The sequence below is a fragment of the Haemaphysalis longicornis genome, unplaced genomic scaffold, assembly GCF_048455015.1.
Source record: "Haemaphysalis longicornis isolate Haplotype H1 unplaced genomic scaffold, Haemaphysalis longicornis Haplotype H1 scaffold_8, whole genome shotgun sequence".
In the NCBI taxonomy this organism is placed as follows: Eukaryota; Metazoa; Arthropoda; class Arachnida; order Ixodida; family Ixodidae; genus Haemaphysalis; species Haemaphysalis longicornis.
The window spans coordinates 38,456,893-38,678,816 of NW_027526445.1; the positions used below are offsets into that span (position 1 = coordinate 38,456,893).

The following is a 221,924-nucleotide window of genomic DNA, read 5'->3' on the forward strand; positions in this document are numbered from 1 at the left end:
ACGAGTTTAATGCGCCGATGCTACATAGGCGATGAGACACGCCGTAGTTAAGGGCTCCGGGTTAATTTTGACAATTTGGGGATTTTTAACGTTGACGGAAATCTCGAACACACGAGCATTTTTGCTTTTCGCCTCCATCAGAAAAGCGGCCGCCGCGGCCGGAAATTGAACCGCGTCCAACGCGCACTTAATCCGCACATTACCATTTGTACAGTTTCCATTACACCGCTGGCAACAAGTTGTTACGTACTGGAAAGCGTCCCCGAACCTGGCTCCGTCAGCTCCGTCGTGCGTGTGGTAGCGTGGTGGTGATCGGCCAGCAAAGGTTGCTGTCTTGGTGACGACAAAAAGCCGAAGGCAAACTTAACTGCTTACAACATGACGAGAGATGGGCCTAAGCAATACAGGTACAATACCCTTACGGGCCAAATTACAGCACAGGAATCGAGCAGAGCGACCGTATGGATTCGCTGCTCCAAAACGAATGAACTATCCGCCTAGAGGGCAGGTTTTATATAGAGTAACCACTGGCAGCCCATCCGCTTTGGCGCACGGCCTTATGGGAAGGCCGATTTTGCGGTCCGCCATAACGTTGGTGGCAGTTGTTAGTGTGGTGTTGGTTTGCAGCGTGTGGGTGGTGGTTTAGCGTACTTTAGTGCTACGTTCGCTGCCACAACTCGTCGATGCGGACAAAGGTGGATGTGAAAACGATCATCTGGGGCTGAAGTCTCTAAAAAACGGGCGTCGTTTTGAAACGACGGGGTAGAGCCATTCAAATGCATGTGCTCTGGGGTTGGAGCCGTCGCTTTAGGGTGCTCTGCGAAGAGAACGAGCTGCAGAAAAGCAGTGTAGCGAGGGCGCGAAATAACACCCACTTCCCCCGTCGCTTCGCCTGTAGCTTTGCACTCAAGCCAAACTGCTTCTCTGCGGCTCATTCTCTTCGCAGAACATCGTGGTAGCTGAGTGCATCGCTCGACGTCACATGGAAGTGCGAGGACGAAGACCTGGGATCAGACCACAGCATCATCACGATGCGGGGACCCAACTTCCAAGGCAAGTTAGAAAAAGTACGAATCACTGATTGGGACAGGATGCAAAAATACACCCAGCAAGAGGATGTCGAGGAGGAACCCAACGATGGAATAACAGAAGGACAGTCGTACAAGGAGTGGGCCGACAAACAGAAACAGCCACTCGAGAAGTTCACGCAAACACTCACTACGACAACGCAGACGCCTTTTGTCGACACCAGACTCATTCGCGTATGGGCAGCCGGACACTCGTTAACCAAAAGGTGGAAGCGGCAGAAGCGAAGCAGAAAGCTAGCCCGCTGCATAGCCCTACTAAAAACGCAAATATCAGAGTATGCAGCAAAGCTTAGCAAGCAAAATTGGCTGAAACTATGCGACAGTCTTCAAGGCCAACTATCAGTGGAGAAGACATTGAGCATGTTACGATATCTCATCGACCCTACAGCTAGTAAAACAGCAACCAACCGCACGTTGACGAAGGTGCTAAACACGCACGATGGTGATGGCAGCAGACTACTCAAGGCATTAGCAGGCAAATATCTCCAAACGGAAAAAGGACAGTACCCAACCCCAGAGGGATATGAAGGACCAGAAAATGAAGACCTGGACAGGCCATTCACCATCTCGACGCTCTGGTTAGCTATCGACGAGAGCAATAAGAAGAGCGCCCCACGAAAGGACGCTATAACATACAAACTCCTGACCAACATGAGCGGCAAGGCGGCGCAGACTCTCCTAGAGCATATTAACAGCGCATGGGAGAGCTTGCAACTACCGCCGGAATGGAAGGAGGCGGAAGTCCGCTTTATCCCCAAGCCCGGCAAGGCACTTGCCATAGAAAACATGCGCCCCATGTCGCTAACCTCTTGCGTCGGAAAAGTGATGGAGGGGATGGTCCTGCGCAGACTACAAGCCCACTTGGAGGAAACGGGACAAATGCCTGGAACCATGTTCGGCTTTCGGAAGCACTTTTCCACGCAAGATGTCATGCTCCAACTACAGGAATTGGTCATCAAGAAGGCTACCCGAAACAGCCCAAGGGCAATCCTAGCCCTCGACCTAAAGGGGGAATTCAACAACGTCACCCACAACAGCATACTTACAAACCTGAAAAAGACGAGGTGCGGACAATGGGCTTACAGTTATGTCAAGAACTTTCTCGCCGCAAGAACGGCTAGCATCACGGTTGGCAGCGAAAGGTCGGACCCTATTAGGTTGGGTGAGTGGGGCGGGTCCCCCACAGGGGACCCCTGCTCTTTAATTTGGTGATCCTACCCCAGCCCGGCATGCTCGAGCAGATAGAAGGCATAGGACATGCCTTCTCCGCAGATGATATCGCGATATGGACTGAGAAAGCCGGATCCGATGGGTGGATTGAAGAAACCCTTCAGCTGGCGGCGTCCATAGTCCACGAGTATGCCAAGTCATGTGGACTGAGCTGTGCACTACGGAAGTCTGAGCTCCTGGTGCTCCTGCCAGGAAGACTCAAAAAGACCCCGCCACCAACCATTTCAATCACAATAAACGGTACGGAGATCCAATCAACCGAGCAATGCCGGATCCTCGGTCTCCTCCTGCAAAGTAACGGCAAGGCGCATGCTGCAGTAAGCAAAATCAAGAACAGCGCCGTCAAGATCCTATATCCGTGCTCCGTCGGGTGGCTAACAAGAACAAAGGCCTGAAGGAGGATGACGCCATCCCACTGGTACAAGCCCTCACGATCTCAAGAATTACATATTCGGTCCCCTACCTCAGTCTCACCAAAACGCAGAAGAATACTATAGACACGATTATCCGCAAGGCAACCAAACAGGCCCTAGGCATACCTATTAATTCGTCAACCAACCGGTTGCAAGCTATGGGCTTACATAACACCGTCGATGAGTTGACAGAAGCCCATCTCTCCCCTCAGCGGGTCCGACTAAGCCAAGCGGCCCACGGACGCGTAATACTCACCAAAATAGGATGGCGCATAGAGCCAATACCAACAACAACGCCCTGACCGAGGATTGGAAAGAGGTCATACACACAAAGCCCCTTCCCCGTAACATGACTCCGGGGAAGGACGATGGCAGGAGAGAAGCAAGAGCACTAACCATTTCCAAGCAACTAGACGGGCACCCAGGAGTCCTCTACACCGACGTCTCGCTACGAAAATGCAGCGACCACGCGGCAGCAGTCGTGACCGACAGGGAGCGGCTTGTTACCAGCGCCGCAATTAAGACCAAAGACCCAACGACGGCGGAGGAAGTGGCCATAGCCGTAGCACTCGTTCAACCGGGGCAGAGATAGTGGTTACGGACTCCAAAAGAGCGTACGGCAACTATCGGAGGGGGCCGATCTCCTCAGTGGCGACTGCAATCATCTCCAGGAAACGAGTACCGGGGAGAGCCATAGAGCTCACGAGGGTGCCCGCCCACTCAAAGGTAGCCGGCAACACCATCGCCGACTACCACGCCCGAGCAATGACCCTCCGGGCAGGGCAAGACGCAGACACCCCAACCCCAGAGTTAGTTTTCGCCTCTCCATCTTCTTGGCGAACTGATGGAGGCGAAATAGGGATGTTCTTTTGATGCGCGAGCCGAGAGGACGATCTCGACTCGCTCCGATGACCGACGACCGATGCTTGGAGCAGGTGAGGGACGAGGACTGCCTTCCTTGCTGGATATTAGGTTTATTTACATTATTTACATGACTCCACGTTTACATCACGTCAGAGTGACGGCTACATTGTCACTCTGACAGCAGCAGCCTGTTCGGCCGAGATCTATCCTGAACTAGATCCCCTCTCGACCGACCCCCGACAAAACCCAACACTCCGGTTTTGATAGCAAAAACCCCGCCTCCAAAAAGAGGGCGTACAAGAAAGAGAGAAAAAACATTTCAAAACAATTATTACGAACATTGAGTGGCCACAGGAACCAGCCAATCACACACATGTCCCCACCTGCGGTCACGTGACCTAACACTCTCTCTCTTATGCACTCAAAGTGCGTTTCCTACGCACGCTGTTACACCCGGCCAGAAAATACAGAACATCTGCTGCCTAAAGTGAACCATCCATTACGTTCAGCGGGCGGCATCTGCACAAACAACAGCCAAGCCGAGGGCCCGGAGCGGTCCCCGCGCGGCTGACCTCCCTCCACGCGGCGCCTCCCACGACGCTCCCGTTGTCCCGCGACACGCAGGACAATGAGGGTTGCTAATTCCCTCACAGACGAAGGGCGCCGCGGCCTGCCGCCAGTCGCACCGGAAGACGCGCTTCAGGCCCACTCGGTGGTCTCCGAGGCGATTGACCCGTCAACGACCCACGCCGCCGCCGGAGTCGAAGATTTCCAAACTTACACCGCGCGCGCTTTCAACACTAAGAGATACGATCATCTGGCCGCCCGTCAGCTTGTTATGCCGAATGACCCTGCCACCCTCGACGCGACAGAGGCACTCAGGCTAATCGCCCCCATCCTTTGACACACAAAAGGACGGGCACAACAGCTCTCCGCGGCTCCGAACTTGGCGTCCGCGCGGCTACATGAAAGGGACGCGGGAGAGTAGCCACCAGCGGAGGCGACGCCAATACATGGGCCACCGGCGGCCTTCATTCATTACATGCGGAGCCCGAACTTAACACCTCCGCACTAAGAATGTTGTCCGTACACTAGCTGTACGTACAACATTAACTCTCCTGCAGGTTATGTCTTACGGCAGAGTCAGAACTAAAAAAAAACACACTCAAGCCGTTACGCAAGTACAATACAACGCGGGTACAATACAGTACAACACAAAAAAATTAACCCGCTACACACCAACCCAAACAACACAACGCGCCGGCCAACTGCACCAAAAACGGATACAACACGGCATACTCAGTGCCTTTGCCTAGCCATGGCTTGCGCAACATCAAACAATAAACGAAAGCGCTCAGCTACAAGGCCCGTTAGAACAAACTCGCGGCACCCTCTACCATTAAAGGCAACAAACCCCACGAAGGGTATACATGTTTAAACTTGACAACTGAATGAATGACACCATCCATTCTTAGACGTTAAGCGCATGCAGGAACATTCTTTCAATCTAAGGAAAGGACAAAAAAAACCACCCGAACAAACCCAAACGTACCAAACAAGGCTACTCCTGTACCAATAACAAAACGTTAAAAGAAAGTTCTCTTCACGCACTCGCGGACGCCGGTTCTTTCGGGATGCGACACAGATTGTTCGTCCCTGTTGCGGTTCACCTGCTGTCCACATTCGATGTACTGAAAGTTCATTTTTCAGTATTTCAAACACTAGTTCGCACACAAGCGCCACAAGTGGGCCCTACCTGCACATTCCATGGCCCACCATGACCACATGCCAACGAGCGCAAATAAAGAAAGGCACTCGCCATTGTACCCAGACGTAAACTCCCTACCGTGCTGTAACAGCGGCTATAGTCCTCAAGAAGACAGTTAAACCCGCCAAGCTGCGCTACTCGTAAATCACACGCCTTACGACAGCTGAACACAACCAACACATGCACAAAAAAAAAACTAACAACAAGTGGGAGAACTACAGTACAGGGACAACTACGAATAACGCTCGTCGGAGCAAACCCTACACCAAAAAAAAACCAGAAAAAAAACGCAAAACGCTAACCACTAAGTGTGCGGCAAACAACACTCAACCGTCCCTGTCTCGCACTGCACACTATTCAGCGCTAACGCCCCTTTCCGCGGCGGCACACACCGACCGTCGCACGGAAGCTGATTCCGTGTTGTGCGCCACCAGCTGATTCTACACGAACCCTGGTTTGGCTCGCGGTGTCCTCTGCTCCCAGGAGAAAAGGAACACCCTACCCGGCGGTAACGCGTACGACGATGTCGCACCTGCGCCGCCACACCTGCCCCCGCGTTCCGCGTTCTTGGGCCCGTCTGAATTGCCCTACGCGCAAGACGCCGCGGGCCGCCTGCACTTTCATGCTTTGCGCACGGAAGCTCAACAATTGGGCGCGCCGTTCCGCTGCCCTTGCATGCCCCTTGTGCTGCCTCGGCGCCAGACGGCTGCTCATTGTCCGCCTCCACAGAAAGAAGTTCGGCAGCTAAGACATCTGCCGCGCGAGATTCCACGATCTCATCGGCAGCAGTGGGAATGCTACGGTGTCGCTCAACAACTGGGGTGGCTTCGGCCACCTCCACTACATTCCCACTCTCCTCATCCCGTGGCGCTCGAAGCGCCCACGAGGGAACAAACACTGTAAAAACATTGGTATCGTCTTCGAGTCTACCAATCCTGCGAAGCTTCGCTTTTTCGTAAGCGATCTCCGCTCTTCCTTGCGCTAATTGAGCACTGAGCTCCTCACCCGTCCACACGGACGGGCTACCCGCGCCCCTGCTACCCGCTAGCCTTGCTTTCTCCAAAGCGTGCTGGGCATTTTTGAGAGCTAATTCAGCTCTCAACTCCTCGATCTCGAGCACAATGGCACTAACCTTCCGGTCGGTGCCGCGACATCCCGTTAGCATAGTGGCCATGGTGAACCCGGAGAAAACAAATCAGGGCCCACCTGTGCTCGCTCCGGGTTCGGTCGGGTCGCAGTGTCGCTGACGCAGCAGCTCGCGGACCCGATGCGCCGCTCTCGCCGCTGGGATGGGGCCGTGCTCCCTGGGCCAGAGCCCACGAGGCCTCCCGCTGAGGTGTCGCCCCGTTGAACCGCGGCTTACGCCGCCCTGGGCCAGAGCCCACGAGGCCTCCCGCTGAGGTGTCGCCCCGTTGAACCGCGGCTTACGCCGCCCTGGGCCGAAGCCCCCGAGGCCTCCCGCTGAGGTGTCGCCCCGTTGAACCGCGGCTTACGCCGCCCTGGGCCGAAGCCCCCGAGGCCTCCCGCTGAGGTGTCGCCCCGTTGAACCGCGGCTTACGCCACCCTGGGCCGAAGCCCACGAGGCCTCCCGCTGAGGTGTCGCCCCGTTGAACCGCGGCTTACGCCGCCCTGGGCCGAAGCCCACGAGGCCTCCCGCTGAGGTGTCGCCCCGTTGCCATGGAATCGCGGCTGCTGCCGCCCTGAGCCGGAACTCACGAGGCCTCCCACTGAGGTGCCGCCCCTTCGATGCTTGGAGTCTGGCTCGTCGTTGGTTGGAGCCGAACCTTGGGTTGAAGGAGTCTCTCCGCAATTCCCCACCAGCTCCAGCCGATGGTCGTGGTCATCCTGCCGACTGCGCCAGTTAGTTTTCGCCTCTCCATCTTCTTGGCGAACTGATGGAGGCGAAATAGGGATGTTCTTTTGATGCGCGAGCCGAGAGGACGATCTCGACTCGCTCCGATGACCGACGACCGATGCTTGGAGCAGGTGAGGGACGAGGACTGCCTTCCTTGCTGGATATTAGGTTTATTTACATTATTTACATGACTCCACGTTTACATCACGTCAGAGTGACGGCTACATTGTCACTCTGACAGCAGCAGCCTGTTCGGCCGAGATCTATCCTGAACTAGATCCCCTCTCGACCGACCCCCGACAAAACCCAACACTCCGGTTTTGATAGCAAAAACCCCGCCTCCAAAAAGAGGGCGTACAAGAAAGAGAGAAAAAACATTTCAAAACAATTATTACGAACATTGAGTGGCCACAGGAACCAGCCAATCACACACATGTCCCCACCTGCGGTCACGTGACCTAACACTCTCTCTCTTATGCACTCAAAGTGCGTTTCCTACGCACGCTGTTACACCCGGCCAGAAAATACAGAACATCTGCTGCCTAAAGTGAACCATCCATTACGTTCAGCGGGCGGCATCTGCACAAACAACAGCCAAGCCGAGGGCCCGGAGCGGTCCCCGCGCGGCTGACCTCCCTCCACGCGGCGCCTCCCACGACGCTCCCGTTGTCCCGCGACACGCAGGACAATGAGGGTTGCTAATTCCCTCACAGACGAAGGGCGCCGCGGCCTGCCGCCAGTCGCACCGGAAGACGCGCTTCAGGCCCACTCGGTGGTCTCCGAGGCGATTGACCCGTCAACGACCCACGCCGCCGCCGGAGTCGAAGATTTCCAAACTTACACCGCGCGCGCTTTCAACACTAAGAGATACGATCATCTGGCCGCCCGTCAGCTTGTTATGCCGAATGACCCTGCCACCCTCGACGCGACAGAGGCACTCACGCTAATCGCCCCCATCCTTTGACACACAAAAGGACGGGCACAACAGCTCTCCGCGGCTCCGAACTTGGCGTCCGCGCGGCTACATGAAAGGGACGCGGGAGAGTAGCCACCAGCGGAGGCGACGCCAATACATGGGCCACCGGCGGCCTTCATTCATTACATGCGGAGCCCGAACTTAACACCCAGTGCTCACGTACAGAGATGTAACAAGATCATATCGTGAACAGCGGTGCACCCTCACTGAGCCACACCGCTCCCTGACTAGGGACCAGCAAACAATACTCAGGAGTCTACAGGCGGGGTCGCTCACGCAACCCGTCCTGTTACATAGAATGTATACGGAGAAAGAAGAGGACACGTGTCCATTCTGCAAGAACAACACTGGCACTCTTGCACACATAATCGGAGAGTGCACTAAACCCGATGATGATGATGATTGCTATTGGTTTCCCCTTTGAAGCGGGGTGATGACATGTCATCTTACCAAAAAGGACTAATATAACCATGTTTTACAGTCTTGGTTTAATACTAGCGCTGCTTAGGGCTGGCACCAAAGTTTATTAGGCCCGAAATACTTTCTTTTCCCTGTTACAGGTGATAACTGTCCTAGGCAATATTCCCCTCTCTGCTTTTCGTCCACCAGCATTCTAATTTTCTTTTCGTCCCCTCGACAGCCGTGAAGTTAACTTCCGCTCTCATACCCTTAAATCCCAGGGCTTCTGGAAGCCCAATATTCCCTTCATGTAGATCTGGATGGATACCCTCACATTCTAACACTATGTGCAGCATAGTTTCTGTTTCTTTTCCGCAGACCACACATACCCCATCATTTTGTGAATACTTCCCCACAAAACTCTTAGTTCGCAGGCAACCTGCTCTAGCCTCAAAAAGCAAAGCACTGCCCTGGGAATTATCGTAGAAATTTTCTTTTCTGATGTTCATTTTCTCAGCCCTGTACATCTCTAACGACGTTTTAGCTTTCATTTTTCCCTCCATTTATTCGTTTCAATCTGCCTTGCCTCTTTTTTGGTTACCTTGGCTGTTTTGGATTCTCCACTGTTCTTTCCGTATTTCATCGTTATCCTTCTAGTCTTTCTTAAACACTGCGTGTCAACGCTTTTCAAGTATAGGTACCTAAAAACCTTAGCTGCCCACCTTCGTTGATCCATTGCCCTCAACCTCATCTCAAAGCATATTTTACTCTGAGCTTCTCTAACTTCAAACGACGCCCAGCCCATATCTCCCTGAACTGCTTCGTTAGTTGTTTTTCCATGCCCGCCTAAGGCCAAACGTCCTACTGTTCTCTGGTTTACTTCAAGGCCTGATAGAACGTCTGATTTTAAGCAGAGTACAGCATTCGCAAACGTGAGACCCGTAAAAATTACTCCTTTCCACATTCCTCTTACTACTTCATTTTTGTTATACCCCCACAGAGCTCTATGCTTCATTATAGCTGCGTTTCGCTTTCCTTTAACCTTAAGTTGCTCCTCGTGAGTACTTAAGTAGTTATCCCCTTGGTTTAACCACACTCCCAAATATTTACATTCCTTCACTCTAGGTAACTCGCCTTGCTGGATAGACACTACGTCGGTGGTAGCGTCATTGAAAACCATTATTCCTGATTTTTCTGCACTGAAATTTAACCCGAGGTCAGTGGCTTCCTGTCCGCTAATATTTATTAGCCGCTGCATATCTCTTTGGTTATCAGCTAAAAGAACAATGTCATACCCAGGCACCTCTACTACCCCCCCCCCTCCTCCTCATCCCCCCACCGCCACTCCACGAGCGATGGGAGACCTTGCTGGCCAGCCCCGCCCTGTAGACTCACCTTGTGCTAGCGGCCAGGGGCCAGGAGCTGCTGGCCGCATACGGGTCCCGTGAAAAGGGAACCGCCCAGTCCGGCACTTAAAGGTGCCGCCGTCTTTTCGGGCTCCAATAAAGTTTTCTACTACTACTGCGCAGAGCACCCCAAAGCGACGGTGCCAACCCCAGAATTGACTGGCGCAACCCCCCCCCCCCCCCCCCCCCCGTCGTTTCAACACCACGGCCCGTCGTTTTAGAGAATGGGCCTCTGGTGAACTCTCTTTTCGGCGCGTAACGCTGTGCGCCGGCAATGCAGCAAGACGAAAGAGATGACGAAGCGACGCGCCGAGTGAACTCGGAGTGAGGGGGGGGGGGGGGGGTCGTGTCAACCGCAGTGGCTTTAACAAACAAGCTACACACCAAAGTTTGCAGCGATCATTTTGTTTCTGGTAAGCACGTGCATGCGCTATTTTCGTGTGTGCCAAGCGCGTGCTGGCGTGGGAAGCGCGCTCTCACTGCATCGAGCTTCCCACTTAGCGTCTCGGATGCGATCTCGCTGTGCGTGACAGCGACAGAAAAATGAATGAACGATGACGTCTGGTCCTAATGTTGCGTATGCGCGCTAATGGTTTTGGGTTGCCTAATAGGGGCTGAAAGTGCCCCCGCAAAATTGTTACTGCCCACGACGTGAGCAAAAAATGCGCAGCAACAATAGTGGAGCTCCTTGTGTTCGCACTTGTATTAAAAAATCGAAAATATATCCGACGGTTTTCCCCTGGCCGTAATCACCTGTTTAATCACGAGCGTTTTTTTTTATGCGCTAAGTGCGCAGCCAATGCAGCTTTCATGCTCTATAAAGAAGCTTAAACCGTACGTCCGCTGTTATGTTCCCCCATGCACCATACGGCTCGGCGCTGTGTACATGAAGCCCCTGGATGACCTGATTGTTTCCCATGTTATCGCTGCGAACATTTCTGCAGGAAAACTATGCTGCCTGGTAGATGACACTAACTCAACACTGAACTCCAATACATAACCTAGACTACGTCAAAACTGCTTCCATTGAGATATTTGCACACTCTGCGGCACAAGGCTGACGCATGATGTCATCATTGCCTGCCTAGGGGTTGAGACAAGTGTAGTACATAGTTATGTGGATCATCTTCGTTGTGTTTTATCGCTTTGATGAGTCTATTTGCAACAGCAGTGCTGACAACAAACAGACGACATTGTGCCCTAATGCTGCCTTGTTAAGGTTAAGTACACGACAATTGTGAAAATATATCATGCTATTACCATTACGTGGCAGATTTTGTTTGCTGACACAGGAAGTTTAATTCCTGTCACTGTACATTAAATATCCCTAAAAAGACGCTGTTGTTTTACGATAGCTGTGTCAAAGGTGCGCTAATAACCTACATACTCGACCACTCGATCATATTTCATGTCCGGTATCTTGAGCGGACGACTTCGGAAAAAACCGGTTTTGATCAGCTGTAAACATTACCTAATACAGTATTAGCTCATTGCTCAGTTGCAGCCAGACATGAGAATATTTATTGAAAAAGAACAGATGTCGCCTATACGGATGCTAGTACCTACCCTAATGGTCAACACAAAGTAGCCGCAGTCACCACAAAGGGTACCCTCATTACCTGTGCATCAATCAAGACATCATCAACCTGGGTTGCCGAGGAGCTAGCTATCGCCTTAGCCCTCGTACACACGAAGTACCCCATCATTATCACGGATTCCCACGCTGCCTGCCGAAGCTTCTTAGCCGGGAGGGTGGCCCCTTTTACTTTCAAGCTACTTTTACCACATCAACCCCGCCGGAAAGTTAATATCATCTGGACTCCTGGCCATTCCTCCCTGACGGGCATCAACTTTGCTCCTCAGCAAGCCTGCGCCCTTTCTCTCCAGGCTTCCGAGGAGACCACATCGTCAATCCCGCTCGTAACGTATCAAGACATCACGCAATATTACCGGTCCGACAGACAACACTTCCCTCCCCCTCACCCTGCACTATCCAAGGAAGAAGAATCGCTGCTCCGCAGACTACAAACCAATACCTTTCCTCACCCAGTTCTCCTGCATCGTATGTTTCCAACTCAATACTCTGCTGTATACCAGTTTTGTTCCCAACCCGGAACTCTAGCTCATATTTTAATACAGTATGTGTGCAATCCCAAACTTCCACCTCTCCGATCCCCTCTTCCCACCCCTGAGCTGTGGGAGAACCTGGTGACCAGCGACCATCGGGGCGTCTAGCAGCTCCTGGCATCCAGAGCGAAGGCTCTCTGCTCACTTGATGGATTCCCGGACTAGGGAACCACTACCACTTTAGAAAGCTCAAATAAACGTTTTCTCTCTCTCTCTCTCTCTCTCTCTCTCTCTCTCTCTCTCTCTCTCTCTCTCTCTCTCTCTCTCTCTCTCTCTCTCTCCACCGGACTTAATGCGATGCTGTTGTGCTAAGGGTATGTTCATTGCCATCGCATAAGATGCAAAGTGAGGAATTCTTGTACAATAATTTCAGGCACAGACTACGTTCCATGCGAGCAGAAAAAAGAAGCGCTGTGAAGCTGCAGGTCCTAGGCCAGTACTGCTACCTTCCAACACACGTTGTCCAAATGGCAGTGTGGGTGGATGTGTTGCCATCGGTGACACAGGTAGAGGTCTTAATTGATTACACTCAAGTTTTCATGTTTCTTCTTTTTTACTGGATTCCCTTTTGTTTGCAGGGCCCTGACTCAGAATTACAACGCTTGAGAAAGATGTGGACATATAACCGGGAGTTCACAACAAAATCGTGTAGCTTGTAGTTCATTTCAAGACAAGACGTGCAACTATGCCACTATTTACTCAGCCTTCCCTCTTCTCTGCAGGTCAGCAAAGTGACACCGGGGATTGTGGAACGCCGGCAGCTCAATGTTTTGAATGTGCTCCCACTGACATTGCAAAAGGGGCCGAACAAGGTTACCTACGGCACACCGTGCCCATGTTCTTCCAACAGACATTTCGAACTTTGGTGGCAGTTGTAGCATAGGTTTTGAAGTGTTTATTACAGGCCATCTTTAGTGCAACGACTTGGTTATCTACAAGAATCACAATACTGCCAAGTTTTATTTGGGATTTCCCGACAAGAAGTCGTAACTTTTATTTGTGAAGGCTGTGGAGGCAGGACAAGCAACATCAAGGTGACTGAGTGCAGCATACTGTACAGCTTGTCACATAGCGTATTGTTCGCAGTTGTAGGAGGTTCAAATGCAACATGAGTTGAGCTGCTTTAGGAATCAGAGTGACAATCTCGTCTCTCCACTGAGACGTGTGTCCATGCATTTGCTTTTCTGTAAAATGAAATTCGCATACCTAATTAATGCCCCCTCTTTGTCATAGACCATTCTGTGGCGAAGTGGTTCTAATATATAATCAAAGAATCAAATTTTACACAAGCGAAAATTTGGACTGAACGGGCTGCTCCAATGTGCAAAACAAGGCAGCGATTAAGATTAAAAACAAAATTAACACTTACATACCGACATTTGTAAACATGAGCCATGAGAGCGAACAAACCGCTGCGAGACGCAGTTGAGGTACAACTTTTATTTTAACCTCTCCAGCGGGTACTCCACTGCAACTGTCTCCTCACAAAAATATAATAAGCAATGGGCTCACAACACGGTGCTTCCCCTATGCAACTGCGAATTGATACATCGCTACACACAGACGTCGGTAAAAAATAAGCATTGAGGTGAGTAGGACACATTGAGCCTCTACATCTGTTCAGCGGCAGCCATGGCTCCAGTGGCTCTGTCGACAGGTCCTGGGAGTTAATTACCAGCAAATGTAAACAGCGTGGTTAAAATGTGATGAAGTACGCATTGGGCACAGTGCAAACAACTATCAATACTACGTGTAGCCATAAAAAAAGTTGTGTAGAGGTTACTCAAGACAATCATTATGATATGGACTACTGAACTGAAACAGAGGGGCATAAGTAAGTGTGGGCGAATGAGGAAAAGTCAAGTCTGGGGCAGCAAAATAATGCTTACGAAATGCTCAAAGAACACTTCGCAGAGGGGGGGCGTAAACAACTGGTTTACCTGGCTGCTCTCTCCCTGCCGTTTTTCCCCAACATGGTTGCAATTCTCCACGAAAAGCATTGCACTGTGGGGGACTCTGTTGAGAGCGTTCCCATTTCATTGCAGCCCTCCAGTGCTGCCAAGATCTGTCGAGCACGGAAAGCACCGTATGAACATCGGCTTTGCGATGGAGCTCATTCGAGCATTCGTAGCCGCTAGCTGAAGAGCGCTCGAGTTTGAGCTTGTCAGTGCATAACATAACGTTTGAAACAACGTTAAAAAGTGACGAAGCAAACGAGACAAGTCATGCGCGCGGTCGTTTCTCGCTTCCTTGCGTCACCAGGTCCTTGCGAAGTATCACATGTTTTAGACTTTCTGCAAACGCAATCGCTAGTTTCGAGCACCGGTATTTCTGTCGTACAAAATTATAAGCACGGTCACTACAGCTTACCAAAGGCGACATGGGCAAGGTCTGTTTAAAGCTTAGCGAAGAGCGCTTACCTTTCCGCGCACAATGGCGCCGTCGCCAACTTGCTTCAACTGTAACCGCTCAATGATCAGCCACTAGTGTAACAATTGCGCTCACGTAGAGACTTCATGGCTTTAAAGGATTAATGCGTCACGGAAGTAATTGTGTGAACAAGGTACTATTCAATGTCAGAACCTTCCACTGAAGGCAGCACAGCGTCGGATCGCGAGCAGCGACAGATCGGCGCCACCACGCGTCGCATCTTTTTCTTCATAGCGCTTTTTAGCGCCTGCACTTGCTTAAATTGAAGCACAAGTGCTAAAACACAACCACTAACCACATCCACTTGTCTGATCACTGTCAACACCACGCACGATTAGCAACAAAGCTTACGTAACAGCGCTGTCTCACTGTGCGCCCAAACAACTTCCCCGCCAACATTATGTCCGCCGCCTGCACGGCCCAGGTTTCCAGCATACTTTTGCTATGAGGTGGCGTCCTGTGATACTCTCTATATACAACCGCCGTAACGGCTTCGCGGCTTTTCCCAATGCTATTGCGCACACTGCTCGCAAGTAGTACAGACGCATACACAGTCTTTCCGAGCTCGTGAGGGCGGGAAGTAGCGGCGCTCGTTGAGCCTGAGAGAGGGGGGGAGAAGAGACCTCGGCGGCGGCGTCCGCGCCCTTTGGGGCGGGGCAGGTTGCTGCACGATCCGTTTTGTAGTCGCCGAAGTTTGAATCACCGACAGGGAGGCTCCCGCGCACCGGCAATTTTCAGGAACGTTGCGAGTTGTCCGGGGCAGCTTCCTTTCACAGCGGGGAACTCAGGAAAACTTGCAGGACGCGCGTACATGGTAGCGGCGCGAAGAATCGTAACAGCTTCTCCGCCGGGGGTCCATGATTCCCATAGAGATATTATACTGGAGATTCTGATGGACGAGGGTCTTCAACCGTCGCCCGGAGGGATGCTCTCGAAGAGAAGTGCAAGGCAGTCGTTCGACTCAAGGCCTGGGTTGTACGACACCGTGCTAGAGCTTCACCGGGCCGGTCACTGGACGAATAGTTCCTCCCCAAGAACGTCTCTGGCTTGGTCCGGAAAGCAACAGAGAAACACAAAAAACACAACGGCATCACCAGAAAGTGCGAATACAAATCCACACTGCAGCACTACCAGCTTTTAGTTGGGACCAAAATACGCAATTTTATATACGCAAATTACATTTTAGACCAGCAGTGCTTTAGCCAAGCGCACGAACTTGAAAGTGACATTTCGTGTAATTGTAAACGCCCCCCCCCCCCAAAAAAAAGAAAAGAAACGTAATCGTAAAGGGTGAAACCTGCTTCTGGAAAAACAAAGCAATTGAGAAAGTTATGCTTCTACAGGCCACTTCTAAGGGTGAGAGCTGCAACTCGATCTCTCGGCATCACCCTGAGCTTTCCCGTTTTGAATCGCACCTTAGGTGCGCCCGTTCTCTGAAGGCGACTGCAACTGGTCGAGAACACATCGGCTATTTTCCGAGGCGTATCTCAAGCGCGCGGAGAAAACTGCCCTAATTTCCACCGCCCGAGGCTCGCTTTTTCGTTCTCGGCCGCTACGAGGTCCGCTGAGACCCGGCGCAAAGCGTGCATACGGCGCTGCCACACGGCAGGCTCGCACTGCAACTCTTGCCGCACATGTGCCCGAAAGTTTTGCCTCCCTGGTCGTCCTTTGCCCTTTTGGCGACACCGTCGGTAAAAGAACATCGAACGGTGTTTCCGTTCTGCGCGACCGCCATCGGCACTACACTGCGCAGCCACCAAATTAATTTCGTTTCGGCCGCTATCATTTCGTCCATCAGATTCCGCTACCCACTCCTTCGCTGTCGCAGCTAAGAAGCTTTTCAGTCCGCCCTCGTTTTCATTGTGACATTATCGGGTCACTCGCCTACACTTGCTGCAATCGGCCGTTTCCCCTGCTATATTTTTTTGCTCGGTAGCTCCGAGCATCAACGAAATATCTACGAGCTCCGCTGGCCGTTGCTCGACATCGAGTACCTGAGCTGGTGGTAGGAAATAATCGACACGCTCAGTCGCGACATCGTTGTTACCCTTAGCTGCATCGCGAAAATGGTTCGGGGTCTCTACTGCTGGCTCTGCCAGAGCATCTCTCGAGTCTGAACTCGCGTCTGGAGAAACACCTTTCGTTTCAACGGATTCATGGTGTTTCCTGTCGTGAACGTCCGGGAATCCTCTATCTCCGCCATCTCTGTCAGTCCCCCATTCCTCTGATATGTGGCGACACTATCCTTACTTACGTCTTTTGCAGCGAGCTCAGTTATTAGCTTCCGCGGCGGTGCTTCGAAAATATAACCATTCTCGCGTAACAGCTGATTGGACCTGTTCGAAAATGAGTACCTGCATTCCGGAAGACGTTGTGGGGATACCGCGGCCTGGATGACAAGTGTACCAAACGAAGCTCCGTTTTTTATTTTAGCAACCGACAGGTGCACGTTCCGTACAGCTACGGCCTGTTTCACCCAAACAGTTGTCGCGTCAGCTGATCTGGTTCAACGTACGAAGGGTGGACCATGTCTACCGTCGCCGCAGAGACGCGAAGAACTCGGCACGGTTTACCGTTGACCACGAGCCCATGTATGTACTGCTCCAGAAACTGCCTTGTGTCCTCACTCTGGTCTAGGGCGTGAAAGAGAAGCTTGCCATTTTTGCAACTCGCAGCAAAATGCCCCCTCTCGCCGCAGTTGTAACACGCAGCCTGTTTGCGCGCTTCAAAAGCTTTCTTTCGGCGCTGCACCTCAGCGCTGCGCTCTTTTAATTTTCGCGGCCAGTTCCATTATGCGAGAAAACGACTTTGCTAGCTCCACCGTCTTCCTGGGGAGCTCTGCCGTCTGGCCCTGACTCATGAGGTTTCGGCCTGAACTCTTTTTGGCCGTCTTTCGGCCCCTGCGCAATTCGACGTGCGACGAACTCGTCTGCGAGCTGAGCTGCACGATCCACAGTATTTATCCCTGGCCGGTCTTGCACCCAAAGTCTCCCGTTTTCCGCTAGTCGGCGGTAAAACTGTTCCAGACCAAAGCACTCAACCACCTTGTCATGCTCGCCGAAAGCTTCTGCCTCTTTGAGCCACTCTTCCATGTTAGCCCTCAGCTTATAGGCAAACTCCGAGTAAGACTCGCCCTTAGCTCTCTCTGTTTCACGGAAGCACTTGGCGTAACGCCTCTGCAGATAACCTATGCTTACTCAGGAGGCTCGACTTTACTTTCTCGTAGTTCGCCACCTCCTCTTTTGGCAAGCGGGCCATCACGTCGGATGCCTCATACGGCAAAAGCGTAAGCAGCTTTTGCGGCCAAATGTCTCGGCTAAACTGGACCTTCTCGCACGTACGCTTGAAATTTACCAATAAAAAAGCACCAATGTCTTCTCCTACCTTATAGGGTCGCATCAGGTCGCGTATTCGTAACGTAGGTCACTCAGCCCTCCAGGTTACGCGCTGCTGTCACTCTGACGCCTATAGTCAGACGCCTCGATCTCGAGGCGCTTCTTGTGCACCTCATGCTGTCGCTTTTCTCACTCGAGTAGGAGCTCGGGCTCTCGCTCCTGTTCTCCCTTTATTTCCTCGAATTCCTGTTTCTCCCTCTGGAGCACCTCGCACTGGCGCTCAGCCTCTACCTCTGCAGCCTGAGCGACTCCTTGCAATTGATCAACTCAATGTACTCTGACTGCTCTTCATCGTCTGCCCCAACAGCGAGTATAGCCTGTATCATATCTGCCTTTCTCAGCGGGTCCGAAACATCCAAGCGCAGCTCTTTTGCAAGCTTCAACAACTGCGGTTTTTTCAACGCTGTCAAATTCATGGCCGGTCTAGAGTACTGCTTTCCCACTCATTCCCCATTGACCGGCGTGAATTCTGCGAAGTCCGAAGCTCCTTTGACGTCCGTGGTGTTGCATCTCGCACCGCTGGCTCCAGGTGCTATGAAGATGCCATCCGACTGCTGCCAACCAGTTGTTGTGACGTTGTCATCCCACCGCTGCCAACCAGTTGTTAGATTCGGAGAGGCGTCTCCGAGCCGAGCTCCGTCGCCTCCGACATGCCCGTGGTAGCGTGATGAAGCTAGCGGTCAGATGCCTTGAAGATGACAAAAGCCGAAGGCAAACTTACGTGCTTTACTGCAGGGAGAGAGATGAGCCGAAGCAAGACAAGAACAATACCCCGATGGACGAGGTTGCAGTACAGGACTCGAGCAGGGGGACAGCATTGATTCACTGCTCCTACAGGAATGAAATTCTGCACCTGGGGCCTCCCGTATTTATACCCAAAGCGTTAACAGTCAAACAAGCGTTCCCTCTGGTTTTTGCACACGACGCGACATGGTACAGACACACACAACGCTCTTTCCTGAGTTCGTGAGGGGTCGGTAGCAGTGGCGCACGCTGAGTCCGAGAGACGGGAGAGAGGAGGTCACCGCAACGGTGTCCACCCAGCAGTTAAAAAAACGAAAAAATGTGCCCAGCGCTCGTGTAACCGTGCCTCGCGTCCCCGGCGCACGTTTGTGAAGCCAAGCAGACCCACTTAGGGAGATTGGCCATGATTGGACAAAAAACTCCAGCGTACGCCGTAAACGTGGGAACACTTGCTTAGAACGAGAAAGGCGCATCATAGCGTACCCCCTCTAAGGTGATGTGCAATGATTATCACTCCCGAAAACATGAAGGAAGCTCACGCCTATAGCAGCAATGATGGAGTAATGGTCGTCGCGGCAGCAAAGAAGAAACAAATCGTCTGCAATCTTAATCCGGCGTGATGGTCGTTAAGTTTGCGTACAGCGACGCTACATTCAAGACTTACGCGCCTCGCGCGGGGCACCTCGAGCAATCTTGGTGACGGTACTGGCGACACCGCGGACCCCGAGCTCCCATGCGCACGCTGTTACCAACCGTGGTAATACGTTTTAAGGTGAAGGGTAGAAGCCTCAAACGGTTGCCGTCGGAGCCCAGGTCAAGCTCCGGCGGATGGGCTCCCTGTCTGTTTCCCAGCCAGGAAGCTCCGGGACCTCTTCAGCTATCAGGGTAAGGCTGACGAAGAAAGTACCCCCGTCCCCTGCTTTTTCCTATGTCATATGGTAAATCAAAAACCCATTTGTAAACATGATCGGACCCTGAAAAGGGTCCGCACCGAAGCATTGTTTCCACCTCTTCCTGCCATCAACCCCCCAAAACCCGACAACTACCCCCGCTTTTGAATAGTTGAGTCTGTTACAAATCCAAGCCTCTTTCTTCACAATCAGTATTTCTTGCATCCAAATTTCTTGAAGCTATCCTTGGCAAGAGATACAGTGCTAAAAACTAAGAACTGGTGAGGTCTCAGTTGAGTTGAACACGCAGCAGAATGCCAGAACTCTCATAAGCCACACCCGCATGGCAGACCTGGATATCAGAAACACACCCAACCGCAGCCTCAACAGCTCCCAGGGTGTGATATCTGAGCCAGACCTCCTAACCGAGACAGAGACCGATCCTCTCGAAGGCCTAAAAAATCAAGGCGTCACAGCAGTAAGGTGCATCGTCGTTAGGAGAGAAAATAAAGAAATCGGCACTAAACACCAGATACTGACTTATGAACGCTGCACACTGCTCGAGCATGTCAACGCAGGTTTCATTCGTTGTTCTTTCCGGCCGTACATCCCGAACCCGCGGCGCTGTTTAAAGTGCCAGCGGTTCGGGTATGGTACGAACTCCTGTCGCGGCAGCACAACATGTGCCAAATGCGCCCAGCATGATCATTTCTCCGACAATCAACTTCACCTGCCCTATTTGCTAGGGTCCACACGCAGCATACTCTTGCGCTTGTGAAAAGTTTCAACTTGTAAAAAAATCATTAACGCAAAGGTAACAGAAAACATCACCTTCCCAGAGGCGCGAAAGAGGTTCGCCTCTTTCCCCCAACGGAGGTACGCCGACGCAGCTCGGCGGGTGGCGGAGCGGCGTCTGGTTTCGGCGGGGACCTATTACCGAGAGTCTGACCTTCGCATCCCGCCTCCGCACAACTCGCTGAGTTAGGAGCAGCTGTGGTGGCATCCACGTCCGTTGGGGATGCTGCTGCACCCACTGTTTGCTCTTCACCGGCCACGGAGGAGATGGAGACGGAGGAAACCGCAGTAGTTCCCACCCCCGCCGCACCGCCTGTGCCACCCTGGGTGCTACTAACGCCTTCGACGGTCGCGGCTTGAACAAGGAGCACCAGAAAGGATACCAAGTCCGGGGGGTCTGGTCCGCCGGGTACCACTTCGAGGCTGATGATGACATGAATTAGGGACCTTTCCTGTCTACTTCGCAGCGGAAGGAGCGGGTGCCTCCATCGAAACCTCCAGAGAAGGTTAAAAAAGTCCTCCCAAGAGTGCAAGCCCCGGAAGACCTTACGTAAATAGTCACACTCCAGTAGCCCGAACGCTTCATAATGGGAAGAGAAAATATAATACCATGGAACTGCACAGGCCTTCTTCAAAATCAAGAGGATGTGTATGCGATGTTGCATGCCAATCAGCCAAGTATCATGTGTCTCCAAGAAACTCAACTCAATTCCAAACAAACAAATTTCTTAAATAGGTACATGGTATTCAGAAAGGACATGTTTGGCTGCACACACTCTTCTCGGGGTGTGGCCATAATCGCGCGGAAATCCTTAGCATGCCACCCTGTCACTCTGAACACTGTCCTTGATGCTGCAGCAATTTGAACAATAATATTTAATAGGTTGATAATGGTATGTTCCATATACATTCCTCCTGATCTTGCACTTTCGAGCTCTGACTTCGAGGCGCTGGTTGACCAGCTGCCCGAACCATACATTATCACAGCTGACCCTAATGCACACATTCTCTTTGGGGCTCTTCTCGCACGGATGCTGGAGGTCGTCTGGTAGAGATGTTTTAGCATCCTCTGGAGCATGTCTTTTCAACAATAGCCTACGTAACATAACATAGGACACAACACATACTCATATCTTGACTTGGCTATTGGCTCCGCAGTTCTCTCTCCTTGCCTTGAGTTGGGCGTGGGCACTGAACCATATGGTAGTGACCACTTCCCCACTTCAATAACGTATATAGGTAAAGGCCCATGCAGTCCATCTTCCCAAAACAGGTTCAATGAAGCAAGAGCTAACTGGAATACATTTACAGAGACATCCAAACTACACCACACATCAATAGGACACCTACACGTTGAAGAAGCTACCCAACCCCTCACGGCGCACATCCTCGACGCCGCCGAAAAGTTTATTCCCCACGCATGTGGACTGTAGGCGGATGCGAGAGGCCCAGAACAAGGCGTGGGGTATCCCTCGTCGGCACCCCACGTCGGGTAACCTCTTATTGTTCAAAAGGGACAAGGCGATGGGAATACGTGCGCGCCGTAAGGCAAAGCGAGATAGTTGGTGTTCATTCATACCATCCGTAAACTCCTACACCGACACACGAAAAGTATGGACAAGATTACGCAAAAAAAAGAACAGCAAACACACAGCGTGCCTCTGGTCAGCACAGCAGGGAACACACTTGAAGACCAGACTAACACACTTGCACACCGCTTCCAACACGTGTCTTGTTCAGCACTCTACACTACCACTTTCATGAGACACAAACAATTGGCCGAAGTCTTTACTTGAAAACGACCAGTCAGCCTCCTCTTATATCTACGAATTTTCACTTCATGAGCTGAGGGCCGCTCTGAGCACTTGTAAACCTTGAGCTCCAGGCCCAGACAACATCACATATACAATGATACAGCACCTACACTCAGACACTGTTCTAACACTACTCCACCTATATAACAAGATATGACTTTCGGGGCACATTGCAAACTACTGGAGGGAGGCTATAGTTGCAGCTTTTCTGAAAGAGTGGAAGAAGGACTCTTCCTCTCCCGCTAGCTATCGGCCCAATTCCCTGACCAGCTGGCTGTGCAAGGTTCTCGAGAAGACGATCAACAGAAGACATGTACTTCTTAGAGTGCAGAGGTCAAAACTGTTAACAACAACGCGTGAAGGCGTGGCCTTCGATACGTGCAGCACAGCCTGCTCATAGCCACCTGCGTGTCCAACGAGATTAGGTGACGGCGCCGCGGTGGCTTGGCATGTGAAAGTCATTCTCGATTAATCCATGTTTTGTGGGGCAAGGTTGGACGCCGAAATTGCCTCACCCCCACTGCCCCTAAAGCCTTTATTCAACGTTATCTTCGGCTGATAACAAGTGTAATCTTGTTTTCTCCTTTGGTATGGTTCCGATATAATAAAAGTGGAATGTGGGTCGGGCACAGCCATTCTGACGTAGGTTGTGCAGGAAAGGAGGAAACATAAGCGTTGACTCAGAAATTGCCTCAAGACATTTATTATTGGCGCCAAATATTATTTTAATAAAAGCAGTCCCCGGCTGCATCAACTCATGCTTCCTCCTTCCTGCACATCCTACGTTAGAATGACCATGCCCTTCCAACATTTACCTTTTTTCATATCGGAACAGTACCAACGGCGAAAAAAAATTACACCATCTTCCCACGTGTGAACCCTGAGGGGATGCAAAGCCGTGGAGTAGTACCGTGTTAATTGGTTGTTAGAGTAAAGACACATGTAGTAGCGTAATAAATGTCTTCTTTATTTATCGAGTAGTGGGGAACATTTTGCGGCTTTTCGTTCACGAACCGAGGAATCCGCTGTTCGACGCTATGGTTTCAAAGTGTTGGCACGTTGCCGAAAGCCATCTGGAGCAGCTACTCGCCGCTGGCGTTTCAAAGCGGCTTCCCGTTCTCGAAGCGAGGAATCCGCTGCTTGACGCTGCCGTTTACGTTCGGCGTCGCGAGCTCTCCTCTGTGCAGCCTTGTCTTCGGAGGTGCTCCCGGTTCTGACAGTGTGCTGGCTGGCGCTAGTTGAAGGTATGCCAGCCAGTTCGCTGGCAGAATCGTTGCAGTCATCGGACGGCGCAGTAGCGAAGAAGCAACTGAGCGGAGCGCCGACGGGTTTATTTGCAGAGCACAGGGAGTGGAGAGGAGGAGCAGTGCGCATGTGCGGGATTCGACAGCTGGTGTGCAGAGGTGAGAGGAGGAGGGCGCGCGCTAGCGCAGAGGTGGTGTGGAGAGGAGGAAGGCAGAGAGAGCGGCGTTATCACAGCTATTGTGGATAGGAGGAGAGGTGCGGACGCCGGACGACGGAGGACCGACTGAGAGATGCTTTGCATCTAAAACAGCCTGCGCTGGTTATCACCGCCAGATAAAGCTTAATATAGGCGTTTGGCGGCTGTCGTGCTGAGGAACTTTCGGCGTGTAACCTCTCCCCCCAAAACAAGGAAGCAGCGGAAATAGCTTTCGCATGCCTAGCTGCCGCAGCGCCGTTCCTCCCCTCAGTTCCTCTTCCTTCCCCAGGGCCGTATGCCTCGGGGGATTATTTCGCTCAGGCATAAGAAACCATATATTCCGGGGCTCTAGAGATTTGTGTGAAAACGAGACGATCTGATCCCACATAATTTTCTCCCCTTCGCCACTTCTCTGGAGAACCCGGGACCTTCAGACACATAGCGTAAAGTTCAGAGAGAACACCCTCCCCCGAAACATCGCCCAGCCCCCTTTAGCGATGAAATATTCAATTTAGTAAAAAACCCCAAAGATCGCCCACCCCCTAAAATCACGCTAGCTTCGACGCTTTCGAAAGCCCGTGGAGATCCCCCCGCGAAAATGTCCCGCGACGGCGAACACCACCGATGTCTCCATTTTTAACAGAACAGATGCAGCCGCTTTTTTAACTACTGATATCTCCGCAGCTTTGGTTGGCGGTGCGGTCACTTCTTTGTAGTTGTTTGCAGCTGACCAATAAGTTCACCCATCCCATAGTTTTTCCTAGATATCTCAGTAGCTTCGGTGGACGTTTTTTTCGAAACTTTACACTAGTGTGTGGATGTGAGAAATCTACCCTAGACCCTCAAACCTTTCCACGGAGCTTTGGGAGGGGGCCTGGACCAGCTGTTGTCTCGAAGATCAGCTACAATGAACCGGAAGGGCTGTCGACAGGACCCGACCTCCTGAAATAAGGACGCCTCTCTGGAGCGTTTCCTCGGCTCCATTGACGGCCTCCTCCTGCGGGAGCGAGGGCTAGGGGCGACAGCGGCGGCACTCCAAGTAGCCCGCGCCGACCAGACGTAGACCTCAGGGTCGGCCCGACGCCGCGGTGAGCGGTGAAGACTACGGGACGGTGAAGCCCTGCGTGGCCTGACCCGTCCCCGACTGCCGGTACCTCAATAAAGTCCTTTCTCTCTCTCTCTCTCTCGGCTCCATTGAAGTTTCTTCACTTTTGCCGATGAAGTGAGTAGGAGTCACTAAAAATTCCCCGCATTTCTCCGAGGGGAAGAATGTGAAAGTGCGAATTCACGAGTTGAATTTGCGCGGTTCGGTAATGTTCGCGAAAGAGAGATCACACACACACACAACTACAAAGAAAGAAAGATGCATTTATTCACAGACACCTATTTGTGTTGTCGTTGTACTTGATTGCTAGAGCGGATCTCAGCTTTGAAATTTCGTGTCAGTACTCCTTTAAGCGGGTGCATTAGCCCTTCTCACGCCCGATTCCTGGCCAATCCCCACGTGGGTATGTGCCATGCACAGACACCTATTTGTGTTGTCGTTGTACTCGATTGCTAGAGCGGATCTCAGCTTTGAAATTTCGTGTCAGTACTCCTTTAAGCGGGTGCATTAGCCCTTCTCACGCCCGATTCCTGGCCAATCCCCCACGTGGGTATGTGCCATGTCAGCGGCCAAGCAGCGCGCGCCCATCTCCCCCCGTTGCTAAGGAAGACGAGGAGATTCCTGGCCAATCCCCCACGTGGATATGTGCCATGTCAGCGGCCAGGCAGCGCGCGCCCATCTCCCCCCGTTGCCAAGGAAGACGAGGAGCGCGCGCACCCGCAGCTGTTGCTAGGTGGACGGACGGCGGTCACCGGAATTCAGGGTCGCTTATAAAGTGCATTCGCACTTAAAATCCCACTCGTACACAAAATGGACTCCCATGCTTCCTTCTGAACGAGGAACATAAAATTTAGGCTTCCTAGTTTTTAATTTCCCCCTTGAACTACAAAAATTTTTCAACCCATGCCAGCCTCATCAAATCAAAAAGTCAGGAACAAAACATTCATTGCATTCGCACTTGAATGTAGTTCGCACATATGAATTACACCTTCGGCAAATCCATGGACGATTTTTGTCCCAACTAGTGAGGGATGAACAAACTTGAAGGAGCCAGCAAAGGCATAGGTCGAAAACCATGCTCAGATGTTCCCCCAGAAGACGTCTGCATTCATTACAACTCCACTTCCTGTTTTCCTTCTTTATTTTCACCGCATCAGGCATCGCTTGCCAGCCATATTCCGTGAAGTATTTCCGGCCACTGTCCAGGTAAACCTCCTCGTCAAGGACTGCCTCACGAACCCTTGATGGTATCATTTCCACACGGTCCTCCCCTGCAAGAATTTCAAAATGCAGTCCCGAGGTAACCTGACGGCGACACGTACACATAGCACGCATAAGCGATATGTATGGTATGTCCCTATATTAGAGGAAAAGAATCATGTACAGAAAAAGAATCATGGAAAAATTACATTGATACTTTGAACAACAAAAAGCATTTTGTTGAGTATGAAATAAATGCAAGTACTCATCAAGTAGTGACAAACACGGCTTACCAAGGAGTGCTCCGCCTTACAGTACCCCTTTGTGCAGACCTTGGAGAACGAAGCAGAGAAGGATCCTCCGCTCCTTTTCTTTTGGTGTCAGGTCACGAAGCAGCTTCCATTCCTTTGTCGACTTCTTGCCTCATTCCAGTCGACGTGAGAGACCAATGGCGGTTTTTTCTGCCCCTTTTCGTTGACAGAGAAGATTCAACTTATCAGGTAGTTTGATTTCTTTAAGCTTTTGATGCACACTGCCATCAGGTACTCGAATGATGTTCGGGGACGGGACGAGGTTATACGCTTTCATACTTTCAAGCAAGCTCACGGCAGTTGCATTGCCGACACCCCCTGGATCAATGGTACCAGCCTTTGCCTCAGGTGACCTTGCTCCTACGAAATCAACATCAAGTCATCGCTGTCAGTTGGTTATAGTTGGTGGTCGTCTCTTTTTTTTGCAATCCACAATCTTTTCAATCCTGGATGCACTCTACCCCATGCACTGTTGTCCTCTAGGGTCTGCCCCTCCAGGACTTCGACCTCGGGCCCTGCCTCCCATGCCTTCGCAAACGCCAGCAACTTCCCTGACATTGCGGAGGTACCTCTCGCCAGTCTCATTTGCAGCAAGCCGAGCTACGCATTTACAAGTGGGGAAAACCTCTCTACACTTCTGGTGCGACATTGGCTTTGCATGTTTTGTAACTTGCCGCGCAGAAATACTGGGCTCATCTCAACTGTGCAGCTCCCTGGTTGAACACAAGCGCTTTAATGTGCACAGTAATAGGCCATTGCCCATGGGTCTAGAAACAATGCTCTGTCATACAGTCTCACAACAAGCATCTGCCTAGCTGAAAATAAGTGCCGACACGCCAGTCTCATCACATTCCAAAAGAGACACGTACAACCATTCGCAATTGTAGATGTGCTGCCCGATGATGACTCGAAGGCAAAGATGCCCTCCTGACGGTCAGCTAGCATTACCTTTGTCTATTTGCCCTGTTAAAAGCATTTTAGCATATTGTAGCATGTAGATAAAACTAGAGAGCACTTTTAAACAGCTGGGGCAAAAGCACAGGCAAAAAGGCCTTCGTTATTCCCTTCTTCCAGTCCACTCTCACGCTAACGCTAGCGGGATTCACCACGTCACTACTTTTACACTACCCCCCTGGTCGCAGGTCGCAGCGGGGCTGGTGCTATCTGACATGGCCCGTGTACCATCGACGATCGCGGTCAGGACGAGATGGGGCGAAGCGGGGGCCAGGATGGGGTGAACCCGCACACTCCACCCAAATGTTACGTTACGATGAGGTGAACATGATTGATGAGGCGATGATTTAATGGGCATCAGTCATCTTGGCGCAGTCACGGCTTTGTCACACTATCTGCTTCATCTTCTCGTAATTGTCCACTCCAGGTGTAATGGTCCACTTCTTCGTCCCTTCCTCGTGACAATATAGTATCAGTGCTCCTCATACATCCTCGCATCAGGGTCAGATGATGGCCGACAAGGCCGCTTCGAAATGCTGGCCCATGCCTTGTGGTTTCGCTCACCACCTACAGAATTGAGCACTGTCAAAACGGAGGGAACAACTTCTTCAACATAACGGTTCTCTCGACGCTCTGCAACTTTCCATTGAGAGTTTGCATTCGGTTGTTAGTTGTATTGTTGAAATTTTCCGTCATAAACTTGGGTTCAGTAAACTACTCATCCTTGACTGGATGCCAGTTTTCTTTGTGGAAACTGCGGACCTCATTGCAGACCTTTGTGTCAAATGACTGCTGTAGCTTCTCAAAGGCTTCGCTTGATTTAGCTCTCACCACGCTTTGCAGCAGTTCTAAAGCCATATGCCTTTTTTTTTGGGGTGATCTTCATCCTGTTGCAGGCAATCTCCCTCAAATGTGTTTCAGTGTGGGGAAGACACAGATTAGTACCCTAAAGTCTAGTGGGAAACTCTCCTTCAGCAACTCGCGCTCCCAAAGGTCTTCGTCAGACATTATACACTCAACCTTGCTCCAGGATGGTTGTAGTCCCTTTAACTTTCAAAGCATTCACTCGAGATTTGGGTTGTTGGACTGAAAAATATTGCCACGCAGACAGTCTCCGTCCGTACATTTGAATCTTCGACACGCAGAACGTTCAGTTGCGTTGGAATTTTCAATAGCTCGTTAAGTGGCATCAAAAACTCCGGAAAAGCAGGCATGTTAAACATCATAAACTTTCTTGACAGAAGCATGCCTTGGAAGCCCTCCCTTTTGCTAGAGCATCCAACTCCGTCCCTGTAACCAGAATGCATCATCCAGTTTATGACGCAGACTACTTGAATTATAATAACTGCTAACCAGAGAGCACAACAGACAAATGTTTAAGGAGATTAGTTACATTCGCAATAATTGGCTGTTAAGAAGATGTTTAGCTGCTACAAAGACTTTGAATTTTTAAAAAAAAGTCATATAATTTTACCCGCATGCTTTAGCAGTGTTGTATTATAATATGGCAATATGTTATTTGCACAATGTTTTAAAAGGAATAATTGTAATTTTTAAAAATTGTTGAGCATAATTAAAAAAAGTTTGTAAATAAATTTAAAAATTAATAAAACATCGTAAAACATTAACGACTACGCATACGGGAACGAACAGCCCAAGAGTTCTTCCCCTGTTAGACGTGCGTGTTTAAGTACGCTTAGAACGAGTAAACTCCGGCTCCCCAAACGGCACTTTGGCTGCGCACTGCTAAACAACAAAAAGTGTTTTTAGCCGTGATGTAAGTCACGAAAGCTGGCGTAAATATTTCGCAAAATTACTTGAAATTCCGTCTTTGTCACTTGAGAAACAAGGAAAATGTAAAAACTTCGTTGTGTTTACAATGTTCGACATTGCAATCGGCGCCTCACACAAGCCCACAAAACACACCGTCGGGACGGCGACTGAACACCGGCGGTCATATCTTCACTGTTATTCGCTGCGCAGCGAATCGCAGCAGCATTATTACCGAGGGGTAACTATCAGGTAGGGTAGATTATAACAGAGATGGCTGAAACGGGAACACAACCACAAAAAATGGCTGCGGTTTAGCTCAGCTAACCTTGGATATACAAAGCAAAAGCTTGGCTTAGTGCGGTTGAATCTTGGTTTCGCTTGGTTAACCTTTGACAACGGCTCAAAGCCGTTCGGTACCACGCAGCGCTCACAGGAGGAGGCCCGGCGAACGCGGCGTTCATTCACGGTGAACGCGCCGTTCCTCTTCGCCGGGTGCGAGACAAGTCATGTGGGCCGAGACGACCCAGCGGCACATACATGAGAGACTGCGGGGGTGGCTGGCTGCCGGTCAGCCGATCGGTCGCTATCGCGGCGGCGGCCGCTTTTCATATGAGCAGAACGACTGAAAACGAGGCCTTCTGCGCAGCTCCAAAAGAGGGCCCCGCGAATCACGCGATGCCCTTCGAGGGATGTGTCAGTGGGGAAGTGTCTCCGGTCAAAAGGTGAACTTGCGCATCCTCGCCAAAACCGCTAGACGAAAGTAGTAAAGCTGTGCTTTAAAACCGCGACAAACCACCTACGCGAAAGCCGCAGAGAACGGCGGCCATGGAGCAACACCCCACCAAGCGGCGCTGGCACGTCGTTGGGCGAGGGATTGTTTTCTTCTTTTTCGTCTCCGCTTCTCGTTTCGTAAAAATAAATCAACAATATATCCAAAAAACTTTGAACGTAACTCATTGCGTGTATTCACTGGAGATGCGCGCATGCACGCAACAGTGTGAGTGCACCGTCATTTGTTACGTCTGGCTCCGCGAGATGGCGGTACTTGTCCGTGCTAAGAACATGACCGTGTTGCACGTTACATACTCTGCCTCGCCGATCGCAAAGTATTGGTTCGAGTCCAATGTGAGTGAGATTAATAACATCTCTTGACGCCACCATTGAAAATCGGATTTAAACGCCGCAAACGACGCACGCCGGTGTTTTTTTTTTCTTCGGCGTGCGGGCGCAGTGCATGGACGAAAGAAATTCTTTCCTCCAAGGCGCAGTGGTCGCCTACGCGTAAACCCGCCGTCGTGCCTTCACCTGTACACGGACTCCACACAGGCAGTCCCGGAACTCCGACGCGTCGCCAGTCGCTCGACTTAACCTGTCCCCGCACGGGCACCTTGAGTAATCTTGGTGACGGTATTGCGACACCACGGACCCCGAGCCCCCAAACATAAGCTGGAACCAACCGTGGCGATGTGTTTTAAGGTGAAGGGTACAAACCTCAAACGGTGGCCGCCGGAGCCCAGTTCAAGCTCTGGCGGATGGGCTCCATGTCTGTTTACCAGGCAGGGAGCTCCGGGACCTCTCACGGTATCAGGGTAACCCGAGCAAAGAAAGTAACCCGTACCCTGCTTCTATAGTACGCTATATGGTATTTTCTAAACCCCCGAACCACCAAAACGTGATCGGTCCCTCAAAAGGGGCCGCACCGAAGTTTGTTTTTCTCCTTTGCAATCAATCTCGCTCCCTAAGCCCGATAATTTCTCGCGCTTTCTGATCATGGAATCTCTTGATAAGACAAAGCCAATTACTTCCCAGTCCGTATTTCTAATCTCCAAGTATTTTGAAAGCCTTCTCGGCAAGTCGTACAAGGCTAAGAAACTGAAAACGGGAGAACTCCTGATTGAGGTAGACAACAAAAAGCAGTCCGCTAACCTCCTCGCACAAACGCGCATGGTCGATGTTGACATCAAGATCATAGCTTCCAGGAAGTGATCGGGATTTTATAAGTGAAGCCGCACCCGATCTGCTCGAGGGCCTTGGTGATCAGGGCGTGACGGCAGTGAGGCGAATAACCATACGCCTAAACGACCAGATAATACCAACCAAACACATAATCTTGACGTTTGACCGCTCAACACTTCCTGAGTCGGTCAACGCAGGCTTCATGAGATGTCCGGTCCGACCCTACGTGCCGAACCCACGCCTGCTGCTACAAGTGTCAGCGGTTTGGGCACGGCACAACCTTTTGTCGTGGAAATTGACGTGCGCAAAATGTGCAGCACAAGACCATCCATCTGACAATTGTGAATCCGAGAACTTCACCTGTGCAAACTGCCAGGGACCGCACGCTGCCTATTACAGGAGCTGTGAAAAGTTTAAGCAGGAAAAACCGATCATTGCCTTGAAAGTCAACGAGAACATCACTTTTCCAGAAAATTCGCCTCTTTCCCCCAGGGGAGGTACGCCGGCGCAGCTCGCCGGGGGGCGGAGCGGCGTTTCCTTTCGGCGGGTACCCAGTACCGAGAGTCACACTTAGTCCTGCCCGCTCCACCCCCCCCCCCCTCCCCACATCGGGTTGCCTCAGGTAGCCCAACCCGTCACCACAGCGCTCGCTGAGTCAGTAGCGGCTGTGGTGGCAACAGGCATCGTCGGGACCGATACCCCTCCGGCCCCTGCTTCCTCACCCTCCCAGCTTCCACTGGAGGCTAAGGAGGCGATTGACAACGGGGGTCCCGCATCGGCTCCCACCTCTGCTGCACTGCCCGTGCCACCTGTGGTGCTCCCGACACCTTCGGCAGCGGCGGGTTAAAAAAAAAGGACGCCCGAACGGGCACCCCTAGGACATCCGAGGATGAGATTGACGTGGGACCGTTCCTGTTTGCGTCGCAGCGAAAGGAACGGGTCCCTGCATCCAAACCTCTAGAGAAGCCGACAAAGCCCCCTCCGAGACTCCAAGCCCAGAAAGACGATACATAAACAACACACTCCAGTAGCTCCGAACACTTCTTAATGAAAAGAGAAGACATAATCCAATGGAACTGCCGAGGCCTTCGTAGAAATCTTAACGTTGTATACGAAATACTGCTAGCTAATCAGCCAAGTGTAATGTGTGTTCAGGAAACACATTTGAATTCCAAATACACAATTAAATTACTTGAATAGTTACTTGGTATACAGAAAGGACAGGGATGGCTGCACACACTCTTCTGGCGGTGTGGCCATAATCGCCCCGAAATCCTTAGCATGCCACTCTGTCACCTTTAACACAGTCCTTGTGGCTGTAGCAATCTGCACAAAAAATTAATAGGTTCATAACGGTATGTTCCATGTACATTCCTCCCGCTCTTCCACTTACGAGCTCCGACTTCGAGGGGCTGGTTGACCAGCTGCCCGAACCATAAATCCTCACAGGCGACCTTAATGCACAAAATTCTTTTTGGGGATCTTCTCGCACGGATGCCCGAAGGTCGCTTGATAGAGAAAATTTTAGCAACCTCGGGAGCATGCCTTTTTCAACAATAAACAGCCTACATACCATAACATAGGTCACAACACATACTCACATCTTGACCTGGCTATTGGCTCTGCAATTCTCTTTCCATGTCTTGAGTGGGGTGTGGGCACGGACCCATACGTCAGTGGCCACTTCCCCACCTCACTAACATATATAGGGAAAGGCCCACGCAGTCCAACTTCCCAAAACAGGTTCAGTGAAGAAAGAGCTAACTGGAATACATTTACACAGACATCCAAACTACACCACACTTCCATTGGACACCTACACGTTAAAGAAGCTGCCCAACTCCTCACGGCGCAAATCCTCGACGCCGCCTAAAAGTCGATTCCCCACGCCTCTGGTGCCCCGCTCTACCAGAGGAGGCCGTGGTGGAATGAAGACTGTAGGTGGGCGTGAGAGGCCCAGAACAAGGCGTGGGGTATCCTTCGTCGGTACCCCACGTCGGGAAACCTCCTTTTGTTCAAAAGGGCAAAGCCATTAGGAAAACGTGTGCGCCCTGAGGGAAAACGAGATAGCTGGCGTTCATTCATAACATCAATAAACTCTTACACAGGCACACGAAAAGTGTGGACACGAATACACAAACTCAAGGGACAACAAACACACAGCCTGCCTCTGGTCAGCACAACAGGGGACACACTCGAATACCAGGCTGACACGCTCGCACAACACTTCCAACACAAACACTTTCATAAAACACAACCAATCGGCCGAAAAGAAGCCTGTACTAGATAACAATAGGTCAACATCTTATAACTCAGAGTTTTCACTGCACGAGCTGAGGGCTGCTCTGAGCACGTGTAAACCCTCAGCTCCAGGCCCACACGACATCTCATATACAATTATACAACACCTACACGCAGGCACACTTGAAACACTTCTAATTCTATATAATAAAATATGGCTTTCAGGGCACATTCCACACTCTTAGAGGGAGGCCATAGTAGTGGCTTTAATTCTTGAAGGAGGGAAAGGACCCGTCGTCCCCCTCAAGTTACCGTCCCACAGCCCTAACGAGCTTCCTGTGCAAGCTTCTCGGGAAGATGGTAGCTCGCAGGCTCATGTACTTCCTTGAGTACAACGGTCTCCTCGAGAGCTGCCAGGCAAGCTTCAGGGTGGTGCGATCAACGAACGATCAACTGGTCGCAGTTGACTCGTCCATCAAGGATGCCTTCGTGCGTAAGCAGTATTGTTTAACTGTGTTTTTGGAATGCGAGAAGGCGAACGACACCGCTTGGCGTTACGGGATCCTTAGTGACCTCAAGTCATTTGTGTTTCGAGTAACATGCTAACACACTTGTCAGTTACTTGTCAGGGAGAACGTTTCAAGTGAGAGTTGGTTTTGCGCTGTCAAAGGTTCATGTGCAAGAAAATGGCATGCCACAGGGTGGGCTGTTGAGCTGCACAGATCTTCATAGTTAAGATGAATTGTCTTGGAAAGGAAGTGCAACCTACAATCTCTTATTCTATGTAGACGACGTCCAGATATCCTTTAACTTATGTGATACTATGCCAATCTGCGAACGTCAAGTCCAGCTCGGCGTCAAGAAACTTGCCGGCTGGGCAGACAAGAATGGTTTTAATCTTAATCCTGCAAAGAGCTATCTTGTGTTGTGATCTCCAGGAGGCGTGGAGTCCAACCGTTCCCAGACGTCACTCTTAACGGCATGTAGATTCCTGTGAACAAGGAGCACACGTTTTTAGGTATTTTATTCGACGAAAAGCTTACATTCATTCGGCATATCAAACAGCTTAAACAGAAATGCTTAAAAACAACGAACATTCTTAAGGTCCTCTAACACCAATCTTATGGGGCCGACAAACAACTCCTGCTGCGTTTTTACACAGCCTTGGTGGGGCATCGGGTTGACTACGGCAGTGTCATGTATGGGTCGGCTACAAAAACAGCACTGAAAATGCTAGACCCAGTGCTGCATCTTGGCCTTCGCCTCTCATGCGGCGCTTTCTCCACTAGCCCTGTCAAACGTCTGTATTTCGAGTGTGAAAAATGGTGCCTAGGGGATCAGCGGGAGTATGTAGACTTGCTGTATGCATCTAAGATCGTTTCTCTCACCATCCATCCTTTTATTCCTATCATGAACAATAAATCAACCTTGCAACTATTTTTAAACAGGCCATCTATGTCCTTAACTTTCTCTCTCAGAGTGAGGGAGGAGGCTTCTACACTCAATGTCCCCCTTTCTGACACGCACAAGACACTCATCCATAATTTCATTCCACCATGGCATCTTCGTCCTATATCATACAACCTGTCATTCACGCATCTAGAAAAAAATAGGGTACCCAGGAGTGCGATTCTTCAGCACTTCTTGTTCCTGCAGGACAAGCACAGGTGCGCAGAATTTACACTTCGAAAACTCATTCTACTGTCTCTTGTGCAGAGCACGGACCAAATTTTAGCGTTACTAAAACAATGAATTTTCATAGTATTTACACTAAAGAAGCGTATGGCATCTTAATCATTTCAAATCACATCATCAAACATGAAATTCCCAAGTCCATCGTGTACACAGATTCTCTAAGCGTTTTGCAGGCACTGTCTTCAGGAAGGTCGTCAAAAAACTATATGATCAATGCTCTTTTCAAGGTACTAATGACTGCATATGCCTCAAATCTTCAAATAACTATATGCTGGGTACCAGGTCACTGTGGGATCCCTGGCAATGAGACAGCTGATCAAATGGCTGGTGCTGCTGCTCTCATGACCACAGTTGACATAACAACAGTACCTTACAACAACAAGCCCTTCTCGCTGCTCACTTCTATCATTAGTTATTGAGAATTTTGCATGGCAACCACAGTATGGCGTCAGCAAGAGAGAGCAGATTTGGGTGAAACAATTTTAGTGAATGCATTGAACCATGAGAGTTTGGGGAGTTGGTCTTGAGCACTTCATGCTATGTTTTTGTGATTTCTGACCTGGTGCCTTTGTTTCTCCTGTATTGCCTTTTCCCCTAACTGTGCTCAGCTCTTGTGTGTAGTTGTGGCATCCACCCTTGTACGCAACACTCTTCAGGGGGCCATTAACGGTAGACATGACTTACTCATGGTCCATGTCCGTTGTGCCTGCGATGCCCTCCAAGATGGGGCTGTCCTTCCCCAGCACATCAACCACGGCATCTGTCAGGGGGTCGATGCTGTCGTTGTTCCCAGGTGCGCCTACCAAAGAAAACTCGTGATGAGCGCATGGGCGGTAGCAACTAGTGCCTGTCTTCCTCATTGAATATTTGACTTTTCTGTAAAATTGACTATTGTGGCGCTCATGAAGCAGACATGTGACTAGTTTCACTAAGTGGGTCATCTTCATTTATGGTACTGAAGAGCACCTCAGGTTTGTGTTTACATGAATTTTCTTGTTGCACGTTTCAAGACAAGTGTTGAAATAAAAATAAATGTTGATGCTACCTCTGAAAATACGCTCATTTACTCTCTATATTGGAATTATTAGAAAGTGCCAAAAAGTCACAATACATCAGATAAGGAGGAACGAGCCTTCTGCTCATTCCAGAACTAAGTTAATACAAATGCATATTCCCCACCTCTAAGGGGAGCTTTTGTGGTGGGGATATAGCTTTAATCACTTTCATTGAATTGCAGTGTTCACACTGAAATAGCATCTTAGCAAGCATTGGTGAAAAAAAGTACAAGGACGTATATTTGGATATTTTCTTGGTGATAATTTAAATGTAAGTATTCTACCTCATCAATTTACTTTTTGTTGCGAGGGACTGCATTGCGGCATTATATGGTTAAGGCTTAAAGAAAGCATGAAACACTTCTGAGACATTGTGCATAATTTTTCACTCACATGTCGTTCTGTGCTTCTTCCGATTAGCAGCGACGCGTTTTTTTGAGGCTTGAATTAAATTCGACCACTGCTTTTTGTATCCCTCCAAGGATCTTGTGATTGCTGGATGCCGAGAATTTAGGGTTTCGCCGATTTCACTCCACGCACGCTTTTTCGCTTGGAGTGTTGTTTTTGAATTGAACCTTTCCAATACCATTTTTTTCTGTCCCTGATTAGGTGAACCAATTCAAGTTTTTCATCGTCGGACCAATGCTTTCCCTTGTCCCTTTTTGGGGGGGCAGCACAAACACGTGCGGTCGTAGCCATGGCTGATCTGCTTGCTATGCTTGCTGTGGTAAAAGGAGGTCGTACCGAGGGACCGTTCTTTTTTTTTACTGCCATGCATAAATGTTTTTTAAATAAACATTCTTTCTATTTTTTTGCATCACCGATCAGTTGTAGTCGTATGCTTGATTACTGCGACACACAACCGAAACGATCGCCTGCGCAGGCGCTATCACGTTTTTTTTAGACGATATTGTCCAGCGACGGTAGACGCTGTCATCTGCATGAACGTTTTGTTAACAATATTCTCCAGCGACGGCTTCTGCGCAAAATATCCGGGTGTTTTTCAGCACAGATTGTTTGAGCCGTTATGTTTTCTATTTGTCAGCAATGCATTGTCAGTATAGGCATGTTGCTTTCTGTAAATCGTTATAGTATTGCAGTAGTATTAATGATAGACGCTCACTAACGTTTTACAAGCGTCTTCTGCTTTCCGGGCACATGTGAAACTTCAAACGTAGTAGCGCAATGGGAAGTGGTTGTTTGCGTGTGTGGGGGCTTTTATAGGTCTCCGAAAACAACGTTCCAAGTGTCGAGCAATTTAACTGACAATTTTTGCTTTATTTCACAATGATCACAGCTTCCAAAGCAGACGACTGTCGCAAAAGGCGGCAGCATTTTCATTGGCTGCGCCGGACCTAGGTGTCGCCCACTTGGCTTCCTGGCGTACTGCGAGCTGATTTTCTAGTTGTCGATATGCACATTTTCAGTTGGTTTCGGTTTCCTTGCGCTTTCCCCTAGATTTCTTTCACAGTCGTCAACTAGGTGCTGAACTTTCGCTGGTCCCTAGTTAAGTTGTCTGTAGGTGGTCACTTGCGGCGTTTCCGGCCACCCACTTATTCGCCGTTGCCGTCTTCGACTTATCGTAGTCCGGCCGCTGTCTTTTTGCAGGCGGGAACTTATGCGTTCGGACAAAACTGAACCCCGTCCCGACCAAACCGTAACCGCCGGCGCAAGCCTTCGTCGTCGTAGGCCTCGAACGGCCGTATTCGGTCGCGAAACGCGCTGTCTGCGCAAGGACAGCCCCAGCAGCAGAGCTCGTAGCCGATGTGGGCGAGCGGGAGCAACGGCAGCCATCCTTTAATTATAAGTTCGCAACTTATCCGCGTACGCTGGCCGGGTCCTTCCTATGTAAACAAGGCTTATCCGCGCGCTTGTTTTGGTTCCGGGCAAAGGACGTATTTCCTAGGGAGAGCATAAACTTGCGACTTCGCTGCGTAGGCTGGCCGGGACCTTCCTACCAGTATAAGGTGGTGAATAAGTCGGCCACCTTATTGGCGCGCTTGTTTCGGTTTCCGGCAAACGACTTAAGCTCATAAGTCGTAGTTGAGAACTTATTCTCCAACTTATCACGTTCGGACAAACGGGCCCAGGTCCATTTCAACTCTCGGAATGCTAGCAATCACCAGAAGACAGATTCTCGAACACATAAACGTACTTTAATGTGCTACGTATACAACTCAAAAAAGACACTTTTGTTATTGCCGCACAAGCAAGACAGTGCTACCACGGCTTTATGGGGGTGGGGAATGGTTCTTGCGATGCATGTGAAATCGTCTACACCCAGGCGAAGCTGGTGATTTCAAGGGCCATCCAGCAAACCATCGTTCAATTTTCAAACTGATTGTGGTTTACCGCGTAAAACGCTACATCTGCCACACTGCACTAACTGTTACTACAGTTAGCAACTAATATTTCATGCACCAATTGAACTGCTACTTGCCGTGTGGAACAAGTCTTGCGTTAAAATGGGCTAGAGTAGGTCAGGGGCTACTGATATGTACGTATTATGCAACAATAGGGTGTTGTAAAACGCAAATTGCCATCGTACACGCTAGAACCATTACCTTGTATACGCAGGGGGCTTTCCTGTTATGAAGTAGATCTTCTAGCCCCCATAATAAATCATGTAGGGAAGTCATGTAGGGAAATCATGTAATCTTGGCCTGAGTGACTCTAGAAAGGAGGCTTGCATGTTGTATACTGAAGCCAGCAGAGCCCTGTCTAGACCAACTGGATCTTGTACAATTGCCCTTTTCATCACTACTTCAGAATGGTATATGAGATCGAGTGTAAAACGTAGCGCCATCACGTCTATGTTAAAAAACGGAGTGAAGTGTAATGTGCGCCGTAGGCAAGCTCGCATCAACATCATTTCATTGTCGCGCTGCTCAGGATCTATGGGCTAACAGGCGCTCACGCGTAAAGCCCGTTCTACATGGGGCGAATTTCGCCTGCGAATTCGCAGTTGCGGCGCCGCCCGTGCGACAAAACGATTTATTTTCCTATTTTCACTGCTGCGACATGTTGCCAAATGCTAAGCGACGTTCACAAGAGAAGTTCGACTCTTCCAAACGTTTGGAAATTCGCCACAGCTACGAGAATAGATCGTTTTGGTTCACGAGCGGCGCCGCAGCTGCGAATTCGCAAGCGAAATTCGCCCCATGTAGAACAGGCTTAAGGCTTTGAATGCTTCTGTCTAGCCTGGCACACTACCGCGCAGGCTAGCAGGCGCGCAGCGTAAGGGCCACAGCCTTTCCGTCTAGCCGTGCGTGCCATCCTGGGCAACTATTCCGCAAATGAAGATTGTTATTATTGTTGCTGTTAATATTATTATTAGTATTATTATTATCAATTATTATTATTATTACTTTCCATGGGCAAATAACGTATTAATTTATAATAACGCGATGCGTTGCAGTACGTACAAAACACTTGGATATGTCATGACTATGGTCCTCGTTCACCTCGATGACCTCCAGACATTTTCCATGATTGGAAGTCCTGCAATTAACAAAGAACTTCACTACCCTTTTCCAACAAAGGGGAGAGAAGCGCGGAAGCTTTCTCAAATCAAAATTGTGTCAAAATGCTCGCTAAAAGTGCGTCCACCCTTCTCCAGAGGTGCGTCCGATCGATCGTCAAGCCTCCAAAGACCCAAATCGGAAACAAAGAACGAACCCATGCGATGATTTTTCGCCCACTAAGTAAACGAATTTATAGAAATATATACCGATACGTGGTTTATGAGATAGAGGTACACTGTTGTACTCCTTCTTCGTGATCGGTGCGTGTATTGTCTTATCTAGGACCGTTCCTTTTTCGCAGTTTTCACTATCGCAATGGGATCCCGGTTTTACGCAGAAATCTTATCAGAGCTTTTCGGTCGTCCAACCGGTCTATGGGGAGGTACATTAGCGTTTTTCACAGGACGAAATCGTTCCCACCAGAGTGCTTCAATGCTTTTGAAAGACTATAAGGTCAGGCGCGTAGCCAGGATTTTTGTTAGGGGGGGGGGGGGCTAATTTTGTTCTCCCCCCCCCCCTAAAAAAAGCGGGGTAGTTTGCAAGCGCCCTTAAAGGCTATGAAGATAAACTACATGTTTGGTTCATTAAAAAGACTGCCTTGCCCCGATAACAAATAATACGAGTTTTATCGCAAACTTCAAAGGAATAATAGATATATTATATTAAACATTTGAAGCAGTGGCGAATCCCCACTCACTTTACGGTGACGATTTCACTATGGCATCACAGGATCTTGTTTGTACGATTGGCGCCCAACGACCTAAGTCACCGCCAAGGAACATGAGAGCGCGATTGTAGAGGGGCCTCCATTGATCTTATCATTTGAATTCAAACGTGCAGTTTGAATAACCCATAACTACGTTTTAATGCTAGCCTATATATATATATATATATATATATATATATATATATATACACCACTCCGGTCGATATTGCTTCACTGCAGCACCCGCCGCGGTGGCTCAGTGGCTAAGGCGTTATGCTGCTGAGCACGAGGTCGCGGGTTCGATTCCCGGCCGCGGCGGTCGCTTTTCTGATGGAGGCGAAAAGCAAAAACGCCCGTGTGTTCGAGATTTCGGCGCACGTTAAAGATCCCCAGGTGGTCAAAATTAATCCGGAGCCCTCCACTACGGCGCGCCTCATCACCAGCGTTGCGTCGGCGCGTTAAACCCTACAATCAATCAATCACTGCAGCGATAAATTGGAAAATTTGTGACATTTGTTGCATTGCTTCGGTTGAAAAAAACGTCTGTGATTGGAATGGAGCTGTGTGAATTACCAAAGGCTAGATCTATCAAATTCTATCATTGTTCTATCAAGCTATTTCTATCAAGGCTGTATTCTGTCTTCTTATGGCTCCTTTACTGTCTCTCTCATCATGTTTAGAAGAACTTCTTGGTGGGCTAGTTGGTGCGTCTTCAACGTAAAGTAAAAAAACTGCGCGATTGCTTTTGATATTGCTGTTATTGATTGATATTGATGTTATTGCTGTTATTGATATTGATTGCTGTTGATCTCATTATATTGCTGTTGATTATGATTGTTTTTGTGTCAGGTGTGCCAGGTGAACTGGGCCAAAATCCGCAGACCCCGTGGTACAAATCTGTGCCCGTGATACGGGACGTACATTGCACGCACGGGAACCTTGTGCAGGCATTGCCTTAAACGCCCATAGTTTCATGTGATTACTTCCTTTATTCCAACGTTTGGAGTATGATGAGAGTGACATCCGCAATAAAATGACGTAGGCCGCAAGAATTAGATTGTTTTGTTTAGTTGTTCTTGTCCAAAATGCAAAAGAACATGTTTTGCATATAAGCATTCAACGCGCGTACAGTAGCTGCCAGTGTAAGGCCTATGGAGCTCATTATGTGCAGTATACATCGAATCTATACACTTGCGTTATGTGTAGCGGAGGTCTTATCTTTAAAAAACGAGAGGCTATGAATTATGCATACAAGAAGCGTTATACCACTAGCAATAATTTCAACAAGTATCAACCCTAAACACACAGCGCTGTTGAGGACGAAAATTACACGAACATAGCAGGATTAGCTCACACGCAAAGCAGAATAATTCAGCCATCGGTATTTGATATGTCATGCCAGTTTAAATTTGCGCTTATGTTTTGAGTCTCAACGCAGTCCATCTCGTAGCATCTATCAGGACTCCGGGCGGGCATGAGAATCTTGTGCTTTGTAGCATAGTGAATCTGGTTGACATTTCGCCACAGCCCAAATGCTGTAATGAGCTCCCGATTGGTGTTCTCAAATAGTTGCATTATTGTCTGTCAAGTTTTCAATGCTTCGTGTATAAATGCCCATATAGTCTGCCTGAAGGCGTGTACTATCCAGTAACTTTTCTGGGGCGGCCACCTCCTTGATGTGTAGTTACCACTCCCAGATGAGGTACAGCAAGTCACTGCAAAGTTCAGCATTCAATGCTGTATCGAGCTTTAATTCACCAAGAAAAAATATTAACTTAAAGCCGGCGGTGTCTGGCCATACTCGGTTGGGCATGTTCTGTGATAATTGAGCAAAATATTCCTGAGTTTTGAATTTTGTCGTGAGATCTGAGGAGGGAGTAATAATGAGGTCCTGCCAGTTTGGTTTCACACTTTAAAGAAAGGACATTTTTTTTTTCGCTGATGCGTGCGCTGCCATTTTTCAGCCGAGTACACACTGCCGGTTTTAAACTGAACGATAAAAAGTATTTGCAGTGCATGAGTATGGGCGGCTCTGGAATGTATAGGATTGGCCACCAGGTGGCCGAGTCGTGTTGACGTGAGGTGCATGGGCTCCCGTTTTACACTCGCCAATCTTCGGTCAAATCCGCCATCCTGTGGATTACTTGGCACCGCGCGATTCCTCTCTACAAGCGGCATCTAACAAGCCTACACTCAAGTGGGTGAGTGGACCACAAAGAATTTTACGACGACTTGAAATTCTGAAGCGAGTCCTGTCATGAAAGTATAGAACCCATGAGCGAGCATAGCAGCCACTTGCGCGTGCACTGGAGCCCGCCGTGGCCGAACGCCACGTGCACGTGCTCGCTCCGCAGCCGCCCACCGCCATAGAGAAACGCTTCCGAACTCCCGGCTCGCCGGCGACGGCCGCTCGGCCGCCTTCTGAAAGAATGGCTGCCTCTGCGGAGCCAGCGAACATGGACATCGGAACTATCCCCACCAGCATCGAGGGATCCCAAGATCATTATCACCAAATCGACCAAAGCACAGGCCGCACTATCATCGCCGTTCAGGGAGCCGAGCCCCCGCCGACGGACGCACACAATGGCTGGCAAGTCGCCGGTAAACGACTCCGGCAACGAAATACCCCCGCACCCAACGGTAAGCCAACAACCATCCTCGGAGCGCCCACTACACATGGCGCCACATATGCGAAAAGAGTGACGGCCCGAATCACCAAAGCAGCTCGCATGCCCCACGTGCTTCCGAAAGGAGGCTACAGCATCGTTATGCGCCCACGAGGTGCAACATTGCCCGCACCGAGGCATCAACTATCATGTCGGCCGTTTTTGCGGCGGCAACAATATCACCACTAGAGTCAAAAGAGGGCACGATCTGCACCAACGTGGCCCAAAATATCATTGTAATTAGCACCCCCAATGAAGCAAGGGCCGAACGATACGTCGGAACACGTTGCCTCTGCATCGGGGGACGGGAGCACGAAGTCAGCGCGTATTCAGCCCCGAACGGAACAACCAAGGGGATTATTAGAGGTATTGCTGTTACGGACTCTCAGGAAGAACTACAAGCAAACATCATCAATGAAGCCAACCCACTGGCATTGGAAGCGCACCGCATCGGAAAGTCGACCACTATCATAGTAGTATTTGAAGGAACCAAAGTTCCAAACTACATCAAATACGGCTCTATCCTAGTCAAATGCAGTCTGTACCGCCAACATTATGAAGTGTGCCGGCAGTGCGGCAAAATTGGTCACCGCACAGATGTGTGCCCTTTCCTGGACGTCAAAGTATGCTACGCATGCAATGCACCGAACCCTGACCCAGACCATGAAAAAGAATGTTCACCACGATGTAAACTGTGCAACGGCCCACATCCCACCGGGGTAGCGGGATGCAAGAACCGCTACAAGATTCCATACATTGTAACGCGTCGCCGCTGGGAACGAAAGCGCGTGGAACAGCAGCAGCCGCCATCAGGCCTAGCGGACTTCCCGCAGCTGCAGCCACAAGAGCAGGCACGAGCGCAGGTGCAAGCGCCAGCTGCGGGCCGACGGAGCCGCTCACGTCATCGCAGCAGCAGTCGCCGCCACTCGGCCAGCCGCCGCCGCAGCGCCAGTCGCAGCGCTAGTCGGAAAGGTCAAGCGGCGCGCTCAAAAGAGCGAGTGGCGTGGGTCGACGTAGTCAAGCCGCCAGCTCCCAAACCGCAAGCACCCAAGCCAACACCTCCACCGGCGAAACCCTCACCGAATCCAGAAATGATCGCCCTTCGAGCAGAGAATGATCGACTAAAACGCCAGGTCGCGGAACAAGACGCCCGCATTGCTGAAATTAACAAAAAGCTGGACCAACTGATCGCCCTCCAGCAACAACCACCAACACCCACCCAAGATGCTCCTGCTGAAGAAATGGTCGACGAGGATTCGGAAACAGATGAACCTGAACCCCAAGTCAAGAGAAGAGCCACTGACGTACCCAAGGAGGGGAAGCTGAAAGCAGCCTTTCACCGCCTCGAAGAACGTTTCAACAGGCATGAAGAACGATTCAACCAACATGCGGAATCAACCAACAAGCGTCTAGCAGCACTCGAAGCTACCACTGCAAATATCATCACACGCCTCACGACGCTCGAACAGACGTGTCAAGCCACGCAACACAGCATTCAGGCGATACAAGAAACACTCGTACAGATGCAAGCAGCCATCGCTAAACTCGGCTCCGGAACGCACCACCCGCAACCCAACCAACGCCCAACATGGCCAGAGCAGCATTAGCCCCTAACCGAGAACTAGTTGTCTGGCAATGGAACGCAAACGGTTTCCAGCGCAGACGAGCAGCCCTACAACAATACATCAAACAGCTCCCACGATCACCAGATGTTATCCTACTCCAAGAAACGCATAGTGAGATCCCTCCGACTTTTCCGGGGTATCGCTCCCACGCCAGCCCACCCAGTGCGCGAGCCATCGGTAAAGGCGCCGGTCAGGGAGTATGCACCCTGGTGAAGAAGGGTATCCCCTACATCGAACATACACTTCTACATAACAGCGCCATCGAACACTGTGTAGTGGAACTTGTCACCGGGAAGAAGAAAGAGAGCACTTTCGTAGTAAACATATACAGCAACCCCAAGCACTACCAGCAAAAGTTCAGAACCCTAATGCACAAAACGAGCCAACTAGCCCGAGACAACACCGCGGTGCTATGCGGCGACTTCAATGCGCCTCAGACCGACTGGGGCTACCCGAAGACAAGTGCCAAGGGACGCGACCTGCTCGAGGACACCATAGACGCCGGGTACCAGCCGATCAACGATCCTGCAAGGTACACCCGAATCGTCTCATCCGTACAACGGGACACGAACCCGGACCTTACTTTCTGTAAGGCGACACGCAGCAACGCTGGGATACGGTGGTGCAATACCGGCGAAACGCTGGGCAGCGACCATTGCATCATAGAGATCACAGTACCGCTAAGGACCATGGGGCACACTCCCAAAAAACAAAGCATAACGGACTGGACAGCCTATCGTAAAGCACTGGAGAACTCCCCGACCCAGATGGACGACATCGAAGAATGGATGCAAGCTTTAAAAGAAGCGGTTCGAACAGCCACCACAGACGTCGAACTCGACGACTCCTTCCCTCAAGCCGACAGCCGACTTGCTCACCTGCTGGAAGCAAAGAACTCGTTACACAATAGATGGAAGAAACAGCGGCACAACCGAAAGCTTCGTAGGAAGGTCGCGATACTCGACCGCGAGATTGAGAAACACTGCGCAGTCCTCTGTCGCCAACAATGGAACGCAGTGTGCAATGAAGCTGACGGACAGCTGCACAAAAGTCGAACTTGGCACTTGTTACGTCATCTGTTGGATGAGACCAAGAGCAAAGGGACGCAACACCATGTACTTGCCCGCATCATACACCGAGCTCAGAAAGAACTTGGCGAAGCCGAGGTCTGCCGACGTCTAAACGACAAATACTTGCCCGCTACTCCCCCCGAACCTCTCCCAGACTACACGGGAGCAAGCAACGACCTCCTCGACAGAGACATCGAGGAATGGGAAGTAAGGGCAGTATTGCAAACGATCAACAGCAATTCAGCAGCCGGAGCCGACAAGGTCACGAACAAAGCTCTCCGCAACCTAAGCGATAATGCCATCTCCGCACTAACACGCTTCTACAACAAATGCTGGAGCAGTGGCCGATTGCCCAAAAGATGGAAGGAAGCGAAAACAGTCCTTATTCCTAAACCTGGAAAGCCTCCTAACATCGACAATCTGCGTCCCATCTCACTCACATCGTGCATAGGCAAAGTTCTGGAGCATGTGCTGCTTAACCGATGGCAATTATACTTAGAGAATGAAGGATTGTACCCAAACACAATTCTGGGTGTCCGAGCGAAACTAAGCACACAAGATGCTATGCTGCTACTTAAACACGAAGTCATAGACCAATCAACCAACACCGTCGACAACAGAGCAGTCCTAGGCCTGGACCTCCAAAGTGCGTTCGATTGAATCCGCCATTCGGCAATCCTGGAACAAATATCTCACCTTAATATGGGACAACGGACCTTCTGCTACGTTAAAGACTTCCTGTCGAACCGAACACCAACAATTCATGCGGGGGATATCCAGCTCCCCACAAAGTCGTTGGGCAGCGTCGGAACACCGCAGGGGTCGGTAATCTCACCCATGCTGTTCAACCTGGTAATGATTGACGTGGCAAACAGGCTTGCTAAACTCCCCGACGTCAGGCACACAATATACGCCGACGACATCACCCTTTGGGTGACGGGGGGCAGCGATGGCCACATAGAAGCCACCTTACAACAGGCAATTGACGTGATAGAAAATCGGCAGAGAGGTACCGGTCTAACCTGCTCTCCCTCAAAATCTGAACTCCTCATCCTACCACTACGAGAGAAATGCGCCAGTACATCTACGACCACAAGCATCACCCTTCGAACAAGAGACGGGACTACAATTCCACATGTCAAGACCCTGCGTGTCCTCGGGCTTCATCTGGACGTGAACAGAAGGAACGGCTCCACCATCAGCAAACTGGAAACAAAGGTATCGGCAGCCACCAGACTCATCCGAAGGGTGTCCACCCGATACGCAGGCATGAGGGAAGCAAGCCTCCTCCGCCTTGTCCAATCCTTTGCAATCAGCCATTATGCATACATCGCGGCGTTCCACAATTGGAAATCAGCCGAGCGCCAGAGGCTCGACGCAATCATCCGCAAGACGTACAAGGCAGCACTGGGGCTATATCCACACACTAGCACGGACAAGCTCCTTGAGCTAGGCATACATAACACTATAGATGAAATAGCAGAAGCCCAGCATACAGCGCAGCTTACAAGATTATCGCTAACAAGAACGGGACGCTACATACTGCAACGGCTCGGCTACCAAAATCAAGCACTACAAGACGACAAGGACCATGTATCAATCCGACAGGAGCTGCTCCGCAGACTCCACGTATCGCCGATCCCCCGCCACATGCACACCGAACACAACCAAGAGAGAAGGCTCGCAAGAGCGAAGGCACTCACGGCATCGCACGCCAACGACTCGGGAGCATACTACGTAGATGTGGCCAAGTACCCAAATCAGCCGAACACGTATGCGGCAGCTGTTATAGCCGCCAACACCGGCGAACTATACACCGCAGGCAGCGTCAAAGCCAAGAGTGTGCATCACGCCGAGGAAATGGCGATCGCACTGGCACTCACAAGTCCGAAGTGTACCACTGTGATCAGCGACTCGCGGACAGCGATCGTGAACTACGCCACAAATCGTGTCTCCCACAGTGCAGTGAGGGCGTGCGGGTGTCATGAGCAACCTCCCGAAGGGGTATGTGTCAAAACCCCCGAAGGGGCATGTGCCCAATAGACGGGCGTGAAATGTGCCAGCATTGAAGTGAACTTAGAGACGTGAGGAAGAAGAGAAGTGAGGCAAGCGCTACTTGTATCGCTGCAATCTGGCCCCTTCACCACTCTGTGCATTTTGTAACGAATTAGAAACAGCTGAACATTTTTTCCTCTCCTGCCGACGGTACTCCTCCATACGAAAAAGATACTTGGAAAACAGCTTTAACAAATTGGCCTTCCCACTGTCTGTTCCTCTGATCTTATCGTTCGGGGCGAAGGCACTGGGTTTTAGCCGCGCAGATCTTTGCTCCGCCGTGCACTTGTTCATTTCGGAATCTGGCCGTCTCCCGTGCTAGCCCCAGGCCATGCCGGGCTTCCCTCAAAAAGATCCCTGCGTGTATGATCGCTACTATCAGTGCCTTCCCGCCCATTGCCTCTCCTTCGCCAGCTTCCCTTCTTGTTTTATTTCTCTACGTACTTTTCATGTTTTCTTTCCTTTATTTTTTTATTTTATTTTATGTTGGTTTCAACACTTCCTGATGCTAGTCTCATGTTTGAGCAGTTTTTTTTTTCTGTATATATTTCCCTAATATTTTATTTACCTCCTTAAATGTCTTTCTTTAATTACCTTGTAATTTCTCTCTGTGAGCGCCCCTTTCCTGGCCAATCCCCCTGAGTGGGTATGAGCCATCTCTTTTGGCACCACCACCACCACCAGGAAGAGGAGAGGACCAGGCTACGCTCCTGGAGCCGACCCCAGCGTCTTCGAGGCCTGACGACGCCTCAGGCCTACCGACCGGAGTTCCAGGCGACGATCCTGGAGGGAGACCCCGCGGCAACTGCTGAAACGGGATGCAGCTGGGCTACAGGCGGCGACGCTTGGGCTACGCTGCGAGTTCAGTGCGACATCAAAACTAGGGCTACGCTCCCTTGGCTGTCGGCGGCGTCGGGTGGGCCAGCTTCCTGCAAGCCTCAACGAGACGCGACGAGACGCATCGACAGTAACGTGAGGCTACGTCACACCTGAAGACTTAAACGCGAACTCAAACCGCGAGAACGCTCCCATGACAATTTACCGTTTTTTGTCTTGTGCCTTAATACCGTCGCCATCTATTAAACGGTTTTTTTCTGTGCGTCCAGTCTACTTGGTGAATTGACGTGACAATTTTGGCGAGCCTGCCAGGATCCATAATGTTGTATTGTCACCGTCAATTCACCCAGGTGGACTATGGATCCAGAAAAACTGTTAGCTTTTACCGAGGCACTGGGATTGACGAAGGAGGAGGCGTTGGCTATATCGGAAAGAGCAGCCCGAGAGAAGCAGAAGAGAGATGAACGAGAACGGCAGAAGGAAGAGAGAGAGCAGAAAATACAAGAGCTTAAGGAGCAGCTTGCTGAATACGCTTCGCATGGACCGATAACAGAGCCAAGTGAGAGGGCAGGTTCTCTGTCACACCGAGCCCTAAACATCAATCCAAAGAAATTGATGGCACCGTTCGACGAGAGCCGGGACGATGTAGACGCGTACCTACGACAATTTGAAAGGATAGCCGCATGCCAGGGATTGGAGAGGTCAGTATTGGCTATGGCATTGAGCCTGCTCTTGGAAGGAGAGGCATTGAGTATCTTTGAACGAATGCCATCGTCAGACTCTAACGACTACGACAGAGTAAAGATTGCTCTCCTCCAAAGATTTCGGCTAGGTGCAGAAGAGTTCAGACAAAAGTTCAGACAGTGCAAGCCAGAAGATGCAGAGACAGGCCGACAGTTTGCTGCCCGGCTTAGCAACTACTTCGACAGCTGGATTGAGCTTTCTGGCACCGAAAGGACCTACGAGGCAATCCGAAATAGGATCATCGTGGAGCAATTTCTAAATTGCTGTAATGCCGATTTAGTGGACTTCTTAAAAGAGAGACGGCTTCAGGCTCTCGACGACCTGGCCGAGTCGACAGACGCATACATCGAAGAGCAGGGTTTGGAAAATTTGGGTGAAATGAAAGTCAAGCGAGACAAGAAGCCGGAACTCAATGCAAACACTCCAGAAACAAGAGATTGTCCAACAGGTTCCCGCCTGCCTAGAACATGTTTCTCGTGTGATGGTGTGGGGCATCTGCCAGAAGGTTGCCGCACTAATAATTCAGGTGGCAAAGCACACCTTGTGTGCAACGTTTGCTACAAGAGGGGACACGAGACTGAAGACTGGCGGTTCAGGTCCAAAGACAAGGCGGGCAGTGTTTTGTGCACAAAGATCCGGACGCCAGGTGTTCAGCAAGATTATGAGGGAAGAGAACAAGATAAAGCTGAAGTAGTAGTAGTAGTTGGCTCAGCGATTGACCAATTGGGCGAGGAAAAGTCAATGCTTCGGGTTCCGTCCTTTCAACCATTGGCACTTACTCCTAGTGAACTAGAAGAACGACAAAAACAAGACCCATCTCTACGGGGCTTCTATCTGCAAGTAGGAACTGAGTGGAAACGGAATCGTACAGGGTACGAGTTCCAAGTAGTAAATAGACTCCTTTACAGAAGGTGCCAATACAATTCTGGTAGACAAGCAATGCAGCTGGTCGTACCTCAAGAGCTAAGAGATGCAATTTTGGCAACAACGCATCAAAACGTGGTGGCGGGGCACCAACGGTTAAATCAAACTCTTAGGAGGATCACCGAGGAGTTCTTTTGGCCTAACATGCAGAGTGACACGAGGCGTTATGTGAAATCGTGCCAAGTTTGCAGGCCAGCTTTTTTTAAGGACCCCTCTGGAAATCCACCACGTCGAGGACAGTCGGATGCTATGTTGCCAGTCCAAAGAGCGATTGCAAACAATGTCCAACGGAAATGGAGTAACGAAGCACGGGAGAAGTTCCCCAGGTGGCCATTTAAGTTCAACTGGCGTGGAAATAGTGGAGGATACAGAGCGCAAAGAGCACTTGTTTACAAGAACGGAAAACTATGGAAGTAAAAATGATTCAGAACGTTCGACGTGCTTCATAGACAGTTAGTGCTGTATTTAGTTACATTCGTTAAAGACTGAGAACTATGCACACTTGTGAACTTAAGAATGGCATGGCGAACTTTGTGTGAACTTAGTTTCTTACAGACTATTAGGACTTTATGGTGACACCGTGAGTGTGAGAAACGACAGTGCGAGCCAAGCTAGTGGATTCTACAAGATCAACCCGGCGGCCAATCTTTGGGGTGTGAATGAGCCGTTTTCTAGGGAAAAAAAGCTTAAAAGGAGGAGGTAATGTCATGAGCAACCTCCCGAAGGGGTATGTGTCTAAACCCCCGAAGGGGCATGTGCCCAATAGACGGGCGTGAAATGTGCCAGCATTGAAGTGAATTTAGAGACGTGAGGAGGAAGAGAAGTGAGGCAAGCGCTGGGAGAAGGAAGAGGAGAGGACCAGGCTACGCTCCTGGAGCCGACCCCAGCGTCTTCGGGGCCTGACGACGCCTCAGGCCTACCGACCTGAGTTCCAGGCGACGAGCCTGGAGGGAGACCCCGCGGCAACGCACCGTCGGCAACTCCTGAAGCGGGATGCAGCTGGGCTACAGGCGGCGACGCTTGGGCTACGCTGCGAGTTCAGTGCGACATCAAAACTACGGCTACGCTCCTTGGCTGTCGGCGGCGTCGGGTGGGCCAGCTTCCTGCAAGCCTCAACGAGACGCGACGAGACGCATCGACAGTAACGTGAGGCTACGTCACACCTGAAGACTTAAACGCGAACTCAAACCGCGAGAACGCTCCCATGACAATTTACCGTTTTTTGTCTTGTGCCTTAATAACGTTGCCATCTATTAAACGTTTTTTTCTGTGCGTCCAGTCTACTTGGTGAATTGACGTGACAGCGGGGTCCTACCTGCCAAAGAAATGACGGTGACTATTAGGTGGTTCCCGGCGCACGCCGGCCCGTTGGACACGGGCAGCAACCGCAACGAGGAGGCGGACCGAGCAGCGCACGCGCTCACCGGACGCGGCGCAAGCTCCAGCCCCCAACGTGCAGAGCAAGAGCTCGACGAAGCGTCGCCACTCACCACCTATAGGGACATCCTTGAGTGGTATCGAGCTAACCGCCGGACCTTCCCACCACCGCACCCTCGTCTGACGAGACGAGAAGCGGTCGTGTACAGACAACTACAAACTAATGCGCTAATGATTCCGGTGATAGCCAAACACATTTGTCCAGAAGTGTTCCCAAGCGACGTGTGTCTGTTGTGTAAGAAGGACAGAGCCACAGCATCTCACATTCTGTGGGACTGTAGACTACACCCCAGTGAAGCCAATACAGCCAAAACGCTCCCGCCGCTCCTCGCAAGTGCGACCAGAGACAAGGACTACGAAATACAACATACGGCCGTCCAGCAGGTGTTGGGGACCCTCGAACGCCAGCGCCCCGAAACTGCTGCCTCCACTGGAGGCAATGCACGAGTAGGGAGCCGACGACGAGTGGCGGCCCGACACGACGACTAGGCTGCGTCCCAGCTGCCGGACTCAATAAAAATGTTTGCTCTCTCTCTCTCTCTCTCTCTGGAATGTATAGGGCGCACAGCAGTTTTGTAGTTTTCCTGAGAGTCGCGGGAAATGGAATGTTGGGAATCTTCTTGGTCCGGCAGAAAACGAAGGACTGGGCAGTTGTACAGAGCCAGCATGACCTTCGGGCATGATGAGATGCTCGAAACAAGTCAGCATTTTGTTTCTCGGAGTGCACCAAGAAAACATGCGTATTAGCACGGCCCCGCATACATAAAGGCCAAAGGCTACCATGCTTCAGCATGAAGCGGACGGTAATGACACAGTTAAAATATTCCCTTGGTTGACAGCGACCATGATGTCCAAACTGGCTAAAAATTGCAAAGTTGTTTACCTTGGTAATTCCTCGGTCATTTCGGTTACTTAAGGAATGTTGATGATTGCTCAAAATGTCTTTCATACGACATTTAAGAATGTATGCGTTACCGTAGTGGATCCAGGCAGAATGACATCAGCGAGCACCCGTATGTGAGGGGGAGGGGGGAGGAAGGAGGAGGGCGGAGGTGTGCTGGTACTCTTGAGAGGGCATGTGATCTGTATGTAGCCCGTTTATTTAACAAGGAAATTCTGTTGTAATGCACGGCCGATTGAGTCTTGAAAGAACGATACTCCTGCGCCCACAGAACTTCAAAGAAGGCCAGGAAGAGTTACAGGAAAATTCTACCAGAAAGGCATGTTCGTTTCTTCGCCACCAGTACGAAGGTTCTTCATTTGCGCACGCTGCATGCTATGATTTTAAAATTGGGTTTAGCAGTGGATGAACAGGTTGGTATAAAACGCGGTAACAAAAGTCCCTCGGGCCCATCATGCGATAGCGGCTACCTCACATGGAGTTGCGTCCCAGTAAAAGCAAACAATTAAAACTGCAGCCAGAACAAATATATTTTTCACTCTTCATGTACTGATACTAGTGATGTCCCGATACACTATGAGTAACCCTCTCCTACTTCGTTCGAATAAAATATTTAGTCGTTTACACGAGTTGAATTTACGTTTTCCCTCATTGAAAGTCACCTATCCGCTCCACCGTGGGTGCTTTCAACGACCAATTCAAACGAAAATACTGCATTCGAAATAAAACGAGATACACATTTTTTTAACTCGCAGACACAAGGTATTGTGACATCGTGTAAATATTGGGAAGTGATTATTTTAATATCAAAGAATTCATAATTGATTTACACCGCACAACTTAACGCACAATGCAACCTCCATCGTCAAAAGACATCAGCGATCATGCAAGGATTAATCAGTGGAAGAAAATGACTGACAATTCGAGGCCTCTTTTGAGTGTTGACACTTCGAACATGAGCATTTCAAAGCCAGGGGCGCTTCTATCCTCGCGGCAAATTGCCGTCGTGACTCAGGCCCCTGAACATACACTGCTCTGGGCAGCCGCCGTCAAGGCAAAAAGCGGCCGTGGACGCAAAGGAGGGGCTTTTGTTGTGACCGAGGTCGAAGATGGCCATCGGGTCTTTCTTCTGCCTCTGGCAGGGCAGCTAGTGACCTTCACGTTTAGGCTAAAGTCTGGGGACTCTCTCGCCGAGCCGCAGCGCGCCCTTTTTGTCGACCCGCTGTTCCCAAGTTTCCTAGGTTAGGGGAGAATACCGCCGAACAAATCTGTCTAATCGCGGGGGGGAAATGACTGTCGCAACATCGCCTTCGGAAGGGGACACTCAGTGCGCGCAATCTGAGCCCGTACAATATCGCACTCCAACAAAACCCTCTCGGGCTCGACAGAAATGTGAAAAAGGCAGAATGAAGGGGTGACGCGAGGAATAGGGGCATACTTTGCTGTGCGCCTCTTTCACAAGGGCCCTCTGCCCACGCACGACATTCATCCAGCTAAACTGCACGTCCCATCGCATTCTTCAGTTGCCTTGCAGGAGTGTTGAATGTGTGCCCACGGCCGTTTGATCTCCCCCTTTTTAGGAGATGGAGCGGCCGTGGTCAGCCACCGCCGCTTGCACGTTGTTCTGCTTAACATACAAAGATCGTCTGTTCCCTTTCGGGCGTGCATCGTACCAGTCTTCACCCATCAATGACCCTCTTTTTCCGCCGCAATGACCCTCTTTTTCCGCCCCGGATACATGGACCCGACGAGGGAGGGTCGAGTCGACTGGCGGGTTCAGCTACCTCGACCCCTCATTCGAAGAGTCGAGGCGAGGGGTCCGGGGGATTGCCGGAGAAGGAGCTACCGTATTTTTACGATTCTAGCGCGCACCTTCTTTTGCTAAAAGCTAGCCTTAAAATTTGTGCGCGCGTTACAATCGTGCTCAAAACCGAAACAGGTTCCAAATCGGCCAGCAACATTGCCATAGGCATGAGGCCCTCCCAAACTCCAACTCAATCCAATAAAAAAATCCGTCAACACCACGTGAGTGAATTTCAGCGCACTCATTCCTCAATGACATACCTTGGTCAGCTGTTGCACCTTTTTCTACTACTGCAATTAGCCCATCACACGTAGAATTATGAAGGTCAAGACACTTGCAATCGCAAACAGCTTCAATGTTTCCCACTATAGACGTACGCGCAAAATAAAATCTCCTTCTTCTAGGTAAGTAGTGTCATGTATTAGATGCGACGCTCAGAGCATCTCTTGTCGGCGGCCCTGTCCTTCTTGCGTGCGTCCGTTGTTGTCCGCAGCCACTCTCCCCCTCTCCTCTCCGATAGCGAACACACTCTTGCGAGGGGCATTGGATTGCATTGGCTTGGATTTGGATTAAAGTGAATTGTGTTGCGTCATAGCCGCAGCACTCCCTTCGCGGACTCCTCTTCTTCGGGCGCGCTGCGCATATAACCGGTGTGCCGCTCTCCGGCGGCCTTTCGGTCGACGGTTGCTCTCCGCTTGCGCTTGAACCCCCCTCAGCGTCGCATCACACCAGGGTTCCAGCGAGGGGAGGTGGCGTAATTTTTTTTACATCTGCGCGGTAAAGCCGGCGTACAAATATTTTTTCGGATTTTCCAGCGCGAACCTACCCGCGCGGTACAATCGGTGGCGCATTATAATCGTGCAAACACAGTATTCAGCTCCTCACGGCCCGCTGACTCAGCCCGACGTGCGCGTCAACCCACCCCTTGCCTGCGAGTCGAACGGACTCGCCCCGACGGCTTTTCGACTCACCGCGTCCGCTTATACATGAGTGCATCGAGTCCAAAAAACCTGTTTATTTCAACTCAACGCGCCGTCGTCAGGTCAATGTAAACGCCCTTGCTTCCCCGGCCATACCGTGACGAGTCAATCTCCTCTGCTGAGAACGACTCAGCCGGCCAATTATTCTCTGTGTTGCCACATGTCTCGCACAAAGGGACACAACGCATGCCTTTGGCGTCCCGCGCACTGAACTTACCCGAGGACGCCGTCGCTTTTGGGGCTGCACCCCTCCGCAATCATCCCTCAGCGGTTCGCACCCCTCAGGCGCTTCGTTTTGTGTAAGCACCCATGGGTAAGGCAGAGTCGTGAATATTTCTAATAGCCGCACTTTCGAAGGACATGCAGCTTTGTTCACAGGCGACGCATGTGCAGCTTTCCCGCTCATGGCAGTCCTTTCAACAGCGATTACTCCGTAATTCTTCAGCGAAATGTAAAGTTATTTTGCGCAGCTAACATTGGGGGAGAAAGCTTGCTTTGTGCGCAGTTTCAAGTCTCGCACATTGCGCGACTAGGTTCCTGAGCTATGGAAACTGTCCCATAGAAATGCATGGGGAGTAAGATTTGACATAGAATTACACACAAAATATTCATAATCCTGGAATATTCTTTTAGTATTTTGATGTTCACGTTGACTCCTTGCTTTATGCAAAATATAACTTTCGTGAAGTGGTTTTGCTAGGTTCCTGAGAGGTCAGGATTTTGAACGAGAAAGCTGGGTATGGTACCGGGCATGACAGACAGCACGGCGCCGGCCGGAAAAATTTCAGGGGGGTGGGGGGGGGTGGCTGAAGCCCGGTCAGCCCCCCCCCCCCCCCCCCCCCTCGGCTACGCCACTGTATATGGTGCCACTAAAGAAGTTTCGGCAATAAAAGCCGAGAAGCCTTCTTGAGGGGTGCTGAAAGAAAACCAAGCAGGTCGTGGAGCAGACGTGGTACGCTAAGCTTCTTAAAAAAGCCAAATTTCTATATATGATAAGATACACAAGCGTTTGACTTATCTTGCGGTCCTTTCGCCGTTGCTCCGACTTGATACGTTCCAAGTTTGTCGCTGATAAAGAGCTTCACCTTTGTCCTGGCCGCACTGACTGATCTGCAATCACGCGAAGGGAAGGAGCTTTTCTTTGCTGAGCACTGCGGTGCAGCAGCCTGTACGTCGCCATACTTCGGGGACTTAGCACCCATATAGGCGTGCGCACAGGGGGGGCAGGGGGGGCGGCCGCCCTCCCTAATCATCTGAAGGGGGGCGCCAAATTTGCCCTTGCCGATGTAACACATGAAAGTAAAAATTTCTGCTCAGAAATATTTTGTGTGTTGCAATTCCATCGCATTGAAATAAAAATTTTACGAACATCCCTCTTTGCACTGCGTTCGGACCACTAGGCCTTCAGTGGGAAGAGGTCGGGAGTTGATGTAAGAGGGGGGGCGCAGCGCTAAGACTTTGCCCCCCCTAATCGAGAACTCTGCGCACGCCTATGTTAGCACCAACTTTCATGTGCGCGGAAACAGATGCCATCGATGTCGCACTGGGCATGGACAACTGGCAGAACCGACGCGCCCAGTGATTTCCCTACACCCCCCCTAGGGGGTGTGTAGACCCCCCCTAGTTTTTCTGGACACCCCCCATTGAATCCCCAAATTTCACTCTTGTCAGTACTTGTATGGACCTTTTTCAGTATCGATCTGCGCATGCGCGGGCTGCCCGTCTGCTTTTCTTGGCAGTAGCCTCGGGCAAAATAAACAAAAGTGCGCCCCCCGAGCTTGCTGTTAGCGTTGCACGTATTTATTTCCTTTTTTTCGGCAGCTCGTGGCAAGTTCGTATGTGCACACAAAAAAGGCTTTCAAAGGCTTTCGTGTACTACCTAAACATTGTTTCAAGAACTCAAATTTCGTCACTGGCCCTGGTAACAAGTTCGAAAATGTCCTTATACGTTGAAAAATGGCGAGAAATTAAAAAAAAAAAACAATACGGACTTTTCATGGTAAAAAATGAATTTCTCTAAATTTGTTTTTTTCTTAGATTGAATAGAAAGCACCGCCTCTCAGGTATATATATATATATATATATATATATATATATATATATATATATATATATATATATATATATATATATATATAAAATGAAAAACGTACGTCAGGGGGATGAGCGTTTGGTTAACAGACGTCTATTATTTAACTAGTGGGATAAAAAAACAGCTTTTCTAGTTTATGAATCTCCCCCCCCCCCCCCCCCCCCGAGCCATTGAGACGCCCCCCCTTGATTCGATGGCTGGGGAAACCCCTGGACGCGCCAAGGCTGAGCCATGGAGGCTATGGATGGCATTGATTGAACTTATGAGCGGACTCAATTAACTTTCCTGTAGGAAACCGCCATCCAGCCGTTGCGCAGAAAAACGCTTCACAAAAATAACAATAATAAACTGATATCTTCAAGAAACCTATCTTTAAGAAATGTTGCGGGTACGTCCGACGTACCTTTAAATACAGAGTTACACAAAATCGTTCGCGAAATAAGTGGTGAAGCATATCTCATTCGGCGTCACATCGCAACTCCCATGAAGTGTGAATGGAATTCTAGGGCTGCTCCCCATATTCCACCACGGCTACGGACGGCATTGCACTCCGCACATTGAGGCGATAAAACTGACCCTTCAGGTCGCCAGAAGTTGCCACGGAAAGTAATGCGATCAAGTTCGTGAATGCATTTCGTTTAGTGGTCAGACACGCGAAGGACGACACCCATGTTCGGAGATTCAAGCTTTTCGTGCGTTTAAGAAGTGCGGAGAACGTGGCGAAAATGCCGCTCATATACACTTTCGTCTTGAGCCCCTTGTGCGCCATCGGTGAATTAGTTCCCTGTAGCTGAATTACGACAAGTATAATTCAAGTACACTGTACGAGTCTTCTTACCATTAATACCAGTCGCCAGTTGCCCTTTTACCCGCTAACGCATTTGAAAACTTCGCGCCCTCCAAAACCGACAGCCGTGAGCGCCATCTGTCGTCACAAACAAGAGTGCAACAACAAAGTCTGAAAATAACATCGCGACGGAGCAGCACCAGCACTACCATAGTGCAAATCCAACCATCGTTGTTTACCAGAGTGGTCGATCGCTGAACTACAGCAGCCAGCGCAAAGCCCATGCAGTTACGCTAACAAACTGAGCAGTCCAATTTATCGCCGTCTTGTCACAGCCCGTGTCGTCCCGCGGTATCGCACGATCGGCGCCCGATAGAGCGACCGCGACTGCCCGTCTCCCGTCGCCAACGGAGCGGAAACGAGCGGGAAAAAGACAGGTTTACGTGACCGCCGGGCGAGGTCGCCGCGGTCGCAACTCATTGAAGCAAGTGCATTGAAGCCCAGCGGGCGACTCTACTCCCAGAAGGAGGGGGGAGAGAACAACAAAACAAAAAAACTGCCAAAAGACCGGGAGAAAAAAAAGGGAGGGCGAGGGCGCAAACAGTCAAAATACCGCAACACACGACAGCGCCGTCCGTGATGGCGACCCCCAGATGGACTCGGTGGGGCCGTCGCTTCGCTGGAAACGCCGAGTTTGCCGGTTTCGGGCTCTGAGGACCGGCGTTTTCGACGCGCCCCTGGACGTACCAGCCCTAACCGTCCGGCGGCGACGACGGGAAGTCGGCCGACCCATACCGTTCAGTGTCTGGCCGCACGCAGCGGTGTGTGATCGCGGGTCAGCACCATCTCGACTCGCGGAACGTACCACCACCACCGCCGAGGGAACGCGGCAACAAAGGCTGCGGCAGTGTTGTTGTGATACGTGTGTGTAACAGTGCGCGCTCTGGGGTTTTCTTTCCTGCTGGCGGAGGCGACCCGGGAAGAATCGACACGGTGAGTGGCCCGGGCGAGCTTGCTGCGGGTGCCGTGCCCTATGTCACAGGCTGCGGCGTGCATGCATCATGCGCTCTTCATCTACGGCGCGATCTCGCTTTTTGCCTGCCCTGCGGCGAAAGTTGCCCCGTTGTGTGAGTCACTGCGACCGTTCGGCACCGGCCTTTCTTTTGTGCTGAAGCGCGAACTGTTTTGAACGCGCTATCAGGCGCTATCGCCAAGGGTTCGGGGCGAGCTGTATTACCTCTGCGGTAGTTCCAAGCTGCCTGGTATTTCCGGTCGCGCTAGTTGGCAGCTCCGCTTTACTTTTTCTTTTTCATTCACCTCGGTTGTATGTTTTTTAACTTGCCGCGCCTCTACTACTTCTACTCGCGAGCGGACGACGTTCTTTTCCGAGAGCTCTGAAGAACGGGGGAAGAAAGAGCAGAGTTCAAAAAACAAAAACGCCGCGGTGGTGTCGTCGTCGGCCGACGAGACACGACAAAAGAGGCAGCCAGGCCCCCCTCCTCGTCGGCCCATTATGTCGCCGGGAGGGTGGTGCGACGGCGGCCAGCGTGTTTCACTTCGCCCCGCCAAGGACGGCGCGTTCCTCGCTGATGATCGAGACGTTCTGTTCATTCTTCGTCTCGAGAAAGGTGGCGCACGCGTGTGTAATTGCGTCCCTTCTCGCGGCGCCAGAACGTTCGACTTCGGCGGCAAGCAGACAGACAGGGCGGGCGCTGTGTTCGCGCCGAGCCGTGTGGGCCGGCGAGGAATGTCGTCGTCGTTGTCCGAGCAGCGGTGGTGGCGGGTCCGCCTTTCGTAAACGAAAGAGCCGCCGCTCGGCGAACACAACAGTCGACGCGCGTTGTTCCTGTGGGCGGACGGGCCCACGCGCGCGCCGGTGAATCTGCATGCGTGCGTGCACGCGCATTTGCGCGTGCTCACCAGCTGGCTGACCCCGGCGGCGTGTTTCGAAATGCGCGAACTTTCATTTCGTTTCTGCCTACAACGAGTCGTAGATTTTCGTTTTCTTGCGCGTAGTTGCCGCAACGTTAGTCGACACCCCGGCCGGCGGAGCGTGGTTTTTCTCCCGTACTGGCGAGCACTCAGCGGGAGGTCGGTGCAGGCCGTGCAAAAACTTGAACTATTATCGTTGTAAGTTAATTCAAAAGAAAATGGTTAAAGGAATGACACACTGCGGATATTATATCCATGCACCTGCGTACAAATCATTTTGTAAAAAACGCGCTACCATCTTCTAGGCGAAATATTCGCCGAGCTGCGCAGCGCCACCCTGAAGGCCCGTTCACACTTGCGACGAAGTGACGCGATTTCTGTCGCGGCGGCGAAATTTGGTCCAGACCAAACGACTTCGCCTGGCGACAGAAATTCCGGCGCTTTCGCTGGGTTTCGTCGGACGTGTGAACGGGCTGGCCCACCGCCGTTTATTACCGGAGCGATACCAGAGTCTAGCGGATTCTTGACTCCCCGAACGGTCGTATAAATTTCCGGGGCTTCGCAGATAAATTTTGACGGTCCCGGATTTAAACATTCGCGGCTGGACGCTACCTTTTTTGTGTTTTTGGGGAGGTCGTTTTCTCGGCCTGGTCGTCATCGAAGGACGTCTTTGCGCTTGACGTCGCGACGGGCATCGATCTGCAGTCACGCCTGCCGGCGCCACCGAGTTGCGTGAAGCGATTAATTCGTCCCCCACTCGGTATGCAGCGGCGGCCGAGGTCACTATGTCATTCGGACGCGTTCCTCCCGCGGCGTCGAGGTCCGTGGTCGCCTTGAGCCCCTTCCTTCCTGCTCCCGGCGAAGAATTCATTCACTGGACGCTCCTGGTATGCGGTAAACTTGCGCCCCCGCGTGCATTAATGCCCCCTCTGCGCGCGTTGCGAGGCGCCTCATTCGGGCCACGCGCGCTGAGCTGTGCACGATTAATGGCTCGGCGCTGTCTTCTTCCACGGCGCGCAGGTGGCCACCTGGACGAGAAAATTTTGCTCCGTCTGTATGTCCGTGACTCGACTCGAGGGAGAGACAAAAAACGGCTGAAAATAAGCGTGAACACAATGTTATTTATTTGGTAGTGCGCACCAAGAGCACTGGACCCTCCAGGCTGCTGAACTGCAAAAGTACAAAACAAAGAAGTATGGGTACTAGTTGCGGAGTACACTGGATCTAGAATTGCAGTGCAGATGCCCACACACATACGTACGAACAAAATTACACTCTAGATATGACAGTTATGTATGTGAACACCTTTCCAACAACTGAAACTGCTGTCATGGGCCATTCGTGCCCACATTATTCACCGCAAAGAAAGTCACGGAGGGATTGTAGGGTTCAACGTGCCGCTGCAATACAGGTGATGAGGCTATTGGAGTGCTCCGGATTAATTTTGACCGCCTGGGGATCTGTAACGTGTGCCGAAGTCACGAACACACGGGTGTTTTCGCTTCCGTCAGAAAAGCGGCTGAGAATCAAACTTGCGTCCTCGTGCTCAACAGTGAAAAAAAAAAAAAATATCTCACCCATATTTGAGGCAAAATGCAAACATGTAATTGAGAGCATTTCAATTATGGACACACTCTCATTTCATTTCAGTTGAGTTCGTTTTAATTAGGCATCCAAGCAGTAAAGATGTAGAAGAGAGGCGAGATAAAAGCAAACTCTAAATCAAAACAGATGTCAGCTGAACGTGCTCTGAACACGGCAGAAACAAGTGGCCCCAGCAGGTGGTGTGCGGCTGTGGGAAAATTGTGTTGAATCTAGTGAGCCTCAATGGTGTTCATCAAGGGGAGAGTGTGAAAGGTGGGAGATAGAGGAGGCCGCTATGTGGCAGGGGTGGCAAAAGCCTACGCTCTTCAAACAACATTTCAAGCGGAGAGAGCAGATATGAAGCCCATTCTACATGCTGTGAATTCACCTGGAAATTCGTATCTGCGGCGACACTCGTGAGGTGAAATGATCTGTTTTCATAGCTTCAGCTGCAACAAATCGCAGCCATATTTGAAGCAAAATACGAGAATGTAATTGAGAGCATTTCAGTTAGGGACACACACTCATTTCAATTCAATTGAGTTCGTTTGAATTAGGCATCACAGACAATGCATTACAGATGTCAGAGAGAGGCGAGCAATGCGTTGGGGTGAAGGGGGTTTTGAAAGAACCTTTCAGTCTCCCCTCTCGGTAGGTGGGACCGCAAGGCCCCAGCGCCTATTTTCGCTTTCCTTTGCAGTGAGTTAGGTGCCCTGAGTGGGCGCTTTATTGACAACAATGTAGCCTCCACAGTGCTGCATGCAGCTTGTGGTGTGAACTATTGATCGTTTTGCCGCACGCACAGAACAATGCGAATTAGGTTTGAGGCCAGTTTTTTCTCGTGTTGGAAAGTAGAGAGGTGCGGCTAAATGTCCTAGTTCTGTTGCACAGCTCAGCAAGCAAAGTAAGGAAAGGGATGTGGGAGGGTATCGTCAAGATTTGAAATGAAGGATCGGCGTGTTTGAAGCAGCTAGTCAGACATCGTTGCACATTTTCAATTTTCATCGCTGTATGGGTGTAACAGGAACAGTTTAGCAGTGCAGCTTGTGCCACAAATTTTGAAGGCCGCGTAGTTGTATTGTTCATGCCGTAACGGTTGTCCGGCACTCTAACACAGTAGTCAGCCATTGGGGCATGCGTGGTGCTAAACAGAGTGCATCAAATTTTCTTTTACTATTCGTACGTTTATATCTTTGCCAGAGCTACTGCAAGAGTATGAAAGAAAGCAGTGAAGGCAATGCCTTCATTGCAATCTGTTGCAGTTGTTTCGTTGCCCAGCAACTTTACCAGCTGAGATTTGAGCATGCAGTATCAATGCAAACATGCGTTAGGCTGACAGCGTCTCCGCGGAGATAGTTGCGCCAAGGCCTTCGCTGCGTTTTATCTTGCAACACTGGGGCATTGTCTCTGGCCTTGTGACTTGTTGCTCTAATTGTGGGGGTACTTTGCTCCATCCCAGATAATGTTCTTATTCGGGGGTGGTGCATTGTTTGGACATCTGGAAGCACAACTGCCTGTGACGTAAATCTGAAGGGAGGCCAAGGGTAGATTGTTGTCAGAGCAGGGGTCGTGTCTCGCATTTTAATGAGCCAGTTCTTTAGCTGTTCTTGTTTAGGTATGCGTCCAAGTTTTAAGCCATTTTCTAGGTGGAAGGCATCGTTAGAACAGGTAGTTTAAAGGGGTCGTGAAGAGAAAATGCATTTGTCTTTGCTTAATTTTGTCTGCATGAACGACCTTTTAAGAACATAAATCCCAAATATTTTCACAATTCATTGCTTCTGGAATTTAGGAGGCGCCGTTGAAATTCTCGTTTTGAGGCGCATCGCAAGCGACCATGCGCGCGCCGGCGGTCGGCAGCGCGACTATAATGACGTCACGTTAAGTACATTAGAGAGTTCAACGCGGTTCAATGTTCTTTGTGTATAATATTCTGCAAAGCTGCAAACCCAATATTTAAAAAATAATGCATCCTTTATTCGTTGCCAAAAACAGTTTTCTATCCACGTGAGCGGTGTTGTGAACGCTTCAGTTGTCTGGCAACCATTGCAGCAGAACTCAGACCGACTGGGTGTTTGTACAGTTTGTAGCCAGTTTCCCTGCAGAATTTCGCGTTCTTTTCCCGAATTCTCTTCGGAATCTTATCTTTTTTGTATGAAATGGCCCAAGATCACTCAAGCAAAAAAAAAAAAAGTGCCCCGTGTGCGATTCGAACTTGCGCCCTTCGGGCCAGCCCAACGTCATGGCCAGCCTAGTCGGATACTTTATCCACTACACTATCGGCGTGGAAGGCGCGCGCAGCCAAAAACTGCTGCATAAAAGCCTCTTCGCATTTGTAACCCAGAAGTCCGTCGTGTTTTCATAAATTCTAATCTACACAGAGCTTTAACCGCCAACTTACTGTTGAGCGCTTCTGCAGTAAACCAAAGCGGAGCGTATACAATCAACAAAACAGCGTTAACAGCATTGTTTATTGCAGGAAACAGGAAAGCAATCGTCGAACTGCGTGATGTTTGGACTCGGCGACTCGGCGCATTATCGCTGCTTCTCGCTAGTTATTTTTGCGCTTGATGAGTGAATAATGGACGGGTTTTAAGTTCCGACTACTCGAAGTTCCTTCGATAAACGTGTTTATGTAATAAACTCTCATTTTAAGCGTTCGGTCATGTATCTCGTCAGGTCAGAAGTTTCATGTTCGCGCAACTCACATTACAGGTTACGTTGGCTACGTGAGACAGACGTCGGCAAGCTTGTGCAAGAATATCGGCTGGCAAAACGACAGTTTAGACTCGTGGAAAACAGCGCAAACAGTTTACGAATGCCCAGTATAGATTAAACGTGGTTACCTCTGCCTGCGCATCTCCCCGGTGTTGTTGACTGAAAGTTCGACCATGTTGATCAGTCGTATCAGAGATCAGACGCCTCCCGTTCAGTTGCAGGGCGAGTTTCATCATGGCGCTGATGTTGTAGCTCTATTCGCCGCGAGCTCGACATGTAGGTGGCGACACCGTCGCGCTGCTAGTGTGGATGCTCCGCTGAGCGGCCCGTAAGAATACACACTGTGGGCGCGCTTCGTGCTTTTTTCTCGCAGTATGTGCGCACGAAAGGCGCAAATAAGAGTGGTATGCTGTAGTTCGGTTCCTCAACGTTCAATGTATAGCATGGAAGCGGCAGTCAGTTTTCATTACTACGCCAAAAAAAGCGACGGCTCATCGGGAATCTCAGAATTGCCGTAATTGTGACAATGAACTTGTACGCTGTGGCTCGTAGCAACCTCGATCTTTCCAGACTATGGCTTTGAGCCTTCAATAAAAGCATAAATAGAAACAAATCAGGAATCCTCGATCTCTGAAACTCAGTTTACAACGGCAATCTCAATCGCTTTCACTGGTAGCATGACGCATTCTTGCATTTGTGGGATGCCCTGAAATGGTAACACTACTTAACTGCCCCGAAATTCTTTCTAAGAGCTTACGATATTTTTTGTGTGTTCAAAAGGCAACATAAAATTACTGAATTTTGATCAGCGCAGAGATATAAATGTAACCAACGGGTCTTTTAAATTAAATTTTAGCGACTCTGAAGGAAGGTTTGATGAATAATGGTTTCAGATCACTTATTTACGGCTTTCGTCGCAAGTGAACTTGCGAATTGAATTATCAACGCACACAGTACAATCAACATCTCATGTTTAGCTAGGTTTTAGCAAAGTGACAAGCAGGTTTACAGTGTGCAAACCAAGCTTCTGGGACCTCACAGTGAGCACGTAAAAGTTTTCTGTTACGGCTGCTCTTTTGACCATTTGCGTTCCTTTTAAAATCTAACAGGTGCCTGCAACAGCGACATGTGTTTGCATTCTTGCGTATAAGGTCGCTTACGAACCCTAAAGATGGCAATAAATGATCGAAGTTGCGCTGTTGCAGATGTAGTAAAACATTTCCTTTTTATTTCTCGTTGCGAATCAGCGCAACGGGTTCCCGGTAACTACTTTGTTTTGCAAACTGAATATCGCCTTTGTCTTTGCATTTAATTCTTGAGGATTGGTTAAAAAATGAAATTCTGTGCATTTCCTTTTTTTTTTCGGGAAGGGGGGGGGGGGGGGGGGGGAGGGGGGTCCTGCCAACGTTGCAAGAGCAGAGAGAAGAGAACGCATGTTATGCGAAAAGCCAAACTATGGTTATCAGTATTACTTACAATGGAAACTACACTAGGCGTTGTGTTCTGTAGCGGTGAAAAAGCAGTACTTTAACACGTATTTTCAAAATTAATTAAGCCCCCTTTGGTCCGAGATTGTCCAGGAATTGTGGCTCGCCTTTTCCAAAAATGTATTGAAAGCAAGCATTGTGGGAAAAAATAAAAAAAAAAATCAACGAGTCAAGGCACACACTAGTCCTCACACATGTGGGCAACAACGTGCAGTATATTACACGTTTTCTCCTCTTTCTTTAAATTTAGGTCCACCTTAATAGGTTAATACGTGACCATATTAGGCATTTGGTTATGCCGAGTGAGACACGTTTCTGGACAAGGTGATTCATGTCGGATTTGAAAATGATATATATGAAAATGACACACGAAATGCCACACGACAGACGCAAACTCACAACTGATTAATCTTACCGAAAAATCCCCCCTAAATACTCTTGCGCATCCATAGAAACGTATTTTAAATAATACGTAAAATTAGCAACTCGATACAGCTGAATAAATGTTTATTCCTCCTCCTCAGTATAAACAACGACTGTCCAAAAATGGTATTTATTTTAGAAAAGGTACGGTAAGGACACGATCACACAGGCGCTTGCTGGTGTAAAATACGTGTCCGGTAATGTATGGGCGATAGCTCAGGGGTCATGTGCAGTGTAAATGTTTTTGTTTGTTTCTTCTTTCTGTAAGGACACAGCGCAGTTTTACAAGGGTGTGGAATTTGCACGCGTATGCACAGGTCTTGTCGCTTCTTACCCGTTTCGCGTATACTAAACTTTTATCCTTTAAATAATCACCACGCCACCTTCAATAAGCACCCTTCGACGTTCCCGAAACGGCAGACGACTGCACTCAGCAATAGGAAAAGTGCAATGTGTGGAAGCAATGTTCACACTCAAGCAGTGACCACGGCGAAGATGTTTCGTGGAATTCAGTGAGCGCATTAACCCTCAACGGCCACTGATTATTGTGTTTCTAGAGGAAATGCGCAAGCAGAGGTAACTATGTCATTGCTTACTGCCAAACGAGCACACATATTGGTTGTTTTGTCGTGTGCAGCACGCGTCTTGCGCCGCACGCAACGTGAAAAAGCAGACGACGCGAGAGCGCCATCCACACTAGGAGCGGTTCGTCCCGCCGCCGCCAGGGGCCGACTCTGTTCGCGCTCGGGGCGAATCTGACCCTTTGCAAGCCCGCTCTATGCCGACATATTGTGCAGACGAGGGAGAACTGTGATTGGCTTCTTACTGACTTACTGAAACGTCACTTCACGAGTTGAGGAGGAAAGCCTCGGTGAAACCGTAACTGCATTTGTTTACCTATTTACCGATATCGGGCGACAAAACGGGTATGCATTGTTTGTTTATCAAGGTTCCACGGTTTTAAGCGCGCACACAACACAGTTTTTTTGAAAATCTCTTCACGACCCCTTTAAGGGGGCAGTTGGGTCTATGGGGCCGAAAAACGGTCAAAAAGAGCGTTTTCTGAAAAATGGCATTTTCGGCCTTCACGGCCATTTTTCTATCAGTCTGTAAATTTCCTCATCAAAAGGAACCATATTTTGTTATTATATTAGAATAGCATTTTAAAGTGCACTCTACAGCTCAGTTAGCATGGAATTCGATGATGAAATGGCACTTTTCTTGCAATGCAAAGCTAGCATTTCGTCTTCGGATATCTCGGAACCCAGCGCAGGTACAACTGTAATTCTTTTTGCTTCTGATACCGAAATGTGTGGAGAATACAATGTTGGGAACAAAATTTTCAAATGGAGGCTTTGGAAAATTATTATTGTGTTCAATTGGCACCACCTGCGAGCCATTTCTGGCAGAGCGCGGGAGAAGTGAAGTTCACTGTGTTGTAAAACAACCAAAAATAGCTGAATCAAAAAACTTCTTCCTGCGTTGTATTCTTTAGTCATTTGTCTGCCCAGCCATGTGGTAATTGCTATTCTATATGGAGTGGTTATTTTGTAGCTGTGACCCAAAATAATGGCAATTAATCGTTAATTAACTCAAAATATAATCAACTTTCAAAAAATCTAATGGCAGATTTGAAATAAGCACAAAAAACTCTATATAACGCTGTGCAGTTTCATTAAACTTGGTTGGTAAATAAAAAAAATAGCTCTAAGACCAGTCTGCCCCCTTAAGCTGCCTGTCTAACGAGCCCCCAAGAACTGTTAGGGGTGCGCAATTATGTAACAATTTTTACAAACCGCAGTAGCAAGGTGCACGTTTTGCTACCTAGAGACAATGCATTTTTCAACTTGTTCATTGCTAGTGTTCAAGAAAAACTTCTGCATAAGCAAATAAACGGTGTGAAACATGTGACTTCTCATAGTGGGGTATTCGGAAACTGCGGTAATGTGCAAAGTTAATCTGAAAATATATGGCATTTGACGTCGTTGGCCAATTTTATTTCGCTCATGCCTTGCGTACGTAGATTTGGGCAACATCTTTTCATGAAATCACTGCATATGAGGGAGAGAGAGAGAGGAATAGAGGGTAAAGGAACCTCACTCCGAATAATTTGCTGTCTACTTGGTTTTATTCCACTTATATTATGTTGTCCTGTTTTTCTACTTACAGTGTTGTGCAGTGTTAGATAGGGACACTGGTCGTTCAGTCTTGGGGGCAGTGACTTTCAAAGGGTGTGAAACGTCTCGGAGAAACTGGGTGCCCCTTGGACATGATACTTCCCAGCATATCTAGCCCCTAAGTTCACCTGATGCCTTGTAAATTGAAATGACTTAATTTAAGATGCCTCGTTCATTCAGTGTAGCTCTTGGTCATCTGCATGTTTACCTCGATAGGTGCACGGCTGCGGCAATGGGCAAAAGCATAAATGCGGGCAAAGTAAGTGTGAAATCCGGGTTTGTGGAGTGAGATTTTGCTATAGGTAGTACCGTATTTTCGCGCGTGTAACCCGCCCCTGCACATAATCCGCACCCCCACTTTCAGCCCGCCAGGAAAAAAAAAAATCCTCGCGTATTGCCCGCACATTTGATACAGGAGGGGCTGCAACCAAAGCTACTGCTCAAGCGACACATCACGTACTATGTAGACAGAAAAAGTGTATATTTAGCAAGTAGAACACACTGGCTGCAAGGCGAAAGTCACAATTCAGTAATGAAATTCAGTTGTTAAGAGTGCACTCATCCTTGTTTTTCTTCCTTGTCCTTGTATGTTTTGCACAATCACTGCCATGGAAAGCTTAGTCAGTGTCACTGCGTGGGAGCTTTATGGTACAACGCGCATTGCCGTGAAGCTACAATAAAGCAACAACCCCGCGTATTATCCGCACCCCCACTTTGCTACTGAAATTTTCGCATTTTTGGTGCGGGTTATACGTGCGAAAATACGGTAAATAGGCCAGGGTTTATACAGATACTTGAAAAACCCTTGCGTTTTCTTGAAAACCTTGTTTTTAACTACTTGAAAGTCCTGGAACTTTTTCACCCTTGAATTTCTTCAATTTTGCTTTTTAAGTAGCGGCGTGTGGCTTTTATGCTTATCAATACTGACTGAGTGTTTATTGCTTGGTTGGTCTTTCATAGCAAATAAAAGTTGGCATTTTGTAGCACACTTGAGGTGGTTATATATGTAACTAACAAACACTCCTGAGAAATCTTCAACGGAGGAATTCGATAAGGGGACTTGTCTGAACATGAGTCCCCTTGTTAAACGGCTACATCAATGTTCCTGGTTTTTTTTTTGTTATTATTTCATAATCAATTGGTTTCCTTTAAATTTCTAACAGTGCAGTCCTTGAAAATTTACACTTACAGCCTTGAATGTTCTTGCAAAGCTTTGGAGTTTTCTTGTCGACCGCCGTGAACATTGTAATGCTGTCGGTGTGTGTAGCACGCACTACTGCAGTGCTCGTTTTTCAAACTGAGCGAACTCTTGTAGAAAAAAATAGGGTACCCAGAAGTGCAATTCTGCAGCACTTCCTGTTCCTGCAGGACAAGTACAGGTGCGCAGAATTCTATAGCGATGCGTCGAAAACTGGTTCTACGGTATCTTGTGCAGCGCACGGACCAAATTTTAGAGTAAGCAAAACAATGAATTTGCATACCAGTATTTACACGGCAGAAGCATATGGCATTTTACTCGTTTCAAACCACATCATCAAACATAAAATTCCCAAGTCCATTGTGTACACAGACTCTCAAAGCGTTGTACAGGCACTGTCATTAGGAAGGTCATCTAAAAACTATGTGATAAATGCTCTTTTCAAGGTACTAATGTCTGCTTATGCCTCAAATCTTGAAATAACTATATGCTGGGTACCAGGGCATTGTGGAATCCCTGGCAATGAGGCCGCCGACCAAATGGCTGGTGATGCTGCTCTCATGACTACAGTTGACGTTACAACAGTACCTTACACCGACCTAAAGACACACATCAGACGACAGCTTCGTAACACATCGCAATTACACTGGAGTCAACAGACAGACAACAAACTACACATAATAAAACCACAACTGGGACGCTACATAACTGACTCACACAACAGATACACTGAAGTCGCCCTGGCTAGGCTGCGGATAGGCCACACACATGCGACGCACTCCCACCTGCTCACTGGTTATTCCGGACCCACGTGTAGCAGGTGTGGAAAGGGCCTATCCGTAGTCCACATACTAATCACACGCAAGGCACTTGACACAACACGACACAAACATTTCCCTGAATTATACAGACAACACATTCCTTTGCACCCATCATACTTTTTAGCTGACGAACCAATGTTTTCTAGTCAACGTGTTTTTAAGTTTTTAGCTGAGGTGAACTTTCTGCAGCTCTTGTCATATCATGTGTAATCACCCTGGCCCTATACACCAGCCATCTCCATTGTCTTTTGTTTTGCATCACCTTTACTTTTAGTCAAATGTTTTAGTATGTACGGTCTCATCATAATTCAGTAACTTCTTCTTTGGCGCTCTTTGCCCATAGTCGGCCTTGCGCCAATAAAACCCAACTATCATCATCATCAAACTGAGCGAAGATGAATTGACGCTGCTACAGTGTGCATGTTCACACTGCCATGGGATGTTCACTCAGTGTGAGTTTACTCTACTGAAGGATGTTTGTGATTTACACAGTTGGGGGACATTTATTCCTTAGCGAGATACAAGCAGTCAAAGTTCAATAAAGCGTCATTTGTGCAAGCAAGGCCTAAAAAAGAAGAGAATGCCGGGTGCAAAAGGTGCCCGAGAGGAGATTAAAAAGAATGTGCCTCCAAAACAGCTGATTCATATTCTAGGCTAGTGTAAAGTAGAGACAACCAGTTTTTCGCTGTGAGAAGCGGCTAAATTTGACGAGTTAGCTTCTTTTTGTCTCTTTTCCTTCTTTTTTTATGGAAGGGGGGGGGGGTGCATGATGCATCAATCCACTCACTTCATGAAAGAAAACCTTTGGGGTCAGAGCGTGCGATTATGGCAATAAAAAAGGCTCGTGCGTATTGTTGTATCGGAGTGTGTGCTAGAATTCCGTGCTGTAGCAAAGGAATTTAAGGTTGGCTCAAGTTGTGCTGGAAGCTTCTCTTAAACTTACCAGCAGTCCTTAGGTCCATCCAAGCATTTATCACCAGTGAGCTTTGACGTCACACGCTCAGCTTTGCTCTTGTCTTAATGTTTCACGAGTGTGTTCGACAGTCTGTAAGTTCTTTTTTGCGAGAGGTCACGCGAAAATTGGTGCAGCAAGTCACTCCTAAAGGTGCGGTGAACAAAGTCACCGGACTGTTTTGAGGTGCTACCACGGTGCACACAACATCAGCAAGCCTTGTCCTTCGATGCGACAACCTGTCGTCATACATGTATTGCAATGGCTGGCAGCAGCGCAGGATTTGTGGGGACCTTTGTTTTTCAGTACGACCTAATTTGTCCGTTCTGACAGATGTCTCGTAAAAACATCTGAGCTGTACACGGGTTGAAACTGGGGGGTGCCTGCTTCACTCAGGGGGATTTACTCCTTGGAGCATAAGTGGATCTGACTGCACGTGGTGGTAGAACCTTTTGGAGGTAGCGGAGCGTGCAGGTGCCATTTTCTGCGCATGGCCTTTTCTTATCGAGGAAGGGGGCGAGGAGGGGGGCTTCTTTTTTCTTTGCCCTTGAGGGATTGACTCTGTCTCAGACACTGTGGGCAGCACTGTGGAGCTGGTGAAGTGGGATGAGGGCAGCATTGGCAACAATGTGCTGAAGGAAGTAGACCTGGAAATCGTCGTCTGCTTCCTCCTGACCAGAGCAGGCGGCATGAAGGAACATTGTGGTCAGCACATTTGCTGCCTTTTGTCGTCATCATCAGCCTGTCTACGTCCACTGCAGGGCGAAGGCCTCTCCCATATACAGTCAAACCCGGTTGTAGTGAACTGTAATATGTACTGCGATTAGTGTGATATAGCCGAACCCTTCTGTAACGAATTTGCAATACGCGGAACCCCGCCCCCTCCCTCCGCCAATCCCAAGTCGAGAAACAAGCGCATAAATTATGCAATAAAGCTACTTCCCGCCTTAAAAGCCCATTTCGCAAGAGAGCGGTGATTTTTGTTTTCACTTTTGTTTTAGTGGAGACATTGTTTGCTCCGGTTCAAATCCGTGTCCTTCAGTATCAAAGTTATATTGGCAGAGCACATCGACTGATGAAAGCACTTTATTAACCTTCATTAAACGACCGAAGAGACTGAGGATGTCCCTTGTGATATTTTCAGTCTCTTCGGTGCTTTCAGCAGCACCAGCTGCCATGACATCCGTGACGGTGTCTGTGCCTGAGGGGCTCACAGTGACGGAAAAGTCGTTGCTGATAGTCAGGAAATCCTCAAAGGACACTCCTTCCGGCACAGCATCTTGAACGTTGGCGAGCTCTTCGCGCAGTTCGCCGATGATGCCGTCTTGGTCCGGCACAGCATCTGGAACATTGGCGAGCGCTTCGCGCAGTTCGCCGATGATGCCGTCTTGGTCCGGCACAGCATCGGGAACGTTGGCGAGCTCTTCGCGCAGTTCGCCGATGATGCCGTCTTGGTCCGGCACAGCATCCGGAACGTTGGCGAGCTCTTCGCGCAGTTCGCCGATGGTGCTGTCTTGGTCCGGACTCGCTGACTGGATGTGCTCCGTCGTGAATCCTGTGCGTCGGAAACAGTTACGGAAGGTTTCAGGCGTCACGTCGCTCTGTGTGAGGCTCAACATCTCAATTGTTGCCAATCAGCATCTCAATCGTCGATCCGAGACCATGCATTTCGGTGGAAATTGTAGGCGCACCGAGTTTTATATAACCGATGTGAACTTCGTTATAAAGGAATATGCTTCACATGCATTTTCGTAACGGATTTGATTTTGTTCGATATATAGCGTAATTCACTCTATCCGGGTTCGTTATAGTCGGGTTTGACTGTACATCTCCAATTACCCCGGTCCTGTGCCAACTGCGACCAATTTATCCCCGCAAACTTCTTGATCTCATTTGCCCATCTAACTTTCTGCCGCCCTCTGCTGCGCTTGCTTTCCCTAGGGATCCACTCTGTTACCCTCAATGAACAACAGTTATCTTGCCTTCGCATCACATGCCCTGCCCACATCCATTTCTTCTTCTTAATTTCTACTAATATGTCCTGAACACGCGTTTGTTCCCTGACCCTCGCACAGAGGGTCAGGGAATCTCTGCGAAATCATTCGTTTCTGGTGTTAGGAAAAAGAAGACCGATATGTTGAACTGAGTGGTCACAGCAGGAAAGCAAGAGCTAAAGCTAAATCAGTACACTGCTCGAGAGAGAGAGAGAGAGAGAGAGCGCAGTTGACCTGACGGGCGAGGGCGAGTGTGGCAAAAAGAAAACAACAAAAAATAAACGACTTGGATTGCTGTGCCCCCAGTCTTGGCAGGAGCCCACTAACTTCTCTGTACTCTCTTTTCGCGAGCGCTAAGTGCTAAAAATAAACTAATCTCGCTTGGCTGGGGAAGATAATGGCTGCGGGGGGTGAAAACACAGCAGGTACTTGCAAGACACGCTTTCTTCTGCTGCCGTTTCCCGACCAGCCTGTTTTCTTTTGGTTTCGTTTGAGCGATAAGAAAAAAAGCTTGAGGAGGGGGTTCCAGTCTGCAATTTTTTTTTCTTTTTTTCTTATCAGGCAGCGGGACGCCGGCTTGCGGAAAAGGAGCTAGTGATACGCCGCGTATCTGAAGATTAACCAGGGAAAGAAAGGTCAAGCACTTCAGGGGGAATGTTTACCGTACGTTCTGGCGGAACAACTGCGCTTGTGTGTGTGAGACGGTGTGGGCCTTGGCCGGAAGAAAAAAAAAAAAAGATTTCGACCGGTCGTGTTACAGCGGAGCTGTTACAGACCGTTTGCCGCCGTTACAGCGAGCAGTTCCAGCCGTGGTTCCGGCTGCCTAAACGAGATGGTGCTAGCGCCGCACTCGCCACTACTGGCCTTTGAAAGTTGCACTATTGGCTACTGACTTACACTACTTGCGAGTTTGCACTTCTGGTCGCTACCAGAGTTACTCAATACAGTCAAACCCGTTTATAGCGAACTGCAATATGCACCGCGATTAGTTTGATATATCCAATAGTTCGATATAGCCGAACCCGCCTATAACGAGCTTATTGTTACGAGTTCGCAATCCGCAGGAGCCCCCGCTCCCTCCCCAACTCCGCCATCCACATATGCAGAAACGAACACAGTACAGTAGTCATTACCATACCAAAATATTCCATTTATTGCAAGTAATAAAGCTACTTTCTGCCTTAAATGCCCACGTTGCAAAAAAAAAAAAAAACGGTGATTTTTGTTTTCACTTTCATTTTAGCGGCTTCAACTAGCATAGCATTCTCTACTCGAAACATTGTTTGCACCAGTTCGAGTCCGCGTCCTCAAAAATCTAAGAAGCATTGGCGCAGCACATCGACTGCCGAAAGTGCTTTATTATAAGCGTCGGACGGATTTCACTCGCGACATCATCGCGAACGTTGGCGAGCTCTTCCCACCGTTCACCGATGCTGCTGTCTTGGTCCGGACTCGCCGACCAGGCGGGTTCCGTCGCTAGTCCCGCGCATCGGAAACAGTTACGGAGAGTTTCGGGCGTCACGTTGCTCCGTGCGACGCGCAATGTCTCAGTCGCGGCTCTTGCTCCGTGGTCGCGGCCAATCCACATCTCAATCGCCGCTCCGAGACCATGCATTTGGGCGGCTGCTCTAGGCGCACAGAGTTCGATATATCCGATGTGAACTTCGTTATAAGGAATATGTTTCCCATGTATTTCTGTAACTGAATTATTTTTGTTCGATATATAGCATAATTCGCTCTATCTGGGTTCGTTATAGCCGGGTTTGACTGTATATACAGTTGCGAAACTCCGCTTCAGAATCAGGGCGGCGCTAGCCCCCCCTGCTCCGTGGAAGCTGAGGGGCAAGTCGACGCGCGCGGCACCTAGGAGATAAAAACTGAATTTCGCTTGACTATTATCAGAGTCCTTCAATGCATTGAAGGACTCTGCAGTTATTATTCGAAATTTTTTTTTTGTAAAATAAAGATTGCTTTTCAAATTAAAACACATTAGTTAGGTGAAATTTACTTGCGTTTTTGCGGCTTTTCTTTTTATGACTTACGGCAGCAGCCGCAAGCACTGGAGTACTACTTCAACGTCCTGCCGACAGACGACAGGCTAGTCAACTTGCCCCGTGCTTGCCCCGGCGCAGGGGGGCAACCGAAGACCGGCTTTTGATACATGGGGCCTATGGGGAGTTTCGCAACTGTATATATCCAGTAACTCTGGTCGCTAGAGCATGCCTGCCGCTACTCATATTCTGTACTGGGATTACTGTAGGAAACACGTGAGGGGAAGCATTCCGGTGAGAATAGCACAATAAACACGGCCTAGTAATTCCGCCCTGCAAAGCGTATGATTTGATGATTGATTGATTGTAGGGTTTAACGCGCCGACGCAACGCAGGCGATGAGGCGCGCCGTAGTGGAGGGCTCCGGATTAATTTTGACCACCTGGATCTTTAACGTGCGCCGAAATCTCGTACACACGAGCATTTTTGCTTTTCCCCTCCATCAGAAAAGCGACCGCCGCGGCCGGGAATCGAACCCGCGACCTCGTGCTCAGCAGCGCAACGCCTCAGCCACTGAGCCACCGCGGCGGGTTGCAAAGCGTATGAATTTATCACGAACTCGCCAAGCCTCAACTGACTCGTTTATGGGCTCTTGCACGCAGAAAGATGTCTGTGCAGCAAACGACGCACAGGGATGTTTTAATTCACCGCAACTTAAAGCAGGAGTGCACATCGATATGGCCACCCAGCAAAGAAACCTGGGAACATGGAAAACCCGCATTGGGTTTTGGCATGATAGGGCTGTGGATTTTGCAGCATCTTTGCATCACGTTTGAATCCAATTTAATCCTTTGGTTGCCAATTGTTCTATACTCCACCATGCCTTTGAGACTAGTATAAAAAAAAACTATAGGAAAGGAATTGGACTCTGGAAGGAAACTACACCGGCTTAGTAAAAAAAAAGAATTCGCTCCAATCCAAGCTGTGGAGGTGGTTGGACTGCGAAGCTGTAAACGGCGCCCACAACGATTATTTATGTGGCGTCACTTGAATTCACTCATGTGGCTCTACAAAGAGTGAAACCAGAGATGCTGCAGACATTACTTGGGATTTGCAGGGATGGAGTCCCGAACGCAGCATCGTCGGCAAAAAGAAAACTGAGAGGAGCGTCTTTCGATAAGCGAGGGGGCGGGCGGCACGTTTGGCTACGGCGTTATCTCTCTCGCTGCCTTTCCTCACTCTTGTGTCATGTGTCGCCTCATAAAAACGCCATCCCCCTTCCCAGACGCTAAATCCAAACCACCGTCTGTCTCCACCGTCTCTACGTTTGTGCGTAGCTTAGTCGGCAAGACGGCGATCGCTCCGCTTCTCTATTCGGGCCCAGGTGCGATCCCTGGTGGTGCCACTAGTTTGTGTTACCTGGGTGTAGCCAGTAGTGGCCTGGGATGTTAGTTTGTGTAGCCAGTAGTGGCCTGGGAGTTTTCAGCTGAAGCGGACACAAAAATTTCCTTGGCTGGTTAAAGGTACACTGCTTTGCAGTCGTATGTTTCAGTGAAAGGGGATGTATGGCGCGTTAACAGCGGATGTAGGTCATTGCATCAACAAGCCCATCCTCACAGGGTTCACACTGATATCTGTTGATACAGACTTATATAAATAAGACATGTTTTTTACAAACAGCACAAGCGGTTGTATTCGTTGATGTTGTGTGCTGGTTACTTATGTACAGGGTTCGCACAGGTCCTTGAAAACCTTGAAAACCCTTGAATTTAGAAGTGTCAATTTCAAGGCCTGGAGAGTCCTGGAATTTTTAAATGGTCCTTGAAAACCCTTGATTTTTCCGGAGAGAATCAATTGCCCTGTTTTTTCACAAGAATTTAAAGTGTTTGTCGTGGATTTTAGGTGCTGACAAATCTAAAGAAACATTGTAACAATCAAGTTTCAGTGTATTGCGTAAAATTACAAGTTTGGTGGAATTTCATTATTACAAGGCAACATTGGGAGCAGGCACTCGTCAATCCAATTCATGTCACGATACAATCCAGTGAAAGCCAGCTTCTGTTCTCTATCTTGCATCTTCCATCTAGTCTGTGGACGCTCGCTCCTTGCATGTTTGGTGTGCCTCATACGCTCCATCTGCGTTTGCTTTTACGTGCAAATGGTGGACGTGTACATTGTTCATCTTGCCTTGCAGCAACACTTGCGGATTTAATTTTAGCTGATACTCTTGCTGACAAAGCAGGAGATGGAGGCAACATTAACTAAGTTTTGAAATCAAACAGCCTCAGCAAACACAAAGTAAAAAGAAAAACCTCTAAATACCAGCCATACAATAAAAAATAAAGCAGGAGAAGCATTTACGAACCCGTTACCACCTATCTAAATGTGCACTAATGTGCTTAGGTATTGTGCAATAAAAAACTTTTGCATTGCGTTGGAAAAGTTATAAATAATCCCAGATAAAACATAAGACCTTGAAAATGTGTTTCCTGGTCCTTGAAAGTCCTTGAAAACCCTTGAATTTTTGCTTTTTAAGCCTGTACGAACCCTGTATGTAGCACTTATCTGCCCAACGTTCCTGTCAGCTGAAGCAGGCTGTCTTGGACTGCTTAATTTTGTGTTCAGATGCATGAGTTGAAGAGATGCTGTAGTGGATTGACTTTGTCCCATGCTTGCGAGCTGCTGTGGAGACACATAGAGTATGGCCATTAGGAGAGAGCGAGAGAGTGATTTATTGAATGGAAGGAAAATACATAGGTCTGCCTCTCTCTGTTTTCTGTGAAAAGAAAAAAGAAAAGGCCATTAGGAGAAATACATGGGGTTAAGGACCTGCAAACAAGGATGCCCTTGTGTGAAGATTTCGCCTCACATTAAACATTCTCGGGTGGTCAGAACTAATCTGTAGCGCTTCACTATAGCATGCCTTGTAGCCCAGGGGTAGCCTTGGACGCACGTAAAAGCCCTGTATTTGAATTGTTCGAGCCCTGCGAACGTGCAGAAAAGAAAAAAACGAGACACGTGAGACACCCGGTGAAAGCTGAGGTGTGGTTGAGCACTCATTCTCATAAACACAAGTTCCGCCTTTTGGCTTCGGATAACCTCCAGTGCGATGGGAGGTTTGGTGTTGGACTGTGATTATGTTAAACTGTTCCCTCGTTCGTTTTCAACACATTTGCAGTGAGGAGGCAAGGAGAGGTTTGGAACAATGCTTAGCTGAGCGCATTTATTTGCTAGGGTTGAGACAGCAGGGCATGCCTGGAATACCGGGGAATGCGCTTGAAAACGGGAGCCATCATGCAAAGGTTGTTTTGCCTGACGCATGGGTATTCTTTCTCGTTATCAGCGAATCATATTTTTCGCTCGCTGAAACAGGTTCGTGTAAACAGAGCCGTGCACAGGCTTAGACTTGGAAAGTGCAATAAGGAGTGGTTGGAAAACTATGGGAGGGGCCTTTGTTCTGTAGTAGACTCAATGGGATGGTATGATGGTGGTGATGATGATGATTATAGTCTAAGTGTGGATTATATTGTTTTGGTCCACAGTGTTGCTGTGTTGTTCCTGAGCAAAAACGGCAGCTATTTGTTAACTGTGAGGCTGCTCCTACGACATTGGTTTTCTTCATGCTGGTTCTGCGCATGGTCGGCTGGTATTGAGGGACGTTATGTTCGCTTGTCATGTTTTCACGCCAATCCTCACTCTGCTCACTCTCCCATCTCCATATTCGGAAATGGCTGCATCTTAGAATGTCAGAACACCCCACGGCTGGTCGTTCCTTTGTGCATGTGGCCTTCTTGGTTTTGCCCTCTCTAATCTGCTGCCTGTTCATGCACTTCGGGCAGCACTTGCTATCAAATGGTTATGTCTTTGTTTGACCCAACCAAACACTGTTGGTACTGATATGCCTAGTGTTAAAGGATTTTGTTCTCATGGTCCCTCTGCACTTTCTTCTTGCAGTGGTCTTCTTTGGAGGCGGGGTTGTGTTTCCTCTCATTTCCGCAATGCTGATGTGCAGGGAGTTGCTATTATTCACCATTGTGTTAGTACATGCTTGTTATGTGGTCATGTGTGAAGCTATGGATGCATTGCACACCGATGGTACGGGGCGGGGGAGGGGGGGGGGAAGCTAACCAGTATAATTTGGGAAGGGTTTAAGTTTCATGCATTTAGAATTGCCTTGGAATTTGGAAGGACGATGTCTATTTTCTCTCCCTCTTTTTTTTTTTTTTTTTTTTTTTCTGAGCGAATCTGGCATACAGTCTTGGTCGAAGGTCCCCAGGCCATGGTTTCCAAACATATCGAGGCCAAATGTCATTAAACCATGCTCAACTTTCGAGTGCAGTCGGAATATTTTTGTTATAATTACAACGAATAACTCGTTTGCCTGCTTTACTGCGTTACAGTGGGTTTTGATAGTCAACCTTTTTCTTTGACTTGTGTGGGGCACAGGAACTTTTTATTTTGACTCTACATGTGCGGTTCCTTGAAAGCCTCAGTACACTACACCCACACATTTATGATGAAAACAGCACTGGTAAAATACTGGTAATGGTGAGGCTAAAGGCATTGTTTTTTTTTTTTACGTTAGGGGTGTAGGGAGGGGAGTTTTATTTGGCGGTGTTCGTGGGACTAAACATTTCGAAGGGTGCTGACCACAGGCTGATAAATCACAATTTTGAATGCTTCTTTGCGCTGTGCGAACAGCATTCTCATTTTGAGCACCCAGTGTTATTCCGCGATTGGTTGGTTGCATGCGGCAGATGTCTTCCCCGAACTTCTCCTTAGTGTCTTCCTTTAGGTATTGTCCAATTGTTTTCATTGCTCTGATTGAAATGAAGTTCACTGGTATTTTGAGCGATGCCTCATTCATTATGTGAATCAGTGCAAAATCACGTCCCTGGAGCCACGAAATATTGCGAGGATTTGATGGGGGTGCAGTAAGTGTAACAGGAGATATTGAGTGAGTGCTTTCCAATTCGCATTTGGAATGTTGCACAAGTGGTCGGTGTGGCGTGGTTACTGCGTCGTTCCTGCTGCACTTGTTATACCAGTGCGGAGGTGGAGTTACACTAGTGCAGCAGGAGGTGGTGCGCACAACCTCGCCCCTAGTGCAGAACAGGGCACGATTAATGTGTGCTTAGGGGCCGTCATCTGTATGGGTGGGTCTTGGGATATAAGTAGCAGAACCTGATTTTGTGGAAAGAGAACTGCTGTTTGTGAAAAGCTTTTTCAGACGTTTTAGTTGCTAACATTCACGTTAAACGAAGGTTTTTTTCTCAGTAAATAGAGCACAATCTATGGTTCCACTTCTAAGAGTTCCTGTCCGTGTGAGGGTGATAGTGCTTGTATGTTTGCATTTTCACAGGCACACTTGAACACATGCTTGCTCTTGCACTTCTGCCTTTATTGCTCTGTTTACATTCAGCGCACCTGCCAATTCCTTTGCGTGATTATTTACCCTGAAGCATTTCATTCCTTTTTTTAGTTTGGTGCTGTATTTTGTTTGCTGCACAATGGGCATACCTAGAAAGAAATTGTCGAACTAGCAAGGGCACATTAATTGCGGGGGCCACTTTCTCAAGCCACCATTTTATATAAACCAAGGTTTCTTTAGGTATACTATGGTGGTTTGTCGAATTCGAAGCTCCTCCTTCCATTCTCCTCAACCTCCTCATCCTCACCTCCCGGCTGGTAGAAATACTGGTTTTTCCATTGAATGTTGAACAATATCATTTCGTCCGCTTTATAAATAAAAGTGTTGGACTGTGAGCTTGCCTTGTGGCCTCCAAACAAGTACTCTTTGCGCACATCAAAAAGGAGGGCTCTACACATGGAAAAGTGTGTGACAGGTCTCCTAGACAAAAGAAAGAAGGTGCAATCAGATGAGTCACATCTAACTGCATGTTGCACCTGGAACAAAGAAAACTGGGGTGAATAGGTTTTGGGGGCAACCAAAACCACCCTGGCAAAGCCGCGCTTGCATGGAGGGTGGTCGTTGTTGTGCAAGTGTGCTGAAAAGGAAAAGTGCTGTTGTTGTTGTTGTTGTTGTTGTTGTAGTTGTCGAGTCAAGAAAATAGCTGCCACTGTAAAGAGCATAAAACACGTGTGGCCTGATGCAGTTCGAACTTTGAACGCAGGTCTGCACAGTTGGAGCCCAGTGCTTTACTAGCTTTGCTCTCTCATTTTTTACCATTATTGCGTTGAAAACAATGCTATCAGTAATCCAAGAAGAAGCACGTCACTGCAGCGAAAATAAGGCATCCGTCAAGACTCGGGCAAGCTGACTCGTGCGTCCAACAGATGCAGCCGTTCTGGTGGGTCACTTTGCGCCGCATAAATGCTCCACACCAACGCAGCTTGCTCCCAAAAAATTGACTTTGTTGGGCGAGGGGTTCCACATTCCTGTTAGTCATGCGGCGCTTCTATGAGCCATACTATCCCATCACAACAAATATATCATAGGGCACCCCAGTAGTATATCTGAAAAGGGCAAGAACTGAATTGGGTACGGTGCAATGTTCATATCCTTTTTAAAAATATGCAATCCCCTCATGTTGTCAGTGCAGAACCGAAAGTTGGGGTAATTGTTCCATTCTTTGTGGCACGAACACACTTGGGTGCTTGGCCTAGAATTGGGGGCTTTGAGGGGCAATGTGCCCGTTTCACAAAAGTCACAAAACTATGCATTGGAAATGTAAAAGGTTGTGGAATAGTGTGTGGCACGTGACACCAGAACGTAATGGCATGTGAGCACAACGGAGCCATACCAGTTGTGCAGAACTCTGACGCCAGAGAAGCTCTGGCGTGGGCCGGTCTGCTTGATGAACTAATTTGAGCCGAAGACGAAGAAACGAAAAGCGAAGAAAGAGACTCATAAACAGTGTGAAGGGGTCCTCACAGCCATGAGGTGTCGCCTTCCAAAACTAAACTTATGTTCAAGCAGGACTGGATTGGCGTTAAGAGACGCATGCCTGCATTGTAATTAAACCAAAATCCTTAGAACACTGTTTGTTAGGATGGCTCCGCTTCTCAGAGGGAATAAAAATTTACCTAACTGCCCCATTGGAATGCCTTGGACATGAACTAAAAAAGCTCCTTACTTGTCTCACTCGGCACTCGGAAAACTCCTGTGCTGATCCGTGCAATTATTTGTCTTCCCCAACCCTTACGAAGTGTATGCGTTCGTTTTCTCTTACCCATCACTGTTTTGCAATTCTAAAGTATGCATTTAACTAATTAGATCACTCTCAAGTCCTGGCCAATCTCCCCTCAGTGGTATGCGCCTATACCCTAAAGGAGAAGACAACGGTTGAAGTAATTTTAGAGCGAAGAAAGGAACGGAAACACTATGTGGCAAGAAAGAAGTTGTTAAGAAGTATCGCCAGGATTTCCCCTTCAAAGCAAGTGAGTCAGGTTAAGTGCTTTGAGGAATTTATTGCGTGCCGAGGAGAACTGGTGTTGCTACCATTAAAAAAAAGGCCATGCAGACAAAGTGCAAGTTTGGTTCATTTGAAAGATTGCCTCGTTAGAATAACACTGACACCGCTTTTAATGCAAACTGCGCTCAAATAAGCTGCGTAATTAGGAAAAAAAGGCAATGGCCATGTCACCGACTTGCTCATTTCCCGCAGCAGAACCTATGACGCATTATGGGCAGCTGACCGATTGGCTACGGCTGGCAGAAGCCAACGCAAATTAAACAGGAGTTATAAACTTGCAGAACAAGCAGTTTTCACTTAAATTTAACGCATGTTCTCTTTAGAGCAGTAATAATGCTGGGGTGAACAATGGAAGTTGCTAATGCACTTGTGAACATAGAAGCACCAGTGTGCACTGCCCGCACTATGCCAACTACAGTTGCACAGCCGTCCGGCGCGTTGAGCTTACAATGGCCAACTGGCATAAGCAACATTGTCTGAAATTGTCTTCTGGGGCAAGCGTACCCAATGTTTCACGAAGCGGGTGCTACCAACCATAACAAACATTAACCAGGCACAAATCTAGTCAAACACAAAGTGAGGGTGGACCGGGGTCCCGAGTGGTAGGGTGGCGTCATCTGGGAGGACTTGCAGAAAAGAGGGCGTACCACTGTTTGCTTACTTATTTTCGCATACTTGTACTCGCTTCACTACTTGCCTGGGATACGTCATTGCAGGCGTCACGAAAAGCACAAACCCGTAGAGAATCGAAATTTTGGCCTACGTTCTCAATGCATAAGTTCTCAATCATTTAAGTTCTCAATGAATAAAGCATTGTTTGGTGCCATACAGGTGCTGGGGGCACTATAGAACATCAAATCTTTCGAATAAAATAAATTTGTATTTTGTCTGCAAGGCCCTTGCTGTGATGCTCATGCTCATCACTGTAACTGCTTATGTGCGGCTAACATACTTTACGACTGCTCAGCTAAGCTTAGAAAATAGCAGAGACAGTTTAATGAATCCACTCGGCCGAAGACCGAAGTTGTGGCTTGAGCGAGGGAATTTCCTGTCTATTACTCATGTCCTTGGGAAAAAAAAAAAAGTCAGCAACCACAGGAAATTTAGAAAAAAAAACAGACAGAAATAATCTTAATTTGGCACTAAAATTTCTGATGTCGGTAAGGTGGTGCCGTGTATGTCTAAACGCGACACTACAATACATAGACGAACAGCTGTCGGTTTGAATGCACGATTGAAAAACCGCATAAATAGGGTTGTTCGTTTTCGGGTTTTATATTTTTTCAAATTCGGGGGGTAAAAATCGGGCGGTATTTTTCAAACTGATATTCGGGGAAAAATCGGTTTTTTTGCGAAACCATTCCTTACTTCGGGTTTTTTCGGTAAATATACGGTTGTACTTATCAGAACTTACACTGAGCTTATCAAAACGTATCATGGGCTCTTTAAGTATAACACGTTAAATTTGGTGTTTCAAGCTGGTAATTGGGACAGACACCAGAGTATTATAGCAAATACAGTATACTACCCGAAATTTTGTGTTTGTTTGAAAATGAATCAGTGGTGTTTGAAAATGAATGAATCAGTAAACATTGACTCTTAGAAATTATACATTTTATTCTCGAAAATCTGGTCATCGATTTTTTACACGTCCTTGTTGACATACATTATCATCTGCATCAAACGTGTTTCCCACTTTCTTCTGCAAGCATTTTTTTAGGGGGGGGGGGGGGGGGTGCATGTACGCCCTCACGGCGACCTGTCTAGAAAGCGTGGATAAAAACTGCAGCGCTACTCTCCAAGCAGCAGGGTGAAATGCACCCGTTTGTTTGTGAGCGGGGCGCCAGGAGAGAACGGCAGACCGTCAACTCACGATTGTGCAGATCGCTACAGGGAGGTTTATTCGGGGAGAAATCGGGTTTAACCCGATTCTCGTGAAACTTGTTCGGGGTGCAAGAATCGGGTAAAATCGGGTTTTACCCGAAAACGAACAACCCTACGCATAAAGGAATGGGAAGGACTGCATTTTATTAGTGTTTTTTGCTGAGGAAAAGTTTTTAAATACGTCTTTTCATCTCTCGTGCTGCTAAAAGTATGTTGCTGTACAGCTCGTGGCCATGGTCGTCAGCATTCATCTTGGCAGCGTGCTTACGGCTGGTAGATCTAAAAATTACGCTTTCAAGCGTTCTAGGGCGGCCCTATCATCGCTCACAGGGCAGTCATCGCTCGTAACGCCAACTAGAAGACAAGGGAAATATAATCGAGGCGGCCAAAATAGCACTCCTGAGGGATCGTTGCGTGTCCGCGCCATCCGAGGCCTTGTCCGATAAAGAGATTGGCTACTATCTGATTTGGGGGTGGGTGCCAGCTTAGTCAATGCCTCATGCTGCCTTTTGTCGACGTCACAGCGTTGTGCGAATAATTTTGTGTGCAAATTTGATCATGCCTTGCTTTTTGTTCTGCTCTTTTGTTTCTTTACGATAATGTCCCGCCCCAGTGTTTACCGAGTTTATTGAAAAAATGCGTGAATTTACGCTCTGTGAAAATCGGTTCTCTGTCCCTTTAACTGAGAGCGCAAGGCTTATCAGAGGGGGGCGGGGAAGGCTTTCGAGAAAGATAACAGATTCATGCAACGGGGTATTGTGCTCTCTGCTTCTGATTTCCGTAGCAGGGTTTGTCCGTTGCTCTGTGACTCGCACGTGATGATGACACATTACATTGCTCCCTGTGGTTGCGGCAGAGATAGGGGACTCGCCAGCATTATGTTACCGTATGTACATGGGAATGATCCGCACCCCTTCATTTTCTCGACATTGTGGCATGACCTGTACATGCCAATTAGGGTCTGAGTCAGTCAGCAACGCCGGTTTTTCATGCCTCGTTTTGCCGAAGCCACTGCCCTGTCCTGTCCGCAGGTGTTTGCGAAAGCAAACAACTCTGGTCTCTTTTTATTAATGCAGTCGTTACGGTAACCAACACATTAATTCTAGAGGAACTAGTGTGTCAATTCTCATCTGTAAAAAAAAAACAGAATTACTTTTGGAGGGATGGTGAAGGCGAAGCTTTCTGTTTTCTATAGAAAGACGATATATCTTATATAGCTGTTTCGAATTTTGTGATGCGATAAATGGCACAATGTGTGCTTGAAAGTAAACAATTAAAGCTGGTGTTTATCGCTGCCAATGTAAGCCAACAAGCTTGGATTGGCAGCCAACAAACCAACAAGCCAACCAAGCCCATTTGGTGCTACCACCTACGAGACTGTGTAGGAAGTACCTTATTTGACCAGCGAAAAAGTTGTCGTCTTAATCAGAGCAAAGAAAGGCGCCTGCTCACCACTCTAGGAAACTTCCTCGAGACATCTGGCCTCCCCCATTTCCTTTAGTTTCGTACCCCATTGGACGTATCATATTTTTTCCCCAACTCCCATTACCTAATCCCTCTAAATTTGCTAAAGAGTAACATGGCGTCTTTGTGTCCCTTGTACATAAAATAAATGCGTGTACCACCACCACCTGATGGCAGGCTTGGCTCTGTTGTGGATTGACCTAGACGATCTCTGATCTTTGGTGATGGCTGTACAGTCAAACCCGTTTATAGCGAACTGCAATATGCACCGCGATTAGTTCGATATATCCAATAGTTCGATAAAGCCGAACCCGCCTATAATGAGCTTATTGTTACGAGTTTGCAATCCGCAGGAGCCCCCCCGCCCCCTCCCCAACTCCGCCATCCGCGTATGCAGAAACGAACACAGTACAGTAGCCATTACCATACAAAAATAATCCATTTATTGCAAGTAATAAAGGTACTTTCCGCCTTAAATGCCCACGTTGCAAAAAAAAAAACAGGGACTTTTGTTTTCGCTTTCGTTTTGGCGGCTTCAACTAGCATAGCATTCTCTACACGAAACATTGTTTGCACCAGTTCGAGTCCGCGTCCTCCAAAGTCTAAGAAGCATTGGCGGAGCACATCGACTGCCGAAAGCGCTTTATTATAAGCGTCGGACGGATTTCACTTGCGACATCATCGCGAACGCTGGCGAGCTCTTCCCACCGTTCACCGATGCTGCTGTCTTGGTCCGGACTCGATGACTGGGCGGGTTCCGTCGCGAGTCCCATGCATCGGAAACAGTTACGGAAAGTACTGGGCGTCACGTCGCTCCGTGCGAGGTGCAATGTCTCAGTCGCGGCTCTTGCTCCGTGGTCGCGGCCAATCCACATCTCAATCGCCGCTCGACATCATGCATTTCGGCGGACATTCTAGGCGCCCAGAGTTCGATATATCGGATGTGAACTTCGTTATAGGGAATATGTTTCCCATGTATTTCCGTAACTGAATTATTTTTGTTCGATATATAGCATAATTCGCTCTATCCGGGTTCGTTATAGCCGGGTTTGACTCTAGTATGTAAATGTGCTGGTGGTAAGAAGGCATAATCTGTCGCGTTCAGCAAGAATAATCTTTCGACTGCACTTGTACACCGGTGCAAGACGTGCGAATAAAATTGAAACTTAAGTGAAACTTACTACCCATCGGTGATGTTTGGCAATGTTTTCCAACTGATGTCCGTGTCGGTTTACAACAAAAAATGTCAAGTGTATTTTGCATTTGCATGTCATATATGTCACTGTTCTCTTTGTGTGAAAGTTAACTTAAAACTTAATTTCTTTCAATCCAGCTTCACGATCCAAAGTTTGTGATATCACAAATCACAGTGCTTAAAAAAAAAAAATGAAATGGGTGTAGATATCTGTTCTGAGGCTTCCAGCAGAATAAATGAAACTGGTGTGTCTTTTCTTGACACCGTAATTTGCGGAAATGGGACGGCTTTTTTCGCACTTTCATGTCCATTCAATAATTCGCTATGCAAGCAAAAGCATCTGGATATTGAAATTGTTGTCAGGAAAATTGGGGATTTTTTTGCGTCTCAAGTCACACCAATTTGAAGTAGCAATTGGCTTCGTAGCATTTGTGCTAGTCTGAAGTAATGTTTGGTTTTGGAAATTCAGTGTGCGAGCTTGGAAAGAGCTTGTCACACGTTTTTTTGATGCATCTCGCCAGCATCCTCCTTCTAGACGGTCTTCTAGGCTTTTGATGTTTTGCGTGCTGGCATTGGGAAAATGCATGGTGGGGGACATAAATTATCGTGCAAGTGTTCGTAAAATGGAGAGCTTAATGTTTTGTTAATATTTCTGAAATTGTGGCAATTACGGAGGTTTCGGTTCGGTTGAGAGTGTTACTGGTGTATTCATGACAAAGTGCGAATTTCATGGCTGAATTAATCTTCATATTAACAAAAGTGATTGACGAAATTAGAAAGACCGAGCTTATTATTTTTGCACCTTAACAGCCTCGTTTTTAAAGCAGCGCAAGGATGTTGTCTCTCTTTGGGGCTGTTGGCAAACCTTGAAAACACTAGCTTTGTACAAAATGAACTGCTCTTTTCAAGCTTAGTACGAGACGGGGAGGGGTGGGGGGGCTGTTTACAGAAGTGGGCTTTGCAGAAATCTACTAAGCAGAGCCGAGAAGGGAGCAGCAAATTGCAAAAATATGGAAGAAATATACATGGCAAATTTGATGCCTTTTGAGGCTTAGAGAAAATATTATGCACATTTTGCATTTGTTCTTGCTACGCTAGAATATGTGCTACTTTATTTGTGAGTTTCGGAAAATACTGCTGGAGCCTTGTGTTTACATAGTAAAACCTTGTTTGAATAACTGCATGCATAGCAGTCGTTTTGGAATTATATAATCAATTAAGAGCAGTAGCAACAGTGAATAAGCAGTTTACTAGTATAGGCAGTAATAACAAACACGGGGAAATAAGCTGAAGTACTATAAGTGTGTGGTGGAGTATTGGCGGTGATGATGATGATGATGCTTAGCGGCCTCCCCTTTGTGCTGGAGTGGCGTTGCACAGCGACCTTAGTTGTAACGCCACTGGCCAATCACCTTGAGAAAAAAAACCTTTAGGAAATTTTTATGGTAGTCTGACTTCTTTGTTCGTATGTCTTCCCGATTGTTCTCTGCTCTTTTCCCACCAACATTCTAGCCTGCTTTTACTAATCTCTACTACTGTCCAATTCCTTTTCCGTTAACCTTAAAGCCAAGGGCCTCCGGAAAATGGATGGCTCCCTCACTGAGGACTGGATTTTTGCACTCCGTTACAGCATGTCGCATGGTTTCTGGTTCCCTGCCGCAGCCTGCGCACAGTTTTTCCTATACCGGCTCGCGTATTAGCATTTTTGTCCACAAGCAACCCGCCCAGGCTTCAAAACCTAATGCTCTCCCTTTGGTATTATCAAAGAACTTTTCCCTTATGATCTCCCGCTTCCCGATTCTGTAGATATCTAGGGCTTTTTTGCGCCCATCCTCTTTTTCCAGGTCGTTTTCTCTGATTATTTCACTTCATTTTTTATTGCCTTGGTCGTTTCCCCTGCACTTCCAGATTTCATATATTTTGTCCTAAGCCTTCTGGTTCTTTTCCTCCACTCTTTTATATCCACGCTTTTCATGTAAAGATATCGAAACACTCTGGCTGCCGATATCTGGTCATCAATATTACTAAGAGTTGTTTGAGTGGCGACCCCTGGCTCCTGACCTCAGCTTAGGGACTCACGCCACTGTCATCTGCTACACTCCGCCTGTGAGGGGCAGCAGTGCCTGTGCTGAAAATCACCCGTTTTGACCCTTTAGGGCATTGAAAAGCACATTTGCAGTAATTGAGTTGTTTTGCCAGCTTCTCACACCTCTGAGCAATTTCAAGCTGTATCCCGCACAAGCTTGCAACACATGAGGAGAGAGAAAACAGCTTTCTTCAGAGCATAGGTCAGAGGTTCGTGTGTAAGTCATCCTTTCTAGCTTATTTGCGAGGTCCAGTGCTCAGAGCTCCTCGATAAGTATTGAAAATGGGCAGGCTTTCCTAAAGTATTTCTGAGATGCTCTTATGCAAACTCAACAGGGCCACAGGCCCTAACTCTCTTTTAATATTATTATCATCAAATAAAGTTTCAGTCCTCCTTCTCAACAGTCTAATGGTATGGCACCGAGCAGCAGACCCCTACACGCGCATCACGCAGCAGGAAATGAAATGGCTGTTTTGTGTTTCTTCGTTGTTGTTGACTTGTATCAGTTTGATGTTTTTTCTGTGCCCAATGCATTAATTTTTCTGAACCATCACTAATGTCTGAGTAGGAGGTTTTGGGGTGTTTGGGAGGCTCACAAATGCTGAGGATATTTTCTTCAGGCTGTATGGTATACATTTAGGGTTGTTTGTTTTCGGGTTTTATATTTTTTCAAAATCAGGGGGTAAAAATCGGATGCTATTTTTTAAACCAATAATCGGGGAGAAATTGGGATTTTTGTAAAAAACATTCCAAAATACGGCTTTTTTTTTTTTTTTGTTAAATCTTGACTCGTACTAATTAATACACTCAGTTCCCTTCATCAGAAGATATCACGAGTGAGTTTCTCAAGTTTAACGCATTAAAATTGGTGTTTCCTTCAAGCCGATAGTCAAGGCACATCAGGGTTTTCTGGCAAATAATCTCCGAAATTTCGCGTTTGTTTGAAATGAATCAGTAGTGATAACTAGAGCATTGATAACCTCCAAGAAATGAAACGTTTTATTCACGAAAACCTGCTCGTGGACTTTTTACACATCCTTGTTTACATACATTGTCATCTGCATGCGCAACATATGTCAGTCTCCATTCAAGACCTGTCCGATCGTTAAACGTATCTCAGCCGGGAGAAAGTTCTCTGCACATCACATCTTCCATTGGGCAGGCACAACAATGTTAATGCCGCACTTGCCAGCCTGCAGTATAGCGAGCAGTAGAGTCATGCCAATACTCAATGAGTTCGAAAGCTGTGTTTGTGTGGCTTGATTCCAGCAAGTATTGGTTAAGAACGGCAAGCCGTAAGCACACTATTGTGCTGATCGCTTCTTTGAAAAAAAAATCCATTCAGGGAGAAATCAGGTTCAACCCGATTTTGGTGAAACATGTTCGTAGTGTAAACACCGGGTAAAATCAAGTTTTACCAGAAAACGAACAACCGTACATACATTCCCTTCTTCACGTATTCACATATTGGCTTTCGTTACGGCTGCGCGCAAGAAGTTGGGTAACCGCAGCGCGCATTGTTTATTCACATGAAAATACAATAGAAGGTTTGTGCTGCACCAGAGCGAAACAGTGCAGACCAGAGTACCCGAAGGTGGCTCATGCGCTCTGAATTTATATCGTAATCATCGTTATCATAACCAACTGACTCTTAACCGGAAATATCATGACATGATTACGGTGTTGAAGGCTCAATATACTCGCTAATGAATGCATTAAATAATATACGGGCCGGTTTCTAGTATAACAAGAATTTAATCTGATGAATGTGTCCAAGCAGCTCTTGCAACCCTTTCAGGCGTAAAAAACAAACCCTGGTCTACCCCGGATGCAATTCCATGAATTGCAGAAAATTACGCTCGCTCTCTTATCCATGGACTGTAAACACCGCTCACTAACCAGCTTGGTTTTACTGTTAAATAACGTTTTCTCCGCCTCTTCCTCTTGAGTGCAGTTTTACTATAACGCCGGTCGTATTATTGGGAGAATATGGCTGTGGGAAATGTACCGTAAATATCCCTCCAGGTCTGAACAAACATAGCGTTACCATATTTTTACTGTAAACGTGACTAGTATGTGTGCATGTATGCGTGCCCACTTGCGTGCGTGCGTGTGTGATATGCGGCAGAAACATGTTATGGCAGCACATCTGCAGAAATCCTGGAAACCGGCTTTCGATAAGGACAGAAAACCAGCAGTGAAAAATGGGCGTGTCATTCTTAAGTCTCAATAGTTTGGTTTACGCCTACAAATATCAGACGAGGTCGAAACTCCGTGCCCTAGCTGTATACGATCACAGCCTCCGAGCTTGAGCCAACGTTATTGGTATTGTACTCAATTGCTAACGTTTTGCTCAATAAGCCTCCATACTGGTTAGAAACCTGATGTAAAACCAGTACGCACCTGCCTATGCACACAATAGATTATTTGGAACTCAACCTACATTTTTTGGTGCCCCAGAGTGCGTGTCGGCACACTCTCATGCCATGACAACGTAAAGTAGTGTGATGCAATAATATGTCCAAGCGTTCGGCAAGGTTGCAAAAACTATTTTACCATACATACGATTACCGCGGATCGTAATGCCTCCTGCCAAAGCCAACAGCCCCACAGGCCTGGAATTTGCTTTCATCTTGCATTCTCGCTGTTGTCGGTTACTAGCAGCTGGCTGTTCCCTTTGTTCGAAAGATTGCTTAATACAGAAGCTGATGCCTAGCTCCGACTCTTCGCGCTCCGCACAGGGCTGTCTTTGCAAAGAATGGGGCGACGCCGGCAATGTTCCTTTCAAAGCGGTATCAAAAACTCTACTTCAAATCATGCCTTGAGCTAGTGTGTCTGATTTTAAGTCTTTTATTATGATAGAAGGTTACGCACACGCAAAATCTGGTGCGGACGTGCATCAAAAGTCAACCGAGCGAAAAGAAACAGCAGGGAAGGTGAAGCAGACAACAAATCCGATAATCCCTAAGCTGATCTCAGGGGGCGCTCTTCACGGTGCCTCCCGTGGTCGCGCTCACCACCAATAGCGGCTAAATGAGTTTGCTGCGGGCCTGATTCATGACTGATAAGCATTCCAGGCAGTAGATAGAAAAGGCTAGCTAAATGGCTGCAGCATAGTTCACGAGGTGGGTTTTTTTTTTTTTTTCAGTTGACAGAATGATCAGCTACAGGATGAGTTGTCATGTGCACTGAGTTTATGTGTGCTGCAAAGTCAGTTCAGCCTGTTCAGCCAGTCAGATTCAGTTGTAAGCAATCACTCTGATTATTGACAGCGTACTCTCGAAGGCATTGCCTGGTGTTGGTTTTCCACATGTATTTACTTAGGTGAGGAGAGTCGTCAGGCTGTCAGCAGCGAGTCCAGAGCAGCGAGCCAAAGATCCCTGCAGTGTTGTTACGTGTAGAGTTTACTTTGCAAGTTTGCAAGAGAACACTATGTGAAGCAGATGGGGCTAAGGTTGTTCTGTGTATTGCCCAATACTTGAGTCTTGCACATCAACGCAAAATAGAAGCACCTCCTTCAAAGTACGTGTATGCTAGGGCTCTAAACATGGCGTACTATTGTGCCTAAGTTCACGGCTAACACGCTCTTATGGGGGTTTTTTACACGGTGCATCCTGTAGTCTCGTAAATGGCATACAAATTACGGGTGAGTGTAAGCTGTCAAGGCGTGTTAGAAATTATACCCTTGTCTGTTGCTCATCTTTGGCGAACGTCGTTTCCGTTGTTTGGCCTGACCAATGAGTATCTTGGACTGATGTTCTTTTTAGTTTGTGCCTACTACGGGGAAAGAATTCTAGCTGCAATACGAAACGTGGACGCCTAATTTTTCTTTTTATCGATACCTCTGATTAATTTTCGTTTTGTGTTTGGCCACCAGTGTTTTCATAACCTTTAAAATTTTCCTAATAAAAATTTAAAAATTTTTTTACCTCATTGGCGTTTACCGTTGCCTCGTCTGGTTCATTTTGGAGCTTCCAAGTGGCGTCGCAACTGTTTTTTTTTTATTTGACAGGTTGACCAGGATTTTTCTTTTAATGCAGTGCATTGCCAACTCGGGTAAAGATGACAGTTAGTTTTCTGCACAAAATTACACCATTCTATATGCCCCCATGCTAGCACCAGCAGCGTTCGAGGTGAAGAAAAATTGCAAGATATCATGTTAGCTTCTTGGGCAACCTAAATTGTAGATGGGATTTTTTTTTAAGCGAGAACAGTACATATACTGACAATAACAAAGAACTGTGTCTGTGGGCCAGATGTAATATATCACACACAATACAATGCCCATTGTGATGCACAGAATAGCCATTGTTAACAGTGCTGTTAGTAAATGATCACTGTTAAAGACCGCAGGCGTTCATAGCTAGGGGCGAAGAAAGGAACAGGTGCTGTGTTGTAAGTTTCAGCTGAAGGAACTTAAAATCAAATTGGGAAGAACATGTACTCTGCTGACGGTGTTGTACTCATTGTCCAATGAAACAATGCAGCAGAGCTCTTGTTTGCCTGTACTTAAAACTAAAGAAAAAATGAAAAGAACCTTTGGACGTATGCGTTCACTTTCTTTGTGACAGAAAAATCGGTGCAAGCACTTGTGACTATTTTGACTGTGTAGAAGGTCTCGCAGTAAAGCAGTACCATGTAAAGAAAGTAATATTGCGGGGATATTCCAGGTGTCAAATACTGTATCAATGCTATTTTTGTGTTCGATTCGTGTTTGATTTCAAAATTTGATATTGTCGTAGAGTTTGATTTGACTGTCTGGCTTTGGCCAGATGTTGAAGCGTTCTACCATGACCACTTGATGAAGCATCGGGTGGCCATGGCTCTACGTGTATTTGTGAAAGATGCTGTAGTATGACAAACTACGTGCGTGCAGAAAAATGGGTGCGTAGAAAGTCTTAATTTTAGTGAAAGTGCTTGCGAGTTGAGATAGCGTGGTTTCGGTGCCCTTGGCAATCTTGCTTAGCATAGCAGACATACTAAAGTACAATGTTGGGTTAGTTGGTAGGAGCTGAACGCGCTGAAGACAGAGCAAAGGCGCTGTTTTCAGTACGTTCAGTAAGTAAAAAGATAAACACGAGCTGTGACAAACACAAGACAGATAGTCAGGGGTGGAACAGCTGTGCCATTTGCCCCATTGAGCGCGAGATACGACCGCCATGACACCACGTGCCCGAAAACTTCACTGAAATGTTGTGTTTTTTGGTAACATTGCGGTTATGGTTTCGGTTTCACAAAGGCTATGAGTGGCTATGGAAGTTGGCTTTTGCTTAGCTGTAAGGCCGCAGGCACTACGCGCCTTCTCCGCCTGCACTTTGGATTTATTTGTGTCACATTTGCACGGTTTTCTTTGCCGATGCCGGCCGCTGTGCCACAATAGATGAAAAATGACCAAAAGTGAAATGTTTTTGTGTCATATCACAAACGGAAGGGAAACAATTATATTCGCATGAAAGGTTGTATTTCATTGGAGGTGAACTTTAATTTAATCGACAATTTTTGACGAGCGTAGCTGCGTGCATTGAACAAACAGTGTCTTGGGCGTTTTTCCTTTGCTTGTTAATTTGGTTCGCCTTTGTTGTGAGGTAATTACTCATTTTCGCCTGTCAACTTCGGGGTTAGATTTGCTTATGTGGATGATGGTCCAGCATTAATTATGCCTTCTACCTTGCTCTTGTTACGTAGTCTGTGGCGTACGTTCATCGACTCTTGCAACCCTGTGACGAGCAAACACAAAGCTACGTTCTGCTTCGCACGCACTGAAACTGCTGTTCAATACAAAAAATGCAAGCAAAAGCCTTGTTTTTACGGAATGCCGCTGTGAGCTTGCTTAACACTGCAGTGCTGTCGGCCGGCCAGTAAGCTAAGCCTGTTATCTGATTCCCTTTGGGTTTGCACGTGAGGCTTACCTCTAAAGCTTGAACGGTAATAACGCGGCGCACTGGCTCTGGCTGAAGGTAGATAACCCCCCTTTTGCAAATTTTTAGATATACTACAAGAACTGTATTCCTGGCTCGGAGTAGGTCCTAGTGCACGGTAGAATGCCTAATATAGTAGATAAATAGATTAAACTTAATTGGCAGGGGGTGGCGCAGCAGTCCGTACCAGGCCCCTGCCAAACGGCCTTTCTGGCGGCTTCAAACTTGCTCCAAAATGCCGTTTTGGCTTCTCCAAGCCCGGTACAAAAGGCAATTTCGCCTGCTCCCAGCGCTGCTCCCAAACCCATGCACCCTGTTCCAGCCGTGAAGAGTGCTCGTGTTTGTCTTTCCGCCGTCCCGTATTCGAGCTATTTTCAGTATTTCCAGCGATCTTAGTCACTTTGCTTACGGTGGGGAAAGGTAAAAACACTGCAGTGCACTTAGCAAATGCTTTGAACAGTTGTTTTAGCGGTTAAGCCCCTTAGAGGCTCGGGCTTTCAGCGTCTCGTGCCGTTGTCGTAACCGTCGTCTCATGCAGTCTTGGTACTAAAGTACTGGGACACTCGCTTACGCCTCACGCTAAAACTCGGCGGGTACTAAAGGAGCACGCCGGGACGCTTGCTTATGCCTCGCTCTGGAGTGCTTCGTAGTGCATACTAAAAAAACACTGGGACACTCGTTTATGCCTCGCGCCAGAACTCTTCGTGCTTCAAAGACACGAGACTTTTACAGCAAAGCTGTATACCTCTACACCAAACGGTTTCATCTCCGTTGTAAAAAATGCCAAGTCCCCAAGAATACACTTATACACTGCATGCTTCACCCCTCCACGGGTTTCACATTAGTGGAGATGGTTCGGGATTTTGTAGCGTGAGCTACACTGGCCGAGGTTGAGCAGTTTCGCGTGGCTCCTGGGGAGCCGTACTGCGCATGCGCGAGGAGCAGTGAGTTCACATGGCGCATGGAATGTCGATCGCTGTCCGACGTCTCTCGCACACCCCACGCGCCCAGCGTCTCCGCCGACCTCCGTTCCGCACGTGGCGGGCCGGTCCACTTGATGATCATGCGAGGGGTGCCCGGGTGTGGAACCGATGGCTCGTGCGTGGCGGCAACACCGGCGTGCGCCTGTGGAACCAGCTTAGCTCTGGGGCGATTGGTGATGCTGCGCTGGAGCCGCTTGGTGAATATACGTGTCACATAGTGCGTATACCGTGTGTGTCACGGAAGCAGCAGTAAGCATGACGATCAAGCTAATCCTAGACAACCGGGAAAGCTAAGAATAACCAGCTGAACCTTTGCTCACGCTACATGTATCCTGGCATGGCCGAGCTAAGCCAGTGCTCATTTTTTTGTTTTCCACTTCACTGCATCTCACACTTGTGCCTCTGCGTGCAAGTAAGAATGAATTATTAATAAATTCCCATTTGCATTTTGAATGCCTGTAAAGGCTCATTTTGTATCTTTACTCTACTATGCCGCACGTGTGGTGGGACGGGAAGATCACTGCATTTTGTTTTTTTGGTGTCTTACCAAGCTGCGCCAATTATTTAGATATGAAGCAGTATTTGCACACAGTGGCTTTTTCTTTGAAAAAATGAGCCCAGTGCCACAAGAAATGGATGGTTAAGTGTACTTTAAAATGAACTGACCTATAATGCCATGAAGATGCGTCATATGTAGAGCATGGCAATTCTTAGCTTTTGTTTTGGTGGCCATTGTGGGCAAACCCTGTGACCCATTCTCTTGTTCATCTAAATAATTTGTTGTACTCAATGCAACAAACGTTACGCGTGAGACTGTCCTGCGCTGCATTTAGTCGTAAGGCTAATAACTGGGCCAAACTGTATAAAGTCAGCCTTGCCACAGCTGAACCTTTTGAAATCTTGAGACTCATCACGTTGCAAATAGTCGCAGAAGCTCGGTGGATTTTGGTAAGGTGGCAGCTTTAAAGGTGCCATGAAGACAAAATACAAGTTTGTTTTATTCGAAAGAGTTGGCGTTTTATACTGCCCCCTGCACTTGTCCGGCAGCAAACGCTGCTTTGTTCACTGAGAAAATGAACAATTTAAGGCAAAATTTTGATTCTCTCGCTAAATCGTGTTTCGTGACGGCAGCGATGATGTATCCAGGGCGGGTCTTGAAATTATGGTTAGTACGGTGACTAGGGCTGCGCCATTACAGCGAGCAGCCAAACGTCTCTTGTTCCCTCGTTTACTGTTCACCCTCCCAGATGGCACCACAATACTGCTCAGGGGCGCTGTCCACACTTGCTTTGTTTTTAACCAAATTTGTACCTGGCTTATTTCTGTTATGGTTGATAGTAACCATATCATGAAATATTGGGTATGCTCGACAAACAGAGTGACAGAACGCAAAGTCTCTTATGCCGGTTGGCCAGTGTAAGCTCAGCGTGCCAGACGGCTGTGCAACTGTAACCGGCATAGTGCCCGCAGTATGCACTGGTGTTTCTATGTTTATGTGTGCATTCGTAAGTTCCATTGTTCACCGCACCATTCTTGCTGCTATAAAAAAAATATGCGTTAAATTTAAGTGCAAATAGCTAGTTCTGCGACCTTGTAAGCCCTGCCTAACTTGCATTTGCTTTTGACGGCCTCAGCCAATTGCACAGATGCCCATAGTAACGTCATAGGTTCTGGTGCGGGAAATGAGCTAGCGGGTCCCACGGCGATTCTCTTTTTTCCTAATTATGTAGCTTGTTTGAGCGAAGTTTGTCAAAAGACGTGTCAGTATGATTCTAACGAGGCAATCTTTTTAATGAACCAATTTTGTGTTTTCTCTTCATGACTCCTTTAAGTTGATCTGAGCTGCAAGCATCCACTTTTGTGTGCCGCAGTTCAAATTGTCATTTTTTGTTGATTGCTTTTCCTGTGCTAACATATCGGTGGATTGTGTAGGCTATGACCACTAGAAATTTTGAGAGAGCGCGGGGCTGGTGTCACCATTTTTACTTTTGCCTTCATTATAATCCTGCTTACTTACGTGTATTTTGCGTTAAAATTGCCATATTTGAGCTAGGTTCAGTTGAACATTTTCAAATCCAGCTGATAGATAGATGTGCCATAGCTGGCACGTCATCTGTACAGGATATTCATTTGAGTTGGGGTTCCTTTGGTCTATTTAAGTTGTGTATTTACCAATATTAGTGAGTATGATGATACTGCTAGTCGTGCTGGAGACTTTCTTCTTTCTTAATCGTCGTTCTTTACTGTGAGCATTGAACGATGTTCAGAAGTGCGATTTTTGTTAGAGGCAGGGACTGGTAACGAAGCATTGTGCATGCATCTTTTTGTTTTGCAGTTATTTTGCTTTATTGTGAACTGTCCTTTCACGTCTGTTTTTTATGTGCTGATTGGCGAAAACATGTGCTCAAATTCAAGTGTCTTCCTGTTTGTATATTGCCACTGAAGCGCTTGATGTGTATTTTGCTTTTTTTCCTGATGCGACCAAAACGCGGGAACTGTGTTATATACAGTGTTGCGCATTCAAGTAACATACCTCAAGTGTGCATAGTGTTATGTAAAGCCTTCAAAATCCCCAAGTGGACTAAGTTGGTTCAGAGACCATGGAATGGGCTGACTGATATCTGAGTAGCTGAAATTTTGTTTTGAAGTGAAAGCTTTCGTGTCCTGTCAGAAAGCTAATGCATTTCCCCATAGACGGGTTGGTCAACCGAAAAGCTCTGATAAGATCTCTGGACACATGGCACGTGCGTGAAATCGGGCGTCCATTGAGTCAAAACGGTTACTTGAAAAGTGCGAAAAAGGAGCAGATCTACATAAGACAATACAGGCATTGACCATGAAGAAGGGGTACAATAGTGTACCTTTATCTCATAAACCATGGGTCGGTTATACATTTGGATCTTTTGTAGATGCGTTTACTTAGTGCGTGGTAAATCGTCGCATGGGCTTGTTCTTCACTTGTGATTTTGCCCTTGAATGTCTGATGATTGGTAGGACGCACTTTTGGCGCAGTTTTGATGTGAGAAAGCTTTTGCACTTCTCTCAACTTTCTCTGGGAAATGGTGGTAAAGTTTTTCCTGATCCTGTCCGCGCAGGTGGACCCCTGGGCATGGCCGGGCCACGGAGGCCGGTCCGCGGCTCAAGTCGCCCGGAGCGCGGGCCCCGCCGCACGCCCCGTCGGGAACGGAGTCGACCGGCGGGACAGCACCACCCCCGACGACCCCATGAGCTCTAGCGTGCTGCGGGCCTGCTCGGCCCAGTACTACACGGCCTGCCTGCCGCCCGCCTCCGGCGACCTCCACCGGAGCGGCAGCGCCAACCAGCTCAATGGCCATGCCGCAGGGCACCTCCTGCACGCCTCTTCGTCCCCTTCTTCGCAGCCCCGCCAGCCGGCCTCCTCCGCGCAGACGTCGCCGCAGCCGACGGCCATGAACGCCACCGCGTCGTCCGCGGCATCCCCCGCCCGGCCCCAGCGAACGCACAGCGAGCGTTCCCAGCGCACGTCCCGCATGAGTCTCTACCGGAGCAACAGCAGCCTGGACCTGGACCACAACAATGGCGGCCACCACGGCGGCGGGGGAGCGGCCGGGGAGCCCGGCGCGCTCCGCGGCGGCCCCACGCGCAGGGACTACGGGTCGGCCTCGTCCCTGGACCTGCTGGCGGCCTCGGCGGCCGACGGCAGCTTCTTCGCCATGCTGCGCGAGTACCGGGCCGGGAGGAGGGAGGACCAGCGCAGGTGAGCGGACCGTGAGGCCGCCACTTTTTACGGTGTTTTTTTTTTTTTTCTCCTGGGGTTGGTGGTAAAGCGGGATTCACACGACGGAGAAACCCTCTCTTTTTGGCCCGCGGGACCCGCTCACGTGACCGGTTTTAGGCTCCGCCCCTCGGTGGGGATAGCACGCGGTGGCTCCGCGAAAGAAAATGCCTCCGCGTGTTTTCGCTCGACGGCGGTGGCCCTCGGCGGGGAATAAAACCTGTTCCTCGGCGCTGTCGTCTGCTACTCACTCCGCGTAGCTCCGCACGTGTGGATGCGCCGCCAGGCCGGATAATCCGGTCTCGTGCTGTTGACGTCACATATCCGTCCGCCTCCGTGAGAGGGTTCCTCCGTCGTGTGAATCCCGCTTTAGGGAGGTTGAGTGAAGGGAAGATTCGCTTGTGAAAAAAAAAAGAAAAAAACAGGTGTCACTTAATTGCGCTAGGGTTTCCTGTAACGGTAAAGCGAAACGACGTGAGGATGCTAGAGCAAATAGGTTTAACTGGCAATAGGAAGCGTGTCACCATCATTCCCCCGGTTTCATAAAGTCTCACATTTTCGCCAGGACACTAGACATCCACCTCGTACCTATGGTTGGGAACCGCAAAGGCAAACTGGTGGTGCGTGCATTTTCTATATAACATAAATAAATGATGGGAATGTGACAGGACCTGCTGCACCATGCAGCTGCTACGTTGATTGCCGTTGTATGTCAATCTCTTACAATTATTTGGCTTCAACATTGAGGTGAACCCAGTTAAAGTCGTCACTACTATCGAGAGCTGAACGCAATCCCTTCTCTGTCTAGAAGTGGATCTAGGCCTAATGAGGGTTCTGTGGCAGGTGTTGCTAAAGCCGGTGACTGAGTAAATTCTGTCGAAGTAAGAAGCTGAGTGAGTTACATAAGGCTCATCGTGGGGTAGAACAGTGGAGAACGGCGGCAGACAGAGACGAAGCACACAGGACATGCGCTGTTCTGTGCACTTTTTCCCTGTCCATTGTCATTCTGTGCTATTCCATACCAAAATGAACACCACATTCTTGTTCTGAATTGCTATACTTTTCGTGCTTGTCTTGCTCCGACCGATCAGTTGATCTCCGTTTCCCTCTCGCTCGCGCAGTCCTGGACCGGCCAACATCCAGGAGTTTCTCCGCGGCCGCCTTGACCCCGCTCCGGCACTCCAGAACGCCTCCAACGCCCTCGCCCACGGCGCTCTCGAGGAAGGCTCGAGCCCGAGGCTCAAGACCAAGTTCCAGCGCCTCCTGGAACTCCGGGACCGCGGCAAGGGCTGGAGCCGGCTTCCCGGTGGAAGTGGCGGGAGTGCCACTTCAGCTGGAAGCAACAACAGCAGCAGTGCGGGCGGCAGTGCCAGCAGCCAGGAGAGCTCGCTGTTCCGCAAGTGGAAGCCGGGCGGCCGGAGCGAGTCGGCCGACGCGCGGAGCCTCGAGCCGGCCTCCCTGGCGGATCCGGCTGAGGACCGGCTGCGGAGGCGGGCCCTGGCCCACTACGACTGCCAGAGCCTCGGGGCCAACCTGAGCCGGGCGTCGGGGCGGCTGGCATCGATCCTGGGCCGGCGCCGGAACACGACAACGGGCGCCTCGGCGGCCTCCATGCTTCAGCGGGGGGCCGTGGCTGCGGGGGTCGGCGGAGAGGACGGGGCAGAGGGGGTGCCAGACTCCGGGGACGGCCGGCAGAGTGCACTTCTGCTGAGCTGCCCCTTCTTCCGCAACGAGGTCGGCGGGGAGCCCCAGAGGGCGCTTGGGCTCACCAGGGCCACGTCGAGGTGAGTGGGGGGGGGTGCTAGACAAGCAGTAGGCGGAGGTGTCTTTTGTTGACCTTACTGATGGGTGTACTATGTATTCTACCTAGTAAGGGTACCAACAACTCAGTCATCTATACTTGGGGTGAGAAGTTGAGAACAGCAGCCTTGTAAGCTGTAGGTTTGTTTCTATCACTGTGCAGACCAATCACAGAAAGCAGCTTTTCAAACAATCTTGCGAGCTTGAGTCGTGAGACCTTCTTGTTTGTTGCTGAGCCTAGTTTTTGTCATCGCACTCATTGATAGGCGAAGTGGACCCCGTTAAATGGGAAGCTTTGTTCCAAAATAGTTTATTTATTGTTTGCCTGAATACGAAATGTTTGTCAGTGACTGTGTAATTAACGCATAACTTATTTCAAACAATACATACCTTCGAAGAAGCCCTTAATTGTCAAGAACAATTTGCTCTTCATTTATCAAAGGTATTTGACACAGTCAGCCATACAAAGCTCATTCAAAAGCTGCATAGGGATAATATCAATTTACAAATTAAAGGGACACTGAAGTGATATGTAAACATTGCGGGATTACTTGCGCAAATTGTAGTCCGGAGTCCCCAGACCATGTTTCGACCACCCTGGGCGCGTTTACGCGATTTTATTTAGTAGAAAAATTAATTCGAAAATGCTGTCCTCCTCTCTTTACGCTCGCCCATTTTCTGCGGCGTTTTCGTGTGACGTCGAGAGGAGCCGAGCTCGCAATTGGCTGCGCTACTGCACGGCTCCCCTGCCTTCAGACAGTCAGTCGGCCCAGCGTTTCGTCCGCCGGCCGCCGACCGGTCGTCGCAATTCGTTCGCTCAGTTGAAACGAAGCCAGGACACGTTTGTGAATGGTAGAATCTGCCTTTCTTTACTTGGTTAGTTTGTACACTGTATCTAACTCCAAGTCAAGGTCGCTTCACACAAGCGCTGCACAAGCGCACATGCGACGCTTCGCTGACTGGTACGCCAGTAGGAAAATATAAGGCCTCTTGAAGGCGGGAGAAGAGTCAGCGAAGTGAATATAGGTACTAAGGAAATAAAATCAACTGATATTTTTACCGTACAGCGTAAAACTAGGGTGCAGGAAGCACTTTTTTGCGCTGGGCGAACAAGCACAGCGGTCAGCAGCACGACTACGCATCTGCGAACGCTTTTCCGTCTACGAAATGCAATTGCTAGACGTGAGCTATTGTGGAAACTCGGGCGACGCTTACTGCACGAGCGCAATACAACAAATAGTCACCTAAGCTGCTTGAAATGCCAAAACTAAATAAAAGTGTAAACTGGTTGTACAATATATATCCTATATTACCAAGGCCAGCGGAGCCCGTTCTGTGGCCGAGTTGTTTGGGGCGCTAGATATGCCACCGCAAGTATTTTGCAAGTCACGAGTTCGAATCCCCGCGGGTACGTGCTTTTTTTTTCTGTAAGTTAACTTTTTCGTTTTCCGCCGATGTTTTCTATATTGAGTTCACCTTTTTTTGGGCCGCAACGTTCATGGCTCCACGAACTAGTTCACAAAACGCGCGCAGGCTGGTACTGGCGCGCTAGCGAGTTCTCGTTGGCGTGCTGTTGCAAGCACCTACTGCTTGCAGGCAGTGGGCACAGGCCAGAATGAACAGACCCTTGGCCTGGTGCGAACACGCTTTTTACGATGCAGGCATGAGGGAGGCAAGCTCCAAATATGGGGGAAAAGCGCATGACATTTGGGCGTCTGCGGGTACACGGAGGGCGTTCATGCACTGCGTAGGTTTCGGCTAGTTAATGCTATGATTCCAAGCCGTCCTAGGAGGCTTATCTTTATGCATTTTTACAGCTGACAACATGGCAGAAGCGCGGTACGATGATTACTGAGTTATTGAGAATGCCCATCCAACAACGCCAACGGTTGTGTTTTACAGAACCGAAACCGAAACTTGTTTGGTTGCTCACCTTGGGCATCGTCCAATCACGGTGCCCGCTCCTCCTAACGTCACAGCTTTAGTTGGTGCGGCCGCCGCAAACCGCGCATGGTAGTTTTTCTTCTTTCGCGCTTTGTAAAATAATTACCGATCTGTCAATCGTAAAAACGATGAAAAGTGTGCTAATTTGAGCCAGTCTACACAGTGCGAGCAAAAACGGGAGCTTGACAAATTCACTTCAGTGTCCCTTTAATAAACGGATTCAGGCTTCCTTACACAATAGATAACAGTTCAATTAAATTGATAGCGAATACTCTATCTTGCTTCTTGTATCATCAGGAGTACCCCAGGGGCTGGTCTTGGTTCCAATCTTGTTCATAGTGTATACAGTCTACGCTTGTTACAACAGACCCTCTGAATCCGGAAAAAAACGTCCGCTGTAGCCGAAGTATGCAGTATCCGACAGGGGGGGGTACAGTGGGTACTTTGACCGATATTGCATGCATAGTACATACACTTTGTTCTTTCTACACGCCTGCAGCACCTCTGCACAGTGTTCGCACGAGTGCAAAGAATCGCGTAAACACCGTTTTCAAAACTTAGCACCGGCACTTCGAAAAGGCCTAGCGCATGCGGTCAAGCGTGTAAAGACGCAAGATAAGCTGAGCAAATAAAGCAAGAATATAACTAGGCGCAATTATAAACCAGCTATAAAACATCAGTCGTGCCCATCAGCATTAGCTAGGCTCTTTTAAATCCCCTCACGACAAGGCAGGTTTTCCCGAAACCATTCGTCAAACAAATCGGATCGCTGCCTGACGTTCTCTCAAGGCAGCTTCCACATTTTTAGCGATTTTATTCTGGTCATTGAGACAGCTGTAATGAAATAATCTGATGACGGACAGCTGTAAAATCGAAAGTTAGACCAGTTGGACTGCGCACGGTTACCGGCAGATTGCACACAATGGATGGGGAACAACCCCTACTTGAGGCATTTCTTACCCTTTTCACCGAACGGAGCGGAACGATGCATGCGTGGGAATGATAAAAGCCGAACTTCACTGAACCCGAGTTTTTTATTACATAAAAAAAACTGACGAGGGCAGACTCGCCTCCAAGTGCACCACTTCGAGTATTCGATAGCCGTTTTCAATCTCACCGGAGTCTCGTTTATCTTCAGCGGCCTTGTTCGTGACGGTAGAGCAGACACTCTGCTTAGACAGGCCTGTACTTCTGGCGATGTCAGCCTGTTTTCCCCATGTTCAACAGCGTTAATTACGCTTAATTTATCCGACAGTGAAATCAGCTACCCTACCAATCATGCCGCTGGTCGCACAAAAAAAAAAAGCCACTGGCACTGGCTTGGCTTGGCTGCGCCAACAACCCGGCTGCCAGCAATGTTGCCAGACATAATAGTTTTCTTGCCAAAATAAACAAAGAACAAGCACATCGGGGCTGGCCCTGCGGAAGTCCGCTATAAACGTTCAGTCGAAACAATTTTTGCGAAAAATTTAGTCTGTTGTAGCCGATAGTCTGCTCTAGCCGGGTCCGTTGTGAGCGGAGTGGACTCCATTTAAAATGCATGGGGACCAGACAAACCAACAGAAATGGTCTGTTGTAACCGAAAGTCCGTTGTTGCTGGATCCGCTGTAACGAGCGTAGACTGTATTGTCATAAGGACGAGACGAAGCGGTCGACGCTGTGGGGTGGTGTGTGGCTTACCTCAGTGCTGTGATGGCTGACATCTTGTGAATTAATCGTTTCATCCCATCCCATGGTTCGTATCATCTGTCCTAAATGATTCTTTATGTCAAATGTCAAATTTATTACTGGTGAAAAAAGTGGCATATGCAGATCTATTTAGATATGTGTGTTTGCATGACTGTCACAAATAAAAAAAGCCTTATTTATTTCCTGTTTCCTGTAAACAACAGTGTAATTAAGCTTTCTACAAAGCTGAAATACCTCGATGTCACAATTGCTTGTAACCCTAACTAGAATGAACACAAAACATACTTCTAGCTCAAGCTTAGCTTGTAATTGTTTAAATTAAGAGATGTTGCCACAAATATTAAACTTAAACGAGCCATGAAGAGAAAACACAAGTTTGGTTCATTCAAAAGATTGCCTCGTTAGAATCATACTGACACCACGTTTAACGTAAACTTCGCTCAAATAAGCTACATAATCAGGAAAAAAGGGAATGGCCGTGCGACCCACCAGCTCATTTCCCGCAACAGAACCTATGATGTCATACAAGCCAGCTGTGCGATTGGCGGAGGCTGGCAAATGCAGATGCAAATTAGGTAGAGCTTATAAGCTACCCAAACGAGCGATTTGCTCTTAAATTTAGGGCACATTCTTTATAAAGCAATAAGAATGGTGGGACAAACAGTGGAAGTTACGAAACCACATGTAAACATAGAAGTACTGTTGCGTACTGCTGTTGGTACTGCGCGCACACTGCTTAGTTTAGCTGCACAGCACTGCAGGGCTTCAGGGTAGTCTCAGACAACACTGGCCGATTGACGCAAGCAATGGTGTCTTACGTGACCATATTTGTCGAGCGAGCACTGTTTCAGGAAACGATTATTTTCTCCCAAAACAAATACGGTCAAAAACAAACCAAAAGCATAAAACGACTTGCCACAGTATGGTGGCGCCATCTAGGTTCAGTAACGTAAAGAAACGCGGGAACGCCACCGTAGGGTACCTCGATACCAGCACCGCCGTACAGGGTGGAGGCACCCTTTGAACGGTCCCGTGCCACCGTAATTGGGTCAACGTGCTCAACACGTTGTTCTTTTCGTTTTCCACGAGACCTAGTAATGCGAAACAGATAAGATGATTCAAACTTCGCCAGTAAACCGCGTTGCGGCGATAATTTTAGCGTGGTTTTGACACAATGAGTTGCTTTGGCGGCGAGCGAGCGACCCAAAATGGCGGCGCCAGCGTATACGTCTCTACCCTATACTATCCTCTAGGTTGCAGAGTGGTCGATTCCTGTGATGTCATTTCAGACCACGAAAACAAACGATTCAGCGGGAAAATCAAAATTTTAACTTAAACTGAGAAATTTCTCAGTGAATAAAGCATCGTTTGTATCCGGACAAGCGCTGGGGGCACTATAAAACACGAAATCTTTCGAATAAAACAAACTTGTATTTTCTCTTCAGGGCTCCTTTAAGGCAGACCTATTTATTCCCTTATTAATTTATGTACCTAAATAAATAAATAAACAAGTTAACAAATAAATGTGCGAATGAGGACAGAAGTAGCATTTGCCACTCATTCTTGATCGTGATCAATAACTTGAATAACTCATTGATAAGGCCAGTTCTGCTACTACTCATTGTGTAGTAATGCTGTTAGCATAGTGTTGTCATTGTAAACTGAATGGGAATTGTGATGCAGTACAGTAGTGATGCGTTGTGCTGCTGCCGAGCACGAGGGCGTGAGTTTGAACCCCAGCCGTGGCGGCCTCTTTTCCGATGGAAGGGAAAAGCAAAAACTCCCGTGTGTTTGAGATTAAAGGTGAGTGCGCACATTAAAGGTTCCCAGGTGGTCAAAATTGATTTGGAGCCCTCCACTAAGGCGCGTCTCATCGCCTGCGTTGCGTCGGCGCGTTACACCCTACAGTCAATCAATTAAAGTACAGCAGTGGTAGCGGTGGGAAATGGCGCTGTTGAAGCAGCCAACCGTGGTGTAGAACGAAGATAACAACTTGTAGTCCATAATACTTTCATCCCTTGAAGCAGTGACAAAGTGAGGTCTGCAAGAAACAAGGAGAGTGGGTAGAAGCCACCCCTGTTTGATTTGTACAGGGATTTCGACAATTTAACCTCCTCCACAAATATTATTAAAAAAATACGTATCGAAGTAATTGATGTGGCTGTAGTCCGTGGAAGAACAGTATGTAAATTCACATTTTATTTCCGAGCTGTTTGTTTGAATAGTTAAGAAAACTTAGATTGAGTGGTTTTCAGTGTTATGAAGAAACGTGCGGGGGTGGTAATATGATTGAAAAGCAGCTTCCGTTGCCGCTAACTTGTAACCAACCGACTATAGTTGAGATGAAGAACCATTCCAAATTCACTTATGCAAACTACTGACAGTTACCCCCTCCTGTTTAGCTTCGTTGGTCAAGTGACAGGACTAAATGATGGTGGTGCAACTTTGAATCTCAGATCAGGATCATTTTTAAAGCGAAAGCTCTCTTAGTGGGACCGGTGACGTCTTGTCCAAAAACTAGTGCATTTCCCCATAGACCAGGTGGCCGACCGAAATCTCTATAAAATCTCTGCACACACGGCATCTGCATGAAACTTAGCTTCCATTGTGTCCAAAAGGTTACTTGAAAATCGCGCAGAAGGAACAGTACAAGATAAGACAACACATGCATCAATCATGAAGGAGGGGTACAACAGTATACCTTCATGTCATACACCGTCTAATGGTACACATTTACCTAGATTGTTGGTAGGTGCTTTTACTTAGTGCGCGATAAATCAGCGAAGGTGGTACACACTTTTAGTAAAGGTTGTGACGTACTTTTGACTAGATGTGAGGAAGCTTTTGAGCTTCTCTCAACTTTCTTTAGGATGGTATGGTCAATTTTTTCCTTCGACTGCACAGTTTTCGGAGAAAGCTGGGTAGCTTTCCCATTCTCGCTGTGTTGGGAGCCTTTTAAGGGGGACACTGGTCTTAAAACAATTTCTTTTAATTTTCAAGTAAATTCCATGAAACTTCTCAGTCTTGCTGCTTTTTCCCCACTGGTTTTAAAATATGCTATTATATTTTCAGCTGGTCAATTAGTTCCCAAGATAATTAGAGATTCTAATTAGCCATTTTTGGTGGAACAGTAGACAAAGCACTGTTGGGCACAAAACTGTAATCTTTGTATTTTCCAATACTCTGAACCCTGGTGAATGCAATAATCAAAGTGGTTTTTTTTTTTTGCATCGCTTGGAACTAATTTTATGGCTCATTAAACTTTGGTGTTTGAAATGGGGGTTCGAAATGGTTCCTTGCCACTGGGGCAACCAAAGTTTAATAAACGGTAAAAGTAGTTTTAAGCGATGCACAAAAAAAACTGCTTCGATTATTGCTGCACCGGGGTTTATAGTATTGGGAAATACAAAGATTAGTTTTATGACCAACCCTGTCTTGTCTGTTGTTCCACCAAAAATGGCTGATTATCTCTAATTATCTAGGAAACTAACTGACTGACTTAAAAAGAAATGCATACTTGAAATCAGTGGGAAAAAAAGCAGCAGCACTGACTAGTTTCACAGTGCTTACTTTAAAATTAAAAGAAGTTGTTTTAAGACCAGTGTCCCCCCCTTAGGTGAATGTAGAACGTTCCTTTGCTGCCCATCGTGACGGTTCTACACGCAAGGCAAGTAGCGTCATGTCACCAATGTGCGTGCATGTCTCTCTCTCCCTTGCAGGGCTCTTCGGTCTGGCCGCAGTGGGAGCGGGGCACGCAACAGCGCCAATGGTGGCCCCTGGCACCGGCCGTCATGCCTGAGCGGCCTGGCGGTCCTGGAGAGGCACGGTCTGGACGACGGGGCCTGCCCCTACCAGCGGCCCTCCACCCTGCTCGATGGCGTGGACAGGGGGGCCCTGTACTACCGCACCCACTTCCACGGCAAAGGTGAGGAGACGCTTTTCCGCCCCTTTCTGTTCCTCTTGCAGTCCCTACCAGTCTTCAGAAAGGGGGGATATTCCAAGTGGTGCTGGTGTTCCCCTCAGAGTGGACTTTTGGGTCTGCTTCATCACTGAACGTGATGCAAACCTGGCTCCGGCATGTGGATGTACGCACCCACAAAAGACCCCCCACCCCCCTTTTCAACTGTATTGCGGTTCTTTTGCACGTTATGATTGTGGACTGGCTGGCTGTGGCGAATTGAAGAAAACACTGCAAAACAGATGCAAAAAAAGAAACTGCAGCTTTTTTATGCATCTTGGGGGTGTGGGAAAGGGAGTGGGAGTTATCAGCTATAAGTCTTCCGAGAAGCTAACTGCCATTCATTTTTTATGTACTGTATTTTTCAGTGTATAATTCGCGGTTTTTTTCTGAAATTTTCCATGGTACGTCATCTTATCTACAGGTGCGACTTATGTATGGGATAAATCCGGTACGTGGTGGCCGCACGTGGTCCGCGCTCGAAAAGGTGCCTGTGTGCTGCGTGATGTCAGCGCACATTGAGACACAGCTCTATGGTCTAAATGAATGAATTGTTTGTTAGCGAGTTGGAGGAAGAAGGCTTTGGTGGTTTTGCCTAAATGCCGTCTGTAAGTACATGCCATCTGTGTGCATCAATAAACCATTTTTGAGGAGTTAGTTCTGTCTAGACTTTGGACGGTAGATGCGCATGTCTAGCACTGCTTACCGGGGGAGGCGTTCAGAGGCAGCGGCCGCCGCAACCATGTACATTCGCCGCGCTTTCTAATGAACTGATCCTCTATGAGGTTGCCTGATTAACAGGTGTGTTTTGTACACCAGTGCGTCTTATACACCGATGCGACTTATATACGTTTTTTTTTTTTTTTTTCCAGAAAAACTGTTGTTTTGAGGGGTTGCGACTTATACAAAAGTGCGACTTATAGACCGGAAAATACGGTACATATGGTTGCACGACAGGACTGTTTGAGTATTCTTGTTACACTGTAGATGGTGTGAGCTACTGATATGCAAACCTCGTCTGCCAGCAGCCCGGACAATGAAGATGAGAACAAAGATTTTTTGACAGACTAGAGGCTCGCGTTCCATGCTCTCCAATGAATAAACCCTACTTTGCGCCTTAGTTGCCCGAGCATCACCGTGACAATGTCATTATTACGAGGAGGTCTTGGGCAGATAGGGCCCCGCCAAAGGTGTGGTCCTTTGAAGCTGCTGATTACCTTCCCTGTCAACATAGGGGCATTGCGGTGAAGCTTGTTGTCACCACTGAGGGCAGTCGGCGGTGCTCGTAAGAGCCCAAGCTGTGATGTAACTGACGTGAATTTCATTGTAAAGAACCTGCTTTCCTTCTGTTGCAAACTGAATATTTTGTGTTCTAATATGGGGACTGATTTCCTGTATCTTGGTTTGTTGCACCAAGGTTTAACTCGGCCGTATCTAGTATCTATTTGTATATGTGAACTTCAAAGAGAGAGAGAGGGAGAAAGGGGGATTTATTGGAGAGTTTAGCTCCAACCTAAAACGGAGGTGGGTACTCCAAACTTTGGAGTAATTAAAAGGTACAATGGTTGTCTGTCTTAATGACCCGCAAGGTTAGAAAAAGTACCGTATTTTCCGGTCTATAAGTCGCACCTTTGTATAAGTCGCACCCCCCTCAAGATGAGTTTTTCCGAAAAAAATATATATAAGTCGCACCGGTGTATAATACGCACCGATGTGCAAGACGCACTTGTTAAGTAGGTAAACTCGTGGTGAATCAGATCGTTAGAAAGTGCGGCGAAAGTACATTAGTAAAGATGGTTTCCCCGAAGTCCAGTGTCGATCAGGAACCCAATCGCCCGGGCTCCGGTTGATTTGGCAGGAGGCTGGCTGGGCGATGGTGTTGAAGTTCTTGGAGGCGGCGGTCGAATTGACGAACTCAAGCCGTTGGGGTGGATTAAATGAAACGAGGGGTTTATATGCAGCTATTTACAGTGGGAAAACTGGGTACATGAATTATAAAGGAAAAACTGCAAACTTCAGCTAGACGCTAGCTCCGAGTGCGCACAAATCACTCGATCTCCTCAACTTCGTCTAACTCTCGTATTCTCGGAGCGTACACAAACCGCTCGAGAAACCACGGCCGAGACTCTGTCTCGCCGCAAGATCCGTCTAGTTGCCCGGTGCGGCGCTGCACCCTAAACCTCCGACGCGCTCGAGATCACCCTCTCTCGGGAACGCCCCTGTAGCGTTCCTACACGCGTATGGGAGTGCCTGAATTCACGTAGACAGCGGTCACTCAGCACATCACGGAATATTCAATGAGGCGCCGCTATCTTCGGGTCAACGGCACGCTCGCAGACGAGCAAGTTCGGGCAACCCCGCGGGGTGAAAGCGAAAGACGGCGACAGTGCGTCATGCTGACCAGGGCGCGACAACAATGGAGACGCCGGTAATCCCACCAGTCGAGCAGACGTTCCGGGAATCCGGCGGCGCCGTTTGCTTTCTCAATGGGGGATTATCCTTGAGGTATGCGGTGGGCCAGACGATCCGTCTCCCGTGCGCGCCGTGACGAATTAGCGGCGGTTGCAGCGCAGTGTCGGCAGTGCTACGTCGCTAGACAGAGCGGCGGGTTCTCACGCGCAGCCCGGGCGCCCGGCTGCTAATCTCATAAGTGGACCTTACATACAGGGTTGCGGCGGCCGCCACCTCTGAATGCATCCCCCGGTAAGCAGTGCTGGACACGTGCATATACCGTCCAAAGTCTAGACAGGACTAACTTCTCAAAAATGCTTTATTGATACACACAGATGACATGTACCGTATTTACTCGCGTAATCCTCGCACTCGCGTAATACTCGCACCCCTAATGTGAGCCACCAAAACTTGGATTTTTTGGTTCCTCGCATAATCCTCGCACCCCCAACTCTGCAGCGGCGAAAGTTGCCTGCTCGCGAAACCCGCATGGTGCACGCGCTCTCCAACACGCGCCCTCCCCCGCCGCCTTTCCGTTCGGCGGAGAGCGCTGTGTATCCAAGGCCATCCAGGCGCCCTAACAACCTGCATGGCTACTCCCTAACAGGCGCCCTAACACGCTACTCACACTGTCCTTGAGCCGGTTTCGCGCATGTTTCACGTGCGCGCAACTAGACGGTGTTCGCGCAGCCCGCTGTCGTGTCGTCGTGTCGCTGTCGTGGTCCCGTCGTTGAGCGGCAGCAGTCAGTGAGTCGCTCGCTCGCTGCCATTGTGAGAACTTTTTGATCTCTTTGTTTTGTGCTTGGTGCCGCTTCGCCATGGGGAGGAACGCCAGCTAAAGCGAAAGAGTACGCGATCGAACACGGCAACCGTGCCGCAGGCAGGCACTTCGGCGTCACCGACTTCAACGTGCGTTACTGGAGTGGGGCACGCACATACGACGACGAGATAAAACGCGCCAGAAAGCAAAGGCGGCAATTTCATGATCGCTGATCGACGGGAGACTGTTTACATTGTAAATAATAAAATAAAAAGAAATAGCTGCTGTTGGCAACACTGAGCTTACATATACAAAAAACGACCGCTACATTTAGCGGGATCGGCATAAGGCAAATTGGCAACACTGTGCACGGGATTTTTTTTTCCCCGCATAATTCTCGCACCCCTAACTTTGCATTGACTTTTCCGAAAAAAAAAAAGTGCGAGGATTATGCGAGTAAATACGGTACTTACAGACAGCATTTAGGCAAAACCATCAAAGTCTTCTTCCTCCGACTCGCTAACAAACAATTCAGCAACTTCAAGTGGGAGTTCCGCCAGCACATCGCTGTCGTCCTCCGACTCACTGATGTCTTCTTCGCCAACATTGTCACCACTCGCGGACGGGATCACTTCGGCCTTTATGAACCTTGCTACAAATGTTGTTGTAGGACTGGAGTCCCAATATTCGGAGACCCATTTGGCCATCTCTCCAAACGGCACGCATCTCTTGCGTGCTGTCGTAAATCAGCGCAATAATGGTGTCATGGCGGACGTAAGTGACGTGACCGGAAGCAACCCGAAAATCAAAACTTATCCGCAACTTGTCATTTTAAAAATTAGCAGCACGTTTACCTTCTTCTGAGTAGCTCTCTGTAATAATTTATAAGCTGTATTTTGTTTTTGCAACCCACTTTGATATTACTTTGACTTTATTCTGAACTGTAGTTACTGCGCATGGCAGAAAGCGGCGTGCGGTTGTCGCAGGCCATTATCATTGTTTTTGACTAGAAAAAGCTGCAAATTCTTCGGTTTAACGTCCCGCAGCGACATATGGGCTTCGAGAAATGCTGTAGCGGTGGGCTTCGGATTCATTTAGACCATAGAGCTGTGTCTCTTAATGTGCACTGGCTACGTGCGGCTGCCGTGAAACGGATTTATTCCATACATAAGTCGCACCGGTAGAAAAGATGCACCAAGGAAAATTTCAGGAAAAAAAACGCGACTTATACACCAGAAAATACAGTACATTGAAAGAGCAGTGGCTGAAAGATCACATGCGCGCTCAGTAAACCACTCACTATGTATGGTACATATGTTTTTATGCAGCAGTAATATGCCAATAAAACACAGTGTGTGTGTGTGTGTGTGTGTGTGTGTGTGTGTGTGTGTGTGTGTGTGTGTGTGTGTGTGTGTGTGTGTGTGTGTGTGTGTGTGTGTAGAAAAAATTGAGAAGTCAGTGAAATGAAAAACGAACATAACAATATTTACTCCAACGTTTCGACCGGGAACCGGTCTTTTTGAAATCTGAAAAAGACCGGTCTTCGGTTGAAACATTCGAATAAATGTTATGTTTTTCACTCTGACTACACAATCGTGTGTTAACCTTATAGCCAGGAACCTTTTCTCGGAACTATATATATATATATATATAGACACACACCCACACACCCACACACATGGATTCACGCGCACACATACACACACAGACAGACAGAGAGTAGACTCGATAAACGGAACTTCAAGGGACCGAAAAAATTAGTTCCGTTTACTTAGAGAGATGCGCAAAGGTGCAAATTGATGTGTGTACACACTTTTAATGGCATTTCATGGAACTCTAAGCACTAGAAGGTGAATGTAGCTGATATTTTTTCAGAAAGCAAGAAAACTATATACAAGAGGCTTAGGCACAGCATTCACAAAGTTGATTAGCAACAATGAGTCACTATGCTCTACAAAATACATCAATTATTTTTGTTTGAGTCCTTGCAACTGCATCTTCACGGATGCTAGAGGCCTCAACTTCGCGAGTGGTTATGAGCCACTGAATTTAGAAGACGGCAATGCGGTAATGAAGCACGAATAGCACCATGATGGCGCGAATGAGGCAGCAGGTGCCGGGCCCTGTAACCTCACCTCACCGTCTTGAATTGAGACCGAACGACTGGAACAAGAACTGCAATGTTGCATTTGTTGCGCTAACACGGCTAACCACTTACGAGACGAGGCTTATGAGGCCAACGAGGCTAAAAAAAAAGCGTGGAGGAAGAGAAAAACAAAAACGAAACAGCCAGAACCGTAAAAAGCTGATTCTCATGCCAATGGGTATCACAGGAAGTTCCAATTCCGGTTCCGTTTACACGGTGACGCAGAAATTTTTGTTCCGATTACAGGGAGTCTTTTTTACGTTATGTGAATACAAAACCAACCAACTTACAGGCTACTGTTCCGTCTAAGCGGCAATTCTGTTGAAGCGATTTTCGTTTATTGAGATTATGCTGTATATATATATGAAAATATTCAACATCTGTGAATAATGTTATTACATATTTCATTTCTGAACTGAGCCTGAGTATGCAATTATTTATTGCAAAGTTTTCCTACTGTTTGTGCACCGCTTTTTAGTGCAGCCTGTCTCCCGTTTTGTTTGTTTGTTTGTTTGTTTGTTTGTTTTCTCGTCGAAGCAATCTTTAACTCTGACTTGGGCAATAGAGATAGGCATGGGCTAAAATCTATGTCAGTTGTAATTGAAACTGCAGACTGAAAGGAAAAAAAAAGATTGAACAGGGTTGTCCCGTGTGACTACCTCTCTCATGGCGGCGGGATGTTACGTCGCCTAATGCTTTCCCACCCTCCCCGCTTTGTGCGCAGGTCACCAAAACTGGTTTGGCATCGACGACCGGCTAGGACCGGTCGCGGTTAGCCTGCGGAAGGACCGCCTCGACGTGCCCAACTCCACGAGACCGTCGCCCGGTGGAGCGCCACAGACCCTGTACCGCATCATTGTTCGGACAAGCGAGGTGAGTGTCAGACGAACGTGGGTTGAACATGCAGAGGTCGCGGGGGTCGCAAGAATTGCGACCCCTGTGAATGCGGACCAATTAAACTAGCGCAGGAAAGCAAGGAGACGACAGCGGGGAGAGCTGCCCACTCTGCCTGCTTCATGAGAGGCCTAATGAAAACATGCATATTGCCGAAGAGTAGTGGTCAGCCTTTTTGTGTGCAAAGCTTGAGATTAGTACCAAATATTGCAGACACCCTGCAGCCCTCTGCACCGATTATTTTTCTCCAATATGGGAACCCGCTATCGTCATGTGGGTTCTCGTCAGCGTTGTTGTCAAAGAGAATGTGGAGAATTCCTTGCTGCAATAGCGCACATCAAGCATCCGTTAGCGCATCCATTGACACGTGGGATGTGTGCCCTTGACACACGTCGAAACTGTACTGAAATACCAAGGCAGCCGAAACTCTAGTTGAACGCAATGTGGTGCAGAATATTGTTGATGTGGCGCTAAAATGTTGCTATGTATTGTGGATTGGGCAGATGTCTGTAGAGAACCAGAGCCTGTCGCAAATTTCACGTGATGTTCTGAACAGGTCGTTAGTGGAGTGCTTTCCAAGTTGCGATCCGCTGCCATGTAGGGGTTCTCAAGCTCGTGCAGAGATGAGCGACAGGATTGTTTTAAACGGAAATCACTTCGCCCACGGAAAGCTTAACTGGTGCACAATGGAGATTAGAAAAAAAAAGGCGGTTAGGTTCGCAGTTTGAAAAAAATGGTGGCAGGTGTTGTGAACATGTCGCAAACGCAGTTAGCTGGATGTGTAATTGAAAAAAAGAAATCGGGTTTTTACCTTTCAAAAGGGCACACAGCAGCATTTAGTGTATGCAAACTGGACGCCACCTGCTATCGTCACGTTGTGAAGTGGAAGCTTTTGAACACAATCCTCATCATAACGGCACCACCGGAAAATGAGGAGACCAATCAGGGTCACTTTTTAGCATGGACTGATTCCGTGCATTGCACATTGACATATTGAAGGGGCACTGAAGTGGCTGGCCTATAATCCCTATTGCTCTGAAGTGAGCTTGTTGAAGTCTTATTTGATGTGGCATTGTGTAGTGTACTGTATTTACACGATTGTAAGTCGACTCGTCGAATGTAGGTCGTCCGCCCCAAAATTGCATGTCTCAAAAAAAAAAAAAAAAAAAAAAAGCAATCGCAGAAAGCAGGCCGTTTGAATGCTGCTGTGAACAAGCACCAAGAGTTCTTAAGGCCCAGGGCACTCGTGACAGAGGACGATTCAGCACAACACAGAAGGGACAGAAGCATGCGGCAACGCGGCCACCTAGAAAATCGTATCACAAGGAGAAGCTCTTCCGTCAACTACCAATACCCCTTATACGGCGGCTCTTGCGTCAATGATCGATGCTCCCACAAGAGCCGTACACTCGTGGTGCGCGTAGTAGATGTCAAAAAAGAGCAGCTTTTGTATAAGCACGCTGAATAACCATGAGCTGTGGGTTGAGTGGGAAACTTTATTCCCAATCATGAGAACACATTCGCTGTGAGATGACAACCATCAAAGCTACCGGCAACGGCCACTGCCGCGCGATATCAAAACAAACATGGCGGGTGATGGAAGCGGCCGCTCGCAATTCAAAGTCGGCACCACCTTTATTGACGCCAGAATGTGTGCATTGGTAAACTCTACGCTTCGACCGTAACCATAGAAACGAGGGTGTTACACTTTTCTGAACTCGTACTACCCCTGATTTCTCATTTATCTTGCCGTTACAAGTGGCACAAAGTTCGATTTCGGTTCTAAGTCGACCCCCCCAACATTTAATCGTCAAACATGAAAAAAAGGGTTGACCTACAATCGTGTAAATACAGTAACCTGTGTAATTCATTATTCTATATTAAGGAAGTCCAGAGCATCAGTTCATTTGTAGCGGCTGATAGAACCAACCCTCCACCATCTGTGGCATTCTGCGAAGCACCGTACTGAAAACACACTGCTTTGCAATGGGCTTCCATGCTAGCTATCTAATCCATCAAAAATTTTATTTTTCATCCACTTCATGGTCTCCACCAGTGCTTTGTTTCTTCGTACACAGGTTGTACAGGTGGTAAAATGCCAGCAATCTCCGAAATCCACCCTTCCAGGCTTTCAAAATGTGTTTTCATACCAACGCTGCTGGTGAATTTTCAGTGGGGGTGGCAGAAAGAAGCATCACTTCCGAATGCATTTTGGTCATCCAGAAATGTGTCCTAAAAGCTTTTAACATGTCTCGTGCATGCTGATCTCTAAAATGGGGCAGCTTTCAGTACTCACTTCATTTTCCCTTTAAGGGCAAGCATATTGGCAAGCACTCCAAATGGTGAAATTTAAAATTTCGTGGTGATACCTTCAGTAGTTCTTGTGTTACAGAGGTTTACATGTTGCCCGCTCGTGAAAAGCCTAGCAAGGTATTGACACATGCTAGGAAGTTCTGAATACTTCTCAATTGTAGTCAAAAGAACACTACAGGGCAAGACAGTCTTCAGATTTTTTTTTTACCCTTCATTTTTTTACAGAAAAGAATAATTTCACTTGTAACCTGTAAGACATAATTGACCTAGCCGTAAATTCCACATTAAAAAATAACGAGGCCCTAAAATGAAAATCCAAGACTGTCTCGCCCTACAGAACTCTTCAAGGATCGAAATAAAACGGACAGGGTCAAAATCCGCCCTAGTGATTGCCATGCTATCCTTTTCACGAGCAACGAACTCATAAAGCGCACTATTGAGAAAACGGCTCTTAAAGTTTACGAAGACTTCTAGATTTTTCAAACTGCACCAGCAGCATAGTCCTTGCTGTCGTTGCTTGGGGACAACCTCGCATACCTTTGCCCTTTGATTTGGTGCATCTGGGATGCCTTCCTGGCTCATTGGAGGTTTCTATGTGCAGGCCTTTAGATGGCAGAAGCACCAGTTTTACGCAGAGTGTGCCAAAAAGTTTACTATGGGCTACTAGGGTACCTACATTTTACTTCATGTATGCCTAATGCATAGCTGTCTCCAAAATGAAGAGTAAGGCATGGTTTTTTTTTATTAATGTGCCAGCAGACTTTCAGCTTATTTCTGGGTGTCATAACCTTGATCAAGCTACAGCTTAGTACATGAGGCTGTTCAGTGTCAAAAATTATATCAGGGCATCACACACATAAGATGAGCTATGTGAAGGCAGAATATACATTTGTTTTACATAATTACAACTTTAATTATTATAAGAATACCATGCTCTTCTTCAGGCGAAAAAAGCATTGCAAAATGGACATTATAATTGCAAACATTGCAAAAATAGAAAAAAATACTGACATTAAAATTGTTTTAAACGGTGCAACAATACGGCATCTTCTCTAATTAATTTAACACTGAAAATATAATTTTGTAATCCCAGACTTCGTTGTACGAACAAGTTTAGAGCCACGGCAAAAGTTTCTCAAATAAGCTGGGTGACGTGGTTCATTGCACACCCCCCCCCCTTCCCTACAATCCCCGACGCGCACATTCACCACGATCGTAATTTAGGTAACCTTACTATGTTTAGCAACTTTACTTTTGCCATTAAATTACACTTTGCGTACAATTATTATTACTCGCGCGCAATAGCAACTGATCCCGCTATCGGCCGCTGCCCGAACACGTTGCGCCAATGCAGCGCGCGCTGCAACTTCTGGCGAGCTGGTCATTCCATTCCTGAAGCTCGCGAGCTCGCTGTGAAACAGCAATAACTAAGCGTTTTCTAACACGACAATGCGTCCAAAAGTTCACTTCACGAACACCAATTGTACACGGACGCACCGAGTTTCCCATTCAAAAACGTACCACGGCGATGTCGCGGGAGCGTTTTTGATGCGTCTTTCGAGCCGCGCACTTCCCTGTCTGGCGCACGATCTCAAGCATTATCGCCGTGATAACGATAGCGTCACTGTACGGAATCTCAAAGCATGAAACCACTGAACGGCAACCGAGCCGACCGTGAAACCTAGGAAAACATTAGCGACACGAGCTGCGTTTACATGAATGCGACAAGTGGCGCATCGCATCGCATCGCATCAATTTTCTAGCGCATCGCATCCATGTAAACGGGGCTAATGCGCTAGGAAAGCGCGACGCATTAATGCGCCAGACCGGTGTGGATTGAGATGCGTAAATCAACTTTCGAAGTGCATGTAAACGCGAGCGCATCGCATTAGAAATTATGTCGACAAGAAAAGTAAGCCCTGCAAACGCAGCTTTGCATTTAAAAACGTCTAAATCGAGTGTAAGACGCCAGAAAATGCGAGTCGTGAAAAAAGAACACCACCAGCCGTGCCAGAAGCTTTGGAAGCGCCAGAAGCGCTGCTTTACCTTCGATGTGCGACACCGTATGGCACCACCATCGCACCAGGGGTAATGCGCTACATGTAAACGCTAGCGCATCGCATTACTCGTGATGCGCTAGGAAATCTGACGCGCTGCTATCGCATTCTGTCGCATTCATGTAAACGCAGCATTCAAGTGCGTGCGAACTGCGCGTCAGCCGAATCGCCCGGCGGCCATCTTGTTGTGGCCATGGCGGCACCCAATCCGGAGAGCCGTCTTAGCTAACGCGGCCGGAGAGCCAATCGCATGCTAGATTCTATCGGTTGCTTTGTTTCACCGTCTCTCATTTTCCGCCGTTTGTGCGTTTGTGAGTGAGCGACAATGAAAGCAGCGACAGGAAATCGGAAGTTGAAGACTCTGCCGATCTAACGCGACCAAGATGGCGGCGCCCGGTGCCGCCGTTCCGGAGATACAGCGCTGCGAAAATTGCCGTTTTTTTCGTCATTTTGTGGAAATAATTTGTCACCTCAGCTGACATAAATATTTTTCTTTGGCACTTCGCGATCGTTTTCGAGAGGGAAACTTTGTAGACGCATAGAATACAAAACGTGCAATCCGAAAATGTGACTTCCGAAAAAACGATTTTTTGGTCACTTTTCACCATCTGATCCCCGCGTCCCCCCTTAAAGATCTCTGCTGATGAGCTTACTGACGACAGACAGACGGACTCTAGAACTAGCCCAAGGACGTGGGTTCGATTCCCCACCGCGGCTGGCCGCTTTTCCGATGGAGGGGAAAAGCGAGAATGGCCCCCGTGTGTGCGAGATTTCGGCGCACGTTAAAGATCCCCAGGTGGTCTGTATTAATCCGTAGCCCTCCACTACGGCATGCCTCATCGCCTGTGTGGCATTGGTGCGTTAAACCCTACAATCAATCAACTATGAAACTACTGGGCTTTACTTAAACACTACCACAAATAAAGATATGGTGACATTTGCAAATGTTTCTAGAGTTTTTTTGAAGCAGGGAGCATGTGCGTTGTAATCTGTAATCTGGTATGGCAGTTAGGTGACGTTCACTTCTCACTGTGGCATTCCTATAAATAACTCTGCTGATGAATGGACGGCCAGACGAATTTCAAAGCTCGGCCGTTATAGCTGCTACTCCGTATAAATATATGGTCACGCGCACAAGAGTTCTTGGGGTTGGTTGAAGGAAGGAACTTATGTATTCTAGTACGGTACTTAGACGACGTTCACTAACGAATGGATGGGTGCAGAAATTTGAGCTAGTTGGTGATAGAAGAACTTGGACGGGGTAAAAAGCGCGAAAAGATGGAGACACAAGAAAGAGCACATACAGAGGCTAGCGCCCGTCCTGTGTAAATGTACTTCCTTGTGTCGCCCAGCCTTGCCGCGCTTTTTACCATGTCCAAGAACGGATGGACAGACGGACTTGGAAAGAGTACGGTGCTGTTATTGCGACCGTGTGCAAAGTTGCGGCAACCCTTACGAAGGTTGCACGAAACAGTAAAGTCAAGCTCGTTGAAGTCGGCCATTGGATGTCTATTGGATGTCTGGTGATCGTTCGCTTCCCTCCTCCCCCACCGTAGCTGGCGACCCTGCGCTGCAGCCTGGCGGAGGAGTCCCTGGGCGGCCCCGCCAGCAACGGCCGGCTGAGCGGCAGCAGCAGCAGCGGGGCCCTGCCTGTGCGGGAGCTGCTCGACCTGGCCGCTCCGGAACTGCAGGCGTCGTGCCTGCGGCTGGCTGTGCCGGGGCCCTCCACCGAGCAGCAGCTCATCAAGCTCGACGAGCAGGGGGTGGGTGTGCACGTGGTTGCATGCGTTCCCTCCCCCCCCTTCCCAGACTGGGCTTGATTGTCTCACTCTGTTGTCTCGTTGTCATTGCCTCGCATGTTCACAACTCGCTTGTGTGGCCCGACAGCGCAAATCAAACCCCTCATCTATTTTATCCAGCAGCTTAATAAAACTTGTTACAGTAAAACCTCGTTACAAGAGACACTGTTACAAGAGACACTTGGTTATAAGAGACATTTGAATAGAGGCGGTTTGGTTCGCTTTCCTATGTTCGCCATGTTAGCAACATTGCATACAAGAGACCTTGGTTACAAGAGACAATTTTTTTTTGGTTCCCTTGAGTGTTTCTTGTAACAAGGTTTTACTGTACTCAAGTGCACTTGACTATGACGAATTCCAAACAAATCAGTTTGTACCTATGTATCTAGTTATGAAGGAATCCAACTGCTTAGTTCATTTCTTAATTAAAAGACGAGTGAAGCTTAAATTTCTGCAATATTTTTGTTTCGCTGTATCGAGGAAGGTTTATTGTGCACGATAAAGCTGTTCGCTAATTTTTTCGTGCTCTGAAGCTATGGCTGAATTTAGTAAGCAAGTCAGCTCCCAGGCAAATAACGGGGAGGAGGTGCTGACTGACCCAAATGTTGATGCGTGTTGTGCTAGGCAGTACCTTAAAGAGAACATTACGTGATTCCTTGTAGCTATTAAATCGCAGGAGGTATTGCCCGATTGGCGGCCACAAATGGAGCGGCTGACCGCTATGAGGGCATTTTAATTGACAGCGTCAAGTCCTTTGCTGGTTGGAAGCCTTGCCTGTTGTGTGTGTGCAATTTTACGCCGCTGAATTGTAATACAGTCTGGTACATTGTCACAGCCATGCAATAAAAAAAAAAAAAAAAAAGTGATGATGGCGCGATCGGATATACGTCAGCTTCATAACGCAAACGATCCACGTTTTATTACGACTACGGGAAGCGTTTTTTCTGCGTTTGTAATTATCATCATCATCATCGTGTGGCCTCCTATTGTGTAAAGCTGACTTTCCTGCAGTGTGTTTTGTGGTTGCGACACCACCCTAAGTGGGACCACGAAAGCTTCGCTTTAAAAAAAACAGTTGCCAGCGCATTCAGCTGTTCGCTTTGAGCGGTGCTTGGCAACCCTTTGAGGCGGAGGGCCGAGTCGCATAAAAAGCTGACACTAATGGGGGTGGGGAGGAGGGGGGCTTTGCAGGTAAAAAAAAAAAGGAAAATGGCAAATTGGCCGTAATATGTGACAATAATTGATGATAATATTGTCACGAAGCCAAGGACGACGCAGTTGTCTTGAAGGAGAAACAAGTTTATTGGAGCGAACTTGTGCTCCCCTAACAACTCAAAAGAATACTGAGGCGGCGAAGCAGCACTCAACAAAGGGACTAGCACAGGCGAGTGTCGTCGAATCGAATGCCACGGTGTTTGCTCTGCAGGCTTTTATCGTTTGGCGCAAGTGTTTCTTGAACTATCGATTTACATCCAGAACATTGTAGATCAGAGAAGATTATTCTGGGCTAGTAACTTTAGGGCGAAACAGTCTGCTTATCTAAATGAGATAGCCCGTACGGCATAAAAATAAAGAATGGAACATGCGCTTCGTTTAGGACACAGATAACAGATCCAGGCGCAGCCGTGCAGTAAAAACAAACCATAAATAAACAAACCCAATGCACGGTTTGCAGCAATATACTAGCTAAGTGGGAATATGGGAGACACGGCCAATTAGAAGAGATCTTTCTTTGTTCCTATCTAACCCCATTTGAGGTCATAACTGTGATGTCAGCCTTCAGACAGGACCCCTGACTTAGAGGGTCATTCTTCACCATGGCGCTGTCTCAGTGAGCAAAACAGACCCACTCGTCGTGCAGCAAAGAAAGGGTGAAAGTGTTGCTGCACCTTTTCACTGTATCGATCAGTGCGTGCAGGTTTTACCAAAAAGTCTGCATGCAAGTCCCGCTGTTGTTTTAAGCTTCACCAAGAGGAACTTCAGGGACAAAAACCCTAGGCTTGTACGCCGAACGGGACTGTGGCGCATCTCCGCAGCTTGTTCGACCTGTCTCGGAATGTCTCTCCCTTGCAGCTGATGAAGACCTACAAGGTGGGCGTCATGTACTGCCGGGCGGGCCAGTCCACCGAGGAGGAAATGTACAACAACGGTGAGCTGCTGCGCTGTCCGCTCAGTTTTTAAAGGGTTGCTTCCAACTGAGGGCAGCTGTACAGTTGCCTGATGCCAAAAGTAAAAGTAACTGCTGTATTTTTGCGCCTATAACCCGCACAAAACATGCGAAAATTTCAGTGGCAGAGTAGGGCTGGGGATAATACACAGTTTTTTTTTTCATTAGTGCAGCTTCACGGCAATGCGCGTTGTGCTGTCAAGATGGCCTTGTGTACCACAGTGGGGGCTGTGGCTCAAGTGATAACTCTAGCGACAGCAGTGACACTGAGTGACTTGTGACTTTCGCCTTGCAGTCAGTGTACCGTATTTACTCGCGTAATCCTCGCACTCGCGTAATCCTCGCACCCCTAATGTGAGCCACCAAAACTTGGATTTTTTGGTTCCTCGCATAATCCTCGCACCCCCAACTCTAGACAGAGACAGAGCGGTATCCTCGCAACCCCAACTTTGCAGCGGCGAAAGTTGCCTGCTCGCGAAACCCGCATGGTGCGCGCGCTCTCCAACGCGCGCCCTCCCCCGCCGCCTCTCCGTTTGGCGGAGAGCGCTGTGTATCCAAGGCCATCCAGGCGCCCTGACGACCTGCATGGCTACTCCTTAACAGGCGCCCTAACACGCCATAGAGTTTTTATGTAACACGCTACTCACACTGTCCTTGAGCCGGTTTCGCGTGCGCGCAACTTATAGACGGCGTTCACGCAGCCCGCTGTTGTGTCATCGTGTCGCCGTCGTGGCCCTGTCGTTGAGCGGCAGCAGTCAGTGAGTCACTCGCGTCAGCGGTGGATAGCTCGCTGCCATTTTGAGAACTTTCTGATCTCTTTGTTTTGTGCTTGTTGCCGCTTCGCCATGGGGAAGAACGCCAGCTACACTGCCGCTTTCAAATTGAAAGCGATAGAGTACGCGATCGAACACGGCAACCGCGCCGCAGGCAGGCACTTCGGCGTCACCGACTTCAACTTACGTTACTGGAGTAGGGCACGCACATACGACGACGAGATAGGGCGCGCGCCAGAAAGCAAAGGCGGCAATTTCATGATCGCTGATCGACGGGAGACTGTTTACGTTGTAAATAATAAAATAAAAAGAAATAGCTGCTGTTGCCAACACTGAGCTTACATATACAAAAAACGACCGCTACATTTAGCGGGATTGGCAGAAGGCAAATTGGCAACACTGTGCACCGGATTTTTTTTCCCCCGCATAATTCTCGCACCCCTAACTTCGCATTGACTTTTCCGAAAAAAAAGTGCGAGGATTATGCGAGTAAATACGGTATTCCACTTGCTAAATGTACGCTTTTCCTGTCTACATAGTATGTGGTGTGTTACTTGAGCAGTCGCTTTGGTGCAGCCTTTCCTGTATCAAATGTGCGGGCAATACGCGATAATTTTTTTTCTTTTCCGGCGGGCTGAAAGTGGGAGTGCGAAAAACATGCAGGGGAAGGTTATACGCGCGAAAATACGGTGTAGTCACCGTTCCATTTTCGATTTGCTGACGTCAGGCTGCGGATATCTGTGTAGTCTTATCTGAGGGCACCCCTAGATCCACTAGATGAGGTGTCGGAGTATCGACACTCTTTTCTGTCATTGTTCTATGCCGCCGCCAGCGGCCATTGGTCGAACCGCGTCACGTGACATTTGTTTACCCTGGGAAGGCCCATGGGCGCTGACACTTTGGTGCCTCTGTGTTGCCGTGCGCGCGCTCTTCGATAAGTCGTTATTTTTGGAGCGCAGTGCGGCTGTATGACGCGTTGACAGTGCGTTTTAAAAGCACCCAGAAAGAGTAGCGATGCTGGGATGCTCTGTACTTAGCTGCTTCAACTGGCGGGAAGGTGGAAAACGCCTGAATCGCTTCCCGCTGGGAAAGAACGACAGTGGCCTAGCTTAACCTACAGCCACTTAAAAAGCGCAGCTTAATTGGTGGCTCAGCGTAACCTAGAGCCACTAAATAAGTTACGCTAGCGTAACCGAGCCTTACCCTATCGCACCGGCGCGCTGCCTCTAAATCTTCGAAAAGTAAACACAGCTGTCATGGTTGCCAAGTGGCACCTGGACCAATACCGCCCGTCAATGTCAGCTGTAATAGGGCGCATAAAGCTGGCCACCCTGGCGTCAGGCACCAAAATGGCTGCCGCCGTGCGTCAGTGTCGTTACTCTTAAGCATAGCTTATTCAGTGGCTCTAGGCACCCCCTCGCTCACTGAGGCAGTTGGGGTTTGGGTGTGGATCTTGCCCACCCCTTTGTGCGATTCTAGAAAGAATTGCTTGGTTTCCATTTGCTCCTTGGCACCATTGTCTTATCCTCATTGGCTTGATGACTCAGTGCGCAATGCAACGGAAGATGATAGGTGTAACATTAAGGGACAAGAAGAGAGCGGAGTGGGTCAGGGAACAGACGCGTGTTAAGGACATATTAGTAGAAATTAAGAAGAAGAAATGACGTGGGCAGGGCATGTAATGCGAAGGCAAGATAATCGTTGGTTATCAAGGGCAACAGAGTGGATCCCAAGAGAAGGCGAGAGTGGCAGGGGGCGGCAGAAACTTAGATGGGCAGATCAGATCAAGAACTTTGCGGGGATAAAGTGGTCACAGATAGCACAGGACCGGGATAATTGGCGGTTAATGGAAGAGGCCTGTGCCCTGCAGTGGGCGTAGATATGTTGGTGATGATAATGACCATTGTCTTGAAGTGCGAATGCCAAGCATTTGCTTACTTAAAAGTAGGTGGGGAGGGCGGAGGAGAAGAAGGGAAATTAACAAATCTGTCCCACAACTTCAAGTATAAAAATTAGATACACCGACGGTCGTCGGACGTGGCTCGGGCTAATACTTGTCACAATCTTTGGCGTTAGGCGGGAAAGCAAACCCTTTAATGTGTGGAAGTGTGTGGAAGTGTGACAAATGCTTGTGTCGTGTGGCAGAGACTATTTCAATTTCTCTTTGTTGGCGATTTTCAAACATTCGTAAGAAAACAAATTTCTTCGAACAGTGTTAGGGTGCTGAAAAACTGTTTATTTCTGAAGCATTACAAGCAACGAGTACTCGAGCACCTTTACCGGGTTCACTTCGTGGGCTACCAGAATAGCTTGGGCGAGTTTGCAGATATCGTGCATGGTTCACAAGAATTGTCCTCAGTGAGGCCTCTCACCTCTTGGCGTCACGTCCTACCACACGGTGAGTGGGAGGCCTTGGTGAACAATGGTTCAGTGGCTGTGGCGTTGTGCTGCTGAGCCCGAGGGCACGAATTCGGTCCTGGCCGCAGTGGCCGCTTCTCCGATGGAGGCGAAAGTGAAAACACCGTGTGTCGACATTTCAGGGCATGTTAAATCCCCACGTCGTCAGGGTTATTCTGGAAGGGCCTTCCACTATGGTGGGATTCATAGCCCAGCTTAAAGCCCCCGTAAATGTGAACGGTGCCATTCTGCTCCGATGATGGGATTGGGTGTCTGACGAGGCTGACCACATGGCTTGCTGTTTGCAGAGAACGCGGGGCCGGCCTTCGAGGAGTTCCTGGAGATGCTGGGCCACAAGGTTCGGCTCAAGGGCTTCCAGAACTACAGGGCGGGCCTCGACAACAAGAGTGAGCGCTTGCTGTGCAATTGTGGGATGCCTGTAACCACATGCATCGGGGCAACTTCAGGGGAGGTCTGTAGTTTATCGCGATGGCTGTGAAAGTGCCTCGGATGATCAGACAGAGCACTTTGCTTTGTCCTGTGATGTATGCGTGACTTTTAAAATAGAGCGTGACAAAGAAGACGCGTAGACAGCCTGAGCGCTTCATCTTCCCGGTCCATTTGTATTTTAAAACCGTAAAACAACTCGTGCGGCAGGGAAAAAAAAAAAAAAAAAGAAAAAAACCGTCGATGCGTGCATTACGACTTTTTTCTGCTTCATCTATCTTTCTTAGCAGCGTTTGGCTAAGAGGGAAAAGCAATGTTGAAGGCTGCGGAAGGGGCTGAACTGTTGTGCTATTTCTTGTGAATATCTTCAGCAATAGCGCGGCTGTTTGAATGTGAGAGTGTGTTACTATGGGCTAGTTATTGTGAAGTTCTTGACAGTACAGTTGACTGCATTAGAAATAGCATTCAACGTTGTGCCGGTATGACTGTGTTACTCTACGCACTGTTGTTTCTCTCCAGTTTGGAGGTGGAGCAGTTTGACAAAACCAAATCAGTATGAAATAAAAGGTCCTGTGAAATTTATTTCTAGCGGCTGAAATAGAGTTTTCAAGGTGCATTTTTGCCTCAACTGCTACATGAGGGCTGCCGGGTAGTAGATGCAGGCAATACCGTGACCGCACTCCAAAGAGCAGGGGTAATTTGTTTCAGCTAAATGTCAGATGTTCGAGCACTTGTGCAGTGCGAATCCCTTCTGTTGTCCCGTCTGTGCTCCCATTCTCTCTACACCCATCATTCTCCCATCCACAGGCTGTTTGAGCTCACGCCTGAATTTTCTTTCAAGGTGCCTGGTATGACTCCAAGAGTCTCTCTCTCTATGATAACTGAGCGTCGGGAGTGTCTGTTCGTTGTGCACTGTGTTGTGATACACCTGTTTACAAGAGGTGCCACTTCAAGTGACTACCTTATAACTGGGCTGACACAACCTCTTCAAATGAGTGTTTCATGGCACGGATGACAGTTGGCACAGACCTCACAGTAGTGTTGTGGTCGTTCTCTCTGAATTAATGTCGGCTATGACAGTGGAAGACCAAAAGTATGAAAAACTCTTCAACGGCTGTTTTATGTGCAAAGTGTGGTGGCATCTGTACTTTTTTGTTAGTTTTTGTGCCCCCCCCCCCGCTCCCTTTTTTTCTTAGTGTCGTCGTGTCTAATCAGGCTTGATGCCTTACCTGAGCGCAGTGTTGACCACACTGGTAGCCTTGCAGGTGTGAAGGGTGTCTCTGTGGTCCGTAAAAGTGTTCTCTCTCTTGTCATTCTTTTATGTGATTCCAGCGGACACCACGGGCCTCTACTCAGTGTACTCAACCTACGAGGACTGTGAGATCATGTTCCACGTCTCCACCATGCTTCCATACACACCCAGCAACAAGCAGCAGGTATGACCCCCGGATTGGCTTGGCTTAGCGCGGCTTCAGTAAAGTTTTCAGGTAAATTTGTGGGCAACTTAGTGAAAGGAGCCAATGTAGCCAATTTCAAGGCAGCTTAGTGGCAACGCTTCATGATGTGCAAGGGCAAATTGGTGCATTTAGTGGATTTTAAAGTGCCGTATTCTTTTTTCTTCTTCTTCTTTTTCCCTTGGAAATAGCGTGCAAAATTGACATGTTTGTTAGAATAGGGTATGGAGCCAAAGCAAGCCGTCTAGCAACAGCACGTCCTTACTTTTATCTTCATTTTGCCAGTCCGTTATGCTTTTCGCGTAGACCAACTGATGCACCTATTTTTTGGTCGCAGCTTACACAACATTTTTGGCGTGAAATTTTCTTGGTGGTGCACAAATCTATCTCCTTACTTTCCTATGTGCATGTGCTGATGTTTTAAGTGCAGAGGCTGAAAATGACACTCTTTGATTGTGTCAGTTTTGGGGGATACTAGTATCCACAGCTCGCTGTATCCAAAGCAAAATTCAGAATTGTTGTGAAGCACAGGCATCATGACCATAGCTATCGCATGTGGCTTTTTCCACAAGTTTTATGAGCTGTTGAGATGTCAGGCTTGTCTTTACTTAGATCTTTTCCCTTTTTTTTTTGCTTTTAGATTACATTTTTTTCCCCATTAATCGTAGCAACAATAATAGCATCTTTTCCTCTTCTTTTATTGAGCGTGTAAACGTTCGTTCCATTTGTAAGGATTAGGGGCTTGTTAAAGATTCGATGTCTGCATGTGTGTCCATCCTGTGAAGTATTATCTTGACTTCAGTCCCCACTAAAGGAGTGATTTATTCCCTACCTACGATAGATTCACCCACCCCTATGTAATGATGTTGCTCATTTAGATGCAAACGCTTGGGAGTTAGTGAAAAGAAAATCTGTCAACTTAAGGCTCCAGTAGGAGCAGTTACGTTTTGATGGTGACTCGACGGGACAATGAGATCCTAAAGTTTGTGAGAAAAATTCATGTTGCCTAAGACAAGGCTTTCAAGCGCAGGCAATGTGAACTTGATTGTTGCTGCTACACCGAGCTTCTGTGGCCTCCCACTATGACACGCCCTGTTGCCCAGATGTGTAGCTTTGGCGCTTAAAAGCCACGACTTGCATTTTTCCCTTTGCACAGAGCAGCCGGATGGAGGGTTGAAGATCTCTTTTCTGGTGTCCTTCCTGTCGCTTGTAGACAGATGGGGCACTGAGTCAAGCGGGCTGGAGGGGGCTGACTTACGTAATTACGAGCAAACTGCAGTACGCCCAAACCTCCGTATAACGTGCCGGGATATAATGAAATAATGGATATAACGAAGTAAATGTTATTTCCCTTGGAATTTCTATAGAGAACCATGCATTTTAAACCTCGTTGAAACAAAGTAATATGGACCTGTCAATGAATATAACGAACTATATTAATGTCTCCCTTCCCCCCCAGAAAACCCGACCACGGCGCGTGAAGGGTTCTGCGGAGGTCTACTCTCGTTTGGCGCGGCTATTTTAAAACTCCCGCGTAGACCCCGCGGTCATGCGCAGCCACACCACGCATGGCTGAGCTAGCCTGCCTTTTGCTCAGCCAGAGAAGTTGAATGAAGGGAGTGGCTCGCTTAATGCCGATGCCGATACTGTCACAACAGAGGAACTCACAGAAGATGCCATTGTCGCAAGTGTCGTAGCGGGTGGACAAACCGATGCGAGTAGCGACAAAGGCGCTGTGGTCTACTGTGCCTACGCGTTCAACACGACGTCGTCGCAGGCACTCAATGCGGCAGACCTTCTACGTTGTTTCTTTAGTGCTCAGGGCGACGGCGAAAAGGGCATTAACACGGTGGTCACCTTTGAAAAAGACATCTTTTGCTTTGATTTCCGAAACAAGGGAGCATTACGGACTTTTTTTCAGTCATGTGTAGTAGACAATAAAATCCGTAGTGTGCGCATTGAGCTAGCAAAATATTTGGCTTCTATTCAATTTCCATCGCGTGCGTGGTCGCGTAGTGGCTAAGTGGGCCACAAGGCGGTTTCCTTCTTTCTATCCTTATAGTTGTGTACCGAACTCAGCATACATTGCCATAAACTGTTATAATTGATATAGCGAACTGATATAGTGCTGGAAGCATGCGTTCAATTTCTCTCTGAGAGAGAGAGAGAGAGAGAGAGAGAGAGAGAGAGAGAGAGAGAGAGAGGAGAGAGAGAGAGAGAGGAGAGAGAGAGAGAGAGAGAGAGAGAGAGAGAGAGAGGAGAGAGAGAGAGAGGAGAGAGAGAGAGAGAGAGAGAGAGAGAGAGAGAGAGAGAGAGAGAGAGAAGGTCTTAAATGAAGTCTGGTGATGTTAACTGGGCTAAAATGCCCAACTTGCTGCGCCAATTGAGTGGCTGCTCTAGGAAGAAGTGCGTTGAATGGAGAGAGAGAGAGAAACAACTTTATTGAAACCAATTTTACGACGTCTTCTTCCGGCGTCGTCGATGGGAGTGGTTCCCTATTCTTGGGACCCATATGCCTCTCTGGCCTTTTGTCCCCTGGTAACCAGCTTAATTTGGTCTTCCAGAATGGAGCTTGACCCGTTCTTCGGCCACCTGGCTGACGAGAATGTCGCTTCCGCTTCGTGGCTATTTGTGCGGGGTCCACTGACAAGTGCAGCGTTGTCTGTTACGAAGTTAGTTTAAGCACCCGGGACTGATTAATAAGGCACTTCACGGGGCTACCAGCCATGTCTTTTTGTCTTTCCTTCATTGTTTCATTATTTCAACCACACGTACAGCAGTGGATACACACGAGCTAGTGCAGTTGTTGAGACGGACTCAAAAAAAGTGTGGCGTGCATCCCTACTTCCTCCCTCTTCGTCAAAACTTCTGTTTGAACCTTGTTTTCAAAAACATGGATGTTCAAAACAAATGTGGCCATGGCCCGTGTGAAGTTTTGCTCCAGTGAGCCCGTGATGGGAGACAAGATGTCGCGACTGGGAGGTGTGTCACCAGGGATATTGCCGCGACAGCGCATTGTATTCTGGCGGAATGTTCATTTGCGACGTCAGTTGCATCGTGGTGCAGTGCAGTGTAACAGCAATGTGAGCGACTGGTGAAACAGTGGACAGAGGTTGTGCATGCAGTCAACTGCACCGCGCAGCTTCGCTGGCCGTTTTAGGGCACAGCGTTTATCAATTTCGTTTCGTTCTTCCGCAGCTTCTGCGCAAGCGGCACATCGGCAACGACATCGTCACCCTAGTGTTCCAGGAACCCCGGGCGCTGCCCTTCACCCCCAAGAACATCCGCTCCCACTTCCAGCACGTCTTCATCATCGTCCGCGCCATCGAGCCCTGCACATCCAAGACCCGCTACAGGTCAGGCTGCTTCCACCTCTCTCGGTTCGTCTCTTTTTCTGAACGGTTTAGTTGTACCACTGCTCTCAGTGGCTAAGGCGTTGCGCTGCTGAGCACGAGGTCGCGGGTTCGATTCCCGGCCGCGGCGGCCGCTTTTCCGATGGAGGCGAAAAGCAAAAACGCCCGTGTGTACGAGATTTCGGCGCACGTTAAAGATCCCCAGGTGGTCAAAATTAATCCGGAGCCCTCCACTACGGCGCGCCTCATCGCCTGCGTTGCGTCGGCGCGTTAAACCTTACAATCAATCAATCAGTTGTACCACTGCTGGTTAACCAAATGAAAACGAATAATAAAGGCTGTTCCACTTAATGTGAAAGCTGTTGGAAGTGCAGAGCAGTGATTCGCCATGATGGGCTGTAGCACCGTTCTTCGCTCACTGCTGCCACTCAATGCAATTCAAATTTCCCGCCTTCGCAGTGCTCGCACGCCCCCTGCCTGAAACTGCGCGAGCGGGAGTTCTGTTCTTTTTGTGCTTGCTTTTCCTCCCACATGTGCCGGCATTGCACTGCCGCTTTTTTTTCGCTTGCTATCATAAAAACCAGTCCAACGAGCGCTCCTAAGTGAACGTGGGCGCTGCCGGTTAATTACGTATATTTCGCCTCAAATGTACCTGCAGTATTCTTTGTGCTAAACGGGGAGGTGTATGACAAGCGCCAGCGGTTCATGAGTTTCGAACGCTTATGACTGTATAAACTGCTTGGTTTTTTAAACCTCTCGGTTACACCACAATGAGCGAGCGAGCTGTGACGACAAGGTGAGCTCCTAAAGTGCTCTGCACTTAATATGTTACCTTTCAGGCTTATCATGAGGGCGTTTTATTCTACCCTTACCCTTACTCTAAACAATTTGGTAGAAATAATTTTACTTTGGCACTAAACTTTCGGAGGTCTTAAAGGTGGCGCCGTGTAGTGTCTAAACATGACACTACCGTGAGTATACAAACAGCACCATTCTGGCTTCAATTTGCGATTCAAAAGCCCCATAAGGAAATAGGAAAGACTTTACTTTATTATTGTTTTAGCTTGGGGCAAGTTGTTAAAGCACCTCTTTTCATTTTGCGTACAGTCAAACATATGTTGCTGTGGAGGTCGCGGTCAAGGTTGCCGGAATTCATTTTCACAGCATACGTAAAGCTGGTAGATGTAAAAATTCCGCTTTTAAACAATCTGTGGCTTTTCTGGAGAGCCTTTGGGTTCAAGGTGCTTTAACTTGTGCCCTTTCATTTGTGATAGGGAGCAGAAAAATTCGTCGGCTCATCCTTTAACTCTTTTCTATTCACAGCTCGTAAAAAGAACTTGGGTGTCCTAGGAGATTTTTTTTTTGCAGTGTTGCTGTACCGTCTGTTTCCCTGCAATTGCTTTCACACGGTTGATTGCTCTTAGCTTAGTCTCCTGAGGGCACAATCCCTTAGCCATCGCTCTCTGCCTTTTTCACCCCCTCTTACCCCCAGCGTTGCTGTGAGCCGATCAAAGGAGGTCCCCGTGTTTGGGCCGCCCATCCCGGAGGGAGCCACATTTGCCAAGTCCAAGAAATTCACCGACTTCATCCTTGCCAAAGGCAAGCGCACCCCGCTTCCGAGTCCCTGGGCCTCTTGCGTTTTGTTCTGGTGGCCTGTCTGGTTGCAACCCCGAATAGGAAACGTGCGGACTCGGTGAATTTTGGTTGGTTGGCGAGAAAAAAAGGTCTTAAATGGGGCACTTCCCATGAGAGAGCATGTTGATGCACTGTCAGTTGGATATGTTATCCCTTCTACACAAGGTGTGATTACCTTTCTGATTGTATAATTACTTTGCGTAATTACTTTGTGTGATTACCTTGATGTTGGGCAGGAGCTCTAGTTCAAAGGGAACGGGAGGGAGTTTGAGGACCATCGTCTGTGTATTTTATTTTTGTTGCTTTTTTTTTTTAAAAGGCTCTTTATTTTCCCTAGGATGTCATTTGCTTTCCGTAAACGAGTTACACTTTCTTTGTTTTTTAAACTTATTGCTAACGTATTAAAGTGGCATATCGGTATTGACTCTGTGTAGATGTGTGTGTAAGTGTTAGCATTGGTCAAATATTAAATTCTCCCAACTAGCGAGTTGAGAAATTCGATGTTTGATATCCGCTTTGACGCCGATTTCAGTATCGGCGGTTTACTCCTCCTTTGTTGCCAGAAAGGCAGTCACCAGTGGAGTTCAAGCGAATAAACGCAGCCAGCTCTTCTTGATTTTTCAGTGATTTTCTAAGGCTGGTTCAGTTTTCCGTACTCTGATCCATTTGGTGTGTAGACTGAGGCAGTGAAGCTTCACACACTTGGTTGGCGCAACCTTCGTCTTTCAGCTGTTTAACTAGAACCTATACGTTCATGAACCTACTTTTAAGAACCTACTTGTAAGAACATTTAAGAACCTATATATTATTTAAGAGTGCTCTTCGAGAGTGGTTAAAAGTATGCCTCACGAAACCATGCGCGCACCTCTGCAGTGATCAATGCGGAGAACGCCGCCCACCGATCGGAGAAATTTGCCACGATGGCGCAGCGTACGCGCCAAGAGTACCTCAAGGATCTCGCAGCCAACTACTCGACGGGCACCACGCTCGACTCTGGGCCCAAGTTTTGTGAGTGCTCCTTCCCTACGACACATCTGTACGTCTGTGTTTCGCAAAAAAGGCATGTGCTGCCTCTGCTACAAGTCAGCCACGTTCGTCGTCTTCTGGAAGTTTGGTGCAAAGCACCAAGGTAGAGGTTGAATTTAGGGGAATTGCACAGCAAATAGAATCCACGTGCTGACCGACTGGAAGAAGGTTTTATGCTTTAGGCAAGGGTGCACCACTGATACGTATTCTCTTTTAATTTGCCTCATTCACGTTGGGGAGAACGGGGACGATTCTCTGCAAGACACATTGTGCGTGTGGGGGAGTTTGATTTCTGCTGTTTTGCGGCAGCTTGAAAATAGGTTCTCTGTTAGTTGACAAAGCGAAAATTGGAATTGAAAAACCGACTCACTTGCAAAAATCATGGCTGCTTTTTTCACTATGTTGAGGTTGTGGGTAAGACTCGTATGGAAACATGAACCCTTCTTAGGCGCAAGTTTTATATTTTAGTTTTTTTAGCTGTTTTTGATAATTACGATAACAGGTATCCGTGATTCCTGCAGCGCATTCGATGAAGCATTATGTACTTGTAGAACTGTTTTTCCTTTTTTTTGTGCATCTGTTTGTTTAGCCGTGGTGATACATCCCAACGTGGCGCTGTTCATGAACACAGGTCGGCAAAAGCAACCTAAACGTATTAAGAAAACATGTAACCAACAGAGCGGCATACCAGGGAAACATAACATATTAGTCAAAACAGCGCATGGACTACACAGATCGCTTGGCCATACAGAATATAAACATCGATCGTGCCTACAAACTACAACACACTGATATGCAATTATAATAGTCCATCAACAATTATCAGTTTGCCAGCAGAAAGAGGGCTTTTAAGTAGTAGTCAGTGTTGTGTGTTATAGTAGATCCTCATTACAAGAGACACTGTTACAAGAGACACTTGCTTACAAGAGACATTTGAAAATGGTTTGGTTGGTTTTCTTATGCCCACCATGTTAGCAACATTGCATGCAAGAGACCTCGGTTACAAGAGACACTCTGTTACTAAGGGCAACTTTTTTGGGTCCCTAGAGTAAATTCTTCACTATTTAGAAGAGACACGATGAAAGGGGCGCCTTATATGAAGGACCTTGTGGAAAACTGCGCTGAAGATGAAGCGTGGGCCTGCATCCAAGAGACCGCACAGGTTCCAGAAACTTTTGAGTAGTGTGTGTCTGCAGATGTGGACCTTGTGTGTTCGAGGAGCCTTACAGATCGTGTGATCCTCGTGCGAGTAAATGGTGCCCTAGAGGATGAACCAGAGGAGGGGAATGATGATGAGGGTATTGTAGGGCAGAAAGTGTCGTGTCGGCAGTTTACCTGCAACGGTTGGGAAGGAAGCTGATACAATCTACAGTCCCTAAAACTGCTATGAATGACTTTCATAAGCCATAGTGAGAATTTCCTTGTCGACCCGTCTGAATGCGCTTTGATACTGATTCATAAGAAAGTGGTCACGTTCGACTCCGCACTGTTTTCCGAATTTTTGGTTACAAGATACCTTGGTCACAAGAGACATGTTTCCCGGGTCCCTTGAGTGTCTCTTGTAACGAGGTTGTACTGTATTTGCATAGCGCTTTTACGACTTTCGTAATGTCGTTTGTCAGCCTCAGCAAGTGTTGCGTGAAGATGTCTCTCTGGCTTTGGGGACAAAGACCAGCTCAGCCCTATCAAGATCGATCTTTGTTGGTCATTCTGGATGGAAAGCGATGTGTACACATTAGAATGTGATTAGACCGTGGGGTGGTCCACTTGGGCGTGCTGTGTGCTACCACTGCAATGCTGAAATCGCCCTTTGCGTTCCTGTTGTTGCAGCGCTCCTGAGTTTCGGAGTGCGCAAGAAGGAGAGGCCACGGCCCAGGTTTGTGCCCGATGGATTCGTGCGCGGTGCCATCTCGTGGTCAGTCCAGGTGAGGAAGAGGGCTGTGCGAGTGCCCCACGTACTGTATTTATTCGAATATAAGGCGAGAGGTTTTTCTCAAAAATTCGTTGATCTTAAAGTCATACCACACCTTATATTCGAAGCTCTCTCTCTCTCTCTCTCTCTCTCTCTCTCTCTCTCTCTCTCTCTCTCTCTCTCTCTCTCTCTCTCTCTCTCTCTCTCTCTCTCTCTCTGTGCGTAGTGAGTGAGTGTGTGTGTGCGTGTGTGTATATACATATCGTGACTGCCGTATAATCGAATAAATACGGTATCACAGCAGAGTGCTCTTTTATTGGGGGATACTTGGAAAGGGCTCTGGCAGCATTAGTGCTTTTCGCGTGAGGCTGCCTTTGATTTATTGTTGCTCTCACTAAAGGCAACCTGAGTTGGGTCTTGTAAAGATATGGTCTCGGGGATTTGAAGATGGTATTCTGTAATCGGCTTTGTTCGAGACGCTTTCTAAAGGGTGAGAAATGTTACAAATGCGTCATTTGTGGGTGTTTTGAGTGAGCTGGTCGTGTGAAGTGATATCCCTGGCACTGCAGACCAAGTGCAGAAGAGTAGTTCGTCACTCGGTACCTGCTTTTCTTCTATTAATGTCGGGTTGGAATTTTGCGTTAAAATTGGCCTCGATTGTAATTCACATTTCGAGGGAACGGTCATCACAGTTCAAGAGTGGTTTCTGACACATGCTCGAGAAGAGGCGATACAACATTATCCATTTCAGCTGTTGCTCCAGTGGTTTTAAAAGTTGACAGCTTTTCGAACTCAATAACAGTTGTGATAAGAGTTGCAGGAAGTAAATATAAAGTTAGCATGTTTTTTCAATTTTTAGAGCTTCTGAACCATTTATAATGTTTCGCTACATAATGTTTCGCCATTGTTAGCTACATCTCATCTTGCTCTTTTCACCAGTACTGATGTCATTCTACTTGCTTCGTCACTAAAAACCTGCTCGGCAGTGTATTTGCTATGGTACACCAGGCTTAGGCTTGAGGTAGTGTCCTCTCTCTTGTGTCTGTAGATGACGGTCAGGAAAGAAAAAGAAAAAAGAACATCAAAGCTACATGTGGGCTATGAGGCGCGTTGTAGTGGAGGGCTCCGGAATAGTTTCACCAACCTGAGGGATCTTTCAATGCTTGCCGAGATCTTGACTCGTGAATGTTTTCATTACTGCTTGCATAAAAAGAAACAGTCACTATAGCTGGGAATCGAACCCGCATCCAAGATTGTGTGCTTTGCATTGGCACTGCAATTGCAAGAGGTGTGTGTGGTGCAACGGGACGTCATTTTTTATAGGTTATATTCACTGGTGTGGCACGCCTGCGGGCAACCATGCAAATGCGCCGCCATGATTTTGCCCGAGCGCCAGTGTTGCTGAAGCAACGGCGCACTGGTTGCGTCGGGCTCCACAAGATAGCCCGTTAAAGCACAGTGCATGACAACAGTGATCTTTCCAATGTTCCAAACTATGTCTCACCGAACGCTAATACCTCAACGCCAGCTACTGTTACGTGCAACACCCTACGATTTACTTATCGCCAGACACAATTGAAATCGTCGCACGACTAGGTAGAGCAGTAAAAATATGGGGGGCTACGTATGCGTGCAACTGTGTCATGGTGGACTAAGTCACGTTCGTATTCAAGGCAAAGGCGATTGCCGCTTAAGTTTTGTCACCTGTTCAAGGACAACGACAGAAATATTGTTGCAGAAAATATTGCGGCAGGGGAGCCAAACTGAGGTGATTTGTTCAAAGGTCACTCATGATTCGCCAGCGCTTGTGCCGGCTCGGGAGGCGGCCTTGCATGCACAGGCTGCTACGCAACCATCGTATCTACATTGGCGTACGTGTGAGACAATTCTTGAGAAGCATTCTTTGGTTTATGTACTCAGCCACGATTGAATGGCACGTGTGGCAACAACTGGTGGTTGCAGCCAACTGCAGCATCGGCCACTTGAGCGCTGCGTCGCTTTTGTTTGCAGCTGCGGTTTCGTTGTTTGGGCATGCGAAGTGCTTGACGGCAAGTAGAGCACCACCGCATAATGTGAGTGGATTAAGAATAGATCCGTTGACGCCACTGCCGAGAGAGAATTGGGTTGAAACACGGCAGACAATGCACGCTGGTGTGTGTGTGTGTGTGTGTGTGTGTGCGTATTTTTTGTTTGTTTGTTTTGTTTGTTTTTCTCTGCGAGATGCAGGTGAAAAGCACATGCACAGGCACAACGGGTGCAGTCATGGCAGTTTTTAGTGTTGCCAAGCGAAGAAATCGTCCACTAAACTTTTCACTTTTCAATGAATACCATGAAGGGGGCGGCAGAAAGTTAGGTGGGCAGATGAGATCAAGAAGTTTGTGGGGATGAATTGGTCGCAGTCAGCACGGGACCGGGATCGTTAGGAATCCATGGGAAAGGCCTTTGCCCTGCAGTGGGCGTGGATGGTGATGATGATGAGCGTCCATTGGTAGAATGGTTGCACGAGAGTCACGTGTGCAGTGCGGTGCTGTTGCCTCTCCTGTTTCTTCGCACAACCGTGACCGTGAGCAGTCGCTCTGTGGTGGCCAAAAAAGAATCTTCGTGCGAGTGCAAGCATTCTGTGTGGCTGCATAACTTTTCCCTGCTCTCACTGCCAGCCTGTTGTGCGAAAGATGCTCCGAAACAACTTGCCTGTCACGACTGTGATTGTGACCGGTCGTTGCCCGTTGGCCGTCGTCGCTGCAGGTGGAGGACCAGGGCCAGGGTTGTGTGTGTGACTGCACCCTGGGCGTGTCGGCCAGCTCCCTCGTGTTGTTGGACGAGGGGACCGGGGAGCCCGTGTTCGGCTGTGCCACGGCCGCCGTGCTGGGGTGGTCCTCGCACTCTGCCAGGTGATGGTGGAGCCCGACCTTGTGCAACTGTGCCTCGCAGTGAACCTGCCAGCGGCCACTCAAGTTTAGTTGAGCGTCCGAGAAAGCCACATGTAGCAGTCGTGGCTGGCAGTTAGACTTTGGGTGGCTGGGCATTTGGTGTGTTGGCGATTACGGCACTATTTTTTGGGGGGTACTTGCGAGTAAAAATACATATCTTTAGCTGTCAAGCACTGAATTTCCCTGATTGGCGCTCTGTGTCGCCACCTAGTACGGTTGTCTGTATTAATTTCTCTCATAATAATGCCTGCTCAGTTTTCAGCTGGGCTTGTGGTACCTGCAGAAGCTGACGCTAGACGTTGAACAGCTGATTTTTGATTCCACATTGAGGTGCTTCGCACCCGATCTTCTGGCTTGCTTCAGTGAGCCAGGAAGAGCGGGAAGCTGCTGCCTATCGCAAAGACAGGCATTCCAGCTACGGCAAGTCTCGTTGGTAAACAAAATGGCTCGAATCGTTTTTAAAAGGTTTCAAGAACGTTTTGCTGTAAAATGAATACAGTTGAACCTCGATATAACGAACCTCGATTTAACGAATTTCGCGATATAACGAATTTTTTTCAAGTTTTCTATCAAAATTTTGCTAAATCCATGTATTTTATCTCGATTTTACGAAGTAATTTCGTGCGGCGCTTTCGATTTAACGAAGTCATGGCGAGAAAGGAAGAACGAAATTGCGGTCGAGGCACTTTTTATTTTGCCTCTTAGAGCCTACATTGAAAACATTCAGTACTCGCATTAACTCTTAAAAGGCTAAAATGAAAGAAAAGCGGTGAATTATGCGGTTGACAACAATTAAAAGCGATGAAAGAAGCTGCTCAAAAACCGCTAGCGGTCGTGGACGGTTTAATAGTGCGGCCGCCATTTTGACGTCTCCATCGTTGCCTACGCCAGCGCCCTCTATGCTTAGGCTGCCGAAGGCCGTAGCCTACTTCTAGTGTTTTTTTCTACGCGTCCTTGCTCACGGTACTGCTGCTCTAGGTTGTGCTCGCTGATAACCACGTTAATATTTTGTTAGTTCATCATTAGATGAGTCTTATAAGCAGCATGAGCACTCCAAGGGAAAGAAAAGTGTTCCGAACAAGAGCCTGAGGAAGTGCCGGTGAAACCGAAGGCCATTGAAGTGATGGATGCCGTCGACGTTCTGCGGAGGCACGCAGGCGCACTCCAACGTTGAAGAGCAAGCCTTGTTAGCGCTGTCAGCATACGAGCGTCACGTAAAGCCCACCCTGGTCAAGAAACGCCAAGCACTGCTTACGGACTTCTTCACTACGGCTTGAACATCGAGTGCTGGTGGCAATAAATTGCTCTCCGAACGTGGTCAAAACGTGCTCATTAGACAGCTGTGATGCGGAGAAATCGGTTTCTTTAGGGCTCAGCGGGCATAAAAGTAAGTGCTTAATCAAAATTGACCATAAGATATTTAATGTAAGCTTTCCGCTCTAGCGGGAGCACGTAAGCGCTGCTCCACAAAGTGAAGCGGTCCGTGTGTACTCCGCTCAACTCTGAATCATGGCTTTATCTCGACTGTGGTGGTTGCATCACGCACCCATACTGCAGAGCCTTTGTGCATGAAAAAAGTCTTGCGAAAGCTTTATAGCACCCTTCCGCTGTTGGCCCGCCGCACCCCTCAACACCGCGCCTAAGCCTACCACTGAACGGACGAAAAGAGGCGTAACTTCGAACCAGCACCTCGCCGGGTTGAAGTTCACGGGGCATGGACGCTGGTTCAATTGACTAACAGCGGCGTTCAGTAGTGACCGAAATGAAAAAAAGAAAAAGTGGAAACCTAGTCTGCTATCATATTTAATGCAGCGTTGCGGAAAAAGCATCAGTTTTACGACAACATAAACTACCGTTGGCTATCCGAATTCCATTGCCTTTTATTCACACAATTTTCGCGGCCAGATTTAGTACAAATTTCGGTTTAAGTGGAGAGGTAACTACATAGCAGTTGTTTCTGAGTGATGGGCAAGGTTTTGAAACCTCAATAACTGGTTAAATTAACTGTAAAATCGAAACCTCGATTTTACTAAATTCTCAATTTAACGAAATTTTCGCCCGCAAGTACGACTTCGTTATATCGGGGTTTAACTGTAATTTGCAGACAGCGATACTGGCTTTAATAAGCTGCACATGAATAAAGGAGAAAGTGACGTGAACCATGGTCCATTGAATAGGTTAAAAGTCGCAATTTCTATTGCACAAGTAGCATAAAACTACATTGGAAGTTAATGCATGATATTATTGTGGTAGTTTGGGGGGTTTGGCTGAGGGGCCATCTGCAGATTTTGAGGCAGAAGCCTTAACACTTTCGCAACCGTGGAAAAATGAGCTGTTTTCGGGTAGTCCCAGAAAATATTTTTTTGCTGCCACAGAAAATGACTGATGCTAAAGTGTAAGGTATGAAATGGTAGAAGAAAGATAGGACTTTCACACAGTATTAATTTCAAACAGCAGATGTATTATGAATGTTATCAAAAAATTATCAAAGCAAAAAAGGCAACAAAAAGAAAACGAAATGATGCAAACATCAATGTTACTTTGCACAGGGTAAGCATTAAAAAATTGAAAAATACACCTTGAATACAAAGCCCTTATAGAATAATGCTACAAACTACAAACGTTGTTTGCATACATACAAAAAATATAAGCGCTAGTGCCTATCATGCCACTGCGCGAAGCAGTTTCTCAACGCGGTGAAAGCAAGGTTGGCTCCACTCTATGCAGCCGGCGCTAATTGAATCCATCCGAACGAAGTCGACACCCTGCAGATAAGAGCTGTGACCTTTAGAACAAGCCCGATATGTTTGCATCAGCGCGCGGCAGCATTAGAATGACCCGAGGAGAAAGTGAAACTTGCCCGGCGAAAACCGGCTGACATTCCAGGATGGTTTGACACTCTTTCGCCGTCCATACTAAATTCTGATGAATCAAAGTCGTGTGACATATCTGTGGTGCTACCATCATCCAGAGACTACAGCTCAGATTCATCAATATCCGTCAAAATTCGCCGTTTTCGTGGAGCATCAACAAGCAGTATCGACGCCGCAACCGAAACCACGTGCGCCTGACTGCGAAGGACTTTAAAAATCCCCTCGCGGCGGAAAAAAGAAACTCGAAAGCAAAACTGTGAAATACTTCCTCTTTTACCCCTTGGATGGCATTAGCTCTCCAGGAGCGCTCGAAGAGTGCTGAAATTTGAATTTGTATTCATCGACAACATACTATCGATGGGAATAGGCGCGGTCACAAAAGTGCTAAAGGACGCATCAGGCGAAAAACTGGCATCCAGTGTCAGTGTGAGCAAAATGTGTTTCTAAAAATGGCCAACGGTGCAAAAAAAAAAAAAAGAAATACTAAAGGAAAGACAATTTGCTGGTCTGAGGCTTGAACCAGGGGCCTTCAGAATGCGAAGCTAGCACGCATCCTCTGCATCACAGCCAGTTCTCAGGCACGGCTGGTGAAAGGTGCACTCAGTTAAAATGTGTTGTGGGCTTTGATTTTGAAGCATGTGTGGTGGACAGGTGTACGGAGGCTTGCAGGAACAATCCGTGGGTTCTAATTGCACTAGTAGGGAAGCATGTCTTCACTAATGCTGTAAATGTAGGGTAAACCATGCCGACTTAAACCATGCCGACTGGCCATGTATCTCGTTAATTTACCAGAGAGAACAAGGAAACGACTCAAAGGGAAGTGGGTCAGAACAACACTAACGAGAGAATGTCATACTTTTATTGGTGCTGAGTTCACTGCAGTGTATACTCTCGGCACAACGTCACGATTGTGTAAAGTGGCAATACTGTAATCATCGCATTGCTTGAAATGAAATGCAATGCTCTTCCATTATGACACGTAGGCAGCCTTAGGTGCCTCCTGGAAGTTTTGTCTTCTTTCGAGCTCTTCTACTAAATAGCAAGATGGTTGTGCTGTGCAAGCTCGAACTCCACAAAGCAGCGGCAAATCCACTCCCTTAGATATGTAGCGACCATCCATGCAAAGCAACCCTACAGCTTGTGTTTTGCAAGACCCCTTTCAGACTACCACAAACCAAACTACCAACAGCTGCTTAAAAAGGAGCCATGAAGACAAAACACAAGTTTGTGTTATCGAAAGAATTTGTGTTTTATAGTGCCCCCAGCGCTTGTCCGAATGCAAATGATGCTTTATCTACTGAGAAATTAATTAATTGAAGTTAAAATTTTTATTTTCCAACTAAATTGTGCTTTTTCGTGGTCTGCAACGACATCACAGGGCCTTGTTTACCGTTTGTGAACCTAGATGGCGCCACCACACCGCTGCAAGCCGTTTGCTGCCTTTGGTTTGTTCGTGAACGTACTATTTGTAGCTGGCTTGTTTTGTTCTTGGAGACAATCGTTTCGTGAAACATGGTGCTCGCTGGACACATACGGTCACGTAAGACATCGTCGCTTGCGTCAATCGGCCAGTGTCGTCTGAGACAACCCCAAAGCCCCACAGTCCTGTGCAGCTAAACCAAGCATAGTGCACGCAGTACCAACAGCAGTATAAGCATCGGTACTTCTATGTTTACGTGTGCTTTCGTAACTTCCCCTGTTCGTGCCACCATTCTTAGGGCTTTAAAAAGAATGTGCCCTAAATTTAAGCGCAAATAGCTCGTTCGGCAAGCTTACAAGCTCTGCCTAATTTGCGTTTGCTTTTGCCGCCCTCTGCCAATCGCAGAGCTATCTGGTATGACGTCATAGGTTCTGTCGTGGCAAATGAGCTAGCGGGTCGCATGGCCATTTTCTTTTTTTTCTAATTATGTAGCTTATCTTAGCGAAGTTTACGTTAAAAGTGGTGTCAGTGTGATTCTAACGAGGCAATCTTTTGAATGAACCAAACTTGTGTTTTCTCTTCATGGCTCCTTTAAGGGGAAACGCGGGTCGAAAAAACGCGATTTTTTCGAAATATACCGATTTTTTGTTTTCCCTTGCATTAGCATCTTTGACTATCCTTCTTTCATGGGTAAAAAAATGAAAACGAAATACGAACGAGAACTTAGTGAAAAATGTGTCTGAATGACTCGCGGTGACCCAAGAAATCGCGCAATCAAGCCAAATTTCGGCCAGGTTTGAGAATTTATTCCGCACGGCAGCGTGGCTCGCCGCCATTTTGGTCACTTGAGAGAGGTAGATCAAGCCTTCTTCTCTCGATTGAGCCGCTCGCCAGCTTCGTATCTCCGGGTAAAAAAAATAAAAAAAATGTTTCTTCCCGCTTGTTTTGCGAGCTCCCACTGGGCATTTAAATCACGTGACGCGAAAGCGGGACCGCCATTGGCTCTTGCCGCTTGTGAGCCGCCATCGCCCGCATCGTTCCGTTCGCTACTTCGCGCTATCTTTTCTATTTCCTTATCGTGTGTTTTTAATCGTGAACGGTGAGGAGAAGCGTGACTTATGTCGCCGGAAGCAGCGTACTTCATGCCGGTACAAAGGAAAGCGCAAGCGGCGCAGCATTGTGACGACCACGGCCAATGCCGGCACGACCGGCACCGTGAGGCCTAACGGCGCCGGGCCTTCAAGCGTTGCAAGCGCGGCTCTACCAGGCGGGGCTGATTTTATCAGCGAAGATATCGACTTTATAAGCGCATCGGAGAAGAAGTCGGCAGCCTTCCAAGGTGAGGAGACAGCCAGCCACGGGAGCGGTGCAGTTATCTGTGGAGTCGGCGCTCTGACTGACCTTGAGTGCCGCCGTGTGCGCAACGTGCGGGAAGTGCGAACTCGTCGTAGTCGAGGTTGCGAACAAGCGGAAGGGCCTCGCATCGGTACTGGAACTGAAGTGCAAAAACGAGAAGTGCCCTGCGGGAGTGGCTTCGGGAGTGATTTCTTCTGTTTACTCGTCGCAGCGCGCTGCCGCCGTCGGTCGCGGAGGCCGCAAACCGGAACTCTGCAGTTCCGGTTTGCGGCCTCCCCGTGATAGTTTCGCCGTCAATGTGAAAGCGGTACTCGCTGCACGCGCGGTTGGCATCGGACACGATCAGCTATGCAGGTTTTGTGCCATTCTTGGTCTACCAAAACCACAGCATCAAAAGACGTTCTACAACACTGCCAAGAAAGTTCATGTTGCGGCCACAAAAGGCGTCTCTGACAATCTTGCTGAAGCAAGGCAAGTAACTGCGTTGCAAGCTGGTCAGACTGACCTCAGTGTGATTTTTGATGGTACTTGGCAGAAGCAAAGACACGAGCCACAACAGTGTTGGCACTGCCATTTCTCTTGACACTGGTCTCTGCCTGGATTTTGAGGTGCTGTCAAACTACTTGTACTAGCCGCCACCAAAAGCTTGATGAGCAAGAGGAGGAAGTGTGGCAAGCCTTTCATGCCTCTTGTGTGTGAAAAAAATGTTGACTGCTCATCCCATGCCATGGAGACGGAAGCAGCACTGCGCATCTGGCACAGGACGCTATCGTACAACCTGCAGTTCACTGTAGTGGAGACTGCCACTGCCCTCACAGGGTTGTGGTTCAACAGAGGCCACACTAGCTTTGAGCAAGTTCTCCAAGAACTGGGAATCTTCCCTTCAGAAGAACTGGTCAGACTAAGCAATGCAAGTGACCAGCGGAGGGTCAGGCAGATGTGTGCAAAGCTGACTGCTAAGGCTAGCCCCCATTGCCGCAGCCTGGTGAAACGGTCCCACACCAAGGACTACCCCAGCAAACACCGTGAGGGTGCAACTTATGCAGCAGGAGCATTCTAGTTTTAGTACCTCAATGTGGACATTTCAGACTGTATCCCCACCAAGTTTCATGTTGTTTGAGCAAGAATTTCTGAATCTGCCAAAGAAATAAACTTTCAATTGCGTTTTTCTCAGCTTGTTGTTTTGGTCCGTTTTCTGAGTTTGTGCACACTTATTTTCCCACTTAAAGTTGTCGTATCAGGATGAAATTTTGCACAGATGTTCATTATAACACGTAGAGTGCACAAATCTTGTTCATTATGCAATTTGTGTCCTTAGATATTTCTGACGGTCATAAAACAAAAATATACAGAACAAAAAAAGGCACACTACCAGTCATTTTTTTTTCGTAGCGAGGAAAATGATGATGAGGCTTTTTCAGGTAGATTTGTGCACTCTGCAGTTCATAAGGAACCACCTAGGCTATTTTAAAAGTTTCAGAAAAAATTTTTACTATAAAAAAAAGTGTGCACAAAAAAGCCATTTTTCTGAAAGTCATGCTGCGTAACATTTTATCCAGAGCAGCTATTCAAAATCTGATTACATATATGACCAGAGGAGCTCAATCTCTATAAGCTGTGAAAATTTCAGCCTCCTAACTTCATTATTTAAAAAAAAGTTGTTTGGAGGAGCACGTCCCCTTAAACTCCACAAAGCAGCGGCAAATCCACTCCCTTAGCTATGTAGCGACCAACCATGCAAAGCAACACCACACCTTGTGTTTAGGCAGTATTTTGCAAAGCCCCTTCCCTACTACCCTTAACCAAACTTCCAACGCCTGCTTAACCGTGCCCCTTCCACCCTTGTTTGTCAGCCTGAAGCTGTTCTACCACCAAGGGGAGTGCCTGGTGCTCCGGACGCGTGACTCGGACGCAGACGAGGTGCAGGAGATCGTCACCAGGCTGGCCTGCGTCACCAACGGCTGCGAGGTGGGTTGGAAGTTGGTGTAGGCGAACCTGAGCGAAGCAACGAAGACGAAAGTCAGACCAAACGAAGGGCCGTTATTTTCCACGGTTATCTGCAAACTTCACGAAAGTGCTTTGTCCGAATGTTCAGATTCTTCTTCTGTGGGTCTTCTGCGGAGATTGGTTCGGGGGATGGTAAAACAATGGTTCTGCAGCAGTTTGTGATGAAATCACATCGGTGTGAAAGGCTCGAACGACATTGCGTAACTGCTTGGGCGTCTCTGGGATGGTACTTGCTTATGAGATGATGACATAATGCTCGTAACATTTAGTAGCTGCTCTAATCTGCAGTAAAAAAAATTGAGAATATTTATTGACGTAGTAAGCTCGAATTGTGAGAAATTGTGAGAACGAGGTTCATGAAGCCAGCCGTCAGACATATAGCAATGAGTCAGGGTTAAGAAAGCTATTTACAGAAGAATTTCATCTTCCAAAAAACTGTTGCTGGCATACTGCTATCTGGCAAAAATGCAGGAGTTTTATCACGTTTGAAACCGTGTGCATACAGGAAGGACTACGTATTAGTTGTCTGTATCTATTGCAGGGTGGATTGTCTCTCTGCTTTGACAAATAATAAACATTAATTCATTTCCTTTTTTTTTTTTTGTTCAAGGCCCTCTTTGCACCAATTCTCATTTATTTGGAAATTTTGTTACTTGTCTGGTATGAAAAATGGGTGCCCCTGTAAAGAGCAAATGAAAATCATGTACCCTCCACATAATGATGATGATGGTTGAACATGAAGCTTTTTCATGAGGGATTCCGTGGTTGGCGTCTGAGTTTCGACTGAGTCGCAGACGGTTTGGACTTTCACTCATTGAGCTGTGACCTTGACTCGCACGCAGTTTGGTGTTTTGGTTGCAGCAGCTTTGACTGATCTTTCGCCATTTGAACAAACTCTGTGTTCAACCATGGTCATCATTAGACGGATGGGTGCAGGATTTTTCTTTCTAATTTGGCACGTCCATGCACCCCTCTACCAATCTAGACTGCCTCCATTGTGTCTGAATGGCGTGATTGGATGAGACGTCTGCTTCAGCCACGCAGGGGGCCGAGGTTCAATTCTGACCACGAGAGGAAGCGTTTTATTTTTCTTTCACTACATCCACAATCATCATCATCATTGTCAGAGAACGCTGGCTCTCCTGCAGAGCGTTTTCGGCTCGACGTACTGTATTTACTCGCGTAACGATCGCACTTTTTTTTCCCAAAAAATATGATGCAAATTTAGGGGTGCCGCTCATTACACGAGGTAAATTTTTTGCGACAAAAACTTTCAGCGCAGAAAACGCAAGGAAGTTGCAGTTCAGAAGTTTTACGATAGATCTCGTGAACATAACAAACAGATTAAATAAAAACATAATAAAAACTCCACAGACCACCGCCAGCCGCGTTGCAAAGTGACGCAAAATGCAGTTTTTTTTTTTTTTTTTTTTTTAATGAATTACGGAACCCGCCGGAATGAGTTTGCCGCAAGGTGAGAAGAGGTCGACAAATAAGTGGCTACTGCTGTCACAGTGCGGGACATCAAAATATGACACGGCTGGTGATGCAGCAAGCTTGTGAGTACATTATATGCATTTAGGGAGAGTTTCTAGCGTCCGAATAATGAACTCATGCTAGCCAATATCGCTGAAGTCTGAAAGTCTGCGACAATAACGTAGCCGTGGCCGCTTTGAAAGAGGATGAAACATAGTTAACCACGACTATTGTCATCTAGACTTGGCACACATACGACATATGACTGCGGCAAGTTCAGGGTGCGATCATTGCGCGGGAGATAAAGAAAAGTCGTATTTTGACGAGGAACTGCATGGGTGCGATCTTTACGCGAGTGCAGTCATTATGCGAGTAAATACGGTACTCCATCGGTGAGACGTAGAAAGCTCTACTCTAAAAAAAAATACTTCACTTCGTCTCCAGAGTAGAAGCCGACTGTGTTCCCACTGCGCTTTGCCAGCCGTGAAAGAGTTGGGTGGGTGGACACGTTTTGACGTCATATTATGTGCCAGGCGAATGTGACGGCCTGCGAGTAGAAATGTCTGCCTGTCAATTCCTGCCAAAGGACTACGAAAGAGATGCAAATGCAATGCAGTAGCGAAGAAGTCTTCGATAAGTACTGCCAGGAAAAGCCGTAATGCTTTTGCCCTCAACACAGGACTAAATGCTCCAAGGAACTTTTTGTTGCTCCAGAGCTTCGGTTGCACATTCTTTGCCGGAAGTTACTGTGTGCCTACCCTGTATAGGCCTGATGAAGCTTGATGTACAGGTTTTATCGTTATGATGACGGTAATGGTTGAACCAGAGTTACCGTATCTTTGCACGTATAATCCGCACCAAAAATGTGAAAATTTCAGTGGCAGCCAGGCGTGCGGATAACACGCGGGGTTTTCTTTTATTGCAGCTTCACGGCAATGCGCATTGTGCCGGGACGCTCGCACGCAGTAACACTGACTGAGCCTTCCATGGCAGTGATTGTGCAAAACATACGAGGACAAGGAGGAAAAAACAGGGATGAGTGCACTCTAACAACTGAATTTAATTAGTGAATTGGGGCTTTCGCCTTGCAGTTAGTGTATTCTACTTGCTAAATATACGCTTTTTCTGTCTACAGTATGTGATGTGTCACTTGAGCAGTAGCTTTGGTTGCAGCCTTTCCTGTATGAAATGTGTAAGCAATACGCAAAGATTTTTTTTTTTTTTTTTTTTTTGTGAGCTGAAAGTGGGGGTGCGAATTATGTGCTGGGGCGGGTTCTACGTGCGAAAATACGGTAGTCTGTATGCACCAGCTGCAGAACTCCCCATAGACCCTATGGGTTAAAAACTGGTCTGTGGTTGGCCGCAGCACGGGGGGCAAGCACGGGGCTTGCTGACTAGCCTCCCGTCTGTTGATAGCAGGTTGAAGTGGTACTCAGATGTTTGTGTCTGCTGCTGTAAGTCATGACAGAGCAGTGGAAAAGTAGGCACACGTTATCTAGTTTACTGTTTCATAACCCGAAAAGTAAGTTTTATTTGGCAAGTTTTGTTACAAAAGGCGCATGTGTAGCAAAGTGCATGCAGATTTTGTTGAGCGAGCGTGCCTGCTCTTTGCCCCTCCCCTTCCCTCTCCAGACGGAAGAGCTGATACTGTGCCGGAACGCGGTGGGCCAGCTGGGCTTCCACGTGCAGTCCGAGGGTCTGGTCACCGAGGTGGAGTCCGAGGGGCTCTCCTGGAAGGCCGGACTGAGGCGTGGGTGCCGCCTGCTCGAGGTGGGTGACGGTTGCTGTTTCTCTCGCTCCCGCGGCGGCAAATGTTTGTACACGTTTTCTGTACAGTCTGACCCCACTACAATGAACGCCGCTTCAATGAAGGATTTACGATTCCCCGTCAGGGACCCAAAGGATTCAATACATGAATATTCTCACCAGAACGAACACTTTTTCTGAATGCCGTTCCGCCTCAACGAAATTTGATCATGCATTCCAGGTTAAGTGGGGACACTGGTCTTGAGAACATTCTTGTTATTTTTTAAACCTATGTCCTGAGATTTACAAATTCAGTGTATTGTAACTCCCTCAGCACAAATATGCAGTCAGTTTTCGTCTACGTGCTGTAAGTTCAGAGTTTTGTAACATGTTGTGCCGTTATGTTTCAGGCAATTTTTTTATTGACTACTTATGCAATACTCGAATACTTTGTGTCCCTTTGTGCTGTAGAAGGACCCGCGAGCGCAACTATACCACTGCAGTGATTTTAGACCTGTTTCTGCAATTTCTGTAAACTTATTAAATGACAGGTCATCAATTACCCAAGGTTTTCGTAAAACAAACTGCATAAAAAATTGTGCTAGCAAAAAGATACTGTACATTTTTTGTGGTTTTAATGCACTGTTCAGTTCATAAGCGTTCGAATGCAACAAAAATGATACAAATCTCACCAGAACATCCCAAGATATTGTCACGGGACATATAGGTGGGCAATACCCCACAGTGCCAATAAAAAAAAAACTGTAAATACATCGTTCGACTGTACCCGACAGTTGACCTCGAAGGAAAAAATTGTTTCTGGGAAAACAAGGCACGAAGCTTGGAAACGTGTGAAAATGGCCGTTTGGGCAAATTCAAAGGGTGGCAGCTCCATAAGTACTTATGGCACGGCTATAATATTTTACAGGTACATTCTTTGGTACGTGTGCTCTGCAAATAAAATTAATACAGAAAATTGTTTTTTTGGCAAATTTTCGGTCCTCAAGACCATGTTGTACCCCCTTAAAAAAATTATTTGCCGTACAAGCAACACAGGTTTGAACATTCTGGGGTGTTTTTTTATACGTAAAATTACGTCAACAAAGTTAAAAATCTCGTGTTGGCACCACCAGAAACTGCCGCTGATGACTGAGCATGGCAGCCGCCATTGCTCGAGGGGGATGGCGATGAGAATGGTTGTTTTTTTTCATGGGCTTGAAGCAAAAGGCTTGAAGCTTTTCAGCTGCAGGCAATCCGAATTGAAGGCTCAGTTGAGTCTGGCTCAATTATCCCGTCAGTCCGCACAGCGTCTCTGCAGTGTCTGGCATTGTGGTCGTCAGTGCAGTAGTGTTAGCAGTTTGCAACTGCGTAGTTCATGCTGTGCACGTGGGGCAGTGTTTGATTTACGGCGACAGCTTTCTGTTGTGTATGTAGCATGCTTTTTGACGTGGCCCCGCCATGCAAAAAGTTAAATAATTTGTCATTAGAGGATAAAGCATGTATTTTGACAGAAGTAGCAAGTGGACAGATGAAAAGTGGCATTGCGGCAAAGTTTGGAATTTTTCCCAAGTTCACTGTCCACCATTCTTAAGTGTAAAGTCGCTATAGAGAAAGCACTCGCATCGGGAACACCAGCCGAGCAGAAGAACTTGACGCTATCGGTGCCTGAAGAGCTTGAAAGGTTGCGTACAAGTGCTTTGTGGAAATGAGGGTAAATAAAATACCAATCAGTGGAAACGGTGGAAGCAAAAGGCACTGAATTTTGTTTGCCTTGTGGGTGTTGAGGACTTCAAAGTAAGCATTGGCTAGGCGAGTATTTGCACACCCCACTAGGGGTGTGCAAATACTAAAATATTCGAATACGAATCGAATTTGATTTTGGAGTGGAGTTTCCGAACATTCCCTGGCTTTGCAAAAGCGAGAGGCGTTGGCGCACGCTAATGCACTTGTGCTGCACCATCTGCTCAGCAAGTTTCATCCAAATCGCGCTTTCGGCGAGTACGCCTTGCAGAGGCCGTGAATTTTATCCCACTGCACAGAGTAATCTGCGATACGTCAATAAGACCTTTTTCTTTCGAGCCGTCGCTGTCGAATCAGGCCGCCATTTTGAATTCTGTTTTCAGATGTTTACATGTTAAGGCAGCTTCCGGTAAAGACCGCCGCCGCATAGAGTTAATACTGGGCCTCCTCGATTATCAGTCACAGATCATCCACGAACTGCCCAAGACGCGATCTGGTACTTGATTTTTCCGTGCATTCCTATGCGACTTCCGGTCCGAACACAGTCCTCGGACTGTCCGTACACCCTCCAGGACTGGTAAATAAAGGATGCCCACTACTGCACCGCTGTTTTGGCAGAGCTTTTCCGTTAATTTAAAATCGGAAGCGGTTCTGGCTGTTTCTAGTGTGGTTGGTGTATGGTTACTGCGTGTTTACTTGTTTCTGAGACCACAGTGGATAGCGCAGGCTTGTCCACGGCGACTGTAGTGCAAGCTTTCCTTCTGCTACGTATTATTCACGCTGCCCACATGCTTCCGAAGAAGTGCCTCATCGTGGCCCATGATTGTGGTTGGTGTCGTATTTTCGCGTCCTATTGTTCACGCCTGCAAAGTGCTCGCTAGTGATGAGCATCCCGCGATTGCAACCGAACCACCTCCACGTTCGATTGTTATTCGAGGAAGGGAACAAGGCAGGTGTCAGTTTCCAGCCTCCCCCGTGCACGAAGGCATTGTATAGAATGACGTGGCGGTGTCCCAAGGGTTGTTGTCACAACATTTCATTTACAAGTCAGTGCACGCGGGACACTTTTGGGCTAGGCATAACTTTAACTAAACGTAGAGATAAGGTTCTCTCGGCACCTAAATTGACCTAATGGGGCCACCATATTAAACAAGAAGAATGCGTAGAACTGATCCAAAGAAGCATTTTCTCATTTAAAAAAAAAAAACGGGAATAAAAAGAAACATGGGGGGAAATGCTGGGACTCGGACCCAGGACATAAGTGTTGGAGGCCACGATGCAACCCACTTGGCCACAAATGCCAAACATACAGCTTGTTCGCTCAGTAATTGAGTGGGAAGTTTGTGGCTGTGTTCAAAGCTAACCAGTTGATGGCGCTAAGTGCCTGGCATGCAGTGACTTGGAAGCGGGATGTTGCGTTGCAATCTCATTTGTAATTTCTATTAAAATGTGCCCTTGTCATACTGTGTTTCGAAGACGTCTTCTCTTCCCCATGGAAAAAAAACGGACGACGGTATCGGCGTCTTGTGGTGTTGGGGTGTCGGTCTCTTCTGTGACCTTTCATTGCACCGTGGGGGTGTCCGTCTCTTACCCTGTTTCCGCAACAATCCCGCAGATCTGCAAGGTGGCGGTGGCGACGCTGAGCTACGACCAGATGGTGGACCTGCTCAAGACCTCCATCATGGTCAGCGTCACCGTGGTGCCCCCGCACAAGGACGGCAGCCCCCGCAGGTGAGCTGGCAAGGCCACCACCCGCCCCTGTGGTTGGGGTGTTTGTCCACTGGAGGCGCCGCTTCTTCTTTGCCCCGTCATCGGCTTTCATCATCATCATCGTCAGTCTATATATACCCACTGCAGGGCAAAGGCCTCTCCCATGGATCTCCAATTATTCCGGTCCTCTGCCAACTGCGACCAGTTTATCCCCGCAAACTTCTTGGTCTCATCTGCCCATCTAACTTTCTGCCACCCCCTGCTACGCTTGCCTTCTCTAGGATTCCACTCTGTTACCCTTGATGGTGCCTAGACTGTGGCTTTGGTTCGCGTGTACTGATTTTGTAGCCGGGTAAACCAGCTTCCTCTTAGGGCATTTACCACATCGTCTCATGAGGCCTCTGCTGCCATATAAGCACAAATTTTTGTTTGAAGGTGGCGCTGCAATGATAGGATACCCACTGTGTGTGGTCATGTCGGTTGCTGCGTCGTTTTTGACCGTGACAATACGAAGGCTCAAAATCACTCACATACATCACTGGCAGTTTTTTTGTGGAAAAAGAGAAATTGTGACCTAATCGCGAGAAGGTGCGGTAGCTAAGAGACCCTATTGAGTGCTGCCAGTGCTCTAAAGCCCCTTTTTGCTGCGTCCCTTTCTCTCTGCACGTCGTGGTGCGGACAGGGGCTGCCCGCTGCAGAACTGCAGCTACTTCGGGGCAGACTACGACAGCGCGTCGGACCTGAGCGGATCGTCGTCCAGTTCTGGCGGAGGGGGCAGCGTCAACTCCCCCAGGGGCCAGGCGCCGGCCGTCGGCCAGCAGGTGCCTTCCTACGCCAAGGCACGGGCCAGGTGAGGGACCCCTGGGAGGGGCTGCTGGGGGACTTTGCACAGACAGCTGAGCAGTGGGGGGGAAAAGTCTTGTCGCTTCTTTTTTTATAAAGGGTTATTAAGACAAAATACAACTTGGGTCAGCTTGAAAGACGTAGCCCTTGTTGGGCTGACTCTAGTCCATTCCGGACACGAAAGACGCTCCTTTAAATGGAAAAAATGCCAGAACTATTGAGAAACTTTTGAATTTCCCGCTGCACAGCGATGCAATACGGGCAGTCGTGGTACAGTATGGGCCATCGCTGAAAACTTTTGAAGGTTCCAGTCGAGTGTTGTATTTTTTTTAAGCAACATCCACATTTGGGTACCTGTTCTAAACGAGATATTGGAAGAAAACAGTACGCATTGAAATTTGAATGTACATTGAGGACCTGAAGTGGTCAGAATTAATCTACAGGGCCCTGTTACAGAGCACCTCATTGAGAGAGGCCAGGGGTTGCTTTGGCAGGTAAAACACCAATTTGAAATCTTCAAAATTCTGTGCGTAACAGGTGATGAGGCTGTTCTGTTTCCGGTACGTTAGTGGAATTTGTTGGCTGCTGCATAGCTGCGGTTTTATTGCAGCCACTTTGGTGTTGCTGGGACATGCGTGCACATTTTACAGCTTTTAATTGAAAAAAAAAAAAATCTGGTGAGCCAGTGGTGTTCTAGCTCAACCCAGACTTTCCATTAAAATTGAGAGAGTTGCAAATTTATGGGCATTTCAAGCCACGCTTTCTTTTTCTCTCTCGAACAAGGATATTCAAGAACCCATTTTCGTATGAACTCGGGGGTGACCACCAAGAACAGAGTCGTTTGGGCTGTGAAATCTGTCTCTTTTGTCTCGTGCTGCCCAGTTCTACTTTGCTGGAGAAGTAGTGAATAACAAATAATGCGTTGCTACTCTTTGGTCGCAGCATTTGAGCGCGAACGGATTCGGCGCTGCTGGAATTGTCAATTCATCACCCATTTGCGGGGACACATAACTGAACAGTCGTTTTGTCGGTGCGTGTGTTGTAGTGTGCCTCTGGCTCAGAGTAAGAGTGGGCCTGTTTGTGTTGTGCCGCTTCGAAGGAAGGAGCAGGGTTCTTGTCCAAATTAATGTTTATTAAAGCGAACTTGTGCGCTCCGCAATAGACAAGAAGAACACGCGAATGGTGAAAAACTAGCGGTGGTGACTTGGATGCCACTTTGTTTTTTCCCTGCAAGGTGCGTGATTTGCAGCTGCGGCTACTACGGGGCCCCATATTCACAAACGTAACTGAAGCATCACTTCTGCTTTTTGGTACTTTCCGTAACATCAAAGTCAACCGTCGCAACTCCTTCGTTACACAGAGGTTCAAAGGTGGAAACGGGGAAATGAAAGACTTTGTTAAATCCAGAATTCATTCCATAGAGGTTTGTTGCATCCAGGTTTGACTGTACTGTCCATCACCTGTTTGGCGCCTAGTTGGTTTGGGAGAGGAATTGACCCTTGGGTCGTGCTTTTTCTCCGCGGCGTGCCCGTACCACCTTTTGCAGGAGCGACATGCAGTTCCGGTGTGTGAGCCAGCCGCAGCAGAGGCCCTGCGAGGCACCGGCAGATGTGAGTATTTCATTCCTCCCCTCACAGTTGCAACGGAGCTGTCAGGACGGCTACGGCACGCAGTATTGGGCACATACATTGTTCTGCTCGGTTCATACAGTCTGTTTTATTCTGTTTCACACGTTGCCCTGCAGTCTGTTTCATACGTGCCACTCTGTTTCATACGTGCTAGTGCAACCAAGCTGTCCTGAAATTTGGAAGAAGTGGCACTGAGGAGGTGTATGTTGATATGAGTTTGTAAATGCTGTACGTCGAGGTCTGTTTATGCATATGTTCTATGTTTTAGGTTCACATCAATGTTTAGCATCAGGCTGCTGATAATGAAGCAAACTCCATTCATACTTGTTTTAGGTCCACATCTGTATTTAATTAACATGAAACTAGTGATAACAGAACAGAAGCGTTTATTACGCAGCGCCGCACCTGCCAATACTGTGGATAGGTCACTTCTTCAATACACACATGGCAATTGTGTTGCTTCAGTCGCCGTAGTGCGGAGCAGTGCTGTATCAGTGGGGCAATTTTGGTTGCGGTACTTTTCATCGACTAATTCAGGCTTCACTCAACACTCTGCCTCCCTTACCTACACCACTCTTGCCTTGCGTCTGCACATGCGTTATGGCTTCGTTCCTCTGCATACACTATTCTCATTTCAATTCTGGACGCGTCGCTCTCTTTACTCTCAATCTTTGGTCTCTACATTAGCATTTTTCATTGTTCAGACCTTTTGTGACATTCCTTCACAGGCATCCAGTGGTGTGTCCCTTTGCTGCCTTTGAGGAATTTTGGTGGTTTTGCACTGCATGGAAGCTGCTTTCTTTTTTGTTTAATGCTGGCTTTCAAATTGGCCTCTTTCTCAGCATCAGATTGTTTTGCATTTCAAGAGAGGTGCTTCTATGTGAATTAGCAAAGGTGGCGGAGGGAGGGGGGTGTGTGTGTCTTGAGAGCAGGCAGAACTTTCAGAGTTTGTCTTGCTTGTTTTAGTTTATGTGCAGCATTGGTTTCTATGGACTCAATTGAGGCACTGCTCTTGCTTAGGTTTGTCTTTTGCCATACAAACGTGATTTTTAACTTTTGCCTTTGCCGTTAGGTAGCTCACAGAAGGAGCATCAATAACGGAACTTCCATATGACCCTTATGCCGCTTAAAAAATCATTTTTTAATGCATATGGCGTAGAACGAGATGTGGAACTACTACCGACCTACCAGTCACCGTTCTCGTCATTGGTTGGTTTTTACAATGCCGAACGAATCTTCACAAGAGGAATTTCTTCAGTGGGTTTTGTAGCTTATGTCTCTTGGAAGCTGTTTCAGGTTTGTTGCCGTTTGGCGGACGGCCCTTTGGCTTAACTGCATGTCTGCGTCCTATAAACAAGCGAGGCTGTTTGCAGCCATCTTAGTTAAAGATGGCTCATCACGTAGACTTGTAATGTGCAATCGACATTCTGGCGCGTTCTATAGCATTGCAAAATATGCGCAACAGAACCGCGTTGTCGATAAAAGGTTTGTTTCAAAGTGTGCTTTAAGAAATTTTATGCTAAAATTTGCATTGCCTTATTCATGAGATAGTTTTTGTATATTAGTTGAAAGCAGGTGGATGCCAAAAAATATTTGGCTGTGTTATGTAGTGCAATGTTCCAAGCAAAGTTCCTGTACGAAAGAAAGTACTATTTAGTGTCTATAGACATTTTCGTTGGGCAGCAAAAAAAAAAAAATGGGTAGTGCTTCAGGTGTCTGTCTATACAAAGAAGTTTTGTCAGGTAGAGATGGACAGCACATGTCAAGGTGGCTTTCTCGGAGGAAAGCATTCTTCTCACTGTCAGTGGCAAGTAGTCCTTGACAAAGGATCTGAATGCCTGGATAAATGCCAGCATTGCATTTAAGACCACGCACAGGATTCACCAGAGGAGCAGCAAGGACAGGAAAGCTGTGAGGGTGTGTGTGTAACAAAACTTGCCAAGGAAGCTTCACTGACAATCAGGACTCATTTGGACACACTTACAGCTGTCTTGTGACTCACAACTAGAGCTCCAACGACGAAACACACTACAATTGCAGGGGTCTTACTTTCCCTTGCGAAAAACTGTGGAGTGGTGGTGGAGCAGCAATGAAGCTAACTTCGCAGCCGTAAACTTCTACAAAGTACACAGTGGGGTACCCAAGGGCCATCACGAAACCTTTAGGAACGCACGTGAGGCATCCAAACTGCCTTGAGTCAAACGTGATGTCTACTGAGCGAAGGCTGGCCATGTTTTCTGCCAAATCGACCCATCATGAATGACAGAACTGGAATCTGAGGAGTAGATGTCGCTGGCTGACTCACTACCCTTGCTCTTGACTGAAAAGAAATGTAATGCCAGTCCACTGTAGTTGGAAGTAGAATGTTTGTGGACGCAGTGGTGAGGGATGACCACGTTCCCCTTTTCACTTTTGTACTTCGGCAGCTGCGAAGTTGCACCGAGAATCACACAACGGTAGTGACGAAAGTGAGAGTTGCTGGAAAAGATGTTTTTTTTTTTGGCCTCAACATGTTCTCGAGATTGATAAAATCAGGGTGAGAACTCATTCGTTAGTTTTAAATGGCATATCAATGAAACAGGAGTCAGAAAATTAGGCAGGAAGAATGCAAATATAGGGCTGTTCAGCCTTTTCTCGTTTTTTGTTGGAATCATGTCCCTCATTGGCGTCAGCACTACTACGATGAATGTAAAGTTTCATTTTTAACCACTACTATACTGGAGAAAAATCTCTCACTGCAATCGTGTGCCGTCGTGGGTGCCAACTGCAGTGCTCTTCGCCTACTTGGCTCGGTTAGCCGCACGGCTTCTTTTCGCTCTTGAAGCCAAAAGCTACAACGTAAGGGTGACATTAATTTTTTTTTTTTTTGTCTTGTATTAATCTTTGAACTACAAAGCTTTGAACTGAACGAAGCTGAATTGAACACAGTACGAAGCTTTGAACTGACACACGCAGTTCTTGGGCCTCAAATTTTCTAGTAAATAAACAGCTTTAAAATATCCTTTTACAATAACACTGTGCTTTTTTTTTGCAACCACTGGCAACTTTTGAGATGGTTGGTGACCCACGCCAAGTAGTGATTGAATGCCCCTTGCAAGGCCTGCCTAGACATTGCAAGCAAGGCTTGCCTAGACAAGCAAGGCTTGCCTAGACATTGCCACCAGATTTCCCTTTAGTGTGTATTAAAATGCAACTGTACAACCATGAATGGGCCGCTTTAAAAGCAATCGAAAAGCAGTAAACAACCCCCCCACTAACGTGCATGCACGTTCGCCCTAGCAGGAGCGGCCGTCGCCGGTGCCTCCACCAGTTCCGGCGCGGATGGCACGCAGCCCTCCCGGGCGCGGAGGGGGATCGCCCAGTGAGCGACTGGCGCGCCAGGTGGCCTGCAACTCCCTGCCACCCCTAGTGGTCGCACCCCCCTCCACCACGTCATCGGGCCAGTCGGGTGAGCGTCTCATTGTTGCTTGTATACAGCCTTACCCACTTATAACAATATTGAAGTGCCACAAAAAAGCCATTGTTATAACCAGCAATTGTTATCAAGGGTTGGGCAGAAAGACTTACTTTTGTAAGCGTGTAGGGGTTTTCACCCAGCATTTACAAAACGGAAATGTAACTGCATGGCCGACAACCCAGGCTTAGCCATGCCAACTCCACAGGGCCCCTAGGAAAAACCACAGTCTTTCACATAGCACGAAGTCTCGGCATGAAATTCTTGACCATTTCTTTTTTAACGATTGGCAGGTTGCATGTTGCTAAAGTGGCATTGTTTTCTGCCCTTTTGAACATCGGTAATCAACAGTGGCCTTTTACCCCAATGTAGCGTTATTTAAATCTGGACAGTGTTGAGGAGCTGCCCCTGCCTGTCTTACTTCCTGGGCCAGCTGACAGCAGGAGATGAGAGGGGCAGTCGGGAGGTCCTTTCTTCAGGGATAGGGTGGCTACGTGAAAGGCGCCAACTTTTTCTGAGTGTTGGAAAGAGAGAAGATGCCGCAACTCATTTCATGCTTAGAAAGTCAGGCTTGGTCACACATCCATGATCTCTCACAGATCTCCAAATACTATACCTTACATCGGCTCATACTGTCAGGCTCAATTGTTATACCAATGATGAGGAAAATGACCATTGTTATAAGCAGTTTATTGTACCATATAACGTATATGAAAGTTGATGGTGCCACAACTGTTCATTGTTATATCAAATATATTCTTGTAACCAATATCGTTATGAGTGGGTTGGACAGTACACATGACGTGCCGATCTCAGTACAGTGTAGCTTGAGCCAAACATTGGAATCTGGGAAAGCTGAATTTGTGGGCAGCAACGTAATTGCGAATCATTTGTTGCAGTGTGAACGTGGTGTTTGGCGCAAGTAGCTGCTGGGAAGTGGTTAAATGTGTAAGCGGTGTAATTCAGCAAAAACGTGGCAATTACGGACTTGTCGAGTGTCCGCGAAAATGTGTGGAATGTCCAGGCTTCTGCATGGACTGTTGAAGATCCCCAGGTGTTCAAAATTAATCTGGAGCCCTCCACTATGGTGCGCCTCATCGCCTGTGTAGTGTCGGCGCGTTAAACCCCACAGTCAATCAATCAAATCAATCAATCAATCTGCAAAAACTGCACGAGCGCGAGCAAATTCATGCCACTTGAGGGAAAACACAAAGCTTGTGTGAAACAAATAACGTGAAGGTCGTTTAAATTTGGCATGTTTGCTTTGAAGCATTGAAAATGTCTGCCGTGTTAACGAAATTTTTGTGCTTGCTGGTAAACGTGTGTGGAATTGTGAGATTATGCTCGCGAGACTCATGCATTACAAAAATTGTTTATTTTGTCATAGGTCACATCTCAACTTATGTTTGGTAATTATTTTGTCAACTCTTGTAAGGAGCATCAGGCCTAGCAAAGAAATTGTCGTTCCCTATGCTGTTTCCTTATCATTGGCGGGATTGTACATACATGTGCAGTTGTGTGCGTGTGCACATGTGAATCTACAGTCCTGGACAGGTGAAATGCGAAAGCGGAAATACGAACTAGAACATACACATAACGCAATTTCTGTCCGTGCAGGCCAAACTGACACCTGGCTACATAACATGAACAAAGTTTTGAAATGTGGCTTTCCAAATATACCAATGGCAAATATACCATTATTGGAACTCTACGAACACTGTTTTTCAGTTTTGCATGTTCTGGTTCATATTTTTGTATCTGTATCCTTATAGAATGACTTTCTCGCAAGAACAGACGTTTGGTCTCTCTTATTTGCCTGCCCAGAAGAGTGTAGGCAGTGTACAGGGCACAGTTGCTCTTCAAGTAAAAATGTCGTGTTCGCGCAAAAAAAAAAAAAAAAAAACCCTCAAGTGGCAGATTGAAGAAGGCAATTATTTCCCTTCCGTACGTGCATGCATTTGTAATGACACTGTCTTGCATTAGTTCGTTGTCGAGTGTGTTGAAAGGCCCGTGGAAAAAAATTACAACTTCGTTCAATTTTAAAAGACTAGCCCTGGTAATTCGTTCAGCTCCATTCTAGCCGCGAAAGATGCTTTTTTAACCAAACAAACGCGAGAAATACTGAGAAACTTTTACATTTTGCACCAAGGTGGCCTGTAATGAGCACGAGGGATGTTTTATGGTCCAGCTCTGAAAACAGTTATTTGCGTACCGTATTTTCGCGCGTATAACCCGCACCAAAAATCCGAAAATTTAAGGTGTGAAGTAGAGGTGTGGATTGTATGCGAAGTATTTCCTTTGGTTCAGCTTCACCGCAATGCGCGTTGGGCCGCGATGCCCCTGCAGCAGTGATAGCGGCTAAGCCACTGTTATCCCATTGACGGTGCTCATTTCGCACACACAGCTCAACAATACCCCAACCTCTGAAAAAAATGTATGTGGCAAGCCATCTACTTGTGTAGTCAGCTAGGCAAGTTCTTTTGCATAAACAAATGTGTAATGTTGCTTGAGCAGTAGATTTGGTTCATCCTCGTATGTATAAAATATGCGGGCAATACGCGGGGATATATTTTTTTTATTCGTCGACGGAAAGCGGGGGTGCGGGTTAGGTGCAGGGGCGGGTTATACGGGCGAAAATACGGTATTAACTGCACATCAGCATTCAACCGATGTAATTAAGCGCAACTAGAGGGCCCCACTACACAATCGCCCGGTCGTGTGTCTTGGCAGTGGTTTTGGTCAGCAGCTACGAATCGCACCAACAAGATTCTGCGATATCACAGAGAAATTACTGGAAAGTGGACGGAGAATCGCCACTGCTTCCTCCGTGTTCCCTAATATCTCTCCACTGTTTGCTTGAAGTCTGTGATATAACCGATATTGTTGTTTTTGGGACAGAGTAGTGCGTTTAAACCCTTTCAGCTCTTGAATTTTTCATTTCTAGCGGAAAGGTTTTTTGTGTGTGTTTTCCTTATTATGGTGATCCTGTAAGCTTACAAACGAAAAATTGATGTTGTGGTGCTAGTAACCAGCAATTTAGAGGCACTGCATGTAGTTAGGTCATTAGGCAATTAAAATTTTAAAATGGAGCAAAAAAATTTTTTTTGCATTCTTTTCTAAACTTTAAAAATCAGCGAGCCCACGTATACAAAATAAAGCTGATATTGAAAGAAGTTCGCGAGTTGCAACTATGTAATCAAACTGGAACTTCGGTCCTAGGGGTCACCTCAACATCAGTTTGTACTTCATTGCGATGCCTTCCTCTCTCTAGCGTTCAGCTGTTGCAAAATAATAAAACTGGTGATACGTATCGAAAGAGGAATCCTTCCAGAACTATTTCCCAGAAAATCTAGCTGTCTTGGTTTTTTTTTCTGAAATTGCAACAAGAATTTTGGTTAATTACAGGACACCACACAGGACACTAAATACAGGACACCACAGCCGAAAAAGTTAATGAGCAAAACACGCATTTGTCTGCATGGCCTGTTAAAGGAGCCATGAAGAGGAATACATAACTTCATTTAATTTGAAAGAACTAGGATTCAGTATCTCACTCAGCTCCATTACAGCCACAAAAGATGTTTTTTAACGAAAAAAAAAAAGCAAGAAGTATTTAAAAACTTTCAAATTTTGCGCCACAGTGACGTGTTATGAGCAAGAATGACGTCACACGGGCCAACAATAAAACATAATTTTCAGTGCGTTAACTGCACGTTAGCATTCAAGTGATGCGGTCAAATGGAGCTAGAGGCCCCATTACAGACGTCCAGTCATGTGTCGTCGCGACAGGTCAGTTAGGCAGCCGCCAATCGCACAAACAAGGTTTCGTGACATCATAGAAAAGTTGCGGGAAATTGGCTAGGGGGTCGCAACTGCTTCACACGTTTTCTTTAATACCTCCGTTATTTGTTCGAAGATTGCGATGATATTGGTATCATTGTTATCGGGACTAAGCAGTCTTTCTAATAAACCCAACTTGTATTTTGTCTTCATGGCTCCTTTAATGGGCGACACTTGCATCGGCCTCCACAGCCCATTAACTGGTGTGGTGTGGTTGGAGCCAGCCAGCCACATTCAAGACTGTCTCCGTCGCTTCCACCGCTGGCACGACTCCTCGCAGGTGGTGGAAAAGGGGGTCCTCCATCGCGGAGTGGCAGTGGGGGCAGCAGTCCCTCGCTGGTCTCACTCATGCTGCTGGAGCCCCTGCCGGGGCCCCTGGTGGTGTCTCGGAGCGAGCTGTCGCTGGCGCAGCTCTCCTCCTCCTCGCACGACCAGCGGATGCGAGCCGGAGGGGCGGTGGGCGCCGGTGGCTTGGTGGCACACCCGTCGTCGCGCCGCCAGCACAGCCCCCTGGACCCGACAGCCGCCACCAGGGACACCCAGGTAGGCATTGAGGTACCATCCAAATCTACTTGAGGGCAACATTCGGCTTCCAGAAGCCCTAGGATTTATGGGTATCAGAGAGGAAGTTAACTTCAAGGCTGCCGAGGGGACGAAAAGAAGATTAGAATGCTGGTGGACGAAAAGCAGAGGGGGGAACATTGCCTAGGACAGTTACCACGTGTAACAGGGAAAAAAAAAGTATTTTGTGCCTGCCCTAAGCAGCGCTAGTATTAAACCACGAGTGTAAAACATAGGTATGTTGGTCCTTTTTGGTAAGATGACATGTCATCACCCCGATACAGAGGGGAAACCAATCATCAGGGTGAAGTTGTGTAAATTTTGTTTCAACCTCCGGCGATACTGGCGCATGGTTCGGGTGAGCCAGGCAACAGAGAGGACGGTGAAGGAGGGATGTACACTAGGCGTCAAAAGTTTCCAGGACGCAATTCCGAAAATCGAAAGAAATTTCTCAGCTGCGTGGTGGCTAAGCCCGTGCTATGCGTATTGTGATGATACACCGAAGTACAATACTTTGCTTGGGAATAAAAATTAGGGGCTGTGCCCTCGGACACAAGAGAAATTGACTTCGGTTTCCAAAATCGCGTCCCCGAAACTTTTGATGCCGGGTGTACGTGTTTTTTTGTGCTTCGTCAACTGAAAGAGCAAGATGCTTGCTGGCATGGAAGCCTGGTTTTCTCAGAACCAAATTTTTTTTTTTTCCACGAGATCAACTTTCGGGTACAATATCTTGGGATGCGCTGGTCAGATTGGTATAATTTTTGCTGTATTCAAAAGCCTAAGAATGAACGGTGCAACAAAACTACAAAAATATGGAATTTGTTTATGCTAGCACAGTTTTTTATGCAGTTTGTTTTGCAATAACCTTGGAAACTGATGACCCGGCATTAATAAGTTTACAGCAATTGCAGAAACAAGTCTAAAATTACTGCTGTGGTATAGTTGCTCTCCCTGGTCCTTCTGGAGCACAAAGGGACAAAAAGTATTCGAGTATTTCGTAGGCAGATAATGAAAAAATTGCTTTAAACAAAATGGCATATTATGTTGCACAGCTCTGAACTTACACGTCACGTAGACGAAAACTGACTGCATGTCTGGGCTCAGGATGTTGAAATACACTTCATGTGTGAACCTCGAGCACGTAGGTTAAAAAATAACAAAAATGTCCTCAAAACCAGTGTCCCCCCAGATGGTGACTCCAGCTAGTTGGTGCCTATTCAGTGGAATTGAAAGCCATGCTTACAAATGTGGCAAGAAAAGGCAAGACAACATAGCATTGTGGGTAGTATTCTTTTCTTGTCATGGTTGTTGGTGCGGTTCTGAATTCCATTGCATATCCGTTGGCATAACTGAATGCCAGCTCATCCGATGTTTTTGGACAGGTTGAGCCTAAACGGTTGACAGGGAACTCTGCTGCCTTTTTTTTTTACTATGAATGTCCTTGTTTCTGACAGTGTCATCCCCAGTGCTTTACAAAGCAGCGAATCACAAGGCTCGAAAGAAGCTTTCTCAGGTTTTGTACGTCAGGTTTTATACGGAGCACTGAGGCATCATCTGATGCACTTGATCATTAAAAGAAGGAAAGAGTGATAAGTTTGTTTGTACATATGTGTGTATGCAAAGAACCCAATTTTCTTGGACGCGATATGCCCTCTCTGGTGTTCCGGCAGCTACAGACAAAAGCAGGGGGAAATTGTTTATGATATACACTGCAGCGCAAGTTTTTTTACAAACCACTGCCATGTCACTCGTTGAGATCTCGCTCAAAGCACTCGTAAAAACAATTTTCGTTGGTGAGGTCCTCATCTCCACAGCAAATGCATATTGACAAACACAGGCGCTGTCTATCTTTCCCACAGCAAAACGCTTGGCTTTACTTCAACCCGTGATGACAAGAAAATGCCTCTTAGCCTGACTTTGAGACATCAGGTTTTTTGAACCGCATTTTATACTGCACGTGAGGTCGGAGCCCCTTAGAAAGGAAGGTAGCTTTGAGCATACTGTCATCTTTTGCACACTCCCACACACATGGTCATTAGTCTAACTTGCATCTCTGTGTTTTTCTTTTTTTTTTTTTAAATCGAGGTCTCTATGCACCGACACACTAAAGAGTTTTAAACCCATCACATCCACGACAATATTTTACACAACACTTCACACCACTTTACACAACACTAAAACAACTCAACCACTGTGTTGGCGTTGCTGCTCCTTTGTTGGCCTAGTGGCACTAAACAAACGCAGGTTACTATGACTACTTTGTGGGATTCAAGAGTTTTAATTTGTATTGACGAAGGCAGATGGCAGCATTTGTATGGTGAGAGGAACTTTGTAGTTGGACAGTCTGGGGAAGTGGACTCAACCAGAGAGTCAACAACAAACGACTCTTGCTATGGGCATTCGGGTCACAGGCTGGCATGTGCAGACATTACTAATCTACTTTCCCATTGCGCCAATGCAGGCACGGGCCATCCTACCAAGAAAGTTTCTTCTATTTGATTGGACATTACACCTAGTGCCATCTCACGGATAGCTTTGAACACTGCCACAAAATGAGCTTGCTGTCCGGTCTTGTGTGGCATAGCGCGTAGTGTTGCTGCTGGGTGCTTACGTCCAAAGCGAGAGCCCCGGCTATTCTTTTTTTCTTCTTGTTATTTTTGGGGTTATTTTTTTTTTATTTGAAAAATGCTTCGTTAGGGCGGTCAGCACTAGGCAGTGTTTTTGTAAATAAGGGTGGTTTAGCATCTTGTAGCTTGGTTCAGGTGTGGAGAGGATCCTGTCACCAAGCAGAAGTGCAATGTAGAACTAACTATTTTGAGTTGGAAATGGAACGTCGTGGTTGAACCTCCCTAGCTGCTCAAAAACTTGGGTTCGATCCCGGCCGGGGTGGCCGCTTTCCGGATGGACTTGAGAAGTGAGGACGCCTGTCTGTCAATACTTCGGTGCCTGTGAAAGGTCCCTGCAGGTGGTCAAAATCAAACTGGAGCCCTCCACTATGGCGTGCCTCACTGCACAGCTGTATCTTTGGTGCGTTAAACCCCAAAAATTTTAAATTTCGAACCTCTCTTGCCGCCCCTGCAGCACCACCACAGGAGCCAGGGGGACCTGAGCAGCCTGGGCTCCTCGTCTCTCGGTCTGGACCGCTGCTGCCTGACCGTGCAGGCCATGCCTCCTCCGCCTCCGCCTCCGCCGGCCCACTCGGACTACCAGTCGGACAGCTCCAGCGAGTGGCCCCTCGGGGCGGGCAGCAGCGCCGGTCAGTGCCGCTGTTCACACCACGGGGGGAAAGGGAAAACGTGTTGTCACAAAAATCTTCGTGAACCGGGGCTGTTGCAGTGGCCGGACTGGATAGAGGTGTTCCGCTGTTGAGTCGAGCTCACAAACTCAATTCGCCGGTCGTCGTGGCTGTTGTGCTTCCAATGGCGGTCATAAGAAGAGAGTGCCGGTGAATGGGTTAAGATCACCAGTGGTGTTTAAACGATTTGGTAGAGGGGCTTGACTCTGGCACGTGAAAGATTAATATGAACCTTGAAAAATTATTACTCCTGCGTTCGAGGCTCTCGTTGCGGAGCATTTATGTAAGAGTCGACTTCTCGCGCCTCATACAGAGGTCTTGTTAGCTGAATGCTGTTACTCTCCTGGTTTAACTCAGCGTTGAATAGGAGGGGCAAACCACAGGGCAGACCTTCACCAGATAAATGCTCCTTTTTACATTACATTACATTATTACATGCACTACAGAGAAGAATTGTGTTTATGCCTATGCAGCTTGCTTTCCTTGTTTATTGTTCCTGTAGTTTTTTTATGACCTCATCTGCCAGGGACAGAAGAGTTCAGATTTTGGGTGGAATCCAAAACCAATTGTCATTTCAGGTGAATAACTTGTAATTGAAAAGTTTGAGTACCACTTTTTTATTGCAAAAGCAGAAAATATCAAAAGAAGTGCATAGAATAAATTTGAATGTTTCTTCTGGCGAGCCTTTGTTCAAGCTAGAATACACTTGTTAGTTGAGGCTCCTCCCCTGATGCAGCTGCTTAAGAGAAAAGCAAAATTTTGTTTGACAGTGGGCGTTATTACACCCTGTTGGTCATCTTCAGGTAATCGAAACGAGTATTGGTGATCTGTAGCTGTGCAGGGTGTGCGTTAGTTAGCCCTACATTGCCTTTAACTACATTAATCGAAGCCCCACACAGTGGCCTAGTGCCAGTTTGGTGCTTCAGCTCAAAACGGGCAGTACTGGCCAAGTTAGAAGTTAGAGAGCGGTGTGTTATTGACAGGCAACCGTTAGGCCAAATTCTTCTGCTGGTATGATGTGGTACACCCCAGATTAGAAAACAAGGTCTTGGATTGTTGCGAGGTTTCTGCACGAGATAATGTCAGAGGCCATCTGTGGTAGTAATGTAAGTGACAGGCAGTACTGCCTATTAAATAAAAGCAATTTGTGGCGCAAGTTTGCAACAAATGTTTTCTTTGTCACTTTTTTTTTAGCATCATAGTGAAAGGGGAACGTATATTTTATACTAGAAAGTAATAATAATACCTCATGTTAATACAAATCCTCTGCTTGGAATGAGCAAAGAGTTTTTGGCAGAAAGTTTTTCCCCCGTTGAAAAAAACACTTCAGCAGGAGCGCAACGATTGCCACAGGTGTTATGTGGCAGTAAGCAGTGCCCCCTATGTATAACACTGTTTGTCTAGTTCTGGCAACCCTGGGTGGGCCATTGGGATAATAAACATAACATGGCCGCAGTTCATTGCAGCAGCCCATGCCACCCATGCGTATTCTTTGTATCTGGCATACCAACAGAACCCACGCACAACACCAGGTTTTGGCGCTGGAATGGAATTTCTGTGCTGTCCGGTACTCTGTACTGCCTCGCCAAGTCCACAGCAGTGAAATTTCAGACTTCCTACATTGTCAACTGGAGGGCCATTTCACGGGAAAACATTCCGAAACATACCGGGGGCACATTTGTTTCACCGAGCAAGTGCTTGCTCTGGAGTTGATTTCCGCAGTCTCCTATTTCTTTCCCAATCATTGGGGAGGTCCTTACTTGCCCCCGTCCAATCGCTTGCCTCGTTGTAGACGAGCTGTCCACCTGCGGCAGCAGCCATCTTGGAAGCCCCCTTCCCCGCCGGGGACTCTCTGAGCGCGTGCCTTCCAACCACAGCCCCAAAATCCGCCTGGGAAGGTGAGACACTCTTTTTTTTATTTGCACTGGCTACAGCCATCTCGTCGGCAGAGTTAACTTCTGGCTGTGAGGTTTCTCGTTGCCAAAAGCCTTTGTCAAAATTTCCTGCGCCAAACATAAGCCTAGTGGACCACAAAGAATTCAAACAATAAGCTCTCCCTTTAAATGTGATAAAATAATTTTATGAGAGTAAGAAAGAAAGGTGTTTTATCTGGCTCTCCGTCATAAAACGTTTCAGCCTTGCTCAGGACGTAAGCTTGTACGTTGAATTGTTTTGCGGCCTGTGCACTTTCGGCTTGGCCCAGAAAATTGTGGCAAGAGAGAGAGAGAGAGAGAACAATCTTTAATGAAAACTGGCGATGTCAGCCCAGCTAAGATGCCTGGCTTGCTACGCCAGATGAATGCGATGACGATGATAATTATAATGATGAAGAGGAATACATATGATTTTAACTAATTACAAAGTCTGATCAAGACTTGTGTCTTTTAGGTGTGTCAATAAGGCTTTCGTTGCACGAGCGACACGTTTGGAAGAGTTCCAAGGACCTAATACGTCCCTCACTTCTAGTTTTGCGGACAGCGGCCGGCCCAGGGACACTGCGAGAGACACTCTTTGTGTAGTAAAGCGCACACAGTCACATACAGTAAAAGCTCGATAATTCACCACCCGTTAATTCGGAAATTCGGATAATTCGGACGGCTCAATTGGTCCCGGCCAAAGCGCATGTTTGTCTATGGGACCAAACCTTCGTTAATTCGTCAGAATTTGGCCCCGCACCGCTTAATTCGGACAAATGCTGGTCTCCTGACCGATGAAGAAATTATTAATGATGTCACGGGCGCCCAGGAAGACCACGATTCTGACGAAGAGTCATGCGAGGAGGTGCAGCCGCGACCTCATCGCACCTCACGAGAAGTCTTGGAGGCGCTTTTGATATTGGAGGACGTTTGCCTGAGCAGTTCCGACAGTTTGTGTGCTGTTGGCCACTTGGAAGAGTTAAGAAAAATTGTAATGTCAGCCGGAATCTGCGCGAAAAAGCAGACGGCTATTACAAAATACTTCAGCAAATAAAGGTATGCTTCTCCAACGTGATTTTAATGTTGTTTTTCCTGTTTATTCATTAATTCGGCATTCGCGTAATTCGGACATTTTTCCCGGTCCCATGAGATCCGAATTAACGAGCTTTTACTGTATTAGGTGTTGGAGGTCTTCACGCACACCACACTGTGGGCACAAAGGTGAGGAGGACTGGTTGATTTTGTAGCAGTAGTATCGCGTGTAGGCGATGTTCAACCGCATGCGGTGCAGTACTGCTTCTTCATGCTTGGATAGTCCAGGTGGCATCTTAAAATTACAATGCGGGTCGATAGAGTAGAGGGGCGCGTAATGGCGGGATGCGTCTGCCCAAAGCGATCACTGCATGCTCCATGCCACACTGGATGCAAGGGCTGAAGCATCTTTGCGAGAAAATGGCATCGGTATTTTTGATCCGCGTTGGTCATGCGCTGTGGATGCTGCAACGTCCGCCTTCACATTTCCAGTTATCCCGCAATGGGCAGGGAGCCACTGAAGTGCTATTTGATGGTGCGCTTGCAGAGCTTGAAGATTTAAAGCTTGTACATCAAGCACAAGCTGATCTTCCCACGCGCATGCCGGCTGCTCGATGATGTAAGCCAAGGCCATCCGCAGAGCTGCAAGTTCGGCAGCCGTAGATGATGTTTTGTGGCTGAGCATGGCCCTGAGGGTGGTGCTGGACGAAGGTATCCACACTGCGACAGTGGATGATGTGCATGACACCGATCCATCAGTGTACAAATGTGTATGACCTCCGTATGTGCTGTACATATATTCAAGAGCAAAAAACCGTAGAGCGGCAGGTGGAATAGGCTCCTTGCGTGTAATTCCGGGCACCGTGGTCACTATTTTCATGGGCGGGAACATCCAGGGCGGGTGGAGATGAAGTGATGGCGGCTGGTAATGCTGCGGCAGGAAGTCGCACACTTCAGGGACCGAACTTGGCACTAAAGGGTGGTCACATTGCCTGGCCACAATACGCAGTCACACGCAGAGAAGCTCCTGCGTGCCGAGAGCCAAGGGTGACAGACGTTGGCATTCCGTCAATGTTCCAACAGTAGAGGTAGTTTTCGGAACACCAATGCAAGTCCTCAAGATCTGCGCTTGCATGGACTCTAGACAGGGTTCGCACAGGTCCTTGAAAACCTTGAAAACCCTTGAATTTAGAAGTGTCAATTTCAAGACCTGGAAAGTCCTGGAATTTTTAAATGGTCCCTGAAAACCCTGAATTTTTCCGGAGAGAATCAATGGCCCTGTCTTTTCACAAGAATTAAAGTGTTTGTCATGGATTTTAGGTGTTAACAAATGTAAAGAAACATTGTAACAATCAAGTTTCAGTGTATTACGTGAAATAACAAGTTTGTTGGATTTTAATTATTACTAGGCAACATTGGGAGCAGTCACTTGTCAATCCAATTCATATCACGACACAATCCAGTGAAAGCCACCTTTTGTTCTCTATCTTGCATCTTCCACCTAGTCGGTGCCTCATACGCTCCATCTACGTTTGCTTTTATGTGCAAATGGTGGACGTGCACATACCGTATTTACACGATTGTAGGTCGACCCTTTTTTTCAAATATGACAATCCAATGTTGGGGGGTCGACTTAGAATCGAAATCGAACCGTTTACCGCTAGTAACGGCAAGAGAAACGAGAAATCGGGGGTGCTACGAGTTTTGGACAGCTTTGCACCCTCTTTCCCATGGTTATGGTCTAAAGTGTGAACCGCATAGAGCGTTTTGTGCTCGCGAAAATGCGCCGCGCTGACACTGCCGCGAATGCCACCCGCGCGCACTACGCGATCGGCGGCGGCAACATGGCGGCGTCACCAGCCGCGAGGAGGTGCGCGTAGCTTCAACCGCTCTTTAAGATATCACTGAAGGCACAAACAAAGGCGTTTGAGCAGGAAAGGAGAAATGTGGTCGAAAACGACACTATAAAGCATCATCCGCGCCGCTAGGGAAAGCGCCAATCAAATATTGGCCACCGTGCTAAGCCTAAACATCTCCGGCGGCGCCAGCCGGCTGTCCCGACTCCCGAGTGCTTTCAAACTGCCGGCATGAAGAGCGCGTTCTTCGTCAGGCTTCTCCCACTGCCGCGCTCGTCACGCGTAATACCGAGGTAAACCCAGTAGAAGCTGCCGCGCGCGCGCGGAATCGTTGACGCGGGCGTCAAAACGTCGACCGCGCAACGCCGACGCGCACGAATCGCGTGCAAAAACGCGTCAAGAAGCGTTTTATTCGTCTCTAATAAACAAAATGAGTATTAGCAAATCCCTTGATTCAATGCGCGGCGCTAACGTAGCCCAAATCATATCAGATTGTTCAGTACACTTCCGAACGCTATGGTGGGAGATTAGTCGCTCAAAAGAAATCGCGCGCGGCAATCCTCCCTGTTCTGTGGCGCGGCCGCTTCCGTCAGCCGCCATGTTTGTTTTGGTATCGCGCGGCAGTGGCCGCTGCCGGTTGCTTCGATGGTTGTCATCTCGCAGCGAATGTTTTTTCCCGCTCAACCCACGGCGCATGGTTATTCAGGGTGCCAATACAAAAGCTTTTCTTTTTTAAAAAATACCGCGCATACCGCGATCGCACCGCTCTTGTGGAGAGCCGCCGTGTGGGTCGACGGAAAAGCTTCTCTTTGTGATACGATTTTCTAGGCGGCGCTGGCATTTTTTTTTTTTTTTTTTTTGAGAGGTGCCATTTTTGGGGGGTCGACCTACATTCGAGTCGACTTACAATCGTGTAAATACGGTAGTTCATCCTGCCTTGAAGCAACACTTGCTCAATTTAATTTCAGCTGATACTCTTGCCGACAAAGCAGGAGATGCAGGCAACATTAACGAAGTTTTGAAATCAAACAGCCCCAGCAAAACACAAAGAAAAAAGAAAAAACCTCTAAATACCAGCCATGAAATAAGAAAAATAAAGCTGGGAGAGCATTTACGGACCCGTTAGCACCTATCTAAATGTGCACTAATGTGCCTAGGTATTGTGCAATAAAAAACTTTTGCATTGTGTTGGAAAAGTTATAAATAATACCAGATAAAACATTAGGTGGGGACCTTGAAAATGTGTTTTCTGGTCCTTGAAAGTCCTTGAAAACCCTTGAATTTTTGCTTTTGAAGTCTGTACGAACCCTGCTAGGGCCTTGACAGTTCCTTTAGAAAGGGGACCAAAATGGCGATGCTGTAGCGTATGAGGCCAACGGAGAGCGCTTCGTAGAGCCGAAGGAGAGCGTTAACGGAGCAACCGCCGGAGTTTCTGGAGAGCATACTGAATATACGAGCGATTGAGGTAAGCTTCTCCTTGAGATGGCGAACATGAGGTGACCAGGTGAGTGACCTGTCGAATGTCACCCCCAGAAACCTATAGCTGGGAAGGTATGGGATGTCAGTGCCGCCAACAGTGAGCCGGTAGTGCGTGAGGTCCCGCTTCGTAAAAGCCAACGCAGCACATTTGCTTGCCGAAATTTCCATTCCTCGTGCTGCCAAGAACGATGCAATGGAGTTGATTGCTCGCTGAAGTCTCGACCGTAGCACAGGTCTGTTACGGCCAGAGCGCCATATGCAGATGTCGTCCGCGTACAAGGATATTTCAACCGACTGCGGCAAGCATTTTTCCAGACCTATAATGGAGGTGTGGAACAGCGAGGGGCTTATCACCCCGCCCTGGGGAACACCTTGTACCACCTGTTAAGGCATAAGCATTCTTCGGTGGTCAGACCACTGCAAACGCTTGGATGTTTATAGCGGGATGCCTTCTGTACCCAAAATAAGTGCAGGTTGGTCGAGTTGGCACGTGTAACAACAGCGCAAGTGTAGATGTCTGGTAGCTTGAAGATTGATGAGGGAGAATTGAATGATGGAACAAAAATGTGCGGCACGATGTGCTGGCAATGCATTTGCTTGTTGTAGAGAAGTTGCGTTTGTGGGGAGTTGTTGTGTTGCATTACAGAGGGACACGTGGAGTTCCGTTGAACTTATTTGTTGAAAGGCCCATTCATACTTTGTCTGCCCATATGACCCCTGGAAAAAGGTCTTTCCAGGAACACGTTTGCATGGAGTATTGTAGCTGACTTTTAAAAGAATCCGGACATGAACACAATCGCAAATAAGGAAGCTAGGTGTGGCCAGCGTACAACAGAAACGCAAACAAATCAAGGGGCATGATTTGCGGCAATTCACTGCACACAAGCATGCATGTGTGCGAGATAACAAAGAGAGGGAGAGAGAGATTGTTAGCGGTGCAGTGCGTGCAGTGTGAAATCGGAGGGTGCCCTCATTGGAGGTGTGCTGACAGAGCATATTTGGTGGAACCTAGAGCGCAATTCAGCAAGGACAACAGAAAGATGACAAACACAAGTGGTTGTGTTTGTCACTTGTGTTTGTCGTCTTTCTGTTGTCCTTGTTGAATCGCCCTCCAAGTGTCACCAAATATGCACCAACTTGCTTGCCAAACAGTGTGTTCTACCAGAGCAGCAGTTGCCTCGCTGCCTACGAGTGGGAGTTGCCCTTCGAGTAGAGGACACCCTGAATGTCTTCCCAACCGTTGCAGCTGCCGCGTATTGGGAGGTGGCAACAGTGGAGGGGGCGCAAGTGGCGGTGGGGGAGAAGAGGTGATGCGGAGCCCCCTGGCCAGTCTGCGGCACGGAGTCCTGCCGAACACCGCGGCAAGGGTGGCCGGCAGTGGCGGCAGCAGCCACCCCGCAGGGATGTCGGCCCAGTCCTGGTCCCCTTCGTCCACCAAGGGAGGGGGAGGGGGCAGCAGCAGTGCAGGCAGCAGCGCGGGCAGCACGAGTGGCGGGCCCTCGTCCACCTTCCAGGAGGACCTCCTGCGCCTCATCGGGCCCGACTACATGGAGGAGGAGGACAGCGACTCCGAGGCAAGCGCAGCACCCACCCCTCTCTCCCTCCTCAGACTGATGTGTAGTACAGTTGAACCCCTTTATAAGAGACATGTACCGGGGAGCAGTTTGTGCCTCTTATACGAGATGTCTCTTATAAGCAGGGAACCATGTTTTCATTTACTAATCAGACCCTAGTTCAATGTGGGCACCGTATGACTAAAACAAGCTCAAAAGAACGCTACAGCATGTTGCGAAAGATTCATTCTAATGTATGTTTGGCCCCCAGATTTTATGAAACAGTTCTGAAACTTTGTTTGCTTCATGACTGTATTTACACTGTTTTTTACAACCGATTCTACAAGCTTTCTCTCCTTTTACTGTTTGTGGAAGATGAATCGTAGATGTTGAGTTCACAAGCCTGATGAATAGCCACAGCTTTTTCCACTGTGTGCTCATGCTATTCATTACGCTAGCAGGACTCAACATCTGCGATGCTTCTTGATTGGGAGCTACGCGAGTGGGAGAGCCCGCGCGTGCAGTCACGCTCCAATGGATGGCAGTAAGCTTCAACCACTTCTGTGAGTTGCATTTCCATTGGCAGGGCTTCTCATCGGCATTTCATAGCTGACTGAACCACTGTGTGTTTGCTGGAGTTATAATAAATGGCGACTGCAGGCGTCTGTCGTCCACCTGTGTTTCCACAATGGAAGCAACTGCAATTAGTGACTGGTGGCACTGCATCTGAAGCTAAAATGTCTGTTACAAGCGAGATTGTTGATTAAAGTTCAAGGATGGCTTGTACCTTATAACCAACTGTCTTCTACATCATCCAATGTCTGTTATAAAAGAGGTCAATTTGATGGAGAAGATGGGGCAGCCAGCCATGGGGGTAAATAGTGTCTCTTACACCCGATTGTCTCTTACATCCATGTCTCTCATAACAAGGTTCAACTGTAGGGGAAAATCTGGAGGCAGTGTCTGTCTAAGTGAGCTGTGCTTCTACGAGCATGCAGTCATGTACGGGCTTATTTATTTCTTAGCACTTATGTGCCACTTATTTATTTATTATTTATTTAGTTCGTATTCGGTCTCGATCTCACTGCACTTGGCAAAACCTACTGGTTGTGTCTCGGGAATTGGGGCACGAGGAACACATAGCAATTCTGACTGCGTAAGGAAGTTTGTTTTTCCCCAAAAACCAGCTTTCACCTCGTCCCGAACATGCAGCCAAGCCGTGAGCTTGAATAAAATCATACCAGCAGCGCTGAGGGGTACAGACGAAAGCAACAATGCGCTAGGTGTCTTTGATCGTAAAGTGAGCACTGTTGTTTGCCAAAAAATGACTCGCATTCAGGGAACCCATTTGCTAAGTGAGACGAGTACTTGCCTACCCGCTCTATTCCTCCCACACCTTTGGTGTTAATGTCTTTTTTGCGCAACTGAAGTTTTGCTGCTGTCAGGGTTTCGGTCACAACTTCATTCTCCACACTGTCAGCATCGGGAACCATTGCATCAAGTTTGGAAGCATCACTGGCTATTCAAAGACAAGTTGCAAATAGAATCGAGAGATACGAAATTGAGATTATTTTCAAGGCACGGTTAGGTGTACTTTTGAGTTGAGTAGTGCACTGAAACTTCGTGGCGTTACTGTTTGATCCTAGCGTTCTACAACTTGTTCTGGAGCTGGTTTCTCTGGACCCCTTCTGGTTGCCAAGCACCTTTGGTTGAAAGCTGCGATGAATTGTGAGCTGCAGTAGTGGAGGAAATCCATCGTGACATTCGCTTTAAAGCTGCAATGGATGAGATTGGCGTGGTGATGGCCATTTCAATGGTGAAATGTGGCTAAATTTATTCGTACTTGCTTGCAAATAGAATCCAGAGATACAAAATTGAGATTATTTTCAAGGGGCGGTTAGGTGTACTTTTTAGTTGAGTAGTGCACTGAACAGCTTCTGCCGAATGCAAATAAAGTAATTTTCTAGGGCCGCATATTCTGACGCAACCTGTTGGCGATTCGTATCCCTCGTTGTGGTCCAATAATACGGTCGTAGCAACCAACACAGATGACTTTAGGTGGGGTTTTCAAGTCATATGATTGCGAAATGCGTACGTGAGGTGATTGTACCATTGGGATTCCACTGTAGATATGTGCGGCCTTTGTGAAACCATGCTTCTATTAAAGGGACCCTGCAACAGTCTTTGAGCAGTGCAAGTAAACCTGCGCGCCGCTTAGCTTACTCTACCAGAAATACCTGAGCCAAATATTACACGTGCACGTGAAGCGGTGAGTGCACAAATCGCTGTGAAAGACGCGGAAAAACCAACCACGCTGTCTTCAATTCTCCTCATTATGGACCCCTGGCATGGCCTAAACGACGTCATTAAGGCAATGGCTGTCCGATCGGCTGTCACTGGTCAACTTCGCGGCTAATTTCTCCCATTTCCTGTGACGATCCGCTGTCGTCGACGCTGTGTACAAAACTCTTCTATGCCTGAACCTGTAGGCACAGTTTTGCCATTTCTTTGGTGTTTTGAGTCCCTGTGGAGTTTGAGTGATGAGCTCAATACTTCCCTTTCAACAGGACCACCCGGCAATAAACGTTTATTGCTTCAGAAACGCCCTACCAGCCTGAGCGCGCGCTTGCGAGCAGGCACCCATGCCTGCTTTTTTGTGGCACCAGACCGGAAATAGACCCCTCGACGTTGTGGAGAAAAAGAGAAAACTCCCCGGCTTGTGATTTAACGAAGGCCGCAGAAGAGAACGCCGCGAGCCGCCCTCTTCTCCGGGAGAGAGCGCGCAGCCTTCGTCGCATTGTCCGCGGTCGAGTTGAGAAGGAACGATTATGCGCGATTTCTCATTGCGCGTAGTTTCCGTGATAGTGAACAGATTTCCATAATTCTTGCGGGAGGAGATTGCTGGGACAACAGACTTTACCCCAAAATAGATTCCTAGTAGTCGATGGTAAGTGCTTCTGGGCCCCTTTAACTTGAGCATGGGCGATGGTGCCCTATATGCTGAGTGCATGCAGAGTTCTGTTCCTAGTTTTGTTTCAGGCACTAGCCCTTTATATGTTACTGTTTCATTCTGTACAGTTAAACCTCGATGTAACGAAGTCGGTAAAATTCGCAATTTACTTCGTAACATTGAAATTCGCGGTTTTAATGAAGTGTTCGTCCCGTGAAGCATTTCCTGCAAAAGAAAACGTGGCGCGCATACACGGCTGGCGCACTTTTTCTGTTTTTATTGCAGCTTAATCGTCTACGCGGGCATCAGAGTGAACCGCATGGAGCGTTTTCTCCCCGCAAAAGCGCACCCCGCAAGCCACAGGCGCACTGACGCAGCCGCGGAGACAACCCGCGCGATGTGAGCAGCTCTAGCGACCGCTTCCGCTCGCTGAAACGGAACTCGAGGGGCAAACGAGAGGGGCATGCGAGAAAAAAAAGCGGATAACGTGGGCGAAATTTTCACTGTAAAGCGTCATACGCGCCGCTTACGAAAGCGCCCATCAAATATCCTCGGCATGCCCGAGCGCTTCGAAGCTCCCGCCGTAGGGTGCGCGCCTCCCCATTGGCGAAACTGGTCAGGCTCCTCCCACTGCCGCGTGCAGCGCGAGTCACTTCCTGGCGCAGAAGCCGCCGCCGGCGCGCAAACGCGGACGCGGGTGTGAAAAAAACGCGCGCACAAGGCTCATAAAGATTCACAAATGATTGCTGTAACGATGAAACCCAACAAGCATGAGCGAACTCGAACGAAGGGCAAAACGGCGGCATGCGGCGGCGGCGGCCCCGCAAGAGGCTATTAGGCTTACCACCGCGGAGGATGTTTGATGGGCGCTTTCGTAAGCGGCGCGCATGACGTTTTACTGTGAAAATTTCGCCAACGTTATCCGCTTTTTTTTTTCTCGCGGGCCCCTCTCATTTCCCTCGAGTTGCGTTTCAGCGAGCGGTTGGAAGCGGTCGCTGGAGCTACCCACATAGCGCGGGTGGTCTCCGTGGCTGTGTCAGCGCGCCTGTGGCTTGCGGGGCGCGTTTTGAGTTTTTGCGGGGAGATAACGCTCCATGCGGTTCATGCTGATGCCCGCGTAGACGATTAAGCTCCGACAGAAACAGAAACAGTGCGCCAGCCGTGTATGCACGCCACACAGTTTGTAGGCAAGGGGCTCGCTGCATCCACGGCATTGGGCGGCCGGTGTTGCCGTTCGCGTTTTATTGAGACCCCATTTCGGCGCTTGCGTCTCCCAAAATATACCTCTACAGTTTAAATTTCGTGCCTAGTTCTGCATGAAACTTCGTTACATTGAAATTCCGATAAACGGGACTTCGTTACAGAGAGGGTGAAAATACATGGTGTGCATACACTTGAAGTTACGAAAAATTCCGTGGTTCATTACATCGAGGGTTTCGTTACATTGAAGTTCGTTACATCGAGGTTTAACTGTATACACAGGAGGGAAGCCTGCAGCTGCACTTATGAACAGTCGCAGGGGCTGCCGTAATAGCTGGTAGTGTTCTATTTTCACTTGGTGTGGCTGGAAGCATGTGTTTTTGTCGCACTTGGTGACAAAGGAAGCAATGGGGGAAAAAATCTTTTTTTGGGTTCATGTAAAGTTAAGCTTTTATGAGGTATACTTTTCTGGGGGTGTTTTATGAAGTATACTTTTATATATTGAAGTATGCTTTTATATATTGACAAAAACTTGGAACAGCGTTTTGAAAATAACAATTGCAGTTTTTCGCTGCCACACGCAACTTCTGAGCTTGCACGCGAGTTGAGTAAAAAGGAAACACTTCTGCGTAGTCCATGACGGTGCTCTCACTGACGTGTGGCTCACCTACACGCAAGTGCCACATCTCCCTCACGTATGTAGCAGTGTAGATCTTTATGCAGGGTTCATGTGGGTCCTTAGAAACTGTGAAAACGCCTGAATTTGAAGAGCCTGTTTTCAAGGCTTTGATTTTTCGTTAGAGAAACAAAAAGCTGTGTAAGGACTCACTGAGTGTTCGTTGCTTGGTTGGTCTGTCTCAGCGAAAAGTCTGCATTTTGTGACACACCGGAAGTGCTTATCAGTGTAACTTTTAAACAAGCAATTATGAGAAATGGTCTAAGAAGGAAATGTTGCTGCTACCATAATTTCGACAAAAGAAGAGGAGGAGGAACAAACACCTCCATGGGGCAGTTAGCCTTGGAAGGAGTCCTTATTCCAGGACTCTCCGAGTTCGCCGAGCTTCTTGGGCTCTCTTCAGCAGCAACAGCTGGTCGTCAGGGTTCAAGCTGGACAGTGCTGTCTCCCAGTTCTCAGGGGGACGGGAAATGCACGGTTGAGGGGCAGACAAACTCCCTTTGTTCAAAATGTTGGCTGCAGCAAGGTTACCATCTTACGACTACAGTAGACGACCGTTTTTATGGATTCCGAAAATTCGGATTTGCTGGATATTCCGGACCTTCCTGAGGAACCGCCAGTAGTCCCATAGGAGTAATGGCTCGCGGATTTTTCGGGCGCTGTTTTATTCGGACTATTTTTCGTTCCCCTCCTGGTCCGAAAAATCGGTCGGCTTGTGTGTGTTTCGCCATTTCAAGCCTCCATCTTTGCAGTATTTTGGCCTTATTTATATTTCTAACGGGCAATGCAGTCCTTTAAAATTCACGCACAAAGAGCATTGAAAGTCTTTGAAAGTTTTTGAATTTTTAGTCATGTAAACCAGCGTGGAGCCTGTCCACGGTATTTTCTTTTCGTTAACCCTTTGAGGGTCAGGGCCGTACATGTACGGCATCGGCAGGCACTTTCAAAATGGTCACTAATGTACATGTACGGCATTGCTTGTATCTTTAAAAAGCGTGCCTTTTTCGCCAACTTCCCTTGCTTGCTGCCACACTTCGGTAATACGTCAAATTATTTTCTTGCGCCGATGGCTCTCTCTTTTTTTTTTTTTTTACTTCATCAGCGCGCCGGTTATCGCCAGCGCATCCGCTAACGATGGGGCACGCAGGGTATCGCCCACCAGGCGCCCCGGCGCCTCTCGCTTCTTGCGCCTGCCACAGACCAAGGTCACCTGCAAACTGATGAGGCTCTTTTCTCCTTTTTTGTATTTTATGGGCAGTGCGCCATCTATCGCTCCCGCATCCGGCCGCGTGCGCGCAGTGGTTGATTTTGGTATCGTCCTTCGGGCGCTTCCCGCTTTTTGCACCCGTGAAACTGATGTCTATCTGATTTAGATTCCCTCAAAAGTTGCCGGGTTGTTACTCTCTTGTTTTTATTTAGAATTTTTCTTGTGTTACTAATGAATAAACTACATGTATGCAACAACACGAACTATTTTTTGGTCACTTTATGGTCACCCTAACAAAATTACGATAGTTTTTTCTCGAAATAGGTTCATCCGAAGAATTTAAACGAGCAATAAAAAAAATAGACCCTGCGGGGTCGCATTTGGCGAAAAAATTCGACCCTCAAAGGGTTAATCAAAGTCTTCGCCATCCTCCCCTGCCGTTGCGCAGGATGCCCCGTGGTGCCCCCTGGGGGTGTCGGAGCGGCCGCGGTCGTCGGGGCCCGCGACTCCGTCCTCGTCGCTGGAGCGTGCCGGCAGGCGGCAGGGGCTGGCGCTCCGCTGCCACTCGTCGTGCCCCTCCGCCGGAGAGGACGTCATCCTGACGACGGCACAGCCCGCGCAGGTCATAGCCTGCTGCGACCTCGCGCCCTCGTCCGCTGGGGGTGCGAGCGCCGGGGCCGTTGGCGGCACGATGGACGCCGCTGGGTACCTCCCTTTTTTTTTTTTTATTATTGCTAATGCCTTCGCTGTTCCGTCAAAGTCGAAAAGTGACTGTAGTCGTAGTTGGTGGCAGTGTCAATGGGAATGGAACCGAAATGGCCGCCACTGTGTGGAGAAAATAAATTGGGTTTGGGTAGGATTTCAGCCCAGGTCGCCAGAGCAACAGCCAGGTGCAGTAGTAGGGCAATGAATCAGGCTGGTCATCTTTGCGTTATTGTAGGCTGTGCTTTGAACACTGTACACTTGTACGAGTGTACAATGTACAGGCATGAGCAAAAGTTTACGGACCTCGAAAATGACAATTTTAGGTTATTTCTCTTTCTATAGCAGCCCAGAAACTGTGGGTAATGCATGTGAGATGTTGCATAATTACTAAAGTATTGCAAAAATGCCGCTCATAATACTTGGGCCGCCATGTGGCAGAAAAATAACCCAAAAGTGCTGCTTTCGTGGTCCGCATCCTTTTGCTCTTGACGCTGCGTTGTAGAGATTGCAGACTGTGTAGTTCTTTTTCTCACGAAGTGTCCGTTTTTATTCGTTTCCTTTGACCGGTGGTTGTCTCGGGGCATGATGGAGGGAGCACTGAGACAAGGTTGAACAAGCGAGTTTTGGAACATCATTCACTTATTTGGCCATTGGTGGTTAATTAATTGATTACACGGGTCTGTGCATGCTTGAAGAAGACTGAGATCATCAAAGAAAAGGTTTACTGAAAGCAGGACGTTGTGCTAACTGCGTCCCAACAGACGCAGAGCAGACACAAAAGACCCGCAGCTAAGGCCGAGTTCAGGCTGTTGTTGCAACTGTCGTAATATCTTTAAATAACGCCGTCATTCCGCATCTCAGCCAACCGAACTGCGTGAAACGCCGTTTTTTTTTATGCCCATAGCGCACGATTTGGCGGTTACGTCGGTAGTCTGAACATGGCCTAACCTTGCGGTTGACTAAAGTTTGCACGGGCTGTGCTTGTGAGTGGACTGCACCCCACATTGTTGCCCACCCTAATTCGTTCGTCCTGTTCCCGCACGTTCGCGATGCCAGTGGCCAGAAGCAGCCCGAGCAGAGGCTCCAAGACCTCGAGGACAAGGTGGTCAAGCTGCAGGAGACCCTGGCACAGGTGGGTCCCTGAATTCCAAGGACAGGCTGTCCTTCGTACCGCAAACTTTAAATTTTACCGCAAACTTTAAACCGGTATTCGCGGTTTCGTAGAAATTCAGACAAAGCAGCTGTGAGTTTTTTTTTTTTTTTTTTTTTTTTTTTTTTTTTTTTTTTTTTTACTGCTAGCCCATATGACATTCCTGAAGCGAGAAATTTGAAAGCTTTCTATATTTCTCACTTTTTTTTTTTATTTGAGTGTTCAAAGAAGCATCTCTCCTGGCTGTGACGGAGCTGATTGAGTCAACATTCTAGTTCTTTCAAGTGAAACACAGTTGAATTTTGTCGTCATGGCCGTTTTAAAACACAGAATCTGTTTATGTCCTCAGCTTATATGAGAGGTCGCCACACTGATATCATCACGAGATATCTGATCAGTGACGTGCGTTAAAAAAACTTTCCCAACTATTAGTAGCGCTGGTTTGTCCGTACATGTCAATAGTGTTCACCACAGGCTAACATTGGGAACATTGGAGGCAAAGCGCAAATACATATGCGAGGGTCGCGCTGTTTTTTGAACTAGGGACAGACAGGGTTTGTTTTTGTTTTGCATTCATAAAGCTAAAATTTCCGCATATTTGGTTTAATAAAGCTGCATATGAAAGAGGCATTATAACTGCAGGCTGCTGTCATTGATTAAAATTGATCAATATCGTATTTTCCCCCGTATAACCCGCACCACAAATAGGAAAATTTTAGGGGTGAAGTAGAGGTGCGGATTATATGCAAGGTATTTCCTTTGGTGCAGCTTCACCGCACTGCGTGTTGGCCCATGATGCCCTTACAGCAGTAATAGTGACTAAGCCACTATTATTCTATTGACAGTGCTTATTTTGTACACACAGCTCAACGATATACCAACCTGAAAAAAATGTATGCAGCGAGTCTAGTTATGTAGTCCACCTGAAAAAATGTATGCAGCGAGTCTAGTTATGTAGTCAGTTAGGTAAGTTCTTTTGCATCAACAAATCTGTAATGTTGCTTGAGTAGTAGATTTAGTCCATCCTCTTATGTCTAAAATATGCGAGCAATATGCGGGGATATATTTTTTTTTATTGATCGATGAGAAGTGGGGGTGGGGTTTATATCCAGGGGCGGGTTATAACGCGCGAAAATACGGTACGTGCCCTGATTCCTGGTCCTTGTCAGAACGACTGAGTAGGCCTAGTTTATTTCTTAAATGCATAAGGACTTCTATAATACGTGTACTAAATGAACCCGCCTGGCTGCCTAAAGCACTTGATGTGTAACACTGTTGCCACATGCGAAAATGCTATCAGTAAGGGGCCTTAGTACCTTCGTGTTTTTATGGGATCACTTTTATAGCCCCTGTAAAGACGTCCTTGCTGCAACACTTATGCGTAGTAGGGAAGGTGACTTCGAAGCGTCATGGTTTATAGCGCTCCATAGGGTTTTATCATCATCACAATCATCACCAGCCTGTCTACGCCTTAAGAAAGAAGAAAACGTGGCGCAAACTAGACGTGGACGAAGAAAACAAGGTAAGACATATACAGGTGCCTGTATATGTCTTACCTTGTTTTTTTCTTCCACGTCTAGTTTGCGCCACGTTTTCTTCTTTCTTAAAGTATGTACCAACTAGCTCAGCAACAAGTTTTGCTATCTACGCCCACTGCAGGGCAGAGGCCTCCCCCATGGGTCTCCAATTATCCCGGTCTTGTGCTGACTGAGACCAATTTATCCCCGCAAACTTCTTGATCTCATCAGCCCATCAACTCGTCAGAAAGTGAGACGGGCTGATGAGATAGAGGGTTTTATGGAGGCATTTCATTCATACCCGATGGCCTTTACATTTTTATGTGCAGCTGCTTATATTGCTCCCGGTGGTAGGAAGGGTGAATTTTAGAGTTGTTTAGTGTAAAGCATCACAGAGGGATACATGGGGTCCTGTGGATGTCTTAAAGGAGCCATGAAGAGAAAATACAACTTCGTTTAATTTGAAAGAACTAGGATTCAGTATCTCACTCAGCTCCATTACAGCCACAAAAGATGCTTTTTTAACGAAAAAAATGCAAGAAGTATTTAAAAACTTTCAAATTTTGCGCCACAGTGACGTGTTATGAGCAACAATGACGTCATACGGGCCAACGATAAAACGTAATTTTCAGTGCGTTAACTGCACGTTAGCATTGAAGTGATGCGGTCAAATGAAACTAGAGGCCCCACTACAGACGTCCAGTCATGTGTCGTCGCGACAGGTCAGTTAAGCGGCCGCCAATCGCACAAACAAGGTTCCGTGACGTCATAGAAAAGTTGCGGGAAATTGGCTAGGGGGTCGCGACTGCTTCACACGTTTTCTTTAATATCTCCGTTATTTGTTCGAAGATTGCGATGATATTGGTATCATTGTTATCGGGACTAAGCAGTCCTTCTAATAAACCCAACTTGTATTTTGTCTTCATGGCTCCTTTAAGGGGGGACGTGGCTTTCAAAATCAACTTTTTTATTTCTGAGTGGATTTTGATGAAAATTGGCACAGCAACTGGAAATGCTTCTGTGATAACACTATAAAAATTTCAAGATAATATTTTGATAACTTTTTTATTTCTTAAATTTTCTTTCTGTTCCGCTTGTACCGAGCTTGAGCGACTTATAAAACACGATAGAAAACTTGTTCGAAGTGCTTTGCATTCCCAAATGAATGGGCGAGGTCGTGACAGTTTTAGAATTTTTTTTTTACAAAGCAATATTTTTTAGTTTTCATTTTTTTAGAGGTTAATGTGCAACAGGCATGTCGACTGTGAACGACTATTTGAATAAAAAAGTCACAAAAAACAAATCTGGAAAACCAAAAGTGTCACGACCTGAACTGTTCATCAAGGAATGTAATGCAAGAAACGGAATCAAAATAGACCCAGTGGTCACGAAGAAATCCCTGGTACAAGCGACATAGGTGGCAAAAAAAACTGTTTTGAGAAAACGGCTTCCGAAGTTGCAACATAGGTTTCACTCATCAAAAGTCGCCACGGTTGCAGCCTTTCATGTCTTTTTGAACATGGGGCTTCTGGAAGGCCTTGCCTTGAAATTGGAGTGCCTTTTACAGCCTTTCTCTTTCCAGAAACATCATTTTCAGCTCCTCCGTGAAGAGTACATACCCCCTTTGCAAACCAAATGGAGGGGAAGATGGGTTTCAATGGGCTTTTAATGCAAAGTAGGTTAGCTGGTTGGCTGTATCGCACTGGACAACCTCCTTTTGCAGTGTTGTCACCATGGCACCAAGTTTAGTATTTTTTTTTTACTTAAACTTGAACATTTTTGGCTTTTTTTATGTTTTATCTTGCGTGGCACAGCAACTTAGTACTCATACGTGCAGGTGTTCATTGCCGAAAGTTTGCATACCACAAGGATGAAAATGAGCTACTTTGAAGCTTGGTAGAGTATTCTGCACAACTCCCAACTTCAATGCAAGAGCATATTTTTTTACTACTTTTGACATTCAAGGCATCCAATATTTCTCGCAGCACAGCCAGTATGCCCTAAGCAATGGTATCAATAATTTCCCTAAAAAATTACTGTTAAATGCTGCCACAGTAACGTACATTTTTAACACAGAGAGCATATTTTTATTCCTATATTACTAACTCAAACCTGTTTGCATGAAAATTACAAGTGCACGGGAAACGTAGCGCAAGAAAGGCGATATGGCTCGCGCGCATCGCAGCGCACGCTTACCGCGACATATCGAACTTTGATTATACCTGATATGGCTGGTCAGGTCGCTTTTAAGATTAAATCTAACGTCGCAGGCATTAATTACAACTACTGGCGTTCAATCGTAACCGGTTGCCCAGTCATGTGATGCTCCAATGCGCGTCGGCTATGCCGTGCGCGCCGCAGCGTTTGACGCGTCGACCGTTTCTTTCTCAAGGCTAGCGAGCCCACAGTCAAAACACAGCAATAACTAAGCGTGTAAACATCGTAAATCCGACTAAAAGTTCACTTCACGAACCGCTATCGCAAGCGCGCACACCGCGTCACCCTCCAAGGTCTGGCGACGGTAGAGTCACGCGCACCACGAAGCGTTCGATGACCTCCGCCTTTCGAGCCACACAACTTCCCGTAATCTGGCTCGTTATCTCTGGCATTCCCATCGCGATAACGTGCGTGTTGAATACCACAGATTGAACAGAAACTCGGCCGAGCGAAGCGGCGAAAATGAACTCAATCCGCTCGCTACGCAGCTCAGGCGGCCGCCATCTTGCGTTGCGCCCGCGACATCCAATCAGGAAGGGTCGTTGTTCTGCGCCCCGACCGGAGGACCAATAGCGCTTCAGCATCTATTTCTAGCTTCGTTTGTGCGTCGTTTCTTTTCTGCCGTTTGTGCGTTTGTGAATGAACGAAGATACAAGAGACGAGCGGAACCGGAAAGACGATCGCTCGGCCGATCTAACCATATCAAAATGGCCGCGCCCGGTGGCACCGTTGCGGAGATAGAGCGCTCCGAAAATTGCCGTTTTTTCGCCCTTTTGCGCTGATAGTTTGTCACCGCGCCTGACAAAAGTATTTTTTTTATGCCACTTTGCGACGCTTTTCAGCGTAAAAACTTTGCAGACGCACAGAATAGGAAACATGGAAGCCGAATATGTGGGTTTCAAAAAAACGATGTTTTGGTCATTTTTCCGAAGTTGAAAGCCGCGTCCCCCCTTAAATTGCCCCTGGGCCATCGTATTTTTCTGTTAAAGCTCCCATATTTCCACCGGAAAAATTCCTTCTCAGTTAAGCATTTGCGTATACAAGGAAAGCTGACTTTAAACCTGCTTGGTTTACAGCACTTCGCAGCGATACATGGGGTCCAAAGGCTCTGGGGCCTTCTTATTTAGGTACCAGACTGCTTATAAGGCACCCGGTAAAGTAAATGCCTTCACAACAATGCGTGCGTGTACATTTGTGAAGCCAACTTTAAAGAAGCTTTGTGCATAACATAGTGACATGCGTGTTTGTGACAATTCCGACTTTTATGAGTCCAAATTCTGCGGGTTTTTTTTTTTTTTTTTTTTTTTTTTTTTGAGTGGGGAATTCAAAATCATTGCAACAAGCAAACTGCAGTCTTGATCTGTGAGTGTTCTAGAATAGTGTAAACGGGGTAGAGTTAATGGCAATGGTCCCCTTTTGCATGGCTCCACATCTGGCTAGTGGAAGGCGAGTGTACTGTGTCGTTACGCTACTTCGTTGTTGCTGCTTCAACAGCACTGCTCTCAGTTGAAGAAGGTAGCGCTCTGCAAAGCACAGTTTACCAGCCTCGTTCCCACCCCGATTGGGCCTTTCGTTCGTTTTTGTTTACCTAATTACTGTTGCTATTAATTTTTATCTGACAGTTCCAACACCACATTTGCACAATCCCATATTGCTGCCGCCTGGCTTAGTGGCAAATATTTTTCTTTTTTTTTTTAATGAAGCACTATGCCAGGGATTCAGTTTTAAATGCAGAGCATTTCTTTAACTCACGATGTCACCCATTCTAGGCGTCCGTAGTAGTCCGCATCGCTCGCAGGTGCGCCCTCTCGGCGCAATCGTGGCGTGATAAAGGCGGGTGTCGGCGAGGCTGGAACGCGCTCATCGCCGCGCTCTCTCGTCAGCCCCGCTCCTCCTCACCTACTCTCCGCTCGCATCGCGCGCTCTTTCCGCGGTCGGTTCACGCCCAACAGGTGGGGGCGCGCGCATCGCGGGATCAACAACATCTGTGGCGTGATCGTGACGTCAGCATCACGCGCGCGTGGCGCGATCGTGCCGTGATAAAGGCGGGTGTCGGCGAGGCTGGAACGCACTCATCGCCGCGCTCTCTTGTCAGCAGTTGCCACAAGTGCAACAACATTAATGTAACGCAAACTACTTAATGTCGTGCGCCCCCGGAAATGCTCTGCATTTGATCGTGCCCCTCGCGAGGGGGATGTTTCTTCCATCAGGAAAACGGCTACCGTTAGCGGGAATCGAACCCGCGTCCTCGGGCACAGCAGCGCAACGCCTTACTTTGAGATTCAGTCTATGCTTGCATCTAACCGTCCGTTCTTTAATCAGTTTCTTGTGCACGTTCTTTCGGAAAGTTAAAACAGAAAAAAAAGGTTGCGTGTGTGACATTTGCGATGTAGTGAAGAAGCCTGGGCACCGTGCGTTCAATATACAGTCTTTCAGTTTGGGTATGTCCCTTGTGCGCTAGGTTCAGGTCTTTTATTTTAGTGTCCAGACGTGATCACAATGTTGATGGAGTGTGGAGCCCTTACATTTACCAAGGCAGCGTTTTCCAAGTTGTCTGGTACTTTGAGGAGAGGGCAATGGCTGTGTCGAAGAGTTTAGAATCTGGGTGAAAGCGGGAAATTTGAGTGAGATTGGTGAAAGCTCTGTTGACCACTGCATCGCCACAGTGATTGAGGCAGCGTAGTGGCAATTTCTACAGTATTCGCTTGACATTCTCTAACTAAACCCGCGGTAGTTTCTCATTCGCGGAAACGTAATTTTGCAGCACGTAATTTTGTAAGTAGTTTGCTGCACTGGCAAGCAGTGTAAGCAGGTTGACGGCCAAAGGTCTGTGCTAACTCTCACGATTGACGGTATGAGCTTGCTTTGTCTCGAAGCAGGGACGCCACAACAGAACACTACTGGAAGTTTTTCGTAAGGGCTTTCTGGTTTTGCAAACTCTAGGGCACAGAGAAGAAGCCTGCATGTTTTGTTCCTCCTAAGGGAAAAATTTGCTCGTTTGCATCGTATGCCACTTCCGTCAAACGATGTTTTTGGGTCGGCAAATGGCAGTTCAAGATCTACACCTGTTGTCATCGAGTCAGTGCAGAAAAGCGCAACCACTGTAAGTTTCTGCCGCGCAGGTCTATTGTCTGCTCTGTTTCATGTACTGGAAAGGGCTGGGATAATGTTTGGTGCCGGAACAAGAACACACAACCGCACGCAATAGGTGGTACTCGTTGAAAAGTTTAGCTGTCAATTTCTTCCCTTGGCAACACTGGAAACGGCCACAGACATGGCCGCTGCGACACGGACATGGCGCAGCTTCGGCCACTGCGCGCGCACGCCGAAGAAAAAATAACACCGGCGTGCGTCGTCGGCTCCGTTTTAACCCGATTCTCAATGGTGGTGTAAACAGAGATGCTATTAATCGCACTCACATTGGACTTGGACTCGGGGCAATACTTTGCATTCGGTGAGATAGAGGTAGCCCGACGTAACGAGTGACGGCGCGCTCACACGGTTGCCTGCATGCATGCCTCACCAGCGAGTACAAGCTATAGAATCCAAATCCTGTGCACACTCCAGAGCAGTGTATGGGCCCCATCTCCTCCCTGAGAGCTGTTTTTAACATAATGTTTGACATTTTGCTCCTTGCTGCCCAGGAGTAGCACTTTGAACTGTTGCGCAGATGTGGAAGTTCCCATGTGATCGGTTCCCATGCACCGGGCTCCTGTATGGCAGGTTCCTGTATGGCGGGTTCCCGTATGATGGGTTCCCTTATGACGGGTTCCTGTACAAGGGGTTTCCACTTGTTTGCTCAAAGTCATGCCAGTCTATCTTTTTCGGGGCACTGTACCTGTTTGTGCCATGCCATGAATGTTCATTGGCCACAGAGTTTCACTTTAGGTTCATATTTATTTGGAGTTGAAGCAAGTCTAGTGTTCAATATTGATTTTATGCTCCACTTTGCTCTCATTGATTGGCCATATGCAATTCAAATTTGGTTCAAGCGTAAATTTCACCACGTTCCCACACCTGTAGAGTAGTTTCATTGTACAAGCTCTTATTTTTCTCGGTTCTCCTCCCAGTAGAGCCGAAATGTTGAGTGCAGTGCAATGTTGGCGTAGAGGCCAGTTTATGATTGCGTGGTGGTTTAAAGGGGCCGTGCAGACAAAATACCAGTTTGGTTCAAAGACTGCTTTGCACAGATAACAATGATGCCAGTCCGATCACACAGTTCAAACAAATATTCGTAGTATTAGAGAAAGCAGATACCCTGTCACTTTTCGGCAAAGTGTCTATGACATCAGAGAATGTTGTTTGTGTGACTGCCAACCTGAACCACCACCGGGAAATAATGCTGGGCGGTTGTAGTTGGGCCTCAAGCTCTGTTTGGTCATATCACTCGAACGCTGGCATGCAAGTAACGCACTGATAACTGTGTTCTTGATGCTGGCCGACGTCAGGTCGCTCCTGGCCATATTACATCCTTGTGGCGCAAAATTTAAAAGCTTTGCAACATTTTTTGCCCTTTTTCGGTCAAGGAAGTGTCTTTCAGTGCTGGAAGGGAGCTCAGTAAGCTACCAAGGACTGTCTTTTTTTTTTTTTCCCCTCGAATTCAGCATAGTTTTATTTTGTCTTTGTTGCTCCTTTAAATCTTCCCGCCATTTTAGTAGACCTCGTCCTGCTCAACCTGACACTTTCACCGCTGAGTGTGCCGAAAGCTCAGTGCACTGCGCACGCACCTGACCGCTTGTCTCTCTTCTCTTTAAATTTTCCCCCCTTTCTCCCCGGAAAGTTGAATCTTGGATGGACCGATTGTAAGTCCCACTTCCTGCACTTGTTTGAAGGGTGGTTTCTCCCACCTGGGTGCTTGCATGCGAGACAAGTTTTGACTAAAACACGGCGCGTGAATTTTTCTCTTCTGTTTTGCGACACTGCAGGAGCAGCATCGAAAGGCCAGTCTGGAGCACCAAGTCCTGCAGCTGCAGCAAGAGAACCACCGGCTTCACGAACAGTCCGAGTCGGCTAGTGCCCAACTCCGACGCTTCACGGACTGGTTCTTTGGAAGTTCGGACACGTAGCATCTTGGGAGGCGAGAGTGCTGTGACCGTGTTTTCATCACTCGTCTTTACTGCGCGAGGGCGACGCCATACAACTCTGCTAGCCACCGACAATTGCGCTGTTCGTCCAGAAGAGTTGGCTTCCCTGCTGGCTTGTCTGTTGGCTTCTCTGTAGCCGACATCATCCATTAACGGGATACAGGAGATAAGCAAGGCTATCGTCGCTTGCTTGCTGTGGGTCTGGTGCGGAAAAGTCATCTGCTAGCTGCCGCTGCGTTCCATGCCGTCTGGACCTTGCTTTGGTGTTTGTGACGCTGGTGTCTGGGGTAGTGAAGTGGACCGTTCGGGGAACAACGCGCTGTGCGATGGCAAAGAGTGCTCAATGTTTTTGTTTTGTGTGTTTAAAATTTTTTTTAAAGCTCGGCAGTTTATGATCAAGCAAGCCCACAAGAAAAGGTTCTGCTGGCCTTTTTGTAACTGTTGTGTATCTTCAAGAGCCTGGACACGGCCAGTGGTTCCACTACGGCTAACCGGCTTGGCTTGGATCGGCAGCCGGCTTGCGCACCTCGCCGACAAACCACGAATGTTGCTTTCACACAAACTGGACGCCCACTGTAGAGAAAGTGTTAGTGTGTCTCCCATCCGTTGCCGCTGGCACAGCCCCAACCCGTTCGAGCTACGGCTACGGCTTGGCTTGACTGTACCTTACATCAAAAGTGTGCCGACCGGACTCGTTCCCGTGGCCGTGTTGTTCATATTCGTGTAGATGTTGTGCGTGCTTGTGTGTGTGTGTGTTACGTGTCTGCCGAGCCTGCCACCAGATGGCAGGCGAGTTCTTTGTTACGTCAGCTCAGCCCACCTCGCTGTTCCGCTCAGTCTGTTGTTGTACTCGCACCGCACACGAGCGGTTTCTACTCTCCGCGCCTCTCTTCTTACTTCGAAGGCTGCATTATAGGCCAAGGCTTGTTGTAATGTTTGAAGCAGAGCAGACTGGAAGCTGGCAGCTTAGGCAAAGCGAAAGTGTAGTTACGAAATACGCCAAGCGTGCTTAAGGTGACGGTTTCGTTGCTGCGCGTGGGTTTGTTGTTGATGCAGTGCTGTCAACCCTCAGGGGGACTTCGCAAACATCGATGCCTACTTGTGAAAACAGAGTGGAGTTGGCTGCAATTCCGCGGCGAGTCACGGCTTTTGTGGCTAACGGCGAGCGGGTTTTTGAATCAAGGCTCGTTAGTGCACGCTTTGTTACGTACGAACGTCTCGCGACAGCTATATTGGAACTAGCGGAAGTATTCCCCAGCACGCAGTTATGTCATAGCATCCTACGATACGTTATATCCACGATATGATGCTCCCGTACAGTACTCATAAAGGCTTGTTCTGCACTCGCAAACCAATAGACTTGGGAAATGCTTAAATGCGGCATTGTTCATGAGAAGAAGCAACTGGACGGTAGCAGTTGCTTGCCAAGTGAAAAGAATCTGCGGATTTACAGTGTTGGTTCTCAAAAGGTGGCGTCAATGCTTTTTCTGCATGTTTTGCCCGGAATTCCTTGAGTGTGGCATTGAATCGAACTTTGGCAGCGAACGTTTTTCAGGGGGAGTGGGGAAGTGTAGTGTTTGTGAGAACATTCCATCGGTGTTTTTTAGGTCGTAACCAAACTTTTGATGGGATTTTATTTAGTTACGAAGGCTAGCTTTGCCGTGATCTTCGAAATATTTCTTTGTGGTCGTGAACGTCTAAATTTATTGTGCATCACGGAGTGAACAGGTCGTCTGAAGCTTTAAGCATCTTTTTCACCACAGATACGACAGACAGCAGCGGTATAAGTTGAGCCTTCGTTGACCTTCTTATTCTCAAAGCTCACAAAATGTTTCCAATGCAAGCCGTCCTTTTTCTAACGCGAGCTACCATTTTACTGCAAAAACAATGCCAAGAATGATTCATGACGGTGATAAATTAGCTGCTTTTTGATTGTCAGAAAGCTTTGTTTTGCCGCAATAGAACTTACTTAGACTGTGTAGATATAGAGCTTGTTAAACGCTTTTGCTCAACGATAACGTAGTGTGGTTAGTTAAGTATACCCTTGTAAAAAAACTCAGCATTAGTCGCAAAGAAATGTCATCTTGTTCTTTTCAGATAACATGCCACATAGTCTGTGATGCGAAACTGAATATGGTTGGAGTCTCGAGGGAAGTGCGGTGTTTTGAACGTTTTGGCAGCCATTTCCATTTCGCTGTCAAGTAAATACTTTCTTGATTTCGATCTGCAAGCTGGTTCTCTTTTCTCCAACATTTCCTACGTATTCCAAACACGCCTTCAGAGATAACCGGGCTCTTCCGACAAATGTTGAGGTTTTTGCAGGAGGAGAGGCTTTCCGTTTTAGGTACGTATATTTGCGGCATAGCAAGTTTTTAAGGGCATTTTTAATTCTCTCCAAACTTACCATGGATGTCGCATATCCAATTGAAATGCATTTAACGAGCACAGTTTCCATCGTTCGGTGTGCCTCATTCTGAACTGTGTCGCAACCATTCCACTCATCCATCACTTTGTCTTCCCAAGCTCGTTTTCGTGTACCGAAGCCCCGCGCACATTGCCATCAACTTTTTACACCGTTTTCGCTCACGGACGCTTATTGTGGACGTATCTGTCCTACAGCTGAGCATTTTAGGGTGTAAACGGAGAATCCCACTCTTTTGAAAGTCCCTTTTTTCTCGAGTTTTATGTCCATTCTCTCGCCATTTCGTTTCATTTCCGTTCGTATCATTTTGCGTTCCTCTCTTGAGCCTGGTCACGTTTTTTGACGGTCGGTACAAATGCTGCCATTTTGCCGTCCCTTGATTGTGAGAATATACGTAACAAGAAGTTTGCAATCACAGTCCATCCTGTTTTGCCAATTAAGATTCGCTCCTGCATTGCACGCGAAGAAGCATTGGAAATGCTACGCCGCTCGGGCAATCACGAGGTCACAGCAGTCCGTCTGCGCGTTGTTTGTTGTCGCCGGGTCTTAAATTTCCCAGTATTGCAGGCTTCCCTTGTAAGTCTTAGAAAAGGAAGTGAGCTATTCTCTGTGCTTCTTCCAAATTGAGATGGTCACGTCACTCCTTCCATTTACTAGTGAAGAAACTGGTGAGTACAGTCTGGGCTGTATGGGGTGTGGGCATATGTTTTTGTTTTGCAGTTTTGTGTGGGATATGTCAAACTGGCGATTCGACGCATCGTTGTCCTGACTGGCGACACTGCCCTGTGCTGTGCCGTGCGAGTCAACCTTGTTTCGTGACATTTGCGAGCGCGTGATTGAGTGAATTAGGGAAGTCTACCTGTCGGAAAGTTTTGGCATTGGCACTTTCGCGGAAACTAAATGCTGTTCCTTGTGTCACATCTTGGGTTTAATACCCTGTCCAAGAGAGGGCTTTTTAACTTTCTGCACCCATTTTATGTCCCCTGTGACGCGAGACTTTACGGCACCCGGTGCTGTGTGCAAAAAGTTTGATTGCCGCCATGGCTATTCGTACAGCGATCTTCCGTGTTAATCCAGCCTTCCGGTCACTTCAGGCACACCAACCAGTGTGGGATGTGGCTTTTGTGGCCTGTGCATTGCCAAAGCACTCCAGTTGCAAAAAAAGTGTCAATGAACGTTTTTTGATGTGCTATGCTTTTGCGATGTAGCCTCAGCGTGAAAATTTGTTCAAAAGGATAGAGGGACGGTGTATTTTTCTTAAAGCAAGCTAGCAGCTTTGAACTTGGCTGTAATTACAGTTCTCTGTGAGACGGGGTCATCATTTCAGCGTATTTTACTCCTTTCAACTTTCTTTTGCGTTCGTTCGTTCATTTTCTTGGCTCCGTCTCCGACCCCTCCTCATTTTTGCATCTCTTCGTGTCCTCTCCACGTCCTGTACAATACCTCACTCGCGACGTGCTACGAATTTTGCCGCTTATTTTTCGCGGCGCTGTTGTACGTGTCGCGTATCTGGCTTCCCCATCTTCTGTCCTCGGAGGGTACCTCCAGAGTTTCCCCCCACCCTGTCTCTTTTTGTAGAAAAAGCAATAATAAAAGTAGCCAAAGATGCGTTTGAATGATCGTTTCTGCCTGCCTGACCTACAACAGCCTTCCAAGACTAACCTTTGCACCAGAGGCAGCTGCTTTGGTAAGTTTCTTTGGAGAGCGTCAGCGCAGCCGATGTGTCGTGATGGCAACATTGATGTCACCAAGTTTTAAAGGAGCCATGAAGAGAAAATACAACTTTGTTTAGTTTGAAAGAACTAGGATTCAGTATCTCACTCAGCTCCATTGCAGCCACAAAAGATCGTTTTTTTTTAACGAAAAAAAAGCAAGAAGTATTTAAAAACTTTCAAAGTTTGCACCACAGTGACGTGTTATGAGCAAGAAAGACGTTATACATACTGGCCAACAATAAAACAATTTCCAGTGCATTAACTGCGCGTTAGCATTCAAGTTATGCAGTCAAATGGAACTAGAGGCCCCATTACAGACGTCCAGCCATGTGTCGTCACCACAGGTCAGTTAGGCGGTCGCCAATCACACAAACATGGTTCCGTGACATCATAGAAAAGTTGCGGGAAATTGGCTAGGGGGTCGCGACTGCTTCACACGTTTTCTTTCATATCTCCGTTATTTGTTCGAAGATTGCGATGATATTGGTATCATTGTTATCGGGACTAAGCAGTCTTTCTAATAAACCCAACTTGTATTTTGTCTTCATGCCTCCTTTAAGTGTGGAGCACTTTAGAGGCCCGGCTTGTTTTGGTGGCTCGTCTGTGGTCGCATTATCTAGCCACCACAGCAACGCTGCGTCACGCATCCAAACAGAGGCTTTGTAAAGAAAACCCTGGTGGGGATTGAACCGGGGTCCCCCGCGTTATGAAGCTTGTGTCAATCCCATTGCACAACAGGGGCATACGTTGGCCATAGGTAAAGTGTTGGGGTGACCTTCGCTCTGGCCGCAGAGGCTGTCGTTGCTAGGCCGCAAATAAGTACACAATAATCTAAAATAAGGAAAGAAATTGTGCTAATGCAATAATTACCCCAAAATAAAACTCGATCTAGTGTATATAGGCGTTTCCAGGTGCTGTGACGCCCTCTCTTGACTACTTTCGGTATCAGTGCCGCCAGGCTGATACTGAAACTAGTCAGGAGAGGGCACCACAGCCCCTTCGGCGAAGAAATACTCTGCACTTGACAGCTTTCACGTTGAGTGGAACTGCTTTAATTTTTTTTTCTTTACAACGCGACTGTTTGTGGCGCATCAAGGAGGAATGCCTATTGTCAGGGGCAGTGCAAAAATTAGCTGGTGAGTGGCCATCCTTATGTCCGTCTTCCTTATTGTCTAGCTTAAACATTTAAATTGTGCGTTACAGTTGGCATGACTGTCATTGTTGTGCGGGAGTCTTTCATGTAAACTAAGCCTATATTTTGCGTTCACGGTTCCTTCAAGTCGTCTATGCTGATAGAGGGGGAATTGAAGTGATCTGACGCTAGGCAGCTCCCCAATATGCTTGTGCAGGAAGGCTCAGAAGTTATTCGAAAACTGCCAAATGAAAAAAGAAAAAGGTGCAGTCTTAATGACATAAATATATAAAAATGGCAGTCAACTGTTTTGTGAAGGAGCTGTGGAGTGCATAAGAAGTGAGAATTAACTGCAACTGAGGAAGCAAAGAGGCCTGTATCGTTGGCCCATTCCTTGCCAACATCATTGCGGACTGCTCTTTTGTTTTTCACCAAATGACCCTCGAAATCGGTCTGACAACTGACTCATCTCCAACTGCAGGCGTGAGGATCATGTTTTTGGACTGTGATTCCAAATGGTACGATAGGCAACTGGCATTTCTTGTAGGGGGCACAAAGTCAGTAATGCAATGGGATAGCGTGCATCACCAATGGAGGTGACCCAAAGGGTACCAAGGTAGTTTTATTTATGTAGAAAATGCGTAGAATCAATACTTTTTTTTTGCAGAAACGTCATTTTACGAAAGAGGTGGTTTGGAGCATCTATAAAACGATTGATACCTGAGCATCCTTACGGGTTAAAAATGGGTGAAAAAATGCAGTTTTTTTTTTTTTTTGTACGGAGGGTGACTTGACAAAAACAAATTGTTGGGAGTTTTATGGACTGATGCTGCAGGTCTGAGATCCACAGCCAGTGCATCTAAGCTGCGAGGGTTGAATGGTGAGGCCTAGAGCCACTAGTAGTAGCTTATTTAGTGGCTCTAGTGAGGCCCATTTGGCAGGTGTATGTGAAAATATTGGTAATGTTAGGACCTACCCACTACACAGTGCCTGCCCCGGCGTATGTGGTCCGTGTCGACAACCAAAAATGTGATGTGGGTACAGTTTGAGGGTCGTTTTCATCTTCTTTTAAAAACGAAGCTGTTCTTGGCCGAGGCCTTCATGGGACGATGTGTGGCAGGCATAGGTCGGCAAAACAGAAAGAACTCACTCAAACTCAATCACAATTTTTTTCATTCACGCTGTACTCAATCAAACTCAGACTCAAAAAGCTGGTCTGTTCACAAAATCACTCGTACTCACTCATCAAATACTCATTTGTAATCATACTCACTTGTACTCAAACTCATTTGTCCTCACGAGTATTCGTACTCAATCTGTACTCATGAGTACTCACCCAGTACTCATGAGTACTCAATCTGTACTCATGAGTACTACTCATTCTGCAATCACGAGTACTACTCATTCTGCAATCATGAGTACTACTCATTATGCACTCATAGTACTCAATCTGTACTCATGAGTACTTAATTTGTATTACTCACGAATAATCAACTTATCTGCACTGTTAGCTAGGTCGTATCTCTAATGAAAGACTAAATAGAAAAAAATAAAATGTTTAATTGATTAGAAAAACACAGGATAGGGCTCAGGGGAGCTCGGGGCTTGTCGGTGCGGCCGTGGCCGTAAACTGCTGTTTTCTGCGTGTCTTCGGGTGGCAGCTTTTGTCGTCCGTTTTCGTTTCCAGGCGCGCTGATACTCTCCTAATCGTGCTCCAAATCAGAATTGTGCCTTCCCCCAGGCACAATGAAGCGTTTCTGTAGATTAACGTCCGTTCGTATCGAGATCACTGTCCGCTTATTCACAGATGCTCGATGCTGGCGTTTGTTTTTTGTTGTTCCGGATACTAGAAACTTCATTAGCAGGGTGTTCGTCTCATTGAGCTTCGGTTAATTTCAAATCTGCTTTCTTTTATTGTGTGTGTGCCATGGGATTCACTTCGTCAAACCTGAACTTGACAGTGTTTACGGCGTTGCGTTAGTCGCGCCGCTTTTGTCGGCGATTGTGTTCGTGTAACTCGTCGCGTGCTTGATGCATGTGGGGGCGTAGACGTCCGGTGGCGAGCTGCGCTGTGTAGGGATGGCATAGTTCGGCGTGTTGAGGACGTTGCTTGAATTGACGTGTGCGTTGCGTATGATGCGGGAGCCGATTGGCTTTTCGTTTAGTGTGCGGTAGCGTGGCGTTTTCGTAGGGTGGCATGGCTGATCGGTCAAAGTCATTGCGGCTCCGTGCTCGCAGTTGCCGTGGTTGTTTCGGAAGTGAAACCATTGTGGTGGGGAAGCGGGGGTAGTTCGTGCCGTCCGTTCGGTCCCACATTCCTTGGCGTCGCAAGCGTGACTTCATTGTTAGGGCATTCGATGCCTTCGTCTGGATCGGGTTCATTCGTTGTCGTTTTTGTTGTGTCCGTGTCGTCGCTCAAGCCCTCGTCTTTTGCCCGTTGTTTCGAGAATGCTATACGCCTCGAGCTTCGCGATCGCTGCGCCGCCTGCCGCCGCTTCTCCGCGGTGTTGACGGGATTTGCGCTGCGTGGCTGATAGGGGCTCGTGCAGTGTTTCGGTTCTATTTCGCTTCTTTTCGCCTTTCCGTGCCCTAAAAAAAACTTGTTATGGTGACGACTATAGGCAAAGAGTACGTTTAGGTCACTTAAAAAGCAGCTGCGTCTTCGTAGAGTGCGCGATCGCCTGCAAGAGCTACCCGGGGCCGCGGTTCTGCGCGCTTCGTCGCCGCTCATCCGGGCGTCGGCGACGGCAGCAGCATATCACCCATGTCACCTCCAAAACATCAGGCACAAATGAATTCTACTGACGCCTAATTTATACCTGATACTGGCACAATGAGAGGTTGGCTTCATTTTGCAGCGTGGACAACGAATGCGGCTTCGTTTCGCATATATACGCCGCAGAAAAATATGTTTCGGGGATGTGATTACCCAATCCCGGACAATAACTAATTATGCCTTTTATAAGAATATAAACTATGCGAAAATGTATAGTATATATTCTAGCCTGTGCGTCGTTAAATATGTGCCCACACGCGATATAGCAAGAACCAAGGAAATGAAACCACGGAAAAATAAATGCTGTGCCAATGCGGAATTTAGAAACATATATTAGCTCGAACGGAAATGAAAAAAAAAAACAGTGCAGCTTCTGGCATGCTAAAGACATTCGTCTAAACTTAAGCCAGGTAGGTTTCACTAGACCAACTGTACGCGAAATGCACTGCTATTTCGCGAGACATCGGTGAGGGGGGGGGGGAAGAGGGACGCCGTGTACAAATGCGGAGCGGAATCAAGCAATGAACGTTTTAGTAATCCCACACATAAATCTCGCATTCACTTTCCCTTTGTTTTTCTACTTCAACGAAGAGCTGATCGAACGGCGGACGCATTTTTGGAAGTATACAGGGTAGGCTGTACAACAAGCGATGAAAGGTGTCGTTGGAAAAGTGTGGTATGTGATAAGGCCCTCTGATTTCAGTTTCTGCTTTATTCTGCAGGCTCCCTGTGCCATATGACGATATTTCGAAGAAGCATTTAGTCGCGGACGCGGATTATATTGTAAACCCGTCTCCGCGCTGCTCGCAGAGGGCATATGTAGCAGATGAAGGTCTGCGGGCGCTCACCTCACTACAAGACGACCCTGTCGCGTGTGCTGATCCCCGAGTATAATTATGCATTGTCCATCGTACTTTTGTTGAATATTCCCGAAATTAACACAGACTGGCTTGTAAATGGTGGTGATCAATATCTGAGGTATAATATTGGCAAACGTAACTGGTGTGCTGTCAGTTATGAGTGCTCCGCTGATTATGTAAACGCACAAAACCGATTTAAATAGTAGTGTATAGCCGTAGCATGAACATCTGAGGAACCGGTGGTTACGAAGACACGGCTAGTAAATTCATGCCAGTGTAACTACAATCGGCTCCATCATACGCCGGTTCCGCGACGCTGGCCTGTGACACACACCTGGCGCTTATACAGACCGAAAATACCACACTAAGATCGCGTCGGAAACATTTACACTCTCGTAAACACACCCCATTTGCGAACAGAGTGACTGCTCCACACAAACATGGATTTCAAACGCCCACAAACGGTAAATCTCAGTCGTGAACGTGCCGCAAAAGCAGCAGCGGCACTGGGGAGCGGGGCGCGGACTCCCGCGCCTGCTTTCGAAACGGGCCGCTAGGGGGATTTCAGTGGCGCCCCTACAGGCCGCGCTCGAGGCGTATAATCGCTATCTCTCCCATACAAGCAGGCTCCGTTCGTCCCGAGTCCGCTTGCTCGCGGTTGCGACCTCTTGTACGAAATAGTGTTTATCGTGTGAGTCTCGGTCGGAGCGCGGATGCCGGGGATCTTGTTCGTTCTGGCTCGGACATGCCGCATGCGCTGGCCGTGTCGTTGCTCGTCGACGGACCTACCTGCACGAGTGTGATGTCGTTCGTCCGCTGGACTCGGGCTCAAGCAGCGGGTGTCGGAGAGCTCGTACGTTCCGGTAGGGTTGAACCGCGTGCGCTGGGTCTTTTGTTGCTTGTGGCCACGTGATTTCTGAGGTTGTAACATTCGCTGGCCAAGTCGGGATAGCAGCAGCGCGAGCGGAGGATGTCGCGAATAGCATGCTGCAGTTTCTTCTGTGTGTGCTGGCTTGTGGCGTTCCATGCGCTGTGCATTTCGTTCGCCGTGGTCAGCTCGACTGGTTCAAGTTGGATGTCGTTCGTCACCTCTGGTGCGTTTCGTGCGCTGTGCGCCTCGTTTTATCTAAGACACTCCCCTATAATTGGTGTGCGGTCGTTCGGCACGTATGGTGCATTTCGGGCGCCGTGCGTCTTGCTCGCTTGTCGGGGCCATATCTAAAAATCCGGATGCGATGTCGTTGGTTGCGTGGACCGGCGCCGGGACAGCACGAAAGAGGAACGGGCGAAAGAGGAACGGACGACACTGCAATACCTCGCGCTACGCAGCGCGAAGTTGCAAGTTTCACGGCGCAACCGCCACAAGTACTCCCTCCCTGATGTGTTTACCTCTTGGCTAAGGCTTGCGTGTTCGCCGATCCACACGGCGGACCAAAACGATTATTTGGACCGCGGTCCGCGCATCCCGTGATAAGACGTCACCAGTTCGCGCGCCGCCGTTGGACCGCGCAGGACCGCGGCCTTCGCGGTCCAAATATTCGCCGAGGCTTTTCGGCCTGCAGTCTCGACGGCGGACCACGACATCATAACAGCGGCCGCGTCGCGTGGGCGGAGCCGCATCCAGTTGCGCCAATAGAGAATAGCGCGGGCAGCGCGGCTGTTTCGAAGCGCTCGAAGGAGCCTGTCAATCACCCGCGGTTGGATAAGCGACGGGCTAGGCTTACAATCGCGACGCATACTTCATTTGCGCTTTTTCTTGAGTCCTGACTCTTACTAGTGCGATGTTAGCTATGATTATCACTTTGTTTCACGCATGTGGACCTCAATTTAGGGAAGAGTTCGGTTCCAGCGAGCGGTGACGAGCCGTATGCAGCCTGGATCGCCCCGCCGTCGCCGCTCGTCGTGTCACCTTCATGCGAACGACGGCGGCGGCTGCGTGAGCACGCCCGCCCGGCTTGCATGCGGGTGGCCGTTATTGTGGGGATGAAAAGTTTCGTGCAGGCTCGTGCTTTACAACATGTTGTCGCGGCCAAACGGCGCCTGTGTTCACCCTTCTGGCTTGTGAGTTCAGACGGTCGGCCATTCGCAGTCCGCTCAGCCGGCCCGCCGTGTGGATGCGCTCTGCTTTGGATCGGACCGCGGCGGACCGTGACGTCTCATCACGTGATCGATTGGACGGCGGACTCGGTCCGTCGTGTGTTCGGGACGCAGGGAAAGGCGTCAGGGTGGCGCGTCGCTTCTTTCTTTCTCTCCAGGGATGCTATCACGGTGCCAGGAAAGGAGCTGAGGGCAACAGGCAATGGGATGCCTCTCATTGGTCGATGGCGTGGGTTAACCGAGGTCAGCAAAACAAACAAACAAAAAAGCGGATTTTTCTCCGCCTTGTGCCACCGGTTGCACACTCTTTCTTTGTACTTTCACGCTCGTGCTCCCGGTGCCGGCGCGCCAACGAGGCGGCTCAGCGAAGAGGGAAAAAAAAATCGCCCTTCAGATGCATTTCTGACTCCGTGCTCTGGTGTTTATTTTTTTTTTCTTAGTTTCATGACGTACAGTTCCCGTAATAGCTCGAAAGCGCGGCAACGTTTAGTCGTTGTGTGCTCCATTGTACATATAAATAATGCACTGTCGACGCCCGTAGCGTCAGAAAGCGCACGGCTGTTAGCCAAGCTTGTATGGCTACGGTTCCGTGTATAATTCATGTCTGTAAATAAGAACTCCCGAGACTCCATGTGTCTTCGAAGCGCGCGGGGTTGTAGCCTGAGACTTTCACTTTCATTTCACTTATCACTTTCGTATTTATGTCTGGGTTCAAATATCCCTGTTTTATTTTTGTTGAACAAAGCTGATAAATAGGAAGCATGGTACCAGCTTTAGTAGCGAGGGAATATTTTGCCAATATGAAGCCCTCGATTAAGGATTCTTTTAACTTTTGGCCGAGCGGCTGAATCGCGGGGCAGTTGGCCAGTTGTAGAGAGGGCACATTATGTACATAAAGCTACTTAACGGTGACCCCAGTAGCTCCCATGTATACAGCGGGGCGTGATATTAAGTTGCAATAATAAATTATCTTTATGACAGACACAGACAGACAGACTGACAGGCCAACATTGTCCCGCTCAAGTGGCCAAAGAAAGGCTATCGTCTTTAAAACCAGCTGGAAAGAGACGCTGCCGCCACTGTTCCGCATTCAGCGAACATTGCGCAACCGTACCCCTCGCAAGCGCCGCCAGCCCGCAATGTAACAGATAAACAGAAAGACGAAAACCGGCTACCGCGCGAAAAGCCAAAGAGGGAAGTCCCCCCGCGAGAAAGGGACAGGACAGGGGCGCTACGCGTCGTTGTGTCTATTTCCGTTAACAGCACGGTCAAAACCCCCACGGGTCTGACCTTAATCACTTATTTTTGTGTGCGTGTGTGTGCGGTTAACCAGAGCGCCCGACACAAATTTGCTGCACCTGGCGACACGACGACGGTGGGCCCGATTCGCGCCTCGGTCAAACAGCTCGCGGCAGACGTGCCGCGACTTGGCGGCACACAGCGCCGCCGAGTCTACTCTCCTTTTCCCATCGAGACGGCCGCACCAAATCATGCCTGGGACGACCGGCCCGAAAAAGACATGCAGCAAGTAGACCCTGGAGACGGCGCCGCTGAGTAGCCTGCCCTTTCTTGTCGTGGCTCGGCTGACGCAATCCCTTCGCTTTCAAACTGCGGGGGGGGGGGGGGGGGGGGGGGGCGCCACCTGCTGCCGAGCCGGTCAGACGTGTTCCACATCGGCTCCGCCGATTTTCGATGATTGCTTCGGTTATTCACCGCCCACCCCGAAAAGTGTTTCACCAAGGGATTCGCAACGTCGGAATGAATACGTGGATACCCTATTTTGAGGTAGGGGACCATTTTTCCGAATTCTGCGGACGTTTTTGTGATCGCCCGAGTCACCTGGAGCTAAGCCTGACGGCTGCTAGGCCTACTGGCCGAAGTCGTCGGTGAGCCTAGGCGTGCTCCGCCGGCCCCTAGGCCGAACGCCGAGGTCGTCGCCGCCGCGGACCCCTAGGACCGGACTTTTTACCCAAGCCTCATTGCAACATGGCCGCCGCTATGCGAGTAGAAGTGGAGGGAGTGGAAATTCAACCCGAGCAAGTGACTACAGCCTTGGGATGGCGAGTCGCAGGCGAGAAGAAGACCCAAGCGCAACAGCGGGAGCTAAGCCTAAGGACCACCGCCCAGCCGGCGACGCCCACGGATGCAGGTCGCCGGCCGGCTAGCTTCAAGAGCAAGCTACTCAAGGCAGCGCGAATGCCCGAGTTACCCAAGGACGACATCAAGATCGTCATGAGGCCGAGAGGGGGTCTCGACGTCAGCGAGGTCTCCCGCTTCGAGATCAGCCGAGCCATCGCCGCCGCCGCGAACATCGGCGGAGAGGAAGCAAGGAAAGACGTGATATGCCCAAACAAGCAGCAGAACATAGTCATCGTTAGTACTCCAAGAAGAGCAAACGCCGACCGCTACGCGGCGGTCGCTCGACTCATTGTCTACGGCACCGAACATGAAGTCAGCGCGTACGAATCGGCCCCCCACGACACGGTGAAGGGGGTCATCCGAGGAGTGCCCCTCACGGACACGGCCCAAGAAATCAACGACTATATAGTCCACGAGTACAACCCGACGGCCCTGCAAGCCAACCGTATAGGCAAGACGATGTCGGTGGTGATCGCGTTCAACGGACCCAAGGTGCCAAACTACGTCAAGTACGGCAACCTGCTCGTCGAGTGCTCACTCTACCGAAAGCAGATAGACAATTGTTTCCAGTGCGGCCGACTCGGCCACCGAATGGACGTATGCCCAAATCCGACGAACCGGATCTGCCGCGGCTGCGGCGTCCAGAACCCCAACGACATCCACAAGTGTGTACCCAAGTGCAGCCTCTGCGGAGGCGAACACCTCACTGCAGACAAGACGTGCAAGGCTCGATACAAGACTCCGTACGTGGTGCGGAGACGGAGATGGGAGCGGCAGAGAGCCGCCAACGACGAGACGGCGGAAGGTTCTCCACCGCACCGAGAGGAAACAGCTGCGTCGCCTCCTCCCCAAGGGCACAGGAGCCGCCGCTCCCTCTCCCGGGGAGGCAGGAGTAGGAGCGAGAGCTGCGCATCGAGGCCGGGTTCGAGAGCATCATCGCCGGGTGTCGCGGCCAAGACTCGCAGGCGCGAGTCACGTTCGAGGTCAAAGACCAGGCGCGGAACGCCGAAGCGGATCGCCGATAAACAGGTGGGTTGGGCAGACAAGTTTCCCGTCGCTCTTAGTAACGACAAAGACTTCCCCCCACTCACCCCTCCCCCTCCCCGTAACGACTGTAAGGAGTGCTCAGAACTCAAAAAGCTGATAGCGAAGCATAACCAACAGATTCAGATGCAAAATCAGCAGATTAAGGCGCTAATAGAACGGATGGAGGCATTAGATAAATCAGGGAACACCGAGGACAGCGCTAAACGCAAACTAGCTAAAAAAGACACCCATCCGGAATCGCCGCCGGTGGTGGCCATGGAAGCCGAAAGAACGGAACCAAGCCCGCTGAGGCTACCGCAAACAGAACCCACGATGAAAACGGTCATGGACATGCTGTCACAAATCACTAACCAGTTAACCCAAACCAACGGCCATGTATCCCAAATAGCCAATCAGGTGGGAGGGCTCACCGAACAGATGGGGAATGTGACGACGAGGCTTGACAACCTCGAGGCCAAGTATAATCAAATGTCGGCCAGGATGACGGCCTTCGACGCAAAGATCAAGCATGCAACCTTAGTCAAGAAGAAATCGCTCAAGGATACGCTACACAGCAGGCCACACCTAGGGAATAATCTCGCGAACGAAGAACACAGCCAAGATGAAGAAGAGTAAACACGACCAGAACAGCATGACGATAATTTACCAATGGAATTGCAGAGGGATAAAAAACAAATTAGGGGAGCTCAGCCTACACATCGAAAATCTAGAACAGAAACCGGACGTCTTAGCGCTACAAGAAACCAACGACAGACCCAAGCTCGCGGGGTACATTACCTACACGGACCCGAGCGAAAAGAGCACGGCCATCCTAGTCCGCAGTAACATAGCCGCAACACAACACGTAACCGCCCAACGCGGATGCGAGCACGTGCTGATCGAGATCCATAATAGGAGCATAGGCAACGAGAAGAATATTTTCGTACTCAATGCCTACTGCCGGCCACCGAGAAAAGATCCCGACTTCGAGGGCACCCTTCTGGACTGCATCAAGGAAGCAAATACAAGACCGATACTAATGCTGGGGGACTTCAACGCTCCACACACACAATGGGGATACAAATTCCAATCAAAAAGGGGCAGACAACTAGCTAACGTAATAGAGCAACACAACCTGGTCATAATGAACGAGCCGGACACCCCCACCAGAATGGGTACGAGCACGTCAAGGGACACCACCCCGGACCTGTCCCTGTTGAGGGGGGATCTCGACTTAACCTGGCGAAACAAGGGGACGAATCTAGGATCGGACCACGATATTATATGCCTGACAATAAGAGGACCCAATTTCAAAGCGAAACTAGGACAGGCAAGAATCACGGACTGGGATCGCCTCAGGAAGAGAATGGAAACCGAAGAAGAAGAACAAGGGGAAACGGAGTCCAGGTCCTACCAGGAGTGGGCCAAAAAACATTTGGAGTGGGTGGACAAGTACACGCAAAAGATAGCTACCACAGTGCAAACCCCGTACGTGGACAGCAAACTAGTCCATATATGGGAGGCTAGGCACGGGTTAACCAGAAGATGGAAAAGGCAAAAACACAACAAGAAGTTGCGGAAACGCATACACGAACTTAACAGGCAGGCTGCGGAATACGCAACCCAGCTGTGCAGAGAAAACTGGATGCAGCTCTGCGACGGACTGCAAGGCACTCTGTCGACAAGAAAAACGTGGAACCTCCTCAGACACCTGATAAACCCCCTAAATGGCAAGAGCGCAAGCAACCGCAGCCTTACGCGTACGTTGAACAACTACAAGGGTGGCAGCGAGCAGCTAATCAAAGATCTTAAGACAAAATACCTAAAAACGGAAAAGAACGCCACGCCACTTCCCGAATACGAGGGAACGAGTAACGCTGACTTGGACGAACCTTTCACCGATCAAGAGCTGACAGCGGCAATCGACGAAAGCAACCATGGCAGCGCACCGGGCAGAGACACCATAACCTACAAGATGCTCAATAACCTCAGCATCAAAAGCCGTCTCGAGCTCCTAGGACACATAAACAGTGCCTGGGAGACAGGAACGCTACCCAAGGAATGGAAAGAGGCGGAGATCAGGTTCCTACCAAAACCAGGGAAGACGCCGCACATAAACAACATGAGACCCATTTCCCTCACATCATGCGTGGGGAAGGTGGTAGAACGCATGGTCCTCAAAAGACTTCAGAGACATCTGGACATCACCGACCAGATGCCAACAACCATGTACGGGTTTCGAGAGCACCTGAGCACCCAGGATGTTCTCATACAACTAAACGAACTGGTCATCAAGAAAGCAAAAAGTCAGACGCCCAGAGCGATACTAGCACTCGATTTGAAAGGGGCATTTGACAATGTCACCCACGAGAGCATACTTCGCAACCTAGGCAAAACGGGATGCGGAGAAAGGACCTATAGGTATATCAAGGATTTTCTCACCAACAGGACGGCGATCATCAAAATCGGAGAGGAGAAGTCACAGCCGATAGCGTTGGGAGACAGGGGCACCCCGCAAGGGTCAGTCCTCTCTCCCGTGCTTTTTAACCTGGCCCTTCTCCCCCTTCCGGCCTTGCTGGAGAACATAGAAGGGATAGACCATGCACTGTACGCAGATGATATCACCATCTGGACATCGAAGGCGGGATCGGACGGCTGGATAGAGGAGACTCTCCAAAAAGCAGCAGAAACGGTCCACGAATTTGCAAGATCATGCGGCCTAAGCTGCTCACCCCCGAAATCCGAGTTAGTGATAATAAAGCCAAGACAGAAAAAGGATTAAAAGAAAGAGATAAGAATCGTCATAGACAACACCAATATCAACCCGACACCCCAAGTCAGAATCCTAGGCCTGCTCATACAAGAAAATGGCAAGGCCGGAGCAACGATACGCAGACTCAAGACCACATCAGAGCAGATCATGAACATGATCAGAAGAGTATCAAACAGAAGGGGACTGAAAGAAGTTGATGCCCTCAAGCTAGTTCAAGCCTTCGTGACATCAAGGATAGTATACTCAGCCCCATATCTCCAACTACTAAAGAGTAACAGGGAACAGCTTGACGCAATCATCAGGAAAGCCACAAAACTGGCCTTGGGCATCCCAGTCCACTCATCCACCGAGAAGCTCCTGGGAATGGGTAAGCACAACACAATAAGTGAACTGGTGGAAGCCCATCTGTCCAATGAAAGAGTCAGGCTCAGTCAAAGCAAAGCGGGAAGAGCCGTCCTAGCCAAGATAGGATGGCAGGAAGCTTATCACCAAGTGAAGGGCCCCATACCCAAGAACTGGGCCGAAGTAATTGAAACCAAACCACTACCCCGGAATATGAAACCGGACCGCAACGAGGGACGAAGAGGGGCCAGAGCGAAAGCCCTAGCCAAAACTCTGGAGCAAGAAGACGGGATCTTGTATACGGACGCCTCGCTGCCCAAGTTTTCAACGAAAGCAACGATCGCCGTCACGAAACTAAACAAACTAGTCACGTGTGCATCCATTGCGTCACCCTCCCCCGAGGAGGCCGAAGAAGCAGCGATAGCCATTGCCCTAACTCAACCTGGCACAAACAAGATAATCACGGACTCCCAGAAGGCTTACAGAAACTTCAGGAAAGGATGGGTGTCTCTAGCGGCGCTGAGAATCCTCAAAAAGAAAACGCCTCCAAACCATAAGACAGAGCTAGTATGGGTACCGGCACACTCAGCGGTGGAGGGCAATGAATTTGCCCACCAACAGGCCCGAGAAATCAACCTCCGGGCTGAGGGGCCAGAGCAACAACCCATCACGAGCTACAAAGATATCTTTACTCATTACAGGGACGGCAGAAAACGCTTCCCCGAACCACACCGCTCCTTTAGTAGAACCCAGCAAGCCATTTATAGACAGATCCAAGCCGGATCCTTCCCGCATCCACACCTCCAGAACAAAATGTACCCAGAGAGACACAAAAAGGAATGCAACTTTTGCAAACAACCTGGCACACTCCGACATGTCATAGGAGAGTGCAATTTCTCGAAAACGTTCCCCCCGCTCCTCCCCCTACCCAATAATGCCCTTACCGAGCGATGGGAGATCTTGCTGTCCAGCCCCGCCTTGGAAGACCAGCAAGCACTGATCACCAGGGGCCAAGAGGCACTGGAAGCATATGGTACCCGAGAAGAGGGAACCACCCCATCTAGCGCTTAAGCGCTACATGCTCAAAAAAGTTGTTCCTCCTCCTCCTCCTCAAACTGCGGCCAGTGATAGTCCTGATTGGAAAGATTCGAACTGCACGCGGCTGCGGCGGAACCCCGGGGGATAAAACCAGCCCTGAAGCAGCGGCTGTGCAGGGGCATTTCATTGGAGGCACTGAGTTGAGAAGTGCTATCGCCTTTGTGCGAGCCATGTAACACTCTTGCTACCTTTGTATATAGTGTATATAAATGCAGCTTAAAATCGCTGTCGGCTCGACAACTTCATCGCTCTGCTCTGCGCCGCGTCGATGACGGACTGAGCAGGGCAACGTCGCAACAGTGGTGACTGAGCAGGAATGGCCCAGTCCAAACAGTGTGCGTGTGTGTTCGGAGGGGGGGCGTGGAGGGGGTATCGCTCGCAGTCGAGGGCCGCAGGGCACCCAGTTGCTGCCGGTGCTTGGCAGCCGTTCCAGCAGTGTCGAACTGCGCTGCCGTGCTTCGTGCACTCGAGAACACAGTTTGCAGACGCGTTTTTTGGAGGCGTGATAGCTTGCACTGACGTCACTGTATTGCCGTGTTGGTTGGTTGGTTGCACCGTGGAAATCTGCAGCTCTTATCTCGAGCAGTGCGGATGAAGCTGACAGCGATCGATCAAAAAAAGCGGTGGCGTCGTTATGTGCAATCCACATGTTTTACGAGATGTTCCAAGACGTGAGCTTAAGCGACAATCCCAGCGTCTGGCGTTGGCGTTCATCACTTCAAAACGATTCCTTCACGAGGCCTCCCACAGTGCGAGCTTAAACTCGACAGTAGCTGCTAGCGAGGGGTGTGCGCCCGCCTGTAAACAGTAGTGAAGGGTAGGGGAATAACAACCACCGAAATTCATCATCATCATCAGCGCCGTCATTACACGGTGGCATAAACGAGAAGCGGCGAATGGGGTTGCCACTCGAAAGTAAAGCCATTCGAAAGCAAAACGCTCCTCCAGCGGCAAGATGCCAGAGCTCTGCGACAAAATATGTGAGGCTAAACAAGGCGTCTCACGCGTTCAACTGGATATTATGATGTCCGATTCACAACTCACAAACGTACTTAGGTGTACCCGGATATTTTATTTCCATTGCTGGGGCAAATTCCACCGCCGCGGTTGCACGGTGGGGCTGTATGCTCACTTGTAAATGGCACTACACGAGACCATATTACTAGCGAACCTGAGCAAAATGTTTCAAAACGGGAACCTAATAAAACCATATGAGCGCACGTACATCAGCCAAATTGTCGCTTCAATACACACAGCGAAATGGTACGGACAATTTCGGTGAGACAAACGTTACAAACCACGTAGTCGGTTTGACGCGAGTTACGTAAACTAACTGCGACTGTTGAAATGAGCGGTTCGGTTCGCAAAACGACTACACAGCGCGACATGCGTCTACGGAAACTTCTGAAAACCGAAAAAGAGGGATTTCAGTACGCCTAATGCGTCCATTGTTAGCAGCCTCCACCACCTCTCCCCCAAAACAACTGGAAGGGAGCACGCGCAATGAAGCCGCCATGCGTTCACAGGCCGCGTCAACAAAAATAACTGCGGCAGTCAACAAGTGCCGTAGAAGAGCAACTGCGGCCGCGTTTCCCGCCGGGCCCTCACCCCCTCGTTTTTCCCTCTTCACCGTGACCCCTTTGCAAGCGACCGCCGCGAAACGCTTACAGCGCCAAACATGGACCGGGAAAGGGGGGAGGTGTAGTTTTCGTTGTCTAATTTTGACATCCTTGACAGTTAAGCTGCACAGCGGCACTGCTGCACAGTGACAGTCGTGGTATAACAACAGCTCCGGCAGAACCCGACGATGTTACCGAGCCATCAGTGTATACATGGGTTCGGTCACTGTATGTCTCGTGCATGTACGTCAAAGCGAGCTGTTGCAGGGCCGGATTTGGAAGATCACGTTTTTTTGTCACTCCTGGGATATCTAGGCACACTCGGGGCTGCATCACACACCACACTGCAGCGGAACGAGCGGTCTCATCGCCGGCGTGTAGTTCGATGGAACACTGGTGTTGTGGGCAGCTACCACCCTTGCGAACGACGCCCGGGGACGGGTCGCTGGTATTCCCGCGAGGTGATGATCAGGTAGACGGGCGAGGTGCCTGATATGTGTCCTGAGTATTTCGACGTCCACAAAGGTTGCCAAAGGGTTATTTCGAGCCAGGGCAATGGTCGCTGCTGTGGACGTACATCGTGGTAGTCCAAGACAGGTTCGCAGGGCCTGAGCTTGAATACCCTGAAGTGCCCGAGTAGTTGTGCGGCACGCTCCAGAAAGGACAGGGGCACTGTATCGCAGATAGCCCAAGAACAGCACGTTGTAGAGCTGTAACATCGACTTCAGTGGTGTTCCCCACGTCTTGCCGCCGATGAGTTTGAGCACATGCACCACTGCAGAGAGCCTCTTCTTTAGAACGTTAACATGAGCGCTCCAAGGAAGGCCTCTGTCGACAACTATGCCGAGAAACTTGTGATCTCTCACATAAGACACCCTTTCACCATTAATATACAAAGGGTATGCATACATAGGCTTTCGTGTAAACGGAAGCACGGCGCATTTGCTGCTGGATAGTTCCAACCCTTGCGCGTGTAGATATGAGGTCGTCAAGTCTGCGGCATTTTGCAGTTGGGCGCGCACATGCCGACGAGTGACGCCATCTGCCCAAACACATATATCGTCGGCGTATATCGACACGTGAACCCTCCTTGGAAGGCGAGAAATCAGGCCAATTAGTGTAAGGTTGAACAGTGTAGGGCTCAGGACGCCTCCTTGGGGAACACCACGGTGAGTATAGTGAGCTGATGTCGGCCCATCTGCAGTCATAACAAAGAATGACCTCTCTGTTAGGTAGTTCCGTATCCACTGGTAGACCCGGCCACCGAGCCCCACAGCCTGCAGTACTTTGAGAATCGCATCGTGATTCAAGATAGCCAATCTTACGACATCCACGGCTACAGAACTTACGGCCATCCGTAGCGCTCTTCACACCATCGAGCAAAGTTCGTGCCGCAGATGGGCTATCTTCTGTGATTCGAAGCCTGCACTTCAGTCACTCCAGTCAGCGCTGTGCCGGGGACCTCACGAACAGCTCCTGACAGAAATAAGAATGGTATACGACCGTGCTGCCCAGGCGGGTCATGATGTCACCCTACAGTGGCTTCCTAGCCACTGCGGCATTGTCGGCAACGAAAGTGCGGACGCTGCCGCCAGGCTGGCGCATCAAACAGCGACAACTGTACTCATCCCATTGTCTAGGACGGACGCAGCTAGGATCCTCCGCATTCTTGCCCGGGAAACAGCTATCTCCCAATGGTCTCCAGAAGATTTCACATGCGCACGCATTGGTGCCTTTGACCCGCACCTGCAACGTCCCCTTCCACTAGGCCTCCCACGGTCTGACGCAACTCTTCTTTGCCGTCTCTGGCTGGGGGTGGCATTCACAAATGCTTACTCGTACTTAAAGGGACCCAGAAAAGCCTTCTGTAAAAGTTACAAAACGCATGTATTGTCACGTAGCACCAATAGAGCGATGCAATGCCGTTGGAATTATTGATCTACATTCAGTATTAGCTGCGCCAGAAGCAATTAAATGCACCTCTCCCCACTTGCCGATCGACTCCTCCTCCCTCTCTGCCTCCTTCAAAGCAGCTAGCTACATTCCTGCGCCTAGGCTCGCGTCAATCACTGCGGACCCGCCTTTGCCGCCTTTGCCTCGGGATCGCGCAGGAAGGAGGAAGAGCAGCCGGAAGCCAATGGCAGTGACGCCGCCGGCGGCCGACCTTGCCGGCGACTGGGCGAATCAGGGGGCGCCTTCGCCGTTGCGTCAGCAGCGATCGCCGTTGCGTCACCCGCGGTCGCCGTTGCGTCAGCCGCGGTCGGCTCGCTGCGGCGTCGCGCTCATCGGCTGAGAAAGGCGATCTTCAAAAATTGTTTACAAATTATCTGTACAACGTAAGGGGCTCACAGTTGGCTCAAAAATCGCCCGTTATGTGTTCTACCACCTGAATGCATTTGATTGCCACCTTCACAAAGCTTTTCGGGGTCCCTTTAATAGGAATGGCAGCAAGGGCGGAGTGCGAAACGTGCGGCACATCGGAGACGATACGCCACGTTTTATGCGAGTGCCCACGCTACTCGGCTGAAAGAAAAAAGCTGTCGTCAGCTTTGAGGAACCTGGACTCTCGGCGGCCATTTTCGGAGGGAAAGATTCTGTGCCACTGGCCTTCTCAGTCATCCGCTCAGAAGGCGACTAAGGAACTATTACGTTTTCTACGGACGACGAACTTGAACACTAGGCTATAGACTGAGAGCTTCCAGTGTCAATCGCTGTCAGTGCCTCAGTGCTGGGCATACGTGCCTGGTCCAACTTTTCCTCTTTTTTTCCTCTCTCTTTTTTGCCCATTTCCCCTTTCCCACGTGCAGGATAGCAAACTAGGCTCTAGCAGAGTCCTTCAATGCTTTACTGGTCACGAAACTTCGGCGCTCGTTTCATATAGGGACCGCGCGCGCCGCTACAGGCGCCACCGCCACACGAAGGTCATCCAGCCGCCGCGCGTGCGGCGTATTGGCCAGCTCTTGGCGTGCAAACGCTTGCTGCTTTTGGTGTCTGTGCGCTGATTAAGAGTGTTTTTTTTTTTGTAGTAGTTAGCGATGAATAGTCCAGTCATTGTGTATATCACCTGCCTTAAATGGAGTTTTATTTTTCGAAGTAAATTACCGTTGACTTCGGGCGCGAACGGCAACGGCTTCTGTGTGCTCTGGCACAAGCGCTGCGCCGTCGTGTTTACGGATTTTTAAATCTATATTGCTTCTTTTCTTAAAGCAAAAGTTGTAAATACTACACATACGGTAGCTGCGTAGTCACGGACTGCTGCGGGCCTATCGATAATACAATAAAAAAAACTGAAAGAAACTAAGTACGCGTCGTTCAGACTACGCTTAATGAATCCGTTGATTGCTCTGGAATGCGCAGAACGCTAAAAGAGATAGCCCAATAGTATTCTCGTTTCGATGAGTGGGTACATACTTGAGAACATCTAAAAACGCTGCAGAAACGCGAAGGATCAAAACACGAAGAGATATATGTTGCACGATATGTCTTTCGGCTTCCACGCTTTCCAATCCTTGCAAAAACAGGAAGCGAAAAAAGAACAATAGAACTGATTTTGTCACATACAACAAAAAGTTTCAATGTTACGAATGGAGACAAAAGAGCGTGGTCCAGCGTACAAAAATTTATTTTTTCGCGCTGAGATGTGCAGCACACGGAGGAAACAGAATATTGCCACGTTGCCAAGAACGACGCAAAGCTTTTCTGAACGCAGCGAGCTAGCGAGCTCCTGCTCTACAAAAGACTAGAATGAAACACAAACGTCGAAGAAGCAGTCCGCAGTGTGACGTGCACAGATGAACGTGGATAAAGTGAGTTGCGCGGCGTTTGCTATGCACGCATTACTTCGGAACGTTAGTATCAGATCCATGGAAATAGGATCGAGAACATTGTCGAAGAAACAAAAAATCAAGTTAGCGACAAGGTGGCACCCTTTCCATATCAAACAAATTGCCCGACGGGACGTACGACAAAAAGAGCAAACGGGCGCTCCGGTTGAAACGCCAGATAAGAAACCGGAATCGGCCACGCGCGGTTACAAAACAAAGAAAACGAAGGGACAATTCGCGGAAATATGAAAAGTAAAAGCACAAGGACGTCCCACAGCTTTTTTACACGCGAGCCTGAGCCTAACATAATACAAGTTTGCAAACAGGTAATAAAGCACCGCTACAACCTGACTGATATGACAAAAATCCAGCTTTAAGTTAGCCTTGTACAATTCTAGGTCCACGATGCTCTCAAAAGGGTACATTGCTTTTGATTGATTGATTGTAGGGTTTAAAGGGACAGACAACCGATTTTTGTCGAGTATATATTCTCTATCCCAAATGAAAGGGCATCACTTAAAGCACCTTGACGAGAAACGGTTTTGCTGATAACGCCCTAGAACTTTTTAAATCGAATTTTTTGATCTACGAGCCGTATGTGTCCCTCTCAAAACTAATGCTGGCAACCATGACATAGAGTAGCTCGGCAACATACTTTTGTCTGTATGCGAAATAAAAAACGATATTTAAAAACTTGTTCCCAGCTAAAAAAGTTTGGATCGCAGGCTTTCCTGTTCCTTTATGTGTTTTTTTAATGCAACGGTCTATTTTGCACGAATGCGCCATCTGTTGGGACAGACGATAGGTAGAATCTGGCTTCACGTTGTGGAGGCGGGAAGTTCAATTCTCCCCGGGCGCGATGTTTTTTTTTTTTTTTTTTTAAGCTGCCGTTGGCGTATTTGGAGACTGAAATCAAATATATTGGCAGAACAAACGCCCCTGACTCAGACAGAATCGTCAAAGCTCCTTCGCTGGGTCTGTTTACTGAACGCTGCCGTTGATTCTGGGCATGGTGGCTCAGTTAGCCACACTGAGAGCAACCCAGTGGCGGCGGGCGGCGTGTCTTTAGAATTTTTAAAGTAATGTTTAGAAATACATACACTATTTAAGCTTGTAAAAATACTTGTGTTAAAAGGTTTTCAATACGTAAATAAACGTTTCAGCAGTTACAGTAGCTGCTAGGTTTGCAGGTCACGTGACAGGGACACATATTGTAGTGTCAAGTTTCGACGCTACGAACCGCCACCCTTCCGATTTCAGGAAGTTCGCTGCCAAATTAAAATTATTTCCGCCAGTTTGTTTAAAAATTGCTTGTGGTTACCCGGCTATATAAAACGCTGGCTTTCATATGAGCTAGAGAACATATACGCGACAAAAATCGGTTGTCTGTCCCTTTAACGCGCCGACGCAACGCAGGTGATGAGGCGCGCCGTAGTGGAGGGCTCCGGATTAATTTTGACCACCTGGGGATCTTTAACGTGCGCCGAAATCTCGTACACACGGGCGTTTTTGCTTTACGCCTCCATCAGAAAAGCGGCCGCCGCGGCCGGGAATCGAACCCGCGACCACCTGCAGAGCAGCAGAACACCTTAGCGACTGAGCCACCGCGGCGGGTACATCGCTTTTTCCATTCTCACACACAGTGTATTTCCACACACTGTCATACACTTATAATGGAAGCTGAAATCTCTCATTGCTTGCTTTGGAATGGCGCGCCTCTATTTCTCACGCACTGGCGCTCTTTGCCCTCGTCGGCCTTGCGCCATTAAACAAAAAACCATCATCATATTTCTCACGCAGCTCCCCGTCGCTCGGTCAACAGAACAAGGAAACCTTTTTTGTGGTATCGTTGTACAAGGAACGAGATCCCGGGACGCAACACATGTTCGACATCGTCGTTGCACTACTTAAGTCGCATCACAAGAGCCCGAGATGCACGTTACATTTTTTTTCCCGCACAAAACAAACACAACTCGCCGCGGCTCCGCCGTTCGAGCCAGCGCAACGCCGCCCGAAGAGTGACCTCAGTGAGAGGATGGCGCCACCGCGCGGCGGCCAAACGCAGCATATGAAGCTCTCCCATTGAGTTACGGAGCAGTTTCGTGACCAGTAAAGCATTGAAGGGCTCTGGCTCTAGCCAGGTTAACTTTCCTGCCTTTCTTCTACATTCTTCCTTCCTTCCTTCAGCGGCACTGCTAATGTTTGCGACTCGTACACGCGCGTCCAAACTCGAGCTCGTGATAAAACTTGCTTGCAGTACTGTACTCACGAGTGCACATAATCAAGAGTGCAAGCGGTCGCAAAACCAGTATTCATGAGTATTGTACTCATGAGTACTGTGTACTCATGAGTACTATGTACTCATGAGTACTGTGTATTCACGAATACTGTGTACTCATGAGTACTGTGTACTCATGAGTACTGTGTACTCATGAGTACTCATACTCATTAGTACTCAAACTCGTGAGTACTCATACTCATGAATGCTGTACTCATGAGTACTCATACTCATGAGTAGTGTACTCATGAGTACTGTACTCACGAGTAGTTGACTTACCCCTGTACTCACTCGTCATCATACTCACTTTTTTTTCTGGGTGTGTACTCACTCATCATCGTACTCACTCGTGAGTTTGAGTACAAATGAGTACAAATGAGTGTACTCACGAGTGAGTACGCCGACCTATGGTGGCAGGCGCAGTGATGTGGAGAGGCAAGGACTTTTCATGGGGGGGGGGGGGGGCAGCCAAGGTGCGGGTGAGAGCACGCGCCAAGCGTGTGGGCGGAGTAGAGGAGAGAAGGAGAGGAGTCGGCCACTTGAAGAACGCGCGTGCAATGGAACACTGCACGTGCAATGTACGAGCCGTATGTAAGTACGCTAGGCGGTCGTTTCTCGAATGTTCGGAAAATGGGGAATATATGTCGCGCGCTCTCCGAGAGAGGAAGCCGCCCGTCGGGAGCTCCAGCGAGAGCTGGCCGATGAACGGGCGCGAACGAGAATCGATCAGGTGGCTTTGAGAAGTTCTGTGGTGTTTAGCCTTGTGATTATGGAAAGCCAGGCAGCGTGGCTGTAAACATCAACATTCGCGACGTGAAGTCAATAAAATATATAAAGCTGGGCTACTTATTTTTTTTAATGCGAAAGCTACGAGCCCCCCACTGTGCGAAAAAAGCGCGTCCTTGTTCGGGAGAAAAAATGGCATATATAGCTGTAAGAATTAAGTAAAAAAACACTTCCAGAAATGTCCGTGTTTGCGCCAAAGTTGGTATGTGGATTAGCTTTCTGAAATAAATCAGTTTAACAAGAGTGGCGTAGCTTGCACTAGGTGTGCAAGGCTGGAAAAATAGCAGAGCTGCGGGTCGACCTATAGCTTCTCCCCACAACTGACAGCGGATCCCAGGAAAGAGGGAGCAGCCGGACCCCAGCAGTGCAAAGCCGTTTTGGACGGCAATGTAAAGGAAACACCATTACAGTAAGGACAGTGTTTTACAGTCGAACCTCGTTACAACTATAGTATCATGGACAGTAATTTAGTTCGGTATATCCGATAATTGTTGAAACAGGAAAGCTAAAAATTGTTTTAAAACAATCGGCAGACTGGCTCCAGTGAAAATTGTTGATACAAAAAGGCAATATTTTAATCTTCTAACCTGCTATAAACAAGGTAACCCTTATCTTTCTGCTTGTGTCATTTTAAGCTCAATGAACCAGAACATGAAACGGGAAATTACAACAGAACAAAGTTCATTTGACAAAACAGGCGTCCCTATATTTTTTCGAGGAAGGATATGTGATCTGTCTAATTGGCTACTCACAGCACTGAGCAGGATGAAGTTTTCCACAGTGAGCACGAACAAAGCGGCCTTTTCTACTTCTGCAGTTTCGGACGCAGGAGTTTTTCCAATTAGCTTCTCAGGCTAATGCCACCTACTGTGCCACCTGTGGATGGGAGTCCCTTTCACCAAAGATTACTCCTTTGGAGTAATATAACTTTTTTTCTAGCTGGATTATTGAACCAGAAATTTCTTCTAGCTAGAAATATTCTAGCTAGAAAAGGCAAATTTCTAGCTAGAAATAGCAGATTTCTAGCTAAAAATTCAGTTTCTAGCTCATTTCTAGCTGGATTGAGATTTACTTCTAGCTAGCACTTTTCAGTCCAGCTAGAAGGGAAAAAACCCCAAGCTGGAAATAATCGTTTCTAGCTAGGCAAAGAATTTTTCTAGTTAGAAAGTTGTCGATTCCAGCTAGAATCTAATATTCTAGTCAGAAATGAAGCTGGAAATTATGATTTCTTGCTAGAAATGCTTTTTCCATTTTCACGGGGAGCTGCTTGTGACGTGTGTGCCACAGACGAAAGAATACAACACCTCTTATGTCACTGTGCCCGGTTTGTAACTCGGAGACGGCACCTGTCAACCGCACTCCAGAAACTCTACAACTAAGCCATTAACTGCGCAAACTGTATTGTGTCACGTGGCGTTGCCCATCACAGTCCCAAAAGGCCCAAAAGCATTACTTCGTTTTTTAAAAACCACAGGCTTGTCTGAACAATTCCAGAGACACCGTGTATCATTTTTCGTTCGTCAGTTTGTTAGTTTACCTGTTCAGTTCGGGCTAATTATTATCGCCCATTGTTTCGTTTCTGTAGTTACCTTTAATTTTTCTTTTCTTGCTCCTCAAGTTCCATTCCCCGTCTTTTCAATGCCCTTTCTTTCTCTTTAAATCCATCCTTTCCCACTTCCCATGTGTAGGGTAGGTAGCCAACCGGACTAGCTGGTTAACGTCCCTGCAGGCCTTTCATGCACTGTATTATCCGAATTCCCTTTCAGCCTACTGGTCAAAGATTTCTTCGTTATATCCGAAAGTGCGCGCGGCTCTGTTTCACTATCGTTGTTTCACTATCGTTATCAAAGAACAAGTGTCAATAAAATGAAGCCTGATCAAACAAAGTTCGTATTTATTTCTTTATAGCTGATAAATCACTATATAAGTGTTCGTTATAACGAGGTTTAGCTGTATTCAATGGCAACAGTGGTCATCTCTTTCGTCATCGTCGTTGTTATCTGACAGCGCATGCAGTCACGCAGGTCAAATCATCTTGTAGCCCGTCCCGGTCCTTCACTTCTGCAGCTGGCCCAGTGGCCGTCTCCATGTGTGGATTGTGAAGAGATGGCTTGACAGATTCGTCGTCATCGTCTTCGGCGCGGTGGACCCGTGATTCGGCTGACCCGGTGCGCGCCGGTCGGTACACGTTGACGACGAGGGCGGGAGCTCCTCATGAGACGTAAGCCCAGGCACAAGCCTGGACGAAGCCGGGTGGCCACCAGAAAGTAGCTAGGGATTCACCACTGCTCCGCGTTTTATTTAATTTCTCCGTTAATTGTTTGAGGTTTGCGATAAAATCAGTAGCACTGTTATCGGAACGATGCAATCTTCATAATGCAACAAACTTGTGTTTTGTCTTCATGGCCCCTTTAATGTTTTGCAAGGGTTTGTCGAGGTTTGGTCACCCCAAGAAGAGATCTGAACACGTTCCAGATATGGGTGGTGTGTAAAGATGACCGTTGAGGACATTTAAAAGGTCAAGCCTGTGCAGCGTGGCCTGTTTGTCAGCATATGTTCCTCACTCCTTG

General features: G+C 48.1%; 1 protein-coding gene across 2 annotated transcripts; it reads left to right on the forward strand.

Moving 5' to 3' along the window:
- Nucleotides 1-58,610: 58,610 nt before the first annotated feature.
- LOC144149424 (signal-induced proliferation-associated 1-like protein 2) lies at nucleotides 58,611-196,505 on the forward strand. Of its 2 annotated transcripts, none has more exons than XM_077680987.1 (27): nucleotides 58,611-59,070; nucleotides 99,413-100,053; nucleotides 101,193-101,855; nucleotides 109,224-109,429; nucleotides 115,544-115,692; nucleotides 121,640-121,846; nucleotides 123,956-124,031; nucleotides 127,528-127,626; nucleotides 128,999-129,102; nucleotides 132,319-132,476; nucleotides 133,966-134,072; nucleotides 134,982-135,116; nucleotides 136,965-137,059; nucleotides 139,792-139,937; nucleotides 147,479-147,593; nucleotides 150,741-150,878; nucleotides 154,210-154,325; nucleotides 154,987-155,154; nucleotides 156,694-156,757; nucleotides 160,058-160,223; nucleotides 164,350-164,612; nucleotides 167,712-167,886; nucleotides 169,718-169,823; nucleotides 175,455-175,782; nucleotides 182,243-182,499; nucleotides 183,556-183,631; nucleotides 192,309-196,505. In XM_077680987.1, the coding sequence occupies exons 2-27, from the start codon at nucleotides 99,542-99,544 to the stop codon at nucleotides 192,447-192,449; spliced, it is 4,770 nt and encodes a 1,589-aa protein (XP_077537113.1). In that variant the 5' UTR covers nucleotides 58,611-59,070; nucleotides 99,413-99,541; the 3' UTR covers nucleotides 192,450-196,505. The 2 variants fall into 2 exon arrangements, with proteins under 2 accessions (XP_077537113.1, XP_077537112.1); XM_077680986.1 differs by lacking the exon at nucleotides 58,611-59,070 and adding an exon at nucleotides 59,077-59,204.
- The last annotated feature ends 25,419 nt before the right edge of the window (nucleotides 196,506-221,924 follow it).

What these genes read in the sequence shown, in the direction of transcription:
- LOC144149424 (XM_077680986.1), top strand. Translation starts at nt 59,139, where the DNA reads ATGCGCTCTTCATCTACGGCGCGATCTCGCTTTTTGCCTGCCCTGCGG. An exon ending in TGGTCCTCGCACTCTGCCAG is followed by an intron (nt 139,938 to 147,478) that starts GTGATGGTGGAG and finishes CTTGTTTGTCAG; the next exon opens with CCTGAAGCTGTTCTACCACC. An exon ending in CCGCCACCAGGGACACCCAG is followed by an intron (nt 164,613 to 167,711) that starts GTAGGCATTGAG and finishes CCGCCCCTGCAG; the next exon opens with CACCACCACAGGAGCCAGGG.